The sequence below is a fragment of the Microcaecilia unicolor genome, chromosome 5, assembly GCF_901765095.1.
Source record: "Microcaecilia unicolor chromosome 5, aMicUni1.1, whole genome shotgun sequence".
Taxonomy (NCBI): domain Eukaryota; kingdom Metazoa; phylum Chordata; class Amphibia; order Gymnophiona; family Siphonopidae; genus Microcaecilia; species Microcaecilia unicolor.
The window spans coordinates 145,595,445-145,834,978 of record NC_044035.1 but is presented as its reverse complement, the minus strand read 5'-3'; the positions used below and the strand labels follow the sequence as shown (position 1 = coordinate 145,834,978).

At 42.7% G+C, this 239,534-nt stretch overlaps 1 protein-coding gene across 1 annotated transcript; it reads left to right on the top strand.

Annotated features, from left to right (window-relative positions):
* The first annotated feature begins 32,527 nt into the window (after window positions 1–32,527).
* Window positions 32,528–225,281, top strand: SEC24C (SEC24 homolog C, COPII coat complex component). The gene is made up of 24 exons (XM_030203398.1): window positions 32,528–32,707; window positions 57,309–57,508; window positions 67,512–67,650; window positions 77,062–77,249; window positions 81,092–81,577; window positions 90,056–90,213; window positions 124,137–124,205; window positions 129,321–129,432; window positions 134,688–134,815; window positions 137,828–137,970; window positions 144,832–144,949; window positions 148,755–148,879; window positions 154,389–154,580; window positions 168,075–168,168; window positions 170,947–171,063; window positions 183,591–183,761; window positions 192,270–192,366; window positions 193,061–193,206; window positions 207,501–207,639; window positions 210,414–210,532; window positions 212,427–212,606; window positions 220,361–220,552; window positions 221,266–221,355; window positions 223,631–225,281. Exons 2-24 carry the CDS (start codon window positions 57,337–57,339, stop codon window positions 223,769–223,771), a joined length of 3,516 nt encoding a protein of 1,171 aa, XP_030059258.1. The 5' UTR covers window positions 32,528–32,707; window positions 57,309–57,336; the 3' UTR covers window positions 223,772–225,281.
* Window positions 225,282–239,534: the final 14,253 nt, after the last annotated feature.

Below are 239,534 nucleotides of genomic sequence, written 5' to 3'. Positions count from 1 at the left end.
AAAGCTTTTGATAAAGTTCCTCATGAGAGACTCCTGAGAAAAATAAAGAGGCATGGGATAGGAGGCAAGGTTCTGGTGTGGATTAGGAATTGGTTACTGAACAGAAAACAGAGGGTAGGGTTAAATGGTCATTTCTCTTAATGGAGGAGAGTGAATAGTGGAGTGCCGCAGGAATCTGTACTCAGATTGGTACTATTTAACATATTTATAAATGATATGGAAATCGGAACAACAAGTGATTAAATTTGCAGATGATACAAAACTATTCAAGGTTGTTAAAACACATGTGGACTGTGAAATATTGCAGAAAGACCTTAGGAAATTGGAAGACTGGGTGTCCAAATGGCAGATGAAATTTAATGTGCACAAATGCAAGGTGATACACGTTGGAAAGAATAATCCAAATCACAGTTTGCTGATACTAGGGTCCACCTTGGGGGTCAGCGCTCAAGAAAAAGTTCTAGGTGTCGTTGTAGATAATACGCTGAAATCTTCTACTCAGTGTGCGGTGGCAGCCAAAATGTCAAACAGGATGCTAGGAATTATTAGGAAAGGGATGATGAATAAGATCGAAAATACTGTAATGCCCTTGTATCGCTCCATGATGCATCCACACCTTGAGTATTGCATTCAGTTCTGGTCACCATATCTCAAAAAAGATATAGCAGAATTAGAAAAGGATCAAAGAAGAGCGACTATAATGATAAATGGGGTGGAAATCCTCTCATATGAGGAAAGGCTAAAGAGGTTAGGGCTCTTCAGCTTGGAAAAGAGACAGATGAGGGAAGATATGATTGAGGTCTACAAAATCCTGAGTGGTATAGAACGAGTAGAAGTAAATCAATTTTTTACTCATTCCAAAAGTGCAAAGACTAGGGACACTCGAGGAAGTTATATGGAAATACTTTTAAAACAAATAGGAGAAAATATTTTTTTCACTCAACGAACAGTTAAGTTCTCGCACTCTTTGCCAGAGGATGGGGTAACAGCAGTTAACGTATCTGGGTTTAAAAAAGGTTTGGACAAATTCCTGGAGGAAAAGTCCATAGACATGGAGAAGCAACTGCTTGCCCTGGGATTTATAGTATGGAGTGTTGCCACGATTTGGGTTTCTGCCAGGTACTTGTGACCTGGTTTGGCCACTGTTTGGAAAACAGGATACTGGGCTAGATTGACCATTGGTCTGACCCAGTATGGCTACTCTTATGTTCTTATGAATGTCATCCAGTCTCACATCTCCTAGTCTGAGCCAGTCTCCAGCTTCATAGGAGGATTATGGAGTACACATTACAGATTCTCCAGCTCTGCAGGAGTTATTTCTGGGTTTAATATCTAATTGCAGATGTGAGGTGTTTATAGAACTCTGCCCCTCACCCTTAAGAATAGTACCATAGACAGTCTGAGCCACCTTAAGAGCCCTAGTTCCGCCTGAGAGGAAGTGAGTCGGGAGGAGCTGGAACCAGAACTATATATGACGGGGCCTGACTGAGGTTAAGGAGGCCCCAAGGAAAGAAGACTGAAAGCCCAGAAGATGCTGTTGCAGTTCCTGTGTACTAATTGTGACCTGGCTGAGGTAAGCCAATTTTATTGCTTGATTAAGACTTGCAAGCCTTGCTTTGAGTTCTAGCTGAAACCAGACCTGGGGCCCAGAGGAACTGAGAACTTATGGGCTGTGTTTGTGGTGAGGCAGCCCCACCAGCCACACTGTTTGGCCACCTGCAGAGCCCTGCTTAAGACTGTTTATTGAACCATAGAGATTTTTTTGCACCCGATGTTCCTGGCCTGTGAAGTAACAGGGCTCAGCCAAGTAAACCATTTATTTCACATTTATATACCTGTCTAACTGTATTATTCACAGGGCCATCCCATAACCCTCACCCGAGGTATCACAGCGGAGTACATAAGAATATAAGAAAAGCCATGCTGAGTCAGACAAAGGTCTATTAAGCCTAGCATCCTATTTCTGACAGTTGCCAGTAAAGGTCACAAATAGATCAATCTCTGATAGCTCATTTTCAAGACTACCTAGCAAATGGTTTATTATGGATTTTTCCTCCAGGATATTATCCAAATCTTTTTTTGAACTCCAGATGTTACTCACCTTAATCACATCCTCTGGCAACAGATTCTACAGCTTGATTATTTACTGCATAGAAAACCACTTTCTATGATTTGTTTTCAGTTGCTGGTTGTTAATTTCATGCAGTGTCCTTTTGTTTTAATGTTGAAAGGTTAAAACAAATATAGAGATATCTAGGATTCTGCTCCATTAAGATCAGCAGAGACCTCTAGTGGCTCTACTAAATTACTGGACTTTGTCTTGTAAATATTCCCACAGCTTCTGGAATAAGGGAAAGGCTGTCTTAACCAGCGAGGCAATGATGGGAGGTGTGGAAACATAAATTTGTAGAAATAAAATTGATTGTACCACATGAGATCAGTACGACTGGTCTTTTATTAGAGCTGCAAAATATATCTTGTTGCAACAAGGAGGGAGGATGGGGAGAGAAGTCTCTCTCCTTCCAAGTCTCTTTGAAGTTTGGCAACCCAAATGCTTACATTTATACCCTCAACCACATATGAGGTTATTGATTCATCTACACAGAATTCCATATCATCAGCAAAACATGTTTTTTAGAAGACTGAACTTAATCTAAGCAAATATGAAGTATAAGGGCATAGTACAATGGAACAAACATAGCATTTCTCAACTACTTTTAATAATAGACTAACATTTATAACCTGTATTCTTTAGTTAAACACAAAATATGCTTTACTTTTCCAAAAGAAGACATGTATCACAAATACTGTTCAGTTTCAGACCTTCTTTAACCTTTCTTATTTAAAGTCCTTTCTTTGTCAATATAAAGAGGTCTGTAGTTTACATTTCTATTTGTACTCACTGGCCTTCCTTATAAGGTCAGCTACTTAAGACAATTTCTAACATTTTAAAGACATAAATGTTAACTCTCACTTTCCAAGTTCCACAGAGTAAACCATTCTTGGAGGGAAACCACTTTTGAATTTTTTTGTCTTTTGCTCATAAGTATTGCCGTACTGGCACAAACCAAAGGTCCATCAAGCACAGCATCCTGTTTCCAACAGTGGCCAATCCAGGCCCCATGTATCTGGCAAGATCCCAAAACAGTACAATACATTTTATGCTGCATATTCTAGAAATAAGCAGTGGATTTTCCCCAAGTCCATTTTAATAATGGTCTATGGACTTTTCCTTTAGGAAGCCATCCAAACCTTTTTTAAACCCCGCTAAGCTAACCGGTTTTGCTACATTCTCTGGCAACGAATTCCAGAGTTTAATTACACATTGAGTGAAGAAATAGTTTCTCTGATTCGTTTTAAATTTACTACTTTGTAGCTTCATTGCGTGCCCCCTAGTCCTAGTATTTTTGGATAGAGTAAACAAGGAATTCATGTCTACCCGTTCCACTCCACTCATTATTTTATAAATCCCAGCCATCGTACCACATAACAAGGGGAAGAGTGTCCTTGGCTACCCCAGCCATTGCACCTGAAGAAGCAAGAAGTGAAAGGCAGTGATGGAGCTGCTGAGCCTCCTGCATTAGGCCTTAGGTATAAACCAGAACCAGCCCACCACTTCATCCTACATAGGAAGATAAAGGGGAAACTATAAGAGAGACTGCAGGAAAAACTGAAGGAGTATCGAAGATCCAGACTGAAGAAGCAGGATGGGACAAGAAGGAAGTCTCTTGGATCTGCCAAGATACAGAAATATACAGATAAGCTCCCATCTGGGGAAGAACCTCCTCAGACAAGCAAATAACAACTGAAGACTTACTTAGGAGCCTCCCAGGAGCTGAGAGCCTTAAAAAAATGAAAACTGTAAATGATTGACACTACTTTATTACTGCTTCTGCCTGTAAATACTATTGTGGAAATAAATTGTCCTTTAAGACTTAATTTTGAATAAACTCTTGTTCAGAATACCAAATTGAGGCCTGGACTGACTTATTGTGTGTCAGAGTAGTGTGGAATCAATGAGTAGATTACAATTGCTAGTGGTCTCTCTGAATACTGATTTTGACTTTGACCCACCAACAAACTTTATATATCTTATAAAAGTAATCCCCCAAGCTCTTCAAAAATAGGGTTACATAAATGTGCCTGAACAGGGACTTGATTAGCATAACAAAAATCCGCCATTTGATTTTGGGACAAAGACTGAAAATGTCGTGGCAGGGAGACTATTTACATAGAAGGGGGTGTTGAAAGTAGCAGAGCCGAAGAGTTTGGACTGCTTTTACTTTGGACAGTACAGGATTGACAAAGTGCAGGTGAAACACGCAGCAAAGATTACAGGATATGGCTTTGCGCTGAAAAGGAATGATGTCAGCAAAACGTTTTCCAGTCCACCCAAACAAATAGTTACATCATCTGTGGAGGGCTATATGTTTAAACCACACCATGGAGGACCAGAACCATTGTGAGAAGGACCTAAGCTCAACAGCAGAGGAGAGTCCGAACATCAAAGCAGGAAAAGTAGGCCCTAAGTTGTCATGAGGCCTTCTGCACTGTTAGGAAAGCTATAACTAAACCAAAGAGGAAAGGGACTGCCAAAAGTTCATATCGCCCATCACTATGATGGCTCACAACCAGTTAAAGCCCTAGATGGTACTCTCAGTGAGGGGATGAAAATCCTGTGTCACAAATGCCTCAGAGAGTAGGAACCAATACTAGTGGTCCTCTATTTTCAGCATTGTGCCAAAGCTTTTGTTTTGAGTCAGGGGAATCTTCCAACTCCCAAGGGATGGAGCACTCACATGAATCAAGAAGCAGTGGTGAAATTGTAAAAGGGTGTTAAAAATAATTTGTAAAAAAAAAGTAATTGTAGGCTTACCATGGCAGCAGGTTTTGCTGTAATGTGAAAGTAAATGTAGTACAGATACTATGGAATGTTGTGGATATCAGTGAAGGAATGCAGGTGTTTGCAGAGTCTCCCTGGTAGTCTCGCTGATAACCTATGGTAAACTTTTTAAAGTTGTCATTTGGTGACAGTTGGGAGGGAAGTAACTGAGTGGATGGGTACACCTTGGGATCTCCTGTCAAGCCTAACAATAATTTTAAATTTGATTGTTGTTGTATCAGAGGTTGAAAGGAGGTGCCAAGGAACTGGTGTGAGTGAAGTTCAGTTTAGTAGTTCCAGTCTGGTAAGTGCGAGAGAAGAGCAGCCAGAGCTGCGTGTGCCCCACGGTGATTTTGCAAGTGTCTATAAAAGAACAAAGCTCTGATAAGATTCACACTCAAGAGAAAATTTTGTTTTAGAGGTATTTGCCTAGAAACTCTCCAAAGAATTCCTGACACACAGAAGGTCCTTGTTGGGGCTAAATAGGGGCAGAGGATAAACTGAGAGAACCCCAACCTCACACTTTGTGAAGAAATATTTCTAAAGGAGCGGACTGACCAAAATAGTTAAAGTAGTGTAGGAACCTTATAGAAAGGTTGTTGACCATTTTGCTGTCCCAGCTTATGAGCTGTGGGATGAGGTCTCTTTTCCTTGTGTCTCAGGTAAACAGCTGCTGCTTGAAAGCTTGGTACTAAGAACTCTGATGCTGATGGTGATGAAAGTATTAAAGGGACCACAGTTATTCTATTCAGCAGAGGAATTACTGTCTGCAGAGGTTACAGTAAACTGATTACTAATTGGTGAAACTGATGTTTAAGGAGAATAGCCAGTCTGTGAGTTTGAAAGCGTGAATGACCAAATATGAAACTGAATTGGGAGGGTTAATTAGAGAACCCTATTATCATTTCTTTTCCTTAAGCTAGATAGGGACCTTATAGAGCAGGGAAGAGTTTGATATAATAACTAAAGCTGAGATTAAAATAAAGCTGTGCTTATCAGAGATATAGAAATAATTAGACAGGGTCTTACTTCTTTGAGCTGTTTAGGTTAGGGAGTAGGTGCAGCAGGAGTAGAGCATCATAGCAGTGGCGTAGCCACAGGTGGGCCGGGATGGGCCAGGTCCCACCCACTTAGGGCTCAGGCCCACCCAACAGTAGTGTTAGCGGTAGTGTTAAATTGAACAGCGCTGCGTAACCCTAGCAGCGCTCTAGAAATGTTAAGTAGTAGTAGCTGGTGGAGATCCCAAGCTCTGCCAGCTGAAGACTTTCCCCTGATCGTAACAAAATTCTACTCTCCACAATAACGGCACCTGCGCATGCTCAGTTTTCAGTGCATGCCTGCTGCAGACTGCCAAGGTGGAAAGAAGCATTTTCCTGCCAGCAGAGATATTATTTTGGTGGGGGGGGGGGGGGGGGGAGAACATTTGGTGCCCACCCAAAATCTGTTTTCTGGCTACGCCCCTGCATCATAGCCGTGGACGAAGGATGACATAGGCTGGATCAAGAGGAAGGAGAGCTAGCCAACACAAGAGAGCTTTGAGCCAGTGAAGCTTTGTTTATTTAACTTACAGAGACTGTGTTTGTGAGGAGGGGATAACAGACAGGGTACAGGGATTGGTACAAACACCCATAAGGAATCTATATAAGAGAATACTTACCTGGGTGGAGATAATTGGGTTCTGCCCGGTCCTATCCTGTCTGGGTGATCCAGAAAACCTTTTTCTGAAAGAGAAAGCAAAACTTAAGGAAAAAACATTGTTATGTACCCTCCCCCCATTTACAAAGCCGCACTAGCGGCTGCTGGTACAGTAATGCTGACATAGCCCATTCAAAGTGAGTGGGCTGTGCCAGCATTACCATGCGGCTTTGTAAAAGGGGGGGATAGCTAGTGAGAAACTGAACAAGGTGTGAGTAAAAAAAAATGTTGATACTTATCTGATAATCCAGACACTCCAGAAATAGCAATGAAAGGGTTTCTGTGAAGAGAAATATGGGGAATGTTAGTGAGTTGAGCCTGATACTGTTGCAACATTGGTGACCGAGATAATACTAACACAGCCGTTTTGTGCTAGAAATTCTTGCTAGCAAATTTGTGTTTACTTAGTTGAAGATCATTATAATTTAACTTCTTTATTGAACAAATAAATAACTTTACAATTACCAAAAATTATTGTACTTCCTCCCACTAACCAATAATTGGGATTGGGAGAACAGAACTAATTCCAACACAAACATTCTCGTGAGCATCTAGCTAGGGTTCACTTCAAAACCTGAACCACCCCAGCAGTGGAAGTGGTGGAGATGAACACAGTATCTAAATTCAAGAGAGCTTGGGACAAGTACATACTGTAAGATCTCTAAGGGAGTGATAGGGAGAGATGGTATTGATGGGCAGACTGGATAGGCCATATGGTAACATTTCCCAGACCGTGCACCATGGCACCCCAGTGCGCCACAGTGAACTCACAGGGGTGTCACGGGGGAGATGGGAGTTCAAGCGCAAAGCATCACACACATGCAGTACCTAAACCCGACCCTCATTTCAGGGCCGCCCCCTGCAAAGCAACTGCTGCTGCGCCAGAACAAGGAGCAAGGAATGCACCCCCTGTCCCTCCTGCAATATTCCCTTCTATGTGGCTGAGGTGAGCTACCTTCTCCATGGCTGAAGTGAACTACTGATCACAGTTCAGCTGTGATTGGTCACAACGCCTGGCGCTTAAAAGGGCGATCCTGATTGGGAAGCAAGGAGTGAGACCCAATAAACTGACATGAATTCATGTTTTGTCATATGGCTGTTTCAAGATCTCGTTCATGTCGGTTTGATGTGTCTCCTATTCTGCATTTTATACATATATATATACAACAAAATTGAAAAATTGATGAAGAAAAAAATAAATAAAAGAGAAGTACTTTTCATGTTTTTGATAATATATGAGATGGACTTGTATTTCATGGATTGATAAAGATTACATATTCACCCTAGATTTGAATGGCTAAACTATTGCCAAAGGGTTGAATTATGTGTTTTTGACAGATCCAACAATATTTAAATATGCTTTCTAGATAATATCTTTATTGTTATGGGAGTTAGGTTTTGCTATAGAAGTTTGCATCCTCCCTGCCTAAGAGCTTGGTTGCGTTGGTTTGTGAAAAAATTACCGACACACTGAGACCTTGAACTGAGGAAGTTTGGGAATCACTGCCTTATGGTCTTTCTCTTACTACATTTTTCTATGTTATACACAAGTATATTGATTGGTGTTGCCACTTAGGCGTCCCATCTTTCTATAGCATTCAGTGGTTACTAAATTGATTAATGGGTTGCCACCCACAGTGAGTGTCCCACCTAAAGAATGCGTATTTGAATCTCTCTTAATATAAGAACCAACAAGTAATTGTAAATAATGAAGTGTTATCTCCACCCAGGAGAACTACAGGTTTTTGGGCAGTATGGGTTTTTTTTCCTAATATAGGAACAAAGATAAAATTACTGGTAAGAGTCACCACCCAGTAGATCTTACCAACTAAAATGTGTTGCATATTGTTGTCTTTAGAAGTGATAGACATATATGATGTGACAGAGGGTTTTCTGGTCTGGGTTTTGGTTAATAACCCTGCAGCCAAGATTTCCGGGTGAGGGCTATGTCTTTTTCTCCTCATAGAGGATGACATGAGTGACCCTCCATGGATGTTTGAGAAAACTATAAGGTTATCCTGACATATATGGGAGCATAAGTGAATTTCTTGTGCATGTTTATGCCACTAGAATACATATTACCATAATATGACTTTTGCCTATATGTGACTGCAGCACCTTAGGCCTGTGACTCATACCTAGCAGTTTCCCTCTCTCTCTGCCCTCTGCAGTTCTCTCTCTCTCCACCCCATTTTCTCTGCCCCTCACCATTCTGTCTTCCTAACTTTCAGTGAGACCCTCAGTTCTGTCTCCCCACAACACTCCCCAGTCTTCTTTCTATCCCACAGCATATGCCCTTCCACTTCTTTTTTTTCTGCCCCTCTCCCCTCCACTTCTGCTTCTTTCTCTCTTGCCTTTCCCCTTCCCTGTGGCACATATAGCTCCCTTGTTGAGGAATGTGTTACAGAACTGGAGATGCAGAAATTGTGCCATCCTGTATATTCTCCAGACCTTATTCCTATATAGGAGTATTGGTGGTATGTTGCTTTCAGTTTTTAATAGTAATTTAATTGAGTGGTTGAACCTGGCCTGAGGTCTCTTTTGCTTGTAGTGGCTTTTAGAGTTAATTTAGAGGCAGGAAGGAGCAGGGCAGGGCATAATGTGTGGAAATGTCACTTTGGCTTGCTCACGTAATACTCTAGCTTGGTCCCAAATACTTGTCTAGATTGCCATTGGTACAGTAACATGGGACCAGTGCTCGCAATGAGAAAAGCTGGGGAAGGAGGCCTATCTTTTCGTTGTGCCTTCGTTTCATGACTTATTTCTGGCCTCATCAAGCTCTAGTGCACTCAGCTGTGTGGCGCTTACTTTGTGGAATCAGTTACTGATTTCACTCTGCTCTGACCCCTCTTATTCCAGATTTAAATTCTCCTTGAAGACATGGCTCTTTAGGCAGGCTGTGAGGGAATGGGTGATATAAGTCCAAGGCTCCCGAAGGATACTCTTCACTGAGACTAAGATTGGGATACCTTAAGGTAGGAAGAGGTAGCCTGCTGAGTCAGCAGGGCAGGATGGAAGTTAAAAGCCCTATGGTAGAACAGAACAGGGAGGCCCTGAGTAAGACTTTAAGAGATTCTCCCTGAGGCCGCAGTGTTTGAAGACGGGCCTAGGGTAGAAGGGTTCGCTAGAAGAGTTTCATGGGGTAGGGCTGCAGTGTCTGAAGATGGACCCCAGGGAAGGCAGGAGCTGCCATCCACATATGCCTCTAGAAATTATCTATAAAATATACTAAACAACTGTTACAATTATATTCATCTTTATTACATCTATTAATCTCATAAATCTAACAATTATTGTCTAAAATCCCCATATACCTGTCATTCATTCATCCACTCACACAAACTTAAATCTCTAAAACTAATATCAAAAAATTATTAATCATTACAATACCCAGAATGATTGTGTCACTTATAATCTCATCACAAAATGTGCTTTTTTTCAATAACAATGCTGATATAGGGCCTGTCAATTACACAGGCAATCAAAGCCCCTTTTCTTCATTACGATCTTCACCTGATCCACTCGTAACCAGGTTCTAAACACTCTGTAGCCTTGTGAAGATCAATCCATTGTTCATATCAAATGTCCACCACATCAGGCTCAGACCAAAGTTATGTATTTCAACATAAACCACAACTGATTTACTGCTTTCTATTGTGGCAAGCTAATACACAAAATTTCGTTCAGCGTGACTCCAATCTTCTCAGAACTATTGTTGAATCCTTTCCTCCAATTTCAAACTGCTTCTCAGGAACTATCGTCTTATTTACTTATTGGGATAGTATTGCTCAGACCCTACACGATCGTGTTTCGCAAAATTTGCGTCTTCAGGGGTCAGTAATCTAAGTAAACAACAATAATAACATACATTTATATTTCACAAACATTATTTCAAGCCTTTTAAAAACCAATACTATAAACTCTTACCGGCTCTACAGGTGGCCAAACATTCAGCAGTCGTGGATGTGCAGGTGGCTTCGTCTCAAAAGACGCCCACACATGCACATACCAAGGCTTCAAAGAGACTGAGTTTAAATACCCTCTCACAAGTTTAACCACTCCACCTCCTTGTTTAACCCATTAGGGCTTACAGTGTTCCAAAGGTAAATTAGCCTTTGTTCTTTTCTCAATAGCATACGAGGCACATTCCCTCCCCTTTCAGGACTAATTTGACTCAAAACTACAAAACGAAGATCCTGAACTTCATGAAAGCAAAACGAGGGAATTGCTGGAAAACTTTATGCATGCCCAATATGGACCAGTGACGTTTCATAATATGTATAATCTGATTAGATGACTTAGTATAGGGTAACACGCAAGTCAACGGATCACTTTTTACAGATTTATTTTTCCGTTTGTCACATAGTGGTTGCCATTCATTATGATTGTTAAACGCTCTCTTAGCCGCTTTTTTAAAAATATTATCAGGATACCCTCTACATTGAAAACGCGAAATCATCTGAAAGGCTTGATGAGTATATTCATTACGAGAACTACACAACCTTCGAACTCGAAGTAGTTGACTCGATGGTATACTATTTTTCAAAGCAGGGGGGTGATGGCTGCGGTAATGTAATATTGCATTGCGATCAGTTTCCTTGCGGTAAATCTTAGTAATAAATTTACCATCATCCCATTGGATATTTACATCTAAAAAATTCACCTCTCGACGACCAATACAGTGTACAAATTTAATATGGGGGCTAACTGTGTTCAAAATTTCCAACAATTTCAATAAATTTTCTTCTGTCCCTTGCCATATTACCAAAATATCGTTTATGTATCGCAGCCATTTGACTACACCCTCAAAATATTGATTTGTATAAATACACTGCTTCTCCAACTGGTCCATATACAGACAAGCAATAGTGGGGGCTACTGTAGCCCCCATCGCAACCCCTTTTATTTGATGAAAAAATTTTTCCTTAAATTTGAAAAAGTTATGATAAATAACTAGCTCAGCTACTTGGCCAAGTAAAGTTATTAACTGATTAGATAACTCCAAAGTTTCCAATAATCCCTTAATCATAATCACTGCTTCCCTTTGTGGAATATTCGTGTATAATGCAGTAACATCTAATGTTACCAGGCACACCTCTAAATTAGCATCTACTTGTACACCCTGCAAAATACTAAGCAAGTGATCTGAATCTCTCACAAAGGAGGTTATGGACTCTAAACAAGGTTGCAGATGAAAATCCAAAAATTGAGAAAGCGGTTCAAACAGTGATTCACACCCAGAAACAATGGGGCGGCCAGGGGGATTTTCCAAACTCTTATGTATTTTCACCCCCCTGCTTTGAAAAATAGTATACCATCGAGTCAACTACTTCGAGTTCGAAGGTTGTGTAGTTCTCATAATGAATATACTCATCAAGCCTTTCAGATGATTTCGCGTTTTCAATGTAGAGGGTATCCTGATAATATTTTAAAAAAAGCGGCTAAGAGAGCGTTTAACAATCATAATGAATGGCAACCACTATGTGACAAACGGAAAAATAAATCTGTAAAAAGTGATCCGTTGACTTGCGTGTTACCCTATACTAAGTCATCTAATCAGATTATACATATTATGAAACGTCACTGGTCCATATTGGGCATGCATAAAGTTTTCCAGCAATTCCCTCGTTTTGCTTTCATGAAGTTCAGGATCTTCGTTTTGTAGTTTTGAGTCAAATTAGTCCTGAAAGGGGAGGGAATGTGCCTCGTATGCTATTGAGAAAAGAACAAAGGCTAATTTACCTTTGGAACACTGTAAGCCCTAATGGGTTAAACAAGGAGGTGGAGTGGTTAAACTTGTGAGAGGGTATTTAAACTCAGTCTCTTTGAAGCCTTGGTATGTGCATGTGTGGGCGTCTTTTGAGACGAAGCCACCTGCACATCCACGACTGCTGAATGTTTGGCCACCTGTAGAGCCGGTAAGAGTTTATAGTATTGGTTTTTAAAAGGCTTGAAATAATGTTTGTGAAATATAAATGTATGTTATTATTGTTGTTTACTTAGATTACTGACCCCTGAAGACGCAAATTTTGCGAAACACGATCGTGTAGGGTCTGAGCAATACTATCCCAATAAGTAAATAAGACGATAGTTCCTGAGAAGCAGTTTGAAATTGGAGGAAAGGATTCAACAATAGTTCTGAGAAGATTGGAGTCACGCTGAACGAAATTTTGTGTATTAGCTTGCCACAATAGAAAGCAGTAAATCAGTTGTGGTTTATGTTGAAATACATAACTTTGGTCTGAGCCTGATGTGGTGGACATTTGATATGAACAATGGATTGATCTTCACAAGGCTACAGAGTGTTTAGAACCTGGTTACGAGTGGATCAGGTGAAGATCGTAATGAAGAAAAGGGGCTTTGATTGCCTGTGTAATTGACAGGCCCTATATCAGCATTGTTATTGAAAAAAAGCACATTTTGTGATGAGATTATAAGTGACACAATCATTCTGGGTATTGTAATGATTAATAATTTTTTGATATTAGTTTTAGAGATTTAAGTTTGTGTGAGTGGATGAATGAATGACAGGTATATGGGGATTTTAGACAATAATTGTTAGATTTATGAGATTAATAGATGTAATAAAGATGAATATAATTGTAACAGTTGTTTAGTATATTATATAAATTTGCTGCAACTATTTATTGAAGGAAACCCTAGACAACATTGTGATAGAAATTATCTATGAGGTAACAGAAGACTGCCAATGTAGGCTAATTTATCCCTTGGTATGTGAGATTCTAATTCATGAGGAGTGTCTAGAGCTAGGCCTGAGCTGTGAATTGGGAAGACAAGGACTAATGAATATTGAGATCATGGGCATACACCCTCCACCTCACTAATCCATACCAGGAACCTGGGGATGGGGGTGGGGGGAGGAAGCAGATCAACCCCATCTATGATTTTCACCCAGAACATCATTTGCCCTATAGCCAGCCATAGTCATGACAAAGAGACTCTGAAAATGTAATGGAACACAACCAAACTTGGTATGGAGAGAAAATGGTTTAAATGACACATTTGGGCAATTCTATAAAGATTGCCAAAAGTAAGACACCAAGAAGCAACATGCTAAGCGCTAATTCTGTATCAGCAACTGGGCACCCAAATGCCATTATAGAATACCAATGTACATCAGCATTAAGTATGGTCACTTGCACCATGACAACAGCAGGCATATATGCGCATGCCTAAATATGGCACCTTAGTGTGTAACTTTACAGAATTCTCTAAATTATGTGCATAAATATAGGACCTCCCATGCATCTCCCCTGTGCATATAACCCTTGCATTTTTATACACTAGTTGCATGCTATAGAATCCAATTTAGTGCCAAACGTGTGCATATACCCCCGGATTCTATAAAGGGTGACCAAATTTATGCAATCCTGAGATGTGCACGCAACTTGAACAGGTAACCAGTCAATTAACAGCAATAATTGGGCACTATCAATTATTGATTTTAATGAGCACCAATTTGGGTTTGTGTGTGCATCTTGCTGCGCATAATTCTATAAAACTGTGCACCCAAATCCCATAGCACGCAACTCAAAATGGGGCATGGTCATGGAGGGGCATAGGCCGGTCAGGGGCATTCCAAAAATTTGTGCACAGTATTACAGAATACCAGGGATGTGTACCCTAATTGAGCACCTGGTTTCAGCAGGCTTAAGTCCTGGTGCTTAAATTTGGGCATAGGAATCGGTATCCAGTGCTATTCTATAAAAAGGGTAAGTGCTAGTATTCTATAACTTTTGTGCACCACTGGTACTAACTTTAGATGACCTGTTATAGAATTAGGGAGACAGAGTCTGAAAATGGGCCAGATTGGAAACAAGCTTCCCCCCCCCAAAAAAAAAAAAATGGCCCAATTCATTTCTGTGGGAGCAGTTCCAGCTTCTACAGCACAGAATGCTTTTTTTTTTATACAGCAAAATTGTTAGGGAATTGTTCTGTTCTGCCCCTTCTTTCTTCTCTACTCTACACACACCTCACACATAGGGATTGGAAATAATTCCATAATGATGCTCCTAATGCTTTCCCCACCATACCTCTCCCCCCCCCCCCACCCCAGGACTGCCACACCTTATCACCAATGAGGTGACTGAAATCAGGAACACTGGAGCATGTTTTTGGTTGGAGGGGCCAAACAAGCCAATTTCTACTACAGTCCCAAGCTCTCTAGTTGATGATTCTGTTTTGGGCAAAATATTTCTGCAGCCATAGCGTTTCCAGTGCCTATGATTCAGCTGTGTATTTCATTGTTTTTGTTTTAACTTCTACTATGAAGCCTATAACTTCCTTAATGGTTGCTGTGTGTGTGCCATATGCAGGTCTGGATTAAGTTGCAGGCAAACTAGGCACATACTTAGCACTCAAATGACTGGTGGGTGGGTGTGGGGGAGGGGCTATCAGATATGCTCAGGACTCATGAGATTAGAATTGCCAACTTTTTGACTTTTCTCAGCATTCTACTGATTTTTGCACTTTTCCTTGTAACAGTTTCCTCCACTTCCACTTCCAACTCCAACATTGTATTCTCTCACTCACAGAATGTAACTACAAAACTTCCCTTACTCCTGACAATGATGCGTGTGTTTTATTTTCTCTCCCCTCTGCTACTCTGTAGCCCTTTTCAGTAAACTGGTGTATATGTTGTGGTAAAGGTTAAGCCCTGTGGTTCTCCTTATCTCCGATGAGTAGCAACAGGTTTTCTGTGTTCTTAATCTTCAGTGTTTCAGTTAGCTCTGATTGGTGTTTTCCTGTATTCCCTGAGGATTGCAAAATATGACCTTGTCAAACAGGTTAAAGATAAGTCTTTCAGTGGGTAACATAATAACATAGTAAATGATGACAGATAAAGACCTGTATGGTCCATCCAGTCTGCCCAACGAGATAAACTCATTTTACATGGTATGTGATACTTTATATGTATACCCGAGTTTGATTTGTCCTTGCCATTCTCAGGGCACAGACCGTAGAAGTCTGCCCAGTACTGTTCTTGTACTAAGCTGTGAAGCTAACGTTGAAGCCCCTTAAAATTTACACTCCAGCCCATCTCTATCTATTCAGTCACGATCAGGGCGCAGACCGTAGAAGTCTGCTCAGCTCCCATTTTGTTTCCCAATTACCGGCATCGCCACCCAATCTCCGCTAAGATTCCGTGGAACCATTCCTTCTAAACAGGATTCCTTTGTGTTTATCCCACGCTGCACGCACATGGGTGTATTATCCTGTTCTTCTTAAGGTGGTAGGTACTTACTGGCTCCACTGTCTTCAGCCTAAAGTTCTTTCCCTGTCTGGGACTATCCATTGTCAACAGCTTCACTCTGTGCTCTCTCCTTCTGACAGAGGTTCAGGATCCAGTCTTCTCATGATCAGACCTTCTTCCTTAGGACACTCTGTGCCTCACAGGGATAGCTTTAAGTCAGGCCAGCTTTCCCTGATCAGATTTGATATTAATAGGACAATTCTCTCCTTCAAGTTTGCTTCAGGGGCCAGCTGAAAGTACAGCCAGCAGCCCTATGTGTTATTCTTCCCCTTAGGTCCACAGGATCATAGGAGCCAACTTTTCAAAATTATTGGGGGTGCTAAGCCTAATGGAAGTAACCCCTGCCTGGACACATACAAGGAATTTTCTCAATTTTGGGGGTGCTTAAGCACCCACAGCACTCACAGAGTCGGCTCCTATGCACAGGACAGGGCACCAAGCCTCTAGTGGAAACTTGGATGAGGTTCCCCCCCCCCCCCCACCTAATGCTCCTCTACATTCTCCTTGATGGATAGCCTCTGGGGGAGGAAGACCTGGATCCTCCCTTGCACTTGGGTTCTTATACTTCCCTGAAAAAGCTTCTGCTCAGATGTTACTGGGCCATATTTTCAGATTAGACATCCTGATATTCAGTTTGATTGGCACCTTATCTTGAATAGGAGCTCAGGATGTTGCTCCTGCAACTGCACAGGAAGGTACATTTGGAGTCCTCCTACAAGAATATATAGGAAGGAAGGGGTAGGAATGAGAAGTGGAGGCTGCTAAGGGCCGAGGAAAATAACTGTCGGCTCTTTTCTTTGGATAAGCACTTTTCAACGTCGGGGCATTGCATCAATGACCTCATAAGAATAGGAAGAGGGAAATCCAGGAGTCAAGAGTTTGAAGCAATTTTGGGTGGAGTTGGAGTCAGAGTTGGTAAAAATGTACAGTCTCTGACTCCTGTTTCAAAATTAAAAAATACATTATAATATATGGTAAATTTATAATTTTATACTTATATATACATATATTTGCCTGGATCTAAAGTACTGGTAAATAATATGCTACATTTACCAGTACTTTAGATCCAGAATAAAAAATGTAAAGCCTAATACTGATAATAGTTGGAGAGTAGAAAAATAGAGGAGTTGGAGTGAAGGTTTGGTGTACCGACTCCACAGCCCTTAAATCCAGGAATATAAGATGTTAGAAGTTAAAATCATAAGATGCTTTGACACCAAGAAGAAGATCTTTGTTAAGTCTTAAAACACTATAAAGCATAAAATTCTACTCCTTTGTCACCTTCCCATCCATCTCTCCTTCCTCCTACCCCTACCTTTTCCCTTGACTGACACTGGAATGCTTTTAACATTTCACTTATATGAAAAACTTTTCTTACCTGATAATTTTCTTTTAGTCCTACCAGACTAGTCCAGAATGAATGGGTTATATCTTTTCACATAAGAACATAAGAATAGCCATACTGGGTCAGACCAATGTTCCATCTAACCCAGTATCCTGTTTCCAACAGTAGCTAAGCCAGGTCACAAGTACCTGGCAGAAACCCAAATTGTGGCAACATTCCATGCTACAAGTCCCAGGGCAAGCAGTTGCTTCCCCATGTCTGTCTCAATAGCAGACTATGGACTTTTCCTTCAGGAACTTATCCAAACCTTTTTGAAACCCAGATATGCTAACCACTGTTATCACATCCTCCAGCAAAGAGTTCCAGAGCTTAACTGTTTGTTGAGTGAAAAAATATTTCCTCCTATTTGTTTTAAAAGTATTTCCATGTAACTTCCTCAAGTGTCCCCTAGTCTATGTACTTTTGAAATAAGTAAAAAAAATTCGATTTACTTCTACACAGGATTTTGTAGACCTGAATCATATCTCCCCTCATCCGTCTCTTTTCCAAGCTGAAGAGCCCTAACTTCTTTAGCCTTTCCTCATATGAGAGGAGTTCCATCCCCTTTATCATTTTGGTCATTCTTCTTTGAAGCTTTTCTAATTCCGCTATATCTTTTTTGAGATACAGCAACCAGAACTAAATACAATGCTCAAGGTTCAGTCGCACCATGGAGCGATACAGAGGCATTATAGTATTTTTGGTCTTATTCACCATTCCTAATAATTCCTAGCAACCTGTTTGCTTTTTGGCCGCCGCCACATATTGAACAGAGTTTGCCATTAAAGACCAAAATTAAGTCTTTGGAAGACCAGCTCTTTTTATGCAGTTTGATCTTTCAAGCGTTTTTGACCTAGTGGATCATGACTTGTTATTACAAATATTACATAATATCGGAATAGTTGGCGATGTATTGAATTGGTTCAGAGAATTTCTTACTAAGACATTTTATAGGGTTAAAATGAATGGTGTATTTTCAGAAGTTTGGCACATTCCTTGTGAGGTGCCACAAGGCTCCCTACTGTCACCAATTGTATTTCACGTTTTAATGTTTTCCTTGGGGACAGAATTGGAAAGGGCAGGATTTGAAGTTTTTATGTAAGCCAACAATATTACTATTCTGGTCCCAGTATATTCTACTTTGGAAGAAATAAGATCAAGGATTCATGGATGGTTAAACATCTTTTAAAACTGAATAAGGACAAAGCTAAATTTCTATTAGTAGGGCCTAATGGAAATGTGACTTCATAAGTACATAAGTATTGCCATACTGGGAAAGACCAAAGGTCCATCAAGCACAGCATCCTGTTTCCAACAGTGGCCAATCCAGATCACAAATACCTGGCAAGATCCCAAAAAGTACAAAACATTTTATACTGCTTATCCCAGAAATACTGGATTTTCCCCAAGTCCGTTTAATAACGGTCTGTGGACCTTTCCTTTAGGAAGCCGTCCAAACCTTTTTTAAACTCCGCTAAGCTAACCGCCTTTACCACATTCTCTGGCAATGAATTCCAGAGTTTAATTACACGTTGAGTGAAGAAACATTTTCTCCGATTCGTTTTAAATTTACTACATTGTAGCTTCATTGCATGCCCCCTAGTCCTAGTATTTTTGGAAAGCGTGAACAGACGCTTCACATTTGCCCGTTCAACTCCACTCATTATTTTATAGACCTCTATCTTATCTCCCCTCAGCCGCATTTTCTCCAAGCTGAAGAGCCATAGCCGCTTTAGCCTTTCCTCATAGGGAACTCGTCCCATCCCCTTTATCATTTTCATCGCCCTTCTCTGCACCTTTTCTAATTCCACTATATCTTTTTTGAGATACGGCGACCAGAATTGAACACAATATTCGAGGTGTGGTCGCACCATAGAGCGATACAAAGGCATTATAACATCCTCATTTTTGTTTTCCATTCCTTTCCTAATAATACCTAACATTCTATTTGCTTTCTTAGCCGCAGCAGCACACTGAGCAGAAGGTTTCAACGTATCGTCAACGACGACACCTAGATCCCTTTCTTGGTCTGTGACTCCTAATGTGGAACCTTGAATGACATAACTATAATTCGGGTTCTTCTTTCCCACATGCATCACTTGCTCACATTAAACGTCATCTGCCATTTAGACGCCCAGTCTCCCAGTCTCGTAAGGTCCTCTTGTAATTTTTCACAATCCTCCCGCGATTTAACGACTTTGAATAACTTTTTGTCATCAGCAAATTTAATTACCTCACTAGTTACTCCCATCTCTAGGTCATTTATAAATATGTTAAAAAGCAGCGGTCCCAGCACAGACCCCTGGGGAATCCCACTAACTACCCTTCTCCATTGAGAATCAGGGCCGGTCAAACCCGGTAAGCAAGGTATGCACTGCAGGAGGGCGCACGCCTTCAAGGGCGTCACTTTGCAAGCAATCAACCTCTGCTGAGTATCTAATCTCTGCTGCTCATCTCAGTCTGGCTCCAAAACTGTCAGCTCTCTGTCCCGTCCCCTCCCCCTCCCAAGCAGAGAAATACCCTCCTTGTTGTGTTTGTCAGAGGACTTCACTGCTCCAACTGAGGCCCAGATGCACTAAACGTTTTTCATCGTTAAATGAGCCCTTAAGGAAGAATTTCCGATCCTTTCCATGCACTAAAGCCTATTTTTCGACGGTAGTAGCAGCTAACGAAAACGGAATGGAGATGAGCAATTAGTGTGAAAACCCCATTGAAACGACATGCACTAACCTTTTCCGATTGCCTTTACGCAGGAAAAAGGCAGGAAAACTAACGAGAGGTCTGGACCTCTCGTTAGGATAGCTCTGTGCCAGGAAAAAGTGTTAAGTGAAAAAATAAACAAACTTTGAGCCAATCCCAGCGCATTAGCAGAGCTAAAAGCGCTGTGATTGGTCCAAAGGACCTCAGAAAACACATAAAAAAATAAAAATAAAAAAAGGATCGGGAGGGGGCAAGGGCGCTCATCAGGAGCGTCCTGTACGGACGGCCTTGCCCCCCCCCCGCTGCTCCCCACTTTCCGCCGCTCCCCCCACCCCGAAAAAGCAAACTTCTAGAAGCCCCTGCCCCCCTCCCTTCCTCACTACTCTCTCACCTCAGCTCCGCCTCCCGACATCCTCCGTCCGTGCCCCGCCCCCTTTTGGGGTCGTCGCCGCCATTCCCCTCCTCCATCGGGCCCCCCTTCCTCTTACCGGGCCCGTGCAGCGCCTCTCTCCTCTGTCCGAAGGCGCTGCACGGGCAAGAAGAAAGCTGAATCAGCTGATGCCTGCCTTCGCGATGGCGCGTCTTTCTCCTGCTGCGCCCGCCCCGTCTGACGTCAGTAACCTACGTAGGTTACTGACGTCAGACAGGGGCGGGCCCAGGAGGAGAAAGACGCTCTATCGAAGCTAGGCGAAGGCAGGCATCAGCTGATTCAGCTTTCTTCTTGCCCGTGCAGCGCCTTCGGACAGAGGAGAGAGGCGCTGCACGGGCCCGGTAAGAGGAAGGGGGGCCCGATGGAGGAGGGGAATGGCGGCGACGACCCCAAAAGGGGGCGGGGCACGGACGGAGGATGTCGGGAGGCGGAGCTTAGGTGAGAGAGTAGTGAGGAAGGGAGGGGGGCAGGGGCTTCTAGAAGTTTGCTTTTTCGGGGTGGGGGGAGCGGCGGAAAGTGGGGAGCAGCGGGGGGGGGGCAAGGCCATCCGTACAGGACGCTCCTGATGAGCGCCCTTGCCCCCTCCCGATCCTTTTTTTATTTTTATTTTGATTTGGGAGCCATGTGCTTGCGATTTGACTGTGTTTTGAACGTTTCTGGCATGCGCAGAGCAGCCAGCATAACGCTTGGCTGCTTTGCGCATGCTTTACGAGCCGATTACCGACGGGGATTGGTGCATCGTTCTTTCCAATACCGCACCAAACATTTTGGGGCTGTGTTTTTGGAGCATGCTTCGTTATTTGAAATTCGGTAAAGGTTTTAACGTTTCTGATTTTTTTACGTTTGCTTGATGCATCTACCCCTGAATCTGGCTCTGAAATAACTTGTGGGAGCTCAGCTAACCTCTGTCCTCTGCCCAGAGAGGGTGCAGACAGAGACAGCACAGCAGAGCCTGGACCCTTGTTTTGTCAGAGACTGCTGTTTAGTGCTGCACCTGACCCACCCTTTTCCACCCCCACCCCCAACATAGCAACTCACAGGACAGGAGGGCTAGATGCCTGCTTTCAATTCCTAACCATCACCTATCTCTCATTCCCACTTCAGTAACTCCTGTTAGTCTGTCCAACTCAGATTGTAGAATATGTTAGTTTATGCTGATTAAGTCTGTCCTAGCTAGATCCTAAGCTGTGCTCGATGGGAAGGCTATTGTGCTGCATGCAGAGTCTAACTTCTTAGGATTTCAGGTTAATTTTTGAAGAATTTGAAGAGGGACTATCTCTGTTCTACATGTGTGACTGCAAGGCCAAGTGTCTGAATAGGGATCTGTTTGTTAGATTCTGAAATTTTGATAACACATTGTTTTTCAGAGTTGGCAAGACTGTCTGTTCTCCTAATTCCTGGACTGTGTGCTAAGTTATTTTTCTTCTATACTGGTGTAATATTTTCAATGATGCCATGGCGGGTAAAAGGGGTGTGTCTACTGTGGGGGCGGAGCCATAGTGATCCCGCCTCTGGATAGGTAGGGGCGCCGACTAATAGACAGCAGGAGGGCGCTAGAAACCCTAGGGCCGGCCCTGTTGAGAATAATGACCATTTAACCCTACTCTCTGTTTTCTATCTTTTAACCAGTTTTTAACCCATAATAGAACGCTACCTCCTATCCCATACCTCTCCAATTTGCTCTGGAGTTTTTTTTTTTTTACATTTGTACCCCGCGCTTACATGGCGGGCTCAATGCGGCTTACATGGGGCAATGGAGGGTTAAGTGACTTGCCCAGAGTCACAATGAGCTGCCTGTGCCTGAAGTGGGAATCAAACTCAGTTCCTCAGTTCCCCAGGACCAAAGTCCACCACCCTCTACATATATCCAGTATTGTCTTATTATATTTGCTTGTTATACTAGAGAGCAGAAATTTGTCTAGCAAGAACATTTAGATTTGATAGAGAGGTTTGGCATGTTTAAGTAGCAAGCTATGTATAAATTTAACAACAATATTATGTGAAATTCTTACAATGCTAAATTATGTATATGTCACGTAAACGTTGAATAAACAGATTTCAAAATAAATACTAATATCATACTTTTTCATTATCATGTTACCCAAGATCCTTCCATAATACTAATTGTTTATCTTATCATATATTTCCACTATTCATGATGTATTGTAAGCCACATTGAGCCTGCAGAGGTGGGAAAATGTGGGATACAAATGCAATAAATAAATAAATAATAAATAAATAAATAAAATATTGTAATTCCTGATGTTTGTTCAGCTTCTGTGTACTTTGTCAAACGCCTTCTGAAAATCCAGATACACAATATCAACCAGCTCACCTTTATCCACATGTTTGTTCACCCCTTCAAAGAAATGTAGTAGATTGGTGAGGCAAGATTTCCCTTCACTAAATCCATGTTGACTTTGTCTCATTAATCCATGCTTTTGAATATGCTCTGTAATTTTGTTCTTAATAATAGTCTCTACCATTTTGCCTGGCACCGATGTCAGACTCACCGGTCTATAATTTCCTGGATCTCCTCTGTAACCTTTTAAAAAAAATCGGCCTTACATTGGCCACCCTCCAGTCTTCCGGTACCACACTCGATTTTAAGGATAAATTACATATTTCTAACAATAGCTCTGCAAGCTAATTTTTCAGTTCCATCAGTACTCTGGGATGAATACCATCCGGTCCAGGAGATTTGCTACTCTTCAGTTTGTAGAACTGCCCTATTACATCCTCCAGGTTTACAGAGAATTCATTACGTTTCTCCAACTCGTCAGCTTCGAATACCATTTCCGGCAATGGTATCCCACCCAAATCTTCCTCGGTGAAGAACGAAGCAAAGAATTCATTTAATCTTGCCGCTACGGCTTTGTCTTCCCTGATCGCCCCTTTTACTTCTCGGTCATCTAGCGGTCCAACCAATTCTTTTGCCGGCTTCCTGCTTTTAATATACTTTAAAAAATTTACTATGTGTTTTTGCCTCCAATGCAATCTTTTTTTCGAAGTCCCTCTTAGCCTTCCTTATCAGCGCTTTGCATTTGACTTGACATTCCTTATTCTGTTTCTTATTATTTTCAGTCGGTTCCTTCATCCATTTTCTGAAGGATTTTCTTTTAGCTCTAATAGCTTTCTTCGCCTCACTTTTTAACCACGCCGGCTGTCGTTTGGTCTTCCGTCCTCCTTTTTTAATACGCGGAATATATTTGGTCTGGGCTTCCAGGATGGTGTTTTTGAACATCATCCATGCCTGATGTAAAATTTTGACCCTCGCAGTCGCTCCTCTAAGTTTTCTTTTCACCGTTCTTCTCATTTTATTATAGTCTCCTTTTTTAAAGTTAAACACTAACATATTTGATTTCCTATGTATACTTACTTCAGAGCTAATATCAAATCCGATCATATTATGATCACTGCTATCAAGCGGCCCCAGCACCATTACCTCCCGCACCAGTTCATGCGCGCCACTAAGGACTAGGTCTATAATTTTTCCTTCTCTCGTCGGCTCCTGTACCAGCTGCTCCATAAAGCTGTCCTTGATTTCATCAAGGAATTTTACCTCCCTAGTGTGTCCCAATGTTACATTTACCCAGTCAATATCGGGGTAATTGAAATCACCCATTATTATTGCGTTGCCCAGTTTGTTTGTGTCCCTAATTTCGTTTAACATTTGTGCATCCATCTGTTCATCCTGGCCAGGTGGACGGTAGTACACTCCTATCACTATCCTTTTCCCCTTTACACATGGAATTTCAATCCATAGTGATTCCATATCCCCTTATGTTAGATATCTTTAGCCAACTTTGAAAATACTGGGTATGGATACTAATTTGTTAGACCATCAACTGACTTCACTGATTAAAAAAAAACCTTTCCTGACCCTAAGAAAATTAAGAAGAATCCGAAAATACATGGAATTAGAGCAATTTAGATTGATAGTACAGTCTTTACTACTGTCTCAGTTTAATTACTGTAACATTATTTACTTAAGATATTAAAACTATTTATAGAAAATATTACAAACAATTCAAATACTTCTATTGGATTAATTTATTTATTAAACAGATATGACAGTGTGTCATCATTTTATGTCCGATTACATTGGTTGCCAATAGAGGCTAGGATTTTGTACAAGCTTTATTGCATGATTTTCAAGATTATACATAGTTGCTAGTTGCTAAATGTTAATTCAGGTTTTTTCCCTTAATCATATACACTTAACACACAGTGGAGTGTTGCAGGGATCTGTACTGGGACCAGTGTTAACATATTTATAAATGATCTGGAAATCAGAACAAGTGAGGTGATAATATTTGCAGATGACAACTGCAAGTACTGCCCTGAGACTTACAGGCAAGGTTGTCCAAGAGGCCAATGTAACCAGAGCATTATGTCTGCAATGAAAACAGTCATGTTAGACAGCTAAATTCTGAAATAAGACACCCAGTCTTCTTGGTCATCTGCAAGAGACCTCCCAATGCATAAGACATGAGAAGTGGGTAATCAAGATGCAGAATATACCAATCTTAAAGCACGTCCACAATGAAGGGAAGGTGAATGTTGCAGTCAATCCAAAAAGTAGAGCATGCCATAGCTTCAAAATTAATAAATGAAGCTCTCTCTTCAAATCAGGTGCTGAGATACGAAGGCAAGACAAATAGGAGATAGGAGGAGGCGACAACTTCTCCACTAAACTGAGAAGAGGCAGCTCCTATGTCTGCCACTACTGTACCACAGAGGAGACCTGTGTCCACTGTACACTGGTGGAAGATTCTGCAGAGAAATGCATAGAAACGTGAAATACAGTTGACGGTACCAGAAAGCAGGGAAGAAGGGATGTGCCACAACAGAGCACAGAGACTGCTACTGTTGTTGAGTCCCAGAGACTGTATGAGTTGCACAGCATAGGGAGCTGCTGCTAGGAGGCTATGATAAAGAATATTGACCTCATACCTAATTATAGACTGGCAATCCTATTTTATTTATTTATTTTAGTTATTAAGATTTACCGCCTTGTTGAAGGAATTCACTCAAGGCAGTGTACAGTAAGAATAAATCAAACATGAGGAATAGACAATTACAACAGTAAAAATATTCAAATAATACAAAGCATGGCATAGTATATTACTTACAATGTCAGTACAATACTATGTAACCTAAGAGGCTAATGTCACTATGCAACCCAGGAGATTACATATCCCTAAGGCTGCTGCTGGTAGGTAGTCCAGGATGATCCTGGCACTATGCAGCCCCAGATGATGCTGCCAAAAACATAGGCCAAGAAGTTCCCGTTAGTATGTAGGCGAAGAAGCTGTTTCTCATGCAGAGATCAGGAAGTGTTGCCAGCACACAGCCCATTAGGTTGCTGCTAGACCACAGCCCAAGAGACAACAGACTGTACACAGCCCCTGAGGCTGCTGCTGCTGCCAGCATGCAGTTGAAAGAAACTGCTGCCGGAACACTGCCACAACTTGGGCCAAAGGCTACTGGAACTATGTAGATTGTGAAGCTTCCACTATTATGCAGGCTAGTAGTCTGCTGCCAGAACGCAGACTAGGAGAGTGCTGCCCCTTTGCAACCAAGTAGGACGCTGTCTGAACTCAGTACCGGAGGCTGCCACCAATATGAAGTCCTAAAGGGTGCTGCAATTACATGGGCCACTAGGCTACTGTCAGTATACAGTCCAGTAGGCTGCTGCCACTAATCAACCCAGGAGAGTGCTGCTATGGCAGAGCATGGAGAAATGCCATCATTCAGCAAAAGAGAATGCTGCCATCAGGCCTCAGAGGATGAGACTATTACCCACAGCAGAAAGGCACATTGACAGTGTGTAATAAGGAAGAATTTATCACTATAAGAGTGCTACTGGTACATAGCACTGAGCGATGCTTCTACAGCACCACAGAGGATGCTGCCATACCACTGAACAACAGTACATTATTTTGCGCAGGATAGGAAGGTATGTACACCATAAAAGATATTCACAGTTGCCAGCATGAAAACATTCTGCTGTAGTCCAGTACAAACGAATTGGAATCACACCGAATAAAAGGTTAGTATCACTATCTGTTAACTATGGAAACTTAAAAGCCTCCCATAGACTGTCAGAACACAGCCTCCTATACATAGCCCAAGAGGCTGTTGTACAAAATCAACCCTAAATTGATTGAATATATCAAGTTTACCATGAAATTATGGCAAACGACATTCCATCTGCAGTAGGCAGATGGACAATTTGTCATTCCTAACATCAAGATTCAGCAAGGCACATTTCAAGGAGGCTCCCTGTCCCTACTTCTGTTTTATTTGGTACTTATCCGCTGAGTATTCTTAACTTCTTGGGCTATGGGATTAGCCTTACTCCAAAAGATGTCAACAATCCAGAGGTTACATCACATTTACTGTTTGTAGATGACCTGAAACTCTACAGTTCCAGTGACCAGCAGTTAGTGGAACAACTTCAAGTGGTGAAAAGCTTTTCAGATGACATCAAGATGACTTCTGGGCTGGACAAATTTACTAAGGTGACTTTCCTTAGAGGAAAGTTGAGCAAAATTGAAAACATCTTCTTTGACAGATGGTTGTGAGATGGAGGAACTTGAAGGTGTATATAAATATCTAGGGGTGGAGGAAGGAACAACTATCAAGCAGAAATCGCTGAGAGAAAAAAATCAGTGAAGATGACTATAGGAGACTAAAACTGGTATTTAAGAGTGCATTAACATCACGGAGTAAGATACAGGCTATGGCACTTCTGCACTCTCATATAGCTCTTATGTAGACTGGCCTCTTTACCTTGAAAAACTAGATGTGCAAACAAGAAAACTCCTCCATGCCCATGAGGTCATCTGTAATAAAGCAGCGTATAACTAGACTGTACATTCCTAGATCTGAAGGAGGGATGGGTTACATAGAAGTAGATTACACCTATCGAGCTATATCATAGGCCTCCAGGCTTATCTAATTGCATCATCGATCCCAATGCACAAAAGATGTTGAAATATGAAAGAAAACGTCCAGAATCCAGTTCCATTATTAAACCTGGACAAGCATTCTGATGAGTAGAAGGAATGGGTGAAAATCCATCAGTACCAAAAGGGAAGGAAGCAACAGAATTTGCAAAGGAAAAGAAAGGCACAACAAGGGGGCACATCTCAAATTTTGGGAAATTCTGTTAGTATTACAACATCAGTGTACCAGAAAATCATTGGGATTACGACCCTAAGATAATTGTAGAAAATGAAGAGGTTATGTTCACCTGGGACAACCCCATCCAAACTGATAAAAAGCTGCATACCAAAAAAACAGATATAGTAGTAACAGAGAAAAGCACCAGAACGGCATTGGTTAGAGGTGTCGGTCCTAAGCAACTACTCAGTGAATCGTGTGGAGAGAAAGAAGATCCTCAGTCTGAGACTAAGAAAATGTGGCAGAAATATTTCCCATCATTTTGGGTGCCACAGGCATGATTACAAAGAACTTCCAAGCATTCCTGGATAAGTTGCCTATACACATTACATTTTGTGAACCACACAAAGAAGCTCTCTTTGGCACAATGCAAGTAATACATGCCCTGGCTTAGGAGTGAAGTTCATTCCTGTCATGATATGTGCAAAACTAACCCACTTGGAGAAATTGCCCCCAAGAGTTTAAGCTAGGGCAAGTAGCTCAGAACCGTTGTGCTACTAAATAGCAAGTAATAGAAGGCAGACAGCACTGACAGCTGCAAGGAAATTACTGCAAGGGCAGGACCCAAGAGGGGCAATAACAAAAAAACTGGAAGCCAGAGAATAAGTCATACAAAGAACATCCCAGAGAATGCCGTAGCTGATAATAAACGGTATAAAACCCCCGTAGAATACAGAAAGCAGTGCAGGTGTATGGAAATTGTGGCTAATACAGGGGGAAAATCAAAATGAAAAATCTGTTCTGAAAGAGTAGCAGATTATAACAATATTGTGATAATTCATAATGTGTAGTACCAGCTGAGAAGGTAACCCCTTTATTTCTTAGACTACATTGGCTCCTGGTCAGAACCCGAATAATGTTTAAAACCTGCAAATTTTCAAACTTTTATGTGGAATGGCTCCTAATTATATGTTGGACCTAATAATTTTATCGATCAGAAATGTAATACCCAATTCGAGAGAATACCTGCTTCTTCATTTGTCTAGTTGCAAAAACAATCTATAAGACCATTCACACAGCAAGATTTAGCTACTGAAGATCCAAATGGTGGAACCTTATTCCAAAAGAAATTAGAAGTACCAATAACTCCTACAATTCCGGAAAGAACTAAAAACCTATCTCTTCAAGAAATGTGTTAATTAATTGTTTATATTATCTACTGTGGTTATATTTGCAATTGTATAAAATTGTTATTTGTAAGCCACATTGAACTGAAATGACTTTTTGGGATATAAGAACAAATAAATAAATAAATAAATGCTCCTCTGCTGCCCAGCATGAAAGAATGGGCAATACGAGCAATAGTACAATCCCAATGAGGAAAAACATTACACATGAGAATTCAACAGTGTTGTCAGGAACAGAACTGAAGAGGGTTTTTTAGCTTACCCTGAGGCAAGCATATTCACCAAAAACAACACTGGAGCTCCTATAGAACAATGAAGAGAATGAGGCCTACCTGACTGAATGGCGGTTACAGCCAGCCTTGAGCAAAATACAGGTGAGAAATAAAAAGAACAGTCACACTGAAGACAGAGACAGCAGGCAATAAAAAGACAAAAGCAAATGCTCATCCCAGGTAAAACCTTTTAGACATCAACTCACCAAGAAGTGAAATAAAGATGCTGAGAGAAAAGTTTCAGAATTAAAAAACTGCTGACAAGCAATAATATTAAAACAAACACCTCTACGAGCAGGAAAATAAAGTTAAGATACTTGCCAGGGTGCTGTCACATGTACTGGTGGTCAAATGAAGACCATAATTCTATCTCACTTTACCACCATAGCTGACACATAGAAACGAGTAGGGCTTTGGGGCTGTGGGGGAGAGACCTGGCACCACCAGCTGGGCTCGTGTTGTCCACCCTTGCTCAGGCATTTTCAGGCAATAAAATGAGCAAAATAAACCAGCTGTGACTCCCTGCTCAACTGATACCCAATAGCAACCAGGACAGGAGCTGCACAATTGGTCCACCATCTGCTAGGAGACAGAGAAATACTGAATATTCTATGGCTGCACTACTCCCTTAAGGGACGATTCACTTAGGACTATTGTTCTCTGTCTCCTTCTGCTGGTGGATGGATATAACCTATTCATTCTAGACTGTTCTTGTATGGACAGAAAGGAATTTCTAATACTGTCTTTTGCTCATATTGTTCTGAACCAAGGAAGGAGGTTTTGGCTTCCAAAACTAGTCAAAAGAGGTATTAAGTTAGTCCAATAAAAAGGCATCACTTTATTTTCCATTTTTTAATTTTTATTTATTAGAATTCTTTGACAGTGAGAATAAACAAGTGGATAAAGATGAACTGGTTGATATATTATATTTGGATTTTCAGATGGCATTTGATAAAGTCCCTTTAACAGACTCCCTAGGGAATTAACAATTCATAGGCTTTCTGATTTCCCCATTTATTTATTGCATTTGTATCCCACATTTTCCCACCTCTTTGCAGGCTCAATGTGCATTCCCTAAGTTGTTAAATTGCAAGAGGATTGTGAAAAATTGAAAGACGACCTTACGAGACTGAGAGACTGGGCACCTAAATGGCAGATGATGTTTAATGTGAGCAAGTGCAAAGTGATGCATGTGGGAAAGAGAAGCCCTATAGCTACGTGATGCAAGGTTCCGCGTTAGGCATCACCGACCAGGAAAAGGATCTAGGAGTCATCGTTGCCCATACTTTGAAACCCTCTCCTCTGTGTGCTGCGGCAGCAAAGAAAGCAAATAGAATGTTAGGTATTATTAGGAAAGGAATGGAAAATAAAAATGATTACCATGATTTGGTTTCTGCCAGGTACTTGTGACCTGGCTTTGCCACTGTTTGGAAAGCAGGATACTGGGCTAGATGGACCACTGGTCTGACCCAGTATGGCTACTCTTATGTTATAATGCCCTTGTATCGCTCCATGAGCGACCGCACCTTGAATACTGTGTGCAATTCTGGTCATTGCATCTCAAAAAAGATATAATGGAATTAGAAAAGGTACAGAGACGGGCAATGAAAATGATAAAGGGGATGGTATGACTTGGCTCTTCAGCTTGGAGAAAATATGGCTAAGGGGAGATATGATAGAGGTCTATAAAATAATGAGTGGAGTGGAGTGAAGTGGAACGGGTAGAAGTGAATCGCTTGTTTACTATTTCCAAAAATACTAGGACTAAGGGGCACGCAATGAAGCTACAAAGTAGTAAATGTAAAATGAATTGGAAAAAATGTTTCTTCACGCAACGTGTAATTAAACTCTGGAATTTGTTGTCACAGAATGTGATAAAAGCAGTTAGCTTAGCGGGGTTTAAATAAAAGGTTTGGCTAGCTTCTTAAAAGAAAAGTCCATAAGCCATTATTAAAATGGACTTGGGAAAATCCACTGCTTATGTCTAGGATAATCTCAAAAGGACAAAAAAAGGCTTAAACGTGTCTGAAAATATAAGTTGTAAAAATACACAATTTCAATCAGACCACATATGTTTATTATGATATAAAATTAATGGGCTGATAGAGGCGTCTCATATGTAGGTGAAAGCTTGTAAATATCTGCTTCCTGAAAGGCTAACAAGCCAATGAAAGATTATAATCATCGATCACCTCCAGCCAGCATAAAATGTACTGTGCTGTTTTGGGATCTTGTCAGGGACTTGTGACCAGGATTGGCCACTGTTGTTAACAGGATACTGGGCTTGATGGACCTTCAGTCTGTCCCAGTATGGCAACTCTTATGTACTTATGTAAGCAAGACTACAAGTCCCAGCATGCAATGGGGTAAACTAAAGACTGGATCAACCCTGTCCTGCAAATCTGGATCCAGTTGGCAGCATTACTGATAGATGTTTATTATTTATAAAATAATGAGTGGTGTGAAATAGGTAAATGGGTAATGGTTATTTGTAACTTCAAACTGCACCATGACTAGATGACACTCTATGAAACTAACCGATAACAGAGGTAGAAGAACAAACTGAATATTTTGTCACTCAAACACTATCAGGCTGTGGAATTTGTTACCAGGGGCTGTGGTAATGGTATCTGGCACAGCTTTGTTTTTTAGAGAAAAATCCTCCAAATAACCTTTAGTTAGGGAGGCCTTAGAAAACTACTGCTCATGGTTTTCTTCTTTGGAATATGCCCTGTATTTCCCAATGTTCCCAGTGTGAACAGGATGGTGGCACCTCTTACATTCTTATCACCAGTGAACAAATGAGACAGGTAATGACATGCAAAATGATTGCTGCGCTGCTGAGCATGAGAAATGAGACTGTAATGAGTGGAAGATGAAGGGATTCATAATAAGTTTAATGGTCTCAGAAATGCCAGTTACCCAGTTCCAGGACGGAGACTTTTTGGCCAGTATTGGTGTTGAACTTACATCCCACAGCAGGATGGAATTTGTAGTGCCTGATCCTGCCCATTGTACGCAGTGCTGCAAGTCCCATAATGCACCAGGTTGGTGGTTGTCAGATATCCGGGACTGTGCCAAAATCTCCAGCCTGGAACTGGGTAACTCTGAAACGTGTAATTGGCCAGATAATGTATAATTAAATGCAATATATATAATATAAAGAAATACAAATTACGTAAGGAAAATATGATTAGATGCTCGACCAACAAGATAATAAAGGACATGCAAGATAGTCAACAAATGAAACACTAAATAAGACACTACGTAGGACGACATACAAGGACCCATGATGACGTGCTGCCGTTGTAAATATCAGAAAGACTGTCTTTGCGTTACCCGGTATGACGTTTAGGGAAACTGTGCAAGAACTCCTTGGAAAACTCAAACAACTAATAATAATACAACACAGCATGCAAAGGCGAGGTTTAATGCTTAGCTTTAAAATATCATTTATACAGCAAAAGACTCGCGTTAGATTCCTTCACACACCTACTACGCAGGTGCAACATCCGGGTTTCTGACTGGCAGCGTAGGTAGGTCGGAAGTTTGCTGTGTGGTGGACGTGGCAGAAGCGCGCGCGGCTGACGGGAATGCTGCGCGAGACGTGGGCTCTGCCCTTTAGTGTTTTACTTCCGGTAGGAGCTAGTCGCCAATTTGGCATCGTGGAGGAAGCTCGGTGGCTGGATTGGAGCCCTGAACTGTGACGTGGGCTGGGGACTGGGGAGCCGACAGGGCATCTCGCAAACAGGGTGAGTACCCGAGCGGCGTCAGTGTCAGTGGCGCTCCGAAAGCCTTGTACAGAAGGCCGGTACGGTCGCGCTGAGTCTTTCCGGGGTGTCAGCCTCGTTCGAACTGTGGAGGTTGGCGGGGACCCTGGTCCAAGGTATGCTGCGGTAAGGGAAGAGTTCACCCCGGGGATCAGAGCTGGGCCTAGGACGGCGAGTGCCAGGTTTCTGTTTTCCTATGAATAGTCTTATTCATGGAGGGCCCTCTGTTATCACTCAGGTTGTGTTCCGATAGATGAATGGTACAGTGTCTTACGTGTTTAGCAGGATGGGTTATAGGGCTATGTAAGTATGGCAAATAAAACCATGGGTTATTTTAGATGCTTTATAATAAAGTTGCATGGTGCGCTGTTAGGATGCTGTAGGTACCCACGTGGTGTACTGTATATGTAAGTTGTTCTTACGGGTTGTTAAATAGTTGGTTAGGTTTAGGGAAGTCCCAGATTTCTACCAAATCTAGCTTTCATTTTATTATATAGTGTTACCAGTACTTAAAAGCCTCATGGAAATATATTGTGTACTGTAAAATTGCACTTGTCATCTCTAAAGTGCCCCCCCAAACTCCCAAAACTTAGGAAGAGCTGATCACTAGATTCTTGGGGTCAGACTTTTTGTATACTTATCCTGTTAGCCACCGATTGGCTGTGGCTCAGATTTATGCTCTGATAGGTTTGACATCTTATATACTGAAATTACAATATAAATCTTAAAAGATGAGCAACAGAAGTTGTCAGTTTGTTCTTGTTTCAAAGTAGTGTGGATGAGCTAAGGTTGTACACACTGATATGTGAAATTTAGGTTCCCTTTTACTAAGCTTTTACTGGGGCACACTACTTTTCTGATCCATGCGTGCTTCCCATGTGCTAAAAAACACGTTTTCTTTTTTAGCACTGGGGGCATGTTTTGAGGCAGAGAGCAGGTGTACCCAGCGCTGATCGGTTAGCACAGATACATCACCGCACACTAACTGATTAGTGGATGGTTAGCGCAGGAGCCCTTACCAAATAGAAAAATATGTCAGTAAGGGTTCCTATGCTAGGGCACTTTCTAGAATCCTAAGATCCTATACAGATCAACTTGACCCTTCTCCTTTAGATGCACTTACAGCATCAGATTTGGCCACATGTTTCTCTTGGAAAGTTGAGTCAGCTTGTTCATTGATATCTCCTGTAGTCCTCACATTTGGATTTTAGTGATACTCTGAATCTGGCTTGGTCAACACAGACCCTTTCTTCTTTTGACCCTCCTTTGTCCTCTGTTTCCCAAGCTATTTGATCTGTTAGGCTCACCACTGCATCACATGATCACTGCCCACTCTAGCTTGGTTCCTCTATTGACTCCCAACTCTTCATACCCTGATCATTACCATTTTTTCTTGTTGCTTTACTTCAGGTCAGTTTCCGTCTTCTTTGAAAGTGGTTCTAGTGTGACCTAGCCGGAAGGATATCAAACTGTCAGCTGGCGATGTATCCAATTTTCGTCCTATAGCCAATTTCCTTTTCTTTTCCAAAGTGGCAGAATTCCTTGTATTGTTGTGTCTGATGGACCACGTCAATGCTGTCTCTGCTGACCATCCCAACCAGATGAGATTTCATGCCTTCTGTAGCAAGGGAACTGCTCTTATTGTCTTATTTACCATAGTTCAGACTGCCTTATCTCAGAACCTCCTGCTATTATTGTCTGTTGATCTCTCTTGAGTGTTTGATCTTGTGGATCATGCACTACTTTTAAAGAGGCTATGGCATATTGGAGTCACATTCTCCAATCTTATCTGATTGATAAGCCTTCTCCTCCCTGTGACTTCTTAACCCACTCCCTCAACCAACCCAACCTGACCTCCTTCTCCTCCTTCCCTGAGATCACCGAAGAGGACATTGCTCGCCTACTTTCTTCCTCTAAGTGTACCACCTGTTCCTCTGATCCCATTCCCTCCAATCTGCTTAACAACATCTCTCCTTCAGTTATCCCCTCAATCTGTCACATCATCAACCTCTCTCTCTCCACTGCTACTGTCCCTGACACCTTTAAGCATGCTGTAGTCACACCACTTCTCAAAAAACCTTCACTTGACCCCACCTGTCCCTCCAGCTACCGCCCCATCTCTCTTCTACCCTTCCTCTCCAAATTACTTGAACGCGCTGTCCACAGCTGCTGCCTTGATTTCCTCTCCTCTCAGGCCGTCCTCGATCCGCTTCAATCTGGCTTTCGCCCACTACACTCGACAGAAACAGCACTCTCTAAAGTCTGCAATGACCTGTTCCTTGCCAAATCCAAAGGTCACTATTCCATTCTCATCCTCCTCGACCTATCGGCCGCCTTTGACACCGTTAATCATAATTTACTTCTTGACACACTGTCCTCATTCAGGTTCCAGGGCTCCGTCCTCTCCTGGTTCTCTTCGTACCTTTCCCAATGCACCTTCAGAGTATTTTCTAATGGTTCTTCTTCTACCCCCATCCCGCTCTCTGTTGGGGTTCCTCAAGGATCTGTCTTTGGACCGCTTCTTTTCTTGATCTACACCTCTTCCCTGGGCTCGCTGATCTCATCACATGGTTTCCAGTACCATCTCTATGCTGATGACACCCAGCTTTATCTCTCCACTCCCGACATCACAGTCGAAACCCAGGCCAAAGTTTCGGCCTGCCTCTCAGACCGCTGCCTGGATGTCCAACCGGCATCTGAAACTGAACATGGCAAAGACCGAGCTCCTTGTCTTTCCACCCAAACCCTCTTCTCCTCTTCCCCCACTTTCCGTCTCTGTTGACAACGCCCTCATCCTCCCCGTCTCTTCAGCCCGCAATCTCGGAGTCATCTTCGACTCCTCCCTCTCCTTCTCTGCCCATATCCAGCAGACAGCTAAGACCTGTCGCTTCTTCCTCTTTAATATTAGCAAAATTCGCCCATTCCTCTCTGAACAGACCACCCGAACCCTTGTCCACTCGCTCGTTACCTCTTGTCTGGACTATTGCAACATTCTTCTCGCTGGCCTCCCGCTTAGCCATCTATCCCCCCTTCAATCTGTCCAAAATTCCGCCGCACGTCTTATCTACCGCGTGAATCGATACTCTCATATCACCCCTCTCCTCAAGTCGCTTCACTGGCTCCCGATCCGCTACCGTATACAGTTCAAGCTTCTCCTATTGACCTTCAAGTGCACTCAATCTGCAGCCCCCCTTTACTTCTCTACCCTCCTCTCCCCGTACGTTCCTACCTGTAACCTCCGCTCTCAGGACAAATCACTACTATCTGTACCCTTCTCTACCACCGCTAACTCCAGACTCCGCCCCTTCTGCCTCGCATCACCTTATGCCTGGAACAGACTTCCCAAGCCCATACGCCATGCGCTCTCCCTGCCCATCTTCAAGTCCTTACTCAAAGCCCATCTCTTCTCCCTTGCTTTTGGCGCCTAATCACCTTCCCTACATAGCTTATAACCTTTAGATTGTAAGCTACCTACATTGACTACATAAGTTGTAAGTCACCTACACTGACTACATAGTTTGTAACCTTTAGATTGTAAGCTCTCTTGAGCAGGGACTGTCCTTCCCCATGCTAAAATTGTACAGCGCTGCGTAACCCTGGCAGCGCTATAGAAATGCTAAGTAGTAGTAGTACCTTGGTCTTTGGTGTGATGTCCTATCTGATTCCTTCCCAGTACACTGTGGGGTTCCTCAGTGGTCTCTATTTACCCCATTATTATTTAACATTTGTATGGCCCCTTTGGTAGTGTTTATGACTGACCTCAGTAAAAGGGCCCCTTAATTTCTTAAAGAGAGGCGTGTTGATGGTTTACTTTTAAGGAAAGTAAAAACTGAAACTGGTCAGATGAATAGAAATGAAAAATAGCATAACTTAAGTCATAGTAGTCTGCATGCATTCCATATTCCATTTAATGGTGGAATAGGAAAGCAGAGTATATAAAGCAAAACAAAGTACACTTTAGAATTTATAATGAGGCTACAGAGCTGTTAAAGAAGGTCAGAGTAAGTGTAACGTTTGCTTTTTCTTGTTATACGAATAGCTATTGGGATTGGAGCAGTGTTTAAAAAAAACCTACTTGCTATATTATCTCAGAATAAAAAATTTGTTCAGAAAGGATTACATACAGTGAGGTCACTTAAAATATTCGAAGATAATTTTGCTGTACTGAAGCTATATTTTAGGAAAGCTATTGAAAATACTATTAAAAGAAGTACTATATATGCTGGTATTTTATAGATGCAACATATGATGTATGACAACCAAGTTGTATTTACGTATCTGTTGAGCTGATTGCTTTTAGTATATATGCCTCTGGAATCCAGATTTCTAAGCAGAGGGAGATCTATGTCAAAAGTAAAGTTTAATACTTTATGATAAGGGAGCATAGGAAGTTATTTTTTGAGATTTCTAAATTTGCTGGGATAAAGCCTCTCCTGTTTTGTCTGGTGACAAATATCTGCTTTCCGTGGTTCTGAAATTGTTGGAAGCCATGAAACATTTGCTCATGCTTTCCAGTAGTATTTATTTACTGACATTGGCTTGATATGCTGCCAGTGACATTGGTGAATGCAGCAAGGTGGTTTACCATACAATTACAGTCATCTAAGGTTAAGGAGCCATTCTAGTGGGGTAGAAATGAGGAATTAGAGACTGTCTAAAAGAAGGTTTTACAGGAGGGATGAGAAGAGGAGGTCACTGTCAAGAATGAATATAAGTCAAGAGAACCTGGTGAAAGAGCCAGCTTTTTAATCTGCTTCTAACTCAAGGTAGCTTTTCTCTGTCTTGAGAAGGCTTCTAATGTAATGTAAGTTTATTCCTAAGGCAATGGAGAGTTAAATAATTTTTCCAAAATCACAAGGAATGGCAGCAGGATTTGACTCCTGTTTTTCAGCCCATGGTTGCTACTCCACTCCAAGTTGGCACATCAGAGACCAGAATCAGAGCAGAAGGAATGACCACTTTTGTCCTCCCTCTCAACTCCCCCCCCCCCCCCCCCCCCATTGGCCTAGAGTCCGGCTGAAAACAGGATCTTCAGTTTCTGCTAAAATCAAATCTGAAACTAAAATTGGTTGCTCAGTTTTGGCAGAAACTGAAGCCAAAAACAAAACTGCCCCCCCCCCCACTCTCTTTCCCCACCAGACCAATAAGAGCCCCCTTCCGAACCCACCCACTGGTGGCAGCCTCCCCCAAACCTACCTTCTCATTGGTAGGTAGTGGGTTCAGGAGCATCTTCAGGTAGGAATGCCTTACAGGACTTCTAGCGGTAGTCTCAGAAGCCCTTTTCACCTGGAACCAGCCTACAAGGTAGGCCTAGGAGGGGGCTGCTGTTGAGGGAGCGATGGAGCTGTGGGGGGGGGGGGGGACTCTTTTTGGTTAGGGGGAGTGGGAACTGGACACACAGTTTCAATTCCAGCCGAAAATCTGTAAGCATTTTTGTCCCAAACTGAAATAAGACTGAATATGGATTTTGGGCCAGTTTCAGCACCAAAACTGAAATTCGGTCGGCCTCTACCTTTGCCAAAAAGAAGGAAAAGTTTTTGTTGCATAGTAATTTTTCTTGTCTTTCTTTCATTGAATTCAGCCATCCTTGAATAGGGAAAACAGCCTTGGACTCTGGGCATCATAAATGGCCCACCTAAGATTTTTAACACTTTTTTTTCCCTTCTTGATCTAGCACAAGTCCTTGCTTCCTCTTCAGTTTGTTACTGCAGCGTGTGCCAGTGCTTCTTCCTCTGGTGAAGTTCAATGATGTGTAGATACGATGTGTGCTCAGTACTGCTACAAAACATTCATATGTGGAACATGTCCGAACTATATGGGAGGAAAAATGCTGGCACACACTATACATCAAGAAACCACCTTCACCTCCCATTCTTCATTGTACGCTGGAGTTTTGCTGCAGTTGTGTGCTTTTAGTGCCTTCTGTTGGGCCTTTCAGCAGATCAGGACAGTGGTCAATCATAGAAGCAGCATTTTCAGGTAAGCTGCAGACTCCGACCCAGCGCCTTCATTGATTGACTCCTGATTCTTCTGCATACCCAACCCCCCCCCCCCCCCCCCCCCACCCCACACACACAAACACACAGGGTCTGGTCCTGCAGTTGCAGTGCTCTTAGCACAAACAAAATATAATGGAAAAATAGATTTGGGGATGAATGTTGGGTAGTGGAACCTGAGGTGAATAAAATTCATGCAACCATACATATATGTGGGTTTGATTGTGGCCTACGAATGGACCTCTTACACATCTTTGAATTACACAAACTCTTAGGTGAGCGTTGGGGATCACATCATGGGTGCATTGCATTTCTAAACCTTGACAACTAAAAATTGGAAGGGTATATACTAACATAGATGTTGGTATTCAAGAGATTTGTCAGGGTAACTTCAGGAGTTACCTGTATAAATCTTGGCCTTTGAAAGGCTAGCTTCCTCCTTTTCACCCATCTGCAATCTGACAGGACAAAATTCAGTCATTTAAGAAGGAGCGATGCTTTGTCTCTTCATGAGACATGGCTTTAATTTTACTCAACTTAGATAAGTCAGGCTGCTAGGATATCTATTAAAATGTTATCCAGTTAAATTTAAGTGGTTAATAAGTGGACTTAGCATTAACTGGGCATGAACCTGTTTAGTATTATAATTAATTGCAGAGTGTGATAATGTGTCTCATCCAATCAGCCTATTCTATCACGAATTATAAAGTTACGTCCTATCTGCAGTGTTTGACCACCTGCAAGATTTCTTCCCATCTGGAATAATCTTTTTGCTGCCTTTGTGTATGCTCTCCCACTCAGGATGAAGGCATGCATAAGTTTCCCACTTAGTTCCCTCCAACATCTGACTTTTTTCCCATGCTTAAACACAAGGCTGTATAATCTAAATAGCTAGTAACATGTTGCCTCTTATGTCTCCTGCCTAACTTGCCAAAACTTCCTTCCAGTAGTTCCTCTTAGAATACAGCCCACAAGTGAAAATAAGAGTAGCCATACTGGGTCAGACCAATGGTCCATCTAGCCCAGTATCCTGTTTCCAACAGTGACCAATCCAGGTGATAAGTACCTGGCAGAAACCCAGATGGTAGCAAAATTCCATGTTACCAGTCCCAGGGCAAGCAGTGACGTCCCTGTGTCTGTCTCAATAGCAGCCTATGGACTTTTCCTCCAGGAACTTGTCCAAACCTTTTTTTTAGACCCAGATATGCTAACTGCCGTTACGACACCCTCCGGCAAAGAGTTCCAGAGCTTAACTATTGGTTGAGTGAAAAAATGTTTCCTACTATTCGTTTTAAAAGTATTTCCATGTAACTTCATTGAGTGTCCCCTAGTCTCTTTACTTTTAGAAAGAGTAAAAAATTGATTCACTTCTATTCTAACTCAGGATTTTGTAGACCCCAATCATATCTCCCCTCAGCCGTCTCTCTTCCAAGCTGAAGAGCCCTAACCTCTAGCTTTTCCTTATATGAGAGGAGTTCCATCTCCTATATAATTTGGTTGCTATTCTTTGAATCATTTTCTAATTATGCTATATCTTTTTTGAGATATGGCAACCAGAACTGAATGCAATACTGAAATGTTTGGCAGATTCCACTTAAAAATGAACAGACATCATATAAAATTAATCAACTACAAAATCAAGGCTTTATGAATAGGCTTTGTGAAATAAAATGTTTTTAGATGTTTTCGAAATGGAAGCAACAGATTGCATGAATGTAAATCCAATGGTAAGGTGTTCCATAATGATGGACCAGCAACCGTAACCAGAGAGTTCTTGTACTATTCTAGTCTAATTTGCTTAAGTGAAGGGACCTCAAGAAGGTATTGATCGCTAGATCTCAAAGAGCGGGTAGTTGTTTCTATGCTACAAATGCTGTAACTCCATTTGCCATACGAGTGCATTGGGCCATTTTTTGTGTGTGGTGGGCCTTATTTCTCTGGAACCTCCAGTCCGATTTGGCCTATTTTACAGTTTGTTTTTGTTTTGTTTTTTGCCCCTCATGCCAAGTTTCATCACATTCTGTTAAATTCTCGGAGAGTTATTTTGCCCCCAGACAGAGACATTTTCCATTCCTTTTGTATAATTCTTTCCAACTGCTGTTGGGTTAGAAAAAAATAAAATGAAGGTGGAAGTAAAAACAAAAAAATAATCTGTTAAAAATTGAACACAGTCTTATTTCATTGGCCCTTAAGTATGGAGAGAGGAAAAAAGGAAGATGTGGTGAGGGGAAAAACTGAGAGGAGGGGGATGCCAGAGAAATTTGAACAAAGAGGTCATTGAAAAAGTTTTCATCTAGTGTTACCAATGAGTTATGTGGCCCTTTACATGATTGCTTTGTGAACACTTGTTTTGTGATTCAAATTTGCTTCTGTCCTAAAAAAACAATTTCTCTTTAAATGTGTTTTCTCTCACTGGTGTTCTGTTGATTAAGGGCCTCTTGTATCAAACCACGCTGGTGGCTCCTATCGGTAATGTCGACAAAACCCATTCACTTTGAATGGGCTCCATCAGAATTGGCGTGCGGGAACCGCTAGCGCGGCTTGATAAAGAGATCCTAAATCATTATATTAAATGCTGAATTTCCCTTGAAAAATACAGTGAAAATTTGAAATGAAGGCCCTTTTGAATTCAGCTAAAAACTGAGAAATGGTTGAAAATAGATGGGCATGTAATAAGAGTGGGGCTCATTTTCAAAGAACTTAGACTTATAAAGTTCTATAGGTTACTGTGGAAGTTGGTAAGTCTAAGTTCTTTGAAAATATTCTGCAGTTTCATCTTTTACTTTACAAAAGTGTTTAAATGTAAGAAAATGCATTAGGCCAAAATAGAATGAAGACTAGGATTAATTATTACAACTTTGTTTGTATACCACTCACGAGCTGATTAAAACTATCCTAGTGGTGTACAGGAATGTGGAAAAAGGGAAGGAATTGAGAAAAAAGAATGAAGTTGGTAGAAGAATCTGGCTAGAATTGCTGTGTTTAAAATCTAATTTCTGCTGTACCATTGTGCAAGCATCCAGTGCTGGTTGGCATGGAATACTAGGTTTTATAATCACAAAGGCCAAGGTGCACACTTTGCTACTAAGTATAATTCACAGTATTATGAAAGCTATTTTATATACCTCTCTTCAGGTATTAGTAAATTAGTACATGACTAATCTGTGTATGGCTAAATTTGTACAGTGTTAGGTGACGCAGAATGACTCGTGGGTACAGTAGTGTCAAAGTGTAGCACAACCTGGAATCTTATCAATTACCAAAATAGGTGTGGAGCAGAAGGATTATTACTATTGCTCTCATATTTAGGTATATGATCACCAAATTGCTTACTTAGCCAATCAAATTGAACAATCTATAGCTGGTGATTCCATTACTTCCAAGACCTTCTTCATTTACAATATCTTCTTTGCCTCCCCGCCCCCCCCCCCCCCCCCCCCCCCCCAGCTATTGGACACACTTTTGCAGCACTTTTACTTCTTTCTATTCGTAAAGTTAGGGATAAGCAGTAGCAGCAAGGCATCCCAGTGCTGTTCCTGCTATAGCTGGCTCTAAAAAAATATTAAGATTGCTAACATGGATGTATACAAACAGAAGCAGCACAAGCTTGATCTGCTAGCATAAGTTTTTTAGCTTTATGTTAAACATACATAGTGGCTTAAAGTGACTGCACTCATGCATCTGCCACAAACTACCATTCTCCAAGTGTGTATGAGTGGACACACACTTGATGATAGTTGCTTTTGTTTGTATGAAATACATCAATAGAATGCACATAGCTGTTTGCCAGGCTACAGTTCTAGTTCTTGACTGGACACTGGCATGTTCAAATTGCATAAGCATTGTCATACAGGGTCAGACCAAAGGTCCTTCGAGCCCACTGTCCAGTGGACTTTTTCAAGTCCATTTTAACAATGGTTTATGGATTTTTCTTTTAGGAACTTATCCAAACCTTTTTTAAACCCTGCTAACTGCTTTACCACATTCTCTGGCATTGAATTCTAGTTTAATTATGTGTTAAGTATCAAAATATTTTCTCTGATTTGTTTTAAATTTACTAGTTGTAACTAACTGCCTATTACACTGTATTGGTAATTATACCATTCACTCTAATATGTTTGTATAATCTTAGACAGTGTTCTTTTTGTTGTGTCTATAGCAATGCTACAGTACATGTTGTAAAGTTGGTCTGTGGTGTATACATGTCTTTGAAGAAAACGGAACCACAACCAGTTATTGGACAGGATCCACCTCAGCAGAGTGGCAAATGTGCTTAAGATACGTTTGAGAGCAGCCAAAATGGAGAAACCCTCTGTGGAACATCAAAGGAAAGCCACACAGGAGCAGAGGACAACAAACTGACTTCCAGCCTGGGAGAGAATGTTCAGATGTTCTTTATTTAAAGGCACCAGATAAATGACCCAAAACTGGTCCGTGTTTCAGTGGATGCAGGTGCCTGCCTGGGGGGGGGGGTCACAAGAAACATGTAAACAGAATTTCCATATCATCAAGCTGATCAATCCATAGACTGGTGGGTTGTGTCCATCTACCAGCAGGTGGAGATAGAGAGCAAACTTTTGCCTCCCTATATGTGGTCATGTGCTGCCGGAAACTCCTCAGTATGTTCTCTATCTCAGCAGGTGGTGGTCACACACAGCAGCAGCAGCTCTGGCTAGGCCTCCAAGCCTAATTTTTAGGTTTTGTTGAGTGCCTGGGGTTGAGGGCTCTTTTGAGCAAGTGCAAACCTGGTGGTGCCAGGTCCCTCCTTTTCTCCCCCCTCCCGCTGGCTCCGTTAAAAAAAAAAAAAAAAAAAAATTTTAAACGTCTTTAAAGGCGTTTATTTCGACGTTTATTTAAGCGTCTATTGCAGCTACTCACTGGGACACCAGGTCGTTACAACTCGGAGCGGACAGCAGGTAATTTTACCTTTTTATAGCGGGCGGGGGTTCCCCGATTCTTCTCCTCGTGGCACATGGCGTCGGAGGGCGAGGGCGCAAAGGGTCGCTCCCCGGGTCGCTTGAGCGCTTCTAGAGGGGATGCGGGGGTCTTAAAGCCTGATTCGCCCTTGTTGGGTGGCAGTTTTGTGACCGATGAATGTTCCGGTCCTTCCTCCGGCGTGGCGGTTTTTCCCGCCATAAACGCCCATCCCCCGCTCCTCGCCTCCGCCATTTTGGCCGGCCACGCGGCTCGGACGGCTTCTTCTTGGGCCGCCCTTGAGGTTGGAGACATTAATGCCATGAACGCCCTTAATTTGGGCGACGGCACAGAAGCGGCTAAAGTTAAGAGCCGTTCTTCCCGCGCGGCTCCTTCGCGGAGTTTCGCGCCGGACGCCATTTTGGATGCGCAGCAGGCCTCTCCCCCGCTGTTGCGAGCGCCGGTTGAGAGTGCGCCTAGGGCTGTTGCCCAGGCTGCGGAAGTGCACAGTCTGGGGGGTTTCTCCCCCGAGTTTGTTTTGCTGCTGCATCAGGCCTTCCTCATGCACAACGCTGCCCCCGCTCCCTCGTCTGGTAAAGAGGTTGAGGTTCCCAGAGGTAAACGCCCTCGGGTTGATTCCCAGGCCTTGGAGGAATTTGTCCCCTCCGATGTAGATGAGGGCAGCGTGTCTGAGGTCTCCCAACGGTCCTTTGCGGATTCCTTGGAGGAGACGGATCCCCGCTCGGTTGGAGCGGATGACCCCTCTGCAGCGCGGCTTTTTCGCCCAGAGGATTTGCCCAACCTGTTGTTACAGGCCATGGACACTTTGAAGATTTCCTCTCCGGAGGACGTCTCTCCCTCAGCCCCTGTTGGCTCCGCCATTATGCTGGGGACGAAGCGCCCGCCGAGAACCTTCCACGTGCATGATGCCATGCACACCTTAATTTCGGCTCAATGGGATGTCCCAGAAGCGAGCCTTAAAGTGGCTAGGGCTATGTCCCGCCTCTATCCTTTGGCTGTGAGTGAACGTGAGGCCTATCTGTGGCCTACCGTGGATTCTTTAATCACTGCGGTGACTAAGAAAACGGCATTGCCGGTGGAAGGTGGCACGGCCCTAAAGGACGCCCAAGACAGGAGATTGGAGGCGGCCTTAAGGTCGTCCTTTGAGGCGGCTGCTTTAAGTTTGCAGGCCTCAGTTTGCGGCTCCTATGTGGCCAGGGCGTGCCTGACTATGGTGCAGCGGGCTTCCCCCTCGGATCATTCCTTGAGGGATGATTGGCCAGCCCTGGAATCGGGCTTAGCCTATGTGGCAGACTTGCTGTATGATGTCTTGAGAGCCTCAGCTAAAGGCATGGCTCAGACAGTCTCTGCGCGGCGGTGGCTTTGGCTGAAACATTGGTCTGCTGACCACGCCTCTAAATCCCGCCTGGCTAGGTTGCCTTTTAAAGGCAAGCTGCTCTTTGGGGTCGAGCTGGACAAAATCGTGACCGATCTCGGCACATCTAAGGGCAAGAAGTTACCAGAGGTCAGGGCTCGGGCTAGTGCTCGTCCCGGTACCTCCAGAGGACGGTTTCAGGAAGCCCGTCGGTACCGCCCGGGCAGGTCGGGTTCTTCTGCCCCCTCTTCCTTTAAGAGGCATTTCTCCCCCAAGCAGCGTTCCTTTCGCAGAGACCGCCGTCCCGGAGGTGCTCCCTCCGGTCCTCCCCCAGGGTCTCGTACCCAATGACGGGGGCTTGGTCCACGCCCCAGTGCAGATTGGAGGACGGCTGTCCTCGTTTCTGGGCGAGTGGACCACAATAACTTCAGACGCTTGGGTGCTGGAAGTCATCAGAGACGGCTACAAGCTAGAGTTCTGCCGACCCTTAAGAGACGGGTTTGTACTCTCTCCCTGCAAGTCTCCGGTCAAAGCTGTGGCAGTGCAGCAGACTTTGGACAATCTGATCCGCCTGGGGGCGGTCGTTCCGGTGCCAGAAGTCAGCTTGGCAAGGGGCGTTACTCCATTTACTTTGTGGTACCAAAGAAAGGAGGTTCTGTCCGGCCTATCCTCGACCTCAAAGGGGTCAATCGGGCCTTGAAAGTGCGGCACTTTCGCATGGAGACTCTCCGCTCTGTTATAGCGGCAGTGAAGGCAGGGGAGTACCTGGCTTCCTTGGACATCAAGGAAGCGTACCTGCATATTCCCATCTGGCCTCCTCATCAACGCTTTCTGCGTTTTGCAGTCCTGGGCCGACACTTCCAGTTCAGAGCCCTCCCGTTCGGGTTGGCTACTGCTCCGCGGACCTTTTCCAAAGTAATGGTGGTCATAGCGGCCTTCCTGCGAAAGGAAGGAGTACAAGTCCATCCTTATCTGGACGACTGGTTGATCCGAGCCCCCTCTTATGCAGAGTGCGGCAAAGCTGTGGACCGGGTAGTTGCTCTTTTGAGCTCCCTGGGATGGATCATCAACTGGGAGAAGAGCCAGCTGCGCCCGACTCAGTCCCTGGAGTATCTGGGAGTTCGATTCGACACCCAAGTGGGCAGAGTGTTCCTGCCAGACAATCGGATTGTCAAACTTCAGGCTCAGGTGGACCAGTTCCTGGTAGCCTCTCCTCTTCGGGCTTGGGACTATGTGCAGCTGTTGGGCTCTATGACGGCCACGATGGAAGTAGTGCCCTGGGCCAGGGCTCATATGAGACCACTACAACACTCTCTGCTGCAGCGCTGGACTCCGATGTCGGAGGATTATGCGGTGCGTCTTCCCTTGGATCCAGCAGTGCGCAGGGCGCTGAGCTGGTGGATGCAGGCAGACAAGTTGTCTGCAGGAATGCCTCTGGTGACCCCAGAGTGGATTGTCGTCACGACGGACGCCTCATTGTCGGGCTGGGGAGCCCACTGCTTGGGAAGGACAGCGCAGGGGCTCTGGTCTCCTGCAGAGGCGAAGTGGTCTATCAACCTCCTGGAACTCAGAGCCATTCGGTTGGCGCTTTTGGAGTTCATCCCGGTACTGGTGCTGAAGCCTGTACGGGTACTGTCGGACAATGCCACGGCTGTGGCCTATGTCAACCGCCAGGGAGGTACCAAGAGCGCCCCTCTAGCCAAGGAGGCTATGAGTCTATGCCAGTGGGCGGAAGCGAACCTGGAACAGCTGTCAGCGGCCCACATTGCCGGAGTCATGAATGTCAAGGCGGACTTTCTCAGTCGCCATACCTTGGAGCCCGGAGAGTGGCAGCTATCTGCTCAGGCGTTCTTGGACATCACGAAGCGCTGGGGCCAGCCGAGCCTAGATCTGATGGCGTCATCGGCCAATTGCCAAGTGCCGCGCTTCTTCAGCAGAGGACGGGACCCTCGATCCCTGGGAGTAGATGCTCTTCTCCAACAATGGCCGACACAAGAGCTTCTCTATGTGTTCCCACCCTGGCCCATGTTGGGCAGGGTCCTAGACCGGGTGGCAAGACATCCCGGCAGGATAATCCTGGTGGGTCCGGATTGGCCCAGACGTCCCTGGTATGCGGACTTGATCAGGCTCTCAATCGACGATCCTCTGCGGCTGCCAGTGGAGCAGGGCCTGTTACATCAGGGTCCCGTGGTGATGGAGGATCCCTCCCCCTTTGGTCTTACGGCCTGGCTATTGAGCGGCAGCGTCTGAGGAAGAAGGGCTTCTCAGACAAGGTCATCGCCACTATGCTGAGAGCGAGGAAACGCTCTACTTCTACTGCTTACGCCAGGGTTTGGCGTATCTTTGCAGCGTGGTGTGAAGCAGGCTCACTTTCTCCCTTCACTGCTCCAATTTCTTCAGTGTTGGCGTTCCTGCAAGAAGGTCTGGACAAAGGCCTGTCGCTCAGTTCCCTTAAGGTCCAGGTAGCGGCTCTGGCTTGCTTCAGGGGCCGCCTGAAGGGTGCTTCCCTGGCTTCCCAGCCAGATGTGGTGCGCTTTCTCAAGGGAGTTAATCACCTGCGCCCTCCTCTGCACTCAGTGGTGCCTGCGTGGAATCTCAACCTGGTGCTAAGAGCATTGCAGAAGCCGCCGTTTGAACCCTTGTCGAGGGCATCTCTGAGAGACCTGACGTTGAAAGCAGTCTTTTTGGTGGCTATCACTTCAGCCAGAAGAGTTTCCGAGCTCCAGGCGCTCTCATGTCGAGAGCCTTTTCTGCAGTTCACTGAGGCAGGAGTGACTATTCGCACAGTGCCTTCCTTTCTGCCCAAGATTGTTTCTCGCTTCCATGTGAATCAGCAGCTCTGTCTCCCTTCCTTTCGTAGGGAGGACTACCCAGAGGAGTACTCTGCTCTTAAATATCTGGATGTGAGACGAGTCATCATCAGATACTTGGAAGTGACCAATGATTTCCGGAAATCGGATCATCTGTTTGTCCTGTTTGCAGGTCCTCGTAGGGGTCTGCAGGCTGCTAAGCCTACAGTGGCAAGATGGGTCAAGGAAGCCATTGCAGCGGCTTATGTGGCCGCAGGGAAGGTGCCGCCTATCCAGCTGAAGGCTCACTCCACAAGAGCTCAGGCGGCCTCGATGGCAGAGGCCGGTTCCGTCTCCTTGGAAGAGATATGCAAGGCGGCAACTTGGGCTTCGGCCCATACATTCTCCAAGCATTACCGCTTGACTGTGGCTGCTCGGGCGGAGGCCCGGTTTGGAGCTTCAGTGTTGCGGTCAGGGATTTCTATGTCCCGCCCTGGGTGAGTACTGCTTCGGTACATCCCACCAGTCTATGGATTGATCAGCTTGATGATATGGAAGGTAAAATTATGTATAATCATACCTGATAATTTTCTTTCCATTAATCATAGCTGATCAATCCATAGCCCCTCCCAGATATCTGTATTGTTTTATTCTGGTTGCATTTCAGGTTCAAGTTTAGTCTTCAGTTACTTCAGAGAGACTTCGTGTTCAAGTTTTTTCACTTGGATTCTTCAAGAGTTAAGACGAGTTTGTGTTACAGTGAGCTGCTGCATTCCTCTCCCCTCCGTTTTACGGGGCTGGATTGAGACTTATAATTCTGCCGGCACTCCCTCCCGCTTCGTGCGGCTGTAGGGCAGTTTTGTACCCCTCCCGCTTCGGCGGTGTTCGGGTCAGTCAGCTCCTCCCGCGGTTGCGGTTGCAGGATAAGCCAGATCCCCCCGCATCGGCGGGGTGGTGTCCCTCCCCCGCTCCGCGGGGATGAGCTGGACGGATTCCCCTCCCCCACTTGTGTGGGGATGAGCTGGGTTAATTCCCCTCCCCCGTTTCGGCGGTGGTGAGCTGGGCAGAGTGTCCCTTCGTGGGTGTAATTCTCTAAGTGCTGAGTCCTGCGGATGGAGCTTTGATATCGACATACTGAGGAGTTTCCGGCAGCACATGACCACATATAGGGAGGCAAAAGTTTGCTCTCTATCTCCACCTGCTGGTAGATGGACACAACCCACCAGTCTATGGATTGATCAGCTATGATTAATGGAAAGAAAATTATCAGGTATGATTATACATAATTTTACCTTAAACCTGGTGCAATAGCTGAATATAGATTCCAGGATAAGATTGCCCTGAATATTCCAGGATAAAAGACTTGTCCTTCATTGCGGCTGTGCTTTGAGAGCTGTTTTGAGAGACTGCACACTGATATCCAGTGCAGTCTTTTTATCCTGGAATCTACATTCATCTATTGTTTACATAGACATAGTGTTTCTTGTTATCCCTGAGGCAGGTGGCAACATTTGCCGAAACACAAACCCATGTTGAGTCATTTCTCTGGTGCCTTTTAAATAAAGAACCTTTGAACATTTTCTCCCAGGCTGGAAGTCAGTTTGTTGCCCTCTGCTCCTGTGTGGCTTTCAATAAGTTTGAGAGCAGAGCATGAAATTTAATGTGGACAAATGCAAATTGATGCACATTGGGAAGAATAATCTGAATCATAGTTACCTAATGCTAAAAAAGCAAACAGGATGCTAGGAATTATTAGGAAAGGGATGCCAATATTAAGACCAAGAATATTATAATATCTCTGTATTGCTCCATGGTGCAATCTCACCTTGAGGTGTTCAGTTCCTGTCGCCATATCTCAAAAAAGATATAGCAGAATTAGAAAAGGTTCAAAGAAGAGCAACCGAAATGATAGAGGGGATAGAACTCCTCTCATATAAGGAAAGGCTAAAGAGGTTAGGGCTCTTCAGCTTGGAAAAGAGATGGCTAAGAGGTGGTACGATTAAGGTCTATAAAAATCCTGAGTGGTGTAGAATGGGTAGAAGTGAATCGATTTTTCCCTCTTTCAAAAAGTACAAAGACCAGGGGACACTCAGTGAACTTACTTGGAAATACTTTTAAAACAAATAGAAGGAAATCTTTTTTCACTCAAATAATAGTTAAGCTCTGAAACTCTTTGCCGGAGGATGTGGTAACCGTGGTTAGCATATCTGGGTTTCAGAAAGGTTGGGGCAAGTTCCTGGAGGAAAAGTCCATAGTCTGTTATTGAGAAGGACATGGGGAAGCCACTGCTTGCTCCAGGATTGATAGCATGGAATGCTGCTACTAATTGGGTTTCTGCCAGGTACTTGTAACCTGGATTGGCCACTGTTGAAAGAAGGATACTGGGCTAAATGGACCATTGTTCTGACCCAGTGCATCTATTCTTATGTTAAGGTGCTTGTATTAGAATAGGATGAAGTCCAGAGTAATAAAGATCATAGGCAGTGTCTTGCTTTTGTTCCTTCATATTCTTCCTGAAGCATGCTTCACACTGGAAAGAGAGGACATTTTGGCCTGGAGGCATAGCTTGTGAAGTAGACTCTAGCTCCCCTTCACTTAGAGCTTTGTATAGGAGTTACTCTACATCCGTCTTGTTGGGTGTTCCTACTTCTACATAGTAGATGATGGCAGATAAAGACCTGTACAGTCCATTCAGTCTGCCCAAAAAGATAAACTCATAACATAAGGTATGTGATACTACATATGTATACTTGATCTTGATTTGTTTTTCCCATTTTAAGGGCACAAGCCTCTCATTGGATACCACACCCCTACTGCATTACTTATAAAATCCTGCTCCTGGTTTTCAAAATTAGGTCCACTGGTGATCCTGCTATTCTTTCCCGCCTACTGTCTCCTTATATCCCAACAAGATTCCTTTGTGCAGCATCACTCATACTAAAATTAGGTGTTCTGTCTTCTCGGTACAATGCCCTGAGCTCTGCAGTCAGGTTCCAGAGCACCTGAGACTTCAGCCATCTCTGGAATGGTTTATGGTTGAGCTTAAAACTTACCTTTTCAGAGGCATTTCACTGTCCTCTGCTACCCCACCAGTAGGTGCTGGCACCTTGGGGTTCTGAAGATGCTCCCTCTCCTGATTGTATTCCCCTGTCATGATATTGTAGTTCTCCCCCTGAGCTTTCTTTCGTGTCTGTTTTCACTCATCTCTCTCTTCTTTTCTATCCTCATTTAGTCTAGCTGTCAGTGCTGATGGGTGGGATATCAAGTCATAAATAAACTTGAAACTTGCAGTTTGCCTGACACTGGCCTTTTTGAAGCCTTAATCCAGCCCATCCAAATCTGTCCAGCCATGATTAGGGCACAGACCTTTGGAGTCTGCTTGGCACTGGCCTTGTTCTCCAGCTACTGAAGCTGAATCTGGCCAGCCATAATCAGGACACAAATCATAGAAGTCTTCCCAGCTCTGACTTTGATTCCCAATTACTGCTGTTGCCATCTAATCAACGCTAGGCGTGTTTGGTTCCATGCGTTGTAGACAGGATTCCTTTGTGTTTGTCCCTTGCATTTTTTAATTACGTTATCGCTTTCATCTCCACCACCTCCTGTGGGAGGGCATTCCAGGTATCTACCACCTTCTCCATGAAAAAGTGCTTCCTGACATTATTCCTGAGTTGGCCTCCCTGTGACCTCAATTCATGCGCTCTAGTTTTGCTTTGAGCCCATCTGTCATTGTTTTGGGGATGTCCTTTGGACTGAGTTACATTCCTTGCCTCTGGCTCCACCTCTATATAGGGTCTTCTGTGGAAACGTAGTGCCATACTCGTCTAGCCATGGGATACCTAAAAGTTTGGCAAAATATGAGATGTGAATCAATTTGAAACATATTACCTTCTAGTGGTTATGATTTGTCAGTCAAGGTCTTTAAGACCATAGGGTTCCAATGACAAGGATATATCATCAGTATCTCAGCAGCTGTTGATACTGTTAGACTGGAACTCCAGTATGGATCTCACATTTTCCTATCATAGCACAAGTTGTTGGTCCCTTCTCTTTCCATAAAAGATGAATTGGCATTGTCTTATGGTCAGTTTGAGTACCCGTGATAACATTTTACTCCTAGAGAGCTTATTTCCACTTGATTCTGATTCTCTCCATCTGAGGACAGGAATGTCCGTTTCCCTATTGAAGTTATGATTTGTAAGCATATTCAGGCAACTTGTTCTCTGGTGCTCCAGTTGTCTGCAGTAGAGGTAGAGGCCAGTCCAATTGCATCTTTCTTCTGTACTATTAGGCAGTCCTGATCTTGTGGTCTTTTGTGTATATACCAAACTGCTTCTTAAACCAGATACATCTGGCACCTCTCTATTTCAGTGAAGACACACAAGGTGAGTAGTACCTTTTAGATTACTCAGGAATTTCAGTTGTGCCACCTCATCCCTTCTCTGAGCAGCAAGGCTCCTTCTGAAAATGGGGTTGGAGTAGTGACTCAGTTGAGTTTGGTAGCCTAGTAGTGAAATTCTGTGGCATATCAACCCTGGTGGAGGTTCATAATGCAGCTTTCTGCCAGCTGGCTCTCCATAAGCCTGAAAGAGAGAAGCTGTAAAGTGGTCTGTATGAGTCAGGACCTGATGCAAGGAGGTTAGATTGAGAACAGGAGACTGTACGAGACTGACTATCTAGTCCATTATATGGGTTGAAGCCAGTAGGCAGAGTCACAGGTAAACCTAAAACAATAGCAAACGCTGTTGAAAGCAATAGTAAAAGATTATTAGAAATAATGTGAGTGGTCTGTCTGTAAAAAGTCAAAAGCTGTTCCAGTTGGATAGATAGTGCCTTAAAAGGCAGAGGACAAAAGTTTTTTGGTTTTTTTTTACTTATTTGACAGCTTTTTAATTTATTTGAAAGCATCCCATACGTAGATATAAATATCATGAAATCAAAACTGAGTATCAATCACTAAAACAGCTTCAAAAATTATTGTAGCTGGTGGAAACAGACTAATAAAGGCTGTATTTTCTACACTGTTCTCTACAATACAGAAATACATGCCCATATTTCACTGAGGATATCCTGTTTACTGATGGGTTTATCTGAATTGTAATCTGCCTTGGGAAGCCTGGTTTTATAAAGATTGGAAATAAAATTAAAATGTCCTTTCATTGGGGGACATTGAATCACATCTTCACTTCATCACCTCATCTCTTTTATACAAATGGATTATTCTGTTTTGAGCATGTTTCAGGAACAAGTGGTTTTCATAAGTCAAAATAATAAAAAATAAATATTTTCTTTCATGCAGATATCTCATTTGTTTAAAATAACTAAATGGGCTATAAGCCCCTAATGCAGTCCATTGGTTTTCTTACATTTTGTCCTTGTGATGACTTGTACTGTGCCAAAACTGGAAATACAGTGAGAATAATAGAATTCAGTAACATCTAAAACTTATTAATTAGCGTTATAATTGTGTTCGCATTTGGGTAATAAGTGAGAAAATGCTGTTGAAAACTGACTTGAAGAAGAAAATATATATCACAGAATTGGAAAATATTGGCACATTTAGAGTGACTCTGGACTTCTGCATGAAGGTAGCTCTGCCCTCATTATTTAATATCTATCTTTTAAATAGTAGTAATAAATAATATTAAATGTATTTTTTTAATATACCACTGCATTCTCCAAAACAAAAGGAGCAAGTTCCCACAAACCATCTTTCTGTTTTGATCTAGGCACAAGAAAAAAAAAAAAGAAGATTTTAAATGCTCCCAGGTTTCAACATAATTCATGTTTAATGTGGGCTATAAACTGCCATAAATAAACAGATAGATAGAGACTCTGAATGTTGAGCACCTGATTCTCATAACATGATGTCTGTTTTAGTGGTTCTTTACCAGGAGAAAAAAAAAAATCTCTGCACGAATATAACATGTGCTAGGGTGTCCCTATAACCAGCCCCTCCAAATGACACACTGATTACGATTTAAAACAAATTACTACTCTACTTATGAAAAGTTATTCTGTTATTATACTTCCTCTGTGTACATCTGTATGTTGCACAAGCTGGTATATTTGAAAATGTAAGTGAAATTACATAAAAATACTACCAACAATAAAGAACTACAATTTGGATGCAACAGCTCATAGGTTTGTTTGCTTTGAGTATACACAGAATGACAGCTGGTCGGGAAAGGGGAAACATAGACCAACCTAAGTGGCTTCAGCTTTTTGATGCCATGCCATCTCCTGTTCTCAATCAAACCTCCTTGTCCTTATGGTTTCATTCCAGCAGGCCATAGCTTTCTTGGTTATTAAGCTAGTTTTAAACCCTACGTTGAGCAAGTGTGAGTGATCTTACCCCCTGGGAAATTATGTGGAAAAAAACATTTTTGTCATTTTCTTTGTGTAGAATTGCCCTGACTTAAAAGCTTGGCTTTTCCGTATCCCAGGGTTGGCATTCCCCAAGTAGCTTGAGTCCCTTCCTAAGCCTGATTCCTCCACCCCCCCCCCCCATGCCCTCTTGCAGGTTCAGTCCCCAGAATTTTCTTCCCCCTTTCAGGGTAGACACCTCCTAGCTTTACGTCTCTCTTTTTTTTTTTCCTAGGAAGACCCTCTAGTCTTTCTGCATTCCTTTCTCAAATCCCTGCCCTGAGTGCACACATTCCAGAGCTCTTAACCTCTTCCTCCCTTCTGTCGAGAAACTCTTAGCTCTTTTTTGAATCTCCCTCAGAACATACATACCCTTGCTCTTTATCTGAAATATATCTTGCCCCCCTCCCCAGAAGACACAGTCCCACAGCTCTCTCGCTGAATGCCCTCTTCCCACACACACCTCTATAAGATCTCTCTCAAAACCAGCATTACCCCCTCCTGTACAGCATCCCCAGAACTCACAGCACCATACCTTTTTCTCAAACATACACCCTCCCCACACACTTTATCCATAGCTCTTTTTGTGAATCCCCAATACACTCCACCCCAGTCACACATCCCTCTCTCCCTTGCCCTCCTCTGCTCATCCTGCCTTCCCTGGCTTTCTGTCCTTATCTCATCTCTCCCAGGCATTCTTTATCACAAGTAGACCAGGAGGAGGGTGACCATATGTTAGGCCATGTCATCTTCCTGTTCTAAGTCGGCTCTGACTGCTGAGTTTGAACTGTGGGTCTCTGCAGGGCTCAAAAATGCCAATGAGGAGGGAAAGAGATCATGAGGTGACAGGCCAAGGGTTGCTGTGGGAGGGAGGTGTACTGGCTATGTGAGTGTCATGGTGGGGGTGGGGTGCAAAAGTGCCACTTACCACGCCTCCTTGGTACCTGTGCAGAATTCTATACAGGAGGGGAAGTGTGTAGGAATTCTGTGCACACACACACAATGCAAATATTTGTGCAAAAGTATGATATGTATGCCAATGCAGGCAAAACATCACTCTCTTGTAGACCTTTTAGGTTTGCATTGCTCCAGCAATGAGTTGCTGGTCAGGGATGGCAACTCTGAGTTAGATGCATGAAGGGAATCAACTTTTTTTTATTGGAGGGCGTAGAGCTGGGCCTGAATCATGTGAACCGCATCCATTAAATCTTTCAAGGTATCTAGTCCCAGCTGTTTGCTGCATTTTAGCCTAATTCCAGATTGGGCTGCTCCTAGTGGTATCATCCTAGTAGGAGCTTAAGATCAGAAACAGTGATGCATCTCTCTCTTGATTTAGTTTCTCAGGTTAGATATCATGACACTAAGCTTGCAGCCTTTCTATAGCAGGGCTTTCATTATGGAACTTTTTGAAGGGGCAGTTGTTTTATGATGCTTTGTAGTTCAAGTGATTTTTTTTAAGACCTCTTTGCTGAAGCTTTTCTGTTAGTAGGATTGTGATAATCTTTGTGCAGTTTTTTGCAACAGTATATCATGATGTCAGCAGATCTAGCAGTTTCTGCTTATGTATTTTAATGATTGCATTTTTAATTTGTTTTTGTTTATTTTTGCCTTGTTTTAAGCGGTATAAAAACGTAAATAAATATGGCTTTAGCTGATGTCTGAATGACTTGAGTTTATTTGCTAAGGATTCTCTCTAGAAGTCCATTCCTCAGTTGTGGAACTGCACGATAGAATGATTTCAAGTTGAAGACAGTCTCTTTACCTGTTGAAGTACCTTTTTATTGGTGACTGAAAATCCATTTGCAACACACAAAAAAAGCACCAAAGGCTTATGGAACTGGGATAGCAATTCTTATTGTGAGACCCGTCAAGGGCTTTGTTTTGGCATCTATGCCTGTGTCAGGGGTGTGCTTAAAATGATACACACAGGTATAAAATGGAAAAACAATAAAAACAAAACATACTATTTTTATTTGTATGCATACATACCATTTATATTTTGTACTTTTTGTTTTTGTGTAACATCAATAAAGAAATTTAAACCTTAAAAACAAAACATACTATCAACGATATGTGATATAATAGTGTGTCAGCATGCAAAGTTACATAGACATCAAAGTAATATTAAATGTTGTACAATGAAACTTGTGACTAATGATAATGGTAAATGAAACCAAAATAAATAGTGATTTCATTGCAACAAACAATCAATACAATGTGATAGAATATAGCCCTTATAGAGCATGAACACAGTGCATGATGTGAAGACTAAATTCAGTGTGGGCATCTTTAGAATTACCATTGCACAATATGGATTAATATAAACTTAATTGACAATAAAATTGCCCTTGCTGCCAGCATAGTACAGATAAGTGAGAAAGTGATGAACAGTGAATAATACCACTGCAGCCATCAGTGTATTTGCATAAAAAAAATGTGTTCTGGCTTGCACTAAACATTGAATAAAGCACTATTCAAAAAGAATCCAAGAAATCTTTGGACACACATGCTCAAATGGATTTTTTAAATCTACTCATGTAAATCCACTCTAAGGCTTTGTAAATTTACCCCCTTCTTCCTCTAAGCTGCCTTTATCCGGATTGATAGTGAGGTATTTAGGTAACCAAATTATACAAATTTAAACATTTTAGACAAATGGATGCCTGTATTTATTTGGATTTCGCTCACACCTTTTTCAGTAGTAGCTAAAGGTGAGTTACAGTCAGGTACACTGGGTATTTCTCTGCCCCAGGAGGGTTCACAATCTTAAGTTTGTACCTGAGGCAATGGAGGGTTAAGTGACTTGCCCAAGATCACTAGGAGCAGCAGTGGGAATTGAACCAGCTACCTCTGAATGTCAAGACTGGTGCTCTAACCACAAGGCCACTCCTCCACTCCTTATAAATATTCATTGTGACAGTCCTGAAATTCAGATCTCTTGGTGTCGTAGTTGGGAAACAAGGATAATGAGCAGCTTTTCCTCTGTGCCTGTTTTTATTCTGTTAGTTTAACATGTAAAATCTGTCTGTTTACCTATTTAACGTGAAAGGCAGTACAGCAGATTGTTTTGTAATTGAAGAATCCTTTATCTAGGAGAATGCTGATTATATGTAAACTTTCTAACCATGTTTCCTCCCTCGTAGGTGAGATTAGTTTGGGGATGTGCAGAAAATGAATGTCAATCAGCAAGCTCATCTTGGCTCTCTGTATGGGCAGCCCCAGCCAGGATATCCAGGGTACCAACAGCCTTATGGAGGGCAACCGATGACAGAGGCTCCGCCCCATCATTATGGGACATATAATGGTCCAGTAACAGGATATCCACAGACGACCCCACCACAAGGTATTATTTAAAATGGAGTATGTCTTCTATGTGATTTGAGAAGATTTTAATAAGTGCCTGAAGATATGGCTATTTTGCTTGGGTTTTATAGAAAATGTTGAGAGATGAGATTTGGATAGTCTGGTCTTGGGATAGCTTGTATTTTTATGATGGATGTTATAGTTTGGCTCTGGTCTAGTGTTTATATTGAAGCACACAGTTTCATGATTACTGGATCCTACCCAGGCTGTTTCCTGTCATTGCCTTGGTGGTTCTCTCTCCATTGGTCAGTATGTGGTCCAATGTTACCTCACTTAATAGTAGGGTCCTTAGTTATACGAAAAATGTCTCTTAAGGATTCCAGAATCCCTCTTACTTCAGTTGAGCCTGCAGTTAACTTGTTTGATAGGTTTCGATCTTGTGTTTCTACACCTCTTTTTTGGATGGCTGTTATCATGTGATGATGGTTTAGAGCAGGGGCGTCCAACCTCAGCCCTTGCCAGGTCAGGTTTTTTAGGATTTTCACAATGAATGTGCACCAGATCTATTTGCATACAGTGGAGGTAGTACATGCAAATGGATCTTATTCATAGTCATTGAGGGAATGCTGAAAACCCAGCTGGATTGTTGCCCTTGAGGACTGAGGTTGGACACCCCTGGCTTGTGACTCTGGGCAAGTCACTTAACCCTTCATTGCCCCATGTAAGCCGCATTGAGCCTGCCATGAGTGGGAAAGCGCAGGGTACAAATATAACAAAACAGTTTAGAGCTTAACCTTAAGTAGGTATTGACTCCTTAAATATCATTGAAACAGCACCACAGCTGCTCTTTGTTCATTTTGCTTATCAGACAGGTTTTTTTTTTCTTAATCCTCTCCTTTCTGAAAACCAGTTATATGGTATATTCACCTCCTAGTCCAGGTTACCACTGAAACATGATTCAGTGACTACATCCAAAAAAAAGGGCTTTAAAACTGAAGTAAGGAACTGAGCCTGGGGTGGAGACTGTGAGGGAAAGGGACCTTCCTCTTCTATTGACACAAATGAGAGGGTGGAGGGGATAGAAGGGAAACTGGGGGGGAGGGGGCAGGAGAGGCAAAGAAAGGTAAAAAGCATGATGATAAAATGGAAAATGAAAAGCGAAGAAAAAGAATAACATCATTTAAAATAATTTGTTTTTCCCTGGATGCTAAAAGGTTTGTATGGATGTTCAGAGCAGGAAACATTGTGGTGGCCTTTACCCCATGTTTTAATCACCTCTTCCCTTGCCTTTGTTTTCAAAGGCACGAAAATGGGTTGTTTTCAGTACTGTAACTCTTCAACCCTGTTGCTTCCTACTCCAATATTTTTTGTGGCAATCACCAAAACCAGTCCTGGCTGGCAATTTTGAGGACTGGATTTGGGAACCATTGTTTTGCAGTCTTAACCCGATAAGATGTTGCTAAGATGGAAATGCAGGAGATTAATATGTAGGATCCACAAGTTTAAAATGTGGAATGAATGAGTTAGCTTAGTATGAGATAAGTAAACGAGAAAACTGAATTGGTGGTGTAGCATAGTTGGTTGGCAAAGTAAATGCAGTTCTGTGTGTGTACTGTTCAGCATAATTGGAAAATAAAGAATTACGATTTACCTCCAACATGCACAATTTTATTTTTCTGTAGGCTTGGATGTTTTAAATTGTCTTTATGTAAGAACAATATCCCCTTCAAATTTAGTAGTCATTTGGCAACCCATTGTTGAAAACTGGTGCGCATATTATTCTGTCACAGTACCTCTGAATCTTGTTCCTGAATATTTTAATCCTGTAGTTCCTCCTTTCTTCTTCTCCTTTTTCTCCCAGCTCAGTCAGAACCAGTGTTGGATCCTAGTACCAGGAATTTTCATTTACAACTACATATGGAATTTCTCCCCATTTTAATAGATTCTCTGCTCACTCTTGGGCTCGTCATGTGACCGTCAGATGTTGCCTTTATTAATGACCACAACTCCCACCCTCCTCAAGTGCAGGGATCAGCAAAGTTTCTTAGGATCTAGGAGACAGACTGCTGTTGTTTTAACATTTTCCATGGACCATGTGCTTTACTAATTCAGGAAACTCAGACCCGCTACTATATCTATGCAGTTAATGTCTTACTTGTCTCGCCCCAGAACCCCCTGCCAGTCCTGACTTTTCGTCTCTTCAACTTTGTCTGAATAAGATTGACAACTGGCTTTCAACCCATGGCTTGGTTTTGAAGCCTAAGAAAACAGTGGCTCTTTGGGTTATTGGGCTTCAGACTTTCCCCACTGTTGCTCCCTCCCTCCAGGGATCTCCTATCCAACTGGTTGATACCCTCAAATACCTAGGGATTTACATTGACTCTGCCTTTACTTTTCAAACACAAATTGGTGCATTTACTGAATCTTGTTTTTACTCCCTTTGGTTGATTTGTTCCATCTGCCCTTACCTTGACCACAGCAGCTGTGCGACTCTTGTGCACTCTAGTTGCGTCCAAACTAGACTATTGTAGCGTAAGGTTATATATGCTGGCCTTCCTTCACTTGCCCTTAAAAAAAAAAAAAAAAACTTAAAATGGTTCAGAATTCTGCTATATACTTGTTTTGACCATGTGTCCCCGCTTCTTAAACAACATCACTGGTTACCTATTAAATATTGCATAACCCGTGTCACATTGACTTTTAAAGACCCTCCATCTGGGTACGCCCATCTACTTAGTTTGCTTCATAACTCCCTATGGGCCTGCTCGTGCCCTGTGTTCTTCGGGTCACCAACTTGCCACCTCTCTTCTGTATCTAAGTAGACTTGAATCCATGTGCCATTCGGCTTTTTTTTTGCTCTGGTATCCGCTCTCTGGAATTCCCCGTCCCATTCATTCAGAGCTTTCTTATTTCCAGTTTCGGGGTCTTATAAAAGCTTATTTATTTATACAAACTTTCCCCAGTTAGGCACTTTTGAGCTGTGTAGCTCATGGCCTTGGCTCGCTTTGGCAGTAGCAGCTTGTTATGGCCCTTATGATCCTTTTTTTTTCTTCTTCTTCCTTGTTACTGTACAATTTTTCTTTTGTACCTTTTGGTTTCCGATTTTATTGTAAACCACTTAGACTTCATTTGAAAGGCAGTATGTAAGTACTGCAATAAACATAAACATAAAAATGTACAAATTGCAGATTCATAGTGTGCTCAAGAAGATGCACAGCAAGTTGTTTAACACAGAAAGCAACTGCTCTCCTCTTTGCCCACTCACCTACAGCTAACCATCTGGTAGTGGAGAAAGGCTTTAGGCTGTGGCTGGTGGGGCAATGGGAGAGAAGCCAAAGCTGCAGCTACTAAGGATGGGTGGGATTGTACACATACCCCAAAAGCAGCAGCCTTACCTTCTCTCCATTGCCCACCTGCCCCCAGCAGCTGCAGTTTTAAGCCCTCCCATCCACTCTCAGCAAACACAGCCACTCTTCATCACCTGCTCGGCTACCCCAGCAGCAGCCTTGGCTCACATCCCTATCCACATCAGTAGCCTCTGAATCTCTTCTCTACTCCTTCTCCCCCCCCCCCCCCAAAAAAAAAAGAAAAAACAGATTCTTAACATTTTTTTAAAATTTATCCTACCAGCAGAGATGCTAGAGAATTGTCTCCTCAGCAGTAATGCTCCTTGAGGGCTACTTCTGTGGTTGCTAGCGCTCCAAGTATTCTTCTGATCAAGGTGTCTCCATGCAGGCTACCTCTCCAGGGAAGATACCCCAAAATGTATCCCTCTTCCTCCCCCCCCCCCCCCCCAGGTGTTCAAAAACACACTGTTATAGGTTTCTCTTTTGCCATCCCCCAGCACACACACGCAAATACCCACCTCCATAGCTCGCTCTCTGCCTCCCTTCAGCGTGTGAGCACACTTATACACCTGTAGCTCTTTCTGCCTCCCCCCAGCATGCACAATATTGGGGGTGCTCAAGCATCCACAGAGCTGGCACCCTCATAGCGTTCTCTCTGCCTCCCCCCAGAACACACACTCACCCCCCCAACCCATAGAACTGTCCATCACCACTCCAAATACCCTCCCATGGCATACACTCCCCCCCCCCCCCCCCCGAACTGAATTCTCAATACTTCTCTTCAACTTTTTACCTTCTCCACCTGCCCATACCTCCTCAGCCCCTGCACTCCAGCACACTTGCACCAGTTTGCATTCTCCCTCCAGCAGCACAGACACCCAGTTTGTGCTCACCCCCAGCAATACTAGAGAAACAGTAGCGGAAATGCAAGATATCAGTGTTGAAGATTTCCCAAAGCTGACATAGTCCAACTGATAAATATAATAAAATATTTTTCTACATTTGTAGCCTGAGCATTTTATTTTTCTTTCCTGTTCCACATCTTGTATACCACTTGTAACAAAATTTCAAAATGTTTCATTTGATTTGGCCTGCTTTTCCCTGTTTTTCTTGCCTTTCCAGGGTCTTCTGTCTGACATTTCTTCTTCTCTCCATTTCTGCCTCCATCTTCTCCCTGTGTTTCTATCTGTCTTGTCCAGCATATCTCCTCTTTGTCCCTGTTCTCCTCCCCACCATGTTCAGCATCTGCCCTCTTAGTGTCCCTATCCTCTCCTTATATTCAGCATTATCCCTTTGTGTCCCTATCCTCCCTGTGATCAACAATGCCTCTCTGTGTTTCTTTCCCACCCCTTTTCCAGCATTGCCCTGTGTCCCTGTCTTTATTCTTACTCTATGTCCCCCCTCGTGCTCTGGCATAATCCAGCATCTCTCCTCCGCTGTTCCACCCCCGAACCCCCAGGTCAGTCTCTCTTCCTCTCCCAGTCTGGTCTCTCGTCTTGTGCTTCCAGCGGCAGCCATCAGGACACACTGCTGTAGCCGTCATTGGGGCCTTCTCTCTGCCGGGTCCTGCCTTCTGTGAAGTAACTTCCTGCTTCCTCAAGGGCAAGACCCGGCCGAGGAAAGGCCCCGATGCCAGCCAGAGCAGTGTATTTTGATGTTTGCTGCTGCAGACACAGGAAATTGAAGCAAGTTTCAGGGGAGGGGGAGAGCTACTGGATTTGGGAGGCTGGGAGGTAGGTAGACAGATACGGCAACTGGACCCGGTGGGGGAGAGCGAAGCACTGTGGGCAGGGACAAAAACCTAGGTACCTGGTCTGATTATTTTATTTAATTTTTAAGTGACCCTGGGTTTGTCGAGCCCTGCTCAAGGGTGTAGATAATTTGCAGCATTCACAGCTAACTCAGGGCTCAGAAGACCTGATTTTAAGAACTCTGCTAGGAACTGAGCCCAATTTTTATTCTTTCCAACCCAACAGAAGTTAGAATTATACAAAAGGAGTCAAGAATGTCTGGAGGGATAAAATAACTCTCCAAAAATACAGCAGAATGGGATGAAACTTTGCATGAGGGAAAAAATGATTCCAGAGATGATATAAGCTTCTCAAAATAATGACCCAATGCATTTCTATGAGAGGAGTTCCATCTTCTTTAGCAGAGAATAATTAATGGAATGAGATAAAATATGGCACATCAGAAAAAAAAACATTAAAAAGACACACTGAGTTTGAAATGGGCCAAATCAGAGAAAGGATTCCAGAAAACAAGGCCCAATGTTTTTCAATGAGAAAAGGCATTCTTTCTAGCTCCTGTAGGATGGAAACTTTGTATATAGAGTAAAATGTTGCAATTTGAAAACAGAGCAAGTCAATTTAAATGGTGGAATTCTTTCCTCTTCCAAACGCCCAACCCCCCCCCCCCCCCCCCCCCACCATACACACATCTGCCAACCAGACCGTAAACTGTACAGTCTCTAAAAACTCGCAACTGTCTGCCCCCACAAATATAATCCCTTACAAAACTATTCCACACCCAGAAAGTATCTTAGCTGTAAATTCCATTACACCCCACAAATCGCCCTACCCTTAAAACCAGTCCCTCCACAACTAGGGTCATGGATTTGACATACTGCCTTTCTGTGGTACAACCAAAGTGGTTTACATATAATTATTATTATCCCTAGTGGGCTCACAGTCTAAAGTTGTTTTTTTTTTGTACCTGGGGCAGTGGAGGATTAACTAGAACCACAGTGGGAATTGAATCCAGCTTCATAGGTTCTCAGCCCATTGTACTAACCATTAGGTTATTTCTCCACTCATGATTCAAACTCCCTCGCAGATACCTGCTACCTCCTGCACAGACAAAACATATGCAGAGCACGCATACCCCCCCCCCCCCCCCGCACATATGGAATGTTAATATTTCCCCATACTTTAATTTCATTTTCTTTATTATTCTATTGTGAAATTTACTTTAAGAATGGACAATTTTTGTATTTATTGCTATGTGCTTTGCTAAAGAAACATCTGTAGCTGTGGACAGGGCCAGAATAAGCCATTGGCAAACTTTGCACATTTCTGTCCCCATGTTTATGAAGCCCGTGAGTTATATACTCAGGAGGTTAGCATTGCCAACTGTCTAGCTTTTAGTGTTGCCAACTGTCTAGCTTTTTTCAAAAGTCAGCAGACTTTTATATTAACGTCCAGAAGGTAGAATAATAGGATATTTTTGGATGGGTGGAGAAAAATGGATTTGATATAATGTCTCTCTGTGTTTTAAACCTCTGTCTGACGTCCAGACCACATTACGTTGTTCGGGCTATGCTGCGTTGGTTGCAGCAGATGCCGGAGGGCTGTCTTCTTGGAGGATGTCGTCTACAATTTGGTCCACCTTTCCTCCTGGTTGGTAGCCACTTCTGTGGTAAGCTGCCGCTAGCTTTGATTGCACCATTGGTCCGCAGATACAGCATCCAAGATGTTTTAGTAAGCTGCTCTTGACGGGTGCTGCTTGTTCATAGAGGACCTGGAGAAGTTGGTGAAGGATGTGGGAGAGGCCCGGCCTCTCTGTCAATGGTCCCCAATAGTCTTCAGCAACTAGAGGTCCCTCTAGGGGAACAGACCATTTTTTTCCGGCTCAACACTCAATGACCTAGGCTTCAGGAGGGGGGCGGCCCTTCAAGCTGAGTTCCATTCATGGCTCCAAGAAATCAGGAGACTCCGGTTCTTCCAGTGGAGCTGGTGCTGCCAGGCTTGCCCAGTGAGGGGCACCAGGCTCCTCGATGGTTCTGATAGGGGGCAGGAAGTTCCTTCTCTGCCACAAGTGAGCCCACATCACCTCGGGTTGTTGGATTTTTGAAGTAGTCGAAAGGGTTAATCCCTGGAGCTCACCCACTTTGTTCTCGATGCCTTCATGGAGTCTCCCTGTGGCTCAGAGCTAAAGTTACAGGTTGTTGCTCTTACACTACAGCATGTTGTTGAGGGAGGGATTTTAGACTCTGTCCTGATTGCAGAGCAAGGCCTGATGCATTGTTCCACTTATTTTGTGGTCCCAAATAAGGGAGGTTCCTTTTGGCCTATCTGAATCTCAAAGGGGTGGATGCTTGCCTCTACGTGCAGCAGATTTGGATGGAAACTCTTTGATCTGTGATCGCTTCGGTTTGCTTAGGTGAGTTCTTGACCTCCTTGGGCCTCCATGGGGACCTATCTGCACATTCTCATAGTGGATCATTGCAAGCGGTTCCTACTCTTTTGTGTGTTGGGGTGCCACTTTACATTTCAGGCCCTTCCCTTCGGGCTGGCCACAGCTCCCCACACCATTTTCAAGGATTTGGTATAGGTGGCGGCGTATTTGCAGTGCCAGAGGATTCAGCTTCATCCCTTTCTGGACAATTGAAGGCGGAGGCTTGATAGGCCACCAGTCAGATCATTGCCCTCCTGGAGGGCCTCAACTGGGTAGTGAATTGGGTCAAGCATCACCTGCTCCACTCCCAAGCCCTGGAGTACCAGGGAGTCTGCTTCAACGCTGCACAGGGGGATGGTTTTCCTACTGGAGTACCGCACGGCCAAACTTTGGACCCAGAAGTGTAGATTGACCTGTTGCACTTGTTTAGGTGTTGGATGCTGTTGAATTACCAGTTGCTGTTGGATTTTCTACTGCTTTGTTATTGAAATACTGAAGTGGTCACTGTACTCCACGTCTTAAGGCACAGTGCAGTTCTGTCTCCATTGTCTCTACCTGTTGGCACACGGGCATAATCCCCTCCTGGATTGATTTCTTGCACTAAAGAAAAGAAAATGATAAAGAATGGATGTTGCTGTTCAGTTACCTGTAGTGGAGGATTTACCAAACATTTGGACTTATGGGCCCTCCATAAACATGTTGTTGGCTTGTGCCAGGGAGGGGGGGGGGGGAGTCACGTGCTTTCTGTGGCTGTGTGAAAAGGGTTATGGCTACAAAGATTGATAAGTGCTGTCGTAGTAGCTCCTTTATTGTAGTTGCATTAGTGAGGTAATGACAACTCTCTATCATCTCCTCTCTTCTTGATTACTTTTCTCATTTTTTTATACAGATGTTTTGTTCTATCTTTTTTCCAGCTTACTTTCCTACTTTGGGATTCCCTGTGAAGGGGTCATCAGATTCTTTCACTCCTGACACTTCTCCCTCTGTTACTCCTAGCTATATCGGTAAATAATAATCTTTCTTTCACTGTATGTTACTGTATGTATGACTATATAAGTATGTAACAAAGATGATAAAATCAAGTCCCTGGAACAGCAGCATATCATGAACTTATAGGGCCCATCCAACTTGATTTTGACATGGCTGAAACAGCTTTTGTTGACAAATTCAGTTTCTTGTTTATTTTCCCATCAGCTTTCTTCTCTTCCTTTAAAAATTTTTTAATGTACTCTTAAGCATTAGCCTGAAAGGATCAGTGAATTATATTGATTTTTTTTTTTTTTACATTCAATTTAACAGGTTAACATTAGGATAACCGTATGATGCTTGTATGGTCTACTCCAGTGCATCATGGGGTGATTTCAGTCAGAAGTACTTTCTCATATTTTGGGGTTAACCCTGTTATGTGCATTTCATCTGTGAAGGAAAAAGAAAACAATTGGGGAAAGTGTGTGATGAACTTGTATATACTGTAGATTGCAGTAATATTTGAGGCAGAAGGTGCTGTGTTCTTCACCTCTTCCTAACTCTTGTAACTCTTCATTTTAAGAAGGATAAGAAGCACATACTTCTGATTTTAAGCTACTTGCTATCTGCCGTTCCAACGCGGAAAGTGCTGTATTACCAGGCTGCAAAATTCATCTCTTTCCAGAACTCTTTCTGCTACTGGTGTGACTTTTTAAAGGACCTGCTTCACCAGCCTCGGGCCAAGGAGCAAATCTCCACTATGAGATGATCTCCAGTTTTATGTGATTACTACCTGCTGCCAGTGACTCTTGTCCTCTGTAAGCTGCTTTCCAGGCAGCTGAGGGTAGCACACAGTAAATACATTAATGTAAATCAAAAATTGATATTTCTTAGCATCAGCTCCACTGTTCTGTACAACTGGGTGTTAACCCTTCTTGCCAGCAGGTTGAGGTAGAGAAAACTGAATTCTACCAATGAAATCACCAGTATAGGCTGAGGTGTTGTAACAATCCAGTATTTTTTTCTACCTTTAGTGGTCCTCCTGTCCCTGGCCTATCTCCTCGCGCTGCTGGCTGCAACTGCACAGTATGGTCGAGCCTAACGGCTGCTCCCAGGTCATAGTTTCAGAAACGTACCTAGTTGAGCTCTGAAGTGTTATGCTGGCTTGATTATCATTGCGGCTGCAGTGGTTAATGGGGTATGGGTACATTACAAAGGGATCGTCTGCCGTTCGGGCAAATGCATACTGGATTGTTCCTGCTGGTTATGTCACTGGCAGAATTCAGTTTTCTCTACCTCCTGCTGGTAGGAAGGGATAAAACCTATTTGTGCAGAATGATGTCGCTGACTAAATAAAAAAATGATCCGGTAAGACATAATTTCTCCTTTGATATGCAGGTGAACGAGTATAACTTAATTGTTTATTAAATCTCCCACAGAACAGAATTGTCATTGGAGAATTTAGGAATCTACAGAGTTTATTTTAATGTGTTTTGATGAAGGGGGAGGGGTTGAAATATATTACTTAAAATTTTTATTTTTATTTTTCATCAGGCCCAGTAAGAGCTCTGCCTACACCAGCAGCTGTTTCAAGTACAGGGCCTACTATTCCTATGGGACATCCAAATTATAGTCAGTATGGACAGGGAGATATGCAGAATGGACCTGCAGCTCCAGCTGGTCAGGTACAGAGGTAAGTGAGTTTATAGACACAACCAGTGTAGCAGAGCATTTTTGGTTATCTTCTTTGGGGTAATTTCTAGCAGCTTCAGTCTTGTACATTGATGGACATGACTTTGTTTCTGGAGCTTTGATTGCTCTATATATTCATTCATTTATTCATACATCAATCCATGATTCTAGGCATCTTACATAGTAATATTCACAATAAAATTAACAAGCATATGGGTCCAATTACTAAGGTGCATTGATTAGTGTGCCCATTATATTCCTATGGGCATCCTATTTAGTACGCATTAAATCTGTTAGCACACCTTTGTAAAAGGATCCCATAAAATCCAAAATCAACAAATAAAAATCTTTTATTCAATAAGGTACAGTTTAAAGTTATTCAAAGCCCTGCTGAAAGAAGTGGGCTTTTTAATTGTTTCTTAAAGGAAAGTACCATTGAGCTTGTCAAAGTTGTAGTAACTCTATTTACCACTAAACCCAACCCCATGCCTACTGCCATCTATTACAGTAGCCGACATCACTTATACATAATTACATGTTCATAAATCGGTTATATGTTTGATGAAGTTATTAAGTTGTAATGCTACTTTGTTTAAATGTAATTGGTTTGGTTAGAATGTAACATGTTAGTTTACAATGTCCTCCGCCTTGAACTTTATGGTTAAGCAGATTACAAATGCCCAACTTAAATGAGTTACACAATTTTGGAGCTGCCACCATGAATATCGTATCTCTGCTTCACATCTCTCCCACTCTAGTCAGAAACAAGACTCATTAGCCTCTCGGTGAAGTACAGATTCTCACGTCCTGTTGTTCATCAGCAAAAGATTCATACCAAGTCAGGTTCTACTTTCCCTACCAGGTCCTGGGGTCTGGGAATATGTTCAAGTTCTGGGTGCAATGGCCTCCATCTTTCACATTTTTCCGTGGGCCATATTCCACATCAGACCACTTCAGGGGTTCCTTCTCAGCTGTTGGTCTCCATCTCTCTTGGACCCTCCAAGCCAAACTCAGCCTCAACTGGTGGGTTCAGCGCAGCCTTCCTCTGACAGTTCAGAAGTTTTTTTTTTTTTCTCTCTCTCTCTTTTTGCAGGTAGCTATCTGCAGCTCTTATGCTGCTAGGATGTGCCTTAGCTGGGTGCAACAAATTTCAGATTCCTTCCAGAAGTCCAACAGTCAACCTCCTCCTGAATTGCCAGATGTGGAGATAGGGCTGGCATATTTGGCAGATTCCTTGTATGACTTGATTTGGTGGTCACAGCTTGTCGTTTGCTGTGGTTGCGCCACTGGGCGGCAGATGCAACTTCAAACAACGGCTGGTTAAGCTCCCTTTTAAGGGCAAGCTGGTGAAGATTTAGCAAAGTTGGTGAAAGATCTGGATGACTCGGACACAGCGTCTTCCTGAGGACATGTCTAAATGTCCTTTCTGGTCGGGTCAGGCTTGCTGTCTTTTAAAAGATGCCAGGTGCTATCGTCCAGGGCAGTCCCTACTTGAATACCTTTTACACTTATCTGAGTCTGGTCTTAAGACCAACTCCGTAAGGGTTCACCTCCGTGCAATTAGTGCTTATCATGTAGAAGGAAAGCCCATCTCTAGGCAGCCTCTAGTTTTTTGATTTATGAGAGGTTTACTTTTGTCAAAGCCCCCTGTCAAACCTCCACCAGTTTCACGGGACCTCAGCGTCATTCTCACCCAGCTGATGAAAGCTCCTTTCGAGCCACTGGACTCCTGTCATTGGAAGTACTTGACCTGGAAGGTCATTTTCTTTGTGGTGTTACTTGAGCTCGTAGAGTCAGTGAGCTTCAGGTCTTAGTGGTAGATGCACCTTATACTAAGTTCCATCACAACAGATTAGTCCTCTGCACACCCCTTAAGTTCCTTCCGAAAGTTGTGTCGGAGTTCCATCTGAGCCAGCCGATTGTCTTGCCAACTTTCTTTCAATGACCTCATGCCCATCCTGGCGAAAGCAGCTTGTACACCTTGCATTGCAAGAGAGCACTGACCTATTATATACAGTGGACAAGGCCCTACAGACAGTCTGCCCAGTTTTTTGTTTCTTTTAATCTCAACAGGATGGGGGTCGCCATTGGGAAACGCACCATTTCAATTTGGCTGGCAGATTGCATTTCCTTCACTTATGCCCAAGCTGGGCTGGCTTTGGGGTCATGTTACATCTCATAATGTCAGAGCCATGGCTGTGTCAGTAGCCCACTTGAGGTCAGCCTCCACTGAAAAGATTTGCAATGCTGCGACGTGGTCTTCAGTCCACACATTCATATCACACTACTGCCTTGAGCAAGCTACCCAATGCAATAGTCAGTTCGGGCAGACAGTGTTGCAGAATCTGTTTGGGGTCTAGAATCCAACTCCACCCCTAAGGCTTCTCCTTTTGAGCCGCTTCGGCGAGCATCTGAGAAAGATTTGACACTAAAGACCGTTTTTCTTGTGGCCATTACTTCGGCGAGACAGGTGTCAGAGCTCCAGGCGCTGTCCTGTAGAGACCCATTTCTGCAGTTCTTAGAGTCCGGGGTCACGGTTCGGACCGTGCCTTCCTTCATGCCTAAGGTGGTTTCAGCGTTTCACCTAAACCAGCCTATTTTCTTGCCCTCCTTTGATAAGGAGGAGTTTCCAGAATCTTTTGGGCAGTTGCACCTGTTGGATGTGCGCAGGACTCTGCTGCAGTATCTGCGAGTTACTATCTCTTTCAGGATCTATGATCATCTGTTTGTTTTGCTATCAGGTCCTCGCAGAGGGTCCCCAGCGTCTAAAGCCACTATTGCCAGCTTATCTGCTTGCCGGCCGGTCTCCGCCTGTAGCCTTTAAGGCGCATTCTACCAGAGCGATTTCTTCCTCTTGGGCTGAAACTGGAGCACTCTTTCGTCAAGAGATATGCAGTGCAGCAACATGGGCTTCTAAGCTCTCTTTTGCCCGACATTACAGGCTGGATGTGGCTGCTAGGAGGGATGCGTGTTTTGGAGCACAAGTGCTAGCGCGTGGTGTGACCTGTTCCCACCCTATATAGGGATTGCTTTGTTACATCCCATAAGTAATGGCATCATCTGCTTGATGACAAGGAAGGGAAAATTAGGTTCTTACCTTGGTAAATTTCTTTCCTTTAGTCATAGCAGATGAAGCCATGAGCCCTCCCTGTATGATTGTCTGTATGCTGTGAATCTGTTTCAGGTTCTGTTCTTGTTTCCTGAAGTTCCTTCCTTGGGAGAAAGTTGGAAAACAGTCTTCAGGATTCATGTTCACTTATAGGAGGATGAGTCCATTCCCTCCAGTTTATGTTTTGGAGGATGAGTTTATTCCCTCCAGGAGGTTGCGTGTATCCCCTCCAGTTATACAATAAGGGGGACGAGTTTATTCCCTCCAGGAGGATGTGTTCATTCCCTCCTTTTGAGTTCATGCCCTTGTTAAGGGGCCATCGTTCGCTGTGAGGAAAGTTCATGTTATTCCCATTGCGGTTTGCCATACTGCGTTGGAAGCTTCAAATACTGAAGAGGCAGTGGAGCTGGCTGGCCATGAGGCACTGTGAAAAGTTGAGTGCTCTCTATCTCCCTCTGCTGGTTGATGGACACAACCCATAAGTAATGGCTTCATCTGCTATGACTAAAGGAAAGAAAATTACCAAGGTAAGAACCTAATTTTCCCATATTCATCATCTTCCTTCTGTGTCCCTATACTTCCCTGTCCAGTATCTCCCTTGTGTTCATATACCCACATCCATAATCACCTCTCTATGCCCCCATCCTTTCTTCCTGTATCGAACATCACTCCTCTATGTCCCTATGCCACCTGTCTCCCTTCTGTGTTCCTGTTCTTCTCCATGTCTAACATCTCCCCTCTGTGTCCATAAGAATAGCCATACTGGGTCAGACCAATGGTCCTTGTAGCCCAGTATCCTGCTTCCAGTAGTGGCCAATCCAGGTCACAAGCACCTGGCAGAAACCCAGTTAGTAGCACCATTCCATGCTACCAATCCCAGGCAAACTGGACTTGTCCAAACCATTTTTAAACCCAGATATGCTACCAACCATTACCACATCCTCCGGCAAAGAGTTCCAGAGCTTAACTATTCTTTGAGTGCAAAAATATTTCCTCCTATTTGTTTTAAAAATATTTCCATGCAATTTCATCGAGTGTCCTCTGGTCTTTGAATATCTGCACATGCTCCACACCACTCAGTCATACACCCCCCCCCCCCCCAGTCATCTGTTTTCCAAGCTGATAAGTCCTAACCTCTTTAGCCCTTTGTCATATGGGAGTAGTTCCATCCGCTCTATCATTTTGGTTGGTCTTTGAGCCTTTTCTAATTCCTCTATATCTATCTTTTTTGAGATAATGGCAACCAGAATTGAACACAATACTGAAGGTAAGGTTGTACCAGGAAGTGATACAGAGGCATTATAATATTTTTTGACTTATTTTGCATCCCTCTCCTAATAATTCCTAGCATCCTGTTTGCTTTTTTTTGTCCGCCGCCACACACTGGGCAGAAGATTTCAGTGTATGGTCTACACTGACACCTAGGTCATTTTCTTGAGTGCTAACTCCTAAAGTGGACCCTAGCATCAGATAACTATGATTCGGATTATTCTTCTCAGTGTACATCACTTTTGCATTTGTGTGCATTAAATTTCATCTGTTGTTTGGATGCCCAGTCTTCCAGTTTCTTCAAGTCTTCCTGTAATTTTTCACAAACTGCATTTGTTTTGACAACTTTGAATAGTTTTTTTTTAATTTTAAAGAAGTATTTATTAAAAATTCAGAGACAACAGTAAAACAGATGTCAAAAGGTATACAATAGCATAGTCATACATAACAAAACAACATCCATGAGCTTAGAGAAATATCAGATAAAACAACTTCTCAAATTTTGTCTTTTTATGTTTTCAAAAATAATCCCTTACCCAACCCCCCCCCCCCCCCCATTAATTAAAAAAAAAAAAAAAAACAACCCTCAACACGAGCAGTGAGTTATGAAAGGTACCCAAATATCCTCCCACTTTGTTAAAGAATGATGCCTAATTGCCCACAACCTCTCCATGTCACAAACATACCACATCTTATTCAGCCAAGAAATCAAGGAAGGAACATGAGTAGACTTCCAATGAGCTGCTAAAGTAACCCTAGCAGCAGACATGGCATGACGAACCAAGACACCCTAAGATGTAGATAGTCCTGGAGGTGTACCTGGAAATAAAAAAAAAATAGTTTTGTGTCATCTGCAAATTTAATCACCTTGCTCGTTGATCTGATTTACAGATAATTTATAACTATGTTAAATAGCACCTTTTCTTATTCGATAGTCGATTGGGACTTCCTGAGGGAGGACCCTTGCATAAGTGAAGTGAGTGTTGGCTCTAACTTCTTAAAGTGGATAGAGACCCGTAGGCAAGGGTTGGGCTTAATGGAGGATACTCAGGCCTTTTGTTTGGTCAGAGAATGTGGCAGGGCTGTCCCCTCTCGCTGCTATTTTTTTTTTCCTGATTGTGGAATTGCTGTCAGCAAAAATACGGCAAAGGGAGATGAGAGGCTGTGGTTGGGAAGGAAGAATTTAAAAATTCTCTGTTGCCCATCAGTAACATTAACCAAGCGGTTTACATTGCTGACTGTCTTGATGAGAGGTTTTATTGTATTTGTAATGTGTTATTTTATTATATACTAGTAAAAAAGCCCCGTTTCTGATGCAAATGAAAAGGGGGGGGCTAGCAAGGTTTTCTTCTGTGTGCATGTGGGAGTGTGTGTGTCCCTGCCCTCTCTCCCTTCCCCTCTGCTCTCTGTCCCCTCCCCCCTCGGAGTCGAGTCCTTCAGTGTTAAGTTTCCTGCTATGCTGTGTTTCTGTTACAGAGATAGTGAGGGCTTCTGCCCTCTCTCCCCTCCCCCCTCTGAGTCCTTCACTGTTACAGAGAGGGCGATTTGATTTCGTGCTTTGCTGTGTTTTCCTTCACTGTTTGTGTTACAGAGAGAGCGAGGGCGGGGCAGACACTCATGGGGAAACCGGATATCTCTCTCCCTTCACACTTCCGGCTGGAGGCTTCATTTAGAACGTTGGTGGTGCCTTTTATAAATAGAGATGCTTAGAATTTTATGATAATGTGGGTTACAAATTTTATTATTAATTAAAATAGGTAAGAAAGTGAAAACAGTTGCAATGATCGGGTAGAAGAAAATCAGAAATGATACTATGTTGTTCATTCCAGGGGTTTGTGGCCACAGCCTTGCTTATCACTGTCTAAGAATTAAAAACTTTGCAAAAAAAGAAAGTCTTGAAACCCTCAAGATATATTATTAATGATAATACAGCCGCAAAGCTCTCTGTCAGCCATTGTCTAAGACTTAGAGCACTGTGGGAAACTTTCTGGTTTTAAAATTAATTTTGCACAGTCTAAGTTGAGTGTTACAGTGTGTTCTTTGAGTATGGGCAAAATACCATGTCCTCCCCCATCGAGAGGTGAAACAAGCAGTGAAATATCTGGGGGTTAGGATTACTTCAAAGTTGGAGGATCTCTGTCAGCTTAGTTATCCCCTTTTATTTAAAAAGCTAGGAAAGGAGCTAGTGGAATGTTGAGCCACTCGTAGGGAAGTCAGATTTCAGGAGAAGGTGATGATTTTGCTTAGGTCTTTTATCTGTGTTAGACTTGTCCAGTAGCTGTACTGGAAGGGAAACTCAAAGCATTTAGTCAGAAAGATTTTGTCTGTATATGGAGAAAGAGACCCCCTAAGATAATTGAGGTGGTCTTTAATGTTCTCAAAACGAAGGGGGACTGAGTGTCCTTATTTCCAAAGATGATATAGAGCTGCTCATTTTAGTGCTTTAGTTGAATGGAAGTGGTGCCCCCTTAAGCATTTGGTCCTGATCTGAGCAAGTAAAACTGAGAAAGGAAGAGTATTTTTTGCTGTGGAGGTAGAAGTGAATAGGAGGGGAGAGATGACTCTGTGTGCAGTCTTGATGTATAAAATCTAGGGAAGGATTCAGAAATCTATTTCTGTGAGAGGATAATGAAAGAGACGACTTTGAGCATTTGCTTACCTTGGTTACTAAAGTGGATGTGGTGGGGATTAAAGGATGGGGAAGATCATGGCTTGTGATTAGTAGGACAGTTAATGAAGGTTAAGGACATGTAGACTTATTTGCAGAAAAAACAAATTTTGCCTGGTCGTTTTTTCCTCTACTCTATGATAGGCATGCACTTTTAGGCATATCTGATTGGGCAAATCTACTAAGTGATGTTATGCATTTGAATCTCTTTGAGGAGCAGGGCAGGTCATGGAGGCTGCTATATAAATTGTTTGAGATTTTGGATCTGGAGGCAAAACCAAGCCAAAGTATGTCTTGGCATGGGTGGAGGACCAAGGAGGAGATTTTGGAGGCAAAGTCATGGGCAGGTATCTATCAAAATATCAAGGGCTCCATTTTCAGCTAGTATATTGGAAAATGGGCTCAAGCTCCTATACCACTGGTATCTGACCCTGCAGTAAATACATAGGTTTTTCCCATCTGTGATTAATTTTTGTTGGTGTGGCTGTAGTCAACAGGGAATGTATTTCATATTTGGTTAGAGTTGCCCTCATATTCAGCCCTTCTGGTTAATGTCTAATGGGTGTTTGTTTTTTTCATTAATAATACCTGCGCATCTCCTGTTTTTACCTGAGTTCTTTCTGTTGCAGCAGTCACTAGACACAGTAGATTGGGTATTGTCCAGGCTCTTGGTGACAGACATAGCAGGTGCATGCTGTGAACTGGCCAGGTTCTGGGGATTGCCCAAGGTGCCAGTGGAGTTCAATTTGTATCAAATCTTTGAACACTTTATTTTGTGTTCAAACTGGCTGCTATCCATCATAGCAACATAGTATATGACAGCAGGTAAAGACCTGCATGATCCATCTAGTCTGCCAGTAAGGTAGCCAGAGCCACACCTGCCACTCCATGCAGATTGTAGTCTGTCTTGATCAAATACTGGCATAACAAATAGGGCAGTTGCACAATCATGACAAACTGGAATCCTTTAAAAAAAGAAATGGCATGAGAGCCATTTGATGATTGGGGTGCACAAAGACGTAATGTGGTTGTAGAACCCACGTGAGATATTTTGCAATGGATTCTCACTCGTTTTAGACCTTTATATTTTGGGTATTGAAGGACTGGGGGGAGGGCAGAATAACATTCTGTACGATACTGGAGTGTGGTAGCCGTGTTAGACTACTCTTAAGGTTATCAATAGAAATCAAACAAAATAAAACATGGAAAAGAAAATAAGATGATACCTTTTTTTATTGGACATAACTTAATACATTTCTTGATTAGCTTTTGAAGGTTGCCCTTCTTCGTCAAATCGGAAATAAGCAAATATGCTAGCTGACAGTGTGTATAAGTGAAAACATTCAAGCATTACTATGACAGTCTGACAGGGTGGGTAGGAGGTATGCATGGGGACATCAAAGCATATCATTGATATTCTAAACGGTACTGAAAAGTTTTTGTTTTGTTGCAATGGGATGATACATAAAAATGGAACCAATAAAGTACGAAAAGAAAAAAAAAACAACAACTTTGAAGCTAATACCTGTCATGGGGCAGGAAAACATTGCATAATTTATTTATTTCACTGTTTCTATATTGCACTATCCACAGTACTAGACTGTTTACATTCATAATAAAATCAAACACAATACAGATCAGCTCAGCATAGTTAATTAAATTAATATGTATTGTCCAGGAAATATATTCATGCTTAAGGTGATAGAAACAATCCAGAAGCCAGATCAAGTGCCTCTTTGAAGTTCTTTTGAAATATTATTTCAACCTTAACACAATGTATTTTTACGTTTAGAGGGCGGTGGGCAGCTTTCAAGTAGCCCATTTCCAAGGGCAGAATGGTGTGTCTCCCATGGAAATGACTTAGAAAGTTGTAGAAAATTGTCCTCATAATTCCTTCTATAAATTCTGACCAGTTATTTGAATTTGATCTTTCCTTTGTCTTTTGTGATCATTCATCTTATCACTAAATTATAAATTGATGTCCAATTACACCACTCTTTGAGCTTGCCACCTCTCCTGGGTTCTCTTACACTGCTTCCTTTCACCTTTTCTTACTACATGGTATCAGTAGTGTCTGTCTCAAGTCAGCTCTGAGCGTGGTAATATTTCTTACTCAGCATAGGACTGGATAGCCTTATGCCTCCAAGCTCCTCTCCTTTGGCTCTGTTTCTAAGAGAAATGATTGCACTCAGACCTGTGCCACAGAAATCAGTGCAGCTGGCAGCAGATAAGGACGTCTGTAGGCTAGCAGCACGTGTGTGCAGTTCTTTTCTTTGCAGCTCCTTCTCCTTCCTGTTTTAAATAGAAAGCTTATTTTGATCTCTCAGCAAAGCAACACAGTAATGTTCTTCCCTTTTCCTTAACAGGCCTCCAGTTTCCCAGCCTTTTGTGCAGCCAGGAATAGCACCCCCAGGAGCTAATCAGCTAGCTTCTTTTCACCAATATGGTCTCCCACCAACTAACACTCCACAGCAGCAACTGACCAGTCAAATGGCAGGAATGCAGATCGGCAGCGTGGCAACATCTACTGCTTCTCCAGCTGGCATGGGTTATGGTAAGTTCTCACTGACAAATATATGTTGTAGACCTGCCACATGTGGTGTAGAAGTGGAGAGAAGTTTAACTATTGGGTAATCTGTTCTGAAGATGCCATTCTGCACTAGTATTTGTTACAGGTTGTATTGCTATGCAAATGTGAAAGTCTACATTACATTAATTGACAGTTCTATCCCACATTAGCCATCAAGGTTCAACGTGGCTTACAAGTAATGTCTAAGCAATAGAAAAATTAAAACTAAGAAGGAAGAAGCCTATCCAAGATAAAAATACACAGGATAGCACACCTTCCAATATAAAAATGTTTTGTGCTAATATTCTGCCTGATACTGCTCAAGATGGAAAGCAAGTAAAATCCCAACATGTGTTTTGTACTGGGACCATCACTACAAGCATACTTAAGGTCATTGAAATCCTGCATTGCATGTTTATCATCCATCAAACTGTTCTTGACCACTTGATGAAGTACCAAAGCTAATTACATATTCTTCATGCCATTTGATAACTAGCTATAGATAGATAAATGAATTAATCATTAAATATTCATAGGGTCATACGGGTCATACAATTTTAGATGTATTCTAAATACTAAACTGTTAAATAATACCTACCCTCACTAATAAAATTTATTTCAAAATGAGCTGTAATACAGCCCCAAAATTGTCATAGTTTAATTCTTAATATTAAGGTCATTAGTTCTAGAATTAACTCTGCTAGTACTACTAGATGTACACAGTGCTGTACACTTGAACATGGAGAGACAGTCCCTGCTCGAAAGAGCTTACAATCTAATCAGGACAGACAACTAGAACAAATAAGGGATAAATTAATTACTAAGATGGGAATGATAAAACAGACATGGGTACAGTAAATAGGGGGAATAGGGGTTAGGAGTTAAAAGCAGCATCAAAAAGGCGGGCTTTTAGCCTAATTTTGAAGATGGCTAGAGATGGAGCTTGACATACTGGCTCAGGAAGTCTATTCCAGGCATATAGTTCAGCAAGATAAAAAGAACGGAGTCTGTAGTTGGCGGTGGAAGAGAAGGGTACAGATGAGAGAGATTGACCCAATGAACGGAGTTACCGGGGAGGAGTCTGAGGAGAGATAAGAGTGGAGAGGTACTGAAGAACTGTAGAGTGAATGCACTTGTAAATTGATAAGAGGAATTTGAACTGTATGCGGAAATTGCTAGGAAGCCATTGAAGTGACTTGAGGAAAGGGCTAATATGAGCATAGTGACACTGTCGGAATATGTCATGCAGCAGAATCTTTGATATACATACATCAAATAATCTGTTGAAACTATATGATGGACATATGGAGTTGATATTTTACAACCCATAAATTTTATGTTCATAACAAAATTACTTTAGTCAGCTTTTTAAGATCCTCATTAAACCTAAAAGAGACTTGCAAAAAAAAAAAAGATAAGGTTGCTCTGTCGGTAGGATTCCATGGTACTTGCAAAACCATTTTAATACCCTGCTGGTATTTAATTTATAATTCCTTAGGGAGGTTTCCAGGTAGAAGCTTCTGGTTTTGATATATTGCTGATCCGGCAACCTCATTGGAGTATGTTTAAAACTGTTTAATATAGTTGAGTATAGTCTAAAGAAGAAACCCTATAGTGTTAAAATAGTCTGATAGAAGAAATACTACTAAATAGTAAGGTGTAATACACAGGTATTTGGAGGCAATTTCGCATGAGAGTAACTAGAATTCCTTCTAAATGACATTTAGGAACCAGTCAACCTAAATGACTTAGGGCTCCTTTTTACTAAGGTGCACTAATGCATTTAACATGTGCTAAGAAGTTCATTTTCTCGTGAATCCATCTGAGCAAGGAAGCCACATTATACAATCTAATATCCGGCAAATTTAATCCTCCCCTAGCTCTAGTCTGCGCAAGCTTCGCAAATCCAATCCTAGCCCTACGTCCTGCCCAAATAAACGTGACAATGAAGCCTTTATAATATAATTCATCTCGCTGTGTGATCCAAATAGGCAGCATCTGTAGGGGATAAAGAAGCTTTGGTAACATCACCATTTTAACCAGCGCCACCCTACCCAGCAACAAGAGTGGTAGCTCTCGCCACCTGTGACACAACTCTTTAATACTATTCATTTTATCCTGTATGTTGCGGCGGTATACTACTTTTAAGTCTCGATGAAGGTACACCTCCAAATATTTGAGGAGGGCCTGGAAGTGGTGGAGAGGAGGAGTGGGGGGGGGGTGCGGTGGGCCCTTCCCCTTTTCTTGCGGTGGTAGATAACCTTCATTTTCCAGCAGGACAGGGAGTGTCGCGCTTTAAAGCGTGGGCGCGAAAAGCGTGTCGCTATGTAGGACAGTTTTGGGATCTGGGGGGGGGGGGGTTCTTTCCCTCTTTTGAGCAGGCGCAGGAGACCTGGAATCTGGTGCATGCGGACTTCTTGCCCTTTTTGCAGTGGAGGCATTATTGTGCAGCATTGACCCCCCCCAGAGCGTCTGTGGGCCGAATTTTTCTCAGCTGGATAAAATTTTCTGTCAGGTTCCACAGGAGGCAAACAAGCTGGCGGTTTGGTATGCATTGAGGAGGGAGCAGAGTGAGGCGCCCTTTTTGGAGGGATTAGCTAAATGGTGGGGGGAGCAATTGGGAGAAGAGGTCAATGTGAAAATGCTCTCAGCTTATTTTACGGGAGCATTTAAGGTAACTCCTAGTGCTAATTTACAAGAAATGCTGTTTAAATTGTTGCATGGTGCGTTTATAACGAGGGAAAAGGGGCAGAACATGGGGCTCTGGGAGGACAGTCAGTGTGTACAGTGCAAACAAAGAGTGGGCACTCTAGTTCATACTTTTCTGGAGTGCGTGAAGCTTCGTGCGTACTGACTGGGGGTGCTGGGGGTGTTAGAACAAATCTTAGGAGTCCCAGTTGAATGGTCTTACAAGGTGCTGCTTTTGGGAGATGAAACAAATTTGAGGGCGCAAGGCGTATTCCCATCCCAGGTGCATTTTGTATGTGTGGCATTAATGTTGGATAGGAAAGTTATACTAGTGCACTGGGTGGAAGAAAAGCCACCTAGTGTACATCATTGGAAGGTAAAGATGGTGCAAATGGCCCGTTGGAGAATGCAATCTTCAAAGCAAAAGAGTGGCCGGGAGTACAGTTTACTGTGGAAGCTTTATGAAACATTGCATGCAGGATCTGGATCTTAATCTGCTCCAGGAGTGGGTGGGAGGGGGGAGGAAGGACGGGAGGGGTAGGGGGGGTGGTAGCGAATGGCTAGTGGTTTAAACAAAAAATCAGGTGAAGTGGGCATTGGTTATGCTGTAGGTTTATTGTTCTGTTTTTACCAGAAGCCGGAGTTAGACTTCAGAAGCCGGTTGTGAATGGTTAGCAGTTCCTGCTTTTGGGAGACGCTGTACGTTGTTATTATTGTGCATATGTTTGTCAGTTTCTGATATGGTACATATGTCTATATGAAGCACTGTATTGTGAATGTCCTGCACCTCAATAAAAATATTAAAAAAAAAAAAAAAAGTTAATTTTATTCCTGTGGGCTTCTTAGCAGTTATCCTGCACTAAGTCCATTAGCATACCTTAGTAAGAGGAGCCCTTGTAAAGGATGACATGCTTCCCCATGTGTGCATATAGGGTTAAATCCTACTGCATTCTCTAAGAATGTGTAAGAAATTGCTGCACTAGTCCTGCCATTTGAAACTATAATGATCTGCTATAAATGCTCTGTGCTTAAAAAGCAAATTTTTTTCATTAGTGTTTTATTTTTTTTATTTTTAAATTTGTATTTACTTTTTGCTTTTAAAAGGTTCACTTTTAATACAAGTATTTTTTTTTCTTCAGCAGGTTCTACCACATCCTTGCCTCCAGCTTCAGGCATGTATAGTAGTACCACAGGCTCGGCTCCAGGCACACCTTACTCGTCAAGCCAGGGCCCCCCTTCAGCTAACCTACACCAGGGGTTAGCTGCTACTAGCATGCCACAGAATCTCAGCAGAACTCAGCCTAATTTATCTGGTCCACCACCTGCTCAGCGCCTTCCTACTCCACAGGCCTCCACTTTTTCTGCACCTGCAACTTCAGGGGGATATCCACCAACTGGTTTTCCCCTTCCTCCTTCTGGAGCTCCTCAATCAACCACAATGCAGGGGCCACCATTGCCTGGGCAGGCCCTTTCTGGACCCTTAGCATCCCAACCTAATCATGTGTCTCCATCACCTGCTCTGCCAACTATGGCAGGGTTTCCTCCTGGCCCTTCAATGTCAGGCCTCCAAGGTCCACCACTTCCCACACAGCTGGGCCAGCCTGGACAACCCCTTCAGCAGAATGGTGAGCTTTTTTATGAGTCCTTTTTTTATTTATTTTAGTTTGAATTAAAGATCCGTACTCTCCGCTGAGTTTTAAAAATGAGTTGTACAGTCCATTTAGCATTACTAGTGTTCAGAGCAAAGCGATGGCAAGAATTAAAATGATGTGCAGTAGAGAACCAGGAGAAGACTGTAACTGATATTTAGAAACAGCTTTATTAGAGTTGTATTTTAAAAACCATTTATGCATAATTTATATAAAGTGTGTTAGTAGGGAAAAAGGAACTTTAGATAAATCCTACCCCTATGTAGTAGCCATGTAAGAGGAGACTACTACATATGAAACCTGTGCTATTGTTGGTGTTTGCTTGTGGAGCTGGTGAGTTAAAGCTGCTGCACTAATGCATCTGATTAGTTTACTTTTTGGGATTAAGATCCTCTTTTTTTATCTGCTTATTTGAATGTGTATTTATTCATAACCTATGCTGCTTTATTCAGATTGGTTTTTCATGTATGATTTTAAAAATTTGTAAATTTAAAAAAATATTATTTTCAAAGTATAAAAGTGGAAGCAACCTTTTCAAAGTTTTTACATTTTGAATAGTTCCCTACATCTGACGTCTTATGGTCTCTCTTATTATGACAGAGTGCAGCTGCTTATTACCAGCTCTTTTTTTGGCCTTCCAACTCAGTTGCAGCCAGCCTCTTTTTGACCTGTGGTACCATGAGTCTTCATTTGCAACTACTGCAGTTTTATATCGCCTCCCAAACTGAGTCAAATTCATGTTCTTCTCATGCCAGAAAGCAGCATTGCTTTTGACTATCCTGGAAATTAATTTTAAAGAATCCTGCAGCTATGACTTTTCCCCTTGTTGAACTTGGCATTACCTGACCATCTATTGTGTTCCAATCTGGGTGTGTTAGTCTAGTGAGTCAGGTTTCTGTTATACAGAATAAGGTATCTGGTTGCAGTGTGTTTTCTTATGTACAGAAGGAAAGGAAGCTTTGCAGGTCTAATTGAGGGTAGGCCCTCGGCTAGGCTGCTATCTTCTGCCAGTATGTGCAATATAAGATGTTTTTCATTGTGACTATGCCTAGGAGTGGAGCAGAGAAACCCTCATGTTCATTTTTCCATGGCAGTCATAAGAAGAGAAATTAACTCCCCATATCAACCAAGATGTTTGAAAGAGATACATGCCCTCAACATGTCTGTATGGGACAGAGTAGTAGTCCTGGTTAAGCGTTTTTTAAGTTGTTAGAGCTAACGTTCTTCAGAATGTAGTCGGGATTCCTCTGTATGTGTGTCATTTGTGATGCAAGGGTTGTACAGGCTATTCCTGTAGCAAAGGTTATGTATGTATATAACTCAAAGGACCATAAATTGCAATTTTGCATAACTTATGGTAGTACCTATTCTCCGAGGACAGCAGGCTTATTCATTCTCACAAGTGGGTGACAGAGACCTGCATCGCCCAGTCTGGAACTTATAACAGGTATAAGAGTTTTGTGGAGTGTGAGAGACGCTCCATCACACATGCGCGAGTGCCTTCCTGCCCACCGCAAAAATGCGATCTCAGTTCTTTTTCTATTGCGGTGAGGAGAGGGCGGGTTTTTTTTTTCCTTTGCTGTCTCCACATCATTTGGTCCTAAAGAGCCTTTTTTTGTACCTTTCGGTGATATTTTTATCTTTGTATTATGTTCCCAGTTGTGGAGCCCCTCTTTTTTTGTCTTTTCCTGTATGTTTTTAGTTATTTTCCCCGGTTTACGTTTCCTTTCTTTTTCATTCTTTGGCGGCTTTAAGGCCGTGACTTTGGCCGGGAATTGTCCCTTCATTTTTTTGCCGATCGTCTGACCCTACCTCGAGGTGAAATGTGGATTCCACATCGTCCTCGTCAGCACCGAGGAGCTTCGGTGACACGCTTTGGATGAAGGTCAAGAAGCATAGTCATCAAGCGACCTCGACGCCCTCGACGCATGGTGCTGGGAGCTCTAGGGCATCGAATGATTCGGTACCCAGGAATCGTCGACCCCCGGGAGGAATGCTCCCCCTCCATACAGGAGCTGCTGATGCATCGACCCCGGGAGTGTCTGTAAGCATGGCTGCTGCTAGACCCTTAGACACTGGGAGCAGTGAAGCATCGAGTGGGTCTCTTGCTATGCAGGGCCCCCGTGACCGTTCATCGTCTGACCCTACCTCGAGGTGACATGTGGGTTCCATGTCGTTGTCATCAGCACCGAGGAGCTTCGGTGACACGCTTTGGATGAAGGTCAAGAAGCATAGTCATCGATCGATCTCGACGCATGGTGCTGGGAGCTCTAGGGCATCGAAGGATTCGGTACCCGGGAATTGTCGACCCCAGGAGGAATGCTCCCCCTCCATACAGGAGGTGCTGATGCATCGACCCCAGCAGCTCTGTGACCTGCGCCTGAACCAGCACTCCAGCCTTTTCCCGGAGTCAGCGCTTGATAAGCGAATCCAGGCCTTGCTCCCTGAGCTGCTGGATGGCCACAGTGTGCATCGGCATCAGGGGTGTTTGCACCTACCCTGCCTCCCGTTGTGGCCCTGCTTGGCCCTCAGCCTGCGGTGCGGCCTCCAACACCAATTCTGCATGTAGCTCCGCTGTCAACTGCTACCCAAGCCGGTATTCCCTCGACGTCGGTGGAGGAAGCTTTACTGGAGTCGAGGCAGGAACCGACTTCTTGACGCTGTTCTCGAGGGCATGGTTCCTCCACATTGAGACAGGTTTGGTCTTGGCACTCCCATCAGGAGGTATTGTTTGACACCGAAGAGGAGTGCTCATGGGATTCAGAGGAGGAGGAATGGAGGAGTGGCCTAGTGGTTAGGGTGGTGGACTTTGGTTCTGGGGAACTGAGGAACTGAGTTCAATTCCCACTTCAGGCACAGGCAGCTCCTTGTGACTCTGGGCAAGTCACTTAACCCTCCATTGTCCCCATGTAAGCCGCATTGAGCCTGCCATGAGTGGGAAAGAGTGGGGTACAAATGTAACAAAAAAAAAAATCCAAGATACTTTTCCTTGGATGAGTCCTATGGAATTCCCTCTGAACCCTCCCCTCTACCTAAAAGGAGAACGTCTCCAGAGAGCCGAATTTCATTCTGTTATTTTGTTAAGGAAATGGCTGATGCTACTTCCTTTCTTTTGGAAGTGGAGGATGAGCCCGGGGCCAAGATGCTCAAAGTCCTCTCCTCCTAGGGAGACTGTGACTGTCCATCTCCACGGGGTACTCCAGGAAGTCCTTGTTAGGAACTGGGAGTCCCCTCTGTCGATCCCTGTTATGCCCAAGAAGATCGACACCCAGTATCTGATCCACAGTGTACCTGCTTTTGATAAGCCTCAGTTGCCTCACAATTCCATGGTGGTGGAATCCACTCTCAAAAGAGCCAAGAGTTCTAGGGACTATACCTTGGCGCCCCCGGTAGAGAAGCTAGAACCCTGGATTCTTTTGGGAGGAAGATGTACCAGGCTTCAATTCTCATCTCCCAAATCCAGTCATACCAGCTTTTCATGAGCATCCACTTGTGAAACTCATTACGCACGTTGTCAAGCATGGCTGAGACACTCCCTCCGGAGCAGGCCAATTCACTTTGCCAGTTCATCAAGTGGCATAAGATGTGTCAAAAGTTCTTGGCCTGGGGCACTTATGACACTTCTGATGTGTCATCCAGGATCTGTGCTCAGAGTTTAGCAATGCACAGACTCTAAGGCTGTGTGTTTCTTATTTGGAGCATTCTGTTCACAGAGGTTGGTGGATGTACCATGCCGGGGGAATCCTTTTTTGGAGAGAAAGTTGAGGAGGTTACTAACCAAATCAAAAAACATACTGATACCATCTTTTATGTCTCCTGCCGAGCGCCTTCTGCATCTACCTCTTCAGCTAGGAGGACTTTTGGCAAAACAAGGAGGAGTGCCTGTTACTACCAGAGGCATAGGTACAACCCTTCAGCTTGCCAGCCTGTTCAAGCTCAACCCCAGTGTGCTTGTTCATGTCAACAGCATGCTCCAAAAGCCTCTACTTCTCCCCAGGCAAAGCAAGGGACGACGCTTTGACTGGCTCCAGCATAGCATAGCAGCATTAAAAATGTCTGTTCCATATGATTTGCCGGTCGGGGGGAGGCTGAAGATTTTTCACCAAAGATGGTCCTTTATAACCTCCAACTGGTGGATTCTTCAAATAGTCTGTCTCAGATACGCACTCAAACCTCCAAATTGCCTACCGAGAGCTCATTCCTTCAGCTCTCAGCACAGGCAAGTACTTGCAGAGGACAGCTCTTCTGAAGGCCCACCAGGGGAGGAAGGGCGGGGATTCTATTCTAGGTTCTTCCTTGTGCAAAAGGAAACGGGGATGCATCCCATCCTATATCTAAGGGCCCTGCACAAATTCCTAGTCCGATAAAAGTTCAGGATGGTTTCCCTGGGTGCCCTTCTCCCAATGATTCAAGAAAACGATTGGCTATGCTCTCTGGACTTGATGCATGTACTCGAATCCCGATATTTCCAGCTGGGAATACCAAATGTCTAGCGGTAGTTGCAGCGTTGCTATGCAGACTGGGAGTCCATGTAACATAGTAGATGACGGCAGAAAAAGACCTGCACGGTCCACCCAGTCTGCCCAACAAGATAAACTCACATGTGTCATTTTTTGTGTATACCTTACCTTGATTTGTACCTGTCTTTTTCAGGGCACAGATCGTATAAGTCTGCCCAGCACTATCCCCACCTCCCAACCACTAGCCCATATCTTGACAATTGGCTGGTAAAGAGCATCACTTTGTCTGGTGCTCAGGAGTTCATACGAATGACTGTTCGGGTGCTTGAGCTACTGGGATTCATTTTAAACCATCTTCACCCTGACCAGCGATTGGAGTTTATAAGAGCCCTGCTCAATACACAGAAGGCTTGAGGCTTTTTCCTCTCTGTTAATCACAACTGATACCAAATTAGTTGAACATTTCGGATTGGACAGGTTAATTTCCTTTTTACAGTGCAGGGAGAGTTGTGAATTATTAGATAGTGTTTCCACAGCTACTTCTACCACCACTTCATATTGAGTTTAGACAATACACAGAAGGTTCAAGCCTACCTTCCGGACATGAGAGCAGACACTCTTGTTGCACTGCTTCCAAGGTTCAAGCCTCTCGGCAGGTCACATCTCAGCAGATGTTGAGATTGTTGGGCCACATGGCTTCCACAGTTTGTTACACTCATAACACGTCTTCACATGAGATCAGTTCAATTGACCCTGGCTTCTCAGTGGTACCAATCCACGGGGAGCCTGGAAGATGTCATCCAGGTGTCCCCAGAGCTTGTAAGCTCCCTTCAGTGGTGGACCATTCAATCCAATTTGACTCTGGAACTTCCATTACAAATTCCTCAGGCACAAAAAGTGCTGATGGCAGATTCATCTCTGCTGGGATGGGTGGCTCATGTAGATGGGCTTCACACCCAAGGTCTTTGGTCCACCCAGGAAACGAATTGTCAGATCAGTCTCCTGGAGCTTCAGGCGATCTGGAACGCGCTAAAGGCTTTCAGAGATCGGCTGACTCATCAAATTGTACTCATCCAAACAGACAATCAGGTTGCAATGTATTACACCAAGCAGGGGGGCACCGGATCATACCCTCTGTATCAGAAGGCCATCTGGATGTGGTATTGGGCTCACCAACATGGCATGTTCCTTCGAGCCGCTTATCTGGCAGGCAAAAACAATACCCTGGCCGACAGACTGACCAGGATAATGCAACCACACGAGTGGTCTGTCAATATGGACATATCTCGCAAGACCTTCCAAGCGTGGGGCATCCCCTCAGTGGATCTTTTTGCCACTCAGATCAATCACAAGTTCCCTCAGTTCTGTTCCAGGTTTCAGGCCCACAACAGACTAGCATAGCATCAGATGCCTTCCTCCTCAATTGGGGGACAGGTCTTCTGTATGCATATCCTCCCATACCGCTAGTGGAGAAAACTTTTTTGAAACTCAAGCAACATTGCAGAACCATGATTCTGATCACGCCGTACTGGCCATGGCAGATATGGCTTCATCTTCTTCTGGAGTTATCCTCCAAAGAACCGTGGAGATTGGGTGTTTTCCGACCCTTGTCAGGCAGAACGAGGGGTTTCTTCATCCCAACCTCAGGTCTCTGGCTCTCATTCTTGGATATTGAGAGCCTAGAATTCACTTCCCTGGGTCTTTCGGAATGTGTCACCCTAGGTCTTGCTGGCTTCTAGAAAAGACTCCACTAAGAGGTGCTATTCTTTCAAATGGAAGAGGTTTGCCATCTGCTGTGAGAGCAAGGCCCTAGATCCTCTTGCTTGCCCTACATAGACCCTGCTTGAATACCTTCTACACCTATCAGAGTCTGGTCTCAAGACCAACTCTGTAAGGGTTCTCCTTAGTGCAATTAGTGCTTATTATCGTGCAGAAAGTAAGCCCATTTCTGGACAGCCTGTAGTTTGCTTCATGAGAGGTTTGCTTTTGTCAAAGTCCACTGTCAAACCTCCACCAGCATCTTAGAGCCTCAACATCATTCTCACCCAGCTCATGAAAGCTCCTTTTGAGCCACTGATTTCCTGCCTTCTGAAGTACTTGACCTGGAAGGTTGTTTTCTTGGTGGCTGTTACTTTAGCTCGTAGAGTCAGTGAGCTTCAGGCCTTGGTGGTGGATGCAATTTATACTAAGTTCCAACAGAGTAGTCCTCCACATGCACCCTAATTTCCTGCCAAAAGTGGTGTCTGAATTCCATCTGAACCAGTCGATTGTCTTGCCAACATTCTTTTCCCAACCTCATGCCCATCCTGGTGAAAGCAGCTTGTGCACCTTGGATTGCAAGAGAGCATTGGCCTACTGCATGGAGCAGACCAGGCTCCACAGACAGTCCACCCAGCTTTTTGTTTCTTTTGATCCCAACAGGATAGGGGTCACCATCAGGAAATGCATCATCTCTGATACTAGATGGTCATGTCAATGCTCACAATGTCAGTCATGGCTGCATCAGTAGCCCACTTGTGGTCAGCCTTCATTTAAGAAATTTGCAAGACTGCGACGTGGTCTTCAGTCCACACATTCACATCTCATTACTGCCTTGAGCTGGATACCCGACGTGACATTTGGTTCGGGCAGACAGTGTTGCAGAATCTGTTTGGGGTCTTGAATCCATTTCCATTCTCCTATGCCCTTTGTATTCTGTTCAGTCTGCACTCTCATTCAGATTGTATGTAGTTTCAGGTTAATTTGAGTTATGTCCTTGCCGTTGCGAGGCCCAATTGATCAATGATTGCTGTTTTGGTGAGCCTGGATGCTAGGGATTCCCCACTTGTGAGAATAAATAAGCCTGCTTGTCCTTGGAGAAAGCAAAGGTACTTAACCTGTAGCAGATGTTCTCTGAGGACAACAGGTTTTATATTCTCACAATCCCTCCCACCTCCCCTTGGAGTTGTGTCCTCTACTATTTTTACTTTATTTTTGCTGTAGTATTAAACTGAGGAGGCTGCGTTCTCACGGCTGGCAGGAAGGTACTCACGCATTCACGGTGGATCTTGTCTTACGCTCCACAAAGCACATACTTGTTATAAGTTCCAGGCTTGGTAACGCGGGTCAGTGTTGCATGCTTGTGAGAATATAAAGCCTTCTTTCCTCAGAGAACACCTGCTACAGGTAAGTACCTTCACTATATTGCAGAATCTGTAGTGTTTGTAGGACCACAACTGTTAGGGCCCTAAAATAATTTCTGGTGGGGTAGAACAGACCAAGCCACAAACTCAGAGATCTATGGTGGGATTGAAAGGCAAAGGGGAAATTTGAGGTCAGCTTGGGGAGGTTGAATGAGGAAGTATGAGGTTCTTATTCTTTGTTTTTGTTTGCTGCTTTGGCTGCATATATTATATGTTAGGCCTTCAGTTTAACTATGTGTTTTATATTTATGAATGTGTGCATATCCTTTATGTAGTGGAACAAGTCTGTATCAAAAGTGCACTTTATAAAGTACATTTTTATGACAGACAGAAATTAAAGAAAATGCATTGATGGCAGCAGAATTCTAAAATGTGCAATTAAACTTATTACCTTTTGTTTTCTGTCAACCTTTATTTAAATGAGAACACTGGTAGGAAGAAGGGGGGTGGTAGAGACTTAGCTTTTTGTCTTCCATGATAATCCTGTATAATGTAGGAGGATCACTGGAATAGGATCTTAAGGTGTGCACAGTGCTGATAAGATAGTTTGAGGATTTGTTTTAGGACAGCAGTATTGCCTGCTAGCATACGCTCCTTTATATAAAATCAGAGTAAGTATTAAAATCCTACACTTTTACAATCTACAAAGATACTGATCTTCTCAAATGAAGTCTTTTATTGCTGGGAAGCTTGTTTATAGGTAAAACAATTTTATAAATGTAGAGGCATGATTGAGAGGGGCCCTGAGCTAGGAACCTAATTATTTATTTTGTGCCACTTTAAATTGTTTCATGATTGTGTATGTTTTATAGGATCCTTTGGACAGTTCAGGGCTCCACAACCAGGCTATGCAAGTCCATACCCTGGAACCCCTAATTATGGAAGTCAGCCTAGCTCTACTAGTCAACTGCCACCAGCTCCTCCTCCGCCTATGCAGAAACGGCTCGATCCCGATTCCATCCCAAGCCCTGTAAGTAGTTGCCTGACCCAGATCAGGGCTTGCTCATTCTAACTTGAGAGTTTTGAAAGAAACAGACTGATAATCAATAGTAATTTTTAGCTTTCATTAATGTTATAGTTCAACGGACAAACATTTCAGAAGGATTACTTACAACATTGATACCAAAAATTCTTTATTTAATTTTAATGTTTGTATAGGGTTTTTTTCTGCCTCAATAGATTATATGTATCCATTAAATAAGATCCTTATGGAAGTTGCTTTTCTTGATTCTTCTGTATAAAATTTAGTGAATACCTATTCTAGCAGTATTATACAGTATATTAATGCTATTATATAGTGGTGTTTCACGTGATTTTATGTATCTGCTTCACTGTTTGATGTTTTTTCTGAAATAGCAATAGCCCTTGGCTTTTCTGCATCCATACTCATTGGTCAATGCACAGCACTGTGAAGTTCATACATTAGTGATACAGTTTTCATGTGCTGCATTCAAAAAAAATATTTTTTTAACTTTATTATTGAGCCAATAAAAGAAAGAACTTAGGGGTCCTTTTAATAAGCTGCAATATAAAGTGGTCTTAGTGTGCTCCCTTACATGGGTCTTTCCTGCGCACTAAGACCATTTTTACCTCAGTCATAAAATGGCAGATTTTGTATTTTTTGCATCAATGGCCATGTGTTAACTTTATTTTCATTTTCATACAAATTACAAGAAATAATTTTAAAGTACACATCTTAGCAAATGGTTACTGTATTTTGTTTTTCTTCAGACCATCAGAGGTAGACCCAAAGTCACTTATAAATCACCATAACATTATTTTTCTATGGTGATGGGGTTCTAACCCTTTTCGTCATAGGTCTCAAATATTTATATATTCAAGTATTCATGTTTTCTTATAGGTTTTTTTCCTACTTTTTTTTAATAACAAAATCTTTAAACACAATTATCCATGAGAAAATGAAATAAACTACTTTTACTTAGCTTGTATAGATTCGTGTCAAGCTGAGACGTGGGGCAGCATACCGACACGTGTTTTGCCAGCTAATATGTTAATTTTGCCATTAGTGCACAGCCATTAAAAATATTAGTGCGTGAGCACTTACCAACACCTATTTACTAGTGTGCTAATCCTGCTCTAATCAGTTAACAAACAGAAATGTAGATGTGCTGATTATTTCAGAAACGCCCACTCTGCTAAAAAATACTTTTTAGCATGTGGTTTGCAAGTGCAGATCTAAAAATTACTGCATGACGCTTGAGCACGTCCCGCGGTAGGCCTTTTTAAGCTGCAGTAAGCGTGTGCTACCACTTACTGTAGCTTAGTACAAGGCCCCATTAGTGAAGTTCTCCTTATGCTAAACCAGTCCAGGCAAGTGGGTTGTGCATCCTAACCGGCAGATGCTAAACCAGTCCAGGCAAGTGGGTTGTGTATCCTAACCGGCAGATGGAGGCAGAGAATGATATTGCATGTACAAGGAATGGTGCAGCTAAGAACTCCCAAGTATTTTTCTGCAGTCAGAAAATGGTGCAGCTTGGACTGGTGCTGCAGGCTTCTTTAGAGCAGACCTGACTCCCAAGGGCTCAGTCCACAGGCTGTGGCCCTGTGATTGGCTATTGGCTTCCAGGAATCTGTCTTTTTCCTGATGGAGGACAAAGACCCCCAGGCCCTCAGCACCCTCAACTGTTATTTAGGTGCCCACACGTGGTGTTCCTGACTGGTAAGGGTTCGTCCCCCTCTCCTTCCCCTCTTTCCACCATGGATGCTTCTGTCTTTTAAAGCTGTTGATGACCTTGGCCCGTAGGTATGGCAGGACCACATGGGGTCCCTGCCAAAAGTGAGATACCCACCCTGTATGTTAGCCTGGAATGGATGTTCCCAGTTGCTGGACTAAGAGCCATATATATAGAACTTTATTTTTTTAAAGGAAAGAGAAAGAGGGAGAGAAGGTTGTGGGGTCCTTTGGCCCCTGTTGGGATCAGTAGGTAAGAGCTCTCTATAGTCCCCCCCCCCCCCCCCCCCACACCTCTTACTTTGTGGGGGAAGGGAGAATAAAGAAAAAGAGGAGAGGCAATGTCGCTGGCAGTGAGAATTGCTCTTTAGGGGAGAGTTCACATCAATGACTAGGGCAGTCTAAGGGATTCTGGTGGACTGCCAAGGCTATTCAGAGAGGGAGGGAAGAAAGTAGGAACTACATCCAGAGCGCTCTTGTTCCAACAGCTGTGGTGAGGTCGGTACAGCAGTTGGAAGTGGCCAGGGTTGAGTGGGGATAGTGCTGTCAGCGGTGGTAATACTCTTTGGGGCTTGGAGCTAGGAAAGCTGAGAAGCTCATGAGGCCTGTGTCTCCTTGAGCCCCCATGGGTGGAGAAAAATGGCAGGGAAAACAACCACATAAAGTGAAGGAACACTGATCCCTAAAGACGTTGCAGAAGAAACCGAAGGGTAAGGTTGAAGGGGTGGCACTTCCAAAGAACACAAGGGAGACCAGATGATCCTTAAACTCAATATTTATTGAAATACACCTAAAGACTCGACATGGCACCGTGTTTTGGTTCTAGAGTTCTTGCCTCAGGAGTCTGATGATATGGTGTGTAACTATACTGGCTGAAGCTCTGTAGGCAGAAAGTGACCTAATTGAGTAACCTGATGAGTAATAGAGTCGCAAAAGCTATTAGAATATCAAATCATGGCTCTTACTCAATTCGGTCATTTTCTGCCTACAGAACTTGCCAGTATAGTTATACATCATATCATCAGACTCCTGAGACAGGTGCCCTAATGCTGAAACATGGTGCCTTGTTGAGTCTTTAGGTGTATTTCATTAAATACTAAGTCTAAGGATCATCTGGTCTCCCTTGTGTTCTTTAGAAGTGCCACCCCCCCATTTAGTTTCTAATTGGCAGCACCAGTCAGGTCAGCAATTTGAGGCCTCTTACTGGATCCAGCAGATGCAGAGAGACAGGGTTAACATTGTGTCATCTTGTAAGGCACAGCTGCAAGAAATGTGAGCTGTCTTTGAAATTCTCACATTCATGGTAGCAGGCTCTGGCGCAGACCCTTCGCAGGCCTAGCAGTCCTCCTGTATTGGGGGGAAATAGCAGTTGCTTTAAGGCTGCTTTGCAAACAAAATATATGAATGAATCAAACAGGTTGTGAAAGCTTTATATGTCCCCTTCAGTCATAGCAGAACCAATGCAGATTCAGTTATGTACTGAATTAATAGCTGTACAGTCACCCTCACACATTGGTCCTCTCCCCACCCCTTTTTCTGTCAGGGCAGCAATGGTTAAAACTCCCTGCATTGTTGATGCTGTATCTCTACTCAAGTGAAATCTTCCAGAGGGCCTTCATGGTTGGTGTTGGTTTGAGATGTATAAGAAACTACTGGAGTAAAAAAAAGAAAATAAAAGAAAGCATTTTCTGGGTGCCCTGCTTCATAGCACCCTTTGGCTCCTGTTGAGCCCTACCTTCCTAGTCTTGATCAGTTTCCTGCTACAAGGAAGCAACCACTGTTCACCTGGTCAATTTTTAGGGCACTAGTGCATTCCACTGTCTGGTAAAACAGAATGGAGATGGCTGGTTTGGTAGAGGAGAAGATATTGAGGCATATTTTCAAAGCACTTAGCCTTCCAAAGTTCCATAGAAACCTATGGAACTTTGGAAGGCTAAGTGCTTTGAAAATATGCCTGATTGTCTTTTCAGTACGGGATAGTGCTTCATTGGGGAGGTTGTCAGAGAGGAGCTGTTAACCCTCAGTTTTTAAGGCTTGATCTCTGAGTAGCTGTCACAGGGACCATGCCAGAAAGCAAGGGGGTCTTATATTCTTGAGTTGATTTGACCCCCCCCCCCCCCCCCCCCCAAAAAAAAAAAAAAAAGGCTTCTCGAGACAGCTGGTAGCTGGAAGTGGGATTTCCTCGGTCTGAGTTTCCAGATTCTGATTTTAGGGTAGCCAGGACTGAGGGTTTTATAATTAGTAAGTGGTTTGCACCTGAGGAGTTTGTATCTTGCTAGTATATGTAGTGACCGCACTATTGATGTTTGGTTTACCATTTGTCAGAGTTGAATAAAAAAAAAAGTCTTAAACACAATTGCTTCCTGGTGGAGAGAAGGATAGTGTGTTGGAGCTCCTAGGTGTGTTCTCCTTATGCTGTAAAACTGGTATAAAGAGGAGCATAACTTTCAGGAACCTACATGGTAGAAAGCAGTCTTTGTTAAAGCAGTCTTCCTCGAAAAGACAACCACCTTTTGATTCTGAGGTTCACTCTTTCAACCAGTTTCTGATTTGGTCATCTTTCATTACCAACAATATCATTGTGTTCCCTAGACCAGCACTGGACCTGCCTAATGGAACGAGCTTCCTCTTTCTATCCATTCTGAATTATCCTTTATGAAGTTTAAAACTGCTTTAAAGACATTCGGAGAGTCACCTGGCTAATAATGTGTCAGAGCTGTTTCCTTATTTTCCTTTGATTGGTATGGTGGATTTGAGAGGATATTACTCTGTATTGACTGATAGAAGCTGCATGTCCTGTACTACCCTGGCTTGTGACTTTAAACTTGTGTGATTGTGCTATCCTGTTTTTAAATTGGCATTCTTTTCTTTCCTTTGTTTAGTCTGTACACTGCAGTATAGCAAATTCAAATAAACTATAACTTTGGAGAAGGTCCAGGGAGCTGTGACAAAGCCAAAAGGGAAGCCTACAACTAGAAGGACTTCCCCAGGACCTCAAACATGTGGAATAAATCTGTGTACCTTTTTAATATCAAGAAGGTATTTTATTTATCAACCAAGTTTTCAAGTTTGTTTATTAATTGATATACTGCATCATCTGGGTAGTTTTCAAGTACACATTATTATAAAAAGAATAGAAAGGAAATTTGTCGTAATTTTGTCAGGATAGTTGTCATGATAACGGAATGAATGTTGCTGCTCTCTGGATAACTTGGCACTCTGCTCATGAGCCACCATTAAGAACCAGAGGAGCCGGGTTCAATTCCCAATGCAGCTCCTTGTGACTCTGGGCAAGGTACTTAACTCTCCATTGCCCCAGATACAAAATAAGTACCCTGTGTATAATATGTAAACCAATTTGATTGTAATTGTAACCACAGAAAGGCGGTATATCAAATCTCATCTCCTTTCGTTTCCCTCTTTTCCATTGTTATCTGTATAGTGCTGAGGCAGGCTGGAATGATTTTCAGCAGATCTTATCTGTAAAGTGCCTCTGGGAGACCACCGATAGCACCTCTATATGTAATACCCAGATAACACAAGAAGTAACAAAAAGAAGATTTGCTTTATTTTTCCATATATCAAAAATGGTAGAAGTGATGCTCTGTAAAGGTAATCTACAAAACAAATCTTAATCACAATTTACTGGTAAATTAACATAAACAACCACCACTATTTTTTTCTCCCAGTCAGTGGTGGTACCATTTTTAATATGCTGTCGGGGACCCAACCTTTCACTGCAGACGAGAGGGAGAAGCAGCTGTGGCTATTGCTTGGGAGCCAACCCCTGGTGACAGGGGGAGAAAGGGAGTTGTAGCTATGGCAGAGATGTGTGTCTGTTGCCACTGGATTCCAAACCCAGGTGGCGAAGAGGAGAATTACAGTAGAATAAGAGATTGTGAGTGTGGAGGAAGAGTGAAAGACAGTAGTTCCCAAACTTTTTCTGCCCCCGCTGACGACAACTTCCACTTCTGGGGGCAGAGGACCTGCAGAACTGACAGCACATGTTTGAAGACTGCTGCAGACTTGCTTTTTTGTTTTGTTTTGTTTTTTTGCTGCTGCTGCTGCCTACAGTAGTGTTTCCAGCGGGAGAGAGGTTGGGATTTGCCGCAGCACACCAGAGACTTCACTGTGGTGCACCAGGGTGCCGCAGCACACAGTTTGGGAAATGCTGGTGTAACGGGATGGAGAGGGATGTATGAATGTAAAGGTGGAGAGAAGAGAGGGTGGGTGCGAGAGGGATGAAGAGAAAACAGTTGAAGATGGGTGGGATGCTGAAGATGTGGGTACAATGAGATAAAGGAATGCATTTGGGGTGAGAGGAAGAGAGTGCCTATACTTGTACAGTGAGAGGTGCACTGGCTGATATGCTCCCAACCAACACATTCTCTCAACCACACCCCTGCCACCCTGTTGAAACATAGTAAGCAGTGATGTAAAAGATTGATAACAAATTATAGGAAGCATTTGATTGTACCACCTTTATTAACAATAATTGCAATCAGTTATTAAGTTTAGGGGAGCAGTTCTGCTGAGTTCCATAGAGCAGTGCCTATACATCTTCTTAGGGGCGATACTGTCTGGGAGAAGAGAAAATTGGGAGGGGCTAAGGAAAGGCTGCATAGGAAGCAGTGGGGCCTCAGATTTTGTAATTCTTAAAAGGTTAATGCAGTGTTAAGAATCAAGTTGTTTTGCATGTTAGATTATTTTAAGAAAAAGACCATTCCTCAAGACTGTAGCTTCAAGACTCTTTGTGGAGATACTCCCAGTTAAAGGTTAAGACAGAAGTCCACCTTCAGAAGCTGTGGCAATCGCCAACTTCTGCAGTAGATTTTTAAGCTGAAACCAGCAGAGGTTTGGAGACTCGCCCACTAGGTTGTTTTTTTGCTGACCTGCTTGCTTTGGGAAAAATTGCATTGTCTTTGGCCTTCCAATGCTGTAATTCTGTGTCTGGTAACATCTTTATCAAAGGCCCAAAATATCCACCTTTGATGTGTCTAGGCTTGCACACCATCAAAAATGGACATTTCTGGCCTTTGATTTGCCAGGACAACCATAGAGTTAGTGCCAATTGGCCATGCTACTTCAGCTGCTTAGGCTGTGAAGAATTGGTGCTGTATTCAGCCACAGGGACCAGGAAAGAGGAAGCACAGTTTAACCCACATAAGAGGAAGCGTTGTTCTCTGCCATATGGGACTAGAGGATGTAGCACTGTTTTTGGTCTTTTGGGCCTCAGCAGGATATGGCCCTGGCTAGAGATAGGCAGTATAAGTGAAATTTGGTATTACCTGCTAATTTCCTTTTCTTTAGTCCTGCTAGACCAGTTCAGGACCTGCAGGTTATTCCTTGCCTTCCAGGATTTCAGAGGGTACTTTCTATGCTTTGCTAGCAGAGGTTGAAGTCTAAGGCCCTATTGTATGTGAGGATTTGTTTTTGTTCTTAGAACATAACATAAGAGTAGCCATACTGGGTCAGACCAGTGGTCCGTCTAGTCCAGTATCCTGTTTTCCAAACAGTGGCCAAGCCTGGTCACAAGTGCCTGGTAGAAACCCAAATTGTGGCAACACTCCTAAATCCCAGGACAAGCAATTGCTTCCCATGTCTGTCTCAATAGCAGACTATGGACTTTTTCTCCAGGAATTTTTCCAAACATTTTTTAAACCCAGATACGCTAACTGCTGTTACCACATCCTCTGGCAAAGAGTTCCAGAGTTTAACTATTTGTTGAGTGAAAAAATATTTCCTCCTATTTGTTTTAAAAGTATTTCCTTGTAATTTCCTTGAGTGTTGTCCTAGTCTTTGTACTTTTGGAACGAGTAAAAAAAATTGATCTACTTAGTCTACACTACTCAGGATTTTGTAGACCTAAATCATATCTTCTCCCATCCATCTCTTTTCCAAGCTGAGCAGCCCTAACCTCTTTAGCCTTTCTTGATACGAGAGGAGTTCCATCCCCTTTATTATTTTGGTTGCTCTTCTTTTGAACTTTTTCTAATTCTGCTATATTATTAGATTATTGCTAGTGGTTTCAGCCTCAGCTTTGGCAACGGTATACTGGTATGTTCCATCAATCCTTCAGCTGTTAGTGGTCACTGAAAGTCCGTGGTTTTTTTTGCCTCCATCTGCTGGTTATGAAGCATGACCCGTTTGTCTGGATTGGTCTAGCAGAACTTGAGGAAAGGAAATTAGCAGGTAAGCCAAAATTTCACCTTTTCAGTTGACATTTTCTAACAGACTTATTATTAACTTGCTTTGCCTTACTAGTCAAATGATTTTTATATTAATTATTGGAAAATGGAACTAAACTGGCTGCTTTTTATGCCAATCCACCTACTGAACTTTTATTGGCTGGAACTAGAACTATTTCCAGTTGAACCTGAACTGAAAAAAATGTACAGGTTGATATTTAAAGCACTTAATGTTTTCGACATTAGGTGCTAACCACATATGTCTTTTTTTTTTTTTTTTTAATCTTTTGGCCAGATTTATCCATTTAAAATTGAGGGATCAGAAGTGCTCTGGGATGGGGACATAATTTCACAGCATCTGGATTAATTTACTGTAGATACTTGCATATAGGCCATTCTCACATATAAGTTGCATCCTAACCGTCACCTTAAGTACTGAGAAAACATGAAGACTTGCTTATAGGTTGCATCTGGGAGACAGTGGTGTGGCAGGAGAGCATCTCCTGTTTTCTTCCTTGTCCCGTGGCCAGTATCTTCCCCCATCCCTATGCTCTCAGTGTCTCATCTCCTGTGGCCTACCCCTTATCTTCCCCATGTAGCTGCTTTCTCCCATATCTCTTCTGGTGCTGCAAAGATGCTCTGCGCCAGTATGGGGCCTTCTAGTAGATGCTCATGCTCAAACACTGCTGTGTATCTATGGTATTTGTTTTGGGTGTACTATGTGAATAGCACATTCGTCTGATTAGGATTGCTTATTCGGCTGTCCTATGTAAATGGATAGAGCCCCTGAATAGGTACATAAATAAGTGCAAGATGTGTGTAGAGTTCTCATAATGGTTTTAAGGCCATGAAGTCAGATCTCAGAGTTGGCCTTCACTTCTCAGAGCTAAGGATCATCTCCTTACATGCTTTATTGAATTCTGTTACTGTTTTTGACTCTACCTCTTTAATTAGTAGGCTGTTCCATCCATTTGTCCCATTGATACAAAATAAAATATTCTAGGAATTGTCTTTGACTAACATCTTTCCTTCGAAGACCAAGCTTATGCAATAATTGCTAAAATGTTCAAGACAATGTGGAAGCTAAAAAGAGAACTTACTTTAACAAGAATTCATTCAGATTACTAGTTCAAACATTTACACTCTCAGAATTGGACTATTGTAATGCAATATATGTAGGAAGCAAAGAATCTGTACTTAAATTGTTTCAGACAGCAGAAAATACAGTAGTATGATGAATTTATGGGTACCAAAATGTAATAAGGCCACTCCTTTACTCACTGCACTAAATTGGCTTCCAATCAAAGGTTGAATTATGTTTAAAATAGAGAGCTGCATGGGATCAGGGATAATGGGAATCTCATGGGGATCCCCTCTAGGTCCATGGGGATACCACAGGGATGAACCCAGGTCCTGCGGGATTCCCATGGAGCTATACAATCAAACTGCTTTCCCTCTCCTGAGCCGCAGGGTGCCCTCCCCACACATACCTCAAGGCACCCTGTGGCTTGTTTCGGAGCAGGAAAGATCCCCACTCTTTCCTGCCTTCTGCTACTGATCCTTTTGCTGCCGCTGCTTGTTTAAAATGACTTCCGAGACTTCAAGCGGCGGCCTCATGAGTCTTCAGTGGAAGTCTTGAGAGGCCACTGCTTGATGTCTCGGCAGCCATTTTAAACAAGCTGCGGCAGCGAGAGGATCATCAGTGGCAGCAGGCAGGAAAGAGTGAGGATCTTTCCTGCTGCTTCGAAGAAGCCACTAGACTACCAGGGTGCCTTGAGATGTGTGTGAGGAAGCCACTCAGGGCTGGAAGGGAGGTGGACGCAGTTGTGTACGTGGGTTGGATAGAGGGGGGCTGTAAAAAAAAAAAAAGGTGAGAGTGTAGGTGCAAGTAGGAGGGAAAAAAGATTGGTAAGGGGCAAGGAGGTTAGATTGAGAACAGGAGACGGTACAAAGCTATCTAGCCCATTATGAGGTGAACCCAGTAGACGGAGATTGCTGCCCCACACTGGTTCACCCAAAACAATAGCAAAGCTATTGAAAACAATAGTAAAAGATTACTAGAAATAAGGGACTGCCTATGTGTGTGGTCCTTCTGTAAAAAGTCAAAAGCTGTTCCAGTTGGATAGGCAGTGCTTTGAAAGGTGGAGGACAAAAGATTTATTTATTTATTTATTTTTTACTTATATGACAGCTTTTTAATTTATTTGAAAGCTTCCTATATGTAGATATAAATATCACAAAATTAAAAGAATATCACTAAAACAGCTTAAAAAATTATTGTATCTGGTAGAAACAGCACTAATAAAAGCTGTATTTTGTGCTAATTTTTCTACACTGTTCTATACAATACAGTAATACATGGACAAATTTCAGTGAGGATATCCTGTTAACTGTTATAATCTGCCTTGGAAAGATTGGAAACTCTCCTTTCACAGGGGCACATGAAATCCCATCTTCACCTCATCTCTTTTGTATATATGGATTCTGTTTTGAGCATGTTTCAGGGACAAGTGGTTTTTATAAGTCAAAATAATAAAAATAAATATTTTATGCAGCTCTCTTTCTTGGAGGGGGGGGAAGCAAGGTGACCGCAGTGTGGGTTGGGGGCTGAGATGGAGGAGATTACTTGTGGCGGGGACAGGTTAGATTCCCCACGGGGTCGGGTGAGTACAGGTTAGATTCTGTTAGGGACGGGTTAGATTTCTGTCCCCATGCAACTCTCTAGTTTAAAACATGCATGTTAATATTCTATATTTGGGATGACTCCAGATTATATGACCAGCCTAATTGTCTTGGCTAGAAATGCAAAGCCAGCATCGAGAATACCTATTATTGCAACTACCTAGTTATAAAAGTGTTATATACAATTCTGTTCATACAGCTGGATTTAGTTATCTAGGATCCAAATGGTGGAATCTCATTCCAAAAGAAATTAGAAGCATAAGCTCATATCTTTCATTCCATAAAGCTTTAAAAGCTTACCTGTTTAAAAAATATTTCTTTATGTAATAATTTGTAGAATTATTATTCCAATATATGTATACTGTTACACTTACTGTTTTTATTGTAAGCCACATTGAATCAAAATTTACTTTTTGGATAATGTGGGATATAAGAATAAATAAAGAAAGTTGTCTCAGTTCTGTGAAGTATTGTCTAGATAAGAGAGTAAATGACACCCCTAGAGATGCTTAGATTATTTATTGAAAAAGTGGAATATAAATTTAATAAAATTTTATACAAAGCAGATTACAGTTAAAAACAACAACAACAACAAAAAATCAGCCCATCAACTTTGATAAAACATGGCCATACAATCGGACAGTACATAATTTACTACCTGTATCCAAAGACTTGGATAGGCAGATAGGACATTTAAGAAAAAAGTTTAGGCCTAGGATTCTTTTCTAACTACAGATCAGACGGTAGAGAATTCCACATAGATGGCATCCAAACAGAAAATGCTTTATCCCTGGTTGCACCCAAGTGATAAGTTATAACAGATGAGAGAGACTGGCGCAATATTTGCAGATGAGTGGGCCAGATAGTATGGTCAGCTGAGTCACCAGTTCTGTTAAATAAAGTGGAGCTTCTCCTTGTACATATTGAATCACAAATATTTGTGCTAATATGCTGCTTTTCACCACTCACTTTCCGCCAATCTAATGGAGCAGATTACATCTGCTGTTTAAATGTAAATTCCCAACATGAACAAATATTTTTCTAGTTAACAGCTTGGTCATTCAGAATCATTGCTGCTGTTTTGTGCCCCCTGTGAATTTTATATTTCTGTGTAAAAGCACCCCCCCCCCCAAAAAAAAATAAAACCCTGGTATTGCTGAAAACCATTTTTCCCCTATGGAACAAGTGCAGCAGAGTCAGTACCAGTGCATACTCCTGGCGCTCCTTTTCCTTGTTGCAACCGTTTTTTGGAGGACCCATCTGTGGTGGTGAGAGAATTATTCTGTGATATTTAGCTTTTCTGAGACTGTAAATAAGATTGATACATAACAAAGCTGTCATCCCTTTTTTAGTGGTGTTTGCATCAGGAGTCAGACTGTGAGTTGCTGAAGGGGCTGTCTGGTAAGGTTTTCCTCTTTGCGGATGATACCAAAATCTGCAGTAGGGTAGACACCCCTGATGGTGTGGATTGCATGAGGAAGGACTTAACGAAGCTAGAGGAATGGTCTGGAATTTGGCAGCTTAGATTTAACGCCAAAAAATGCGGGGTCATGTATTTGGGCTGCAAAAACCCGAGGGAACAGTACAGTTTAGGGGGTGAAGAACTTATGTGCACAAAAGAGGAGCAGGTGTGACCATATGTGATGATCTTAAGGTGGCCAAAGAGGTAGAAAAGGTGATGACGAAAGCTAGAAGGATGCTTGGGTGCATAGGAAGAGGAATGACCAGTAGGAGAAAGGTGATGATGCCCCTGTATAAGACTCTGGTGAGACCTCATTTAGAATGTTGTACAATTCTGACCACACCTTTAAAAAGATATAAATGGGATGGAGTTGGTCCAGAGGGTGGCTTCTAAAATGGACAGTGGTCTTCATCTTAAAACGTATGGGGACAGACTTAAAGATCTCGAGTATACTTTGGAAGAAAGGCGGGAGAGGGGAGATAAGATAGACATTGAAAGACTTTTGCGGCATAAATGCACAGGAGGTGAGTCTCCAGTGGAAAAGAAGCTCTGGAACGAGGGAGCATAGGGTGAAGATGAACGGGAATAGACTAAGAAGTAACCTGTGAAAATACTTCATGGAAAAGGTGGTGAATTCGTGCAATGGCCTCCCAGTGGAAATGGTGAAGACAAAAACAGTTCCTGAATTCAAGAGAACTTTTAAAACAAATAGGAGGAAATATTCTTTCACTCAGTGAATAATTAAGCTCTGGTAAGGGAGCTATGCACCTGGGAGCAATTTGTGAAGTCCACTGCAGTGCCCCCTAGGGTTTGTGTCCTGGCATGTCATGGGGTCCAGTGCACTATGAGTGGTGGCTCCTCCCACGACCAAATGGCTTGGATTTGGTCATTTCTGAGATGGTCATCCTCGGTTTCCATTATCACCAAAAGCCGGGGACGGCCATCTCTAAGGTCGACCTAAATGTTGAGATTTGGGCGTCCCCAACCATATTATCGAAAGAAAAGATGGACATCCATCTTGTTTCGATAATACGGGTTTCCCCCGCCCCTTCGCCAGAACGTCCTTAGAGATGGTTGTCCCCGTTCGATTATGCCCCTCCACGTATGTTCCATTACAGAATGGCTAATGTACTAAAGAGGGCTATAAACTAGATTCGCTGGGGATGGATGAGAAAAGCCCTAAAGTCATTAATTCTAAGGAATGTAAGATATAGTTTATAGATATGGGAAAAAAAGAGCAGTATCTGGAGAGCTTTGTATACCAATGCCCATAGTATGGGAAACACATTTCTAGATCTAGAGGCGGTAATGGTAGAAGTCGACTTGGATTTATTGGCGGTCATGGAGATGTGGTTCATGGAGACTGGTATATAGTTTTACCTAGCTATAATCTATTTAAGAAAGACAGGGTAGGAAAAAAGGGTGGAGGAGTGGCATTATATGTTAGGAATAATATTAACGTAACAACTGCAGGACATATGGGGTAATGAAGAAGCACTGTGGGTTAATCCTGGAAGAGAGAATGGAAAAAGTATTTACACTGGTATGATATACAGGGCTCCCTCACAGTCGGAAGAAATGGACAGAGATTTAATTGAAGATATTCACATGACATCTATGAAAGCAGAAGTACTACTGATGATTTTAATATGCCGGATGTTGATTGGGTCTGCCCTGCTGTGGGGTCATTTAGAAACAAGAGGATCTTGGATTCGCTACAGGAAGAATTGTTCCCACAGTTGGTTATGGAACCCACACGGAACGAATCTATTCTGGACCTAGTGCTTACAAACAGGGATCGTGTTTCTGATGTTAATGGTGGGTGATCATTTGGCATCTAGCGATCACCGGATGGTGTGGTTCAATATTAAGACACATGAGGAGAGGGCTTATTCAAGATTGAAGGTTCTAGACTTCAAAAGAGCTAACTGCCAAGATAGGGGAGTATCTCAAGGAAGAGTTAGTTGGATGGGGAACCGCTGAAGGAAGTAGAACAGCAGTGGGCAAAACTGAAAGGAGCTCTTTTAAAGGCAACAAACCTTCATGTTAGAAAAGTATGTAAAAGTAAGAGAAAAAGACGGCCGCTTTGGTTCTCAAATGTAGTAGCAGAAAAGGTAAGAGAACAAAGGTTAGCCTTCATAAGTTACTAGACAATGCACGAAGAAGACAGGCAAAAGTACCTAGAAAAGCTAAGAGAAGCTGGAAAACTGTCAGGAAATCAAAGATACAAATGGAAGAAAAGATAGCCAGTATCGTAAAACTGGGGGACAAGACATTTTTTAGATATGTAAATGATAGGAGAACGTGCCAAAATGGCATAGTGAGGCTCAAGTGAAGGGGAGGAATATGTAAAGCTGATAAGGATAAAGCTGAACTTCTTAACAATTATCATCCGAGGACAAGCAGGCTTATAATTCTCACAAGTGGGTGACACCGATCCGCATCGCCTGGTCCAGCATTTTGCTGTAGCTAAAAGAGAGCTTTGTGAAGCACGAGCCGCGCTTCACCTCACATGTGCAAGTGCTTTCCCTCCCGTCGTATGAACGCTGTCTCCTCGGTTCTTCTTATCCATATAATGAGTAGGTGTGTTTTCTTGTCCTCTCCTCATTCACTCGGTCTAGAGAGCTGTTTTTTTGTGCCTTCCAGCAATTTTTCCCGTCTGTTGTTGGGCTTCTTTTATTGGAATCTTTTTTCCCTTTCTTTATTTTTCTTAGAATTGTTTTGCCCCAGGTTTCAAGATTGATTATTCTGTTTCTGTCGTCTTCAGGCCGCTTTCAGGCCTGAACTTCGGCCGGGTCTTTCCCTTCCTTTTTACCGTACCTTGTCCCTTTTTCAGGCACCATTGAATCCTTTAATTTAGCCAATGAAGTTTTTCCATCCATGTCCACAAAGATTCCCAATGGCTTCAAGCACTGTACCCGGTGCAGTCGGGCTATCTTTCGGGAAAGGACACCCATTTTAGGTGTCTGCTGTGTCTAGGGCCTGACTATATCCCTACTAACTGTGTTCTCTGTCTTCACATGAAGAGGACCCAGGTTTCCTGAGAGGCTGTGCGAGAGAGGATTTTTGGAGCCAAGTCTGGTTCCTCAAAGTCGAGCATCGGGAGCATCAGTAAGCATGGTTGCTTCTAGACCATTAGACACTGGGAGCAGTGAAGCATTGTGGGTCTCCACCTGTCTCGTGGCTTCCTGCTGTGCAGGCCCTCCTTCCTCCCGGGATCGTCCCTTGCTGGGGTGATAACCTTTTCGGAGAGAAGGTTGAAGAGGTTGCAGACCAAATCAAGAAATACACTGATACAGTCTCTTCTGTCTCCTGCCAGACACTTTTTTATATCAACCTCCTCAGCTAGGAGGTCTTTTGGTAAGCCAAGCAGGAGTTCCTATTGCTATCCTAGGCGTAGGTACACCCCTTCGGCACACATGCCTACTCAGGCTCAGCCCTAGCACGCTTATTCACGTCAACAGCGTGCACCAATGGCCCCTGCTGCTCCCAAGTCAAAGAAATGGACGAGCTTTTGACTGGCTCCAACAGAGCATAGCCACAGTTAGTGTCCCATCCCGGACGACTTGCCGTTCGGGGGGAGGCTGACATTTTTTCACCAAAGGTGGCCTCTTATAGCCTCCAACCAGTGGGCTCTTAATAGAAACGCCCTCAATTTGGCATCTCAAACCTCCAAATTGCCCACTGAGAGCTCATTCATTCAGCTCTCAGCATAGGCAGGTACTTGCAGAGGAACTCTCCGCCTTTCTGAAGGCCCATGCGGTTGAACCAGTTCCACCAGGGGAAGAAGGGCGGAGATTCTATTCCAGGTACTTCCTCCTTGTGCAGATGAAGATGAGGGGATGCATCCCATCCTAGACCCAAGGTCCCTGAACAAATTCCTAGTCCAAGAAAAGTTCAGGATGGTATCCCTGGGCACCCTTCTTCCCATGATTCAGGAAAACGATTGGCTATGGACTTAAAGGATGCTTACACCCACATCTCGATACTCCAAGCTCACAGGAAGTATCTTCGATTTCGGCTGGGAACACAGCACTTTCAGTACCGTGTACTGCCTTTTGGCCTGGTATCAGCGCCCAGAGTATTTACCAAATGCCTAGCTGTAGTCGCAGCGTTGCTACGCAGCCTGGGAGTGCATGTGTTTCCTTATCTTGACGATTGGCTGGTGAAGAGCACCTCGGAGGAGGGTGCACTGGAGTCCATGCGAATGACTATTTGGGTGCTAGAGCTACTGGGGTTTGTCATAAATTTCCCAAGTCCGATCTCACCCCAGTCCAAAAATTGGAATTCATTGGAGCCCTGTTGAACACTCAGACAGCTTGAGCTTACCTTCCCGAGGCAAGGGCGGACAGCCTTCTGTCCCTGGTTCGAGCATCCCAGCAGGTCATGTTGAGACTTCTGGGGCACATGGCCTCCACAGTTCATGTAACTCCCGTGGCACGTCTACATATGAGATCAGCTCAATGGACCCTAGCTTCCCAGTGGTTTCAAGCTGCGGGAGATCTAGAAGATGTAGTCCAACTGTCCACCAGCTTTCAGAATTCTCTTCAGTGGTGGATGATTCAATCCAATTTGACCTTGAGGCGACCATTCCAAATTCCTCAGCCACAGAAAGTGCTGATGATGGATGCATCTCTCCTGGGGTGGGGAGCTCATGTAGATGGGCTCCACACTCGGGGAACCTGGTCCTTTCAGGAAAAAGGTCTGCAGATCAACCTCCTGGAATTAAGAGCGATCTGGAACGCTCTAAAGGCTTTCAGAGATCGGCTGTCGAACCAAGTCATCTTTCTTCAGACAGACAATCAGGTTGCCATGTACTACACCAAGCAGGGAGGCATTGGATCTCGCCCTCTGTGTCAGGAAGCTGTTCAGATGTGGCTTTCGGCATGCCGTCACGGCATGTTTCTCCAAGCCACTTATCTGGCAGGTGTAAACAGTCTGGCCGACAGACTGAGCAGGATAATGCAACCTCACGAGTGGTCTCTAAACATGGACATAGTCCGCAAGATCTTCCAAGCGTGGGGCACCCCCTCGGTGGATTTTTTGCCACTCAGATTAATCACAAGGTCCCTCAGTTCTGTTCCAGGCTTCAGGCCCATGACAGACTAGTGTCAGATGCCTTTCTCCTGCATTGGGGGACAGGCCTTCTGTAGGCGTATCCTCCCATACTTCTAGTAGGGAAGACTTTGCTGAAACTCAAGCAAGACTGCGGAACCATCAGGACGAGGGGTCGCTTCTTTATCCCAACCTCCAGTCTCTGGCTCTCAAGGCCTGGATGTTGAGAGCTTAGAATCGTCTCCTTGGGTTTTTCAGAGGGTATCTCCCAAGTCTTGCTTCCAGAAAAGATTCCACAAAGAGGTGTTACTCTTTTAAATGGAGGAGATTTGCCATCTGGTGTGACAGCAAGGCCCTAGATCCTCTTTTTTTTGTCCTACACAGACCCTGCTTGAATACCTTCTACACTTGTCAGAGACTGGTCTCAAGACCAACTCCGTTAGAGTTCACCTTAGTGCGATTAGTGCTTATCATCGCCCTGTAGAGGGTAAGCCTATCTCTGGATAGTCTTTAGTTGTTCGCTTCATCAGAGGTTTGCTTTTGTCAAAGCCCCCTGTCAAACCTCCACCAGTGTCATGGGATCTCAACGTCGTTCTCACCCAGCTGATAAAAGCTCCTTTTGAGCCACTGAATTCCTGCCATCTGAAGTACTTGACCTAGAAGGGTGTTTTTTTGGTGGCAGTTACTTCAGCTCGTAGAGTCAGTGAGCTTCAGGCCTTGGTAGTGCAGGCACCTTATATCAAGTTTCATCACAACAGAGTAGTCCTCCGCATACACCCTAAGTTCCTACCAAAGGTGGTGTCGGAGTTCCATCTGAACCAGTCAATTGTCTTGCCAACATTTTTTATCTGTCCTCATATCCACCCTGGCGAAAACAGTTTGCACACCTTGGATTGCAAGAGAGCATTGGCCTTTTACGTGGAGCAGACAAAGCCCTTCAGACAGTCCGCCCAGTTGTTTGTTTCTTTTTTTTTTTTTAATTTCACAATTTAAATACAAGCATTTACATCTTGCAACAGAAAATCAGAGTAGATATTGTTTAAAGAAATTAACAAGAAGATATATTAACTCTTTCTTAGACCACCTAATTCAAACATCAAAAAGAAAATAGAAATAGGGGCGTTAGGAAACATCGGTGGTATATATTTTAAAAAGAAAAAAATAAAATGATAACATAGAAGGCCTGGAGATATCCACGTATTAACATAATAAATCCAAGTTTTTACTTCTCAGAATACTAACTGGTAACTTTTTTCATTTGCAAAAATTCTTTCAGTTGCACTGGTTCAAAGAAAACATATTTCTTATCAAGGTAATTTTCTAAGCATTTAAGTTGTTTCTTTTAATCCCAACAGGAGGGGCGTCGCCATCGGAAAACACACAATTTCCAATTGGCTAGCAGATTACATATCCTTCACTTACGCCCAAGCTGGGCTGACTCTGGAGGGCCATGTCACGGCTCACAATGTTAGAGCCATGGCTGCGTCAGTGGCAAACTTAGCCTCCATTGAGGAGATTTGCAAGGCTGCAACGTGGTTATCAGTCCACACATTCACATCTCACTACTGCCTTCAGCAGGATACCCGACGCGACAGTTGGTTTGGGCAGTCGGTGCTGCAGAATCTGTTCAGGGTTTAGAATCCAACTCCACACCCACCCCCCCCCCCCCCCCCCCCCAGGCCCATTTTTCTTCTGTTCCAGGCTGCACTCTCGGTTAGTTGTTTATGGTTTCATGTCAATCTCTGTTATGTCCTTGCTGTTGCAAGGCCCAATTGACCAATGTTCATTGTTTTGAGTGAACCTGGTTGCTAGGGATACCCCACATGTGAGAACAAGCAGCCTGCTTGTCCTCGGAGAAAGCAAAGATGCATACCTGTAGCAGGTAGTCTCCGAGGACAGCAGGCTGATTGTTCTCACAAACCCACCCACCTCCCCTTTGGAGTTGTTGTTTGTTGTTTATTTGCTTTTTGATTAAACTGAGTGGGAAAGCTCACGCGCATGTGCGCTGTTTGCATGCCAGAAGACTCTGGAAAGGTTTTTTTATATTTTGCTTGCAAAATAGCTGTCCGATTCCCGGGCCGACGCGGATGTCGACCCACATGTGAGAATAGTCAGCCTGCTGTCCTCGGAGAATACCTGCTACAGGTATGTATCTTCGTTATTCTGAAGGGTGAATGTCCAAACTATTTGATAGATCATGTAGATTTCTCTCTAAAACTAGAGACAGAAGAAAGTGTCACAATTCACTTTTTGTTTTTCCATCTATTGAGGGTGTAAAGAGATTTACAATATTTGATAGACTTTTTACAGTTCAAGCGTCTAGGCTTTGGAGTGATTGTTATTTGTTTTACTGTACAGTCATCCTACTCTCAATTTAAGAAAAATGTGAAAATCCATCTTTTTAAGAGATTTGTTTAAAATTAGTTTAATGTCAGTTATTTGGGTTCATATTATTCTTTCCAAGATATTGTCTTTTTTTTTTTTTTTTTGTTGTTGACTTACTGTAAACTGCTAAGAACCTGGTGGTTTCAGCGGTGCAGAAATACATTGTAATTGTGTTCTGTTTCAGGTATATTATTTGTTGCCAAAGGTGAAAGCTCAGTTATTATGATCCTGGGGATGCACTGATACAATTTAGAAGCCTGAAGCTAGGTCTAAGCTGATGAAGTATCTGGAATATCTTATTGTGGCAAGGCTCTGGTCCATCGGCCACTGAGACAGTGGTATCCGCTTGTTCAATTGACCATAGTCCAGAGCAGTTCTTCTTATGTTATTCTTCAGAATAGGCATATGGGAGAATTATAGGTGCTGTTACACTGCCGGATAATGCCTCAAGCTTCCAAGGTTTTTATAATCTCTTGCACTGACACATAAGATGACAATGGGATCTTATACTGGTGCACAAAGACAAGCTTATTATCGGTTTCAGTTGGAACACAAGTGACATGGAGGTCGGTTAACGCAGAGTCATATGAGTCAACTGTGAAGAGGTCCCGATACTTGTAGATCAAGTTACATAAGCTGTTGTCTCTCCGGTGGTACAGGCGTGAGACTGGGCGACCTGTTCCTTCGCCATACTCTCAAACCCAGGAAATGGTCAATTGCTGTCTATTTCTATGGATTCTTCTACCTTGTCATGCAAAGAGGTTGTCTGTACAGTATGCACTATGAGAGGAGTAGAGTGGGTTGGATTTGAAGATGCCCCACCACCCTCTGAGTCATATGAGAGGAGCAAATAGTCTTCCTTTAACCTCCTTATGGTTGACTTGTTTTCATATGGCCAAACGAACAACATATTTACAGGACCCCTCAGGCTGGTATAAACACATTCAGGTGTCTCGCCCCCTGGGCCACAATCCCAGGTTTTGGGTGCCGGGCCAACAACAGGTAGACTAGCTTCAACCCTGGGGAAAGATTCCCCTACTAGTAAGCCTGCTTCTTTCTTGCGGATGGTGACTGTCTCCAGTAAGAGGTTAGTGACCAATTAATAGAGAGGAGTCTCGGTTGTCTCCATACATGGTACTGCACAGGTGATCAAGCTCTATCCTTAAAATTTGGTATTTGGTTTGAAAAAGTCCACTCTATCAAGGGCTTGAAGGCCCGGGAGAATACAGAGCTTTAAAGGAAAGTCCTGCACATCTCCAGGTATTGTAATGTTTTGGGCACGGTTGATCTCGCACATCTGTGATACCGTCTGTCTAGATGCGAGGGCTCTCTGAGACCCCGACAGGCCCATGGGTTGCCTTCCAGTCTACGCCACAGTACATTGTGTAAGAGATCAACTATTGCTCCCAACCGTATCAGACAGTCCTGATCCCAGCAGGAGGTTTTGCACAACATAACAAATGTGTATAAACCCATTATAAATATCTACACTTAATTATCAATTTACTTGCTTAGATCATTAACTTTTAGATTGTTGCTATTAATTTAAACTGGTGTCCATTAAAAAAAAAAAAAAAAGCTTTGCTTTTTTTTTTTCAAGATACCATGAGGCATAGAAACCTATGGAACTTAGCCTCCCAAAGTGCTTTGAAAATATGCCTCCATGCATGGTAATGGCACCACTGCCCTTTTAGGAAGAGTGCTGGCAATGGACAGCTTTACTTCCAGGAAGGAGCAAGAAGTTATCCAATGAGATTCTAACAAGCTGAAGCCTATATGATTAAAAAAAACATAGGTGGTGGTTGACTAAACTATGTGGGAGGCTTAGGTGGGATGGGGCAAGTTAAAATCTTAGGTTCTGCCCCCCCCCCCCCCCCCCAACCACCCACCCTATGTCAGCAGTAAAGAGATGGTAGGAATACTTTTGAACATAGCAGGGAAGGACGCCTTCACAGTGTTTGTAGTGCACAGGCACCAGATGCCTCTCACCAGTGACTGTTACTGATGGTATTTTGCACACTGAATGCATTCCAGGGAATTATGTTCCAAAAGAATCAAAATAAGCAAACCAAAATGGAGTGGAGTAGTGGCCTAGTGGTTAGGGTGGTGGACTTTGGTCCTGGGGAACTGAGGAACTGAGTTCAATTCCCACTTCAGGCACAGGCAGCTCCTTGTGACTCTGGGCAAGTCACTTAACCCTCCATTGCCCCAGGTACAAATAAGTACCTGTATACAATATGTAAGCCACATTGAGCCTGCCATGAGTGGGAAAGCATGGGGTACAAATGTAACAAAAAAAAAAATACAATATATTAAATGAGTAGCATTTTCCGTATTCAGGAAATATATGCAGATACGTTAACACTTGGCTTCAAGTCCATCCTACCTCCATAGTCCAGCATCTTTCTATTGGGTATAAAACAGTTGTATTTGTCAGCACTGTAACAGAAATCCTGTGGTTACTGGCAGCCATAAAATGATTTGCCCCTTTTTTTTTTTGGTTAAGTTGCTTTTGGCCATCAGCCTTTAGATGTGCTGGCCTTTACTGTTGATTTACCAGACATGTTTGGAATATGTATTAGCTATACTTAGTGGTTAGAGCAGTGGGCTGATAACCAGGGATGCCAGAATTCAGATTTCAATGCCATGCCTTGAGATCTTGGACAAGTCACTTAATCCTTCATTGCCTCAAGTACAAACTTAGATTGTAAGCCCTCCAGGGAAAGGAAAATACCTACTGTACATGAATGTAACTCACCTTGAGCTGCTACTGAGAAAGATGTGAACTAAATCCAAAATCCAGTACCAGGCATATAAATACAAATGCCATTCAGGACATATAGAGCAATTCTGCTATACCACTAACTTCCACGAGTCACACATTAAGGATCTACCTAGGAAAGATAGCACTGTAAATATTGCAGTGTACACTAGAACTTCAGTGCACACCTATTGGAAACTAAAAAATCCAGATCAGTACAGATAGATCCTACACAGACATTCAGTGCTAACAGAATACTTGGTCTCTTTCACACATGCATAATAAGTGCCTGTATATGTAGGCCGCATTGAGCCTGCCATGAGTGGGAAAGCGCGGGGTACAAATATAAAAAAAAAAAAAACCTAGTATGGAATAAGTAACCCCAACCTAAAAATAGAAATAGGTAGACAAAAAGTAAATTGACCTCTCAAGAATTCACTGTGCATGCAGGGCAACACCAGAGAAAGAGAAACAGTAGTATATATTCTTCTGTACTGTGCAAAATACATTCTCCGAAGACAAGCAGGCTGATATTCTCACAAGTGGGTGACGTCACGTCGGGCCAGGAGGATTTTCAAGCAAAATCTAAAAATCTCTTTAACGGCGTTCTGTCGCGTGAGCGATCGCACCGCGCATGTGCGCACACATCTTCCTGCTCGCCGTGCGGACACGCCCCTCAGTTCTTCTTTTTCCGCGTCTCAGGAGACACGGAGTTCGTTAGCGCTTCGTGTTTTCTTCAGGTCCTCGGAGTTAAATCTCTTTTATTTTACCCTTTCGGGTGTTCTTTATTTTTTCATATGTACCCTTTCTCATGGCAAGCTCATTGTGGCTTACATATACAGGTACTTTTTGTACCTGGGGCAAGGAAAGGTTAAGTAATTGTCAGAGTCACAAGGGGCTGTGCCTGAAATGGGAATCAAAACTTACAGTGAAGCTTTACTTTTGTGGTGTTTCTTTATAAGTTTCTTTTTTTCTTTTTTCTTATCAAAGACCTTTAAGCAGGGGTGTGCTGGTAAATTGTTATCTGTGGGCTCTCTCTCGCTAGCAAAGTAAAAGAGAATTCAGGAGGCCAAGCCCACATTTTGGGATCCATTTGTTAAAGTCCCAAAATTCTAAAAAATTAACAAACAGCTCTCGAGAGCCTGTGAGAGCCTGCTCCAGCACACCACTGGCTTTAAGCCTTGTACCCGCTGCAACCGGACGATCTCTGTCACCGACACGCACAGCTGGTGCATTCAGTGTCTTGGGCCGGATCATCTCCCTGAGAAATGCAAGTAGTGTCTCAAAATGACGAGACGTACGCTACTTGCCAGGGATGCCCAAAGGAGATCAATTTTTGAGTCCGATAGAGACCGATGTATGCTGGGTACAGTGATGCATCGAGTGGGTCTCCACCTGTCTCGGTGCCTCCTGCTTTGCAGGTCATTCGGGCGCATCGGCGGACGTGTCTTGGGCCGGATCATCTCCCTGAGAAATGCAAGTAGTGTCTCAAAATGACGAGACGTACGCTACTTGCCAGGGATGCCCAAAGGAGATCAATTTTTGAGTCCGATAGAGACCGATGCACGCTGGGTACAGTGATGCATCGAGTGGGTCTCCACCCGCCTCGGTGCCTCCTGCTTTGCAGGTCATTCGGGCGCATCGGCGGACGTGTCTTGGGCCGGATCATCTCCCTGAGAAATGCAAGTAGTGTCTCAAAATGACGAGACGTATGCTACTTGCCAGGGATGCCCAAAGGAGATCAATTTTTGAGTCCGATAGAGACCGATGAACGCTGGGTACAGTGATGCATCGAGTGGGTCTCCACCCGCCTCGGCGCCTCCTGCTTTGCAGGTCATTCGGGCGCATCGGCGGACGTCGGTACCATCGGTGCCGAGAGCTTTGCTCCCTCTGTTATGGAGGTATCCTGGCATCAGACGTCGGTCAGTGCCGAGAGCGTTGCTCCCTCTGTTATGGTGGTATCCTGGCATCGGACATCGGTACCAGGTATCCTGGGTACCATCGGTATCAGATGTCATGGGTACCATCGGTATCAGGTATCATCGGTACCATGGGTACCATCAGTACCAGGTATCATGGGTACTATCGGTACCAGGTATCATGGGTACCATCGGTATCATCGGTACCAGGTATCATGGGTACTATCGGTACCAGGTATCATGGGTACCATCGGTATCATCGGTACCAGGTATCATCGGTACCATGGGTACCATCGGTACCAGATATCATGAGTATCATCGGTACCAGGTACCATCAGTACCATGGGTACCATTGGTACCAGGTATCATGTGTACCATCGGTCTCATTGTACCGTCGGTGCCATGGGTACTATCGGTACCATCGGTCCCATCTCTGTTATGGACACGCAAGTCATCTGGCAGTCTGGTATCGATTCCTCAGCATTTCCAGATTCTGTCTTCGGCTTCGGTACCATGGGTACCATCGGGTGCCATTGGTGCTAGCGCCTCCTGCGGCATCTAGCTTTTCACCTGGAATTAGATCTCCTTCACCGATGCTGCCTCCGGTATTGATGTTCGCAGCCAACTGGGTCGATTCTCCTTCACTGGAGTCGTCTGGAGAGTCGACTTCTCGACCCCGTCGTAGAGGTTACCACGCCTCCATGTCGGACGGGTTTGGATCTGAGCTGCTCTGTCTGAGTTGTTAGCTCAGTTCAATGATGGCTCATCTGATGAACATGAAGGTCATGGAGTTTTCTCTGCTGAGAATTCTCTAGATCTTCTATCTGTCTCGACACATTACAGTGGAGATTGTGAGTCAGCCCAAGGCCCCAGATGCTCGAGGTCCTGGACTATCCATCTTCACCTAAGTCTTCTACAAGAAGACTGAATCCCAGTATCGGATCCACGGGGAACCCAGTTTCATTAGGCCTCAGTTACCTCATGATTCTGCGGTGGTGGATTCTGCTCTCAGAACAGATAGGAGTTCTAAAAACTTGCTTCGGCGCCCCCAGGGCCAGAGCATACATACTTAGCCTCTTTTGGGAAAAAGGCGTACCAGGCTGGCATGATTGCGTCCAAAATCGAGTCCTGCCTGATCTTTACGAGCATTCCCACCGGAGCAGGCTAAACCTTTTCACCAGGTGGTCAGGTAGCACACGGTGTGTCGCAGGTTCCTGTCCAGGGGCATTTTCAACACTTGTCATGTAACATCTAGATTTCTGCTCTGGGTATAGTGATGCGCAGACTCTCATGACTGCGTGCCTCTCACCTGGAGGAGGGGACTCAGCAGAAACTTGTAGATATTCTGTGCATACACTTCCTCATCTCGGAAGTTCTTTAAAGGGAAGAGAAGTTTTCCTTACACCTTAAGGGGTTGTTCGTATACTCCTGCTTCTCGACAGCCGGTTCAGGCTCTGCCACAGCACGCTCGTTCTAGTCAACGGCGTGCGCCTAAACAGGCCCCTGCAGCTACTCCGCAAAAACCAGGGACGGGTTTTTGACTGGCTCCAATTCAGCATAGCCACCATAAATTAAAAAAATATATATATCCGTACCGGCCAATCTGCCTGTCGGGAGGAGGTTTAAATTTTTTCCACCAAAGGTGGCTTCTTGTAACCTCCAACCGGTGGGTTCTTCAAATAGTCCGGTTAGGATATACTCTCAATCTGGAATCAAACCCTCCACATTGCTCACTGGGAGCTTAATTCCTTAGCTTCCATCACAAGTAGGTACTTGCAGAGGAACTCTCCGCCTTTCTCAGCGCCAATGCGGTCGAGCCAGTTCCACCAGGGCAAGAAGGGTTGAGGTTCTATTCCAGGTGCTTCCTTGTGGGTTGCGTCCCATCATAGACATAAGGGGCCTGAACAGATATTTGGTTCAGGATGCTTTCCCTGGGCATCCTTCTTCCCATACTTCAGGAAAACGATTGGCTATGCTCTCTGGACTTACAGGATACTTATACCCAGTTTGCGTCCAGAGTATGTTTTCCTAGTGCCTGGCTGTTGTTGCAGCGTCTCTTCATGGACTGGGAGTGCATGTGTTCCCTTAAACCCGATGATTGCCCGTCTCAACAGATTACAGCTCAGTAAATATTGAGACTTCTAGGCACATGGCTTCCACAGTTCACGTAACTCCCATGGCACATTTACACATGACATCCGCTCAGTGGATCCTAGCTTCCCAGTGGTATCAAGTTCAGGGTATCTAGAGGATGTGACCCAACTGTTCACCAGTTTTAGGAATTCCCTTCAGAGGTGGTCAGTTCTCTCCAATTTGATTCTGGGGCGTCCCGTCCAACTTCCTCAGCCACAAAAGCTGCTGACGAAGGTTGCATCCCTCCTGTGGTCGGCTAACCAGCCAAATTATTCTAATTCAACCAAACAATCGGGTTGCGATGTACTCTATAACAAAGGGGTACCGGATCTTGCCCTCTGAGTCAGGATGCCATGCAGATGTAGCGGTGGGCCCGCCAACGCGGCATGTTTTCTCCAAGCCACTTATCTAGTTGGCGTAAACAACAGTCTGGCCGACAGGCTGAGCAGGATAATGCTACAGTCATGGTCGTTGAGCATGGCTGTAGCTCGAAAGATCTTCCGGGAGTGAGACACCCCCTCAGTGGATCTTTTTGCCACTTATTCCAATCACATAGTCCCTCAGTTCTGTTCCAGGCTGCAGGTTCACGACAGGCTAGCATCGGATGCCTTTCTCCTTCATTGGGGGACAGGCTTTCTGTATGCGTATCCTCCCATACCTCTGGTGGAAAAGACTTTGCTGATTCTCAAGCAAGATTGTGGAGACATGATTCTGATCGCTCCCTTCTAGTCGCGTCAGATATGGTTCCCTCTTCTTCTGGAATTGTTCTCCAGAAGAACCCTGGAGATTGGAATGTTTTCCAGCTCTCATTACGCAGAGCGAGGGGGCACTTCTACATCCCAACCTCCAATCTTCTGGCTCGCACGGTCTGGATGTTGAGAGTGTGGATTTCGCCTCTTTGGGTCTTCCAGAGAGTGTCTCCCGAGCCTTGCTTGCTTCCAGAAAAGATTCCACGAAGAGGTGTTATTCTTTTTCATGGAAGAGGTTTGCCGTCTGGTGTGACAGCAAGGCCCTAGATCCTGCCTCTTGTCTTATACAGACCTTGCTTGAGTTCCTTCTACACCTGTCTGAGTCTGGTCTCAAGACCAACTCTGTAAGTGTTCATCTTCGTGCAATAAGTGCTTATCATCAACGTGTAGAAGGTCAGCCTATCTCTGGACAGCCTTTAGCTGTCCACTTCATGAGAGGTTTACTTCTCCCCCAATATTGAGAGAATTCCTTGTATGTGTCCAGGGGGGGTTATTTCTGTTGGGCTTAGCACCCCCAATAATTTTGAAAGTTGGCTCTTATGCTTCGGTCAAAGCCCCTATCAAACCTTCTCCAGTGTCTTGGGGTCTCAATGTCGTTTTCATCCAGCTGCTGAAAGCTCAATTCGGGCCACTGGATTCCTGCCATCTACTACTACTACTAATACTATTTAGCATTTCTGTAGCGCTACAAGGCATACGCAGCGCTCCACAAACATCTGAAGTATTGGACCTGGAAGGTCGTTTTCCTTGGTGGCTGTTCCTTCAACTCGTAAGGTCAGTGAGCTTTAGACTCTAGTTGCTCAAGCGCCTTACCTTACTTTTCATCTTAACAGAGTAGTTCTCCGCATGCAGCCAAAGTTCTTACTGACGGTGGTATCGGAGTACCATCTGATCCAGTCAATTGTCTTACCAACATTCTTTCTCCCTCATCTTACAAGCCCTGGCGAAAGCAAGCTGCGCACTTTGGACTGCAAAAGAGCGCAGGCCTTTTTACGTGGAGCGGACGAGCCCCCTCAGACAGTCCGCCCAGTTGTTTATTTCTTTTAATGCCAATAGAGAGGAGTTGCTGTCGGAAACCGCACCATTTCTTCTTGGCTAGCAGATTGCATTTCCTTCGTTTTTGTCCAGGCTGGACTGACTCTAGAGGGCCATGTCACGGCTCACAAAATTAGAGCCATGGCTGAGTCGGTGGCTCATCTAAGATCAGTCACTATTGAAGAGATCTGCAAGGCTGCGGCGTGGTCATCAGTCCACACATTCACATCTCACTACTGCCTTCAGCAGGATAGCCAACGCGACAGTCGGTTTGGGCAGTCGGGGCTGCAGAATTTATTTGGGGTTTAGAATCCAACTCCAACCCTCCTAGGCCCATTTTTGTTCTGTTCCAGGCTACACTCATTTAGATGTTTCTTCTTTTCAGGTCAATTTTTATTCTGTCCTCGCCGTTGAGAGGCTCAATTGACCACTGTTTGTTGTATTGTGTAAGCCTGGAAGCTAGGGATACCCCACTTGTGAGAATATCAGCCTGCTTGTCTTCGGAGAAAGAGTAGTTACTTACCTGTAACAGGTGTTCTCTGAAGACAGCAGGCTGCATATTCTCACAAACCCTCCCACCTCCCCTTTTGGAGTTGTCTCCTTCATCTTTTGGATTTAACTGAGGGGCGTGTCAGCATGGCGAGCGGGAAGATGTGTGCGCACATGCGCGGTGCGATCGCTCGCGCGACGGAACGCCGTTAAAGAGATTTTTAGATTTTGCTTGAAAATCCTCCGGGGCCGACGTGACGTCACCCACTTGTGAGAATATGCAGCCTGCTTTCTTCGGAGAACACCTGTTACAGGTAAGTAACTACTCTATTTATAGTTTATTTAAATGTGCTATACTGCCTTTGCTAACTTGCAGATTAAGGTTTACGATCTAAAATCATTAGATGATTTTAGATTGTAAACCTTGATCTGCAAGTTAGCAAAGGCAGTATAAAAGGAAAAAACTATGAAATTTGAAAAGGAAAGAACATTTCATTCATTCAGTCAGTCAGTCAGTCATTCAAGCCTCTAAGAAGAGAAGAAAAGCCGACAAAAAGTAGCTTTTAAGAAGGAGTAGATGAACTTGGGTTTAAGTGGGGCGATAAGGTTGGGGATGGGGAGAGTTAAAGGAAAAGAGGAAAAAAATAAATAGAAGAATAAACAGTGACAAGCTGCAACAAGCTTAAGTGGAATCATAAGCTTGGTAGAAAAGCCAGGTTTTTAAGGTGGACTTACATTTTTAAGGGATAATTCAGCTTGAATAGGAAGAGACAAAGAGTTCCACAAAAAAGATGCTGTAAAAAAGAAAGTTTATTGTCTGGATTCTAGTTGGGCACGCTTAACACCTGGTAAGACTAAACTATGGTCATTAAAAGGGAAGGGAAATGGGACTTGATATACCGCCTTTCTGAGGTTTTTGCAACTACATTCAAAGCGGTTTACATATATTCAGGTACTTATTTTGTACCAGGGGCAATGGAGGGTTAAGTGACTTGCCCAGAGTCACAAGGAGCTGCAGTGGGAATCGAACTCAGTTCCCCAGGATCAAAGTCCACTACACTAACCACTAAGCTGCTCCTCCAAAGGGAGAAGACTGAGGAGTATGGGATCATGAGATAAGTAAAGTAGAAGGCCTATCCTGAGTGACTTGAAGGTAAGTTTAAGAGTTTTGAGGATAACTGTTGTAAATTTCAAAAACTGACATTCCAATCACTGTATTAAACATTAACGAAAATAAAACAAAAAATGGAAAATAAGGTGGTACCTTTTTTTGTTGGACTAACTTGATACATTTTTCAGTTAGCTTTCAGAGGCCAAAAACCTCCTTCCTTAGGTGAAGTGAATATACTGCTGTTATAGTGTACAGTCTTGACTTGAAGGAGGAGGTTTTGTCCTCCAAAAATTAGCCAGAAATGTATCATTAGTCCAATAAAAAGAAATAAAACAAAACATGGAAAATGCGTTAATCTTTTATAATTTATTTACTATACCGCTTCTTTTGAGAATAAGTTGAAGTGGTTTATAGCATTAAAACAATATAAAAGACACACAGGAAAAAAGAAAGGAACCCCATAAAATGACAGGAAGGAAACCTTTAGAGTGATGGACTAACATGGCTACCCCATTACTTTACCTTAAATTAAATATAAAATTCCTTTTTCTACCTTTGCTGTCTGGCCATTTTATTTTTCTAATCATGTTGCTCCCAGCCTCTGGTTACTGCTTTCATCAGACTTTGACTTCTCCTAACTCTTGCCGGGGTTTCCTTTATTTGACTTTCTTCACTACATCCATCATCAACTTTGATTTTTTTGTTTCAGCTTTCTTCCGTTTACTTTTCTGCCTCCTTTCAGATTTAATTCATTCTTACTATCCGATCTTCAGTATCCCTCTTTTTTTTTCTTCATCTACTCACAGCTTTCTATCTCTTTCCACGAGCCTGGCCATTCCATTCCCTTCCTCCATCTCCCTCTCCCCCCCCCCCCCCCCTCTATCTTCCATCTCCCTGGCGCCTCGGCCGCTGCTGCTTCCAGGAACCAGCAGCAACATTGGATAAAAAGAAAAAAAGCATGGAATTGCTGCTGCTGGCTTCCAGTTCTTCCCTTTCTGAAACAGGAAGTTGCCATCGGAGGGTGTGGGTGCAGCAGAATTGGCAGCAGCTCACTTAGAGACGGTGGCTCTGCATCTGTGTTTTTGCTGCAGCTGGTCTTCAGACATGACAGCAGTGGGGATGGGGAACGTCATGATTAGTGTTTGGTAGGCTTAGCCTCCCCATGCCTCTTATACTGGGTGCCTATGATTAAAAACAATTGTATTACTAGATTTTGTTGGAGAAAAATTAACCAAGGTTTCGTTAAAAGGTTTTATTGCTTATAATTTACATTATTTTGTATCCTTCTCAATCTGAGCATTCTTGATGGGTAACAAAAACATATATAATCCGACTGTATAAATAAAACCATACAGTAAAACAAAGCATATCAAATCAGTACCACAGATAATTTCAATCCAGCCAGATGGGTCCTTTCTCAATACTGCCAATATCCATTTGAAAATAAGTGTCTTAAAATTCAGTTCTTCTTTCATATCCTCATGTTTAGAGACAACTATATAGATCATCCTTTGTTTCAAAAAGTACATGCAGCTGCAGTGTCCTAGTCTTTGTCGTAATCTTGCTCAAACAAAATTGTTTTTTTAGTTCTTTCTTAAATTCTTCCATATTCTGTATAACCTGCATCTTCAAAGGCAGAGAGTTCCATAATTTCAGTCCTGCCACTTTGAAAACTGATTTTCTGTATTCCTCCAGTCTAATGACTTGAAAAGAGGGCATTTCCAATTGAGACCTTGTCGCTGACAATGCTCTTGGTTGGTAAATTTGTCACAAACATAGGAGACACAGCATTATTAACTAAATGCAAGATTTTAAATTTAATTCTTTGCTTGATGGGGAGTTAATGCAATCTTTTCAAAACAGGTGAAATAGGAGTAAACCCGTTAGGAGGCCATTACAATAATCAAAACAGGGTATAATGGTACTTTTGAATCACTAGCAGAAAATTTGACAGGGTAAGGTCCTCTCTCAACTTCCTATACTTGTGATTTTATTGTAAATGCAGAGTCTAGGTTTACTCCTAAATTACTGAACCATTGTGTAGTTACAGCAAATGCACTGCATTCCTTAGTAGACTTGGATTTCTCTAAGCATCTAGTTGAAAAATTTAAAAGTGCAGCAGGTCTTTCATGTGTTCAGAAGGGTAAGGGATATAAAAACATGGAAAGAAATAGTTTTTGCTCTGAAAAGGTTATTTTACAAACTGAGAAATATCTTACAAAATGGCATTTTATAGTATGTTTTTAATGTAGTATTAGCAGTAAGTCTAAGGGGTTTTTTTTTTTCAGTTTCAAAATTTACTTTAGATTTTATTAAACAGTCCAGACATTTTGTGTGATGTTGCTTCAGTAATGTACAGTCATGTTTGAGGTATTAAGATACCAATTTATCTGTTTTAGTCACACTCAATGAATTTATATTTTTTTAAATCAATTTAAAACAAAATATTTTATGTAGTGAAAGGTGTGAGAGATACATAACGGCTTCTTTTGAACTATAAAAAGAGAGAAATTTGTATAAACATGCTTCTTATTTGACCTGATGATTCAAGGTATAATATCCATTGTGTTTAACTATTCTGAGGGAGCTGAGGAGCGGGCTGCGAGTTAGGCACAGTGGTGGCCCCACTGTAAGACACAGCTGGTGGGGAGTCTCTGCTCCACCATTGGAAGCACTGCACCTTCCACCAGTGTACTCTGAAGCCAGAAAAGGTAGTGGACCATGTGGGCTGCAGGACAGTTGTGAAGGTGAAGCGGTTTTGTGACATCAGTGACAGCTAGGAGAGAGACACCTGTGAGGAGGCTGTTAGCTCATAAAAAATGATGGACTCTTAAACTCGTATTGGTAGGATATGATGTGTGGCATTTACGCCACTAGAAAACAAGATGGGTCTTTCCCTTACAGACTGTACACGAGCTTATTTATAACTCTTTTAGTCTTCCACCACTTATATGATTACAAGCTAAGTAAATTGCAGTTTTAAAAATTAACTGTGTTCTGCATTTCCTACTCAGTATTTATAAAGACACGTGCAAAATAGTACTATATACCCTGTAGTGGTCAAAATAGTATGTTGTTTTTAAAGATTTAAAGCTTTCATTTGTTTGTTCTTTTGACAGCCATATTAGCAAAAAGGCTCCATACCCTCACACTTGCACTGTTTTACTTGTTTTTTGCAATGAATGTGAGGCTATGTCTGTCCATATGTAATAAACATGTGAACTAGTGTATTTCAGTGTGTGAAGTAATGGTGTTAATGTCTTCCTTTGGGCATCTGAACAAACTTTTTACTGTTCTTATTTTTGTATGTGTTGATACAGGCTTAGTACTATTGGATGTTATATATCATTTTCAGATTTCACAAGTTGCTTACTACTTACTATTTGCTGTGTGACTTTAGCAGTGTGAATTAAATGCACAGAGGTTGCAGCTTTACTCGAGTAAAGCCTGCATTAGACCTAGTGCAGATCTGGAGCCGTAGTGGTCTTGGGAAAACTAGATGAAAACTAGTAAAGGACCAACCAGAAAAAGTTGTTGCATAAGTTTTTTATTGGACCTTTTATTTAGTTACTTGGCTTTATTTACCACCTTTTTGAACAAATTCAACCAAGGTAGTGTGCAACAATATTTTGAAAGCTGTCACAAATGCAGATTAATTTACTGCTTCTTTACGAGTGCACTTCAGAATAAAAATCTGAGTATATTTAGTCTTCCTGCATTTTCGGTTAACATATAGAGCAAGGGGGCATTGGTTAAAATAAAAATCTGAGTATATTTAGTCATTCTGCATTTTCTGTTAACATATAGAGCAAGGGGGCTTCGGTTAAAGATCCGAAGTATGCACCTCTCCTTGGCTTCTGTTTGCTTTCCATACCTATTGCACAACAGGGAAAAATCAAGATAACTGTCTTGCAGCTTGATGTGCTGTTTTCACAGGTTCGATTCTGCCCTTCAGTACCAGAATCTTGCTAACAAATATGTGATCATTAGAATAAAGCTTCAGGAAAGGCTTGAGCACAGCTAGTATTAAACAATGAGCTTATAATTCTGTTAACTTCTAATTTAAACAGGTGTGTGTATGTTGTGTCTTGTTGCATGGGCTGTATCTGCTGTAACTCAGAAGGTAACAGGTTGGGCAAATGGAAGTAACGGTTTCTTTTGTTTTATTCTTTCTCTTTCATACTTTTTGTGGTGCACTGCTTTTTCTTTTCCCTCTTTTTTTTTTTTCTAAGCATCTAAATGAGCTGCCACCCCAGCAGAAAACAAGGCACAGAATAGACCCAGATGCAATCCCTAGTCCCGTAAGTGCAGTGTGTCTGTCTTCTCCTGTTGTCTGTATCAGTGACAGTAGTGCATGCCTGCTCCCTGGGCTTCACGTTACTAACCCATTCTAACCTCATTGTTCTTGTGTCTCCTATTACCCTGGCTGCTCATCTTCTCCAGTCTCAGTAACTGCTACTGTAAGCACCACATGATATCAACCCTGGGGTAATAGGAATTCAGCAGCATGGTCAATGAGTTAGCAGGTCAGCAAGAATGTTTCTCTTACAACCGATTATCCTGAAAATAAAATTATTATAACAGTAATGCAAGATTATGTATTTACTCTCAATTAGTATGAAACTTGTGTGCATGAGATAAAGCAGCAGAATGCTGTATATGCACATCTTTCATTATATGTTCATGAGTTTATATGATTGTGACCTCAGAAGATCTTGTTTCTACATAAGTTAATTTTACTAAGCTGTGGTAAACAGTGGCCTTAGTGCACCCTTATGCGAGTCTTTCCCGCACACTATTTCTATTTTTGCATTAATGGCCATGCATGGTTGCCATTAGTATGTGACCATTTTTTTAAAAATTACCGCATGAGCATTAACTACCACCCATTTTGTAGGTGGAAGCCGTGCACTAACTAGTTAGTTCAGAAACACCCACTCTCTGCCCCAAAATGCTCCCTCAAAAAAAGTTAGAAATAATTATTTAGCGCTCGGTTAGTGCATTCAGATTTCCAAGTTACCACAGGCTGCCTGAGCACTTTCTGTTATACTCCTTTATTTGCTGTGTCAGGTTTTGGTACTTAACTCAGTGTAGTAAAAGGAGAATTAGTTGTTTGCTTATTTCTAAGCCAACGATTTTGAATACTTTTAGGAAGCAGAGGTAGTAAGGTGATAAAATTCATATTTTATTTTTTTAAACTTTCCATTATGGTGTTATAAAAACTGATATGGACTAGAATTTTGAAGTACAATGCCTTAAGATGCTTTTGGAGGTGTGTTTTATAAGACTGAATGAATAAAGGCAGTTGTAGATTTAAGAAGTGACATCTTGGAAATGTAGTCCCAATGTCTTTGTCCCTGCTACTATGTTCTGGGCAATAGTGGTCTTCCACTGTTGCACTCTAGTCCATTCCATATTCGTATAGTCTTAGACATTTCAATTTATTGATGTGCCTGGATATGGCACATGACTTTATTTGGAACAGAGCAATTGGGTATTTGACAGTAGTTGGTAGTACAATGCAGTAGTGTGTGTTGATGTTTGGGACAGCTCTTGAAGGGAGGTATGTGTGCATGTGTATTGTTGTGGAGTAGAGAAAGAGTATGAACATCAAATATTCTTTAATATTAATTTGCTGTATACTACATTTTCAACCAGAGGATAAACCAGGCTCAAGAGAACCTGGTATTCTTGCATTATCTGCACTTTCGCCATAATAACATAGTACATAGTCTATGATGACAGATAAAGTACCTGTACAGTCCATCCAGTCTGCCCAACAAGATAAACTCATTATACATGGCATGCGATACTTTATATGTATACCTGAGTTTGATTGTCTTTGCCATTTTCAGAGCACAGACCATAGAAATCTGCCCAGCACTGTTCTTGTACTAAAATTTCTGAAGTTAACATCAAAGCCCCTTAAAATTTACACTCCAGCCCATCCATATCTATTCAGTTACGATCAGGGCACAGACTAGAAGTCTGCCCAGCACTGGTTTTGCTTCCCAGTTACAGGTGTTGCCACCCAATCTCTGCTAAGATTCCATGGATCTATTCCTGTAAACAGGATTCCTTTGTGTTTATCCCACACATGTTTGAGTTCCGTTATCATTTTCATCTCCACCACCTCCCGCAGGAGGGCATTCCATGTACCCACCACCCTCTCCGTGAAAAAATACTTCCTGACATTACTCCTGAATCTGCCTCCCTTCAACCTCAATTCATGTCCTCTAGGTCTACTGCCTTCAAGTGTCCGGAAAAGGTTTGTTTACAGATTAATACCTTTCAAATATTTAAACGTCTGTATCATGTCACCCCTGTTTCTCCTTTCCTCCAAGGTATACATGTTCAAGTCGGCAAGTCTCTCGTACGGTTTGCAACGCAAATCCCATACCATGTTTGTAGCTTTTCTTTGCACTGCTTCCATTCTTTTTTCATCTTCAGCAAGATATGGCTTCCAAAACTGAACACAGTACTCCAAGTGAGGCCTCACCAGTGACTTGTAGAGGGTCATCAGCACCTCTTTCTTCTGCTGGTTATACCCCTCTCTATGCAGCCTAGCATCCTTCTGGCCAAGGTGCCACCTTGTCGCATTGTTTCTTAACCTTCAGATCCTCTGACGCCAACACCCCAAGGACTCTCTTCTGAGTCGAGCTTACTAATCTCTCCCCTATCCGGTATCTCTCTTTTGGGTTTCTGCACACCAAGTGCATCACTCTGCACTTCTTGGCATTAGATTTTGACTAAAATTGGTAAAAATACTCCAACTCAAATGCAAACATATTATGAAAATGTTTTAATTAAACATATCAAAAATACATAGTATAATACTTACTTACTCATACTATTCATATCTTCCACTTAAACCACTCATACCACACAGTGTAGTCCTATTAATACAAAACAACATACAACCAAAGAATATATAGCAAAAGAGTCCAAAAAAATCTTCCCATTTTTAACTTGGCTAAACGTCAATTTAAAAGGACTGCTGCAACTCAAATGATATAACCATCATCAGAGACATCCAGACATTCAAATGTCCTCCAACAACGATGTTTTTATCCAAGACAATAAAAATATCAATTAAATAAATAAAGTCTCGGAGGGACTATAGCCAAATCTTGACACTGACAATTGTCACCCTCTTTTTTTGAGGGTGACTGTTTTCGGTGGCAAGACTTGGATATAGTCCCTCAGAGACTTTATTTGTTCCTCCTGATGAAGCATTGTGAAATGTGGTTTCGCGTTGGTGAACTATCGATTATTTGATAGTGTAGTTACCATATGGAGTTCAGTACACCATGTGCCAAAAGAGTTCCAACGGTTCTGAGATTTTCAGCTGATTCCTTATTGATATGGAAAAGAACACAGAGTCCAAACAAGTGATATTTTGATATGTTTAATTAAAACATTTTCATTTCATAATATGTTTGCATTTGAGCTGAAGTATTTTTACCAGTTTTAGTTATTGTAACTTTCACTCCAATTTAGTTGCGAGTATCCCTTGCATTGGTACTAATATATATATTAAATTTTAACTGCCAGACCCTCAACCATTCTTCTAGTATTTGGAGATCCCTTCTCATTGTTTGTACTCCCTCCAGGGTATCCACTCTATTGGCTTTCTTTGTGTCATCTTCAAAGAGGCAAACCTTTCCTTCCAACCCTTCAGCAATATCTCTCACAAATATATTAAACAGAATCGTCCCCAGCACTGACCCCTAAGGAACTCCACTGCTCGCCTTCCTTTCCTCCGAGCGGATTCCATTTACCACCACCCTCTGCCACCTGTTGGTCAACCAATTTCCTATCCAGTTCACCACTTTTGGTCCTAAGTTCAGCCCTTTCAGCTTATTTATGAGTCTTCTGTGGGGGACCGTATCAAAGACTTTGTTGAAATCCAAGTAGATTACATCTAGCGCACATCCTTCATCCAGTTCTTTGGTCACCCAGTCAGTAAGATTCGTTTGGCAGGGTTTTCCTTTGGTAAAGCCATGTTGCCTCTGGTCCTGTAATCCGTTGGCTTCTAGAAATTTAACTGTCCTTTCTTTCAGCAGCAACTCCATTATTTTTCCTACCACTGACGTGAGACTTACCGGTCTATAGTTTCCCACTTCTTCCCTGTCGCCACTTTTGTGAAGAGGGACCACATCCGTTCATCTACTATCCCGCGGAACCTCTCCCATCTCTAAAGATCTATTAAATAAATCTTTAAGAGGGCCCATCATGCTGTAGTAATTTAGATTGAAAGTAGTAAACATACAAGGTTTTTTTCATAACTTAAAAGTTTTTGTTAAAAAATTTTACATATATTTTTCTAAGTTAAACTGTAAGCTTGATGTGTACTCTTCTCAATATCTCTTTATTTCTTTAGTGATAAGCTGAAGCTGATTACGTGAGCTTTTCATTGTTGTCTATGCCAGTTCATGCACCCATGTTGGGGGATGACGTACTTGTGGAAAGGATCCTTGTAAATCTGTAATATGTTTCCTTGAGTTATTAGTGTGCTTGAACTTATGGAAAAATGTACAGCATGGGTAGGGCATATGTGGGGCAGAAGACCCTATCTCTCTCAAAATGACTGAGGGGTAAGCTAGACATGGGAAGTTTTAGTTCTGGTATACACAGCCTCCCACTGTGTGTGTATATGTAGTGTGACCTGTACTTCGATAACCTAGTTACTGAGACTATTGATTGCACTGGATTTCCTATCACATACTAAATATGTTCAGTATGTATAGTGAGAACACCTTTTTGTTAAGGAAGAAATGAGTTTTGTTTCCATCTGTTGTAATTTTAATGTATAAATGCCTATTTTGATCTACCTTACAGATGCTAAGAGAGCTTGATGGTTTACCCTGTGTTTGTGCTACCTCATAATAAAATATCACTATTTCCTGAGCACTTTGTTTGTGTTACCAGTTTATCATCAATGGATTTAGACACCTAAAATTATTTCCATAATGAACCAGTTTCTGTAGATATTAACTCATTTCTATCATGCCCATTTTTTCTCTTCATTCTCACATGGAAATTATATTGGAATCTTAGCTCATAACCATAAGCTGTGCCATTAGTCTTTTAAGATGTGTACATAGTAAGTTTTCATTTTTACCTCTTCTTTGTGTGCTGTGATGGTAAAAGCACTTCGTTGAAGGTGCAGCATGCGTTACAGAACAGTGTTCAGTGCTGCACGTCAAAGGGTGAGGAAAACTATTATATATGAGGAATAGAAAGCATGCCACCTTGTTCCATTGATGATAATAACCCATCCTGTGTCGCTTATGAAACTTAAGCTGTCCTTATTAAATTTAAGAGTTTTGATCTTTCACTGCTGTTTTGCTTATACTGGAAATTCTTGCCTCCATCATGCTTGTGGTAGAAATTCAAACTCTCTCCTTTTCTAGATCCAGGTGATTGAAGATGACAGGAACAATCGTGGATTAGATCCATTTGTCACTGGGGTGAGAGGGCAAGTCCCACCACTGGTCACCACCAACTTCCAGGTGAAAGATCAAGGTAAAAATGTGTGCTATCCAGCTCACCTATTTGCTACGTTCCAGATCCCATTGACAGCTATCTTGCAGCCAGATGTAATAGAGGGTTTTCTCATTTTGTATGTAAGGAGAGGGTATGCGTAACATATACGTTTCAGAGAACAGTGCTGCAGCTATCCTGAGGAAGTTGCATGGAAGGAAAACTGAGGTAAATGTGTTCAATTACCTATTTATTTATTTATTTTTACCGAGGATGATGGTAGCAAAATATCAGCGGGCTTATCCAGTCTGTCTAGTTCTTCCTCTCCTAAGATATATCAGGGGAAATTCAAGTTTGCTTTTTATTTTATTATTTATTAATTTTTAGGGGATCTCTACAGTTAGCAACAATGCAAATGTATAGAATTGGTACAGCCCACGTGTGTGTTATATAATTAGAATAAATTACTACTACTACTACTACTTAACATTTCTAGAGCGCTACTAGGGTTACGCAGCGCTGCACAAATTAACGAATAAGGACGGTCCCTGCTCAGAAGAGCTTACAATTTAAAGGACGAAGTGTCAAGTTGGGGTAGTTGAGATTTTCTGAGAAGAGGTGTAGTGATTAGGTGCCGAAGGCGACATTAAAGAGGTGGGCTTTGAGCAATGATTTGAAGATGGGTAGGGAGGGGGCCCGGCGTATGGGCTCAGGGAGTTTGTTCCAAGCATGGGGTGAGGCGAGGCAGAAAGAGCGAAGCCTAGAGTTGGCGGTGGTGGAGAAGGGTACTGAAAGGAGGGATTTGTCTTGAGAGCGGAGGTTACGGGTAGGGACGTAAGGGGAGATGAGGGTAGAGAGGTAAGGAGGGGCTGCAGATCGAGTGCATTTGTAGGTGAGTAGGAGAAGCTTGAACTGTATGTGGTATCTGATCGGAAGCCAGTGAAGTGACTTGAGGAGAGGGGTGATATGAGTGTATCGATTAAGGCGGAAGATAAGACGTGCGGCAGAGTTCTGAATGGACTGAAGGGGGGATAGATGGCTAAGTGGGAGGCCGGTGAGGAGTAGGTTGCAGTAGTCAAGGCGAGAGGTAATGAGAGAGTGGATGAGAGTTCGGGTGGTGTGCTCGGAGAGGAAGGGGCGAATTTTGCTAATGTTATAGAGGAAGAAGCGACAGGTCCTGGCTATCTGCTGGATATGCGCAGAGAAGGAGAGGGAGGAGTCGAAGATGACACCGAGGTTGCGGGCAGATGAGATGGTGACGATGAGGGTGTTATCAACTGAGATAGAGAGTGAAGGGAGAGGAGAAGTGGGTTTGGGTGGGAAAACAATAAGTTCAGTCTTGGCCATGTTCAGTTTCAGGTGGCGGTTGGACATCCAGGCAGCAATGTTGGATAAGCAGGCCGATACCTTGGCCTGGGTTTCCGCAGTGATTTCTGGTGTGGAGAGATACAGCTGGGTGTCGTCAGCATAAAGATGATAGTGGAAACCATGAGAAGAGATCAGGGAGCCTAAGGAAGAGGTGTAGATTGAAAAAAGAAGGGGCCCAAGGACAGATCCCTGAGGAACTCCAACAGAGAGCGGGATAGGGGAGGAGGACGAACCATGAGAGTGTACTCTGAAGGTACGATGGGAGAGATAGGAGAACCAGGAGAGCACATAGCCCTGGAACCCAAAGGAGGACAGTGTGTCAAGAAGTAGGTTGTGATTGACAGTGTCAAAAGCGGCGGATAGGTCGAGGAGGATGAGGATGGAGTAGTGACCTTTGGATTTGGCGAGGAACAGGTCATTGCAGACCTTAGATAGTGCCATTTCTGTTGAGTATAGGGGGCGAAAGCCGGATTGAAGCGGGTCGAGGATGTCATGAGTGGAGAGAAAATCAATGCAGCGGCTGTGAATGGCGCGTTCAAGTATCTTGGAGAGGAAGGGTAGGAGAGAAATGGGGTGGTAGTTGGAGGGACAGGTAGGGTCTAGTGATGGTTTTTTTTAAATTAAATTTTAATTAATTTTAATTAATTTTTAATTAAAATTAAGAACCCCCAACGGGAACAGATCCAAAATGAGTACTAGAATAATTTAGTGGAGAAACAAAACTGAAACACCTATTTTTTTTACACTCCAGATGAATGAGTTGTGTCCCACTACTGACAGATGGATACAGAGAAACTGAACTCTTCCAGTGACCACACTGGTATAAGGCCTGGTGCAGACTGGAAACCTTTAGTATTTCTCTGCCTCCACTTTGAAGGGGCACTTTAACCATGACGCCATTGTTCAAGTAAACAGTGTGCTTTTTTTGGATGGAAACGAGTCTCAGTCTGCAGCCACCAGTTTGTGAATTCTTTGTGGTGATGTAATGTGGTTGTTATTTTCCTTGTCCACCAACAGCCTTGGTAATGTTCTGCATTGTCCTTGCCAACTGCATGCAAGACTGAGGCCTAACAAGCAACATGCCTTAGCAGTGAAGATGAAGTAATCCAGAGTTTGTATTTTAACTTCAGATTGATAGTGCTAGAATGTGCCATGTATTTAACTTTGTTATATATTGCCATGTATAGTGCCCTCTATAGGGTCTTTTGTTCCCACATGCTATTAGTAATGTCTATACAGTCAGTTGAAATGTTCTACATTCAAACAAGCCCTAATTGACTTAATTTCACAGCAGTTTGAGCTCCTTTGATATTAATAGTTGCACATGAGAGTCAAATGTTAAGTGATTGCCTAGTATTAGGCACAAAAGTTTCAGTTGTGATTCCAAATTATATTTGATTCCATCAATTATAAAGTCAGTAGTCAAAAACTTCTGGTGCAGATGCTTAATAAATAAAAATTTGGGGAGGATCCAAGATGGCGTTCGTGTAAGACATACCTCCAGGAGCTCCCAACTGGCATTAAGAATTTTTCTTGTTCACTTAGCCTCTTTGCCTTGAACTGATGCGTAAGCGCAGGGAGAAGCTGAGAGGAGCACCTCAATCTCCGGCTCCTGGTGGGATGTGGCAGACCGCTATTACTTCCTTTGCGGTCTCTTCTCCCAACTGGCATTAAGAATTTTTCTTGTTCACTTAGCCTCTTTGCCTTGAACTGATGCGTAAGCGCAGGGAGAAGCTGAGAGGAGCACCTCAATCTCCGGCTCCTGGTGGGATGTGGCAGACCGCTATTACTTCCTTTGCGGTCTCTTCTCTTATGCAGGGCACTGCTGGGGTGGGGAAGAGCCCCAGCTTGGAGAGCAAGATTTCACTGAGCCCAGGAGGATCTGATACTCCCCCGAATCCCAGAAGCACCGATCAGGTCAGCTTCCTGCAGATAATGGATGACGCCAGAGGAATCGCATTGCAGAGAGCGCTGAGTTGGAAGAGTGTACCCTAAGGGTTAATGCAGTGGACTTTGCTCCTGGTAACCTGGGTTCTATTACCACTGCAGCTCCTTGTGACCTTGGGCAAGTCACTTAACCCTCCATTGTCCCAGGTTGAAAAAACAGATTGTGTACCCTCTATGGACAGAGAAAGTACCTGCATATAATGTGTACAGCGCTACGTAGGTCTAATTTCTAGTACTAGTTTCTGATGGAACTGTGCCACCTGTAGCGGCCGTGGGAACATCATTGCTGCCTTTTGGGGAGAGTGAGATTGGGGTTTCAACAGTAACAGAAGAGAGGAGAGCTGGAGAGATGACATCAGCAGCAGAGGATCTGTCTGTACCTCCGGTGGTTAGGCCTTCCCTGAAATGTTAGTACAACCCCCGACAGTTACCTTGGATACTATCTGGGAAGCTATCATGAGTTTACACTGTTTGCTCCTGTTTCATGTCAGTTTCTGTGGCTGTTGCTTCTAAATTTCATGATTTTGAGACTAAACAATTCCTGTTCTGGGAAAATGGATCAGATGGACAAAGTTATTACAGATTTAAATCCTCACAGCCTAGTTGATACAAGATAAGTCTATGTTGTTAAGGAAAGTTGAAAATTTGGAAAATATGCAAAGGGGACTTAATCTACAATTCTTAAATTTTCCTAAAACTAGGTTGATTTCTGTAAGAGAATTGTTCTATAGTTTTCTACAAAAAGTATTGAACTCTCAGAAGCAATCAGACCACCTGTGCAAAGGATTTTCTGTGTAACTGATATAAGATCTCTTCAGGTCCCTGTGGAATTAAATATTTCTGATATTTTGGATTCATCGGATTTAGAGAATGTAGTGACTACTAGGGACTACTTTGTTGGTATCTTTTGTTTTCCACCAAGACACAGACTCTGTTTTGAGACTATATATTTAAAGACTTCAGATACCTCTTTTATGGAGAGAAAGTACAGGTGTTTCCTGATATCTTTAAATGAACGCAATCTAGACGGAAGAAGTTTCTAGAGTTGCATGCTTCTGTTACTGGATTAGGAGCCTCTTTCCTTGCAAATGCTGTATGATTTATCAGAATGTTCGATACAGAACCTTCTTAATTAAGATTTTCCTTGAAGGAAAGGGTGTAACCTCTGTTTGATCTCACCAGGGGTTCTCATGATTGATCAAGATAACTGTGTATAATCTGGATCAATGAAAATGAGAAGAAGTTTCCTTACTTATTGCTTCTGGTATTTTGTTAAAGAATATCAATCTTTCCATGGATTTACTGCTTTTGGATTCTCCTAGTCTTTATGTGGACTATGTTTAAGGGGGGTTTTTTCTGATTTTGAATATATGTCAATTTCTTCTGTTTGTTAATCTGAATTTCTTGTCAAAGACTACATCTCTTTGTTGTACAATTGAAATGCAAAAAAAAAAATTCTTCTCGGTATTCAACTTTAATTTAAAAGCCCATGATTCTATTAATGTAAAAGGAGGTCAGCAGTTTTGTACACATTTTATATTCATGTGGGGGAATACATTTTTTATGGACATTTATTGAAATAAGATAATTCACAGCAAGGGCAGATATCTATGCAAATAATTATAGCTCAGTCTTATTGTGTATCCCTTAGTGTCCGAAAGGGAAAGAGTTGGGTTCATATATGTATAAGTTATACATTTCTTCCCTTTGTAATGCAGTGTTTAAAGGAATATCTCTCTGTATGAGCACATCCATAGGCCGTGCTATCTGAATATGTTTTAGTTTAATAGGGCTTACTTTTTTAATAGAAAAAAAAATCTTTATTACCTATGCACTGAATCTGTGAGTTGACATTTGCTTGCAGTGAGGTACTGCTGGAGTTAGCATAGATAATGTTTTCTTAGTAATTTCATTTTTATATGTTCACTGCATGACAGTGTACTGTAAACTAAATATTCCATTCTATTTTTTTCTCTCTCCAGGAAATGCAAGTCCCCGATATATAAGATGTACATCCTACAATATTCCTACCAGTTCAGATATGGCAAAGCAATCTCAGGTTCCACTGGCTGCTGTCATCAAGCCGCTGGCAATACTGCCACATGATGAGGTGAAAAAAGTGTCCTTATGCAAGAATCTGCAATTTTCTATACAGCTGGTTTCAGTGGTCTTGCTAAAGTGACTTCATGTGAATTTTTCCTTAAGTTGATTACCCTTATTTCTAATTCCTGTTACTCTATTTTGTCTGTCCTATCTGCTTATTCTCTCTGCCTATTAAGAAGTTTTAAAGTATGTTGTGTTGATATTGTAGGTAGCATACTATACCATAATGTGTATTATTTGAATATTTTTACTGCTGTTATTGTTTATTACCTACAGTCATGTGTAAAAAGTTTTTTCCCCTCCTGATTTCCCCTGTTATTTGCATGTATGTCACACTGAATGGTTTCTGATCTTTAAACAAAATGTAATTTTAGACAAAGGGAACCTGAGTAAACACAACAATTTTTAAATTTTTACTTCATTCCTTTAAGGAACAAAATTACCCTACGTTTGTATCATCCATTTAAAAAAGTAACTGCCCCCTTAGTTACTAAGTCAGATTTAGCTGGAGAGGGTTTGAAAGCCATTTCTAAAGCTGTAGGGCTCCACCAAACCACAGTGGGAGCTATTGTATCCAAATGGAGAAGATTTGGAGCAGTGGTGAATCTTCCCAGGAGTGGCTAGTCTACCAAAATTACTCCAAGAGCACAGCAACAACTGAAGGAAGTTGTAAAGCATTGCATAAGAGCATTGAAAGAACTGCAGGCCTTTCTAGCCTCACCTAAGGTCAGTGTTCATGACTCCAAATAAGAAAGAGACTGAGCAAAAAATGGGATTTATGGGAGAATAGCAAGGTGGAAATTGCTGCTGCCCAAGAGTAACATGGTGCTCGTCTCATTTGCAAAAACATGCCTGAATGATCCTCAAGCCTTGTGGGATAATGTTCTGTAGACAGACAAGTCAAAAGTGGAACTCTTTGGACAATACAGGTTCCATTGTCTGGTAGAAAGCAAATGCAGCTTTCCACAGTAAGAACATCATATCATATCCACAGTCAAACATGATGTTGATTGATAGCGTGATGATGTGGGGATGCTTTGCTGCCTCAGGACCTGGAAAACTTGTAATTATTGAAGAAAAGGACCCAAAACACAAAAGCAAACATCTGAATGATTGAGGAGAAACCAAATTAAAGTTTTGGATTGGCCTTGTCAAATTCCTGATTTGAACCCAATAAAGATGCTGTGGTAGAACCTGAAACAAGCAGTTCATGCGTGAAAATCTATAAATGTGTCTGAATTAAAGCAGTTCTGTAAAGAAGAGTGGGCTAAGAGTTCTCAACAAGGATGTGAAAAACTGATATCAAATTTATAGACAGCATTTGGTTGCAATTCCTGCTGCTAAAGGTAGTGTAACCAGTTATTAAGTTTAGGGACAGTTACTTTTTCACAAGGATGATATGGGCATTGGACAATATCAGCATGCCCCCCACACTTCAACAAAAGTGGGCTCAACTCTGCTTCCCTAGCCCTGAACAAAAACAGGTCCCCACCTTTAGGCCCACCTTACAAACCCTGGTGGTCTAGTGGTTTTGTTAGAGCAGGAGTGATCCCCAGTCTCTCCTTCCCATGCCAGCTCTGTTTGAGATTCGATCTGGCATAGGCAAGAGTGATCCAAGTCACGCCCTGCCTATACCAGATCCAATCTCAAAATGTTCTTGATATATCACCTTTCTGTGGTACAACAAAAGCAGTGTACATATTATATACAGGTACTCTATTTTCTCTGGCCTTACTGAGCTCACAGTCTGTTTGGCCTTACTGAGCTCACACTCTGTTTTGTACCTTCTGTGGCAGTCTTGGCAGTGATTTTGATTGTGGAGCTGGCATGGGCAAAAGTGACTGGAGATCTCTCCTGCCCCAATGAGGCCACTAGACCACCAGGATTTGTAAGATAGGCCCAGAAGGGAGGTTGGTCTTTAGGTAGTGCTCTAGAGGGACCCATGGTTGATTCCAAACCAGGCTTCTGCTTTATGGGCCAGGTGGGGCTATTACATAGGCCACTGTTCTGTCCCTGGGTGCAGGGTTGAATGATTGGGCGTCACCTGACTCCTTGTTGTGCATCGGGGGTACACCACTAGGGATCAGACTGTCAAATACGGAATTGCCTCCCTTATTGGGAAATGCCCCTTTATTTGCTAGACTGACCACTAGCAGTTTATCCTGACATTTCACTATATGTCAGGTGCAACCATGACGCTAGATGCCTCCCCAGACCAGTTAAGTGTTAAAAGTCCAGTGGGGAGGTTGGGGTGCCCAGCTCAGGGATAGCTTGATGTGAAATGTCCAGGCCAGGTGTCCTCCAGACCACATAGCCTGGAAGGTGGGGCCTACTTGACTACCAGGGAATTTTTACGTGGTGGACTAGGGGGTTCAAGATTCACTGGATTGCTAGGGATTTTTTAATGGACTTTTTTTTGGAGGGGAGGGGGGGGGAGGTCTTAGTGTGTGTGTCAGTCCCCACTCATGCATTGACAGAAAGGAGAACAGAGTGGGCCAATATAGAAACCTGTGGCAGAGTACCATGGCAGTGTGGTATATTTTTGTGGTATATTTTCTGTTGGTGCATTAGCTTAGTGCATGTGGAGTAAGGTTTTTCAGTGCTCAATTAGAACATTAGAACGTTGTTCTAATGCACTGCTTATAGCAGTTGCTGAGTTATTTAGAATTAGCTTGTGGTGAAGATTAAATGGCCTGTATTAGAGAGAAATTATCTAGTTCGGTAGAATCTATTGTTGTAGTTTCAGATTTAGAGAATTAATGTTTAAATCTCCCACAATTCTGAAGGTTTTAAACATGTTTAAAAATTGCCTATATTAATATCAGAATAGAGCAAGCTTGTGCTATGGCCTATATTTCAAGGTGTTGTGATTCAGAATAGGTGGGAATATTGCTGTAGCAAGGGGAAGTGGACAAGGTAGATGGGCCTTTGCAGTCTTATCTGCCATTGTTTGTAACTATCTTGTTAACGTGCGCAACTTATTTCTGCTGCTTAATGTCTCTTGTGTTTCTTCCCAAAGGTTCCGCCTTACGTGGTAGATCATGGGGAAACGGGGCCTGTGCGGTGCAATAGATGTAAAGCTTACATGTGCCCTTTTATGCAGTTTATTGAGGGTGGAAGAAGGTTCCAGTGCTGCTTCTGCAGCTGTGTCACAGAAGGTAAGCTGGTATAGCCCCAAATCACCTTCTGCAAATATTATTTCATTGTAAATCATATCTTATACGAGAATTAGAAAATTGGAAGGTGAAAGACTAGTATACTAACCAAGGAAAAAATGTTTAGCAATCCAATTGAGACAAGGCTACGTTGCTGTTAACAAAGATATTATTGAATAAGCTGATCCTCAACCATAAAGGGTGAGATTAGATGTTAGCTAACACTCCTAACTGGACTTCTCACCACAGGCTCCCTCCAAACACAGAAAAAAAAAAAAAACAGCAGTGTAAAAACTCAGAAAAAACCCCAGAGAAAACCACTGCTTCAAAAAATGGGGTTCAGGGGCTCTTAACAAGCAGGCGGGCCTGTATCTCTTGTTGAGGCGGAAAGTACTAGAGGTGGGTGGAAAGCGCTTTATGAAGGTTGAAAATGTGGGAGTTGATACACGTTGGAATTGATGACTGTGGCTAATGGATCTCTTGATGAAGAAGAGCGGATGGATGAGCCCACAAGCAGAGATTCTACAATACAGATAAGTGTTTGGTTGTCTCCTACACAACAAAGTGCATTGATTCTTTTGAAAATTTTGGAACTTTTTTGGACTTTAGTTTTTGGTTATTTCTTCCGTTTGAATCCGATTTGAAACACGATGAACTGCTATGGATTTACAGCCTGCCTCACTGACACAGACTACCCAATAATTACTGTGGATTCTTTTGGATTCGTATCAAGTAAATAAGACCTTTATTAGAGGAGCTAAATTCTACAATGATTAAGATATAAACAATGGTTAGCACATATACAATGATTAGCTCTATACACACAATGATTAGCTAAGCAAGCAGGTTCAATGCGGCTTACATAGTAATAGTAATATTACAGGGTATTGATGGAGAAGATGTAAGTGAAGTATGGCAGAATAATAAAAGAAATAGGTAGGTAGAGATGGGCGAGGGAGTAGGAAAGGATTAAGCATGGGGTAGGTGAACATGGGAGGAGGGGTAATGGACTCGGGAGGGATGGGTAGATGGGTCTCTGGTCTCTACATCTAAGCAATGCTAAGAGTTCTTAGACCAGGAAAAGAAGCAATAATACATACATCACTGGTCCTTACATCATCCAGGCTCGTAACATCAACTGGGGGGCCCGGTTCACAGTGAGAGCCAGGAGCTTCTTGGACCAGGAACAGATCCTCGGCGCAGCACGTACGTTGCTCACAGATGAACTCTCACTCTGCTGTGACAAGCCCTCCCTTTTTATTAGAGTCTGAGCTCATGTTCAGAGCTATAGAAAGTTTACAGAATGCTTCTAAGGAAAATTACAGAATGCTTCTCTGTTTAGGACTGTGGGAACGTGGTCACATGCTTTCCCAAGTCCAGGTGGCCAAGCTGGGCCCGGAAAAACAAGTGCCATCCTCCCCTTCACATACCAAATTAGTTAGAGCTGTGTCTTATATTCTGCATTCCAACTTATTTTCACACAATCAAAGTTAATGATTTTTAAACAGAATTACTTCTAATCAACAATACAGACCTCGAGTGCACTGGTCGATCAAGACAGAAATGAAAAACAATCTTTAAAATTCACTTCCATTACACACAACTATGTTGTTTTTGTAATTATTTGCTTGTTAATAGTCCCCGAACTCAGTTTTTTGAAGTAGTGGTTTTCTTTGGGGGGGGGGGGGGGGGGGTGTTTGAGTTTTTACACTACTGGTTTTTTTTCTGTGCTTGGGGGGAACCTATGATGAGAAGTCTAATTAGGGGTGTTAGGTAATATATAATCTCACCCTTGACGGTTGAGGCTCAGTTTATTGAATAATATCTTTTGTTAATAGCAACGGAGCCTTGTCTCAGTTGGATTGTGTAAACATTTTTCTACTGTAAATCGTATTCCATATAGCTGCTGTTTATATGTAAGATTTGTGTCCTTGTTGCTGATGCCAGGTGACCTGTGATGTTCAGGTGCCAGTATAATTGACCCCAACTATAGAGGCATTACTTTTCTTTATATAGAAATGTGCACACATGCATCATTACTTCATACATTGTATAAATATTTCGTAATATTGCCTTGTTAGTGGAAAATATAGCACAAAAAAGATTAGCCACAGACATTCTGCTAAATTAGTTGATTAAAGAGCAGTACTGTAGGAGAGATTCTCTTCAAAATACCATCCTGTCGGGTTTTCATGCTTTTCTCCATCTGCCAGTGTTATATGCTTGAATCTCTCTTTTGGGGGAGGGGTATGCAAAACTAATTTACACACCAATATTTGTTTACAACCGCCCCATTTCTAATAGTTATGACAGTCCCAGAAAGAAGATCTCCAAATAGAAGGCAATATTGGTGTATATCTAGGAATTTGCATCTGGAATCAAAAGTGAAATGTGACCAGACGATACTAATATGGAATGCACACTACCACCAAACAGGTCATATGAGCACGAACATGCTATGAAGATAAGAGTACCATATAAATGGCACAAAAATCTTATTTGGGAAGCACCATATTTGAAAACATGCAAAATAAGAATCTTAAAATAGTCAATGAACTTCACACTGCTTACCTCAGCAGTGTACTTCACTGTTGCCCAAGACTTGCAACAGTGAAACTTTACAACTCCAGCCTCGTTATTGGCTTTGCAGAGAGGAAAAGTATTTTTGAATTCACTATCTTGACGAAGTCACTCATATAATTTTGGGGATTTTTAACAAATTTAAATACTTTTGTTTAATTTTTTAGTTTGATACTCATCTGAATTAACATTCCACTGCTGGGTTGGGGACATAATCTGACATGACTCATGTTTCAAGGAGAGTCACCTGTAATAATTTAACGCCAGCCCCCTCCTGTTTGAGACACAAGGTGAAATAGCACAAATCTCCCCCTTCTCCGAAGAGTTTCAGTTGCCACACCTTAGTAAATGGTTATCTCATAGGTGTCCTACGTTATAGAATACATTCTACGTGCTTTTGTTTCAGGATAGTCTTTTAGTTTAGAGCTTTGAAAGCATGCCATAATGTCCTTTCTAAAATAGAAAAATGCTTTATCCAGTGCTCGATGTGCACGCACAATTTCAATTTTATCTCAGGCTGTGGTAGTCCAAAGGTATATGGCTGGCTGTTTTCTGCACCAAATTCTCACAACCTGTATATTCAGGTTGTTCGGGGACCAAGCGAAGTGGAGGTTGCACTTGAGGAGACGATTTTCAAGATCGTTCAGCTTTGCTGCCAAATCTTGGGTCTCACCGTGCATGCTACTGACTTAGGGGCCCTTTTACTAAGCTACGTAGATGCCTATGCACGCCAAGTTGAAGTTACCCGATTATTGCATGGCCCTTGCGGTAATTTCAATTTTGGCACGTGTGCACTATGCGCGTCCGAAAAATATTTTTTATTTCTGATATGCGGCAGCTATGTGTGTCAGTGGCATTTGACACGCATAGACCATTACCGCCCTGTTACCGTGTGAGACCTTACCGCTAAGTCAATGGCTTGTGGTAAGGTCTCAGACCCAAAATGGACGCGCGGCAACACATCCATTTTCGACAAAAATTTTAAAAAGACACTTTTTGTAGGTGCGCTGAAAAATAATTCTGTGTGCGCCCAAAACACGCGTCTACACTACCGCAGGCCATTTTTTTAGTGCAACGTATTACGAGGACCCCTTATTTCTTCAGGGTCACCAAGGCTTTCGCATGCTTCTCAAGGCACTGGTCTGCTTTCTCCATTCAAAGTCCAAGGTCCTCTATTGCTCCCCTGAGATCTGTAGTAAGGTTGGAGCGGATCACCTTAAGATCATCCCTCATTTCTTGCAGCCATTTGTGCACTTCTATCACAGGGTCTCTTATTGGCTCTTCTGAGGCTTCCGTAGCCACCACTGGTGTCACTGTCTCTGCAGTTCCCTCACTCACGGCTGCCGTATTTGGATTGTCCCCTCTCCTTGACTGTGCTGCACATGCAAAGGAGAACTCAGTGAGGTCTGCTTTCTTTTTTTTTTTTTTAATCATCTTATCATATCTGGGAGCTGTTTAGCTGCTATTCTAGTGCCAAGTAGCCAAATTTCTCATTCTGATGGTTGAAATAATTTGAGGATTGGGGCTGGGTAAGTGAGGAGCCACGGACACTGCCATGTGATGTCACTTCCTCTAGCTGCTGCTAATTAAGGAGAAATAAGACCAGTGCAGGAGGTTCTCCAAGACTGTCTCCCATCAGAACCATTAATGGGTGCTTTCACTTGTCCAGAGTGCCTATATGATGTAAAGGGGAGAATAACCTCAACACTAGACTGACAAGAAATGTATTCTCACTTTAAAAAGTATCCGAAGACTAAAGATCTAACTGGATAAATCCAAGGTGAAGAATACTTTCCCTTGCTAGACACACAAAGTGATTGACCCTGATCCATACTGATAAGAATGTTCTTCATTTTCAGACTCCTGGTTTACAAATCTTTGTGGAAAGAAACTCAGAATGGCCAAACAGGAAAGAATCAATAGGACATCTCTTAAATTTTTCACCTTATTTGCCTATCTGTCATTTCAGGAAATAGCCGAAATAGTCCTGCTTGTTATCCTGCAGCACAAAAAAAAACCTAAAACAGATATGTTGATGAAACTAAGAGACAGTTAAATTATCTGTACACAGGCTACTCAAGAAGCATCAAACAAGAATGTGGCATAACCCAATTTCTTGTTGCCATGGTGTAACATGGTTCAAGTGCTACAGCATTCTGTGGTCCTGGAATTCATGCCCTATCTGGCAGCTTGAAACCCTAGTTGTAGTCTTATGATAGTATAGCTGATGCCATTTGAACCCAGCATTGGAAGTGGCAGTGTCATGCTGGGTTGGAACTCTGTATGTGCTGTGAAAGAAGTCATTTTTGTATGTGTTTGACATTTGTGTGAACTCAACGGATTGTTTTGGTTACTAGTTCTGCCCTTTGTCACATTAAGGCATGCTGCCCTAATGGTGTTTTGGGGATAACTATTCAACCTGTGGAGTCCTTCCATTATTTGGGTCTTACTCTGGTCTCCCATCTCACCTTCACTATTCATATTTCTAATGCATGCAGAGCTGGTTTTTTATTCTCCGACAACATCACTCTGTCAGGCGTTACTTTAATCATAGTAGCACTCTTCATTCACTTATCTTTTCACTTTTGATTACCAGAATAGATTATTGTAATAACATTTGCTTAGGCTGTCCCTGTTCAGAATTGAAAAAATTGCAGTCACTTCAAAACACTGCCATCAGATTCCTTTGTCATGTTTGCCGTCATGACCATGTTTCTTCTCCATTACTAAAGGATCATCATTGGCTTCCGGTTGAACAGTGTATCTTTTAAGACCCTTGCCATAACTTTCAAATCATATAGAGTAGGTCTTCCACTTTGTCTGTCTTCACGCACAATCCCTTATTTACCTGCCCGTGTGTTAAGATCTTTAAATGACCACTGCCTGGTTGTGCCTGTGCCGAGGATGGCCCAGCTAGGATCTACTAGGCACTGGGCTGCCTCCTTCATGGCTTCTCTCCTCTGGAAACTCTCTTCCCCCCTCACATTAGAGCAGAATTATCCTTTAAAACATTTTAAGATTGAGCTTAAAACCTAGTTGTTCCATATTGCGTCTACCTCCCTTAAGCTGATTGCGATCTTGTACTAGGAGTACTGTCTCAGTGTTTGTCAGTCAGCCCTTCCCCTCCTTGGACCTTCTCTTTCCTCCCTCACTTTTCCTTTTTCATGGTTTGTGAGTTTTGTGGTATGCTTTAATATTTTTTGTCACCTTTCCTATCTAAATTGTAGTTCCTTTCTTGATGTGTGTTGATTCTTTATCTTTATTGTAAATCGCTTTGGACTGCAAGTTGGCAAAGGCGGTATATCAAATGCAAATAAACCATAAGAGGCCCCTGGAGTAGGCATTATGCCAAAACGTGTTGGGTATTTAATACATGATAAAATTATATATGACGAACTGAAACTGGACAGCCTTCTGTCTTTATGGACGCACTCTGTTATTGTTACAACCCACTGTATTATACAATTTAATTGTGGGGTATATATTTTTATATGTATGTATTTGTGTAATAAAATTATTCTATATTTTGATATATTATGAGAGATGCATGGTGTCTGGAAAAAACTACACCCCTTTACATAGTTTCAAAATTCTCTGCAATTGTTTAAACATTTAGTATGACCTTTGAAAATACGTTAGTCCAACGTTTATTAGGACATTCCTTAGCAAATGCTTTGTGCCGTATGCCTTATTTTGTCACAAAAGTTTAATCGTAACATTGTTTGCTAAACGCTATTTTGCGAAAATGGATCTTAATGGTCCCTTTGAAAACAGGATCATCCAGCTTTTATAGCATCTTGCAATAACACCTGTCAATAATTAGTAGTATTTTTTTAATAATACATTTGTTTTTGTGTTATGTAGAAAAATGTCAGGGGTTCCTTTTTTTCCGACTCCTGATTGCTCTATTGTACATTAGAAATCTGTTTGAGAAATGGGATCTAAAGAATTATGAAGGGGGGTAAGTTCATATTCCAAAATAATTTCTAGTTTTTATACAATTTTGTGGAGAGAATTGCAACATCTCTACTTGGAAGTCTTGGGAGATTGAGTTAGGTAAAACTTTATCTGATAAGGAATGGGAAATATTCAGGGGAAATTTACTTGGAATTTCGTTTATGCTTCACTCACACAGTGGTTATTTTATTTATTTTTCATGGGATATAGTGATATGGATGTCAGTTAAACTTTGTAAATTGGAAAGGAAGAGAGCAACAAATGTGGCTGCTACTTTTTTTTTATCACCACTGGATATAATAATTAAGATGTATATTTTTTTTCTCTCCAGTACCCCGCCTCACTACTTCCAGCATTTGGATCACACAGGGAAGCGAGTGGACTATTATGAGAGACCTGAGTTGTCCTTAGGATCTTATGAATTCTTGGCAACTGTTGACTACTGTAAGGTAAGACAATTGGATCTCTGTTACACTCATATCAGGATTGTGATGCACCTAATAAGTAAACTCCAGTGAAAGCAATCAAGAATAAAGGGAGAAAAATGCATAGGTATCCTCCTCCTTTGGTTTTTTAAGTTCCCGCTGCCCACTATTATTGCATGTTGTGGTTGCCTCCTACCAGATGGGAGCAAAGTAAATAGCTGTAATTTGAGTCCTTTCTGTTCTCAAGTCTTAGCCCAGAAGAAGGAATCTTGCCCATGCTCTGTGAGAACCTGCACTAAGCATTCTTAAACTAGAATTTTATATGCTCTACTGGATTCTTCCTAGACTTGGAAATTTAAGGAAGTACATATAGCTGTAGAAAATGTCAGAGATTGAGAACATAAGAACTGCCATAGTGGGCTAAAACTCCATCAAACCCAGTATCTTGTTTCCAGCGGTGGCAAATCCAGGTCACAAGTATCTGGCAGGATTTGAAAGAGTAGATAGATTCCATGTTGCTTACACCAAGAGTTGAGCAATGGCTATGTGGATAAGAACCCCACTCTTTCCTACCCACTACCGCTGACCAGCTCACTGCTGCCGCCACTTCAAAATGATTGCCGAGACTTCAGTGGAAGTCTCTCAAGGCCATTGCTTGAAGTCTAGGCAGCAATTTTGAGGTGGCAGCAGCAAGCAGATCAGCAGATGTGTGTAGGAAAGAGTGGAATTCTTTCCTGCCCCGAAGAGGCTACCACTAGACCACCAGGGTACGTTAAGATACGTTTCGGGGAGGAAACTCTGAGGCCCGCTTGCCAGCAAGCTAGCCTGCCTCCTCAGAAACCCAGTCAAACGAGCAGGCTGGAAAAAAACATCCAGACCCCCCAACAGTCCCCTGAAAAGGAGGACATATCCAGGGAAATGGTAACCGTACCCCTTCCCTCCCTATATGTCCTGGTTTCTTGGCCATGAGGGGTTCCTTTCTGTTTCTGGAGGTCCTTTTTGTGCCTTGACCCCTGGTGCTGTTTAGGGGCATTGGGTGCATGGGAGGTAATTTGATCTGTATGAAAACAAGAAGAAAAAAAAAAAAGCAAAGTGGTTTGGCAGTGCTCTGCAGTGTTTTTAATTTTGTTTTGTTTTGTGCTGAGTTTGGTAGAACCCAGGCATGGCCTTGCTTGTGGGCATTTTTTGGCAGTGACTCTCCCCCCCCCCCCCCCCCCCCCCCCCCCCGGCAGCTCTTCATTTTATTTCTAGTTAGTTTTCAGTTGAGCTATAATTCTTTCTGTGGAGGCTTTCTCTTCTGAGACAGTTTTATTCTGAGCTCCCTTGGTCTTGGAGAGGCCTTTTTGGCTTGTTGTTGTTTTTTTTTCTAAACCACTATTTCTGCTATTTGTCAAGTTGGGGACGTCTTTGGGCTTTTTCTCCTGGCCCACTTTGAACCTGGGTTTCAGTCAAGTTTAGAAGTGCCTTGTTTGGCTCTGGCTCCTGTTAAAAAAATATAATTAAAAAAAAAAGAAGTGGAGCAGAGTTACATCTCAGAGGTCTCTGATTTCCCTATCTCACCACCTGGATCATTGAAGCCTCCTTAGAAGACAGCATGGTGAGTTTGTGCTATATTATTTTCTAGCATTTTTGCTTCCCCCCTCCCCCCCAACTGAATGTCAGTATCTGCCATTGTGAAAGTGTGTACGTCTGCCTTCTTTCAAGCATGAGAACAATTTTTTTAAGGCAGACTTGATTGACATCATAGGCAGAGCTTCCAAGGGTACTTACTCACTCAGTGGAGATCTAGGGCCCACCCCCAGCCTACCCCACTGCCCCCAACTTTGCCCAGCTCCACCCATAACTCTGCCTATTGCCCCGCCCATCCCAACCCATTGCTCTGCCCCAGCACAGCTGATTCATGGCCAGCAGCAAAAAGAGTGATCTCCTTGTCCAGTGGCAGCAGGAAACAGCCTCATAAAACATCATCTCCTGTTGCTGCTGGGGGATCTGCAGCAGCAGAAGAAAGTGTTTCATGAAGATGTTTCCTGCTGCTACTGGACAGCAGCAACAAGCAGACAGGTTTGATGTGCCACGGGCATGGGAAGAAGTGGGAGAGATGTTTGGACCCGGAGGGAGGGTAGCAGTGTAAGGAGAGCTGCTGACTTGAACTCGGGGAGGAGGGAGGGAGAAGTGCAGCATGAGAGAAGGAAAGAAAAGACGCATTTACAAATCAGGCAGTGTCACGGGGATTCCCAAACTCCCACGGCAGACTGGTTGAAAAATGCTGGCATAACCCACCCATCCAGGCTGGTCTGAAGGGACTAAAGGAAATCAAATTAGCAGTTAAGGTCTAATTTGCCCTTGGGACACTGAACTTGCAGGAAAAATGTGAAGCAGAATGAGAGTAAATCAATAAAACATGTCTGTTAATACAAGGCATAGGAAATATTGATCTATAAAGAGAGTATACTACACCCTTTAGGGCAGTCTTGTCAAACCTTTTTTTTTTTTTAATCATAGGCTATATTTTGTATTTCGTAACTACGGAGGACAAAGACAGTCACACGCACATTTTCTTTCTCATACACCCCCATCCTTCACCCAGTCTTTCTCTGTCTCTCTCCCATGTACCCCCTCTTGCCCCCCCCCCCCCCCCCCCCCCAGCCTTCATCCAGTTTTTCTCTCTCCTGTATACTCTCCCCCAACCTTCATCCAGTTTTTCCTCTCACCTGGCTTCAGCAAAAGAAGAAACAGTGGTATTCCTGCTTCCCTGCCACAATGCTGCTTCATGCTGGAAGTTCAAGTTAATCTTGTGACTTGCAAGACTTGCTCTGTGATTCGATTCCAGGCGACTCCAAGCTTGAGCCACGCAGTGCCAGAAATTCAGGTTGGTCTCAGAGTTTCAAGTCCCATGAGAGTTGAAACTGTGAGACCAACCCTGTACTTCTGGCACTTCACGGCTCAAGCTTTCAGAGTGCCAAGTCACGGTGGGGAAGATTCCGAGAATTGCCGAGCTTCTGTGGGCCAGGAAGAATCACTTGGCAGGCTAGATTCTGGCCCATGGGTCATAGGTCTGTTTGAACATTTGATCCAAGAATGGACTATGCTTGCTGGGATCAAGTAAACTAGATTTTTATATATTATCTTCAAATCCATATATTTACTAGTAAAATAATGTTTTGATACCTTTCTTATCCAGGAACAATTTTTGTATTGAATAAGCACTTATATGGTTAGAAGAAATATTAGTGGCTCTTTCATGCTGTTAACAGCAACTCTGCTGATCGCAGCAGTAAATGATACCAAAAACCTGGGTGTATTTAGGACTACAATGCAGGGAACTTGAAAAAGCAAAACTAAAACGCATATTCTCTTCAAAAGAAGCCAGGATTTGCAATGAAGTCTGGTTTATTCTTGATGCATAATGTTGCATCAGTGCCTTCTCTGTGACTTCATCTACGATTTTCTCTGCTGTATCTCTTCATTGATGGACAAGTTCCAGCCCTTAAACTGTGAAGAACTGGACTGAAAGTTTCTTTGACCCTTAGCCTGTCAGTCTATTTGTATGTTTCTAACCACTGGAAGATTAAAAAAAAAAAGACACCTATGAGAATATATATGTATTGGAAGCACACAATATTCACAGAAGTGCTAGATTATGTACTTGGAAAGAACAAGAAATAAGTTTGTTTCCTAATAACATTATCTCCAGCTCCATATATAACATTTTTCATCCACTCAAACTGTTCACTGATTCAGAATAGGACAATATTAGTAAACTTGCTGTTTTCATGAAGGTTTTGTTTTAAGGATTTACATTTAATATTTTCTCTTTTCCCTCTTACAGAATAATAGAATTCCTAACCCTCCTGCTTTTATCTTCATGATTGATGTATCATACAATGCTGTGAAGAATGGTCTGGTTATGCTGGTCTGTGAAGAGTTAAAATCACTCCTAGATTGCCTACCCAGGTAATTAAGCCTCATCTTCTTTCTTTTAGTGCTTTTGTTGCCATGGCACAGAAGAAATATAATGCGCTGGTAGCAGCAACATGTCAGGAAGGGGGTACTTCATATGGGAGTACAGGAACTGTTAGAGCAGGGGATTCTGGAGGCCTTCATTTTGTGATGATAGCTTAGACATGAGAGAACCTATTACAGTCATTTTCAAGGTCTTCAGGTCATTGCTCCCTAAAAAACCATCTGTTGTGTTGTTGTTTTACCATGTTTAATAAGTTCTTCACCTTCATGAGCACTTACTCCCAAAAGCAAGTAAAGTGCACTCTGAGGAGGAAAGAAGTTTATTTTTAAATGGCTGGTTTTTGGACTGGGGAACTCAGAGTTCAGTTTTTTCATGGGCTATCGCTGCTGGTAATCTCCCTGAGACCTAATCAGCATTGAAGGGTTTATGCTAGGGATTCCCAAACCTGTCATAGGGATCCCATGGCTAGTCAGGTTTCCAGAATATCTGGATACATTTGCACATAGTGACGACTCATTATATGCAGGTGCAACTAATGCATATTCACTGTGGATATCCTGAAAATCCAGCTGGCTGTAGGAGTCCCCAGGTCAGATTGGGGAAGCCCTGTTTTATAGCTTCCAGTTTTTACTAGTATTGCTGCTGAGGGAGTGAGTAACAAAAGAATGGCAATATGTCCATAACTCTGTGATGCCTAGCAGGGAAGCATATCAATCTGTTCAGTGCCGTTAACATCTGTATCTGTATCTTGTAAATTGAAATTAAACTTACACACTCAACTCATTTGTTGATGGTGTCCTTTTAAATTTTGGTACATGCAAAATGGAAATGTAGCTTAAAAGAACCCTAAAGATTTTGCTTCATGATCCATAGTAGATGACTTACTAAAGTTGAGAGTAATTCTTTTTTTATTTTTAAGTGCTTTTAACCTTTTACAACAAGTAGTACTTAAATTCAGAAGCAAAAAAAAGAAAAATTAAGCATGAATATCCTAGCCCACAACATAAGGGGGGGGGGCATAGCCCACCTTTTTGAGGCTGCTTTAACTCCTAACCCTTATTCACTTGTTCAGTACCCAGGCCTATTTTATCATTCCTACCTTAGAGTTCCCTTATCACCTATTTGTCCTGTTTGTCTGTCCTGATTAGATTGTAAGCTCAGTCGAGCAGGGGCTGTCTCTTACATGTTCAAGCGTACAGCGCTGCGTACTTCTAGTAGTGCTATAGAAATGATTAGTAAGAGAAATAGGAGTAGATATTAACAGCTAAATAATAAAGAAAACAAAGAAAGAAATGGCCACCAAGTAGGATACATAATAATTTACGACCATACTAGATATTAGCAGTATCTCCATAACAGTCCTATCCATCAGCTACTGAAGATACAGGAGCATCAGTAAATCATCTAGATTCCAGAAAAGTCTAGTTGTTCTGGATCCCAGAAAACAAACGTATTTCCACTCAGTTTAGCCATACATTTTGCTGGAAAACCGCAAAAAGAATTGTCTCCCCAAGGACTGCACTTCTTGATATAAAGACAAGAAATTTCTTCTTTTATCCTGTGTCTGCTTTGACACATCAGGAAATAACCATACCTGATGGCCCATAAACTGAATCGGTTGCTTTCAGAAATAAAGTCTTAAGATAGTCTTTATCAGATTCGAATACAACGTTTGAAGAGTAACTCTCTCTTGAATATTCTCCACTGTTGTATTCCAAAAAAAGCAGACAAATCCAAACTGTCTGGAGAAACATTTTTGGTCTCTGTTCAGCTTTATTCTTTTTAAGGGAAGATAGTATACCTTCTGAAAAGGAGGAATAACTTCCTCCCCCTGGTCGCAGGGATTCTTTGAGAAATTTCTTTAAAAGTTCTCATGGTGATATTAGTGGCATTCATGGAAAATTGAGTTCTCTTAAATTCAATACTCTGAATTTATTCTCCAATATTTCACATCTGTTGTGCTGTGCCACCAGATCTTTAACCATCACAGTTTTTACAGACTCAAAAGATGTTACATTCTCAGCTAGTTCTCTTACTTGAGCTCCCTGGGCAGGTACAATACCTTACAAAATGTTCACCCGATCTTCCAAGAGAAGCTTGCTGCAACATTACAAGTGCTGACCAAATGGACTCCAAGGTGATAACAGCAGGCTTCACCAGTTTCTGCAAACTAGTGGCTTCAGGGGGCCTAGTTGGGCTAGAGCGGTACAGTGCCTTAGCTACCTCCCCTACTCTTGCCGTCAACACGTCTCCACTCTCAGTTCTTTGCACTCCCTCTTCCAGGCTGCAGATGCTTTTGGGTTCAGGGGAAGGATTCACTGGTAAGCCCAGCACCGCCTGGGAAGAACACAGAGTGCCCGAAGTTCCAGCACCAAATCTCTTCCCCAAGTTTCCCACTAGTTATAGAGATGCAATCCCCAGCTGAGGTGGAGGCTGCCGGTCTCTAAGGCTCAAAGTCACCTCAGACTGGGTCGATGCTCCATCATAAATCCCGGCAGCAAGGACCGCTCCCAATAAAGGCATTAAAGCTGCAACTCTCATCATTGCAGGTACTGTCTGCTGGTTCTTAGGTTGAGAGGTACCAGCCTTAGGCTTGGTAGCCCCTTTCCTTTTCCCCATTCCAGAGCACCAGGAAAAAGCAATGCAGAAGCCCAGCTAGACGTGTCTTACTCTGGTGAAGCCATCTTGGCCTCCAAGAGTCATTCTTATAGAAGCCTTAAGATTGTCATTGTTGGAAGTGCGGAGCATAATTTATAAGGAGAAACAGGACACTCCCTCTTTGGAACACCGAAGAAAAGCCACACAGGAGCAGAGGGTGACAAACTAACTTCCAGCCTGGAAGAGAATGTTCAAAGGTTCTTTATTTAAAGTTACCAGAGAAATGACCTTACACGGGGATATGTGGAGGGGCATAATCGAACAGGGCGCCCAAGTTTTCATGAGGGCGTCCTCGCAGCACGGCCTCGCGAAGGGGCGGGGAAGGGGCGTCCATCTTTTGTTTCGGTAATACGGTTGAGGACGCCCAAATCTCAACATTTAGGTCAACCTTTGAGATGGTCGACCTAAATGTTGAGATGGTCAACCTAAATGTTGAGATGGTCAATCTTAGAGATGGTCGTCCCCGGTTTTCAGCCATAATGGAAACCGAGGACGCCCATTTCAAAACCGACCAAATCCAAGCCCTTTTGTCATGGGAGGAGCCAGCATTCGTAGTGCACTGGTCCCCCTGACATGCCAGGACATCAACCGGGTACCCTAGGGGGCACTGCAGTGGACTTCACAAATTACTCCCAGGTGCATAGCTCCCTTACTTTGAATGCTGAGCCCCCAAACCCCCCCCCCCCAACCCACTCCCCACAACTGAACAACACTACCATAGTCCTAAGGGGTGAAGGGGGGCACCTACATGTGGGTACAGTGGATTTTGGAGAGCTCGCTGTTTCCTCCACAGATGTAACAGGTAGGGGGGGGGGTGGGGCCTGGGTCCGCCTGCCTGAAGTGCACTGCACCCACTAAAACTGCTCCAGGGATCTGCATACTGCTGTCATGGAGCTGGGTATGACATTTGAGGCTGGCAAAACATAATTTTTAAGTTGTTTTTTTTTTTTTTTTAAAGGAGGGGGTTGGTGACCACTGGGTGAGTAAGGGGAGGTCATCCCCGATTCCCTCCAGTGGTCATCTGGTCAGTTTGGGCACCTTTTAGAGGCTTGGTCGCAAGAAAAAATGGACCAAGTAAAGTTGGCCGAGTGCTCGTCAGGGACGCCCTTCTTTTTTTCCATTATTAGCCTAGGACGCCCATCTCTTAATCACGCCCCAGTCCTGCCTTCGCTACGGTGCTGACACGTGAACTTTGGTCGTCCCCACAACGGAAAGCAGTTGAGGATACCCAATATCGACTTTCGATTATGCCAATTTGGGCGACCTTAGGAGAAGAATGCCCATCTCTTTCGAAAATGAGCCTGATAGTGTCCAGTCTCTCAAAGCAGCTCTCAATGCACAGCTTTCATTGCGGCTGTGCGTTCAGAGCTGTTTTGAGAAACTGTGCACTGTATTTCTAGTGTAGCCTTTTATCCTGGAATCTACATTCATCTATTGCACCAGGTTCAAATTCTGTTTACATAGACAACACTGTTTTTTGTGATCCCCTGAGGTAGGCAGCTGTGCCCGCCGAAACACGGACTCATGTTGGTTAATTTATAAACCATTTTTATGCATAAAACACACTTAAAAAATTAAAATTATATCATGCCTGAAAGTTTGCACAGTGCAAGCTGGTGATACTTATACGGTAGGTGTGTTTAAGGCAGTAGTGCAGAGTGGGGGCAGAGCTGTGTACATAATTTAAAAAATATGAATAATTGAGCCTGTCGAATGCATATACATTTTACACCTGTTCTTGAGCAGGTGTAATGTCTGTGCCTTTATTCTAGATGTGATTTCTGCAGGATTTGTGCTATGTATGACACATAGCCACCTAGCATAGTAAATGACGGCAGATAAAGACCTGTACGGTCCATCCAGTCCACCTGTATGTCTTTACTAAACAGGCAAAAAATAGTTCTCTTCCTGCCCTATTAACCTAGACTCGCTGTTATTATGTTATCTTCTAATTGGACTTATACAAATTTTAATGAAAAGTTTGTGTTCTTTTTTTTTTTTTTCAAGCTTGAATTTCTCACTCCCTGTTAATGCTAAAAAGCATCTGGTTTATGAGATGAAACAAAGGCAATATAATGGGGGCTTTTTTTTAACTAAACCACGATAAAATCTGTAGTTCCTGTGGCTTAATGGGACTTCACAATGCAGTAGCTGCAGATTTAATGTAGCAATTAATTGTGGGCATTCCCAGCGTGTGCTATTATAAGTGCCACATTAAATTTGCAGGTAGCACACGGTATTGTGCTTGGAGGTAGTGTGAACACTTAGCGTTTGGGAGGAGGTGGTGGTAAGTGGTCTCCCTCTAACTGCAAACATGCCAATTAGTGTGCATTATTCACAGTGTGCTAATCATAAAATGCCTTCAACTCTTCCCTCCCCACTCAACTTTTGGACCAGATGAGACACTGGCTCAGGATGCTGGTGATAAAAGGAGCCAAAACCCAGTCCAATACCTCTCCCTCTCTCTTCCCTCTCCCCTGCAGGCAGGAGAGGGAAGGGAGAGATGCCAGATTGGGATTCAGGATTTTGGCACCCTTTATCACCTGCAAAGGGAGGAGGGGGAACTACTGGATGGCAAGGGCCAATGCAAGAGTTACCTTGGGGTTCCACAGTACCTTGAGCTGGCCCTGCTCCCCCCCCCCCCCCCCCCAAACACAACAAGCTCTAAATGCGTGGTTACTGCATGGTAACTGCAGAAATACTATAAAGCCCATAACATTGTGTGCTAGCAATTACCGCACAGTAAGCCATGTGCCAAGTGCTTGCTGCAGTTTACTAGAAGGGCCCCCTGGCTAGATTTTCAATCTTTGTTTTTACTTTGGTCTTCAATCCTTTCTCCAGGGAAGGTAATATGGAAGAGACCGTAATCCGGGTTGGCTTTGTCACCTACAACAAAGTACTTCACTTCTACAATGTGAAGAGCTCGCTGGCCCAGCCGCAGATGATGGTTGTATCGGACGTAGCAGATATGTTTGTGCCGTTGCTAGATGGCTTCCTAGTGAATGTGAACGAATCCAGGGCCGTTATCACCAGGTAACCCAGATTGTGGAGCCTTACATGATACTGTATGCCAGTACCTTATCAATTTACAGGGCAAGAACCATTTATTAACTATAGTAATGGTGTATAATTTTGGATTTGTAGCACCTTTCACTTAAGTGGGATTCCATTGCACTTTCCATGTTCAGCACACTTCAGAAATACATATACCATTTGAGGAGAGGATGTCAGAAAAGCTTTCATTATGTTCACATAACATGGGGCGCAGACATAAGGCATTTGTCTTTGCAATTGTTCTCCAGCTTCTACCGGGCTTGAGCATTTGCTGTTGGAAGCTCTCCATACTTAGAATTTCTGTGTCTGTAGGGGTAAATATTCAGCTGGCAGCGGTGAGAGTTTTACTGACTTCCGCTGGCGTAATTCCCGGATATGCAGTGCCAGGCCATGTCTGGGCTTTGGCATTGAATATCCGGTTTATATGGCACTGGCTAACACATAGCTGGTTAAGTCATTATTCAAATCTTAACCAGCCATGGGTTGCCGCATAAATGTAGGACTTCGTTTTATATGGTCCCATTTTTGTGGTTATCCTGGCCAGTTAAGTGCTGTATATCGGCACTTAACCAGCCAAGTGCTGACTCAACCCCAGAACACCCCCAAAATAGCTGACTTTCACTTAGTCGCTAACTGCTAATTTTCAGTGGAGATAACTGGTTAAGTGCTGCTGAAAATTAGCAGATATCCCCGAACAAGTGATTTAATCAGCCAGCAGCTGTTTCTGGCCACTTAGATTGTTTTGAGTATTGACCAGCAAGAGTTTTGTACTAGGGATTTTTTTTTTTCAATTTTGAAGCTATTATACAAGCAATACAAAACTTGTTACAAAAAAAATTATAGAAAGAAAAGAAACGCAAAACATTAAGACTTATAATTAGCACTAAACTGAAAAATCTCTACTAGTCCACGTTATTGGGAAAGATCCAATCACAATTCAGAGGAAATAAGGTAAAAAGAAATGCATTAAATGGGGATGTAATCATTAAATGTGTATTATGAGACTTATATTACCAGGGGTAAATGCTACCATCAAGAGCTGAGATTCAACAGGCTTGCTACTCAGAAACATAGGTGTTGAGGCACAAAAAATATGTATATATACCTTAGATACTGCTAATTAATAAGACATTTACAAGGAAATCAAAGGGGGAAAAAAAAGTCCTCTTAGTTGCAAGACCTTAGGTTTAAGTGGGCAAAACTGCTTCCTTCTCCTCTGTGTACTCTTGGCCACATCTGGGTATAAACTGACTTGAAAGTTCATAAAGTATTATCCAATCTAAAGAACACTGTCCTTGACCGATTACTCTCAGGATCTTATTCATAAGTTAGCAACAAAGTAGAAGCAGAAGCGTAGCCAGGTTGACGGCGCAGGGGGAGCAAAAGCGGACTTCCACCAGCACACATTTTCAGTGCTACACAACAAAAAAAAATAGGCGTTGGTGTTGGCAGAACTCCATTTGAGGGAGCGGCCGCTCCCCTGGCGCCCCACCTAGCTACGCCACTGAGTAGAAGCATTAACTGATTCATCTTCAGATCTGTTCCAAGTATTTTTTTTTTAATCTAAAACTATCTATTGTTAACTGAGCTGGCTACCTTCCTTTTTTTAGTCTTTGGTAAATAATAGGCTCTGCCCAGTGGCAGAACGGACTGAGAAGAGCTTTTTTGAAATAGTACCAGCATGTTTCTTAAACGTTTTCAGTGGAAAAATTATAGAAACTCTTGGGAAGTTTAGTAAATGGAGACTATGCGTGTGTGATGTATTTTCCAAAACATCAACCTTATAAATTACCCCAACATCCTTTATGAAAGTTTCTTCTCTACCTTGTATTAATTCCATTTTCTCTTCTATAGTTTGAACTCTCTGCTTAGGTAGCCACACATTCTTCTTCCACATCTTTGACTGGAGAAAGATGTAATAATAGCCTGCAATTGACCAGAGAGGAACTTTTATAATTGCGTGAAACTGTCCCACAATGTCTGAAGAGTAATATCAAGTTCACCAGCACCAGCTCACAGGTCATCAGGTCTTGTGGCACACCTTTAAGCACTTTGAGTTCCTTTCATCCTTCCAGAACCCTAATATTTGGAGCAGGAGGAGAGATAATCAAACTATCCCCCAAAGAACTAGGTGATAATGAAACTATCCCCCAAAGAACTAGGCATAGCCATATCTACCTTAGTGTTCTGCAAGCTTATTTGTTTTCCAGGGGAATTCAGATTTCTAGACTGAGTGTATTGCTAAGTTCAGGGAAGAGTGATGGGCCACCTCCCACTCCATACTCCCAGTGAAGTAACCAAAGAAAGACATTGCATTGGACCGAGCACAAACATATCCATCAGCCCCCATGTCAGCAAGGATTACTTCAGCTGTAGTTTTTGCCTTATCACCAATTAAGGTTAAAGGAAGTAAGGAAAATGAAAATGCTGTGTGCCAATGTAGCACTATTTTGGATCCTTCTCATACTAGTGGATTATATTAAGCCTTTGGGTAGCAGTTCATCATGAAAGAGACACAAGAATTTCTAGAGTAGATGAAATCTCTTGTCCGTAACTAATTTATTGATTCTGTAACACATAAGGGTCATGCTTTGGATTTAGTATTTGGGCCTATGCACACTAGATGCTGTGTTTTGACATGCAGGTTCAGAAAGTTCCATTGGAGAGATCATTTCATATTGTTTTCTATGGAGTATACCATCATGTAAGATTGTGTCTGTGGGTCCTGTGAAGAAGGTATGCTGTAGGGATATGAATATTGAGCAATTTGTGCAACTCAGGGACGATAAAAACCAGTGATCTTTGTATGGACAAAGTGAAGGCTACAGTTGATTTATAGCATTCATTTATTGAGAATATTCTGGAGCAAGTTGCTCCTACAAAGATCAGAAATTCAAAAGGCAAGCATCATGTTCCTTGATATACTTAACCTATTAAGTTGGCAAAAAGTATGTTGAAGCAAATAGAGAGCAGATAAAGGTACTTGCATTTGGTGGTCAATAAGGAAAAAAAAACTATTCCTCAGACGTTTCTTATTGAGCTTTGGTAGAAAAGGTTAAGAAACATATTATTCAGAGAGGCTTAATGAGTCCCTCAGTAAACCTTGAGTTTTTTGTGGTTTTTGTGGTGTGTTCTTTAACACAATCTCATGTCACCAAAGGTCCTTTGGTGGTTATCTCTTGTAGGCTTTTGTTATGCATTTTTATGTGAAAATACCACATTGCTTAGCATCCCTCCGGACTGGTCCAGAATGTGGCTGATGGGTTGTGCATGCCTTCCAGCAGGTGGAGACTGAGAAAACTGTGACTCTAGAGAGAGCCAATAAGAGCCCTTGCCAGCTAGAGAAAGATCCAGTAATCTCAGTCTCCAGCAGGTGGAAGGTGGTGAGCCCTTCAGTCTCATTCCTTATACTTTTCTATTTTCTTGCTGTATTTCTTTTAGTTTGGTTGAAGCCTGGATTGGCTGCTGTCGTGGACAGGATGCTGGGCTCGATGGACCCTTGGTCTTTTCCCAGTGTGGCATTACTTATGTAGATTAGTCTTTTCTGTGCATCCAAAAAAAAAAAAGCCAGTTAGTTGGAGGGAGAGGCCCATTGGGGTCTCTTAGTCCCTTGAGGGTACCAGACTCGGGTGGCCAGGTCCCTTCCCCCATGTCCTCCCTAGCATTTTTTGAGCTGTGATTAAAAAAAAAAAAAAGCATTACAGGACAGCTCTGCACAGAAAGAAAGTTTCCTCAAGCTCTTCAGGGGAAGAACTTTAGAGGCAGGGTGAGGCAGCCGCTAAAAAACAAAAAAATTGAATTTTGAACTTGGTTTTTGTTCTCTGCTTCTGTGTTTAAACAGGCAAGACAGCTCCTGTTCTCCCTTTGCTGCGGCTGACCTCTGTTTGTCTTCAGGCTGATTTGGTTCGTGGCTCTTTTCAAAGGATGCATTGGCAGAAAACCTCCGCTGCTGTTCAGTTTATCAGCGGTGGGGAGTTGACACGAGCGGTGCTTGTAAATTTTGCACCGCAGTGGAGGCATCATCGGAGCAGGGGGCAGTGGCTGTTAAAACATCGGCACTGTCGGCTGGGGGGGACCGATTTGGACGTTTCAGGTGCGGTTGAGTGTGCTCCGTTGGCAGCTCTGGTTTCAGCGGGAAGTGCCGCCATTTTATCATCTTCTCTGAATGCTTCGTCCCTGCCTGCAGTTCCGGTCTCTCTGCAGGTTCAGAGTCCAGCTCCTGTTTCTTCAGCATGTGAAAGAGGATTTCCTTCTGAGTTTGTGGTACAGATGTATCAAGCTTTTCTGCTGCACAAAGCTGGTCCAGTGGAAGCTCTAGTAAAGAGGCCTCAGGAGGGGCAATTCGTGGCTGCAAAGAGGCTCAGGCAGTCATGGGATGTAGAAGAGGATTTTTCCGTCTGAACCTGACCAGGACATACCTAAAGACCCCTTACCTGAGGATCTCATCGATGGAGCGGAGTCTGTCCCTGAGGGGGAGGATCCATCAGTGGTGTGAAGTTTTCATAAAGATGATCTGCAGGAACTTATTGCTCAGGTTTCCTGAAAGGAAGGGAATATTGATCTTGCCAGCCTCTGTGACATCCTCAGATGTTATAGCCAGGTCCTTTAGAATAGTATGCAGGTCCACGAAGTAGTATGGTGGTGGGTTCTGTGCACTGTAGACAGGTGGACCAAGGCCCATAAGTCCCCCCCCTCCCCCCATGTGTTACACTTGTGGTGGAAACTGTGAGCCCTCTAAAACTCACCAGAAGCCCACTGTACCAACATATAGCTACCTCCTTCACCTATAAGGGCTATTGTAGTGATGTACAGTTGGGGTTACTGAGTTTTGGAGGGCTCAGCATACAAGATAAGGGAGCAATGGTGAGGTTTGTACCTGGGATCATTGCTCTCCTGGGATGTCTGGGGGACCAGTCTGCTAAAAATACTGGCCCCTCCTACATCCCAGTGGCTTGATTTTCTGTTTTTCACTTGTACATTTTTTGTTTTTGTTTTTCTAAAATAGCCTGAAGAGATAAATACACAGAGCACAAAGCCTTGTTACAAATGGTATTTTAGGGGGGAAAAAAAAAGATGTTTTGCTTTTTCGAAAATGGTTACATTTGCTATTCGGATTTGGACATCATATCATAAATGCCCTGCCACATAACGTTGTAATTTTTTGTGCTTGGAAAATGAGCCCCTTAGGGTTTCTTTTACAAAGCTGTGCTAGCGGTTCCCGTGCAACCAATGAGAGGAAGCCCACAGTAATTGAATAGGCTTCCTGTCATCTGCCGCACCACTTAGGACAGGTAAAGAAATGCCAGGTTCATTTAATCTGGGAACACCAATATTATAATAGAAACTGTCACAAGACAAGCAAATTATGAGCCTTGCAAAGATTTAGTTTGAGCTATTCCTATGTCTTTTTATAAAACTTTCCTTAGGACTCAAGGCCATCTGGTGCTGTTTTGCTAAGAAAAATATTGTCACCTGAAAGCAAAAGCGTCATATGTGCAATCTTTACATGAAATGGAGTAGACATATATTTCAGTACATTGCTGTAAGATCATCTTGAATGCCAAACTGTGTTGATTTTTTTACCAGTAACATAGTAAACTATTAAAATTTGCTATATTATTGGTGATTTTTTAATAAGCATATTAGTTAGTGTCCATACCACACCAGTCTAGAACCTATGGGAAACGAACCCCCTAATATTTAGCTGGTGGCGGGCAACACTTTGAGTACTCACCACCTGCTTTCAACCCGGATATTCAATGCTGGACTGTTTCTGGCAATCGGCATTGTATCCATTTCTTGCAGCACTGGCTAGCACATGACCGGTTAAGTCAGTATTTGGAACTTAACCGGCCATGGCTTATTGGGCAAAGATAGGATGCCCCCACCATTGTCAGCTTAATTTTTGGCACTATCCGGGCATTTTCAGTGGTGATAACCAGTTTAAATGCTGCTGAAAATGACTGGTTATCCACAGAGACGTGAGTTAACAGACTGGCGGCCATTTCCATCTGGTTAATCCACGACGAATATCGGCCAGAAAGATTTTAGAATCCTGAGCTCTATCCTGTAAGGGCAGTATCAGGTGTTCTTTATTTCTTTGTCTCCAGCAGATGGTAGCAGGCCAACTGCAGCTCCTGGACCCACCCAGGCCAGTTTGGTGAACTGGTACCCATTCGAGTAAGAAAGAGGCTCCATTCTTCTTTTAAAAAAAGGAACGCTTCTATTCAGAGCCTAGAGGACATCTCGGAAGTGTGTGGGAATTTTTCCCTTTTCTCCATCATCTTTTGCCAAGCAACTTAAAAAAAAAAAAAAAAAGAGAGAGCGAGAGAATTTAGGAGATAACTGTGCTTTTGCCTCTTTAACAGCTGTCTGATTGATTTTAGGTAGACAAGAGGATTTCTTTTCGCTGAATATCTGCAAAACTGGAAGTTAGTTACTCTTTTTAAGCAGTTGTTCTTCCATATCAGAGAGCTGTTCCCAGGGGAGCCTAGGACTACCGCCACATCACTTTTCTGAAACTTTGAGGCCTGGCAGGTCTTCAGAACTAGGCCACAGCTCTGGTGTAAATTTAACCTTATGGCCATTGCATCTGAGAGAGTTCTAGGACTCATCCACTATAGAGCACCCTGCGAAGTACTGCTCTTTGCTGTAAGAGCTGTCACACAGCTGTGGGTAAAAGCACATCTTGTTTTGGTGGGTCCTCTTCTCTACCAGACCATGTAGGGAGCCCAGTGATGATGACAAAAAAAAATAGTAGGTTTTAGTCAGGATGGTGTTTCTGTCACAGCTCTTGCTCCTTCCCACAGTTCCAAATCTGATGGCTTGGGCAAAGCAGCCATGTCCAATAAGTCCTCTTCTGTCTTAAATTTAGCTCCTTCAGTCAGAGGGGAATTGAAATCCTCCTTGTTAGAGGAAATTGTATAGAATAGACCTTTCTCATTACAGGAGTTTGTTTTTTTTTTCTAATATTCCAGGGATGAGTGGGTCTCCAGCTCAGTAAACCTGGAAGATGTAATGGAGCAGTTTGACAAACTGAAGAGTAGAAAGTCGCCTGGACTGGATGGTAGACATCACAGAGTATTGATAAATTGAAAAATGAACTTGCAGAACTATGTAATATGTAGTTTCTTTGAAATCAAGCATGGTACCGGAAGATTGGAAAGTGGCAAAAGTAACGCCTAATTTTAAAAAGGGTTCCAGAGATGATCCGGGAAATTACAGAGTATATACATAAGCATGGGGGTTCCAGAGATGATCCGGGAAGTTACAGAGTATATACATAAGCATGGGTTAATGAGAAACAACATGGATTTAGTGAAGGGAAATCTTGCCTCACTGATCTACTACATTTCTTTGAAGGGGTGAACAAACGTGGATAATATTCAGCCGGTCGATATTGTGTATCTAGATTTTGGCATTTGACAAAGTACCTCATGAAAGACTCCAGAGGAAATTGGAAAGTCATGGGATAGGAGGTAGTGTTCTATTATGGTTGAAAGATAGAAAACAGAGAGTAGGGTTAAATGGTCAGTATTCTCAATGGAGAAGGGTTGATAGTAGGGTGCCGGAGGGGTCTGTGCTGTCCGCTGCTTTTTAACATATTTATAAATGATCTAGATATGAGAAAAACTAGCGAGGTAATTAAATCTGATGATGACACTAAGTTATTCAAAGTTCTTAAATCGCAAGAGGATTATGAAAAATTTCAAGAGGTCCTTATGAGACTTAGAGACTGGGCATCCAAATGGCAGGTGACGTTTAATGTGAGCAAGTGCAAAGTGATGCATGTGGGAAAGTGGAACCCGGACTCTAGCTACGTGATGCAAGGTTTCACATTAGGAGTCACCGACCAGGAAAGGGATCTAGGTGTCATCATTGACGATACATTGAAACTCTCTGCTCAGTGTGCAGCAGTGGTGAAGAAAGCAAATAGAATGTTAGGTATAATTAGGAAAAGAATGGAAAACAAAATGAGGACGTTATAATGCCTTTGTGTCGCTCCATGGTGCGACTTCACCTTGAATACTGTATGCAATTCTGGTCACTGCATTTCAAAAAAGATATAGTGGAATTAGAAAAGGTACAGAGAAGGACGACAAAAATGATAAAGGGGATGGGATAACTTCCCTATGAGGAAAGGCTGAAGCAGCCGTGGCGCTTCTGCTTAGAGAAAAGATTGTTGAGGGGAGATATGATAAGAGGTCTATAAAATAATAAGTGAAGTGGAATGGGTAGATGTGAATCGCTTGTTTACTCTTTCCAAAAATACTAGGACTAGGGGGCACACAATGAAGCTAGAAAGTAGTAAATTTAAAATGAATCGGAAAAAATATTTCTTCACTCAACATGTAATTAAACTCTGGAATTCGTTAACAGAGAATGTGGTAAAAGCAGTTAGCGTGGTTTAAAAAAGGTTTGGATATCATCCTAAAAGAAAAGTCCATAAACCGTTGTTAAGAAGAACTTGGGGAAATTTACTGCATATTGTAGGATGGGCTTGATGGACCTTTGATCTGTCCCAGTATGGCAACACTTATGTTCTAATGTTTCTGTATCAGTTTGTCACGCTGCCTGAGTCTTTGTGCCGTCCCAGGAACAGTGAGGCCCAGGACAAGGGATCTAGTTCTGTTCCAGGAGCAGCAGTCGGCAAGCCCAGTTCTTTACCTGCAATGACTACTGTTCCCCCAGTGGTTGAGCCTTTGGATTCGGGTGGCCAACAGGACTTGGATGAATAGGGGCGCCAGAAGGAGAGGTGAGGTACCGGAACAGAAGTGGACAGGGAGGCCCAAAAGACGGCAACCATAGACAAGGATGGCTCTGGGAGTCAGCAAGCAGAAGATAGCATCAAGGTCCAGGCTCAGGGTTCAAGCAGGTGGTGAGCAGAAGATAGCATCAAAGTCCAGGCTTAGGGTTCAAGCAGGTGGTGAGTAGAGGGTCCAGGCTTAGGGTTCAAGCAGGTGGCGAGCAGAAGATAGCATCAAGGTCCAGGCTCAGGATTCAAGCAGAAGACAGCGTCAAGGTCCAGGCTTAGGGTTCGGGCAGGCGGCAACCAGAAGACAGCATCTAGGTCCAAGCTCAGGGTTCGGTCAGGCGGCAAGCAGAAGACAGGAACAGAATCTCAGACTTTCTAAATTAATTAGTAATCTCTTAGTATCCGAGAAGAACTTGACGAATATGTAGTAAAAGAAGGAATTTTAGACGTCAAATTAAAACATACTTGTTCTGAAAATTGTTTTTAATAGAAAAGGGTTAGATTTTGTTTCTCGTTATTAGGATACCATTACAATTTAGATTTTATATATTGTACTCAGATGTTGCATAATATATTGTTTTTATGTGATTTAGTAATTCCTTGTTATATATCTAGTTTTTTTTTTCTGATTGTTATCCGTGTAGAACTGCAAGGTTTATTGCGGAATATAAGATAAATTGTTATATGTTATAACTCTTTTCCATAATCATTTTTACAGAATGAGGGAAGAACAAGAGCTTCATTCAAATGGAATGAAGACACCACCTTAGATAAAAGAAAGGAGCTATAGAAACAAACTCCTGCCTCCGTGAAACAAAGAAAGGGATTGCTACAGAAAAAGGCCTGCGTTTCTGAAATTATTCGATCAGCAGAAATGACAAACAAAACTATTGTCTTAAGAGTGAGATCCTTCAAAGTTGCACACTCAGTGGCTCAAAGGGAAGGAAGTCCCAGAGTTCTGCGGACTAGATTTCAAGTTCCACTCAAGACAAGGGTTTCAGAAAGGAGGCTGTTCAAGAGCTACGCTTTTAAGAAAATGTACTACATCTAGGTGAGATGCTAAAGATGACCTTGTAAGCAACCTCTGAAACAAAACAAAAGCTGTCACTTGCACTTTTCACGACCCCTAAGGCCAAGCCTCTGTGCAGATCATCCTGAAGAAAAGCTGAAATCTGGGCAATTGAAGCTGCAAAAGGGGAAATAGCCCTATCCGCTCATCAGAATTTGAACAACCTCCAGATTCTCAAATACATATTAGATGCTGATCTCTTTCTGACTTGAAGTGGCATAGTTATAACTTCCTCTGATTAGCACCTGCATCTTAAACAAGACCACTGAAGAGCCAGGCTGTAAGAGACTAGAGTAGGATCTTCCATTAGCATCCTTCTTCTGCACCAGAAAGGGCTGATCCTTTTTGAGCCGAATGAGATCTGCAAACCAAGGAGGGGCCAATTTGGAGCCACAAGAATCACTGGCCCAGGATGAGATGAAATCCTTTGAAGTATACAACCCAATATCAGCAAAGGTGGAAATACATACACCAGGCTGTGTGGTGTCCAAGGTTGGAGAAGAGCATTTAGGACTTTGGATCATGTTTCCTTCCAATGAATGCATAACCGAGGAACTTTGAGACTGGTTCTGGTTGCCATTAGCTCCAGTACTGGAATTCCCCAATATCTCATTATTTGAGTGAAAGCTTTGTGAGATGTTTCCATCCCCCCCCCCCCCCCCCCCATCCCGGGTTGAGAGAGTTTCTGCTGAGAATATTCGCCTGGTTGTTCTGCGCACCTACAATATGTGCCACTAACAAAGGAAGAGATGTTATTCCATCCAAATTAACATCAGAAGACTTTTCAGGTCATGGGTGAACTTCTTGTGCCTCCTTGTAACATACACTACAGCAGCCATATTGTCAGATAAAACTATTTTACCACATGTAAAAATGACTGAAGCAGTGATCGCACTGCTCTGTGCTTTAGATGGTTGATCAACCAGGGCATCTGAGATGGAGACCAAGTTCCCCAAGACACCTGACCCTGGCAATGCGCTCTCCAACCACACGAACCAGCATCTGTTGTTACTATCATCTAGTTGGGCAAATGAAGGCTTTCTCCCCAAACAGGTTTAAAGGTTTAAACCACCACTTCATTCTGATCTTCGCTTGATATGCCCAAGGGAGATGACAATTGAGACTGAGTGCAGGTTGACCATTAACTGAGAAGTCTGTACATGTCTCATGTGAGCACATGCTCACAGTACTAGATCCAAGGTTGCCACCATGGACCCCAGTACCTGCATATAGTCCCATGTATGATTTGTGACTGAAGATTATAACATCTTTGCTTTGGAAGAAATACCATTTCTAAATTGGTGTTGAACTTTGCCCCTAAGTATTCCAAATCCTGAACAATGTGAATAATGGGTCCATTATTAACAACGGATATCAAGTTGCTCTTTCAGAAGCTGGCCATCCATCCTAGGAACTGCAGAAGCTGAAGCACTTGCTCTGTAACTTGTTTTATTTTTTGCCCGATTAGAGCTCAGATCAGTCAGTCATCCAAATAAGGATGCACCCTGATCCCTTGCTGATGAAGAAAACACTTCTACCACTGCCATGACCTTGGAGGTGGTTCTCAGTGCTGTTGCCAAGCCAAAGGACACTGCTCAAAACTGAAAATGCCTTCCCAGAATTACAAACCTCAAGAATCTCTGAAGCCAGATGAAAAAATGAAAATAAACTTCTTTGAGGGCCAAAATTCAATAAACTCTCCTGACCTTACCACTGCAATCACAGATTTTAAGGTTTCCATTCTGAGATGTCTCATCTTTAATGTGAGATTCACCCATTTCAGGTCTAAAATCAGTCTAAAGGTTTTTCTTTCTTTGGAGCAATGAAATAGATCACATATCTTCCCATACCCTTCTCATTTTGAAGAACGGGTATTAAGGCCCCTAAGGTCTTAAAGATTTTGAAGGGCGATATGTACAGCTGACACTTTTTGGCAGGAGCTCAACAAGGGAAAAGGAAGAAAGGCATCCAAAAAAGGCTGTGAAAACTCCATTTGTCACCATTCTGAACCACAGCTAAGACCCACTGGTCGGAAGTAATTCAGGTCCACTCTTGCAGCTCCAGATGCCCGGGTCCTTGTGAGCTTACTTTTCTGTCCACTTGAAAGGAGGGTTTACAGCTTTGAAATCTTGAATGGTAACAGGAACTTGATTTCACTGGCCAATACTTCTTCATCTTCCAAATCTGGGCCTGAATAAAATCTGTCTGGATGAAAATGTATCTTCTGGCAGCCTTTGTGTCTTGGTATCTTCTAAATATTTAACAACTTCTCCAAGTCTTCACCAAAGAGGAGCTTGTTTCTAAGAGGAAGTCTGCTGAAATGAGTTTTTGAAGCATTATCTGCAGAACAACTACACAGCCAAAATAACTTCATAGAAGATATTGTCAAAGCCATATCTCTTGCAGAAGCTCTTACTAAATCAAAGTGCATCTGCCAAATATGGTAGACCTTTTTTCTAAACTGAAATAATCTGGTTTACTGTCTTCCGTCTCCTCCATGGAAGTACATGCAGTCTGCTGGGCATAAAGATAGGTCCTTGAAGCATATGCATTACAAACCATGGCTTGAAGACTTGAGACTAAGATATCAAAGGACTACTTAAGAATGGTCTCTACTTTGCAGTCTTGCAAATCTTTTAGAGCTGTACCTCCATCTACCATGATAGCAATGTTCTTGGTAACCACTGTTAATAAAGCATCTGCTTTAGGCAGTTTAAACTTTTCCTTCTCCTCTCGAAGTAATGGGTAGAACTTTACCACAGCTCTTCCAACTTAAGAGTTGCTTCAGGAGCATCGCACTCAGAAGAAATGAGAGTTTGAACAGCTTGATGGTTTGGAACAGTTTTGGGAGAATCTCTACTGCCCAAAAGAACAGGATTTCCTGAGGGACAAACTTCCCGAGTTGGAGTTGTGGAGACACTTATTGACATGAAATTATCTCTGCTAAAAAAAAGCCTACAACCAAGGGGCATCTCCTAATTGAACTGGAATCTGCCTTTCTTCTAACTGAGCCACATCTAGCTGTTAACAGAATCTGCATACTTTGAAAGATCAACAGTGTCACAACCCTTACTGAGATGTCCATCCGGACGTGGAGTGCCGGGCGCTCTGTGCCAGGCCAGAAGTGGTCCTGCGTGTCAGGCCGGAAATGGAGCACGCATCTCTTCACTTCGGGGCAGTGCGCGGGGCTTGTCCATGCCGAATGAACGCCATTCCTGACTGCCGCAACTTCCCTTTGTGAGGGCAATTCTTGGTTCCGTCCCCCTGACGTCAGATGCCGTCAGCTTTTTAGACCAGCTCAGTCTCTCGGGGCCTCAGCTACGATTTCAGTTGTTCTACAGGTTCCTCGATCTACCTTTGTGCTATAATTGATGCAATAGGGACATTTTGTGGCTGTTTGCATTTTTAGAGGATTTTGCAAAACGTAAATTGTATACTCGGGCAGCCCTATCACTGAGCAACACTGTTTTTCACACATGACCCTGCATGCTCCACAGTGAGTCTGTGCATTCAGTCTTGGGGTTTAGAACTGGGGTTGTATGCAATTGTCGACCCATGTGCTGATTAGTAGTTTGTCATCCTGTACTATTGTTAGTTTGCTTCTTTCTTTGGATTATACCTGCTTAGTGGTAATTTCTTCTCTCCACAGTTTGCTGGACCAGATACCTGAGATGTTTGCAGATACAAGGGAAACGGAAACTGTCTTTGCTCCTGTGATTCAGGCAGGATTGGAAGCACTTAAGGTGAGGTCTCCAGCTAGTCTCCCTTATATGGAATTACAGTGGATCTGATCTCCTTCCCTTTAATATTTTCCCACATATCTTCTGCTGTGCTTGAAGCTGTACTGTAAAATTATTCATTAGTCATGCATTTTTGCTTTTTCCAGATATCTTTTTAACTTGATTCATTGATTTTGTCACCAGGTACATACTTCAATATCTTCAGCTACATACATAAATGAATGTATTTGTTCAAGCCACAGTGCTAGCAAAATTCTCTCAACTGAGTAGAAAGCCTGATTAGACTTACATTCCAGGCTAGCTGTACTAGAGTTAACAACTGGAAAGGTTTTGAACGCTGATGAGGGAAGAAGCTTTGGTGTGTTGTTACCCTGACCTTACCTTACCATGAGAGAGTTAATTGAATGATAAATCATTTTCCTTAGCATCACTTCAGACTGGTCCAGATCCATGGGTTCTGCACTCCTACCAGTCGGTATTTCTCAGTCCTCAGCAGATGTTGGATGTGCAAAGCCTGTTGACTCTGGGTCGTCTGGAATCCTGGGGGGAAGTTCAAGGTCTCTTGGGACACTTTCTTTGGTAGTATATTTTCAGTAAAAGAAAAAAAAATTAGAATAGTAATTTAGCAGCTTTTCTTTTGGAGTGCACCTTCTTGTGGTCAGCCAGTTGGCCAGAGGTCCATAGGGATTTTCTGTTGCGAGGCGTGTCACATTGAAAAAGCTGGGTCCCTCTCCTCCCTCAGGAGTGTGACCCACTTGAGAGTCTTGGGTCAGGTGGAGGGCAACAAGGTGGGAAGGGGCAGGTCAACAATTTTAATCATGCCTTGTCCAGCTGCTGTGTGGTCCTCAGCTCCACTCCCTCCCCAGCCCTGTCAGGCCTGAGGTGGGTTGTGCAGGCAGTAAGACTTCTTGCTGGTTGGAGAGTGTGGCAACATGACTGCTGAGCATCCTTGATGTTGCCACACAGATGTGATCACCGAGGGTTGGAGGAGTAAGGCATGACATGCAAATTCTGTGGAGCACAGAAAGGAGCCATTCTAGTGTCAACTGAGTTGGTGGCATTAGAGAAACCCCTGGCCATGATGCTCATGGTGGGAGTTGGGCAGTATAGTTGAATGACTTGCATAAGGAATGGCAAGTCAAATGCAAAGTGCTGATAAGGAAGGCAAAGAGGGATTTTGAAAAACAGATTGTGTTTGGAGGCAAAAACAAATAGTAAAAACTTTTTAGGTATATTAAAAACAAGAAGCCGGCAAAAGAATCAGTTGGACCGCTAGATGACTGAGGGGGTAAAAGGAGTACTCAGGGAAGATGAAGCCATAGCGGAGAGATTAATGAATTCTTTGCTTCGGTTTTCACCGAGGAAGATTTGGGAGAGATACTGGTGCCGGAAATGGTATTCAGAGCTGATGAATCAGAGAAACTGAATGAAATCTTTATAAACCTGGAAGATGTAATGGTGCATTTTGACAAATTGAAGAGTAGCAAATCGCCTGAACTGGATGATATTTATCCCAGAGTACTGATAGAATTGAAAAATGAACTTGTAGAACTATTGCTAGTAATATGTAATTTATCTTTAAAATCAAGCATGATAGTGAAGGGAAATCTTGCCTCACTAATCTACTACATTTCTTTGAAGGGGTGAACAAACATGTGGATAAAGGTGAGCCGGTCGATATTATGTATCTCAATTTTCAAAAGGCCTGTCCATCTTTTAGGTGCACATTACTTTAATTTTTCTCTTTTGCAACATGTCCATGAGTTTCTGGGTCTTTGTGCTGTACTTTATTCCAATATGTTCTGTTGCTGCTCTGCAATTCAGTAAATTGTTTTTTGTTGTTGTTTTGTACATTTAATAATTCTGTACAAACATATTGCCATCCCTTTTTGGAGTGGCAAAGAAAGAAAGCCACGGGATTCTTTGTACCTTCTACCCCCACTAATGGTCTACAGGGGGCTGGGGATCATTTTTCTACTGACAATAATGATTTGGCAATGTATCCAACGCAAGTCCTCCTTTTTATTCTGGTTTAGTATAGGCAGAGATACTACCATAAGATGATTACGTTCTGGTGGAATTGGCATGATAATTCTTATTTCTAGAATATTGAATCAAGTTAAGTTGAAAAAGAAACAGCAGCATACTAGTATGTTAACAGCCAACACCAGTCTAGTGCATTCCAAATCATTTTGTTCTTAGGGACATCGCTAAACATAGGCCCACGAGCTCTGTGCCTGATTCTGTATAGTAAATCCCCAAGTACTGCCAGCCTCAATTTTCTGTGCTTTTAAGAGGGCAAATCCATCAGGATGATGCTGTTCATCCATCTATTGTAGAGAGCTGCCCACAACAGAATAGGAGGCATCCTTTCATGTTTTTAAAGGGATTACTTCAACTTGAACCTCAGGCCCAGATTTTGTTTCCCTTTTAAGGGCTACAAGGGTCTCTGCTTGTCCTGTCACTAGGATTCCTTTGAACCTTATTTCTTCCCTTGCTATCTTGCTGCCTTATTATAGGTCCTATGGTGAGATGTCATTTCATGCTGAGACAGAGGATTATAGACTATACCTGAGTTGTTCTGTCTGCATCAATCAGTACAATGAAATGGAAAACTTTATTTGCTATCAAACAGCAGAATGACTAGTCTGTACAAGAGCACACCCACTTGCAAGATGAAAGATAGAAGAATGTTAATAGATGTGACCAACTGATTGTTTAGGAGCCCTCCAAGTTCTACAGCTGAGTTTCTCAAACACACTGTATGCTTTCTCCTTGCAGGCTGCAGACTGTGCTGGCAAGCTCTTTATTTTTCATACCTCACTTCCCATTGCTGAGGCCCCTGGGAAACTAAAGAACAGAGATGACAAAAAACTGATCAACACTGATAAGGAGAAGGTAAGAAAGAGACATTAGTCGTCTTCAGGAAGCCATTTCTGAAACAAGCATGAACAGGGAAAGAAATTCATATAAACTGAGATCGGGATTTGTCCTTGTGATTGTGATATGTTTCTTGGTGTGTTCGACCATTCTTGAAGGATCTTGAAGCACATAGTTTGTGTTTCAAAGCATCCAGGACTATTAGAGCCTATAACCAGATGATTGAAAAGTTATTGCAGAAAGTCTGGAAATACTCTGTAGTCCAAGCACTTAAACATTTCTGAGAACTTGTCATTTTACATTTGGTATAAGGCCCCTACGAATGATGAGAAGTAAAGGAAAATAGTGCATCCCCTTTTCCTTCACAGTATTTAGAAAGAGCTTTTCACACGTAAAAGTAAAGGAGTGTTGGTGGTGCCATCGTCTTACCACATTACCAAACCTTAAACAAAAATATATAGTAGTACCACCAGTTTATAAAATAAACATGGGAAAATCTAAGGCAGTAAATATAAATTGAAGTACAGCCTGAAGGCTGCACTTGAGGTCTCTTTCCTTTGGCTTGGCAAAAGTGTTGATCAAGTACCTGGGGATTAGGTAGGTTGCAGATTGGATTAGACTTGTCTAGTTGAATTATATTCCTCTTAAGAGGATTCAAAATGATTCAACAAAATGGAAACCTTAGAAGTAGGTCATGGCTGGGATGCATAGCCGCAGTAAAAAGGAACAAGCCTACCTAAGCTTTTGTACTCTTTCTTAGTGTTAACAACAAAGATTCCAGGCAAGATCAAAGAGTTGTGAAAAAGAATGTTTGAATTTATCTGGCAGAAGAGACCACCATGAGTATTGAGAAAGATACTATATACAATGACTACTACTACTTAACATTTCTAGAGCGCTACTAGGGTTACGCAGCACTGTACAAATTAATAACTAAGGACGGTCCCTGCTCAGAAGAGCTTACAATCTAAAGGACGAAATGTCAAGTTGGGGTAGTCTAGATTTCCTGAGTAGAGGTGTTGTGATTAGGTGCCAAAAGCGACATTGAAGAGGTGGACTTTGAGCAATGATTTGAAGATGGGTAGGGATGGGGCCTGGCGTATGTGCTCAGGGAGTTTGTTCCAAGCATGGGGTGAGGCGAGGCAGAAAGGGCGGAGCCTAGAGTTGGCGGTGGTGGAGAAGGGTACTGAAAGGAGGGATTTGTCTTGAGAGCGGAGGTTACGGGTAGGGACGTAAGGTGAGATGAGGGTAGAGAGGTAAGGAGGGGCTGCAGATCGAGTGCATTTGTAGGTTAGTAGGAGAAGCTTGAACTGTATGCGGTATCTGATCGGAAGCCAGTGAAGTGACTTGAGGAGAGGGGTGATATGAGTATATCGGTCAAGGCGGAAGATAAGACGTGTGGCAGAGTTCTGGATGGACTGAAGGGGGGATAGGTGGCTAAGTGGGAGGCCGGTGAGGAGTAGGTTTGCAGTAGTCAAGGCGAGAGGTAATGAGAGAGTGGATGAGAGTTCGGGTGGTGTGCTCAGAGAGGAAGGGGCGAATTTTGCTAATGTTGTAGAGGAAGAAGCGACAGGTCTTGGCTATCTGCTGGATATGCGCAGAGAAGGAGAGGGAGGAGTCGAAGATGACACAGAGGTTGCGGGCAGATGAGACGGGGATGATGAGGGTGTTATCAACTGAGATAGAGAGTGAAGGGAGAGGAGAAGTGGGTTTGGGTGGGGAAAACAATAAGTTCAGTCTTGGCCATGTTCAGTTTCAGGTGGCGGTTGGACATCCAAGCGGCAATGTCGGATAAGCAGGCCAATACTTTGGCCTGGGTTTCTGCAGTGATGTCTGGTGTGGAGAGATACAGTTGGATGTCGTCAGCATAAAGATGATAGTGGAAACCATGAGATGAGATCAGGGAGCCTAAGGAAGAGGTGTAGATTGAAAAAGGAGGGGCCCAAGGACAGATCCCTGAGGAACTCCAACAGAGAGCGGGATAGGGGAGGAGGACGAACCATGAGAGTGTACTCTGAAGGTACGATGGGAGAGATAAGAGGAGAACCAGGAGAGGACAGAGCCCTGGAACCCAAAGGAGGACAGTGTGTCAAGAAGTAGGTTGTGATTGACAGTGTCAAAAGCGGCGGATAGGTCGAGGAGGATGAGGATGGAGTAGTGACCTTTGGATTTGGCGAGGAACAGGTCATTGCAGACAGTGCCGTTTCTGTCGAGTGTAGGGGGCGAAAGCCGGATTGAAGAGGATCGAGGATGGCATGAGAGGAGAGAAAATCAATGCAGCGGCTGTGAAAGGCGCGTTCAAGTATCTTGGAGAGGAAGGGTAGGAGGGAAATGAGGCGGTAGTTGGAGGGACAGGTAGGGTCAAGAGATGGTTTTTTGAGGAGTGGTGTGACCACAGCATGCTTGAAGGTGTCCGGGACAGTTGCAGTGGAGAGAGAGAGGTTGAGGATATGACAGATGGTGGGGGTGATAGTAGGAGCGATGGTGCTAAGTAGGTTGGTGGGGATGGGGTCTGAGGAACAGGTGGTGGATTTCGAGGAGGAGAGGAGATGGGCGGTTTCCTCTTCGGTGATATCAGGAAAAGAGGAGAAGGAGGCCTGGGTTTGTTGTTTGAGAGAGTGGGTTATAGGATGAAGAGGAGGAGAAGGTTTGGTGGTGAATTCGAGGTTGATCTTCTGGATCTTGTCACGGAAGTAGTCGCCAGAGATTGGGGAGAGGGGGAGGGGGGGGGTTGGGAGCAGAGGGCACTTTGAGGAGGGAGTTGAGGGTGGCGAAGAGACGACGAGGATTGGAGCTGAGGGAATTAGTCAATTGGTGTAATAGTCCTGTTTGGCGAAAGAAAGAAGCCTAGGGCTGCCCTGATTAACTCTTACCATGCAGCTGAGGGCAATCTTTGATTGGAGGGAAAAGGTACAGATTAAATAATGGGTAAAAATTGGAGGTGGAAGGGCTGGGGCCACATGTACTTATTATCTTGGATAGTATGCTTAAATAGGAAACCCCCTAAGGTGCTGAATCCATTTTGAAATTATACAATAAAACTGTGGTTGGGAGCCTTAGATAAAATGGTGGGGAGTAAAGATTCATAGTATATCAGTTAGGTCTGACCTTGAGTTTACACTGGGGCAGATATATGGGACATACAGACAGTAGCAAGTTAAGAGCCTAGTAAGGCTGGTACAGTTAGTAGGGAAAGGGGGACTTGTAAAATCATTTGAAGAGCAGGGGGGTCATCATTTCTGTCTACAAATCAAGCACTGTTTATCAGACAAATCTAAAATTGGACCCCACACCATTTGAGATACCATATAAATCAAGCAAGGAGATCAAAGGGCTAGTATTGAAGGTGTATAGGTTGCTGGTGAGGATGTAGAATATTAGCTAGCCATACACCAAGGCATGAGAGAGAGGCATGGGGTGGGACCCTTACCAGCAAGAATGGAAGAAGGTGTTTACGACAGTGGAAAAGCTCTCCTTGTCAATGGCATTAGTGGAAAATGGATATACAGTATTGTATAGAATGTGCATTGCTCTACTTAAAATGAGTAGGATGTTCAATATTTATTCTGCAACTCCAAACCAAAGTGGATATTAATATAGATACCAAGCTTCTATTTACATATAAATAAATACCACACATATGTAATTATATAAACAAGGGGAAAAGGGGGCTCCTGTTCTTTTTTGGGAGGCAGCCAAGGTGGTTCTCCGTGGTGATATCATAACATATACTAGTGCCTAAATAAACGACTATCTCAGGGTATTTTAACATTAGAATGGGAATTACGTAAAGCTAAAGGGGCTTATCTACATTCGCCTATGTCGCACACTAAAGAGCGTCTTCTGCTACTCAAATAGTGCTCAATTCCTTACTCCATGAATGGGTCCAGCGATCCCTAGTGTACTGCAAATATCGCTTTCACTGTTTTGATAACAAGCCAAGTTGATGGTTCAGCCCTCTGATGACTTTTACATTCTGGTGTGGAGAAGGTGGGGGGTGGGGGGGGGGGCATCCTGACTATTTATTTTAAGGGTATTTATCAGGCAGGGGTGGGTTTCTCACCAGAGTAGTTTTCAGAATATTTGCCACACTCGGGTATGCCCGGGCTCTCTGTAGAGGCAGTGGAAGCTCTGAATAGACCCCTCCAGGTCAAGGAACTCCAAAAAGCAATTCGGGATACAAAATATTTTAAATCGCCAGGGCCCGATGGTTACTCAGGCAAGTTTTATAAAATCTTATCAGTTCACCTTTGTGGCCCATTGATTATCATACTGTGGTAGTGGCATAGAGGGAGCTTCCCCAATATGCGAATGAGGCCGTAGTGACCTTGGTTGTTAAAACCTGGGAAGTCAGGTGACTTGCCAGACTCATATCATCCGATTTCTTTAATAAATGTTGACATCAAGCTTTTTTCCAGGGTTTTGGCAGAAAGATTGCCTGTATACTTACCTTCTGTGATTCAGGCAGATCAGGTGGGATATGTCCGTGGCAGGCAGTCTGTAATAAATGTACGCAAAGCTCTTTTGGTCTTGGCATATAGCCAGTGGCATGAGATTCCCTTGCTGCTGGTTAGCCTTGATGCAGCTAAGTCTTTCGATCAAGTAAATTGGACTTTTTTTGTTTAAGGTATTGTCTTATTTGGCAATCAAAGGGTGTTTTCTTTCATGCAATTCATACTCTATATACTGGACCGAGGACTTCCTTATTAATCAGTGGTGTTCGCACTGATCCCTTCTCCATAGAGTGAGGTACCCGACAGGGGTGTCCCCTTTCCCCTCTACTATTTCTTTTAACTTTAGAACCTCTGTGGAGGAGTCGGTGTTGGGTATTGTAGTGGGATCAGTGTGTTTGAAAGTCCTATCCTTTGCTGATGATCTCCTTTCACTTTTGACCAACCCCCAGGCTTCATTACCAGCAGCACTAGAGCTTATAGAGGAATATGGGTTCCTGGTTTTACTTTAAATTTAAGTAAATCCTTGGCCTTGCCTTCTACTCCTGCCCTGTGTGGGGGGGGGGGGGGGGGGGGTCCCTTTTCCCTTCAGTGGGCAGATGGGTCTCTGAAATATTTAGGCATTTTTCTCCCTGCCCAGCTGTCGCAGCTGTACTCTGCAAATCTGAAATATACTTCAGTTCGCCTTCATTCCTGGCGAGCCTATCCTCTGACATTAATGGAATGAATCCATCTTTATAATGTGTTAATTGTTCCTAAATGGTTGTATATTTTTCAGGTGGTACCTCTTTATCTCAGTTACTTATGAGAAATTGTTATGTAAACACCTACAGACATATTTATGACAGAGTAGGAGGGCCCCTCTTTCTATGCTTATTATTGCTTCCCCTAGAGATAAGGGGGCCTGGGCCTTTTGAATATCTGCTATTTAACAGTTGTGGAATGAGACATATCAGTGACTGGTTCAGAGGCACCTCTGTGTTTTCTGCTATCTCTTTTGAGCTTTCCTTACTAGGACATGAACATTTTAGTGCATATCTACATCCTGTGTCACTTCAATCTACCTCAGTAGTGGGTTCCTATGTCCTCTGTAGGCCTTTGCGACAGATCTGGAAGTGGGTATGTCTCTTTCACAATATTATAGCTAAGTGGACACCTTTGCTACCTATCCGGAGAAATGAAGCCTTCCCTCCTAGACTTGATTCGCCCTCCTTTATAACCAGGGAATGCCATGGTATTAAATATCTTTTTCAAATATTAGATAATAATGGCCAAATGAAAGCCTCACAGCTTTAAGAGAGGAATTCATTTGGCTCCTACTGAGGTGTTTGCTTATCTTCAACTAAGTCGTTATGTGAAAGCCTTGCCTGCAGCTTCTTTGCACTCTGATACATATGATTAGCTGGAGACTGCATACGCTCTTAACTCTCAATTACACGTTTCTTTGAGATTTTATCCTCATCATCTTCAAGATCAGACTTTTTCTGTGGACTGCATTAATCTGGGGAATGTGTGGTCAGCTGATCTTGGTGCGACAGTGGAGGCCGACTGGCTTGGAGGAGGCCTTAAGCATATACAGACCCATACTGACAATATAACTTTTTGGGAAATGCAGTATAAATTGGTGATGCGTATATGTGTCTCAACCAAAAAGACTTATAAACTACGCCTTAGACACACTGCGGACTGGACTCCGCTTTGGGCCATATGTTTTGGTCCTGCTCAAGCATTATGTCCTTTTGGAGAGGTGTTACGATTTATACCGATAATCTGGACTGTTCCAATTCCATATACACCTTGTTTGCTTTTTGGGGCTTTTCCCAAACTACATCCTATGAAAGCGTCATTATGCATTTTCTGCACTGGACTGTCATCATAGTGAAAAATATTCTGCAGCACTGGCTCTTGTCTACAGCATCAACTCTTCAGATGTGGCACTTGGGATTTTAACACTAGAGCGACTCTATATACTTGATCTTGACTCTGTAGCTGGGGCCCAATTTCAGGCTACTTGGGAACCATTTTTGCTGACATTAACTTCTGTAGCGAGAAGTCATAGCCTAAATAGCTAAGCTGTATTTGTACTGATTCTTCCTACTTTTTTATTTATTTTTTTTTTTTTTGTGGGTTACTGGGTTTGGGTGGTGAGGTGGGGGGGAGAGAATGGTAGGGGTTTTACTTAGTTACAAATGAGTTCAGTACATATTGTTTTATTTCTTCTGTGGTGTTTGCATTGTTCTGTAATTTCATGCAGTTTATATTCGTTTGAAGCGTTGGTGCTGCTCAATGAAAATTACTTTAAACATAAGGGGAAAAGGCTTCCAAAATCCATGGTAATACAGCACCCTACGGACAAGTCTGAGAAGTGCTCAATTTGAAGCAATACTCTATAGACCCCAATCTGTTATTGGCCAGAAAAACCGGTTAAAAATAATTGGCTTTGCCTTTAATTTCAGCTTATCTATAAAAACAGCATATGGAATTCTATGTAGCGTGCAACACACTTATCTTTTCCCTAGTGCGCTGCATGCTACATAGAATTCCATATGCTGTTTTTATAGATAAGCTGAAATAAAGGCAAAGCTGATTATTTTTAAGGGATTGTCTGGCCGATGATAATTTGGGGTCTATAGAGTATTGCTTCAAATTGAGTGCTCCACAGACCAGTCCGTAGGGTGCTGGATTACCACGGACTTCTGAGACCCTTTCCCATTATTTATATAATTACATAAGTGTGGTATTTATTTATATGTAATAGAAGCTTGGTATCTATATTAATATCTACTTTGGTTTGGAGTTTTGATCATATTATATGTGAATTAAGATTCAATTTTGTTAAGTGTTCTTTTGAACATTATTTATTCTGCACAATGCTGGCTGGATGTGGCGAGAACAGGGACATTTTTCGTATTTGGTAGAATTGCTCCAAATAAAGGGATTCTGGAATGATGTATTAGAAATGATAGCAGATAATAGGAATAAAAGTAGGAGTAGACACCAAACCTTTTTACTCAGTGTGAAACCACAAGTTATGGATGATAATACAGGCAAATTGCTATTGATGGGAGTGACAACTGTGATAATGGAGATTGCCTTGCTATGGAAGCAAAAACACCACTTACGGTATGTGGTACAACAAATGGCTAATGTATATAACATGAATGAGAACTGGCTACAGGTATTTATTTTATTTATGCATTCTTGTATTCCACTATTATCCAGAAATAAATTTTGGTTCAGAGTACCTTACAATTTACATTTTGATGGCGTTACAATAGTGTTGTGCAATGTAGAGAGGGCATCTATAGTTCGTGTGGTTATTCATAGAGTTTTTGAAGAGATAGATTTGAAGAGGAAAAGGTAGTGGTAGCTTTTGTGTTCAGTTACAACTGAGTTTTGGTGATGTTTGTTCATATAGTTTTTGAAGAGGTAACTTTGAAAGGAAGGCGATGATATCTTTCTGATTAGCTGTAGAATTTTTTGAAGATGGTAGGTTTCATTTCTTTTCTGAATTGGAAGATATTTGTGATGCTTCTTATGGCTTTTGGTATCGAGTTCCACCATTTTGGAATCCTGGTAGCTAAATCCTGTTGTGTAGATAGTTTTGTAGATGGTGTTTTTGCAGTTGGGTAGAGAGTAGATAGTTTCTGTTTACTGGGCTGGCATTTCTTGAGGTTACTTCAATCATGTTAAGCATATATTCGGGTGCCATTCCAAATAGTATCTTGAAGATTAGGGTGCTCACTTTGAAAAATAGTCTTTCCTTGACTTGGTTAGCCAGCGTAGTGTTTCAAGCAGTGGCGTTGCGCTTCTTTGAAAATCAGTCTTACTGCTGTGTTTTGGACTGTTTGCAGCAATTTTAGTGTGTTTTCCTTGCACCCTACAAATGCCGAATTGCAGTAGTCTAGTTGTGATAGTATTATTGATTGAACCAGTATCCGGAAAGACTGTCTAGGGAAATAGTCTTTTACTCTTCTCAGTTTCCATGGTGTTTTGAAGCATTTTGATGTTACTGCTGATATTTGATTGTCCAGTGTTAGATGTTTGTCAAGAATGATTCCTAGTATTTTAAGTTGTGTTTCGATGTGGTATGGTTGTTGGTTGATTGTGAATTTTTGATAGGATATGGGGTTGTGTGGGCTGGATAGCACTAGGAATTTGGTTTTGTCATTAGTTCAGTTTGAGTTTGAAAGTTGTTGCCCATTCTTCCATGAGGTCCAATCCTTTTTTTAATTTTGTCCTGTATGTTTGTGATATTGATTTGGGAAAGTATGAAGATGGTGACGTCGTCTACATATATAAATGGGTTGAAACCCATTAGTTCCAGGTTTTTTTCTGAGTTGCATCATCATTACATTGAACAGTGTTGGTGATACCCCACACTCAGAGATCCATGAGGCTGATGTTTGGTTGGACATCTTTACAATGTAGGATCTGGTCTTTAGGAAGCCATTGAATTATGTTGCCACTGCATTGCTGATTCCTATGTTGTCGAGCAGTGTCATTAGTGTAGTGTGGTCTACTAGGTCGAACACACTTGTCGAATTGTAGTAGTAAAACCATTTGTCCATAGCATATTATGCTTTTGAATTTCGTTATCAGGGTTGTTATGACCATCTCAGTGCTGTGTTGTGGTCTGAAACCTGATTGGGATTTATGAAGAATTGAGGATTTTGTCAAGTATTCCTGTAGTTGCTGTGTTACTAGACCTTCCATCGTTTTGGTCAGTAGTGGTATTCAAGCTACTGGTCTATAATTAGTGATATCACTGATCTTTCTGGTAGTGTTTTGGGGGATAGATGTGAGTACTATGTCACCTTTGTCTATTGGAAATTGACCTCTTTCAAACATGTATGTGATGTATTTGGTGAGGTAATCAATAAACCAGTCTGGTGGGGGTTTCATCATATAGTTGGGGCATTTGTCCAGTAGGCAGTATGCTAGTGCATATTTTGTCAATAGTGTCTTTACAGTGTCTAGTTGGGGTAGTTTGAAAGTGATTCATATTCTGTCTGCTGCGGTGTGATTGTCGTGTGTTTCACAGTCCTGTAGGTAGTCTGTGATGTTTATTTGTGGTTTTGCAAGGTTTGATCTTGTGTTTATTTTGTTTTTGAAGTATTGTGCAAGCTTGTCTGCAGTTGGTGGTATTTCAGTTGTCGCCAGTGTGTTCTGGGTTTTCAATAGTTCATGAGTTTGAATATTTTTTTCGTATTGGTCTGGTTGAGGTTTGTATATGTACTGTGGTGTTCTGCTTTTGCTTTCTTTAAGCTATTTGTGTATGTTCTTATGGCTTTTCTCCATATTGTTTTGTTTGCGTCTGTTTTGTTTTTGACCCATGCTCTTTCGAGTTTCCTACAGAGTTTCTTCATGTGTAGCAGTTTGTCATTAAATCAGGGACGTAGTTGTTTTTGTTTTGAGTGGTGCTGTTTTGTTTAGTGTGTTTTCACTGTTTCGTCCCAGTTTCTTATGAAGTGTTTATTCCTAGGTGGTATATCATTGAGTTCATTTATTGTTGTTGTCCAGAATGTGTGGTTGTCTACTTTTCCTCTGGTTGTGAATGTATGTTGGGTTCTTGGCTCTCTTTTCTTGCAGTTTTCTTTCCATTGTAGTGTGAAAGTGAGCTTGCTGTGGTCTGACCATGGTACCTCTTTCCCATTTGTAGTTTGTTAATATGCGGTTGTTACTCGTTGAGAATCTGTGGGCAAGTATGACTAATTGGTGTCTTTTGTGTGCGATGAGACTCCTTGTGCTGTTGTGAAGTTCCATTGGTTTATGAAGTTGATTAGTGTTCTGGTGTTTGTGTTGTTTTGTTTTTCTAGGTGCAGGTTTATGTCCACTATTAATAGGGCATTTGGGTGATTGGTGCAGATGTTTGATACGAAGACCGTGAAATCATCTTGGGTGTTTGTCCAACTTCCTGAGGGTGGTAGAATAATGTGATGCATAGTTGGTCAGTTAGTGTTTTGTCAGTGATTTGCATGCCAGGATTTCAAGTGTTGAGGATGTGTGTTCAGCACAGGTTCTGCTGTGAAGGAGGATTTGTATATTATTGCAACACTTCCTCCCTTCCTTTTGGTTCTGTTGATATGTATGTTTTGGTATCCTGGTGGGCATAGGTCTAGTAGTGCAGAGTCATCTTCGAGGTGCAGTGATGTTTCAGTTATGAGCAGTAGTCCGAGTTGTTCCTTTTCTATCCAGTCTCTTAGTAGTGTTGTCTTATTTACTACCAATCTCGCGTTTATGTAACCTATTTGTATCGATGTTGGTTTTTTTAACAGTTTGTAATTGTCTGCGTGGTCTGCCTGTTTTGCTTTTGTTGTTTTGTTGGTTGTTGTTCATGTTTGGTTTCATGTTTGGTGATTGTTTGGCTTCTGCATTGTTGCTTGGGTAGTGTTTGGGCTCTTCCAGTTGTTGGAGTGATCGTCTTCTTCCTATGATGTGTGCTGGTATTTTGTTCCTTTTCAGTTGGAGTTGCTGCTAGTATCCCTGTATCCACATTATTGTATAGTAGAAGATCCATACCTTTAAGTTGACTATTTTGGCTTGAGGGTGTTTGCATGTGAATATGTGTGTGTTTGGGCTCTGAGGTGCTTGTTTTGTGTGTTGCATGGGGTTGGTTGTTTGCTTTTTTTCTTTTACCTTGGCTGGGGGTTTGCCTGCATCAGTGAATGATCAGATAGAAGAAAGGTAGCTAGTACGTAAAAACAATACCCCACAGCAGTGAAAAAATGTCCTTCAGTAGCTGTCACATCTAAAGGATAAATGAGCAGTGGAAATTTGATGTGTTATAGAGTAGTTGCTACTCAGTATAATGCTTGTGGCAATGGAATTACCCTGAGATAGAACAATCAAAGCTGAAAATGTAATTGTACTACTTGCTTTGAGAGTGGAGGATGCTGTGGTTAATCATGGCAGCCAAGAGGAGTAGCATAGAGGGCACATACTTGCCGCATCACCCACAGGTGAGAGGGCTTGGTTCTGGATTGCCATTCTTCAGTGGTGGGTCATGCAGCTCTGAATAGTGTGCCTGCAACTTCGTGTAGGGTGGTGGTCTGTTCAAAACTGGGCTCTTGCAGGGCGTGGACCTCCACCCCCAGTAGCAGCTCATCTTTCGCAGTTCAGTTTCAGAAAGTATAAGCATTTCATAACATATAGTGGTCATTTCAGATCTGGCACAAGTTAAAAGGGGAAGGAATAAGATAAATTGTAAGTAAAGGGTGAAATAGTGCAAAATGTGTATTGCACTAAAGTACTTGAAACACTATTATGGTGTGTTCTATTCTCCCACAAGCAGAACAGAGGGGAAGTAGGACATATTAAATGGGGGCTCATTTTCAAAGCACTTAGCCTTCCAAAGTTCCATAGGTTTCTATGGAACTTTGGAAGGCTAAGTGCTTTGAAAATATGCCTCAAGAATCAAAGAAAACCAAACTCATCTGTATGATGTGAGTTCATTGTTTTATTGGAGAAGATTATTATGTTTTACAATTTATAAATTGTATAAACTACTACTACTACTACTATTAGTCATTTCTATAGCGCTACTAGACTTACGCAGCAAAAGAATAATAAACTGGAAAAAAAAGTAAAGGAGTCTGCCCATCCTAATGACTCCCCCACCCCCCTGAACAAAAACAATTGCTATATTCTAGCTAATTTAATTGCTAGGTGAAAAAGAAAATCACTTCTTTCAAGCACTCCAGACCTACCTTTGGAATTCTTATTTGTAAACTGAATGCCTTATAAGGAGTAAAATATAGTGTCAGCAAAATGCGTTAGGCAGTACTTAGCAGCAATAAGGTGAACTAGAGGGAAACTGAGAAGCCAAAGAAAATTTGAGGAAAGCACAATATGAAAAGGTGAGTTTATTAAGATCAAAAAGTAAGATGAGATGGTGAATACTCAGTGTGGTTTTGATTTAAATGTGTTTGTGGCCCAAGTGGTGCCTGAAGAAGGAAATTGACTTGACTGCACAGTGTGAGTAGCAGAAAAGCAGTTTGAATTCTGCTTGTGCAGGAATATAAACTAATTTGCTTACTTTATCCTTCTCTTCATCTCTGTTCTTCTGCCATCCTGTTGTTGTACCCTCTACAGACTTTATTCCAACCTCAGACAAGCTTCTACAATAACCTGGCCAAGGACTGCGTGGCCCAGGGTTGCTGTGTGGACCTGTTCCTCTTCCCCAATCAGTACTTGGATTTGGCAACACTAGGTGTAGTTCCCTACCAGACAGGAGGCTCTATTTTTAAGTACACCTTTTTCCAGGTAAGTGCTTGATTTAGTATCCAAGTGACAGATATTCGAATAAGAATGTCAATTTTGTGTGTGATTTTTGTTAGGTGCAGTTAAAAGTTTTATTTATCTTGCAACTACCTGCAAGTGCCTCTAATACACATATAGTACGTATGTACTAGTAATCTAACCTGTCATTTAAAACAGTCCCGATACCTGAGGACTGGAGGGTAGCCAATGTAATATCAATTTATGGAAGGGTCTCCGGAGCTAATCTGAGAAACTATACACTGATGAGCCAAGATGTCAGCGCCAGGCAAAATGGTTGAAGCAATTAAAAAAAAAAAAAAAAAAGCAATCACTGACCATAGAGATACAGATTCAGCATAGGTTCAGCAAAAGCAAGTCTTGCCTTATCAGTTTATTCATTTTTTGGGGAAGTTTTAAACAAACAGGTGGACAACAGTGAGCCAGTTGATAGTGTATTTGGATTTTCAGAAGGCATTTGACAAATCCCTCATTAGTTCTGCTCCTAATTAAGTTCATGCACTGTTCAGATATTTTCTAGTGATATGCTTCCCCCTAGAAAACATGCTCTCCTCAGGTGTTAATCAAGGTTCACAATTAGCACCAGTTTTTATTTAACATCTTTTGGCTCTGCTGATGATGCTAATCCCAGTCCCTGGTGTGTAGTTCTTATGTTTTATGAGGGTGATGTCAAAAGCTAAAGGGTCTACAAGAAGTAACATTTTGGACATTTTGACTATGGATCGTTGTTTGTCAGTTATTTGTCACTGGTTTAAGCTTATAAACAGGGGATAAATGCCTCAAAATGCAAAGCCATCTGGCCTTTTCCAAAACACCCTTTTAATGTTCCTATATATTAGGTGAAAGCACTGTTCGTATCATAAGTGTTATTTTGGCCTCTGATCTGTCCTTTAAATTGCAAACTTCGGTAGTGATTAAATCAGTGTTTTTGTCTTTGCATAGGATTAGATATGATAAGTGCTATCATCTCGGTATTTAAAGTGTCTTTTATGTACTTTGATAATATAGTAATTTCTATTGAATATTCAAGCTTGGAAGAGGGGAAAGGTGTCAGGATTAATCAGACCCTCTATCATTTTTCCATCTATAAGAGTTGTAGGCGTTTATTGGATTCCAGGCTTTCACTTGAATCTCGTGTAAATTTACTCACTCAAAGAGCTTTTTTTGTGATGTATAATCTTTGGCGGGTACGTAAGTACTTCAACCATTTCCAATTGAAAGTGCAATCCTTGATCCTGAGTATGCTGTATTACTATAACATCATTTACTTTGGATCTTCTAAATAATTGCTGAAACGACTACAATCCATTCAGAATACTGCTCTCTGCTTAATTTATTCTTTGAAGAAGTATGATAGTATCTCTCAATATTTTATTAAGAATCATTGGCTTCCAGTTTCCGCAAGAGTAACATTTACATTTTTCTGTCTTGTTTACAACATGCTACATGGACTAGTCCCAACAAAAAAAACAGCACCACGGGCCTTTAAAAATGGAACACAGTTCTTTAATGAATGAGCCTTGACAAAAAGACCCGACACGGGCCGTGTTTCGGTGACTAGCACCTGCGTCAGGGGTCACAGTGATGACGTGGAAAACTTGGGGAATAACTCGAATATATTCCTCTACAATATATTATTCCTTACCCCACGTCTCATATAGTAAAAGCTACAAAGCACCAAGGCACTTTCACTTTTTGTATCCAAATGGTGCTGTTTTTTTTTGTTTGGACTTTAGTTTGTACTTCGTTCCCTCTCTTTTGTTATATCCACATGGACTAGTCCCACCATATTTCACAGCCCATCTTGTTTTTTCTCAAAAATTAAGGATCACTAGATCAACTTCTATATTTACTTTCCTCCTTTAAAAAATATTACAAGACCAAAGGACAACCTCCTTTCATTTCAGCGGCATGTCTCAACAGAGAAATAGAGAATCTCTTAATGTCTACATCTACTTATTTCAATTTCAAAAACACATTAAAACTTTCTTATTTAGGAAATCTGTGTTGTAATCTGATATCACTATTATTCTTATTTTGTACTTCCTGGAAATGTCCAGCCTCTTTAAAACTGTGATCCGCTTAGAACCGCGAGGTATTAGCGGAATACAAGCTATATTGTTAATGTTAGGTTAATGTTAATCTTCTTGTCCAAAATAGCTATTAGGATGCTCGTTGGAGCTTCCTACTTTGATCATGTAACACCTTTAAAGTTTCTCATCATTGATTTCCTGTTTCTTATTGTGCAAAATTTAAAATTTTGATTCTTGCTTTTTGGTCATTACATTCCAACCAACCTTATTACTTGTCTGTCTTACTCCTTATATTCCCACTCACACACACTATTCCTCTTAGGTTTGTTTATTGGTGGTTCCTCTGCCGTCTAAGACCAGATCAAAAATTTCTTGGAAAACCACTTTTGCGTTTTTGGCCCTCTCTTTGGAGTCCTGTTCCCCTTTTTAATTGTCAGGAGTATTATGTGTCCAGATTTAAGCAGCAAGTTAAGACTTTGTGTTTTCAGCAAGCATTTGACCTGAAGTCATGAAGCCAGTGTGGGCTTCTTTGACTTTTTAACCAGAAACACGGACACCACAGCCTGTACCTGCTGCTTGGTGAAATAAACCTGCATTTAAATCTGGCAAATGACAATATGGCAAAAGACTTATTTGGTTAGTTACTACTACTACTACTATTTAGCATTTCTGTAGCGCTACAAAGTGTACGCAGCGCTGCACAAACATAGAAGAAAGACAGTCCCTGCTCAAAGAGCTTACAATCTAGTAGACAAAAAATAAAGCAAACAAATCAGTGTGTAGAGGAAAGAGGAGAGAAGGGTAGGTGGAGGCGAGAGGAAAGAGGGAGAGGAGGGTAGGTGGAGGCGAGTGGTTACGAGTCAAAAGCAATGTTAAAGAGGTGGGCTTTCAATCTACATTTATCAATAGAAATCAAACAAAATAAAGCATGGAAAAGAAAATAAGATGATACCTTTTTTATTGGACATAACTTAATACATTTCTTGATTAGCTTTCGAAGGTTGCCCTTCTTCCTCAGATCGGAAATAAGCAAAGAAAGAGGAAGAAGGGCAACCTTCGAAAGCTAATCAAGAAATGTATTAAGTTATGTCCAATAAAAAAGGTATCATCTTATTTTCTTTTCCATGTTTTATTTTGTTTGATTTCTATTGATAACCTTAAGAGTGGACTAACACGGCTACCACACTCCTCTACTTAAGATGGAATCTACATTTAAAGATGGTCAAGGATGGGGCAAGACGTAGGGGCTCAGGAAGTCTATTCCAGGCATAGGGCGCAGCAAGACAGAAGGAGCGAAGTCTGGAGTTGGCAGTAGAGCAGAAGGGAACAGATAAGAAGGATTTATCCAGGGAACGGAGTGCACGGGAAGGGGTGTAGGGAAGGACGAGTGTGGAGAGATACTGGGGAGCAGCAGAGTGAGTACATTTATAGGTTAGTAGAAGAAGTTTGAACAGGATGCGAAAACGGATAGGGAGCCAGTGAAGCGACTTGAGGAGAGGGGTAGTATGAGTAAAGCGAACCTGGCGGAAGACGAGACGGGGAGCAGAGTTGTGAACCGACTGGAGAGGGAAGAGGTGACTAAGTGGGAGGCCAGCAAGAAGCAGATTGCAGTAGTCCAAACGAGAGGTGACAAGGGTGTGGATGAGGGTTTTGGTAGAGTGCTCAGAAAGAAAGGGGCAGATTTTACGGATGTTGTAAAGAAAGAAATGACAGGTCTTGGTGGTCTGCTGGATATGAGCAGAGAAGGAGAGAGAAGAGTCAAGGATAACCCCAAGGTTTCGAGCTGAGGAGATAGGGAGAATGAGAGAGCCATCAACAGAAATAGAAAATGGGGGGAGCGGGGAGGTGGGTTTGGGGGGGAAAATGAGAAGCTCAGTTTTGGTCATATTTAATTTCAGGTGGCGTTGAGACATCTAGACAGCAATGTCAGACAAGCACACTGAAAGTTGGAATCCCTGGATCTCTACTACCCAACCAGGTCAAGCAACACATGAAAAGGGCAATCAACTAGATCTAATTGCATATACGAAAAACTCTGCATGTAGCCAGATTATTGAGCCATGGAAGTGGTCTCCTCTGATCTGGTTAGACCATTTTTTATTAGATTTCAATGTTGTATGGACACAACGTAAAGGCATTCCTTGACCACATAAAGGAAATACCTCTGATAATTCCAAAATACAATATCACACTAGAGGAAAACTTGATGGAGCTAAATTCTGGGATATGATAGACAAACACTACTCAAAAGCCTCTGATGATAAAATCAATTTAGAAGATTGGAATGAGATCTGTAGGGTCACTCTGGTTTCTATAGCACCCCAGAAAGAAAAAAAAACAAATAAAAAAATAGAAAAAAACAGATGGTTCACTTCGGAACTACTTGCGCTAAAGTAATCATGTAGACGACTGGAGAGGATTTGGAATCAGAACAGATCCCAACAGATTAAACTGGAGACAGGCAGTCTCGGTTTAGAAGTCCAGAGTAGCCGAAGCCAAAAGACTGTATTACTCAAAACTGACAGGAAATTAAGTCGCTGACACCAAACGCCTCTTTTCAATAGTTAATGAGTTTCAATTTTATTAAGGGTTATACCCTGCCCATCAAATAATATCTGAGCAGCTTACAATAAAATAGTAAAAAATGAAAGCAGTGTAATCGACAACAAAACGTGAGTATGGGGGAGAAAATACAATATTGAAACAAAAACTGGGAAGGGTAAATATGAAAGGGAGGGGAATTGGTGGTTTCCAGGTCACAGCCAGTTAAGGTGGATGAAATTGTCATCTCCTCCTCTGTCTCCACTCCAACAGCAGAACAGCTAGCTCTATACGTCCAAGAGAAAATTGCTAACATTTGGGTACAATTCGGAAAGAATATTCTCCGAGGACAAGCAGGCTTACATTCTCACAAGTGGGTAGATGATCCCACATTGCCCAAGTCAGTAGTATACCAAGAGAAAAAAAAATTGAGAGCTTTCTGGAGCATGAGCAGCGCTCCACTGTGCATGTGCGAAGTGCTTTCCTGCCTGCAGTGAGACCGTGTCTCTCAGTTTTTTTATTTTTCCGCGTGAAAAGTGGCGGCTCATCTTGTTGCTCCTCATACGCCCGGGAAAAGAGCTTCTTTGTGCTTTTGCAGTATTTTTTTACTGTTCCACCTTTTTTCTTCTTTTACATTTAAAAAAAAAGATCCTTTACTTCTTAGTGTGTTTTTGTCCTACGTTAAGTTTTCTTTGTTTTTTTTTGTTGTGGGCCGCTTTCAGGCCTGTTTGGATGGGTCTCTTGATTTTCTATGCCCTCTTCCCTCTTTTTCAGGCACAATTGAGACCTTTGATTTTGCCAAAGACATTTTTCCTTCCATGTCATCGAAGACTCCCAGTGGCTTTAAGCGTTGTACTCGGTGCAACCGGACCATTTCGGGTACTGATACACATTCTTGGTGTACTCAGTGTCTCAGGCCCGACCATAGCCCAACCAAATTTTCCAAGAAGCTCAACGCAAGAAACTTTTTGGAGCTTGGTCCGGTTCTTCGACATCGAGGTTGGCGGCGTGGACGTCGAGGGAGGCATCAACATCGGGAGTCAAGGTAGCAATTACTGCAAGACACTGGGAGCAGTGAGGCATCGAGTGGGTCTCCACCTGCCTCGAGGTCTCCTACTGTGCAGGCCCCCTGGGACCATCCATTATCGGACCCAACCCCGAGTCAACGGGAGGATTTGACTTCGTCCTCGTCGACACCGAGGAGCTTGAGTGAGGTGCATCAGGCGAAGGCCAAGAAGCACAGTCACTGATCTCTGTCAACACACGGTGCCGGGAGCTCTGGGATTGGCTGGTGAAGAGCACCTCGGAGGAAGTTGCTCTGGAGATCATGGGGAATGACTATTCGGGTGCTGGAGCTACTAGGGTTTGTTGTAAACTATCCTGACCCATCTTCATCCTGCTTAACAATTAGAATTCAAAAGAGCCCTGCTCGATACAAGGACTGTCTTAGCCTACCTCCCGGAGTCACGTGCGGACAATCTTCTCTACCTTGCGTCCAAGGTCGGGGCAGCGCAGCAGGTCACAACTCAGCAGATGTTGAGGTTGTTGGGCCACATGTCTTCCACAGTGTATGTTACACCCATGGCACATCTTCACATGAGATCTGCTTAATGGACCCTGGTACCCTAAGATCCTGCAAGAGAGCGTTGGCCTTTTACATGGAGCGGACAAAGCTCTTCAGATAGTCCGCCCAGTTGTTTTTTTCTTTTGATCCCAACAGGAGGTGAGTCGCCATCGGTAAACGCACCATTTGCAATTGGCTAGCAGATTGCATTTCCTTTTCTTATGCCCAAGCTGGACAGACTTTGGGGGGGAGGGGGTCATGTCACGGCTCATAATGTTAGGGCCATGGCTGTGTCAGTGGCTCACTTAGTCAGCCTCCATTGAGGAGATTTGCAAGGCTGCGACGTGGTCTTCAGTCCACACATTCACATCTCACTACTGCCTTGAGCTGGATACCCAACGCGACATTCGGTTTGGTCAGTCAGTGTTGCAGAATCTGTTTGGGGTCTAGAATCCAACTCCACCCTCCTAGGCCCGTTTTATTCTTTTCCAGCATGCACTCTCATCTAGTCTGTATATAGTTTCAGGTTAATCTACGTTAGGTCCTCGCTATTGCGAGGCCCAGTTGACCACTGTTTTTTTCGTTGAGCCTGGATGCTAGGGATTCCCCACTTGTGAGAATGTAAGCCTGCTTGTCCTCGGAAAAAGCGAAGATACTTACCTGTAGCAGGTATTCTCCGAGGACAGCAGGCTTCACATTCTCACAATCCCGTCCATCTCCCCTTGGAGTTGTTTCTTTTTACTTTTTATTTTATTTGTTTGCTTTTTTATTAAACTGAGAGATGCGGTCTCGGTGCAGGCGGGAAGGCACTTCACGCATAAGCAGTGGAACACTGCTCGCGCTCCAGAAAGCTCTTGAATTTTTTTTTGTCTCTTGGTATACTACCAACTAGGTTGATGTGGGATCGTCTACCCACTTGTGAGAATGTGAAGCCTGCTGCCCTCGAAGAATACCTGCTACAGGTAAGTATCTTCACTATTTATATGAAATTTAAATTTATTTAAACAAGTGCACAGTGACCTATGAAGAATAAATAATCCCAACTATGAGTACAAAATGCTGGGTTCTGAATTAAGAACACACCTCAAGAAAAAGATTTGGAGTCATTATGGACAGTGGATTGAAATTTTCAGTCCATTGTTCTGCTGAAAATTTAAGGATTACTTGGAAAGGAATGAAGAACAAAACTGAGATTAATCATTTCTGTATATCCCTGATGCAACCACACCTTGAGCATTGTTTGCAGATCTGGTGACACTATTTCAAAAAGGATATTTCAGAACTAAAGAAGGTTCAGATAAGGGAGATACAAATGATAAAGATGATAGAACACCTCACTTATGCATCTTGTTCCCCCATAAGCAGAACGGGGAGAAGATGGATGTGAAGGGTATAGTAAAGAATCTATCAAAAACAAACTCATTGACATGATGTGAGTTCATTGCTTTATTTGAGAAAATTGTTTTATGGTTTACATATTGTATAGTGTAAAGCAAAAGAAGGCTCTTCAGCTCGGAGAATGATGATGGAGAAGGTTATAAAATAATGGGTGGAATGGTTAAATAGGGAATGACTATTTTTCCTTTCAAAAACCAAAACAAGAGGATGCTCCATAAAACTGATGACCAGCAGATTAAAGTGTCTTTTATTTTGGTCACCATTTTAATGGAACATCTTCTTGTTTTAGTTTGTGAAAGGGAAAATAGCCATTCCCTGTTTAACCATTCCACCAACTCAGTATTTTATAACCTTCTCCATCATCTTTCTCTGAGCTGAAGAGCCTTATTTCGCTTTACACTATGCAATATGTAAACTGTAAAAGATAATTTTCTCAAATAAAGCAATGAACTCACATCATGTCATTGAGTTTATTTTTGACAGATTCTTTACTATACCCTCACTTCCACCTTCCCTCATTCCGCTTATGGGGGGAATGAAATGCATAAGGGAGCTATTCTATCACCTTTATCATTTGTATCTCCCTTATCTGAACCTTCTATAGTTCTGATGTATCGTTTTTTGGATGATGTGACCAGAATTGCAAACAATACTCAAGGTGTGGTTGCACCATTGACCATCTGCAGACATAATTATGTTCTCAGCTTTGCTCTTCATTCCTTTCCAAGTAATCCTTACATTTTCAGTAGCTCAATGGAGAGAAATAAAGGACAAAATGGGAGTGTCTGATTTAAGTGGCATGTGACTAGGGGTGTTCTCATAAGATCCACTGCCTGGCACCCAGTTCCTACATTGATATGTTTGAGGTTTCATTATATTTCAAATATTCCTGACCAGAATAACTGTTTATACATTGTGTGATGGTGTTTGTGTTTTTTTTCTTTGATATGTTCATAGGTGGAGACAGACAAGGAGCGATTCTTGAATGACCTGCGTAGAAGTGTCCAGAAAGAGGTTGGATTTGATGCAGTGATGAGGGTTCGTACAAGCACAGGTATATGTTTCTGCCTCAGTGCCAAAATCTTTCAAGCTTTCAATGAAAATACCTTAATATTTTCAGTGGGAACCAATGGTGGTACAGAACTGAAGTATAAATTTAATCTGCATCAGTTACCCAAGTCCTGATTTCTAATCCATTACGTTAAGTACTTCATTAGTTAAATTGATTGGCAGATTTGCCTTCTCTTAAAGTTCCTATATTTTCTTTAATTTCATATATGTATTGTCAGTTTTACAGATCCCCATAAATAAGTATGTTTTTTTAGTTAAGGAATTTAATAGACAAATTTGAACATTCGATCCTTCATGAAGAGCAATATCAAAATTCAAATAGAAGTGTTTACATTGAGATGTGGTTCATACTTGGGTGTTCACAAAACAAAGTTTTAACAAAACTGTATTGGGATTTCCATAAAAGGTTCATGGTAATACTGATAACATCCACAGAAAAAGCATTTAATGTGCAGTGGAACATATTTTTGAGTGTTCATCTCTTAAAAAGGATTAAGTTGTCTTCCTCATTCTTTCCCTGGTCCATTCCCGAGACTAGCGACAAAGATGCCAGCTAATGTATTCGTGATGGTGGGCTGTACTCTAAGCTGTAATGTGTCCCTGACTCCTCTGTACATATACCATATCAAAATGTTTGACTGTAGCCCCAAATACAACTGAGTAAGTTTCCTTTCCAGGGATTCGAGCAACTGATTTTTTTGGTGCATTCTACATGAGTAATACCACAGATGTGGAGCTCGCAGGTCTGGATACCGAGAAGACAATCACTGTGGAGTTCAAGCATGATGATAAGCTGAGTGAAGACAGTGGAGCCCTCCTACAGGTAAGGCCACCCAGTGCACAGAGTTGGAAGTAAAGCTAGCAAAGTCTTTGTGGATCTGTACTTTTACTTGGTCTCGGTGATGCCTGTGCCCCTTTTTATCACAGAATAGCTGCAATCTTGGAACTGCCCACTTAAACCGTTAATTTATTAAGGTGCTCCATATGAAATTTAGATGGACTTCTATTTCTTCTTATTGTAATTGAGTACTTAATCCTCCTACCATACCAGCCAGGGGCATAGCTATGGGTGGGCCCAGGCCCACCTAGTTTCTCCTGATCCTCCAATCAACACGGTCTTAGGCTGCAGTGTGAGTGCACTACCTTTCAGGAAATTGCCACAGCTCCAACCTCCTTGGCTCTGCTCACAGCCACATGCATTAGGCAGTCGGCAGCAAAAAACAGGAGCTCTCCTCTCCAGTTCTACCTGCGGTAACCAGCCTAACTTTGTTTTAGTGCAGGTCAGAAAGTCAGCCCCTCTAGCGCCGCACCGCCACTGCTGCTGCTTAGGCTGTTGAGTGCTGCTGCTGTCACCCCAGCGCTGACCGTCAGTCAGGATGCCTGCCTTGCATTACCCCCCCTCCCCCGGCATCCTGTGTACTGCATCACTGGCGGCAGAAATTTCCTTGGGGCACGGGAGGTAAGGCAAGGCAGGTGTCCTGACGGTCGACATTGGCACGAGAGCAGCAGAGCACTCAACAGCTTCAGCGGCAGCAGTGGTGGTGCAGAGCTGGAGGGGCTGGAGAAGACCTTATTGGGCCTTCGCTGAGCTCGCTCAGCCTTTAGTTGAACCCTCAAGGCCTCAGCATTTCTCTGTGGCCCCAAACAGGCACAGGACCCATTCAGCACACAGAGCACAGCACAGTGCTCTCTGAGATACCTGCCACCATGTGCACACAAATTTTGAAAACTCTCAGGCCCAACTGCCTAGGTAAAATATATTTTTTAAATGTGCATTATAATGCTGGTGGTGGGCTTCTTGGTAGGTGTGGACTGTTCACTGCCTAGAAGAAAAAAGGGTATATATAATCATTAAATATACCTTTCCCCCCCCCCCCACCCCACCAGGCAGTGGAGCCCACTTTCACCCAAAAAACCCACCAACAATAAATTTTATGTTTCAACATTTTTATTATTGGTGATCCGTCAACATACAATATGTTCAGTGAGACATTTTACATCCATTAATCCTTTATCCAGTGAACTAATTAACATATACACTCCAACATTGTGATCCTTCCACCATCTACATATATCCCCCCCCATCCCTCCCGCCTCCCCTCCCCCCCTCAACTTCTATCTCTATATTTATTATGGAGTACCTCCCTTGAAAGCCCCTTTTTCCCATTATGCTTAACATACAATTGCTGCTCACATGAACTGCTCCCTCATGTGTTAACATATACCCCAATATCTATTACAAACTAGACTCCCCAGTCAGAAATCTCCTGAGTTAGTCGTTTTAACCTTCCGGAGTGCACTTTGTCCAATATTGAAACTTTTCTCAGCACGCTTTAACAAAGAAGCAAGGGTGTCTCTTTGCATGATGCCCATCTTTGTCCTTCCAATAGACCTCTTCTCATGAACCCCTATCTTCCATATAAGCACAACCTTCCTTTGAATCATGGTTGATCAAATACATTGCTTATCCAATCTACCACTATAATCCCATTATTCCCTTCTTCCCCCTTGGTCCTGCCTATATCCTCCCCCCTCCCCCCCTCCTCCAGCATCTCTCCCCCCCTACTCCCCCCCTCTCCCCTCCTGCTACCCCCCCCCCCCCCCTGTCAGAAGCTGTCGAGTCCTAACACACCACCAGCCTAGTGCAGGAAGCTCATTTTAACTCCCTACTGCAGGCCATTAAGGCTAAGACTGCACCTCCAGGGGCTTAAAATCTGGAGGTAAGGATTCCACGTCTCCAGATAGGCTTTGCGCCTCCTCGGCAACCCTCTGGCATCCCTCGCTTCCCATCCCGCCAATATATGGATTTGGTTTTTCTAATGCCAATACTCTGGTGCCTCCGCCACTGTCCAATATTGCATGATGGTTTTTTTTCCCACTAGGGCCAACTTACGTCACAATAACGCAGCCTTTTTATTCCAAGTTTTATAGGCTTAGGGGTCATCTAAAAGCAACTACCCCACCGAGCCTTCTATGTCTCTTTCTAATAACCTACCCAGGAATGATTTTATTTCCTCCCAAAAAATCTGCACTTTCGGACAACCCCACAAAGCATGCGCAAGAGTGTGGATAGACTGCGCACATTTGGAGCAGTTACTTACTCCTCTTATCTCAACATGTGCCAATTCGGCTCCCGCCATGTATGCTCTAAGCACCACTCAGAGCCCACATTCCCGTAATCTAGCATCCTTGGTCAACGCGGGAATGTCTCAAATGGTGGCAACCACATCCCAGGACTCCAACCCCACTCCCAAATCCTCTGCCCATTTAATTTTTAAATAAGAGAAATCTCGTTCTGGTTCTCCCTGCAGCATAGCCTTATGTATGTTGGAGACTGACAATCCTCTATCAGAGATACCTTTAAAGAAACCTCGGACCCTAGCGTCCAAGGAGAGCCGTAGGCTCCTCTGGTCCAGGGCCCTTATGTAATGGCTAATTTGTGCATATGCAAAACGATTACCCCACGTTTCCGCCACTCTGTCCTGGAGCTGCGTGAAACTTATCACTTGCCCCTCTTTCGACATTAAATGTTCCAATCTGACTATACATTTCTGTTCCCATGCACGGAAGGTGGGGTTTTCCGTACCCGGCGGAAAAGCTATGTTCCCCCTCAGTGTCAACAGATCCGATACCTTTGCATTACCCCCTAATTTGTGAACTAACACCCTCCAGGCTTCCTGCATGGGGCGCAACATTATCCCGTCTTTAACTATTATCGGCGTTTGTGCCCTCCCTAGGTGTAATAACGAAACAAGGTTATGGGGCGCATATAATGCCTTTTCCAACTCTATTGGGGTATATACCTGTGTATGCCCAAACCAGTCACCCAGGTGTCTCAATAAGCAAGCCCAGTTGTATTGTCTTAAATCTGGGATCCCCCTCCCCCTTGCCGCCACAACCCCCTCATCCTGTGCCCTCTAAGTTTTGTTTTTTTCCCAGTCCAGCAAAATTTACTGAATAATCTGTATACTTTCTTCAGATCTGTTTATGTAAGTCTCCACGGTAAACTCTGCAGAGCATATAGCCATCTAGGAAATATTACCATTTGTATTAACCCAACTCTTCCTAGCAGTGATATTGTGAGATCTCTCCAACTATGACATTGCTTCCCCATTGCTTCCATTAATATCTTTATATTCAATCTGTATAGATCCTCAGTCTTCATAGTCAAATATATTCCCAAGTATTTAAAATTACCAGGTGCCCATCTCAACGGGAACTCCGCACCCCATAAGGCCTTTACCTGCTCCGACGATGGCAGGGCCTCCGATTTATCTAAATTAAGTCGGAAGCCTGCAAAGTCCCCATACTCGTTAAATGATTCCAGCAATGCCTGTAATGAGCTCTTTGTGTTCTTACATGTACCAGCAGGTCATCAGCAAAGGCCGCTACCTTAAAACAGTGAGACCCCATCTGAACTCCCTGGATATCCGAATTCTCCATTATGTCTCTAATCAAGGGGTCCAGTGTCAATACAAAAAGAAGTGGAGATAGAGGACATCCCTGTCTAGTACCTCGCTTAACTTGAAAGGGTTCGGACTCCCGCCCATTCACCAATACCGTCGCCTGAGGGTTATCATACAAAGCCTTGACCGCTGATACAAATCTCCCCGCAAATCCATAAGCTTTCAAACAAGCGAACAAAAACTTCCAGTGTACCCGGTCGAAGGCCTTTATCATCACTGATTGAAACTCTTTGCATCTCCTATACTCCAATGTTGACAAAATAGTACGCATATTTTTTGGCACCGTACGCCCTTTTACAAATCCCACTTGTGCCTCGTCTATCAAATAAGGCAGCACCCGAGCCATGCTGTTTGCCATTATTTTGGCCAACAGCTTAGCCTCGTAGTTCAGGAGCGAAATTGGCCTATACGGTTCCGGCTTAGTAGGATCTCTCCCCGGCTTGGGTAGTACCACTATCTGAGCCATGGCCATTGTAGCAGGCAACCTTTCTTCTGTTATTCTTGCATCAAGAAAGTTAGTAAGTGCCGGAGCTATCGCTACCCCCATTAGTTTATAGAATTCTGCCCTAAAGCCGTCCACTCCCGGTGCTTTCATTAAAGGGCTCTGACTAATCGTCAGCACCACTTCATCCTCTGATATTAAAGCATTCAACTGGTCCCCCTCCTTCTGGGTAGTTATGGGCAGTTCCATGTTGCTTAAATATATATCTCCCCCGAGCCCTACATCCTCTGGTTGGCTATAAAGGTTCCAGTAGAATTTATGGAAAACCTCCCCAATAGCCTGGTCCACATTTTCCAGTTGGCCTACGCTATTCCGTATGGCTGTAATATGCTGCTTTCCTTTTCCACGAGCTTATCAACCTTGCCAAGAGCTGCCCTGTCTTATTACCGCATTCATACAGTTGGTATCGATAATATATTTGCGATTTGACTGCTCTCTGATGCAGCAACGCATTCAATGCTGTTTGTATTTCTATCAGCTGTTGGCGATCTACCTCCGCGTGTGACTGCCCATATTTTTGTCGGGAATTTTGTAACAGTGTACCCAACGAAATATCTCTTTGTTGCGTGCTTTCCTCCCAAATATGAGAATAACTTATAATTTCCCCCCGTAGTACCGCTTTAGCTGCTTCCCAATAGAGCAGCGGGTCCTGGACATGTTTCGAATTGTTTAGCTTATAATTTTCCCACTGTTTAAGCAATCGCTCTTTAAAATTGGGATCTTTATATAGGGAAACCGCCATCTTCTGCTACTGTCCCTTATAGGTCCTATGGTCCAGTCCTTCCAGACCCGGGCATGGTTGGATATAACATAGGGGCCTATTTCTGAATTGCTCACTGTACCAAATTCTCCTTTAGATATCAGCAGATAGTCTATACGCGCCTGTGTTGCGTGTGCCCTAGACAAGTGAGTATAATCTTTCTCTGTGGGATGTAATTCCCGCCAGACAACTACTAGACCCAACAGATTACTCAAATTCAGCAGGCCTGTATTTGCATAGTAAGTAGCTTTTTGGGTCAGTGTAGATCTATCCATTACTGGATCCCAAGCTGCATTAAAATCTCCACCCAGTACTAGGGGTGCATACTCTTTTGCCGTTAATAGATAGGTCAAGGTACGATAGAACTTCTTGTCATATTGATTAGGTGCATACAGATTGCAAATATATATTGTACAATGATAACTGCCTGAACCAGTATGTACCTCCCCTCTGGATCTATTGCTATTATCTGAGCTGTTTCCACCACCCCCTTTTTAAATAATATAGCTACTCCACCTTTTTTCCCCTGAGCTGGTTCTGCTAGACACTCCCCCACCTACCAGGTTCTCAGCTTCGTATGCTCCAATATGCTTAAGTGGGTTTCCTGTAAGAGTGCTATGTCAATCTTATTTCTATGTAAATGTTGCAAGATTTTAGATCTTTTAATAGGCGAATTGATTCCCCCCTCATTCCAAGTCACCATTTTCACCATATCCTGCTTCTCATCCTGACCAATATGTAAGTTGGGGGAGGATGTCCCAGCCTCCATCCTCCACCCCGTCTTCCACACTCCCGCACATACCTCGCTTCCACATACCAACCACTCGACAGCCTCTGACCTCCCTTCCCCTCCCTCCTGAACCCATCCCTTATACTACCCCGTACCCCCTTCTCCTGCTTGCAGCTCCAACCATTGGAGCAGTCACATCTAACGCTCCCCTAGCCTCCCCTAGTCCAACTGCTACCCTTTGCGGCGAGCTGGCCCTGTACCCCCCTCCTCTCCTCCCCTCCCCCCGTTCACCTCCCATACTCCAGCTCATGTTTCAGCCCAGCAGCCACCCTCACCTCCATCCCCTCCTGTTCCCATCCCACCCTTTCCAACAGTACAGCCCCCTATAGTATCATTACCACATCACTAAGCCCTCTAGGCTGTCCATCTGTTTTGTAATCCAACACGTGTAATCTTCCCATGAGGGGAGAAGCAGTCATAAAAATAGGGCTATGTATGAGTTAAAAAAAAAAAAAAAACAACAGGAACCCTCCTCAATGTCGTTCCCATCTCTTGTGCTGCATATCTGGAAGAGTCAGCCTTTATATTCTGGCAAACCTCATGCCTGTAGCTTCAAGTGTCCCCAGTGGATGTCTTCGATGTCTCCATCCGCCGCAGGTATTCCCGAGCCTCCTCCACCTCTGTATAAGCACTGACCACTCCATTATGGGTAATCCTGAGAGTCGCTGGGTAGATGAGAGCAAACTTTATTTTAAGCTCAAATAATTTAGAACAAATGGTGGAAAAAGCTTTACGTTTGGCTGCCACTCCCGCCGAGTAATCCTGGAAACACAAAAACTTCTGTTTTTCATAGTGCAGTATTTTTCCCCCTCTCGTAGCTTGCACTATCGCTTGCTTATGAACACAGTTCAGGATTCTCAGTATAGCCACTCTCGGCTTTGCTTGACCCGCTTTCTTCTGATCCAGTCTGTGCGCTCTTTCCACTCTCAGTGGGCCACTGTCTGCCGGCATTTTCACCATAGCCAGCCAGCGCTCCAGGAAATTCGCTAAGTTAGCATTGGGTAATGATTTTGGGAGTCCTACCAATCTCAGGTTATTTCTACGAGATCGGTTCTCAAGGTCCTCCACCTTCTTTTCCAGTGCTGCTAGCTTCTTTTGTAGGGAGCCCTGCAGTTCCTCCACTACTGTAACTCGGTCTTCCACCTCAGCAGTGCGCGCCTGAAAGGCCCCGCACTCCTTCAAGAGCTCCGCCAGCTGATTCTGCATACTTCCCAGCTTATCGATCGGAGACAGTCGCCGTTCCAACAATTCTTCTAGTACCGCGGTCATTTCTGTGGTGATCTCTGTGACCCATGCAGACAAAACGGAAGGCCCCGCGGGACTCGAGGGCGCCGCCATCTTGTCTTCAGCAGCTTTCCCTTGGACCTTCTCCCGATTAGCTGCTCTCGCCACCATCCTCCCGATTTATAATGCTGGGCACCTGGAGTATGTTCCCACTCTTCGGGGTTATATTATTTTAAGGTTTAGATGAGGTTTGCAGCTTTTACACGCTCGGGTAATGGCCAGGGGCTCGGAGGAACAGACTTCAGCATCTTCCCTCGAGCATCGCGTCACCTGACCGCCCAACGATAAATTTTAATGTTGTGTTTTTGGGTGGGGGTGGGCTGAATGCCCAAATTAAAACAAAAAAAAGGTATTTTTTATGTTGGTGAGTTTTTGGGTGGGGACGGTCTCTGCAGTGCCCAGGTTAAAATAATAATAATATTAAAAATCTTTATATTTAATGTGGGCAGGTTTCTGGGTGGGGGGTGAGCTCTGCAGTGCCTAGGACATTTAACAAAACAAAAGTTTTGTATTTAATGCTGGTGTGCTTTTGGGGTGGGGGCAGGGATGTCATACTAGGAGGGTAAGGGGGTAAGACGGGGCTGACACTAGGCTACAGGGAGCGGTGGGGAGCTGGGGGAATAGATTCCTAGCTATGGGATAGATGGTGGGGAAGGGAAGGGCTGATGCTGGGCTATGGGAGTCGATGGGGGGATAGAGAAGGGAAGGGCTGATGCCAGGTTATGGGATGGGGGGGGTAGGGAAAGGAAGGGCTGGATGGGGGCGATAGGGAAGGGCCGATGCCAGGCTACAGGAATAGACAGGGGGTAGGGAAGGGCTGATGCTGGGCTACAGGACAACTTCTGATTTTTGGTCCCTAATTCTGTAATTGATGAAAGTTGGTCTGTGTTCTGCAGGTGAGAGATTTTGCTGGCTTGTAGATTGTGTGGGGGATCTAGGAGTCTGACTTGTCTAGCCTTTCCAGTAGGATGCTTATTGCTGTTGTGTATATTCACTGCTGCCTTTTTAAAGGTACTGTTATTGGTATTTATATTCAGAATTGGTGTTAAGGTTTGTAGCATAGGCTCTAAGAAGCTTCTTTGCAGGATTTATTGTTACTTCACAAAGTACCTGGAGGTGAAGGGATTTTGTGTTGCTATTATTGAGGTGCTACCAGAATTTGAATACATTTTTCCTATGGAAAGCTATAAGAGGAAGCATTTTAGCTATGTTCTGTATTCTACAAATTCCACAGTAGATAGAAAAGGAAGAAGTCTTCAAAGGTATATTTACCAAATTTTAAATGTTTGATTAATACAGCTTAATAAGTGCATTATAAGGATATGTGCCAAACTGTGATCATTTTATTTTGTCAGCATCAGAAGTGAGATAAAGAGTAGAGCCAGAGGAAAGGAAAAAGACTTCAAAGTTTACTTAATCAGGCATTTGTTATAAAGCAAAGTTTGAAGGATATACGCCATTGCTGTAATTATATTGCAGGATCCTGTCGTGTGTTGAGATGTTTGCCATTATTGCAGACTTATGTCTGGTTAGGTTTAAGATATGGGATAATGTAACTAATGTAACTGTACTTAAAGATACCTGTGTTTCTATTAAGTATATATGTGGTTTATATTGTGGTTTAATATATATATATATATATATATATATATATATATATATATATATATATATGGTTTATATTGATGTTGGGCAGACTACTTAGAAATCCATTAAGTGCTACTCATACCTGTATATATAGTGCCCATCCATATTAGCTCTGGGTCCACACAAAATGTCAGGTCTGGCTATGCCACAGATACCAGCACACTTTCTCATGAGATTTGAAAGCACAATGTTACAGTAGGAACAAAAAAATACCTCATTTTGGACTTTTTGCTGTACTTTATTTAGTAACCTTGGAAGCCTGAGACTCCCTGTGGCTGACAGTACAAACTGCCAAGCTGGTAGCTGTCACAGCATAATGATTTATGTAGCTTTTGAGATGGTCTAAAAACATTGATTTTCAACCCTCTTCAGTTTGGTTTTGTGGAAAATCAGATTTTTCAGCCAATCAGCTGAAAATGGCTGTATTGCCTTAGCTGCCAGCAACAGGGAGCATATGTCAGACGCCAAAGAATATTGATCCTCAAAAATAAAAGCCCATTTTTATATTCCAAGGTCATAATTATCATAATGTACTTTATGATGAGTGAGGCATATTATTGGTTTAGATCAGTTTTAAGCATCTCTGTTTATCTTACTCTGTGACATCACTTAAACCTGAAGACCTTATACAATATTTCTTTAAACACAGCATTGAGCATGTCTGATTTTATTCTATCTCTCTCATTTTAATGATGAAAACAATAGATTTTTTACATTTCCTTTTGTTCTTTTCCCCTTTTAAATAGAGATAACTCATTTATATTCATCATGAGAATGAATTCACATACAAATATTTGCACAAAGGTTTCTTTAGCGCTGAAATAGCATAGTGCAAACGCAAGTTCTCTGGAGCTCAGTGGCTTCCTTATTTTTAGTTTTCAAGTGTAAGAAGGATGATTCGAATGCAGATCTCTTTTCTGTATGCATGTTGAAGGAAGGTGTATAATTCAGGATTGCTCTTGCATACTTGTTCACACAGCCTGATGTTTAATACTTGAGAGAACATTAAAGTTTAAAAGCTCCTTCATTGGTGGCGCGTCAAGACCCTTCATTATTACATCGTAGGAAGTGGGAACAGGAATTAAATTTCATATTGCCAGATGAGAAGTGGTTGCAATTGGAGAAGGGGATCTTGAGATCCGCGTGATCGGTGGCTATGAAGGAAAATGCGATTAAGGTATTCTATAGGTGGTATCTCACACCGGCACGGTTACATCATATGTTTGTGCAGGTTACGAGGAATTGCTGGAGGAAGTGCGGGGCCGTCGGTACTATGGGCCACATTTGGTGGACATGTCCAAAAGCAAAGGCTTACTGGAAGGGTGTGCAATTCCGTATCCAAGTGTGGGTGGGCAAGTCTGTGCAGTGGCATCCGTTGGTATTTATACTTGGGCAACGACCAGAAGGGCTTAAGTGGGAAGAATGGCTATTGGTGAGGGCAATTTTGCAGGCTGCGTGAGTGAACTTGGCGCAGAGCTGGAAGTCACCCCTGGTCCCCTCATTGGTGAGCTGGATCACGAAGGTGCGTTATCTATGTGAAATGGAGAGATTGACAGCAATTAAAAAGAGAACTTTGCCTAGATGGGAACGGATATGGAAACCATTCTTGAGTATGAACTCGAGATGAGTGTATATGGCTAGAGTGACATGGGGGAGTGAATGAGGCTGATTAGGGAGGGAGGAGGAGGGAGGTTAGGGGGGTGGAGGGGGGGTTTCATTGATAAAGGGGGTTAGGGGTGTTTGGGTTAAAACCTGATAAACATTGAAGTCATTTGGGAGTTAGTATTACTAAGATACAGATTGAAATTCAGTTTCGCACTTCTTGGCAAGTGTTTAACAAGTTTGATCTATCTGTGGACAGTTAATCTATTGTTGTATTGTAAAGTGCTGATTAGTTTTGTACTGTATCAACAAATTTCAATAAAGACTTTTACAAATTAAAAAAAAAAAAGTTTAAAAGCTCCTTTTCCAGTCACTACTACCACTGTGAATGTAAATGAGTCAAGGTGTAGTGCCTGCATCCTTAACAATATTGCTGTGATAGTGTACAGTAACATTTGCAGATGATATGTCTCGCTTGTAAAAAAAAAAAAAAAATTTTATGAGGTGTAATTAAGGATTTCCTCCCCACAGAATTCAGGCAGGAGTAAAGTGTAACTGGCCTGTTTCCGTGAAGCTATTTGTGGGTTGTACAGCAATCTCTTAGATTGTAATCCCTCTAAGTCAGGGATGTACCCAATGGTAACTTAATTTTAACTCGAGCTTGGTTTTAGAAAGGCAAGTAATTAAATCCAAATCCATTCTTTTCAAGTTCTTTGTTTGTTTTTGTTTTTTTATAAATTTACATCTTATTTCAAGGATTTACACTTGATTGGAAAGTGTTGAGTTACTAACTTAACAAAACATTATATATAATATATTTATCAACACTGAATCCCACATTATATTTGGGGGATTTTAGATAGAAAATAGGAGGAAAAGGAAAACATTCTCAAAACAAAAAAAATTTAATTCTGCGTAAAAATTTTCAAAATTCTTTACACAAAGTTTGCAAATTCTGCATACATTTTCAAATTGTGTGAGATGAGGTTGAGTGTGTGCCCTTTGACATGGGTTGCTTGCATGTGTGGCCATTTAAGATCCCGTGAGTGGAGGAATTCCTTGCATTCTCGTGCATTGGTAGAGTTTGGGTCTTCTAGGTGGAGGTTAATCTCTCCTAATACTAGTAATATTGGAGTTGGTTACACAAGTGTTTGAAATGAAGTCCATGAAGTTGGTCTGGCTTTCGTTCCAATTACCTGGAGGTCTGTAAAACAAGACACAATTCACATGATCGTGTAGGGTTTTGTTGTGGATTCTGATTGAGGCAATTTCAAGTTGAGGTGTTATGGACTCGGCAGTGGTTTCGGTGGTAAAGTGGGACCGATAGATTAGTGCTATGCCTCCGCCTCTCTTTTCTTTTCTGGTCCAGTGTATGATTTTGTATCCTGGAGGGCACAGGTCTAGGATTATAGGGTCCTTTTGGTCATGGATCCAAGTTTCAGTGAGGAAGAGTAGGTCGAGGTTTTCTGACATGATCCAGTCTATTAGTATTGCTGTTTTATTTATGCATTTTTATCCTGTGTAATTAAATGGGTATTAATTCTTACCCAGTAAACTGGATACCTCTGACTTTTGTTACATCGGCTGTCACACAGACAGCCCAATAAAGTTACTTTCTGTCACCTAAAGCAAACCTTAAGTCTTGTGCTCTCTTAATCCTTCCCCTACCGTCCCTGACACACAGACACACAAAATTAACTTATGAAACTAAAAAATTTATCATTTATACCACACTTTTACATGAAAAACAAAAACAAATTATATTTATTTATTAAAATTTGCCATACAGCCCTATTTGCAAGTCAAGGTGGCTTAATAATATAAAATATTAGGTAAAGAACACTATATTCCATGATGGGAAAACAGAATCATTCAAGGTACATATACATAACAGCAAATTCAGACAAACTGCTGTCATGCCAACTAAGATAAATGACTGAAAACCCTGTAAAAAAAAACAAAGAACCGATTTGTGAGGACTCCAGGGCAAGATAAGGAAATCGGAAGCAGTTCCTTAGGAGACGCCGAAGTAATGGAGGAAGTATCGGCCTCTCCACGACTTGATGTTACTCTGAGCCCCGATTTGAGAACTCTGCCCCCGCAGCCAAAACGGACTAGCTCTCACTCCGAGGGAATGAGAAGCCCGACGCCAAGGAGCGAAACGGGCCAGGTCTCCAGTGAAGCTCAAACATTCTGAGAGGGAGTTAGGGGGACAGACGGTAACCCCAGAGAAAAGCAGTCCGACGCTATATGAAGCAGGTCAACGAGACACAGAAAGTGAGAGGATTCCAGAACTTTCAATGAATATACCTCCTGGGAGTATGGTAAAACCGGCAGAGGTAACTTTGTGGGACTTAGTGGCTCAAATGGTACAATATTTATTACAACAAACCAACGTTCTCTCTCAAAAGTTAATGTGATTGAAAGAAGAGTGGAGAAAAGTGAAACATATTAAATCTTTTTCTGAGCGGTTTGATATTATGGAGGAAAACGTTACCAATATAGAAAATATTCAGACAATTATGTTAAAAGATATTTCAAACCTCAGAAGTAAAGCGGAATTATATGAAAATCATATAAGAAGATATAACCTCAGATTTATAAATTTTCTGAGAGTAAAAATGGTAAGCCCATTGGATATGTTAAAACGATATCTTAAAGAAGTCCGAGAGATACCAGAGGCAAACTTACCACCTTTTACCCAAGTGTATTATGTGCCTCAAAAAGAACGGGATCAAATACAGCAACAGACTACTTTGCACGTCACTGCTCTTTTGGAAACATCGGATATGGAGCAGGCCACTGCAGCAACTTTGGTAGCTGCAGTGGCTTTACTACCGGACAAACAATGGTTGTTTAGACTGTTCTTTAAGCATAAGGACCAACCAGAAACGCAACAGGATCAACACGAACATACCTAAATCTCCACTACCCAAGCTGCAAAGGACTCAAATACAAATCAACCTATGCATCCAGCTTTTCCTACATAAGCATACAACTATGGAACGCATTACCAAAAGCCGTGAAAACAACTTATGATCACCTAAACTTCCGGAAATCATTAAAAACTAACCTGTTCGAAAAGGCATACCTTACCGACCCAACTTAAATGCCTGTACCATGCAACACAACAAAACCAAAGCTCGTAATGGACATATAATAACTCTTCCCCTCTACGATTCCCTAATGTGTCTGTACACACGAACCTTATTCTACCACAACATTACTGTATTGTTCATACTGGAATTGGCAAACACCTTTACGGTACTATGTAAGCCACATTGAGCCTGCAAATAGATGGGAAAATGTGGGATACAAATGTAACAAATAAAATAAATAAAAGTGATTCCTTTTTGGAGCTCATCAATGACCATTCGGTGGCACGAATCCATTTATGGGCCACCAGTTCTGATTTCATTGATTTCACTTGCCAGGGAACTATTTAAAAGCTTTAATGCAAAAACTGTAGCTCAGCTAAATCCCCACCTTGATAGGCTTGCCCATCCAGATACATACATCCCTCCAACCTCTTTATCTTCTCACCTTTTACTTGACTTTAATGTATCTGTTTAGTGTTTCCTATCTCAGTCTTGGAGGCATGCCACTCTGGTTTTCCAGATAAAATGAGTGTGGTTGAGTTCAATTTACATACACCCAGTTTTATATTGTATAATATGCTACCAGGACAGAACTCTCATCACTGACATAGTTCATATTTATGAGATTGTACATGCCCCTTAGTTGTGTGCCACAATATAGATTAAAGCGTTCAACATTTTAGCTGAGGTTAGGATGGTTTAGAGGTAAAGCCACATACATTTCTGACCAGATGAAGTTAAATTTATTGCCCTTATTTGTAAGGCCCTTAAAAACAAGTTTGTAGAACGCTGAACCCGTCAAAGTGGACTCAGGATGGTACCTGAAGCTGACATTCAAAGATGCTGAAAATTGTGTTTCTATAAGGAGAGTGTAAATGTTTCTAAACAATTGAGCTTTGTTGGAAGAATATTCTTCTTGACTGACTCGGCCACTTTTCATTGTCCATTTTTGTTACCTGTTTCCGTAGTGTGCTGTTTTGTATACCAGCTGTGGAGGACAACGACGACTTCGTATTCATAATCTCGCCCTGAACTGCTGCACTCAACTCGCTGACCTTTATCGAAATTGTGAGACTGACACTCTCATCAATTATTTTTCCAAGTTTGGTAAGTGCTCAATTTAAACAATAATCAGTGGATAGGCATAACCTCTTATAAAGGAATCTAGTTTGTTTGTTTTTCTTTTGTTGAACTGTTACTGAAAAAATGTTAGACAGTAGACATGTTTGTTTATTATAGCTTAATATACCGCCCTATTAGCCAGAATGTAACTTTTCAAGGGCAGTTATTTTAGTCGAGTATGGTATAATTTGGTTTGCTCAACAGAGGGCCTCCGTTTCACTGTTAGCTTCCTCAGGAGTCAAACCTCTTTATGTCTTGCCCTTTTATGATTCTCTGGTTCGTCAGTGAAACAGAGGCTCTCTGTTGAGCAAACCAAATTATACCATACTCGATTAATATAAGTGCTCTTCAACAGTTACGTTCTGGATAATAGTTAATTTTGATACAGGAAAAATTGATATTGAAATAAGAAAAAAGAAAGTAAAATTTCAATTTAACTATGTGAGGTTTTTAAGACGGATGCCAGGCAAGCTTCTTTATCAATATTGGTAATCATACCATTGAGAGCCGAGCATCTGATGTCTTTTCCTCCGTTAAGTAAATACATCAAATATAAACAGGAGAGGGTGACAACTTGTGTAGTTCAGTATATTGGAGTATTCTCATCATCAAGTTAGTATTCTATAGTTGATTTAATCTCAAAAGAGTGGCAATCTCCAGAGACAGGTGAGCAGAACTATGGCTCGACTCAACCCTTTGGCGGCTGAGGAGAAAGAGAAGGTTCAGTTGCCTGTGGTAGATTCTTTGGTCACAAAGAAAACCGCTCCTGGTGGAAGAGGGCATTGCACTGAAAGATTTGCAGGACCGCAAGTTAGATGCAGCATTGAAACAGTTGTTTGAAATGGCCCCTCCCTGGGGCTCCAGGCTACTATCTTTAGCTCCTGTGTGGCTAGAGCATGCCTTTCATGGCATCAGAAGTCTTCCTCATCCTCTCATCTTGACCGAGAGGTGCCTGATTTTTCTTATGTTTCCTGCTTAGAGTTGGGTCTGGCTTATCTAGCAGACACGATTTATGACCACCTCTGCACTCTAGCCTCTGTATGTCTCTCTCCATCACATCATGTTGGTAGCTGTGGCTTCTAAGACCTGATTGGGCAAGCTGCCTTTTAAGGGGAAAAGGTTGTTTGGGGAGTATCTGACCAATTTGGTTAAGGAATTGGAGGAGGCAAGACCTCAGCGTCTCCCAGAAGATAAGCCGAAAATGTCATCTCACTCATCTTCCTCTTCTCACACCAAATTTAGAGAATCAAAATGCTATTGCCTATGGGAGGTCTCAATATGCCCATTGGAGCTATTATCAGCCTAAGCAGTTTTCCTTTCGTTCAGACAAAAAGTCCTCCTTCCAAACAGCTCATTCTTTGGCTGCCTCTCTCAACCCGCAGTGATGGAGTCCCAGTTTATTCCTCGCCGGTAGTCATTGAAGGATGTCTGTCCTCATTTTACGAGGAATGGGCCAAGATCATGTTGGACCAGTGGGTCCTAGATATGATCAGAGAAGGCTACAAGTTAGAATTCTGCCTTCTGGCTGCTCCATCCTCCTTGGTATCCCAATGTTCTTATCTGCAAAGGCGGTCTGCTCTTGAAACCCTTCACAGCTTGGGAGCAGTGGCTCCTGTGCCTTGAGAAGAAAGAGGGTAAGGTACTTACTCGATCTACTTCATAGTTCTCAATAAGGGTAGAGGGTTTCATCCAGTTCTGGACTTAAAGAAAATCAGTTTCTGCCTTCGAGTGTCACGGTTCCATATGGAGATACTTTGGTCTGTTCTTCATAAAATGCATGCGTACATTTACACCAGCTTATAAGGTGGTGTCTGTGACTTAATGAAGCCACAATCTCTGACATTTTACCCCAAGACACATAAATAAGCACCTATATGTTTCAGTAGAATAGGCTGAAAATAAGCACCATCACACCCTCTTAACTCCCAAATGCATATGCACATACTATACATAGAAGCTTTTTTGGATAATTTTATTGAGTAAACTGGGAGGCTGGGGTAGCACCCATGAGGGATTGCCTTAGATGGGCATCAGGATAAAAAGCTTGATTCTGCTAGGAACGAATTGGTTTGAAGTCTGTCAGCACTAGCATTATGCCATACAGGTTCATCTAGCAGAGACTGCTGTCTGTACATAGTTGATAAAAGCTGAATGGGGAAAGGATGAAGGTGGATGGAGGAGGGAAGGTGCTTTAAAAATCATGCAGTTTGAAGTTCATGTTAATTGCTGTTTTTCTGTAGTCGTGTGCTGTCCTTGATTACTTCCAGTGTCACTGAAATTACTTGAATCCTACTTGTTTTCTTTAGATGATCTACCAAAAAAGGTGGATGGTTGTAAAATAAACTTGGCTATGTTAAAAAAAATACTTTTTCAGCTTGAAAATGACATGTGCCAATTTCATAGCTCAGACAGCAGTGTTTGTTGTGGTGTGAGGAAAGATTTAAATCTCTTGTGTGTTGGGACCTGCAAGGGTGGTAATGTTGATACCCAGTAAAAGAGAAAAAACAACTCCTGTGGCAGCTTCTACTGGTGAGTGATACTAAGGCTGCTTCTTTGTTTCTGCATTCTTAATCATTTAGGGAGAGGAAGGGTCAAAGACAGAAGGAGAAAGTCAAAAAGAAAATAACATTATAGCCAAACTGTTACATTTTCAAAATGACTTTTTTTTTTTTTAGGACTGCTATTCACATGCTTTAGTAGCTTAAACCCAGTAACATAATATGTATGAAATCTTCTTTGTCTTGTTTCTTCTCTCTCAGCTTATCGTGGTGTTCTGAGCAATCCAACAAAATCTGTCCGAGACACGCTAATCAATCAATGTGCACAAATCCTGGCCTGCTATCGAAAGAACTGTGCAAGCCCCTCATCTGCTGGCCAGGTAGCAGCTTTTGCATGTTTCCTACTGTTCAGCTTCTTTGTAGAAGTGTTTTTATATGTGATGAAACTTTCAGTGCAAAAAAGTATTACTTCCCCCCTCCCCTTCCAGAATGGTCAGAGCATAGAAATGTAGAATATTGTAGCTGAAACCCATCATTACAGTGCTGCAGGCCACAGTTGATCTTGGGTTTTTCCTTCACTTCTTTGCAACTAATGATCCTCTGAGCAGAAAAGCAAGTGGATTCATAATGATGGCTATGAAAGAAAAGCCCCAAACTGTAAGGCAATTAAATACATCTCCAGTGTAATTCGTCAGGATCTGATTATAATAGGTGGGGGGGGGGGGAGAATTGAACAAGAAATAAGAGTAGAACTTATTACTCCCTGCTAAACTCAGAGTATGTCTGCTTCTTTAAAGCAATCCTGAGGTGAAATATTCATAAAATAAAGACTATACACAAAAATACAATTTGGTGGGTGGAATGGAATTCACAAGAAGCAGAAATTAAAACCCAAACTTAGGGTAGAATTCTGATTTTATAATTAAGAGCTCTGGCCTATGCACTCTACCACCAATAAATTACCACCTCAGTTCTGTAGTAGACAGACTCAACATGAGTTTGACCACAAAGGAGCTAAGCCGAATGCAAGACATTAGATCTTTAACCTCAAGCTCAATTTAGGCATGGTTGTTGCCGATGCCTTCAGAAAATAGCTATTCCCATTTATGGTAGGTGGTTATAATTAGATAGTTTCCTTTCCTCTTTGAAAGGATTTTTATGGTCTGAGCACAATTATATGCCTCTTTGACACTGCTTTTGACTCCTAACCACTACTCACTTGCCCTTTACCCCACCTCTTTAATTCCCTTACCTCTTAATTCTGTCTGTTTACCTGTCTTATTTAGATTGTGAGCTCTTTGAGCAGGGACTGTCTTTTCGTGTATGGTGTACAGCGTAGCACTATAGAAGTGATAAGTAGTAGTAGTAGATGTACATACTAGTCTTGAGAGGTAATTGTGTTCCATGGATGACTACCTCAGGTCTAGGAGTGACAACAGTAAAGAGTAAACCCACCATAAAGGCATTCAGAGGTACAGGGACCTAAATCAGTCCAGACCACAACATAGATACAGAGTAAAAGAGGCAAGTAAATAAGATAAGTGAATCATTTTTGTGCAGAAGACAAATGAGGGATCCATGGCTATATCTACAAATACAATGATGTTGATGGCAAAAGCTACCTGTATGGGTGTTGGGGATTTCTTATTGCAGTGGCTCCATATTTTCTTTCATTTCTAGTAAAATGGTGCCCTTTTGTCTAAGTGGTAGGTTTACTGTCAGAAGCATTTGGTAGCTTGTACAGTACCTTAGATAGCAAACTTCATTTCCCGATAACTGTCAGAAACCTCAGTTTGTCCCAACCAAAAGCAAAGGCATCCATTGACAAAGAAGTCTTGTGACAAAGGTAGTTTTCATATATAGAATATAGATTTTGAAAGACAAAAGCCTAACTTTTTATTTGTATCTTTTTTGTTGTTGGAATTTTAACTGTGATTTTAAAGTTTTATTTTGAATGTTAATATTAAATAATAATGTCATTCACTTTGTCTGCTTCTACGAATGAAAAGGCAGATAACAAGTACTGGGAAATTTAACTTACATTCTTTTGTGGCAGTTCCAGTGTTTTCATTCTGTTCTTCTATCATTTTTTGACTAAGTCAAGAAAGCATGCTTCCCATCTTGCAAAGGTACAAGGACAGACAGAAATACACTTGAGTACAATCAAAGGAACAGGCAAAATGCAAGACCATGGGCCCAGAAAACCAACTCTGGAAATATGCAGCCAAAACAGAGGTTTAAAAATGAAAATGCTTTCCTTCCTTCCTTTCCTAGTTAATCCTCCCAGAATGCATGAAGCTTCTCCCTGTCTATTTGAACTGTATACTAAAGAGTGATGTGCTACAGTCTGGTCCAGAAGTGACCACTGATGATCGTGCCTACATTCGCCAGCTGGTCTCCTCCATGGATGTGGCAGAAACCAATGTCTTCTTCTACCCTCGGCTTCTGCCTCTGGTAAGTGCCTTATGTACTCCTAGTAAACCTAATGTTTTACTTAGATTGTACAGTTCATAAACTACTTTTGATGTTGAACCATTGGATTTTCCCCTTGACGTTTATCGTTTTATAGATTTTTTTTTTTAATTTGCCATTTTGACAGACAAAATCGTTATAAATTTTAGCTGTACATGCTTCCTTCTTCCCTCACACTTGCCTTAGATTTTGTGCATACACACAGTCACAGTTACTTCCATGTTGTTTTTGTGCAGGTCTCTGTAGTCACATATTTGCCTTCAGTTACATCTTTCCCTCTTTATTTCTTACCTAATCTCACTGGCCCTCTGACTGATGACAGGAAGGTGTATATAACTATCTAGGGGTGGAGGAAGAGGTGACAATTGAGCAAAAATCACTGAGAGAAAAGATAGTAAAGACTATTACAGGAGACTAAAATTGATATTGAAGATTGCATTGACATTACAGATTAAGATAAAAGCCATTAATCACTTGACAATTCACACACTTTCATACAACTTTGGAATTGTAGACTGGCCTGTTAACTCCAGGAGCCTCCTGTTGATCAAAACAGGGCTCATGACTAGGTAAGAAGAGGTGAATTGAAACCTATGGAAGAGTGATTAATAGTTGCAGCTTAGGACAGTAGATTATGGTTGAGATGGTTCACAACAAGCGTGGAAAAATTGGTACAACAGGCATCTGTAGATTCTGTAAGAAGAGCTGAAAATGAATACTCATAGCTGGCTGCGACATTCTGATGGCAGAAAATTTCTATACGTAAAAGCACAGTAAGGAGACCTATCTCATCTATTGGAAACTTTGTAAATATTATACTTCTTTACCACAGAAGCACTGGGATCGTGAACATAACATCTTCATCCTCCATAATTCTCTTATGATTTCTTAGAACATCCCCATTCCAGCCAATAAAAAGCCAGATACAAGGAAATGGACAAACACCAGAATGGCATATTCATAGGGGTGTCAATCCCAAGCAATTACTCTGAATTGGGTAGAGAGGAAGAAGAGTTTTAAATTCTCAAGAAATGCAGCTGACAAAATGTGTCAGAAAGATGAAGCAATATTTCTCTTCCTTAGTGTCCTTCTAGACCAGCCTAGATGGATGGGTTATGCACTCCTACCAGCAGGTAAGTGGAGACTGAACTACAGAATTCAGGTGGAGCCTATATGTTAGCTGTTCAGTCCCTCCCAGAGTCAGTATTTCTCAGTCTCCTGGCAGGTGGTAAAGGTGTAAGCCTGTTCAGACTCGACTGGTCTGGTAGGCCTGGGGATTCCTAGTCCAAAGGAGAAAATAAAAAGGTTACTGGGGTCACCAGTGTTTGTAATTCATTTTGGCTCCTAATTTTTCTGATTCTTTTCCAGGGCTGCTGACTGAGGCTGTGGCCCATGGCACTGAGGCATCCCATTGTAATTTTGCCATGCGTGCACACTACCCATGTGCTAAAAATATTTTAAAATTTTGGTGCAGGGGGCATGTTGGGGAGGAGAGTGGGTGTGTTCTGTGCTAATCAGTTATTGCAGCTACATTGTTGCATGCTAACCAATTATTGCAGGTTTAGCATGTGAGTCCCTACTGAAGGGTAAAGCAAAGGTGGAACATCCACACTCTCATCACCTCTCGCTTTAGACTATTGCAACTTGCTTCTCACAGGTCTCCCACTTAGCCATCTCTCTCCTCTTCAATCTGTTCAAAATTCTGCTGCACGACTAATATTCCGCCAGGGTCGTTATGCTCATATTAACCCTCTCCTCAAGTCACTTCACTGGCTTCCTATCCATTTCCGCATACAGTTCAAACTCCTCTTGTTGACCTTTAAGTGCATTCACTCTGCATCTTCTCAGTACCTCTCCACTCTCATCTCTCCCTACATTCCTCCCCAGGAACTCCGTTCACTGGGTAAATCTCTCTTATCTGCACCCGTCTCCTCCACCGCTGACTCCAGACTCTGTTCCTTTTATCTTGCTGCACCATATGCCTGGAATAGACTTCCTGAGCCGGTACGTCAAGCTCCATCTCTGGCCGTCTTCAAATCTAAGCTAAAAGCCCACCTTTTTGATGCTGCTTTTAACTCCTAACCTTTATTCACTTGTTCAGAACTCTTATTTTATCATCCTCACCTTAATATTCCTTTATCTCTTGTTTGTCCTGTTTGTCTGTCCTAATTAGATTGTAAGCTCTGTCGAGCAGAGACTGTCTCTTCATGTTCAAGTGTACAGCGCTGTGTACGCCTAGTAGTGCTATAGAAATGATAAGTAGTAGTACTTCTGACACCTGATCTGGGTGAAATTTGCAGGCAAGTATGGGAGATTTAATCGGGTCAGTGGGAAAGTCGCAGGAGCTACAGTTCTTTGCTTCTGCTCCCAGCCGTGGCGATCACGTGACTTCTGGGGGTCCTTTTTTTTTTCCTGCCTAGTGGCCTTGAGTGCCTGGGAAGTGAGCTTCGTCTTTGCTTTTGCTTTTGTTTTTTGTTTTTTTTTACACAGAGCAAAGTCTCTAGTTTGGCAGTGCTTCTCAGTCTCTTTTTGTTTTGTGCTCAGGTTGGCATTTGCCTTGCTGATGGGTGTTTTTTAGCGGTGTCTGACACCACCAACCCACCCCCGTTAGCTCTTGATTTTATTTCTAGCTAGTTTTCAGTTGAGCCATAATTCCTTCTATGGAGGCTTTCTCTTCTGATTCAGTTTTATTCTGAGCTCACTTGGCCTTGGAGGGGCCTTTTTTTTCCCCCCTTTGATTTTCTGAACTAGTATCTCTGCTGTGTTTGTCAAATCAGGGGTGCCTTTGGGCTTTTTCTCCTGACCCAGTTTATATCTGGGTTTCAGCTGAGTTTAGGAGTATCTTGTTTGGTTCTAACTACTGTTAAAAATGTAATTTAAAAAACAGAAAAAAAGTGAAACAGAGATACATATCAGAAGAGTCTGAGTTCCTTATCTCGCCCCCACCTGGATCATTGAAGTGTCCTTTAGGAAGTGCTGTGTTATTTTCTGACATTTTTGCTTGCCCCCTCCCTGCCCCCAAGTCCATATCTGCCATTGTGACCCTCTTTCAAGCATGAGAACAGTGTGTTTTCCTTTTATTTATTTATTTATTTATTATTATTAATTTTTTTTTTTTTTTTTAGGCAGACTTGATTATTGACAGCATAGGTCAAAACCTCCCAAAGCTTCCTCTTCTTTGCCTGTGGTAAAGTGTGTATTATCACTGCTTTCTTAAACTGTGCAGAAGTGAGCAGTAGTTTATCACTGCATACTCAGTTTTGCAGTGTTTGGCACCTGTGAGTGAGTACCAGCGGCGTATCTACGTGGGGCCACGGGGGAATGGGCCCCTGTAGATTTGGCCCTGGGCCCCCCCCTGCCGCCAACCCTCCCCCGCCACTGTCGCCATCGGGTGCCTTTGCTGACGGGGGTCCCCCAACCCCAGCCACCCGAAGTCCATAAGTGCAGGATGTCAGACTCACAGAAACAGAAGCCTTGCAGATCAGCAACGTGGCCGCGCCGGAGAAGAGGACTTCGGCTGGCGGGGGTTGGGGACCCCCGCCAGCAAAGGTACCCAGCGGCGGTGGGAAGGGGGGTTCGAAAGGGTTGGCGCCGGAGAGGTCAAAGGTGGTGGTGGCGGGGGGGGGGGGGTCAGCTGCACCAGAGGGGGCAAAAATGTGCCCCCTCACCTCGGGCTCTGGACCCCCCTCCCGCCGAGTACATGGAGTTCTAGAATGTTCATATTTCCATGGTAACCGTTGACAGTCCCTCAGCTTGTGCTGTACATGAGGCTGGAATGTTGGGGGAGGAGGGAGAGATGGAGTCTGCCAGAACAGTCTTTTAGTTATGTGGAGTAACTTGGTCAGACTTTTAGACTGCTCTCTGGACACAATCAGGATGTGTGGAGTGCTTTAGGAGCAGTTACATTTCAAAATAAATAAAGGAATCTAATATAATAAAACGCACCGTGAACGTTCTAATGAGGACAACGTTCTGTGAAGCCCTGAAGCCATCTGACGTCACTGAAGCTGTAGGGTTCGTGGATTCGTGGTGTGAAGCCTTCAAGCCAGCCAGCCGTGTCTGCCCCGCCCTCGCGAAAAAAACAAACAAATCGGGAAGCGAAACGGCAGGGAAGGAGGCGGCGCTCCCGACGTCTAGCCTTCCCTTCGCTGTGTTCCGCCTTCAAAATAAGGCGGAACACAGCGAAGGGAAAGCTAGACGTCGGGAGCGCCGCCTCCTTCCCTGACGCTTCGCTGCACGAACCGCCACGGAGGTAAAGTTAAAAAGAATAAAAAAAAAAAAAGGGATGCATGGATGCGAAGGGGTGGGGGGGCATGGATGCGAAGGGGTGGGGGGGCATGGATGCGAAGGGGGGGGGGGGCATGGATGCGAGGCATGGATGCGAAGGGGGGGGGGAGAAGAGGGCGGGCCAGGCTGGGACATGGGAAGAGAGTAGCATGGATGCGAGGGGGGGGGGGTCATGGAAGGGCGAGAGGGGACTTGCTGGAAAAGGATGAATGGAGGCGGCAGGGGACAGAGGAGCATGGATGGGTATGGATTAGGAGGACAGGGCACAGGGAGAGAGGGGAATTACTGGAAATGGATGAATGGAGGGGGCAGGGGACAGAGGAGCATGGATGGGCATGGATTGGGAGGGCAGGACTCAGGGAGAGAGGGAAATTGCTGGATAGGGAAAAATGGAGGGGCCAGGTGACAGATGAGCATGGATTGGAAGGGCAGGACTCAGGGAGAGGGGAATTGCTGGATAGGGATGAATGGAGGGGACAGGTGGGCATGGATGGATATGGATTGCAGAGCAGGCCTCAGGCAGAGAGGGGAAATGCTGGGTAGGGAAAAATGGAGGGGCCAGGTGACAGAGGAGCATGGATGGGCATGGATTGGAAGGGCAGGACTCAGGGAGAGGGGAATTGCTGGATAGGGATGAATGGAGGGGACAGATGGGCATGGATGGATATGGATTGCAGAGCAGGCCTCAGGCAGAGAGGGGAAATGCTGGATAGGGAAAAATGGAGGGGCCAGGTGACAGAGGAGCATGGATTGGAAGGGCAGGACTCAGGGAGAGGGGAATTGCTGCATAGGGATGAATGGAGGGGACAGATGGGCATGGATGGATATGGATTGCAGGGCAGGCCTCAGGCAGAGAGGGGAAATGCTGGATAGGGATGAATGGAGGGGGCAGGTGACAGACAAACATGGATGGCCATGGATTGGGAGGGCAGGGCTCAGGGACAGAGGGGAATTGCTGGAAAAGGATGAATGGAGGGGGCAGGGGACAGATGGCCATGGATTGGGAGGGCACGGCTCACACTCTCTCTCTCATATACAATGTCTTTCTGACTCTCACTCTCACACACTCTGTCTCACACTGTATCACATTCACTCTCTATGTGCCACACAGTCACTCACACACTCGCTTGGTGTCATACACTCACTCTCACAGAGAATCTGTGTCTCACACACACTCTCTCTCTTGCCCACACACACACACTCTCTCTCTCACACTGTGTCTCACATACACACTTGCACACACTCTCATTCTCACACACACTCTCTCACAAACACACTCACACCCAGACTCACTCTCTCTCTCACACACTCACACTTTCACTCTGACAAACAGTCACTCTCACATACACTCTCCCAAACATACACACTCCAAGGAAAACCTTGCTAGCGCCCGTTTCATTTGTGTCAGAAACGGGCCTTTTTTTACTAGTAGATAATAAAAGGCCAGTAGCTGGAGTGAGTACCTTTATAACCTGACAGTCTCAGGTTTAACACTGGATTGTACGTGATTGTGGTTAACACATAAGAATTTAGTCTTAGAGATACTTCAGCTTCTGTGCATGCCTTCTCAGGTGAAATTCATATCGGTTTGCTCCTTTGATTTTCAGAAGTGCCTTTATTTCCAGTGCCCACCTCACAGAATATTTATTTTGCTTTCTTTCTCCTGGTGGTTGCTTGGTGTTGTGAGGTCCTCAGGGAGCTCGCATTCTCAGATAAAATTTGACCTGCTTCTGCCCCTCTGTAATAGCACTGTTTAAGCTCTATTCTGGAGTCTTCGAGATACTGAGTGTCCAGTTTTCCTTTGTGAGCATTCTTACAGGGGCACAGAACGAATTCTCTGGATAAGATCTTTCAGATACAAGTCCTTTCCTTTTCTCAGAGTTTTGCTTCCTGCAATACAGGTTCATGCTTTGGTCTATATTTTTGATGTACCTTATCTCTTCCTGGCAGTGCCAGTTGGTATGCAGCTCGCTGCATCGGTCATTAGGAGAAGTAGCCTGAAGGTTATTGCAGTGAGCCCAGATCCTCTGGGCAAGTCACTTAACCCTCCATTGCCCCAGGTACTCAAACAAAAAAACACACACCTTAGATTATGAGCCCACTGGGGACAGAAAAAGTACCTGCTTATAATGTGGGCAGCACTATGTGTGTCTGGTAGCACTATAGAAATAAGTACTAGTAGTCCTGCATTCATAAATCATATAGTTCAGTTGTCACTCATTCTCCTGCTCCACTGTCATTTCCTTTTCATTTCTCATGGCTTTCGTGGGCTCAAGAGAGTTTAGCGCTAGTTTTGCCAACTTCTCTGGCTCAGCTTATTTGGGCCTATTAGCTGAGCTTAACATAATAGATTCCGCTGAGTATCATAGCATGGTTTCTGCTTTAATTCATCCAAGTTTACCAACTCAAAGAAAATGTGGCAGAAAGATAAAGAAATATTTCTCATATTGTGAGCCACAGGCTTAATTAAATTGAATTTTTTTTCAAGCACACCTGGATGAGTTACCTTATTCATTTTACATCTTATAAACTACAGAAGGAAGCAACTATTTTGCCCTTCCCTTTGTTCCTGCTTCCCCCTCTTTTTGTTCCTTTTGGGTTTTTTCCTTGTTTTTGTTTTAGGATTATGAAAGGTGTCTTTCTCCTCATCTGTCCTATCATATAATGGAATTCTTTTCTTTGTCATGTCTTGCCCTCTATTAGTATGTAAACTGCTTTGTTCTGTTCGCCAGCAAAAGCGGGATAGTAAGTGCAAATAAAGAATAAAGGAAGCTCCCTTTGCTCGGATACAAGTGCTACAAGCATTAGAAGTAAATTTGAGAGAAGCAGCTCATACTCCAGATGCCTTTCCTTAGAAATGAGGTTCATTGTTTCAACAGTGTCAGGGGCAATACCTCTAAATGGTTTAGTTTTGTCCATTTAAATCAATGGACTGAGGAGTTTTGAAGGAAATCCATGTATGAAGATTGTTTCAAACAGATGGGAAGAAACTGACTGATTTGGACATTTATAGTGTGCTGGTTGGTTTATTTCAGCATTCTCACCATGGACTGACTCCTGAGGACTTGAGATGTTCTTTTAACAATGTTATATATGTGGGGAATAATTGTTTTGTTTTGTTTTGTTATTATTGATAAGATTGTTGTGCTTTATTATTATTGAAAAGATTTTTTGAAATGAATAAATTTGTACTAAATCTATAATGATGTTATTAGTGTAGAAATCTTCTTTATAGCTGTTTGGAAATTGAGGAAGTATTGCTTATTAGATTCCTGAATGTGTATTGTTTTTAGTTTTGTTCATACCATGACAGCAATTTTAAGAAAAATGGATGACTGCTTCTTCTAGGTGTTTGAAATATGTAACATTGGTTCCGAGATGTGAGACCTGCTTGATTATAATAATGAAAGTATATTTGGTAAGCTGGGGTTTTTGTAATTTTTCAACAGAGCAAAGTAGACCTGGACAGTGACTCCTTACCTGTGGCTATCCGTTGCTCAGAAGAGCGCCTCTCAAAGGGTGAGGTGTACCTGTTGGAGAACGGACTCAACCTGTTTCTTTGGGTGGGAGCAAATGTGCAGCAAGCTCTGATCCAGAACCTCTTTGGGGTGTCGTCCTTCAGTCAGATCGATTCTAGTATGGTAAGTGAAACGCAAGATGGGGTGAAGAATGGGAAGGGAAATGGCACGGATTCTGAGGCCCATATCTTACTGATCTGCAGTGAATGGTGAAGAATTTAAGACACTGATGTTAAAAAGGATAAACTACACAGAATCCTCTATGATTATGGATGCCTTTCATTGGATAGACTCTAGTGACCTAAAGGTTTTAGCCATTTCACTAGAAGCCCGACAAAGGTTACAAATGTGTAGTTCTTGAATGCCTTGTTTGCTTTTGCCATCAGAGTTCACAACTTCAGTTCCATTTATTTAGTTTTCTTTTAAAATAATTATATCCTGCACTATCTGCTATTCTACTGTTGGTTATTTGTCTCATTTCTTCTGTCTGCTGGGTAGAAAGGAGGGAGTCACAGGTACAAGTTCATGTTTTACAGAAGCCAAGAGAGGATTGAAGTTGTGTTCTTAACTGAGGGCAATAGCTGTGGCTATTACTGTGGACAGATTTAGACAAGTTTCTTAAGAGACTGGATATAGCGATCCTTCCTGTGACAGTCAGCTCATTCTCACATTTAGTGATGGAGGAGCAGGGAGAGGGAGTGACTAGTAAACTAGTAGGTGTAATTGTTTTGGGGATCTACTTTAAAAATGTGTAATTGCTGCATAACTGCAGTGTATGCAGGAAGCGCCATTTACCAGTTTATGGGTAATAGAGACTTGGGTGTTTTACTTTTCAGAGTTCACTTCCAGTGCTGGATAATCCGGTTTCTAGCAAGATGCGTGCTATAATTGATACATTCCGTGCACAGAGACCACGCTTCATGAAGGTACAAATCTGTTCCCAGCCTCCAAAACTTTGATCTCCATTCTGGCTACTCATAAATATAGAAATATGCTTTTCATTGAAAAGTTGTTTGAGTTCGTTATTAAAGGAGCAGTGTGTGCTGGTCAGGACTGAAGTGTACTGGCAGAATCAGGGAGGAGGTGAGGAACTGCAGGGATAACTACAGATCATGGAAGTGTATTTGCAAACCTATATGCAAGCTTAGCACTGGAATTGTGCAATACCTTACAGGTCAGGACTGAAGTGCTAATTTTTGAAATAGTATGGGATACAGTGTAGGGTCCAGCAGTAAGAGATGTGGGCCGAACTGCATGAGGAACTTGTAGCTGGAATCCTACTCCCGCATCTAGCGTTAAATGTGTTAGCTTGTCCATGGAATGAGCATCAAATCTTCATAGTAACATGCATGTGAAAAGGTAGTGTAAAGTGTTTGTTTTATCAGATTAGTAGCATAGTATGTTGTCCAGAGGAAACTGAAAAAAGGGAGAAAAAAAAGGATTGGATAAATTAGGTATATATACTATAAAAAGGTTGATATTAAAAATATATACTATAAAAAGGTTGATATTAAAAAGAGAATTAGGGATACTTAACTACACAGGAGGGGGAAATACAGTAGAGGAAGATGATTGAAAAATGGTCACACTGTATTTTTATTTTTTTTTATTTTTGTTACATTTGTACCCCGCGCTTTCCCACTCATGGCAGGCTCAATGCGGCTTACATGGGGCAATGGAGGGTTAAGTTTCTTGCCCAGAGTCACAAGGAGCAGCCTGTGCCTGAAGTGGGAATCGAACTCAGTTCCTCAGCTCCCCAGGACCAAAGTCCACCACCCTAACCACTAGGCCACTCCTTTGGCCTTTTTTCTGCTGTGATCCACTATGTTGGAATATTGAATCATGATTTTGAAATATACATTTATGGATTTAAAACATTTATAAATTTGGAAGGTACAGTTTAGGAATTTTCAGGGTATATAAGGCAGATCATATAATCTCAAAAGGAAGTGTAGAATAGCTCCATTGGAGAAGCAATATGATAAAGATAATAAAAGGTCAGACAAATCAAATATAACTCCACCAGTTCAGTGTGCTAGGTTCTTAAAATATCACCTTACAGTTTTCTTGTGAAGGAGGAAAAAAGCCTCATGTACATAGTGTTAGTTCCACTCACACCGCTATCTGTCAATCACTGGCTTTAAAAAAAACCTCCCCAAGTTTTAATTCGTGTTCAAATTTTTAAAATTAGTAGTTTTTATTAAAAAAAAAAAAAAAAACACTTCTGTGTTATGAAACAAGGTCTCCCCGACGCTGGCCATCATTTTGCAGTGCCAAATCTCGCTACTTCAGGGGGGTAGTGACCTTCATAAGCACGCTTCAGGGTTCAGTATCAACCTCCACACTGATTCGGTGGCCAGCGTCAGGGAGACTTTGATTCATTACACAGAAGTTAAGTGGGGGGGAGGGGTTGGTTGTTTTTTTTTTTTTTAAATGAAAACTAAAAATTCAAAAATTTGAGCACTTGAATTAAATCTTTGGTAAGTTTTTTTTAAAGCCAGTGATTGAAAGATGTGTTAGTTCCGATCATACCTCTATCTACTTCTAAGGCTTTTTTCTCCTTCACAAGAAAAGACTGTAAGGCGATATTTTAAAAACACAGCACAGTTATTCACGTCACTCATGTTTACGATTTGTGGAAGACAATAAAAGGTAGCATAGCTCAGAAAGAATACAAGATTTTAAGAGGAATGTGCATAATTTCTATAAGAGAGAAAATAATAGAACCAAAGAGCACAGCTTATAACTGATGATCCTGGAAAAAGTTACTTTCAAAAGAAAAGTGTGTATTTACAGCTGTGATATGACTCTGAAATATAGTCTACCTCTGTGTTTAAATGCCTCATCTGCATTTGGCATCAGCCATGGTTAGGTTTATTTTTAACATCAATAATTAGAGAAATGTATGCTGAGTGAAATCCAAAATTGGTATCTAGGACACTGAAAAGAAGAACAAACATGGATATTTTTTAGTTTAAAAGCTATCGTCTTGTCATTAAATCTCTGGAAAAATATTAAATATTCATCTGATTTTGTAAAGCTAATTGCACCTTTCCATGCTGTTTCTCCTGCTTGCCACCTCACTTAATGGCCCAGAAATGTTTCTTAACGTTTTTAATCACTTAATACAGACATTTTTCTACTCAAAACTAGGAAAGGGGGCTTGAATGGATAACATTTTTTTCTTGTTTTTATTAACAGCTGCTGATTGTGAAACAGGATGATAAAATGGAGCTTTTGTTTAAGCACTTCTTGGTAGAAGACAAGAATCTCAATGGTGGTGCTTCATATGTAGACTTTCTCTGTCATATGCATAAGGAAATTCGGCAGCTGCTAAGCTAGAAAAAGAAGCAGTGATGGACTCCTGCAGTAAAATTTCAGTTTCCTCCACTAACAACGTGGACATATGGGCTCAGCTAAGACAGCAGCAGGACATGTACAAGTCTCATGGTTTTTAATAAACAAAACATCAATGCAGATATCCTTTCAAACCCCTCCAAGAAAAACAGAAAGCACCCCAAAGCGTGTAACTTTATGGTGGGAGATGCTGCCGTTCTCAGGTTGTTCAGTTGTCCCTGGGGTCTCCAGGATAACCCCATACCCCAGTGTTCGCAAATACAATTTGTAATGAATGTAGTGGCCGAATTAAGAGTTTATGATTCAGAAACAAAGAGATCATTTTTAAATAAAACTACAATGATAATTGCTGTGTGTATGTTTGTGTGAGAGAGAGAGGAGGTGTGAAAGAGCATATATATATATACAGTATGTGTGTGTATGAATGGCTCTGCATCAGTTGTCTGAAAGCGCATGTGGGAGGCAATTTCTACCTTTCCTAGTATGCTCTTTTTAGAGGACACGGAACAAGCTGCACTGTATTTTTTTTCTAGAGAAGTTTGCTTATTTTGATTTCCCATTTTACTTTGACTTGAGATCTGGAACAGTAGGGGAGCCCTCCCTCTAGATTATTTGTACTAGAATCTTTATAACACAATATATAATATAATATAATAAAGGTCATTCAAAATGATGTCCAGCAAACAGCTGTTGTGTGGCTAGAATCTTTGTGTTTTGTCAAGAATATCTCTATAATTTGTTGGTTTATGACAGATTTTTCTACATAGCATTGTCACCAAACAAGTGGGTTTTTTTCCTGGCCACCCTTCATTTATGAGGGAAGCAACTGCTTGCCCTAGGATTGGTAGCATGGAATGTTGCTACTAATTGGGTTTCTTCCAGGTACTTGTGACCTGGATTGGCTACTGCTGGAAGGAGGATACTGGGCTAGATGGACCATTGGACTGATCCAATATAGATGTTCTTATCCTTGGTTGAACTCAGTTTAAGTTACAGGATTTACTGCCCATCATGAGTTAAATAGCAATATTTCCCCCTTTCTAGTAAAATTAAACTGTGACTTAGTTTCAGTTTGCTGTTAGTAAGCGCTAAGCGCAACTTGGGTCAGAGCACACGCTTAGACAATTTCAGGCTAGAAGTTTTAAGCAGAAGCACAAACTGGAGAGTTCAAGACCTAAGATGTGGGGCTGATTTTATAGTAACATAGTAAATGACGGTAGATAAAGACCTGTACGGTCCATCCAGTCTGCCCAACAAGATGAACTCATTTTACATTTAATTTGATTGGACAGTCAATCTCTGAAAGCCTATAGAGCGTTTCAGATTGTTCAGAGCTCCAGGTGATTGATCTGAAGATTTGTTTCCTGGATGGACCAAGCTCATTGAGTGTGAAGCCCATCTACATGAACTCCCCACACATATCACTGACTAGTCTCCAAACATAGGAGTTTACCTCATACAGCATCTCAGAACTTAAGAAAAGGTCTGACCCATTTAAAAAAAAATCAGAATCTACACAGTAATTTCTGAATATGAAAATCCCTTTTGCAGCTTCTATAATCTTAAATACTTCAGAAGACAAAATCTGTTCATTTGAGAAGCTAAGAGTAGCCTAGTTGCTAGAGGAAAAAGCTGAGACCAGGGAAACTAGATTCCAGATCCCACTTCTTCCACCAACGCTCCTTCTGTCCGTTCACAGGTGATGTCATCCTCCATGCCCTCAGGTACAAACTTACCCCTCCTTTTTTTTTTTTTTTTTACAAAGCCATGCAGTAATGCATTTCCACAGCCGCTAGCATGACTTTGTGAAAGGAGGGGGTTAGACTGTAAGCCTTACCTACTAGACCTGAAATGTAACTCTGAGCACAGATTTGGAAAGACAAGTAATTTTAAAAATCCTAAACTCCCCATTCTTCATCCAGAGAACACCATGACAGTAGAACTCTTGTAATTAGGAACTTAAGTTGTTGTTGTTTTTTTTTTTTTGGGGGGGGGTTGAGGAGAAAGGGGATTAATTTTTAGTCTTGAAACTCTGAGTAACTAGCCATGCTGACTTCTGCTGCTTTCTAAAATGCTGACAGCACATTTGTTTCCACAGTTGTATATTGATCTGAGCCTTGCAAATTCACAGAACTCTTAAGTTCTACTTATAATGCTACGGTAAAGTAAGTGTGGGTTTCAGATTTTATGCACAGAATTGGAAGTAGTTTTTTTTTTGTTTAAGTGTTGATGGTCAATATGCTTTACTAACATTTGTCAGGTTTCTTGCTATAACATTACCTGAATGAGAGCAGCATAGGAGAGGGAATGGAAGGGTAGAACAAAAGAATGTTAGTTCATAGTACCTTGAATACAGTATGCTGGAACATCACTGCAGTCCAGTGCCCAGTAAGGTTTTCTGCTTCCAGCTCTTGTCTTTCCCTCCTTTTGGTTTTTTGTTTGTTTTGATTTGTGGTTTTGCTCTGCTGTGAGGAAAGGGCAATAATTTCTGGGAATTGTATGGTTACCTCAGATGGTGAATCGCCTTCCTTCAGCACATCTGAACATCACTATGTTCTTGACAGACTGTGGAAAATTGTTTAATAGCTGGCTAAATATTTCCCTCCTTTCAGAAATCTAGGCACCCCCCCCCCCCCCCCCCACCACCACCACTTTTTTTTTAACAAGCAATGAAGACTCTTGCAGAGAACAAAAGGGGCTACCGACCCACAGACTTCCAGATACTAATGCCTAGTATTAATTGTTTTACTGGTTGAACAAGGAAAAAAAATATATATAAATACATATAATCAAACCTACAAATTAAATGATGCATTGGGAAAAAGTGAAAAAGGAGAAATTAGACCTTACCTGCTAATTTGCTTTCCTTTAATCCCTCCGGACCGGCCCAGGATTGGACTGATGGGTTGTGCACGTCTACCAGCAGGAGGAGACTGAGAAAAAAACTTTGACTAGATAGCCAATAAGAGCCCTGGTCATGTGACCCTAGCCCCAGTATTTTCTCAGTCTCCCAGCAGGTAGGAAGTGAGCCTATTAGTCTCTTTCTAAATATCTAGTTGTTTTTATTATTATATCTTTCTCTGTGCCACAGGAATTCTTTGAGGCTGGTTAGGTTTGGTCAGCTGATTAGCTAAGCCTCAGGGGGGTATACTCGGGTGCCCCGGGTCACTCCCCCTATTCCTCCCCATCTCCCTTCTATTCTACAAATCTCTAAGGGAAGGGTTCCTCTTTTGGTTAGCAAAGAGGTCTTACCTTTGGGAGAGGCAGCCAGATTAAAGTATATAAGCTCTGTTTTTTCCCCATTGTTTTAACGAGCAGCCAGCTCTGTTTACGTTTTGGGGTGTCAGTCTTGTGTGTCTCTTTAAAAAAAAAAAAAAAAAAAAGAACGAACCATAGAGCACAAGTTTAGTTTGGTATTGTGCTTAGTTTTCATTTCGCTAGGTTATTCTTACTAGCACTGCAGAGCGGAGTGTTTTTTCTAAGGTTTAAATAATAATTGCATTTAGGCGCGAACCGCGTACGCGCGTGCACGCGCGTTCCCGCCATGTCGGAGAAACTTAAACGATGCGCTGCTTGCCAGCGTCGGGGGGTTTCTTCTACGGGCGCATGTAAATATTGTACCTCGCCAGGAGCAGCGTCTTCGTCTGTTTTGCCTACGACGTCGGGCTCTCTGTTGGCGGTATCGGGTCCCTCGCCGTCGCGGTCCTCGTCTGCAGCTCCTGAGGAGTCAGGCGCGCCTCCGGAGGCCCGTCCCGCGAATTTGCGCGAACGGCGGCCATTTTAATTCCTACTCCGTCTTCTCCTTCGCGTATTCAGCAGCCTGCGGCCCTAGGTCTTCCAGATGCTGATACATTTAATTCAGGAGCTCTGGTGCACTCTGGGGCCACTCAGGCGGGAGGTTTTCCTCCTGAGTTTGTGCTCCAGATGTACCAGGCGTTTTTGATGCACAGAGGCGATGCAGGAGCTGGGACAGCAGATGCTGTCACACCTACACCTCCACCTCCTAAAAAAGTTAGGGAACATGTGTTCCATGGGGATTTTTGGTCCGATCGCGATCAGGAGATGCCCTATCTGGAAGAGGAGGAAGATTTTGAAGACAATGCCGGTACTGATCCTGATTTTTCCCTCTCAGATCCGGAGGCGGCAGCTTTTGCCCAGGGGGATGATCCCGCCATGGCTAGGATTTTTCACAAAGATGACTTGCAGGAGCTCATCTCTATGGTCTCCTCTATTTTGAATTTTGAAGATGTTACGCCGGTTTCACAAACCCGTAAGGTGGACTTCTTGATTAAGGGGTCTAGATCCGCGCCCAAAACTTTTCCCATGCATCAGGATATTTGGGATGTTATTAAAGCGCAATGGGAGGTTCCAGATGCAGCTTTCCGTCCGACTAGATCTATGTCTCGGCTCTATCAGATTCCAGAAACAGATAAAGCTATGCTTAAGGTGCCGGTCGTGGATGCAGTGGTGTCGGCGGTTAATAAGCGGAATACGGTTCCCGTGGATGGAGGCACGGCTCTTCGGGATGTTCAGGACAGAAGACTAGATTCTCTGCTCAGGAGTAGTTTTGATGTTTCTTCCTTGGCAGTTCAGGCTGCCATTTGTGGTTCCTTGGTGGCTAGAGCTTGCTTTAGGTGGGCAGAGAGAGTCCTGGACAGGACTTCGGATGATCTTCATTCTATCGATGTGGACGTAGCTAGAATTGAGACAGGGGCGGCTTTTCTGGCTGATGCCCTCTATGATTTGCTGAGAGCATCTTCTAAGTCTTTGGCTTTGGGGGTTGCTGCTCGCAGATCTCTGTGGTTGAAAGGTTGGTCGGCGGATGCGGCCTCCAAGTCAAAGTTGAGCAAGTTTCCTTTTAAAGGTTCTTTCTTGTTTGGAGAAGAATTGGATAAGTTGGTTAATTCCTTGGGTGATGCTAAGGTTCCTCGCCTTCCGCAAGATAGACCTCGTCTGTCCACTCGGGGTTCTTTGTTTGGTAGGAGTTCTGTGAGAGGTTTCCGGAAGTTTCAGGCTGGTCGAGGTTTTCAGCCTCAGAGGTCTAGGTTTGGCTATCGGATTCAGTCCTTTCGGGGTTCTCGCAGAGGAGCAGGTTTCTCCAATCCAGGCTTTCGATCCCAGAGTCGTCCGTCCCAATGAAGGTGCGGGGGCCTCTCCTCTGGTCCCTGTCGGAGCTCGTCTTTCTCAGTTCTATCAGAGGTGGGCCCACATTACTTCAGATCAGTGGGTCTTGGAGGTTGTTCGAGACGGTTATGCCTTAGAGTTCGCAAGACCTATTTCAGATGCCTTTCTGGAGTCTCCCTGCCGCTCTCCTCTCAAGGCGAGGGTGGTTCGGGACACTCTACAGAGGCTCTTAGATCTTCAGGCTATCTCTCCAGTCCCTCCTTCCGAGTACAGGCAAGGCCGATATTCCATTTATTTTGTAGTTCCAAAGAAGGAAGATGCCTTCCGACCTATCTTAGATCTCAAAGCTGTCAATCGCGCTCTCAGAGTCACAAGCTTTCGTATGGAGACACTGCGGTCAGTCATAGTGGCAGTGCGCCAGGACGAGTATTTGACAGCGTTGGATCTCACAGAGGCCTATTTACATATTCCTATTCGTCCAGCTCACCACAAGTTCTTGCGCTTTGCAATTCTAGGACGGCATTACCAGTTTCGAGCATTGCCCTTCGGTCTTGCGACGGCTCCACGCACATTTACCAAAGTCATGGTCGTGGTTGCAGCGGCCCTCAGAAAAGAAGGGATTCTGGTTCATCCATACCTAGACGACTGGTTAATCAGAGCGAAGTCTTATCAGGAAAGTTGTCAAGTCACAGGTCGAGTGATGCAGTTTTTGCAGTCTCTAGGTTGGGTGGTAAATGTAGCCAAGAGTCGGTTAGTTCCTTCTCAGTCGCTGGAGTATTTGGGAGTTGTGTTCGACACAGCGCGGGGCCGAGTCTTTCTGCCGCAGGCCAGGATTGTAAAGCTTCAGGTCCAGATAAGGGAGTTACTTCAGCACCACCGTCCATGTGCTCGGGATTATCTTCAGGTGCTCGGTTCCATGGCAGCCACTATAGAGGCAGTACCCTGGGCCAGGCTTCATATGAGGCCTCTTCAGTGGTCCCTTCTCTCCCGGTGGTCCTCTCAGAGGGATTCTCTACTGATGCGATTACCTCTCCGCAACCGAGAACGCAGCTCCCTGTTCTGGTGGCTGCGGATGAAGAATCTGACGGTAGGAATGCCTTTGGAGTCTCCTCGGTGGATACCGTTAACAACAGATGCCAGTCTCCGAGGCTGGGGAGCGCATTGTCTGGGCAAGTGGACTCAGGGTCTCTGGTCTCAACTGGAAGCCATTCAATCAATCAACTTTTTGGAGACCAGGGCGATTCGGTTGGCTCTGCAACACTTCAGTTCTCTTCTGGTAGGCAAAGCGGTGCGGGTCCTTTCGGACAATGCCTCAGCAGTGGCCTATGTCAACCGCCAGGGAGGAACGAGATGCCGACTATTGTGTCGGGAGGCGGAGAGTCTCCTTTCCTGGGCGGAAGTTCATCTAACGGCCATTTCAGCATCCCACGTAGCAGGAGTAGAGAACGTTCAAGCCGACTTCCTCAGTCGCCACACTCTCGATCCGGGAGAATGGGCTCTCAGCGCTCAAGCGTTTCAGGTTATAGTGGAGCGCTGGGGCACTCCAGTCCTCGATCTTTTTGCCACCAGTCTCAACTCAAAGGTCCCTCAGTTCTTCAGTCGAAGAAGGGATGCAAGAGCGGCAGGGGTAGACGCTCTCTTGCAGCAGTGGCCCCTCGACCTTCTTTATGCGTTTCCTCCTTGGCCGCTAATAGGTCGTCTCCTGCAGAGGATCGAGGAACACAGAGGACCGGTAATTCTGGTGGCACCGGACTGGCCTCGGCGTCCTTGGTACGCGGATCTGCAACGTCTGTCGGTGGCGCCTCCTTTTCGACTCCCGGTGCACAAGGCTCTGTTGGTACAAGGACCAGTCCCACATCCAGATCCGGCTCGATTTTGTCTTACGGCTTGGCTCTTGAACGAGCCCGTTTAGCTAAGCGGGGTTTTTCGCAACCAGTGATTTCCACCATGCTTCGTTCTCGTCGGCGTTCCACCTCTCTGAACTATATTCGCACTTGGAGAATTTTTGAGGCTTGGTGTGTAGAGGCTGACATTCGTCCTTTCGGCGCGTCAGTGGCTCAGATGTTAGATTTTTTACAGCGAGGGTTTGATAAAGGGCTGTCTCTTTCTTCTCTTAAGGTGCAAGCGGCAGCTCTTTCCTGTTTCAGAGGTAGGATTAGGGGTAGGTCTTTCGCTAGGCTACCCGATGTAGTACGTTTTTTGAAGGGAGTCAGTCTTCTTCGTCCTCCGGTTAGGTCAGTGTTCCCATCTTGGGATCTTAATCTGGTCCTTTCGTCTTTGACAAAACCTCCCTTTGAGCCATTGCGTGCATGTTCGGTGAAGGATTTGACTCTTAAGACAGTGTTTTTGGTGGCTATTGCCTCGGCTAGGAGAGTCTCGGAGTTGCAAGCTTTCTCATGTAGATCTCCATTTCTGCAATTTTCAAAGGAACGAGTAGTTCTTCGTCCGGTGCCTTCCTTTTTGCCTAAGGTACTGTCTCGCTTTCATCTGTCCCAGTCAGTGTTTCTGCCGGTTCTAGGATCGGCCTCAGGGACGCAGGAACAGAGACGGTTGCATACGCTGGATGTTAAGAGGGTGCTTAAACGGTATCTCGCAGTTACTGAGCATTTCCGTCGCACAGACCGTCTTTTCCTTCTGTTGGCCGGTCACCGTAAGGGTTTGTCGGCTTCTAAGCCCACGTTATCTAGGTGGATCAAAGAGATGATAGCATCAGCCTACCTTTTGGCAGGTAGGGCAGTCCCGGACTCGGTTAAAGCTCATTCAACTAGAGGGCAGGCAGCGTCCTGGGCCGAGTGTTCCTTGGTTCCGCCAGCGGAGATTTGTAAGGCAGCTACGTGGTCTTCTCTCCATTCCTTTTCTAAGCATTACAGGCTTGATGTTCAATGTCGGCAAGAGGCGGTCTTTGCGTCGCGGGTAATCTCAGCAGGTTTGCTGGGGTCCCTCCCGTAGGACTACTGCTTTGTTACGTCCCATCAGTCCAATCCTGGGCCGGTCCGGAGGGATGCTAAGGAAGGAGAAATTAGACCTTACCTGCTAATTTGCTTTCCTTTAATCCCTCCGGACCGGCCCAGGCCCCTCCCGTGTGATATATTTCTGTCTAGTTCTCTATGTTCCATGGTTTGCAGAGATGTGTTAAGTTCTTTGTTTGTTGAGCTGTTTTGTTTGCAAGTTAAACCATAAATATATGGGTTAAAAAAAAAAAAAAAAAAAAAAACAGTTTCTATTATGGCCATACCGCTGCTCTGGTAAGGGTATGTGGTGAGCCATTATAGTTAGGCCATACCGCTGCTCTGGTAAGGGTATGTGGTGAGCCATTATAATTTGGCCATACCGATGCCCTGGTTAGGGTACTTGGTGAGCCATTATGATAAGGCCATACCGATTCTCTGGTTAGAGTTTTCGGTGAGCCATTATGACAAGGCCATACCGCTGCTCTGGTGAGAGTTGTCGGTGAGCCTTTGAGCACGTCTCCAACAGTGCTCCCTGGTTGCTTGAATTCCTTGGGGCACAGACTGTTCTTCTTCTTTCTGCTTTGTTATTTAAATACTGAGGCTAGGGTCACATGACCAGGGCTCTTATTGGCTATCTAGTCAAAGTTTTTTTCTCAGTCTCCTCCTGCTGGTAGACGTGCACAACCCATCAGTCCAATCCTGGGCCGGTCCGGAGGGATTAAAGGAAAGCAAATTAGCAGGTAAGGTCTAATTTCTCCTTTTTCACTTTTTCCCAATGCATCATTTAATTTGTAAAGAAGTAAATAAATTAAGATGTATTTTAGTTGTTATCATGTGAATTCTGATTATTTCTGAATACCTGCCTTATGAATGGATGTTCTTGGGTTCAGTTACAGATTTATATTCCTCTTTTGAGATGGTATAAGTTTAATTTTATCATACTTTGGAAAAATAGCCAAGTTCACAAAATAAGCCTCCACTACCCTGAAGATCCAAAAACTAGTAGATAAGTTTATAGCATATTTATTTATTTGTAGCATTTGTATCCCACATTTTTCCACCAATTTCCAGGCTCAATGTGGCTTACATTTGCCGTAATGGTGGTTGCCATTTACAGATGTTATTGCGTTAAGGTGCTTACGTACATGGTAACATACATGGAACATAGCATATATGGAACAGATCATGGTATATACCATGTGCATACATACATGGTAAAGAAGAATAAATTATGGTATTGCATGAAGGTTCCTGAGAATAAATTGGGTTGTAACATACATTAGGTCATCGTTTATAGAGAGTCCCTATTCAGCATAAGGTTGAAGTGGTCGTGCTTGATCATAAATATAAAGAGGTTAATCAAATAGGATGTAGGCGAAACATCTAGCAAACAAAACTACACAATGTGTTCATAGCGTTAGTAACAGAAATAGAGGCAGCAAAAGTGGATACAGGATGAAGTGTACCATAGAGAACTCAGCAGTAGAGTGGGATAAAGAATTTGTTAAAGGAATGGATTTGGGAGAGATTGGCTGGTAAAAGCCTTCTGGCATCCATATTTAGCAGAGACATGATGCCTTTTAAAATTTTTCTCATCTAATTGTTACTTTAGTGTATATTGAACTGCACTTTAAAATTGTTTCACTGATCTATGCAAGATTCTTTATAATAGTGCCACACTGTCCTCATTTGGGTTCCATGGCTCTGTCCTCTCCTGGTTCTCCTCCTATCTCTCCCACCGCACCTTCAAAGTTCACTCTCATAGATCTTCCTCCACCCCCATCCCCTTATCTGTTGGTGTTCCCCAGGGATCTGTCCTTGGAAGCCTTCTCTTCTCAATCTACACCTCGTCCCTGGGCTCCCTGATCTCATCTCATGGTTTCCAGTATCATCTCTATGCTGATGACACCCAGCTGTATCTCTCCACACCAGACATCACCGCAGAGACCCAGTCAAAGGTATCAGCCTGCTTATCCGACATTGCTGCCTGGATGTCCAACCGCCACCTGAAACTAAACATGTCCAAGACCGAGCTCATCGTCTTTCCACCAAAACCCACTTCTCCTCTTCCTCCACTTTCTATCTCAGTTGACAACACCCTCATCCTCCCCATCTCATCTGCCCGCAACCTCGGAGTCATCTTTGACTCCTCCCTCTCTTTCTCTGCGCATATCCAGCAGATAGCCAAGACCTGTCGCTTCTTCCTCTTTAGCATCAGCAAAATTCGCCCTTTCCTCTCTGAACACACCACCCGAACTCTCGTGCACGCTTTCATTACCTCTCGCCTTGACTACTGCAACTTACTCCTCACCGGCCTCCCACTTAGCCATCTATCCCCCCTTCAGTCTGTTCAGAACTCTGCTGCACGTCTCATATTCCGCCAGAACCGATATATCACCCCTCTCCTCAGATCACTTCACTGGCTTCCAATCAGATACTGCATTCAATTCAAGCTTCTCCTTCTTACCTACAAATGCAACCAGTCTGCTGCCCCTCACTACCTTTCTACCCTCATCTCCCCTTGCGTTCCCGCCTGTAACCTCCGTTCACAGGACAAATCCCTCCTCTCAGTACCCTTCTCCACCACCGCCAACTCCAGGCTCCGCTCATTCTGCCTCGCCTCACCCTATGCTTGGAACAACCTTCCTGAGCCCTTACGCCAAGCCCCCTCCCTGCCCATCTTCAAGTCTTTACTTAAAACCCACCTCTTCAATGCTGCGTTCGGCACCTAACACTTACCGTTCAGTAAATCCAGACTGCCCCAATTTGACTGCCCCTATCGGACTGACCGTTCACTTGTCTATTAGATTGTAAGCTCTTTGAGCAGGGACTGTCCCTCTATGTTAAATTGTACAGTGCTGCGTAACCCTAGTAGCGCTTTAGAAATGTTAAGTGGTAGTAGTAGTAATAGTGCAAATAAGAAAACAGTCTAACCCTAGCACTGATTTAAAGGAATAGAATCATTAATAAAAGAAAAGATGGTGCAATATCTTATAAGCAACAGCATGCAGGATTCTAAGCTGTACATGGTTTTAGCAAAATACAAATTTGTATTTTTGTATTTATTTCCAAGAATTTGCTTGACTGCCACTAGGCATTTAGCTGCTTTACACTAAAACAAAAAACCTGGTTGATACAACATGGTGACAGTTAATAATAAAAATTTAAATGTAAGCCTAAACCCTCAAATTCTATATATGGTGCCTTAAGTTGTACATGCTAATTTGGCCACTTGGCCAAATTGTGTTCACAATTTAATTGATTAACAAGCCAATCAGCACCAATAATTGGTACTTAACCAATTAGCGTCACTAAATAAAATTAATGCACACAACTCTCTAGATGTTATTCTATAAAGCGGTGCAGTTAAATTCGAAAAAGGGTGTGGAATGGGCAGGTTGTGGGTGTTTTAAAAAAACTATTCACATTATTATAGAATACACCCAATCTACACCTAACTTATGCGCAGGTATTTAGGCGTAGTTTTAGGTGGCCTAAATGGGTATAACTAAATTTTATTTGCAGAAAACAAAAAGAAGCACCAATATCAAACTGTTTGATTGAACATAGGGGACAGTTGTAGCTCTGAACGCACAGAGAAGCAACTCAGTATGTGCATGGAAATAAGTTCCATTGTTGTATCCATTAGATGGCAGCGAATTTGACCCCTGACGCAGGCACTGTGCGCTAAAATACAGCCTATGTCGGGTCACCATTGGAAGATTGTTTCTCAAGTCCATTAAATGAATTGTGTCCCGATTTTGAAGTCTCTTGGTGCTTCTTTTTGTTTTCTGGACTTTACTTTGTACCCTCTCTGTGCTTGTTTGTAAATTTTAGTTGCAGGAATGGCGCATGAGCATATTCTATAAACTACACCTAACTTTAGACATAGTTTATAGAATCACGCTAACCGTGTGGTGGTTCGGTGCCAATATTTTTAAGGTGCCATATATAGAATTCCCCCAATCTGCATCATGTATTTAAGCCAATTAAGATGGTATACCTTCTAAGATGTAGTTCATACGGCACAGTATCCATTCTTAACAAGTCAAGAGGTAAGCATAACATCCATCACGAGTTAATAGACAATTATATCAGCAGCAAACCCACCATTCTCCCTTCACTCCAGAACCAGCTCGAAAACTTGCTGGGAAAAAGGTCTTGAGTTTCCAAAACAAGGATTCTTAGTGAAAATGAAGGTAGAGCATTCTAGATGGAAGGTGCTAAATGGCAAAGGCAAATCCAAATCTAGCACTAAAAGGAGAAGGGATATAAAGGAGAGCAGCCTATAATGAGCACATGTTTTGGGAGAGAACAGAGGTTTTGTTGCCCTTAAAATAGCTCCTTTCAGTTTTGCCCACAAATTTTCTACTTCCCCAAGATGTTCCCATCTGGCTTAACAATTCCTTAAGCTATTTCCCTATCTTGGCAGTTAATTTTTGTAATGTCTAGAACCTTCACTTAAGAATTAACCTTCTCCACATGTGTCTTAATATTGAACCACATAATCCAGTGATCACTAGATAAGTTTATTATCCACATCAGAAACACTCTTCCATTAAGTAACTTCCCTTTATTTCAGAAACTGTTGGATAGTTGTGTCCATCAACCAGCAGGTGGAGATAGAGAACTGAAAACTGAGCTGAGGTATATCTCTCTTGGCATCCAGTCCAGCTCCTCAGTATTTTGTATCTCCAAGAAGTGGATGAACATGCTTTTCAGTCTCTGGTTCTGAGTGATTTGCTCCTGGTCCATTTGGTCAACTGGTCCCCAATTGAGCTTTGTAGGTGGCTTGAGTCTGCAGTCGTGTCTGGAGGTCTTCAAATCCTGTCTCTGGTGCCCTGCAAATTTACTTCTTCCCTCCCTTCACCTCTCCCGTTTCCTGTGGAGCTGTCCTTTTCCAGCACAACAACCTTTAGAAAGAGGTTTGTTGGAGAGCGTGGGACAGAGTATTAGTCCTGAGCCTTTCTCATCTGTGGTAAGACTTGTGTAAACTGTGAGCCTGGGAGGAGCAGCCAGCAGTGGTAGGTCCAACCAGTTTGACCCAGAACTTCTTGAAGGTCTGAAAATTCTTCTTGGTGCAGGGGAGGGATCCTGATTTACCGCTTGGGACATGAGCTACGCTTGTAACAGGGTGAATGGCGCCTCTCGCGGGTGTAGTTAAGCAGTGTTCCCACTGTGGAACCCACCGGCCATTGTCTGGGCACTTGGAGGGCTGCAAATTCTTGGTGCTGGGAAGGGATCCTGATTTATGCTTGGGACACGTGCTGTGCTTGTGACAGGATGATTGGCAACTCCCATGGCTGTAGTTCAGCAGTGTTCCCGCTGTGGGACCTGCCGGCCATTGTCGGGGCATTGCAGTGCATGCAAGCCAGTAATCCCACTGGACATGGAGGAAATGGTCGGTAGCAGCATATCTTAAGATTCGGCACAGCATCTGAGTATGCCGGTGTCTTCAGGCTCTCCGGCAGGGCCAATGCACAATTTGATGCAGGAGAGTGCGGAAGTGGGTGCTGTTTTTTTTTTTTTAATTGCTTTACAATATTTATAATCAAGTACAACCTCTTGAAAAGAAAGTGATAGAATTAAAGGGAAATTTTTACATAATGCTTAAAACATAATCATCATTACCAATTTTATCACTCAAGTCCACAAACAAGATTCCAAGATCTTAGAAAAAAGAGGAGATACAGTGGGGGAAATAAGTATTTGATCCCTTGCTGATTTTGTAAGTTTGCCCACTGACAAAGACATGAGCAGCCCATAATTGAAGGGTAGGTTATTGGTAACAGTGAGAGATAGCACATCACAAATTAAATCCGGAAAATCACATTGTGGAAAGTATATGAATTTATTTGCATTCTGCAGAGGGAAATAAGTATTTAATCCCTCTGGCAAACAAGACCTAATACTTGGTGGCAAAACCCTTGTTGGCAAGCACAGCGGTCAGACGTCTTCTGTAGTTGATGATGAGGTTTGCACACATGTCAGGAGGAATTTTGGTCCACTCCTCTTTGCAGATCATCTCTAAATCATTAAGAGTTCTGGGCTGTCGCTTGGCAACTCGCAGCTTCAGCTCCCTCCATAAGTTTTCAATGGGATTAAGGTCTGGTGACTGGCTAGGCCACTCCATGACCCTAATGTGCTTCTTCCTGAGCCACTCCTTTGTTGCCTTGGCTGTATGTTTGGGTCATTGTCGTGCTGGAAGACCCAGCCACGACCCATTTTTAAGGCCCTGGCGGAGGGAAGGAGGTTGTCACTCAGAATTGTACGGTACATGGCCCCATCCATTCTCCCATTGATGCGGTGAAGTAGTCCTGTGCCCTTAGCAGAGAAACACCCCCAAAACATAACATTTCCACCTCCATGCTTGACAGTGGGGACGGTGTTCTTTGGGTCATAGGCAGCATTTCTCTTCCTCCAAACACGGCGAGTTGAGTTCATGCCAAAGAGCTCAATTTTTGTCTCATCTGACCACAGCACCTTCTCCCAATCACTCTCGGCATCATCCAGGTGTTCACTGGCAAACTTCAGACGGGCCGTCACATGTGCCTTCCGGAGCAGGGGGACCTTGCGGGCACTGCAGGATTGCAATCCGTTATGTCGTAATGTGTTACCAATGGTTTTCGTGGTGACAGTGGTCCCAGCTGCCTTGAGATCATTGACAAGTTCCCCCCTTGTAGTTGTAGGCTGATTTCTAACCTTCCTCATGATCAAGGATACCCCACGAGGTGAGATTTTGCGTGGAGCCCCAGATCTTTGTCGATTGACAGTCATTTGTACTTCTTCCATTTTCTTACTATGGCACCAACAGTTGTCTCCTTCTCGCCCAGCGTCTTACTGATGGTTTTGTAGCCCATTCCAGCCTTGTGCAGGTGTATGATCTTGTCCCTGACATCCTTAGACAGCTCCTTGCTCTTGGCCATTTTGTAGAGGTTAGAGTCTGACTGATTCACTGAGTCTGTGGACAGGTGTCTTTCATACAGGTGACCATTGCCGACAGCTGTCTGTCATGCAGGTAACGAGTTGATTTGGAGCATCTACCTGGTCTGTAGGGGCCAGATCTCTTACTGGTTGGTGGGGGATCAAATACTTATTTCCCTCTGCAGAATGCAAATAAATTCATATACTTTCCACAATGTGATTTTCCGGATTTAATTTGTGATGTGCTATCTCTCACTGTTACCAATAACCTACCCTTCAATTATGGGCTGCTCATGTCTTTGTCAGTGGGCAAACTTACAAAATCAGCAAGGGATCAAATACTTATTTCCCCCACTGTAAATCAAAAGGAACATTTAAATAGAAGAAAATAGCTTTCATGAAGGGATTGGTGATTCAAAATTTATGAAACTCCAGATGTCATCTTGAAAGCGATAAGTTTTGAAAGCTGAGTCGGATCCGTAAACACATATTTAACATTATCAAACCTTATTATACACTTGCAGGGGTATCTCAAAAAAAAGGTACCTCCTGCTTGAGTTACTGCTATTTTCATTGTGAGAAATTGTTTCCTTTTCTTTTGAGTCTCTCTTGAGAAATCCGGGAATAAGGAAATTCGAAACCAAGAAATGGTTTCTCCCTATGCTTAAAAAACATCTGGAACAACCATGCCTTGTCAGGAGCTAAGGCCATGGTTGCAACCAAAGTTGCCGCCGTAGCCTGTTGAGTAT

What these genes read in the sequence shown, in the direction of transcription:
- SEC24C (XM_030203398.1), top strand. Translation starts at nt 57,337, where the DNA reads ATGAATGTCAATCAGCAAGCTCATCTTGGCTCTCTGTATGGGCAGCCC. An exon ending in ACAACCCCTTCAGCAGAATG is followed by an intron (nt 81,578 to 90,055) that starts GTGAGCTTTTTT and finishes TATGTTTTATAG; the next exon opens with GATCCTTTGGACAGTTCAGG. An exon ending in CCGATTCCATCCCAAGCCCT is followed by an intron (nt 90,214 to 124,136) that starts GTAAGTAGTTGC and finishes TTTTTTTCTAAG; the next exon opens with CATCTAAATGAGCTGCCACC.